At 43.0% G+C, this 288,358-nt stretch overlaps 14 protein-coding genes across 21 annotated transcripts; 9 read left to right on the forward strand and 5 right to left on the reverse strand.

Moving 5' to 3' along the window:
• Positions 1-2,920: 2,920 nt before the first annotated feature.
• On the reverse strand, positions 2,921-149,498 carry LOC128297558 (low-density lipoprotein receptor-like). The gene is made up of 18 exons (XM_053033227.1): positions 149,379-149,498; positions 146,972-147,640; positions 113,707-113,844; positions 61,074-61,193; positions 56,136-56,258; positions 31,173-31,399; positions 30,803-31,076; positions 30,438-30,660; positions 30,037-30,369; positions 29,753-29,971; positions 29,536-29,680; positions 29,240-29,449; positions 28,910-29,108; positions 27,577-27,837; positions 22,832-23,242; positions 11,432-11,550; positions 10,901-11,050; positions 2,921-4,315 (listed from the first exon to the last, which is right to left on the reverse strand). The coding sequence occupies exons 2-18, from the start codon at positions 147,297-147,299 to the stop codon at positions 4,271-4,273; spliced, it is 3,525 nt and encodes a 1,174-aa protein (XP_052889187.1). The 5' UTR covers positions 147,300-147,640; positions 149,379-149,498; the 3' UTR covers positions 2,921-4,270.
• LOC128297561 (general odorant-binding protein 45-like) lies at positions 103,534-104,385 on the forward strand. Its single transcript, XM_053033229.1, has one exon. The coding sequence runs from the start codon at positions 103,534-103,536 to the stop codon at positions 104,383-104,385; it is 852 nt and encodes a 283-aa protein (XP_052889189.1).
• LOC128297560 (general odorant-binding protein 45-like) lies at positions 104,678-105,667 on the forward strand. Its single transcript, XM_053033228.1, has one exon. The coding sequence runs from the start codon at positions 104,678-104,680 to the stop codon at positions 105,665-105,667; it is 990 nt and encodes a 329-aa protein (XP_052889188.1).
• Positions 149,499-150,929: 1,431 nt separating the features above from the next.
• Positions 150,930-156,017, reverse strand: LOC128310417 (isocitrate dehydrogenase [NAD] subunit gamma, mitochondrial). 4 transcript variants are annotated; one of them, XM_053047058.1, is made up of 5 exons: positions 155,877-156,017; positions 154,829-155,662; positions 154,572-154,758; positions 154,420-154,495; positions 150,930-151,372 (listed from the first exon to the last, which is right to left on the reverse strand). In XM_053047058.1, coding segments are annotated over exons 1-5 (1,155 nt in total). In that variant the 5' UTR covers positions 155,934-156,017; the 3' UTR covers positions 150,930-151,371. The 4 variants fall into 4 exon arrangements, with proteins under 4 accessions (XP_052903018.1, XP_052903017.1, XP_052903016.1 ...); XM_053047057.1 differs by having other exon boundaries at positions 150,930-152,585; XM_053047056.1 differs by lacking the exon at positions 150,930-151,372 and adding an exon at positions 152,597-153,978.
• Positions 156,018-157,453: 1,436 nt separating this feature from the next.
• LOC128297199 (nuclear RNA export factor 1-like) lies at positions 157,454-162,775 on the forward strand. The gene is made up of 7 exons (XM_053032799.1): positions 157,454-157,592; positions 157,708-158,600; positions 158,671-158,780; positions 160,593-160,629; positions 160,711-160,949; positions 161,037-161,205; positions 161,287-162,775. Exons 1-7 carry the CDS (start codon positions 157,514-157,516, stop codon positions 161,731-161,733), a joined length of 1,974 nt encoding a protein of 657 aa, XP_052888759.1. The 5' UTR covers positions 157,454-157,513; the 3' UTR covers positions 161,734-162,775.
• Positions 162,776-166,106: 3,331 nt separating this feature from the next.
• Positions 166,107-170,370, forward strand: LOC128298728 (transient receptor potential cation channel protein painless-like). Its single transcript, XM_053034502.1, has 5 exons — positions 166,107-166,274; positions 167,602-169,435; positions 169,561-169,691; positions 169,772-169,872; positions 169,959-170,370. Exons 1-5 carry the CDS (start codon positions 166,107-166,109, stop codon positions 170,368-170,370), a joined length of 2,646 nt encoding a protein of 881 aa, XP_052890462.1.
• A 6,478-nt stretch (positions 170,371-176,848) lies between these two features.
• LOC128309494 (transient receptor potential cation channel protein painless) lies at positions 176,849-182,632 on the forward strand. Of its 2 annotated transcripts, none has more exons than XM_053045898.1 (6): positions 176,849-177,183; positions 177,276-177,461; positions 179,286-181,161; positions 181,379-181,509; positions 181,578-181,678; positions 181,770-182,632. In XM_053045898.1, the coding sequence occupies exons 1-6, from the start codon at positions 177,139-177,141 to the stop codon at positions 182,197-182,199; spliced, it is 2,769 nt and encodes a 922-aa protein (XP_052901858.1). In that variant the 5' UTR covers positions 176,849-177,138; the 3' UTR covers positions 182,200-182,632. The 2 variants fall into 2 exon arrangements, with proteins under 2 accessions (XP_052901858.1, XP_052901859.1); XM_053045899.1 differs by having other exon boundaries at positions 177,163-177,200.
• Positions 182,633-191,168: 8,536 nt separating this feature from the next.
• LOC128309916 (uncharacterized) lies at positions 191,169-213,759 on the forward strand. 2 transcript variants are annotated; one of them, XM_053046418.1, is made up of 2 exons: positions 191,169-193,399; positions 213,544-213,759. In XM_053046418.1, exons 1-2 carry the CDS (start codon positions 191,324-191,326, stop codon positions 213,556-213,558), a joined length of 2,091 nt encoding a protein of 696 aa, XP_052902378.1. In that variant the 5' UTR covers positions 191,169-191,323; the 3' UTR covers positions 213,559-213,759. The 2 variants fall into 2 exon arrangements, with proteins under 2 accessions (XP_052902378.1, XP_052902379.1); XM_053046419.1 differs by lacking the exon at positions 213,544-213,759 and adding an exon at positions 197,157-197,180.
• On the forward strand, positions 198,617-226,574 carry LOC128309917 (inositol-trisphosphate 3-kinase B-like). Of its 3 annotated transcripts, XM_053046420.1 has the most exons (8): positions 217,174-217,661; positions 221,084-222,005; positions 223,974-224,150; positions 224,236-224,308; positions 224,656-224,786; positions 224,863-225,003; positions 225,484-225,594; positions 225,663-226,574. In XM_053046420.1, exons 2-8 carry the CDS (start codon positions 221,175-221,177, stop codon positions 226,215-226,217), a joined length of 2,019 nt encoding a protein of 672 aa, XP_052902380.1. In that variant the 5' UTR covers positions 217,174-217,661; positions 221,084-221,174; the 3' UTR covers positions 226,218-226,574. The 3 variants fall into 3 exon arrangements, with proteins under 3 accessions (XP_052902383.1, XP_052902382.1, XP_052902380.1); XM_053046423.1 differs by lacking the exons at positions 217,174-217,661; positions 221,084-222,005 and adding an exon at positions 198,617-198,634; XM_053046422.1 differs by lacking the exons at positions 217,174-217,661; positions 221,084-222,005 and adding an exon at positions 213,819-214,131.
• Positions 226,575-227,451: 877 nt separating this feature from the next.
• Positions 227,452-230,236, reverse strand: LOC128310404 (cytochrome P450 4c21-like). The gene is made up of 5 exons (XM_053047034.1): positions 230,065-230,236; positions 229,133-229,330; positions 228,880-229,065; positions 228,198-228,815; positions 227,452-228,131 (listed from the first exon to the last, which is right to left on the reverse strand). Exons 1-5 carry the CDS (start codon positions 230,234-230,236, stop codon positions 227,776-227,778), a joined length of 1,530 nt encoding a protein of 509 aa, XP_052902994.1. The 3' UTR covers positions 227,452-227,775.
• A 2,160-nt stretch (positions 230,237-232,396) lies between these two features.
• On the forward strand, positions 232,397-234,164 carry LOC128298742 (probable cytochrome P450 313b1). Its single transcript, XM_053034515.1, has 4 exons — positions 232,397-232,946; positions 233,021-233,090; positions 233,167-233,732; positions 233,815-234,164. The coding sequence occupies exons 1-4, from the start codon at positions 232,397-232,399 to the stop codon at positions 234,162-234,164; spliced, it is 1,536 nt and encodes a 511-aa protein (XP_052890475.1).
• Positions 234,165-238,171: 4,007 nt separating this feature from the next.
• LOC128298290 (glycine N-methyltransferase) lies at positions 238,172-239,967 on the reverse strand. Its single transcript, XM_053034034.1, has 4 exons — positions 239,954-239,967; positions 239,030-239,385; positions 238,705-238,961; positions 238,172-238,648 (listed from the first exon to the last, which is right to left on the reverse strand). The coding sequence occupies exons 2-4, from the start codon at positions 239,367-239,369 to the stop codon at positions 238,379-238,381; spliced, it is 867 nt and encodes a 288-aa protein (XP_052889994.1). The 5' UTR covers positions 239,370-239,385; positions 239,954-239,967; the 3' UTR covers positions 238,172-238,378.
• A 1,678-nt stretch (positions 239,968-241,645) lies between these two features.
• On the reverse strand, positions 241,646-258,930 carry LOC128310809 (uncharacterized). The gene is made up of 8 exons (XM_053047530.1): positions 258,726-258,930; positions 252,840-253,341; positions 244,873-245,084; positions 244,609-244,792; positions 244,221-244,539; positions 243,657-244,141; positions 242,661-243,028; positions 241,646-242,591 (listed from the first exon to the last, which is right to left on the reverse strand). The coding sequence occupies exons 1-8, from the start codon at positions 258,902-258,904 to the stop codon at positions 241,646-241,648; spliced, it is 3,195 nt and encodes a 1,064-aa protein (XP_052903490.1). The 5' UTR covers positions 258,905-258,930.
• On the forward strand, positions 257,119-258,677 carry LOC128310810 (uncharacterized). Its single transcript, XM_053047531.1, has 3 exons — positions 257,119-257,138; positions 257,195-258,065; positions 258,316-258,677. Exons 1-3 carry the CDS (start codon positions 257,119-257,121, stop codon positions 258,568-258,570), a joined length of 1,146 nt encoding a protein of 381 aa, XP_052903491.1. The 3' UTR covers positions 258,571-258,677.
• Positions 258,931-288,358: the final 29,428 nt, after the last annotated feature.

The raw sequence follows: 288,358 nt of genomic DNA on the forward strand, positions 1-288,358 counted from the left end.
CATTTCAAGAGCCTCAATGCTCCCCCCCCCCCTCCTTCATCGTTTTTAAAATTAGAGGCCCCAACTATAATTCCGCCCTGGGCCTCCAAGGGGGTTGATCCTCCACAGAAGTGCATTAATACAAGCTTACTTCCCTTTGTTACTTTCACTTTCAACATACTTTCACGAACTGTCACACCACGTTCCAGCACGGGAGCCACTATATAGTGCAACAAATATGTCCAGGGTGGCTTCAAACTTTGTGCGGGGAGACTACAAACATCTTTTACCTAATTATCTCGCGCACAATGGGATATTAAATTCGAAAAGAAATCAGACTATTCTTGGTGTTGGTTTGTTGGTTGTTTTTTTATTATTATTTATTTATTATAGTACATAATTTCTCAATCCAGTTTACCATCGTTGTGATAGCACATGCCAACATTATCGTGACAATTGTGTTCTAGCTTCGTAGTTGTTCCTTTCCATACTTGCTCACGCACCAGTTTGCGCCCCCGTCCTAGGAAGCTGGAGAGATTTCCTTTTGCCCTTTTATGCCTAGCCCTCACGGTCCCTTAAGCGTTAGGATGTATTTAATAACTAAGATTAAATCTTTTGTATTCTTTTTCTTCCTCGTTTTTGTTTGTTTTGCTATATATGTATATTAATCTGTATATCTGTATGTACAAAACCCATAATTAACTTTGTTTCCTTCTATTTGCTTAACACCTACGTTGTTCTTGTCGACCATATGCTAATTTTTATGCCGTGTTGTTGCTGCTTTAAGCAGTTACGGCCTATTACAGTATCTGCTTTCGCTTTGCTTGGTGATTGAATACAAAAAATAACTGTTTCCATTTTGAACGAACTTCGTTTGTGTGGGTGTGTGTATTCCCATCGAAACACCGAAACATTGAATTCCACCAGGCGTCTCCATTGCGACAAACGATTACGCTTACTTCGTGCCACTGTGCGAGCTCTCTTGTTTCATGTTTCATTTATACATTGAACCGATCATGTCTCCGCACAATGGGGAAAATGAAAAAATCATCAACATCTACCAAGAAACATTCAAACAGTTGCATATTTGTGGACTGTGTCATACGAATGTGTATCTTGACATACTCTTTAAACGGGTTGGACATTCTTAATTGTTCACTGTTGAACTGTTTCTGTTTGTATTTGTGTGGTTCTGCGTAATAACCGCCATCATCAAGTTGGTTGCAAAATCGTATATATTTACAGTTTTCTTTGCGAGTACTTATCCGGGCACACAAGTTCGCCACTTCTCAATGTCTGTTGGTTTGTTACTGTTTTGAGCGTTTTTAAACTTATTTGTTCATATTCATATCTTATGTTATTATATTGAATCTGTGAATGAGTGTAAATTTAGTAATATTGAATCGGTATGTTTTTTTGTTTTGTTTTGTTTTCGATTTGCTCACTGGGTTGCATTTGAGTTTGGAATGAATGAATGTGAAAAAGTAACTGCTTGCTACACTTATGCACTCACCGCCAGCATCAGCAGTAGCAGCCTGCTATCTATTTAACAGTAACGGTTGACCGTCTTGCCAGTAAAATATAGTGTCCATATGCTTGTTCCCTTTGCGCGTTAGTTTCGGTTGCTTGTTTTTTTGTCGACGGCTTGTAAAGTTTAGTTACAGTACACAGTGTCTGAGCAAAAGTTGAAGTGTCTAGAAAAAACGGATCCAAAAATCAGTTTGTCTAAATAAGTTGCATTTACTTTTTGTTCCAGATAATGAAAAATCTGCCATATTCTATATCTCTGTTCGCACTTCGGACACCGGACACTTTCCGTTTGAACTTATCACCGAATGGACCGTAAAATCACACAAAAGGCGACGATAGTGGAGACAAGAGTAGTGTGTTTCACAGTGTGTGTTTGCGGCCACTAAATAGGGTGTTTTATGTTGTTGCTGGATGGATTTGGTTTGGCTACACCGTTGCCTGCGCTAGGAATGAGTAAATCACTATCTGTTCCTTTCTGTATGTATATGAGCTTCCGCACCGTCCTTCAAAACGGACTCGTTCAATGTGTAAGTGTAAAAAGTATTTGGCCTTACTAGTAGATCCTTTGTTTGGCTGAGTGCTTTATTTCTTCTGCGGGCCTGTTATCTGCACACTTGTTGACCCGTTGATCGGTCAACCTACCAACAGACATAACGGACATTGGATTTTGTAATTTATGCTTGTCTGCTGTTACCTCCGACCACTGCCATTGCACAGGCCAGGACATGCAACGTTTCGCTACTACGGTTTGGTTTGAGCAAATGTCTATGCCACCCCGAGACGACCGCGCGTTTGGCCACGGCGTTGGGTTGGGTAAGAATGGGAATTATCTGAGCAAAACGAACGCATAATCTTATCACCCTCATACTTCACGCTTGCTAATTGATTTTCTTTACATTCTCGTACGTACTACTGTTTCGTTCTCAATTAACGCTAACTCCAACTGTTGTCTAGAATCGACCGATGCGAGGAAGAAAATATTGGTACCAAAGCTAATAAACACGTCATACACGTTTTGCTACAAATGGATCGCAAGGATAACGTGGGAACAAGTAGTAAAAACTCTGGGACAAACTGTTGTGTTAATTCTTGGCTACGAGCGTTTCTCACATTTTCTACCGCAACAAGGCGCTAACAGACTTGTGCGGAACAAAATGATGTTCCGGCACGCACTGTTTGAACACCGTGAAAACTGGAAACACATCCACCGATTGGCATTGTGTGGTTGTCTTTTTTCCGTTTGGAAGGAAATTTGCTCTAACTACGCTGAAAATTGTGCTACATTGTGGGAAGGTGAGGGAAATACAAGGAAGGGAAGATCGCTAAAAGCAAGTCAATGTGTGTCATCTAAAAACAAAATAAATATGAAAAGATAAAAAAACCCCAAAAAAAAATTAAGCTAAACAATATATAACGTAACAGGACTGTGTGTATTTACAATTATGTCTCTCTCCATTATTCTCTCTGTTTGCTCTGCTGGCCCACGTACGATCTGTCACTTACAAAAATCACCTGCAATTCACGCACCAAACTATTCTAACTGATGGACACACATGTTGCACTTGTTCGCCTTGTTCTTGGAAGGTTTGTTTTAGGTTGCGATGTATAGAACAACGAAACAACATGAAATAATTGTCACAAACATTTGTTTTAATCTCTGCCCTAACTAAACCCTTTCCAGTCAAAAAAAAAACCTTTTACGAATATCTATGCTTTGCCTATAATTTAACTGCTAAGATCCCATATAAAGTTTCCACTACTTATAGCTAAACGAATTTTGGACAAAAAAGCCATGTGCTTCTACTCAAAACTTTTGCTTTTGCGGTTGGCATCTTATGCAATCGTATAAATTGCAACAACGAAAAAACACAAACAAACTTCTATATAAATTTGACGTGAACAATAAACTATTAACATACGTTTTAGGATGTTTGCTATTATATATAACCAAAAACAAAACGAAAATTACCATGCACACATACCCACAAACCCACGCACACTCACACACACACACACACCAGGATACGGGAAAAGAAGAAAAGAAAGAAATACAATGTAGGACGATCGGTTTGGTAAAGGTTAGGTGGTTTGATTGGTTACTGTGTTGCTAGTTGTCTCTTATTTACGTCATTTTGATCGTTTTTTTATGTTCTCACCTAAATGATGTGCTAATCGAAAGCTAGTAGATTTGCACCAGGAAATGATAGAAAAATGTCATTTGAATCTGAAGAGACATTTGGTTTTTTTGTAAAGTCAACAGAACGGTTCCGCTTATTCGCTACGTGATGAGTATTTCCGGCGGGATGTGTGCGTTCTTCCCATGATCTATCTATCCTATTGGTTTGTTTGCATGGTTGTGGTTTTTATCTGTCTCGGTTTTACATTTGCTTTAATGCTATTTAAACGTTAAGAATTTTGCCCCAACAATTTTAAGATGTTGCAACGCGTTGAGTAGTAACTGTTTTAAATAATATATTTTGCACAGCGGTGACGATCCATGAGGACTCCACGGGATGAAGATCGGGCCCAAGAACGATCCATTCATTAATCACCACACCGGGCCATTTTGAATGGCGTATGAACGATGTTTTAGTTTGAGCATTGTAATGTTTGAGCAGCAAAGCGGTACTATTCGTTTTGTGATTGTGATCCATTTCGGCTGAAAATCGAGCTCTTGAAAGCACCGCAATGGCGGCGGGTTTTGTGTATGTGTGTATCGCAACGAATGCCGACCGAAAAAGTTTGATTTTTTGGTTATGCTTCACACAAAATCGTTGGTGGCCGGTCGGGTGAGTGGTTCCTGTGCCTGTGGAAGAGGGAATAATGATGCGGGCATTAGCTATCGTTAATTACTCTTGATCGCTAGGCTAATTTAAAGAACGGTAAGCTAAACAAAGAAGGAAAAAGAGAAGATTAAAAATACGACAGACAATAAATCAAAACGACATAACACGGCAATAGCACTAGTGCTGTGTGGATCTGAATTACCTTCCTGAATCTTATGCGAATTTTTCAACCAAAAACATGACACTAAATTTTTATCAGCAAGATTCATTAATGGCTAAACATTCATGAATCTCAGACGATTTTCTGATTCCTGTATGATTAAAGATTCAAAAATCTGTTAAAAGCCAGCTATCTTCAGAGATTTATGAATCTTTAAGGATCCATGATTTTTAGAGATCCAAACACATTAAGAGCTTTTATTAGTCTTCAAAGGTCAAAGAAGCTTCAGACATTCGTCCGTGATCTTCAGAGATTAATGAATTTCCAGATATCCAAGAATCTTCAGAAGTCCAAGGATCTTCAGAGATCCAATAATCAGCAAACACTTACCAATCTCCAGACAATTATTCTTTAGAGGTCTGCAATTCTTCAACACCTTTACAGATTTATGAATCTAAGGAGAGTCGATTCAAGATTCAAACAAGATTCTAATTTGAAGATTTGTATGAACGACGCTTCTCGAAAGGTTAATTTAGCATAAACACTTGTTGACACACATGCGAAACTTTCGAACAATTGTCTGACGGGAACCGAGATTAGCTAAGAAGAACGAAACGATTCATTTTGAAACTAAAACCAGAAAGCAAGCATGACAGAAAGTTAAACGTAACACGGGAATAAAAACGGATTTCATAAAGTTTCCGTTCCTTAGACATTTTCTTGTGTCATGCAGCTTAACCGTTTAGCTTTCTGTGACTGACTAACCCAGAGGGACATGTGCTTTGCCCATGGTGGTTGGTGGTGGTAGAGCTAAAGACACACAAACTTTTAACTTGTTTGTAATTGTTGTTTTATCTCAACGAGCGTAGGGAAAAGAAACAAAATAATAAGATGAAAATTACATATGCAAAACGAACCATGCAAAACAAAAGAGCATGTCAACGCACGCAACTTTAAACGAACTACACCCGATGATGTAAACATGCATGGCTTTGAGATGCACGCAAATAAGGGAACACTCTACTGCATTATCAGACAGACAACAGCAACAGACAGTTTCCGTTCGTTTGTCCGTTCTTACCTTCCCGCCGGTGCGGGTCGCAACCATTCACAGACATTCATGTACATCTGATCTGCGTTTCGATTTCTGTACAGTTCTTGTGTTTCTGTGTGTGTTTTTAAAGTTGATCTCCTCGATCTCTCGGTATGTAACCTGGGAGAACTTTGCACAGTGTGCTTTCTTGCTGATGCGGTGCAGTTTTATGACCGTTGGTGAGCCATCAACGTGGTCGTCGTGGCTTTTTCGTGTGAAGAACTAATGTGATATAGGCGTGACGGTGTAAAGCGACGGTGTACACATCGACGAGCCCGCTCCGACGCGGAATGGATCGCTTTGCTTCTTGGTGGTGTTGCAGGCTGATGATGTAGTGGCGATTTTTAGTACAAGTGCTTTTGGAAGGGGGATGAATGATCGAAACCACCAAGTCCTCGTGGGGGTTGTGTCCATGCGCTGAGGATCACATCTCTAGCCAGCACCCGACTAGCAGGACATATTTTGGGCCAGCTTTGAGACAGCTTGTTATGCTTTTCCTTCACTCTCTCTCTTTTACGCGCTTTGCGATGGCGATATGGGTGTGTGTGTGTGTGTGTGTGTGTGAGGTTTTGTATAATTTATGTGTTTTTTTTAATTTCGCTTTCCATGAGTTACTTTCATACACACACACACGCGCGCACACATACATACACATTAGCAAAACAAAAACACCTCCCTCCCACCTTACTAGTAGTTTAATTTTCATCTAAGCTACTTTGGCAAACACTTCATGTGCGATAGTGAAATGTATTTATCTGGGCGGTTTTGTTTTCCGTTTGTTTGTTTGATTGTTTGTTTGTTTGTTTCAACCCCACCGGGACGGGTGAAGATCAAGTTAATCGAATACGGTTTTTGAGAAAGGTTTCAAACCATGGGCCGAATCGAATTTTTCGTATTTTAGCAAACCATTTCGGGGAAGGATGGAAGGCGCAATCGCATCGGTAGCGAACCATGATTACACACATTATGCGTACCGAGAGAGAGAAAGAGTGGAAGAAAGAAGTGAAGAAAGGAAGAAATCAGATTGCAGTTTGTTGAATAAAAATCCCACATAATGGAAAGGGCTACACATTAATGTAACGACAGGAAAACGCTCCAGTGTTGTGTTCATCTTCTTGGGCATGTGCTTGTGGATTGACGATAAGGATTGTGGAATGAATCTGATCTTCCTCGATGATACAGCCTGTTTTTGCGAAACACTGTGTTATCTGTTTGTTTCAGTTGGATCTAAAAATACGCTTGGAATGAATCTTTTGAGAAGAGTCATACTCTTCATTAAAATTCGAGAATCTCCTATTACTTAATCTTTAAAGATTCTGGAGTCTTCAATGCTTTATAAGTACAAGAGTGTTCATGTTCTTGCGGTTTTTCTCACATATTTATCGAACCTATACATAACTGTACGACGTCTCGTTTTATGTCCATAAATTAGGTAGTTGAAGTCTTACTTGAGGTAAGACTCAGCAAAAATGTCGGAAGCATGGGTAATTTACATTATGAGGATTGTGAAAATAAATTACTACAGGCTTTTTACTAAACCAAACTTTTAAGGAAGAGGCTTTATAAAGCTTCCTAAAAGATGGCAACAGCTGGTAGAACCAATCGGTCCGTATTCGACCTACAACATGTTAAATAATGTCTTGGATTCACGCAAATTTTATGGATCCCTTGTCCCAAACTAATTTTTCCCCGCATGTCTTCCTTTAACGTTTTCAACGTGTGCTGTCTGTGCTTTAAAACACTATTTGTTTCACTTTTTGGTTCCCTAATCTACACCTTACTCTTCTCTGCAGCATTTTTCCATCCATACATAACTTTTATCCAAATGCTGTGTGTTTTTGCATCGTCCGACTTGTTGGATACACAGTGAGTGCAGATTCCGATCGGACAGCCCTGATTTTTTGTAGTTTACTCTCACTCCACTCCATTTCTAGAAGGAGAAACTAACGAACCGAAGCACTAGAAAATGGAATATGGTGTGACGTCGGTGGTGTTGGTGCTGGGTAGTTTAATCCTTTCTTAGTGCCAGCACCAGCCAACCGCACATCCCCGTCTCGCCTCGCATTGCTTTGTGCGAAAGAAAATAAAAACGTACAGAAACGTACCGAAAAACACATTCCCACACACACACTCATCTCGTTTGGGTGCGTCTTTTGCCAGCACATCAGCTTAGCTCACTCACAGCTGCTGTTCAATCCGGGGCCAAGGCGCATTAGAAGCCACTTTAGACGTCCGAGTACAAGCGACGTTTCTTTGCCCTCGCCCCCCTCGAGGCACATGGAAACGAAAATGCATTTTCCCGTCAAGCTTTTCTTTCTCGTGCATCTAATTTTCCTCCATCATCGTTTAGAGTTTTTTCCATCCAGCCCAGTCAAGTCCCACAGTGCCCCCTCTGTTTGCCGACTGGATATAAATAGAAAGTCACGTGAATCGCGAAAACTGTCCACATTTATGCAATGCACATTGCTGCCGGGGAAGCGACTAGGACAGGTTTTTGCTGACACATTGAGTGAGCTGGTGCTGTTGCTACTGCTGCGGCGAAGCACCGAAAGGAATGGCATTGAAAAACAAAAGATCTTTATCGGTACAAAACCGGAATGGAGGAACCTTACGGCAAGGATAAACTAACTAGACAAAACAAAAGCAGCACCCGGTGCCCGTCGCAAATCACAAATCAGTTCCCAACACCTGGCGAGGCTTTTTTTAAGGGTTGTAGGGCTTTTCCACTTATTTTGTTGCTCATTTCACTGCATTTTTTTTGCGCAATAAACACAATGACGCTATGTTATGACGCTTTCGAGAGAATGAGAGAGGAGAGCTTGTCAGGCAATTGGAAGGTAGTGGCGTACTGTTCCAAAAATGCAAAGTTTCCCACCTAATTGACCGAAGTGCGAAGCATAGTTCTAATTACGTTCACTAACACAGCAACAAAACGCTCCAAAAGGAACCCCCCCGAAAAACCCCAAAATATATGAAAGCACCCCGAAAAAGTTCCTCCGAACGTTGGAGAGTGACTGTTTGCTTAAAACTTATATCTCGTCGGTTAGCTTATTTTATTATCCATCTGTGCCGCTCCTACAGCTGTGAATAATTCATGTCCGTGCGAGTCTGGGAGCTCTGTGGGGTGAGGACAGCTTCTAGGATACGGAACACACTGTCACACTTGTACGGGACACATACACAAACCGGGCACATGGACGCAGGATCAGATTCAGTACGAAGGATATAAAAGTTTGCGTCCATAGCCCGAAACGTTGTTACCATATGTACGGATGGTCTTTTTTTAACTTTGTTATTGTTGTTGTTGTTGTTTGACCCCTCCTCCTAGTGGTGCCCAGGAAGTGGTGGGCACTTTTGTGCGACACTGACCCCAAACACTTATTCACCAGCGTAAGCATGTGTGTGTGTGTGCGGCTGTGTGTGGAGTGGTTCCTTTTGGTGTCGCTTTTCACACAAAACACCCGAGTCTAAATCGAATCGAGTGTGGATGGTGAAAGGGAAAGGGGGGGGGGGGGGGGGGGGGGTGCACAGAAAAGCCGGGGAAAACCTGACTGCCCTTAATGTTTACTCTACGGTACGGTACGGTTGATAAAAACCATGCCAAATGAATACAGGGAAAGCTTCGGCAAACAGAAAAACTTTTAGTTAGTGTTTTAGTTGTCCTCATGTGCGTCTCCATGCTAGGGGGCCGCCAACACCACGACGGCGTCAGGGGCGTTCGTCGTGTACTACCCGCACCGCACACAAGGATTTAATCAGGTTAATATCTGCTCATATTCACCCATATGCTAGTGTCCTAGTGTGTTCCTTTTTTTGCTGTTGCTTTCGTCCATCTGACGACGGCATCTTGCGAGTGAAATGAAATTTTAAAGTGTGTGTGGGTGAGCTTTTTTCAAAGCGAACTTTTATGAGCCGTATGAGAACCGGGGGCTGGGTAAAATAGAAAAAAAAAAAATGACGCTTATAAGCGACCCAAAGCCCACGAACGAGCCTTACGAGACAAAAGTGTGCCGGGACAGGACGAAGGATTTCGTATTTAATTAGACCATTTTTTTCGCTTCCAGCATATTAACCGTTCTTCAGCAAACACTTCTACCAGTGTGAAAGCTTTACTTCTACTTTACTTATTCGTCTCCGTGCTTTTACTTCGCTCAATAGAAAATGATGGACACGGATAATATTATGATTTATGGGTGATTTTTTGTGATGTTGGTAGACTTGGCGAATGATACTTTACACAAATGAAATGGTTTGAAACGTTACTAAGCATCATCTCGAGGTGTCAGGCACGGATAAAAGATGATGATATCGCACATTTCATTTACACTTCGATAACACGGTAGGGATGAAGTTAATGGACGTACTATCGATGCATCGATGAGAACGGCTTTTTGCATCAATCGTTCTATCGTACAGGGGCTTCGTGTTCACGTGACCAAATGGGAACTGGAATGTGAATAGATTGATCCAAAATGCAGCTCCATTTCTGGAATCAAGTTTCGACTCCAAGAAAGAGTTTGCAAGAAAAATTTGTTTAATATTGTTTTCTAGTTGCAGCTTTATCTGCAATCTTTTTCCATTTTATGGAACATTTTCAAGTTGAAATCAATTATGTTGCAAGCTTTCTGAATTTACACTTTTACAAAGCGTTCAGTAAGATTCCAGCATGCAAAAGTTCCAGAATGTGGGAAGGATGCCTGATTCCTTTCGACACACTCTAGTGCAATTGGAAAAAGAGTCTCGGAATAGCGCACCCTTTGTATCTATCTGTGCCCAGTTCGCGGCATTCGACTGGCTACTTATGTAGCCATGGATTGGAACAGGTACCAACAGTTAATGTATCGTTCCAGGCCGTCCCCACAATACAAATGGCTCTCGATGGCGCTTGGATGCGTCCGTGTAAATGTCCAATGAAACGATTTCAATATATCCTATTCCATTATCCTACCACTAATTTGCACGATTTGTAATCCTTCTTCTTTGGCTTCATTTTTCCATCCATCTTCCCGTGGTTTCCTCTTCTCACTCTATATATCCCGGACGTACAACCCTCCACCGTATCCATTCCCTCGAAGTGTTTTGCTTTTACAAATGTTACGTCTCGGTGACTGTTCTCGGGACACGAGAAGAACAGGGTCTAATGTATGAGCCTTGTGACCCTGGATTTCTTGGTTTATACTTCTTTACACGAGGATATTCATTTTACTAAATAGCAGGTGATTTGCACGGACTCTGCGTTTGGGTTTTGTTTTCTGATTCGCTCTCTCCCCCTCTGTCTCTCTCTGTCTCCCTCTATCGAGACCGGTCACCTTATCTTATGCAGACGGTATAGTCCCGGGCTAGCGCTCTTACCTCTTCGCCAACGGTGCTCGGATATATGCGGCTCTGCATGTTCTTCTCCAGGCTGAACTGGTCCTCGGTCGTTTTTCGGTAAACCGGATTGTCGAAGTTCATGGTTTGCGCGCGTCCATGCATGTGGTAGCGGTATAAGCAGAACGTAATCTGCCGAAGAAGAAACACGATTGGAAAAGAAACTGTTAGATGGAACGCTTATCTGATGGTACAACTGGTAAACTGGTTCCGAAAAGCAGAGTGGTTTCTTCCATTGTACAATGCAAAAAGGCACAGATTGAGAATAATTTAATTGAAAGAAAAAGAAACAGTAGCTTGATTGTTCGATAACTTTTGTTTGTAAAGAAGAAAAATATAAGCGAACATCTAAAAGGGAATCAATAATAGAAAATGGAACTCATTACGATGGAATTGAAAATTTCCTATTAACGATAGGTAGAGAACAGTTGTACAGAAAAAGAAACTACCCAGACACAGCGATAGTTAGTGGTGTAATAGGTATAGAACTGATAGGCAACAACATTCACTTACCAATGCTACGACGCAGATCACCGCTAGGAGGATGCAGATGGCGATTAAACCGACCTTGCCGGAATCCTCGACCACATCCGGATGGAAGAGCGTACCGTCGGTACCATTTCGCATCGTCGCTGTTATAAATATCCATTTATGAGAGAGCAGGTGAAAGTTTTGAAAAACAAAGCGAGACAAAAAAACGCAAAGAAACGGTCAAGAGAAAGGAGAATGTTAGAAATGTCTTGATTAAAAACTGCCCCAGTGCACAATGTTTTGGCGTACAACAATGAGATCTGCGCGGTGGCGGTGGGGATCGCATTTGCGGCCGAAAGGTCGATGGAATAAAAACCGTTTATCGTTGGTTACGAGGTCCTGATGGACGGTGGGTTGGTTAGAACAATTACAGACACACACACCCACACACACACACACACACACACCAGCATAGAGTCCCGGACGGAACAACGCCCCATCGCTCCAGGAGCCTGTCAGTTGGTGCGCATGTAATAACTACGAAAGGGGACCCAGGTTATGGTTACGAAATATCACAAGCAAGGAAATTGGGAGCAAACCAACACCGGAAGTTAGTCAAGTCGGTCCGGAATCCTATTCTTCCTCAACCAACTAGAACAGTACAGGAGCGTACATACAATGAGTGGTAAGCAATACAAACACGTTTGGGGGCGACAGGTTTGGCGAAAGAATGTGTAATGCATTTGGCCACGTCGGATAGCGTGAATGGATGGTCGTTTGGTGGTAGCAGATGATGGGGGAAATTATGGCTGCTTGCGTGGGATGAAAGAGAATTCTTAAGTGTTAACATCACTTCTCCGTAAACAGTTCGAAGCGCAGTGCGAAAGCGTTCGTTTTCTGCGGACGGTTCTCCTTTCGGGTTGCATTATCTCCACTGTGCGGCATGCGGCGAATCCGAAGGAAACATATTAAAAAGCGGCATAAATAACGACAGTAATGGAAACCATTAGCGCCACAGGTCAGAGAGTGTAGCAACAAAAGGGGACGGATGGACGAAGTGACTCCCAAGACACCAAGACAGTGGAATAGCCCGCCCTCCTCGACGCTTCCGGCCAAGTAATAGTGGCGGTTGGATAAAATGTTAATAACTAAAATGGGGTACCCGGGTAGATAGAGCAACGAATAGAAGGCGAAATGTGTTGCTGCCCACCAACGTCTATATAGATCATAATTAGGTTCAATTAGTGGAGTGAAATATTTTTTAATTTTAATCCAACTTTCTCTCCCTAGTTGGCGGGTTCTGTGAGTCAGGTGATGGCGGTTGTTGTTACATTAATCATTGTCTTATTAATTCCGGGGAGCGAAAACGATCATTTTGTCTGGACAGGAAGGAGAGTTCTATTTCTTACACTCTATTTGATTAAAATTTTATTGACATTTGGTGTGTTACATGGACTTGGATCAGATCCAGGAATTTAACAAACAATGACAATGTCTGCACCGCCAATTGAGTTAACTCCACTTGAAACGATCACTTTCTATTAGACACTTGTCATGGAGATAAAGTTAATGTACAAATATCTCCCCAAACGGCTAGGATTCAACAGATCACAAAGATAGCTTGATTGAAGTTATGTAAACTATTCCAAACCCATTTGTAAACATTTCGGAACATAAATACTTCCAAAAGGCGCACGAAGGTCGCCTCTCATCGTTCTAAGAAGTATCGTCCCTTCCGTGTAATGCTGCAATATCAGCTGACGATTGGCGTTATGGGGCCGGGCTGAAATTCAAACCCAACTGACAAAGTGATAGATGAATTGGTTTTTCCCGGCGGCTTCGTACACGATTCGCATCAAAAGTCTCACCCGCCTCGTGCGCCACAATACGCCAACGTTGCGGAAGGCCCCGTATGTTATTTGAGGAATTTTAATTAAAATCGAAATGAGACCCAATCTTACCGCCTACCACCAGGAGCGAAGGTACTTCCTAGAAGCTAGATTTCTTTCAAAGTGCCGGCTTTTCTGCTCCAGATCTCGCTCACAGCGTAAGATGTGTCGGAGACGCGAGTTCGGTAAAAATCATTAGTGTAAGTGTAGGAGATCATTGTTTTGTGGGAGAACGTTTTCGCACAACCTGATGTGCAGGAACGACACCATGAATTATTGCCCAGGGTGGGAAATGGCGTCAGAAATTCGAGCATAATTTAGCGGCTTTTATGCAACATCCGATATTTATACACACGAATCCAAAGGCCCACGGATTAATTTGACAACCATTAGCGTTTCTTTCGGGTTTTGTAAACCCACAATCAGGGACCCAGTTACAGCGTGACATGCAATTCGGGGCAATCCTCTGTCCGAAAAATGGATACCGAACGGCAGCGCTGGATGGTCAGTGGATTTTGGTATAATTTTAAAATGGAAAACTGGACAGTTGCCGTACGTAGAAAACGCCATCATCCCCGTACGCTAACGGTACGCGCGTAACCCACCCACAAAATTGGTTGTCTCATTCTGAAACCATCAATAATGCGAAATGATTCCTTATTCTCCATACTAACATGCTGGTGCTTCGCGCCAAGCTACCGTAAATGGAGCAAAATCAAAGAAGTGTAAAAAGAAACCTCGGAAAGCAATTCTACGCATGAAAAACTTTCACCGCATTATTTTTGAGAATTGACCTCGTTGGATCAACGCCGTGTGCGCAAGGAGGGCGGAGAGATGGGCTGAATATAACCGTCCAGCATCGGCATCATCATCATCATCGTCGAAACGTTTCGTTACGGCTGATCGGTTCGTTTGGTGAAAATACCGGTGACCGTTGAGGCCCCCAAAAATGTGCCAATATCAGCCATTTAGTTGCCGTTGGTTGCGCGCGTATTTGTTTCGCCGCTTTGGGGCTAGAAAAGCAAACTTGGGCAAACAAATTATTCAGCGTGCCGTAAGTTTGACGAAAATCAAGCATGAACATCATAACGGCGCGGCTGTCCCGGGCCATCAATGTCGAAGGGGGCGCGCTAACGGTGCTAGCAGTAAATAGCAAATATCCATAATGAGATTACAAGTCTTGGGGCCATATTTGCGACATTATTTCCGGGTTTGTTGTGGCGTAAAATAAGCTCGCCAATTAGGTGTGTACGGGACGGGGGAACAGTTGAGTAGTAGCTGTTTTTTCTTCACTCTGAGCATGCTTTCTCTTTCTTTTAGCACAAACTTTATTGCAAAAACGATAGAAAAGCGCTCCATGGAGACGCCTGGTAATTTATGTTTTGGTCGACCGATTGCACAGTGGATGCAGGCTACAACAAATGCCAGGAAATGAAGTTGTCGTGAAATCTTCATAGTTTTATCGCGTTTTAGGCAAGTCTGCATAGTTTTTTCATCATTTAAAATTTTAGACATTACTTTCATCCAGAAAATGAGGTCTTGGAGTACGCCATTACAACTGAATCATCATGTTTCATTTGGCTCAGATGTTTCTTAAGTATGTGTTTAGTTCTAATTTCACAATTTCAATACTACGAATTTAAAAACATAGAAAAACAATGTTTGGTTAGACCTTCATGCTTTGAATTGTCAGAAAATACACACGATATTGGTTTATAGTTGCCTTCAGAATCTCAGATAAATCTGATGTAAAGACCGTATGACTTGAGAACATCGTAGCTTCCTACACGAAACGTTGTTACCACTGAAAACGGAAACATTACAGGACATACTTTTTTTGGAAATAAAAGAAACAGTTTGTTGTAGATTTGACAGATACAATGTTGCTGTTCTCTTTAGATGCTACAGGCAACATCCGTCTTGCGACGGTTATGTTGAACTTGTAAATGGCCTCTTTCATACAATTGAATATTTGTACAAGAGCTTACCTACAAAGTTGTTCAAAAATATGTATTCTTCATTAATTTGCCGAATTGAATCTTCAATCTTTCGGTTTTATTTAATATTTTCTCTGGAATTACTGAGTTCCATGATCTCACTTTTTGGAGAGATTCATGTATAAGCATCAACTTTAATGTGAAAATACTTCTACTACGGATATCAATGAAAGAAAACTTCATTTTTATCATGATCTTCGCCCACTATGCAAGTAAAAGGAAAAGCACCATCTGAAGTTAGCAAGCTCAACTCCTTCGGGTCATGGAAGTGTTGTGCTTCGTGGGCAAGTAAATGCACGGGAACGAACAGGCAACGTGGGAAACATTACATTCTTTTCAATGAGAAGCTTTCCAGCATCAGTAGCAGCATCAGCAGCAGCAGTAAGAGCAGCATTTGCAACGTGGCTCCTGGCAGAAGATGCACAGTTCATACAGATTTACTTCCGCTCGGTGTAATAGCAAACGGAAGGGAAAAACGATCCGTTGGGAATGATTCCGAGGTTGCATTCTTTACTAAGGGAAAGTAATACCAAACTGCAAGCAGAATAAAGTGAGAACCGACCAAAAGGTACGGGGTTGCAAATTGAAATCGTGTAAAGAAAATATGCGCTGTAAATATTTGTTGGTTGTACCGAACCGAAAAATAAACAAGTCGTTATTTGATGTCAATTTAAAGCAGGAGGGTGGGGGGTGGGTGGGGTTCCGCTTTAGCCGCCTTCTCAAAGAACTCATAAATTATAAGAGAGATTTACACCATAGTTTTGTAAACAGCGCCATAAATTGGTCCCTTTTAGCATGCTTGTATACACGATGGCGCCGAGTTCGGTACGGGTTGTTCCACTCCAGCTGTTTTTTCTCTCATTTCACCAAAGAATTGCCACGCTTGCATTGGCTTTTGATTGATGGCATAAATCACAAATAACCAGTGGGAAGAGCAAAAAATCACACACACATACACACGCTCCTTTTCCGTTCAAAAAGCTCTTCGATTATAAAAGTTTCTCTTAAACTCCGAGGTGGAGTTTTCCACAGGTACGACTCGATGCAAAAACATTACGTATGCAAACGGCGCGCACAACTCGTTCGCCATCGACCATCGGTACGACACCCGCCAATTCGTCGCGCGTAAAAGTTACATCAAAAAGTTATGCTTCGAAATGGCGCGGCGGCACAACATCGCAAGTGAGAAACTTTACCACAGGCACGAAAGTGTGAGAGAGGGAGTGTGAGAGAGAGAAAGAGAGAGAGAGGGACAGAGAGAGATGATGGGTGAACGATTTTAACGATGGGCCTTGGATCAAATTCGCCGCACAATCACGGCAATCATCGCGAATCGTTGCCCCCGTCGAATGGGAGGAATCGAGGGGGAGGAATAGGTGGATCTAGCTTTATTTTCGACCCCCTTTTGTTCGGCATTGCCAATTGGTTCTTTTCAAAAAGTTGCATTAACCTGGAGACAAGGTTACCTTTGTAGACGAGGGAGAGAGAGAGAGAAAAAAAGACGAGCTGCTAGCTTACTCGCGCATTTTGTTGGTACGTGAAATTGCTCTGCACTAAAACGTTAAACTTCCGTCCAAACCAACGGAAAAAGGTAAAAACTCTGACCGTACCGTGGATAGTAACGCGGGACGCGATAGAGACTCTGTCAGTGAATAAAAAATAACGCGGACTAAAATATCGGTAAGCAAACTGCTATTTGGTTGTTATTTTTGCTGTCCCCGGTTCGTCGATGCAGGTATTAAGGCCGCTTCTAAACTTGACCGTGCTCTCCGATTGCCACTGTGTTTCTGTTTTCTTTAGCTCCCCTTTATGAAAAGATAGTGGTGGTAGCCCAAAGTGCGTTAAACAAATTTCTGGGATGAACACTTGCCAAGCCGTGCCGTGCCAGCACAGAAACACAACAAAACCGTTGGCTGGAATATTCGGGACACACCGGGCGCAACATGCTTTTTTGAGGAGGTAGCTCTGCTACGGTACTCAACAATGGCAACTTTTCGGAATGCATCCAGTTGCACGGTTATGGCGGAAGAAGCAGGCAAGGCGCCCAAGAGCGGCGTTTGGGATGCGGGCTGTGGTTTTACCATTCGCATTTGCACATTTGCATTTGTTCCCATTTTTCCCGCTCAGCAAATCGCAAACTCTGCTAGGCTGCCCCACTGGAAACGATGCATGTTGTGCATGGAGGCTGGAATGGGTGCAGTAGTGGCGTGGCTTTCGTGTTTTACGGGGTTGCACTTTTTTCTCGTTTACTTCTCCGCTATTTAATATTCAAGAAATGGCGCTCGAGTTCCCTTAAAACGATGGTGGTTTTCCGGCGATGAAGTAAACTTTCGCCAACAACCAGCTCCACCAGGTCTAAAGCTGGCTTCCCACACCAGCCAGCCACCACCACCATCGTCATCATCGTCATTGCAATTCGACCGATATCGCCGCGGCTTCCGTGGCTTTCCACGGTGTGCCGTCTTCCCGAGTTCCGGTACTCGTTAGTCACCGTCGATTTCACCCGAATACGACCGGAAATTAAAGCCAGCGGGATAGCGGCGTAAAATTGGGCAAAACCCAATGCAATGCCCCGAAGGACCTGTCTGTAAAGAGAAAGCGAGACAAACACACGAGACAATCTCGCGTCTTGGGCACGAAGAAAGCTGTCGCACGCGTGGTCGCTGGTTCCCTTTTTTTTAAATACATTTTTAACTCGATTTTTGCCCTCTTTCGCTACAGAAGTTACCGAAAAGGGAGGAATGGCCATGCGATGGCGAATGATACGATTTGATCGCCAGCCGTACACACGATGGAAGGCGGCGTGCACCAGGGGAGTGCGTCTGCGTGCTTTGGCTTTTGTGGCTGGGTGCTGCTTGTTGAGGTTTTTCGCAAACCAACTGCGTTTCCTGTAGCCCTCGCATTTTCCCCGGGAGTTTGCAAATGTTGCTTTTGTATGTGTGCGCTTTTATATCTCTTCCTCACCGGGGAAACGCGATGGAATTATTCTTCACCGGGAGAGATTCGGCACAGCATTCGTTGTCGGGAAGGATTTGCATTTTTGTGCGCGCTTTCAACTTTCGAAAACAGAAAAAAAAACAATTCTCAGCAACGCCAAACTACAAAGCGTCCGGTGAATTATGCCATTTTAGTATTGCTTTGTTGAAGTAAAAATACTTTTCTCTACTGCCAAAAAGGCACAAACGGGAGATGAAAAACAACGCACACACACATACAAAAGAAAGCAAACTGCAGAGCAGAATTCTTGCATTTGTAATACAATATTGGCGCATCCAGGCGTGGTGGATATTTGCGGGCTCGAAATGCCCGGAAGATATTTAGAATAATTGGTGAAAAGGGAGGATGTTTATGCATTTCAGGAAACATAAACATTCGGTTCACCAAAATAGCGTAAGCGTTGAGGTAACTGATGATGGGGAAGGATTTCGAATGATGCTCTTCCAAAACAATGTCTATTTTGTACAAGAATTTCTTCTCATTAACTTTGCAGCTAACTTTCAGCACTCAATCGTCATTTTTAGCTTCTGGCCTACGTTAAGATTAACTCGGTTAGGCTTATGTTAGAAGTTCGGGCCACAAGAAAGAAGACACTTTAAAAGCTTGATTGGCTATAGCCGGTACACTCGAAGTGCTTTTGAGAGGTTGAACAAAAAACATAACTTAAATCCAGTTGTAGTGCAAGTGCTACATTTATGCATTAACAAAAAACATTTGTCTATATCTTGCTTCTTTAGGGATGTATTTGAATTTTGTTAGGAAATTGTAACAAACTTAATTGTGGTACGTAGAAACACGCACGGCTGCATTTACTGCAGGTGAACAAACAACTCGCACGACGAAAGCATCAAGATGCACACTTCAAACGGCGGCATTGTTCAACGGTACGTTGCTTCCGAAGACGGAAATGAGCTGACCGAAACAGTCGCGACTTTGTGCCACTTAAAACAAGCTCTAGGTATTGTTTCCACTGTCGGGAACGCGAAACGGTCGGTCTGACTGTGTTACGTGTACGGCAATATACACATCTTAGTTGCTTTGTCTCAAAGAAACCCGTTCGGGTCTGATAACGACAAACGAGAACAAAAAGTCAATCTTCTGTAAGTGCATTGTGTGCAAAACAGGAACGGACAAAAAAAATGGCAACATTGGATGGAAAAATAAGTGGCATCGGAAACGCTCGGGAAATTCGTCCGCGTTGCGGGTTGCGTTAGAATTGTTTTGCTAAAAGAATACTCTGTATCTACCCACTACAGCAGCTGGCTGAGGGTTCGGGAGCCATTTCATCTTTGGTCACATCTTTGTGGCTCAGTAGTAGAAATGAATCACTTGCCAGAAAAAAAAAACGAAATACGGACGCTTCATCAGGAAGTGGAAGATTAAGCTGTGCAGTTCGGGGAAGGAGGATTGCAGTTCGGGCAATGCGCATCCCCTAGCATTGTGGTGGTGTGAATTGGCAATGCAGTTCAACAGTGCCAGCTGCAACAAATAGAACTGTCCTTCCGAATGATATATGAAGTGTTCCATTGCCCTGCCCGTCGGCCCCCGCGTTTCCGCCAACCGGTTTCATCCGGAACAGTACGTGAAGTACTGTCCGTTTGCAGCGCACTATCTTTTCTGCCCTGATCCTCTGATGCAATAATTGTTCAATGTGCTCAATGCGAGCAGAGGCAGGCGACGGTGTGCTCGGTGGAAAAAGAGGATACGTAAAATCATGTACACTGTTCGGTGCGAGCGGGTTCGTGGTGTGGGTGTTTGAGGTTTTGCACCTATTTTGTAGGTAATTGGATTTTTCGGTTTGGTTATTGATCGACTGCATGTATGATGCGGAGAAACTGGCATCACATGGGAAACCAACAGCTACCGCCCTCTAAGTTTTGTGGATCATGTGGTAGACGACGACGTGGGGTATCGAGCATCCGATGGACGAATCTGTATCATTACAGAGCACACGGCGGGGCAAGGAATGCCCAGTACGATCGGGTCGGATGAAAAGTTTTAATTAATAAATGGATGAGGAATGATAAATATTTCAAAGCCCGACCACCACCACCACCACCACCAAGGCAATGCGGTTTGCCCAACAGTGGTTGCCTTCGTTTGGAGCAATTTAAACTTGACTGCTCGGTGTGTGTGTGTGTGTGTGTGTGTGCTTCATTGTTTTGTTGGGTTTCTAGCTACGCTGAATCTATTGATTCGGTTTCCAATTACTGCACCGCCAGATTGTTTTGGCCATTCCGGGTGCGTCCGTTTCATCTGGCAAGCAACACGTGCGCGAAACTCACCGAAACACTCTTATCCGTAAATATTGATTTTTGTTTGGACTCGGGCAACTTCATTAACACTCAATAAATTATATGAGGAGCTCGAGACTAAGGACGAGGACGGGCAACATTTGTGTGCACGGGTAAAGTTTCAATTATAAAAACGGATATTACAAGAAGCAAAAGCTGATGAAGTAATGAATGGTGCAACAAAAGCTGGCTCTTTCGCGTAAAAAACGGCGACTATGGTTGAAACGCTTTTGGATTAAGAGCGATAATTTGTGGATCTATAAGATCAGTTCCAATTTTTCGTTTTTGCTAATTGAATGAAATGCATGTCGTTGCAACAGGACGACAAGAATTATTCAAAAAAACTGCACAAGGACGCACATAAGCATACGTAACACAGGCTAGTGTCCATCGCGTCACTAAAGGTTTACACATTCTTTTCATCACTTCCCGCTTTTTACGGGTGCGAAAGGCAGTGGCCAGATAAACCACGGCTCGGTATGAGCGGACCGGAATGGGCCTGAGTGAGTTGGCTTTTAATCTTTTAATTAATATTCTGTTCATACCAGTGTGGCGGTCATTCAATTGGTTTGCCAAAGGCAACCCTTGGTCGTTGGCTTAACTCCAGTACGAAAAAAAAACGCGCCACTATCGTTTCCCCCCGCTAGAGGGCACACTGCGCGGGAAATTCATGGTAATTTCGTTGTTCATTCAATTAAAAACGGTAGGGCTTTGTAGTGGGCCCTAGGGTGGAAAATCACGATTAATTTATTAACATGTCACACTACCTCAACCGGTGCCGATTTCTGGTATTGGCTAGAGTGTGTGTGTGTGTGTGTGCAATTTTTGTTTTTGGAAGCATTACATACACTCACACAGACACACAAAAAAAAACCCGTTTTTCTCACACCAACTCCAATGCAGCACTTTTTTCCTGTTGCTATTTTCGTAAATAAAAATTCACCTTTCACACGGCTAACTGCTAACCGGACGTGTGCCAACATTCGTGTGCAAGTTCCCCCTGTTTGCGTTCCCCAAGCAATGCCAATGAACCGGAAAAACTTCACTCACGGATTACGTGCTTGGCTTCGTAATCGATTGGACTAAAATAAAAAAAAGGCAAAACAAATGAACCCGAAGGGCTTATTGCGCCGCAGAGGTTTGCCGCACCGTGCATGACTTTTCGGGAATTTGATAACTGATCGAAATGTGTTTCAACAACGCAATAGTGTGTATCGTTTTGTTTCATTTTACTCCGATGAATGCCAAACACGCATGGTGCATTAATTTAGTTAAAAGCACAAAAAATCACACGGCTAATAAAAATGTCACAGCCGTTTTTTTGCGAACACTGTTTTGCATTCTTGTGCCCTTTCGTTGCGTTGGAAACGGGGATGAGTTAATTACAGCAAACCTTATCCTCGTTGGATGCACTTGAGTGAACACAATTATTCTAATACCTTTTCGATCGTGTGTGTGTCTCAGCATAATCCATGTGACGTTTGTAAGACGCATGTTGTAACTACACTGCCGCGTGTGTTCAAAGATAAGACGGAGAAATACCGGCCACTAAGGAGCCGTAAAATCGGATTGAATCAACAAAAACCCGTTAAACTCGCGGCACACGCGTCACACCCACGCGCTAAAAATAGATAATACGCATGCGGCTTTCTTCATGGAGGCGCCCGGTACTTCAACTGACACTGGATTGGTAAAGATGGATGTTGCTGTGTGCGAATTCGACCGCAAACCGCGTGTGGCTGATCGACGCGCCGTGCGATGACTGACCGATACAAGTGGCACTAGTTAGCATCTTATATTGGAGATGCCCGAAGATGTGAAACCAATCTGTCTGTTTGAGAACGCCTGGTCTGTGTGCGTGAAAATGGTTCTGATTGATTTCTGTTTGCTTTAGCCCTAACGGAACGAGTGGAGTTGTGAAGCTGATGCTTCCAGAGAGATAATTATCTCGTGGGATATTTTAAAAATTCTTGAATGTGTTTGGCAAAACATAGATAGAGTGAAAAATTAATGAGACTTGCATAAATCGAAAAGAATTTCAGACTTGTAGAAGTCCTTAAACTACATCAGCTTACCTTCATTTACACGCAAGGAACAAAACTACAATCGATCAGACAGAAACATCAAAAGTACAGCAAATGACGTACAACGTAGATAGTTAAAAAAGGATACAAAAAAAAAATCAGCAACAAACAGACACAACCACGAACTAGGACGATGGAGACAGCTTACACACACACACACACTGACAGAAAGACGAGTTACCTCGATACTTTTCGCAGATCCACCTCACATACTGGATGGAAGCAGACAGCTCGTTATCGTAGAGTGTCCGCTGTTGGGCCGCGGCCGCCTCGTTTGCCCGCTCGATGGCGTCGACCGGGATACGGGGGAAAAGGTTTTCAAGCAGATTGAATCGCTTACGCTGTTCCCAGTACGAGTACCGTACCGGGCGCACCTCCGTTTGGTTCGGTGCGACGACCCGGTTCATGTACGAATGGTACAGTGCGGTTCGATCCCGTACCGTACCGGTGGACGATTTCAAACTTTCCATAATTGCCACCATGCGCGTCAGGTTGGTACAGATGGCGGCAAGATGTAAGCTGTTTGCGATGCTGGAGGAACTCGGAATGTGTCCGGGTGGCCTAAATCCGGGCAGGGCAATAGTCGATTGCCCTGTGTGTTTTTTTTTTGTTTGTTACAGGGGTTTGGTGTGAGTACCCCCAGGTATCAATAACCCGGTTCGTGGATCGAGTGGATAAGACAAATTCCCACCCCCGGGAGGTTTGGCCGCAGCGCAGAAGACGGAAGAAGCAGATGAGATGATGGTGACGGTGCAAAGCGTTGGATGCATATAGGGAAAGGATGAAAAAGCAGGATCAGGATATTTATGTTTGGTCCGTGACTGTTGCCTTCTTTTTTTTGTCGGCACCGAGAATGCACTTAACAACCCTCCGACGAAGGAATGTATGCCCGGTGTGCCCGGGTTACGATGCATGATGTTTGGATTTCGCAAAACGGATGGCTTTGTGTCGTTTTACTACCACTGCTGCTACTACTACCACTACTACTACCAGTCACCAGCGTTTTTACTGGGTAATCTGAAACCAAGGGAAATGCTGTTCGTTCTAAAGTGAACGAAGCGAGATGTTTTGCCTGTTCGTGACTTCATGTTCGTTGCATCAGCATCACATGGATGCAGTAATTGATTTGCCCTGGTTGGTTTGTTACGAATCGGGAAGCCTCGAATGAAAAACGTGCAGTTGCGTAAGTTAAACTACCAAAGCCAACCAGCCGCGTTGGCCAGCTGAGGCTCTTGGACGGTCGATTAGCTTTGATTAAGCGACGAGAGAGTTCCCGGGACGCGGTGTGGCAAGGTTAGGCAATTATTTATGATCTAAACTTTTCGAGGTTTCAGATTCTATCCGCTGTGCCCCTTCGGTGATCAGCTATAAATCACAGTGACCGGAAATGGATTATTTTTTGTTGCTCCAAAATTCATTCGATTAGGCTTCGGGTCAAACCTCCAAACCCGGAACAACGGTATAGATATGGTATAGCAGCGGGAGGAGCAGAACCAGCTGGTACCATATACCAATCTATAAAGTTAATTTTGCGCTATAATTCACAAATTGCTTTGACACCGGAACCGAGCTTGACCACCAGAACCAATAACCAGGCCCCGGGTTGATATCATCGCCAACGGAGCGTATCGGAGAGTGTAGGCAGAAAATAGCCTCCGGGAAATTCCCCCATTCCCCCGCCAATACTTGCAGCAAACCGTATTGGTAATCTGACCGAAACGAGAACGAGACAGAGCGGGAGAGGTTCAATCCACTGCCCCCAGGACGACAAGTTTCAATAAATGACACAAATTATATGCACCGTTTTCCAGCCGGCAAACATGAATCGGGCGTGGGGCACAGCCCTTTTGCAGTGCACGGTACGAGATTAAAGAGCAGTTCAGGAAGTTAATTCAACAAACCATCGCCAGCGCTCGTCTCCCAGCCGCGGTCCGTTAATGGTTGTACGAACTGGAGTACGAACCTGGACCAGAACAGGCGTAACCAGCGAATGTATAATTAGCCATGCAATATGTCCGATCACGTATCAATGGGTGTAGTCGTTACGTTTGGTGACATAAATTATACTTTCGCTATGCCTGTTGAACCTGAACAAACACTCCGACCCAAACAGTCCATCCGGCGCTTTGCATGTGTGTGAGAGTAGATGGATAAGCTCCAATAAATCAACCATATTTTCCAACGGGCTTCGAATCACGCTAGGATACGCACCAACCAGGGTACCAGGGAAGTTTGTTTGGTTTGTTGTCCTCATTTTTTAGAACCGATTCATGGGGAGATACATTTTCCCTCCCCACAAAACCTAGGCTGGATGCTGAAATATGCGTTAAATTACACAGAGTACTAAATTAAACAAAATGCAAGCCTCCGTAAACGCGTTCCGTGGTTGGTGTGATATCACGGTGTGTTTAATGGTGATTGGCGATGATCGGTTTTTGATCGATCTGCGTATTTTCAACGAGAACTTCAACAGCCAAAAGGGCCATATGACCATGGCCGAGCGCAGTAATTAAACTCTTCAGGTCTGTGTGGAATGCTGGACATGGTGCACCTCCATGTGCATAATTTGTTACCCAACCAACTATACATAAAACTCAAAATGCATCGAAATGCAATAAAACAAATGAAATGCAATCCATGGTTAAACGGTAAATCAAATTGTTTTAAATAAACATTCAGAGCTTCACCACCGAGAAGGTGTTCCACACAATGGAACGCGGGTGTAGCCGGGGGAAGAAATGCACAAACTCACATGCAATGTTAAAAGCTCATTTCGGGTACGTAAATGAGCGCACGGTGAACCATTTCAAACCATAAATAAAACAATTGCCCACCGCACATACGCATGACGGCACCTGATAAGTGCTGTGCAAATTGAATTGTAACGATTGTCAACGTGTGAGAGCTGGTGTTGATCAGCACATCAGTTTTTGCAAACGATACCATCGCACGGATCGAATTTATTGGCAGGGTGTGTGTGTCCGTTTTGCGGTTAGCCAATCGGTCAAAAGTCCGTGTGAATGCCCGTCCTGCACTGTCCTGCCATAAAGATACATAATCAAATTGTGTGGCGCTTTTTAACCTTATCGACCTGTAATGGCCGCACGGCAGAATATTTATATTTGCTAGAGCTAATCAACCACAATAGTGCAAATGAATAACCCCGAAACTGGGAGCCGGATAACTTTTTGCGGTATTGCGCGGGTGAAAGCCGACACCGGTAAGCACACTCAAACGTCGAAGTGTAAATATTTGTTCGAAATTCAATTGTATACATCCAGAAAGGGAGTCACCGGCGCTGAAAAAACAATTCTATAATTTACCTTACCTATTTTTGGGCCCGGTTCCACGATCGTGAACCCTTCCTAGAAAGGATACTAAAAGGATGATTAATCATTCAGCTCGCAAAGCATGAAAACCAATTTCCAACCAATGGGGTTTTGTTGGACTAGGTTACGACCGAAACCTCCACCATCGTTCAAACACTTTGGACCTTGCGACGGCCCTTTTTCGGAGGGGAGTTTGGCCGTTTGCTTTGTGCACACTAAAATAACTCCATCCCTGCACTGATATGGCCTTTCTTAGCCGTGCGCTCTTTCCCAAGCTCAGCCATTCGGGGTTGGAAGTGTCTGAAGCAATTAGGAGCAAGTTTTGGAGAGCATTTTTCGCATGTTCGTTTCATTCTCGGGGAATTATGATTCAATTTCTGCCTGTTCCTTTTTCGTTGCCCGAAACACCATCTTCCCGTGCACACCACCTCTAATGATGGCTCCATGAGGGAGAAAAGAATGTCGGGATGGATGGAGGGCGAGTTGCCTCCCATAGTGGTTCAACTTTATTTGCCTTTTGGCAAATGATGGTAGTGGCCCGCTCCACAAAACCGAGAACCTTGTACATGCACGGGGCCCGGGCCGCATGAATCTTTGAGGAGTTCTAGTCGGTTATGGGGCTCTCTGGTTGGAGAAGTTCGCGCGTGCAACGCTTGTACACCGTAATCTGTAACAAGTCTCGGGAGGAAAATTAGCGTAGGAAAATTGCACCAAATGCCTGCGAAGATGTTATGATGGGGAGGGCAATGTTTTGGATGCTCTCATTCTCGGCGGGAACCGTCGGGGATGGGGCGTTATTAATTACTATTAAGATTCTAGGTACCGTGTCTGGTGATGTGCCGGAAGGGAAAGTTTTATCCTGTTGCAGAAAGAAGGCAATGGACGGAAAAAAGACGTCAGCATCACGTGGCTCGATCAGGCCCGTACACTTGCCCGTAGAGTGTGGGAATGAACGAGAGCATCGAACCGGGATGGGAAAGATCAAATGATTAGCTAGTTTCTTCTACACACTGTTTTTCTCCCGTACTCCTACTTGTAAGCGCCAATCAAGTCGGGGTAATTACACTGTTCGAATATGAATTGTTCAGTGGCGTGTGCTTCTCTTTGAAGACGCCCAACAAAGAGGTGTTAATTGTGTTATGCAGTGTCATAGTGTTTTTCCCCATACACCAACCCTGAATTTAACAGCTTCATTTCACGGTGATTAGCTTCGAGTATGCAATACGAACATAAAGTACGTTAGGCATCTTGCTGTCTTGGAATGGGAGTTAACTAAATCTGAATATCCTGAGGTAGCGCTCTGATGAGTTCATTCTTGTCATTAATCTAGCAGCAACAACAAACCCTTCCCTTTACCTATCAGGTATGTTTGAGATTATTTTTTTGTAGCATTAGTGATTATAGCACTTTGCACCCTATTTCCAAACGTTCACCATCCGTCGATGACGTCGTGAGAGTTGCGTTAGACTTCATTTGTCACATACGTGGTACGTCGATATGGTATTGCTTGAACAGCTTGCCGTTGTTGTCGTTCGAACGATTCGTGTTCTTTCGTTGACAAACAACAGGTGAAGCTTGATAAAAACACTATACTCACAGTTATTCTTTGCCCCATGGGTCGAGGATGGTACAGAACTAGAAGATGATGATGATGATGTAGAGGAATTGGAGTAGGAAGAGGATACATTTGCGGATGAAGCGATGATGTCCTTATTGCTATCGTAAATGTTACTCGAGTGGTGCTCGATGTGTTTGTTGGAGCTACTACTATTCATACCATTGTTCCTACTGATGGTACCAGTACTGCCGCTGCCCTTATTATCTTCGCCCGTGCTCGCCGTATCAATTGAACTTTTTTCTAGCAAAGATCACATTAACAAAAAAAATGCAACAACAACCCCCCGATAAATGTTTTCCATTGTTTCCAATGGTTGTAGCACAGTATAATGGTGTTAAATGGATGTGGGAGTTTTTTGTTTTTGTTGCGTGGAGCAATTTGGCGTTGACGGCAGCAATCGATTCGTGAAGAAAAATGTGATTATCACACGTACGTGCGGACGCATTCGCGCATATCAATTCAATCGGTTGAATTGAGCAGCACACGAAACCAGCCCAGAAAAGCACGGTTGGCGCACGGCGACGATGATGACATTCCAGATGGCGTAGGGGCGGAATTTTGAAAAAAAAAAACACACACACATAAATCCGAGAAAGAAAAAGAAAGAAAAGGAGAAAAAAAAAGAAAATGAGCAAAATCAACAACATGAATAAAATGAATTTATAAATAAATCAACAAACATATAGTACAAAACAGGACAAAGCAAACAGTAACACAAATAAAAGAAAAACAATCTACAACGCGAAAGACATAAAAACATATTAAAAAACGCTATAAAACCACCGCCACCGGAGCAACAACACTATTGACCGAATCCATTTATTGTACGGGATTCCCACGCGTGTACTCAATGGTTGGCGGAAGTGGTAAACGTCCAGGGCGAGCGAATGAAAAACATTTAAAATTCATTAAAAACGAACGAATACAAAAAAAAATAAAGCACACGAACAAACGCGCAGTAAAGCAGCAAACAACAGCAAGATGAATAAATAAAACTCGTTGCCGACCGCTCGCGTCCGGCGGGACAGATGTGTGGAATGTGGACCGAGCAGGAGCTTGTGAGTCGCGAATATTCAGCGCTGTTGTGAGAATGAACTTTTTTGTTCTTCAAATTTCCACCAGTACCATTTGTTGACCTTATACGTCCAAAAGAACAAGGCGCGAGTGCGAGTGTGTGTGTGTGAATGGGAGTGGAAAATCTTCACCCTGCGCAAACATTGCTTATGCGTATTCTCTAGATAGTTTTAGCTTTAATGGGAAAATGTAACACACATACACAAAACAAGAAGACCAAAGCTTCTCCTCCACTTACCGTCTTCCACACACATTAGGCTGTCGCTCATCAGCTTTAGTCCGGTTGGGCACGCACAGGATATCTTTGGGCTGTTGGAGTTGATTTGGGGAGCCGGTAGGCACAGATGCGAACAGTGGCCGTTCACCGCTTGACAGTGGTTTACACCGTCCGGTTGACGGTATGGATGGTACACGTGAATCGTCATCGGGTGTTGCAGCTAATGGTGCGGCAACAAATTGAGAATGAATTAGAGATTATCTCGCAAAGTGGTAACCGTGTACCCTTTAATATGCGCGGCGTAACCAAGCAGCTGCGGTAGTAAAATGAATATCCCACGCTACCACTTACCATGTGCATCGCTGTCACCGGTTCGATGTCTTTGCCGGTGAATTTGTTTGCTTTGAATACGGCTTCCTTATCCCAATCGGTCCAGTACACGTAATCCTCGAACGTGGTAATCGAAAACGGATGCCGTAAGTAGTCTGCTGAGTAAAGAATTACCGAGCGCTTGGAACCATCGTAGTTGCAAGACGATATCACGTTCAGCTTTGCATCGACCTAAGCAATGGGGTGGCAATTGGTAAGACGATGAAGATAAGGAAGCGACAAAATGGTTGCTGAACTAAAACTTTGTAAGATCTTACCCAGTACACACGCTTTCGCACCAAATCTAGCGTGATTCCGTTAGGCCACTTTACTTCGTAGCTTACAATCACCTGCCGATGGGTACCGTCCATGCCGGCTCGTTCAATTCTTGGGTTGGTACCCCAGTCGGTCCAGTACATCCAGCTGTTGTGGGATTATAAGAGCACATCCTTTTTCGTATTATTCACTGTAATGCTGCTGCAGACCACTACGTACCCTTCAATAGGATCCAGCGCGATTGCACGTGGAATTTCCAAATCGTCCTGCACCAAAATCTTGCCCATATTGCCATCAAAGTTGGTCAACCCAATGGTAGATTTTTTTATGTCCGTATAGTAGATATGATTGTAGATCCAATCCACGGCCAAACCATCCGATGTAACCAGCGGGTCCTTCACCACGACCGTCTTGTCTGAGCCTTCGTCAATTGGGGCCCTGTACAATTGCCGTCATGTGGTATTGAATAATTCACGAAAAATGTATGCTTCACAATAACTTACTTGTAAATTCGCTTCTCCGAAACATCGCTCCAGTAGATCATACCGGTACGAAACACATAATCGAGCGCGGTTGCCGATTTGGTGTCATTCACAATCGACGTCATCTCGCGATGATCGAGCGAGATCTTTCGGATGTCGTGTCGTCGTGCAAACAGCAGCGAGGCATGCCCTTCCATTGCTTTGCACCGCGTATGATCGCGTGGATCCCGCAGATAATTGTCCATACACTCGCACTTGAACGTACCAATCTCGTTGATGCAGTTCTGCGAACATGATCCCGGCTCCTCACATTCGTCGATGTCGACACACGTGCGATTGTCGGCCAATTTGAAGCTGGAATTTGAAAAACGCCATGCATTGAGAATCCGTTGGAAGCTCGTAACATTATCTCTTGAACGTACCCCGGTTTACAATCGCAGTAAAATCCAGCAGGAGTATCCACACACAGCTGCGAGCAGCCACCGTTGCCTTGTAGACACTCGTTCTTACCACACCTGTCAGCGGGCTCGTCCTGGAACTCGGGACAATCGGGTTTCTGGTCGCAAACCTTCGACAACGGTATACACATTCCACCACCACAATCAAACTCTGTCTTCGGGTTGCATTTCTCACTGCGACTGTTGGCTGCAGGAGAGACAAGCAAAAAGTATAAATGATGCATTCTGCAGGTTACAGGTTCCAAGGATTCAGCTTCTTTGTCCATTTGTTGCGGGCATCATACACTGGAGAAAGACCCAGTGAAGACAGAAATGAAGAATGTACTTACTGCCACAGTTCTGCTCGTCACTACCGTCGGAACAATCGTTCTTGCCGTTGCAGTAGAAATGCCCATTGATGCACGTTTTATCCTTTTTGCACTGGAATTGGTCCGAGCGGCAGGTTACATTCTGACATATCGGTGGCATTTCATCATCGCCCCTCGGACAATCCTTCTCGCCGTCGCAGATCCAGCTCCGGTGGATGCAGGTGATGCGATCATTGCATTGATACTCCAGCGGTAGGCAGGTAGAGATGACGGCCGGCGGTGGATTGGCGCATCCCTTCAATTACAAACAATCCAAAAGGAGAGAAGAAGGGGTGAGCAAGGCAAGCTTACGTATTGAGCGAATCAGGTCACTCTGGCAAACATTAGTTACCCTTTCGTCGGAACCGTCCGGACAGTCGGGTTCCCCGTCACAGCGCCATTTGCTGGTGATGCAGTAGTTTTCCGCACAGGAAAACTGTTTCAGCGGATCGCACGTGGTGGGCTGACAGTTTTTTTCGTCCGATTTATCACCACAGTCGTCATCGTGGTCGCATACCCAACGCTTCTGTATGCAGCGTCCATTCGCGCAGGTGAACTCGTCCGAGCGACATGTTTCATCTGGGTGAAACGGGTGTACAAATAGGAACGATTAATAGAGAGAAAATACTTCATCAAGCCACCTGAACGTTACAATTAACAAATTTCGTTTCGATGTTGGTATTAAGTGTTAAGGTTGCTCATCAAATGAATTTAACTGCGGACGTCCTAGCTGATATCCTTTTTCGACCGGGCCCAATGCTTTCCTTACTTCCCAATATTCCATGAATTCAAACATTATGCAACGAGCTCCGCTTACAAGTAAGAGATGTAAAGATACAGCATGAAGCTTCATATGGCTGAAGTACTTTTCAACAGCACGGTAACGAGAGCTTAACAGCGGCAAGACTATTTCTCACAAACCATCCGCAACTCCCTTTTATTCCCACACACACTCAGTTTTGGTTGTTGAATTCGTCGGTGTGCAACAGGAGCTCAATTACAGTTTAAGGAAATAGTAACTAACGAAGGCCACCATACAACCGTACCATCGGCGCTGCCTTAATGCCCCTTAATGCACATGACACGCAACTCGAATTCGGCAGAATTATGTCGTAAGCTAACGCGCATGGAGCAGCATAAATGGAAAATGATAACATTTTATTAAAGTTGGTGCCTAAAGTTTGTTTCCCGCTTTCCAAGAAGGATGCTTTGTGCTTTGAGCTCCGTAAACGAGTTTATCTCTTCGCATGTGTCATCTCTTCAGATTCTGCGACACCATGGAATACACCACGGAACGTAACGCGCCCGGTTTGTTGAGAAGATTTACAAGCGTTTTTCAACTGAACGACCGAACGGCCACTGCCTGGAGATGGTAGACCAGTATGTTTGCACGGCAGAGAGCTTCACGGTGCAAGAGGTGTACTCGATAAGAAAATTTGTCCGTTCCTTATGGTTTTTGGGTAAAGTTGTTCGTAATGTTGCCCATTTGTTGCTGGTGCTCTCGGTAGCTACCGGTGCAGCATTGTCACAATGGAATAGTTTTTCGTCTACACCGAGCACCGAGCAAAACAGTAAAGTGCAAAGTTTGTTACATCGTGTAAAATATTGTGCATCGTGTTTGCGGAAGTTCTGCAGGATCGCGTCACCATTACACGGCACGGAACCATCATGCGCAACTTTTTCCCGTTTTCGCAAGTTATGTCAAATGATTGACACAATCGAATTGTTAGGTAACTTTGTTAGACGGTGCAACAGTGTCTTGTTGTGTTGCAATACATCTTCCGGGGCAACTATAGGCCAAACTCCGTACGAACTTTGACGGGGTTCGGTAAGGGTTGATTTCCACTCAATCTTTGGAAACAATCTATTCATGGCTAGCTGAGGTTTGTCGAGCGAGTTAATTGGGCTGTTGTCAATGTTAATTGACAGCACACATTGTGATCGATGCACAAATTCAATGCTATAGTGATGACTTTGGAGTTTCATAATGTAGAAGTGTTTTTTTTTTTTGGGTTTCACAAAAGTAAAACATCGTTTTTCTTCAACCGACGCACGGGCTGCATCTTGAAATTCAATTAAAACGATGAAAACACTAAAAGAAAAGTAACGCACAGCGGGATAACGGCGCCAAAGAATAAGTATCATTGAAAGCGGATAAACTTAACCCTCAACGAACCAGAGTGATTTTTTCGCCTTCTGTCTTTTCAGCCACTGGTTGTGCTGTAAATTGAAGAATTTTTCTGTTCGTTTTGTGTTCTTGTGTAGCCCTGTTCGACCAACAGCGAGAAGGTCGTGTGTAGTGAAGTAGATGAAAAACACAAAAATTCCGGTCGGAATAGACACTCTCCAGAATGTTCAAATGCGAACACGGCGACGGATGACTGCGGGTTTTTTGTGTGAAGTGGTTAGTCCGTTCATGGAGAGAACTTGAACATGTGAGCATGTGCTGCGAATGAAGAATTGCCCGTACGCGCCACGTACGTATTGAGTGGGAAACGTAGGCACAGTTGAAAACAAGAGGAATGAACGAAAAAAATAAAACACACACATACACACACATAAATGGATTAGAACTCTGCAAGTGTTGACCACTTTTCATCAAAACCCTCTCTTGTTTGTTGATCCTTTTGATGCGATCCCCATATTCTGGGGTCTCTGGATGAGTATAGGATGAATGTTTGGGATTGGTAAGCGTACATTTTGCAAGCAGCGAAATCAATTTGATCCCTTGTGGCGGCCAGGATAATACAAGAAATGTTGGAATATTTTCTGACGAGTTTTAGGAAAAACAACTTGAAGCTCAAGTATGGCAAAATCGTAGCAGGAAATCAGGAGTACTTTACAGTTATCCCAAAATGGTAGTGCCTTTACGTTGGCTGTTGAGGTTTAAAGGGTGTTTCGTTTTAATTTATTTGAAAGCAATAAAATAGAACATGTTATAACTGTGTCCTATTTTTCGTACCAAGGGCAGTAAACCCTTCTTTAAATGAGCCAACGTTTGGTGTTCGATGGAGATTTCGTTTAAATCTTCTTGTTTAAGGTGTGGGAATGTGAGCCATCCGAAAGGTGAGGTGCTCTTCAATTATGTTGTTTGTATAGCATAAGTTACAGCACGCGAATTAATGTGGCTTTTTCCATTTCCGGCTAAAAGAGATGTACTAAATTTACAACTAAAAGAACTTTCTTCTAAGTTCGACCTAGTCGAGAGCATATATCAAATGACACATCAATATCTGGAACGGCACCCAGTATGTTGCAAACGTTCCCGAGCGAATAAACGTTGCCCCAGATGGTGCCGCTATCACACACCCGGAGCAGAATATCTTTACGATGGGTTTTTATGATCCATCTGTCGCCGGTTGGCGCCATTGTTGTTGTGCCATTGTTAAATGATGTGTACAATCGCCGCCAGGCTTGCGAGAATTCGCGATCGCGTATGTGTGCGATGGGAAAAGTTGCAGTGCAGTCGCGCCACAATGGCGCGCGGTCACTGGGTTTTTCAGAACCCTGCACTCATATACCTTACCATAGTTTTATGATAAATGTCTAATAAAATTCCAACTGTCTCCATGAAACTCCCACGTGGGGGCGTATCGGGAGGGCACAAGTTTGGTGTGTAGTTTGTACCGTCGAGGCCAGCATATCTTGAGCATGTGCTGAGTTTTGCGCACCATGTGCAAGACGAGCAGCGTGCGGTGTGGTTCGATGTACATTCTGCAAAACATTCCAGGGGCCAAAACATGATGGGAATGCGCTTTTAAGCTTCCGCTCGTGTAAGACAGGCGTGCAGGCCTTCGGGCAGGCCATCCTTCGCCCGTACGTCACTGGAAGAAGTTCGGTTTTGCTTCCGAAAGTTCGCTTCAGCTTTTGCTCTCGGCAGTGGATGACTCAAACATCGGATGGTACAAAACAGTGAGCCTCCTGTGAGACAACAGACCGGGGAGCAGAAAGGAGCTTAAGGAACCCCGCTCCCCGGCGGTTCGGGTATTACTGTAAGCAATTTATTTTTCACTCGAAAATTCCTTTTGAAGATGACAAAAAGTCCGCTGCAGAATGTGTGACAGGGCAGACAACATGCTTATGACGAGCGGTAGAATGCGTTGTCCGTAGTCTGTTAAGCGATATAGGCAGAAAAGGCGAAACAGGTGGGTCGTATGATTATGGACTGTCTTCTGCAGGGGTTGATGTTGAGAAGTGTTAAGACTTTTGAACAGAAATCCTTTACCAAGTAGCCCATAGTATGGCTATACCCTGTGCCTAGACTAGACTGACTAGAGGAAGAGCCGCAATGATGGTACGACGACAACGATGGGAAGAATGTGCAAGAGAATCCCGGAAATGTCTCAATACAAGGTACTAGATCTACGGTAGAGTCTTTCTAAAAGCCATCCTCTCATAAACGTTCGAACATAAATCGTAGCCTTTGCACATTTGGCCACTTTTTGTCACACCGATGTCCGATAACATTGGACTGTACTGTGCCCAAAATTGTTTTCCGACACACATGTCCGATGTTCCCCATGTGTGATGTCGTACGGCCATGGCCGCATGTTGATAAGATCTCTAGAAGCGTGACATTATTATGTCCTGGGTGTCCATAATCGTCAGGAAGGCTCTATAAATTGAGACGCTTATCGTGCAAATGCTTCCCTCCTATTCAAAAACTGACCGGTGCAGCCATCCAATTGAGGTATAAATTTTAACCGCTCAGAATACCTGCTCCGAGGAACAATTGGTGTCGAGAAAATCGATGCCGTTGCGCTCGGTGCGTAAATCGTTTGCACCAAATTCGACATGGACAATCATCGACGTCACCGTGCACCGTGTACTGGTAGTAGTCATCGTCACAATATTCGTTGCCTTGCTGTCATGTTTCGGTGGTGGTTTTGGAGATGTTTTACGGTGAACATCCCAAATAAAAAAAAACTCTTGAATTCGCAAAAACACGTTCTCCATATTCTGGCCATTGGCAATCGACAGCAAAATATCTTTCCATTTTTTGTCGTTGTTCGTTCGTTTGTGTCATGTGACAGATCGGATAGATAGGTAAGACTACTGCCACGGCACTCTCGGTTGCTCGGTTGTGTACCGTCAGACGCGCTGCCGCTTCCGAAACGACACCATCGTGCAACATTTCCCCCGTGGGGGTTTCAATCCCGGCGGTGTGCTTTCGGCCAAGTGATATGGCCTGTCCTCTTAGCTGACAGCTCCCCGGTACGGAACATATTTGAACGCTTCAACATTATTCGTTGGCGATGGCTTCGCTCGGTGGAGCGACTGATCCATTTAAGGCATGTGTCTGATTCGGGCCCGTCGGTTGGGCGGTTGTGCTGCTGGACGTCCTTGCCGGTCTTAACTTTGATGGACGTGTGGGTTTTGAGGCGTAAGTGTGCGTGCATGGTCTGGCACACACTTCCACGATGCTGCCCGCCGGAACATACGGTGGGAATCCAATTGGATCCATACCTCGGGGCGCAAGCGAAAGGGTAGCATCCGGTTCCCTGCAGCGTAGGTCGCATGCTTGGGCACAGAGGTATTTTGCCACAGTGTGTGTGTGCCTGTTTTCCAACCCAACGCAGGATCCATCGTCGGGTGTTCGGTTCCAAAGGTACCGGTGCTTGCGGTATCGTAAAATAATAAATTGATTGTTAATGCATCGTCAAGCTTGATAGGATTTTGACGCCTGGACGCTTCGATGGATGACAGGAGTATGTGTGTGTGTGTGCATGTGTGCTCGTGGAGGCGTGCACTAAGGGCAGTGGATTCGGAACTCGAGAATTCGAATTTACCGGCAAAGCGTAGGCAACGAACTGCGCGTAAGGTTGGCCAGATGGAAAATAAAATACATTCTACTACCAGAATTTACAATCCCCACTAAACATGTTCGAATAACGCGGGCGTCCTGTGGCCTGTGGTGTGGAGTCCAGCAGCAGCTGCTAGTGTTTGATTTATGACCATTGGTTCATTGATCGCTGTCACAAGCATCGAATATGATTTATTCGCGTTGAGAGTGTATTACACTTTCCCAAACTTTATTCATTCCAGTCATATTCCGTAGCACGTTTTTGTTTTGTTTTGGCAGCGGAAAGATGTAATGCAAAAGCTTATGTTTACATTATGGAACAGGATCAATACCATGATCAACGAGTTGTTCCACAAATGAATTTAAATTCTAGTAACTAAATATTTATAGATGTTAGGTAAAAAACGTTTTGAAAATATACAAAAGTTTCAGTAAAACTTTACGGAAAGATTGTTTGACGATGTAATGAATCACGCTGTGAAGGATAGCGTGCATATAAATGTAATATTATCGTTGGCAAACACAAACACCACCACCAGCTGCGGCGTGGAATGTACGTGATGTCTATCGATGCTTTACGTTTTCAGTGGCCAGAAGTCTAAAAATTGGTATGCAGCATCGAAAGCACACACCTCTGCCACCTCGTTGCTTTTGTTGGAAAGCAGAAAACAATATCAAAACCAAAAAAAAAAAACTCCAGGGAGAAGTTGCACAAGATAGCACAAGAAGACGCAGGCGATGTCGCTCCGCAAGCCAATTTCAGTATGTTGGAAAGAAAAACATAACACAACACACACACACACACTGGCGCTCACTCGGTGGGTTTTTAGCGGGTGCAGATCAATTTCACGGTGGTTCGCATTGTCATTAGTATGCAGCATCTTTGCGCTATAATTCCCGCAGAAGCCTTCGTTCACACGTCATGGAAAACAAATAATCATAAGACCCGGGCGGTTTGCGCGGCGCCCACCACGCTCATCATCATTAGCAGCGGTAATTATGAGCATAGAAATGATACGTAAACGAATGCCAAACCGGGCGACCAGTCATCCATAAAAGTGGAGCTTTGCTGAATCGTTGCTCGAATCGTTAAAATTACCTCGCAAACGACGGGTCGCACGAGTGGTTGAATAAAACAGTATACTACAACACGCAACGCATCCGTTGTGTGTGAGACTGCTGCTTGGTTGGCATTATATTGGAAAAGTTTTACAGTTATTTTAAGCGTTTCGGTACCGGGCCTATTTGCTATCGGCCTAGGAAAAGAGAAAAAGTCGCTCGCAAAAGGATTCGCTCGTTAGGATTTGCACTTTTAGTAACAATCTCGTATTCCACGGGTTGCGAATAAAGCATACTAGGGCACTCACACTCACACACACACAAATACACCTACAAATAGTCAGGGCCACCTTTTTTCTTGCTTGAAACCGATTTCACTTGTACCATTCGTTCGAACGTGAAATTGGTTTTGGTGCTTTAAATTATGGTAACATTTTTCAGAACCCGTTCGAAACCTCGGTTATTCACACTTTTTTGTGTGTGCTCTGGCGCAAAATGCAGTCAAATGTGTATAGCCAGGTGTTTCTAATCGGACCGTACGTTTAGGAATGCGAGTAGGAGCGATTTTTTTTTATTGCCTACCGATGATAAAACACCGAATCGCTTAAATCAAGGAGCCGCGTAATCGATTTCGGCGTTTGCGCGAACTGCACGTTTGGGAGCAGGTGACAGATCCCCTTTGGACAGATCGCCTATTCGCCTTTATGGTATGCCCAGAGAGAAAGGTGAATTCGATTCGTGAGTTCTTTTTATTTCTTATGCTAACTGGATAATTCATTCATGAAGATACAAGCAGTAAGTTACCGTTGTAATGGTTAGTGTTCACAAAAGAGCTAAAACAACGAGCTCTGACAGCTTGCAAGACGGTTATCACACCCAAACACCGCATTTTCTTGAACCATTTATAAAAAGAAAAAAATGACTTTGATAACTAATTCGGAAGTCATATGCAAACCAGTACCTATTAGTTTTTCCCAGCCTAACATACACTCCAAACGCTCGAAATGGGGGATTGGATACAGAAATGCATCGTACCGTTTCGATTCGCTCAATCTTTGTTAGGATAAATTGCATTATGTTCCCATCTTGCCCAGCTGCCATATGACCGTAACAACACGGCGGTGTGTATGCATGCGACAGAACGGAACGGAATTGCTTCTGTTCTTTGGGAAAAACAAATTGCAAATGCAAATATTGAATCATGTCCGTTCTGTTGGAGCACACGGCACAATTTCCATCCGTGCACTTCCACGGAGGGCAACATGAGTGTGTGTGTTGGTTCGGAAGTGATGAATATTTCCGTTTTGCTTTGTTTATGTCCCTGCATTATCTGTGCCTTATCTGTGTCTCTTGAAAGCTAATCCTCGTCAGACAATGAATTCAGGCATGAATATTTTATTTATGGAAAGGTAAACATTTGTAAAAAAAAACAAATTCATCGACTGCATAAACAGCATGCACTATTTCCCGGGCCGTCTCTGTGCACGCTGCACTCTGAGCTGGGTTCCGTTGCAGCAGTGTCAGAAACTTTTCACAGCAAGATCATTGCCAGGTAGGAGCACAAACAGAGAAGAGTGTCCCTTGTTGGAGTGCTGAGGTAGCATACATTTTCGTCAATAAGTTGTTTACCAATCGAAGTGTATTCTTTACATCTTTCCCTGTCTCGAATCCCGCTCTCTCTCTCTCTCTCTCTCTCTCTCTCTCTCTCTCTCTCTCTCTCTTTCTCTCTCTCTCTCTCTCGAACAAACAAACGACGATCTTGCCAGGTGTAGTGTAAGAAACAGGATAGGAATTGTCGCTATCAGCGGTGAAACACAATCAGAATTCAATATTATGCGAGCGTAGATAAACCGAATGGAGAAAAAGTTAAAGTTTGGACTTTCAATAATGAAGTCAATAATGAACACGAATTGCACTGTTATGAAAATGTAAAAGCAAAGTCCTGTGTAGATATAATTCAAAGACTTTCAGTAATGTACAACTTCTTGGAAACGTTGCTCAACGTGATAAGATGATTGATAATTTATTCATCCCTGCCATTCTCTGGGCCAAAGAAACAAAAAAATGATTGTTTATTAAATTTAAAACTGTGTGTGAGTGCAGTTATAGTAAACAGGTAGTCCTCAACACTAACGCAAACCCGCATATTCGACTCGAATTTTCGCGTATGTCAAAGAACAAAATCTTCTGTACATGAAGGTTTTGGACTGGGGTTTACTTGTTTTCTCAGAATGAATGGTATTTGGGGTCAAATTTTTGAAGAAAACTCCAGCAATAGAAGGTACTATAAATTTTTTTTTTTATTCACTTTCCACATAGAACCACAGAATTAGTTGATCCAATTTATCAATATTTTTGTGTCTTGGAATTCGGGTACATCCAGGTTACCGTGTATCTGGGACTCCAGACTCCAGTAATAGTGGCTGATGTCTGTATTGCAAATGACGTATTTTCATGTTCATGTTATGTGAATGCTGATTTGAATTCATTTTCTGATGCTACGATGTATAATTTTACATCTGTGACATGTCAAGGAGACATCGAGAATAACGTAAGGTAAAATATGTTTTAATTTACTTAATAGTTATAGCTTCAGTTGTTGTTTTACAGAGAGTTTTTGATGCAGGATCGTTCTTCATCTTTATCAAAATCTAATACATCTGAAGTGCTTTTTGAGTAGCTCGACAGCTCGGTAAGTCTTTCATCACTCATATGCCATTTACCACAATGCGTTGCCATGAGCAACCTCTTTTCTAATATGAGAATAATATGGCACAGCTTAATGAGAGCTGTTTGTTTTCATCCTCAGACTATTCCAATGTGGTGATGATTATGTGATAGTATGTGGTTATGTTTCATGCAAAAAATGAAGCAGATACTGTATCACTTAAATAAATTGAAACTGCCACATCTACCATAGCGCTTGTGGAGATATATACGAATTTCAGAATTCAGAAGAGTTCAATAGATTGCATGGGGGTGCTTTAGATAAATTGTGTTTTTTTAGAATCACAAAACAGGTTGACTGTTGCTCATAGTTTGATAAAGAATAAAAAATGCATTGCAAATTGTATACTGCTACATTCGTATGCTGCAACAATCGACGGGAAAGAGGATTAAATCGTGGTTCACTGCAACCGCATCACATACACAATAATGGGAAAGGTGATTACTTGTTACTACACATCGTAAGCGATTGTATCACATACCAAACACCCATTTCGTTGATATCAAACAAAACGTTAAATAATGGGAAACAACATACAGCTTCGCTAGCGATACAGCTCCAGATAGATTGAATCGATGGCCACGAATTAAATCCGAACACGTGTAACATCTTTTGACAGCATCATACGCTTTTAAAATACAACTTCAAACAATCAACAACACTATCGAGAGAAGAGTTTGTTGGTAGTGTCATGAAATTCATCCTCGGGATCCTATACGGAACTCTCGGACTTCTTTTTTCCTCGAGCTTGGTTCATACATACCAAACGAACAACATGTTTTGTACGTTCATTTCGACAGTATCGCCCCTACTCGCACTCATCCTACGGCAGCAAGCTCGTTCATCAGAGTTAGTTTGCAGTTTTCCGCACTGACACCATTTGCAGAATAAGCACTGTTTGTGCATTGCAGTATAGGTTTTGCAAAAGGACGGCATTCCATTTAACGGTGAAGTCGGTGCAAAATCCCTCTCATTGGCAAAACGGATGGCAGCAAACACATTTATTTTGAAATGTATTGCTAGATTTGTTTATACCCGATTGGAGCAATAACATTCACTCTTCTGGTGGCGCTGTTTGTGCACTAAATTCTGACTATAAATGAATTATCTTGAAAAAAAAAAACATACTGTCAGTTAGTGAGTTGGACGTTGAAAACCATGATGCCAAACTGTTCACGGAAAAACTACCAATCAAATGTGTCTTAAGCAACATTTTATCCAGAAAATTGTGCGACATACCTTTGGACGAGTTCCAAAAATAACCTATCCAACTTATGCAAACAGGAAAGGAACACAACATTTGAAGCATTCAAAAAATTCGCCCAATCGAAGCAAATTTGTTGTATCAGTCATTTCGAATCGATTAGTTGCTTAATTCGAACTCGATGAAATGGAAATATTAAGAGTGGAAATGGAACTTTTGGACCATTGCAGGGTTCAGCATTCTTCAACTGAGTTTCAACATCAAGCGGGGTTTTGTACGTTTGAGTGAATGTGCAAGAACCGCTCCCTTTATATGGTGCTAAATTCTTCTTTATGATGCCCACCACCATCGGCAAACCATCGCTTCATTGACCCATCTTTCTTTGACAACCTGAAAAAGCTGCACCATAACTGATACGGTTTGCCATGAGAGGCTCCACTGTGAAGATGATGTCTTCGTTGATGTTCCTTTTGCTTTTAGTTGTTTTTTTTCGATTAGAAATATCTCAATTCAATGGCTCTTCTTTCCGCACGTTGGGTGATATATGGGCACCAAAACGAGAACCGTTTGTTGTTTGGAAATCGTGATTCTGTTCACCCGTTCCTTATAGGCAAGGGGTAGTAAAACGAGAAATAAAAAAAAGCCCAAGACGAAACCCTTCATTGAGACGTATAAACCCATTCTATTGAGACTCCTCACGCTAGAAGGCGATGTAATCAGGGAGCGCATTTAGTTGACGGTTGGATATTTTTCTCGCCAGCTCCTTCAACAGCGCTCTATACGCACTGTGGAAGGAAGAGAGTAAGAAAACGCCCACCGCTGCACTGATGTTGGGGTCGATGAGCTAGTGTCTAGCTGTGATGAGGTAGCAGGCAGGCACTCGCCTAGCATACAGGCGAGCGAAGGCAGTTGATGGACCAATTTGTGGTCAATTTAATCTTCTTTTCTACTTGGCCGCCCATTCGGAGCGCCACAAGACGGCGGTACTGACCACTAACGAGGTAGCGGGCACCGTTATTTTTCATCGTTCGTGTTTATCGCCAGCTTCCAAACATCATACATTTGGTACCATAGTACCATTGGTGAAGTCCAAAAAACCTCCCTCTTCCTCACTCGGTACAGGTACCTTCCCTTTACGGACGGATCAAAACAGTATTCACCTATCGTTTAGTACAACGACTTAAATGCACCCAATTCACCGAGTGCATCGTGCGGTTTATCGCCCGGCTAGGATGCATCGACCGGTGTCAGTCTTCTGCGAGGATCAATATTATGAGAAAAGATCGCTTTAAGACCTGTTATAGCTGAAGGGTAGTGAGCTGAAAGAATGTCCTGTTTCACATCCACAAAATGGTCCACAAGCGTACAAGAGAGCGATGAAAAGCGAGACGGACGAGATGATTGTGTAATCGTAAGTAATCGAGTTTGTCATTGAACGAACTGAATTGGATCTCTCATAAACCAATTCACCAAATAACCGGTCGTTTCGTTGCTGTGCACGTGTATTCTGGCTCTCGACCATACATGGAGACGCCTGGTACTTTAAAGAATCCTGGGTAAGCGATTTTGATACAACCAAATTTAATGTTCTCTTTAATGTACAAGCACTGCTAGCCTAAACTGGAGAAAAATGGATATTCTACGATACCTTAAAACCCATTTTAAAAAACGGCTAGAAAATATACCCCCTGTACACGACACCACCGAGTGAAAACAAAGCTTCACTTCCACTAATAGGCGCGCTTTCTGCGCGAATTGGCTGCATAATCCTTCAACAATCAGAAGCTTTCATGCCGTTTATCCTTCTTTCACACCAAAGATCTACCAAACGAAAGCGAAAGGCGGCTGCCGTCGACGTACCCGGTCGACGGAGGATTTAATTGTTTCCAGCGGAAGAAAATTAACTTCCGTCCTCAACTGGGGACCGCGCGGCAATCCCGGGAGTTCCGGGGGAGCTCTGTCGAAGGAATGAGTTATCGAAGCGAAACGGACAATCACCAGGGCACGGGCCCATGTTGTACATGGCACAGCGCGAGCATTCGGGTGAAAGCATTAGCCAACAGAGTAAACGGAGCTTATGCGAGTTTACGTGAAGAAACAATGAGAGACTTTGCGAGAGAGAGAGAGAGTGAGAGCCCGAAACGGTGCAAAAACAGAAGGAGAGAGAGAGAGAAGTATTACGTGGTAGTCAAGCGACTGAAAATATGCACTTATGTGTAATTATCGTTACAAATTATTAATTCAATTTTCCACTTCATCTCTGCTCGCAAAACCCACCAGAACGTGGCACGTGCGACGGCAAGTTCGTTTACTTTAGATGGCACCCTGGGCCTTACTTAGAGCGCAACTTATAACGCCTTCGGTTCGAGGAACGCACCATTGCTCAACCAGGAGAGTGTGGAAGCGAAAAATATGTTTCGCATTTTCGCTGATGCATGGAACGTGGATTAGATAATTAACTTTTCCACCACAAACTTTCGCGACAGTGCGGACAGTGCAGAGAGGTGCTTGGGGGAACAACATTTTTTAAAAGATTAATTTGTTGCAAAATACACTTCAATACTCTGCAGGTTAATAAGCTTTCAGCGGACCATTAAAGCACCAGACACGTTTTGTTAGTGGTACAATTAAAATTGCTTCTCTTTACAGCTAAGAACACCTCAAGGGTGATGCAGTTTTGTTTTTATTCAAACGATAGTAAATATTTCCCCAGCGAACATCGTTTAATCGGACCGTAAGTGGAGGTAATTGAATTTGTACCCAACACAAAGTCCCCGGATGAGTTTTTTCCCTGTCGTAATGGGTATTTTATTCTTTCCTGTTCTCTCAAAGCGCTCATTCACCGGCAGCCCGAATATCCGCTGGTACAGACCATCAGCGTACGTTCGGTAAACCATTTTTATACTAATATGCACAAAACGGCAAATGGTTCGAGCAATCAGCAATGTGCCTTGGACGATGGTATCGGACGTGATAGTGGGGTGTGCGGACGAGCGGCCGAGCACAAAACTTGTGCCGGTTTCGTACGCAGAATATTCTGCAGAGGGAACAGTGTTGCGATCGAGAGCAAATCGAATTCCGGATCATAATGTTGAACCATAAATACAATAAAAATTAATAGGCAATCGTTCGGGTTGCCGAACACGTGCGCAGTGTGCGCGCACACACCAGCGCACGGATGGAAGTTTTGTGTTGTTTCGGTGCCCGCACCGCTGCCGCCTGTTCTGTGGTTGTTCAACTAGCTGGAGCAGCTGCTTCTTGGACCGTATCTGGCCGCAGGTGAAGAAAATGCCTGCGATGGTCTCAAAGGCTCACGTATGCCACTTGGTTGAATAAAGCCGCCCACAAGGTCCGCATTAACATCGCAACGGTCACCGGTATTCCCATCGGTCCCTGCGGGTTACGATGCGACCCTCTCAATGACTCACTACATGTACGAACGAAATACTACCATCGATGGTGGAAATTGGTCCTTGGGTGCCTGGCTCTATCGGAAAGCCTCGGTTGTCTGATGTAGAGCAGAAGAGAGATAGCGAGCGAGAGCACGCACTTTCAAATGCGTGTTTCTTCAATTGATAAAAGATAAGAGTTCTACTGCATAAAGGAACCCGACGGGCGATAGTGAAAAGTTTAACTCGGGTTAAGATCTTCGAAAGTTCTAATTTGATTTTGCTTTCCACCGGTTCCAAACCGTCAGACCGTTCGGTCCGTGTCGTCTACGACAGGATATCTTAATCGAATGAGTGTGAAAGGATGTCGTACACACAAGAAAACACTGCCAGAACACCCCGAAAGACGCCTAAAGCACAATAAGCCACCAGGCGTCGAGAGCGTGTCTGCCAGAGTTGCCGGTAGGCATTAATCGAAAGCCTCACATACACGACGCTCGTTTTGACTTTAATTGATGATTTTCCATTATGGCCCGTAATCCCCGTTAGTGCGTAGTTCCCATCTGTGGCCGCTCGCCTCAACGTAGCGAAGAAATCTTGGTGTCCCCTTCTTGTCCATTCCAAACCAAAAAAAAAATATAAAGCTTTCGCCTCGGACCACGGACTGTGATTTGATTATTGAAAGTCTTCTACCAGAGTTCGTGGAACGCAATTTTGTTGTCCTACGTTCGAATCCCCCGAAGCTAAAAGGATCAGGTCGATGCGATGAGCAATTAACTAAAATGTTCGCACGAAACGGAACGTACGTGCGGGACATTTTCCGGTGGTCACCAGCTAAACGCGAAACCACCGAGCATGTGAGCTTCTAATGGATTAACAAGTGCCAAACTATCTATATCTCGCTCCAGTGTATGCATACGAGCGCAGAGTGCACTACGGTTGACTTCTACAAAAACAGGAGCGCGAGGGGGAATAGATTGATCGGGGAGATCCAGAATATGGAACACGATTATGCCATCGGTACGCTTCCGAGCCGGCCAGCGCTGCTGCCATCACACCGCTAATGTGACACAATGGTACGCCGGGCAAATGGATATGCCGAATTTCCATTATCGTAAAATAGGGTTAATCTTGACGGATTTGAAATTTTCCATTGCTGTGGCTTTTGTGGCGTTGTTTTCCCGCCCGGCCATCGATGCATAGCAATGGTGTGTGGCGATGAGGCTAGGCGGAACAAAACCTATTTAGCGGTTCGTTGGCGTGCGTCCGTGCGCATTATAGACAACGGCGGCTTGTTTATCGAAACCAGAGCCATGTCCACTTCACTTGGGAGGTTTTTCGGTGCAGAAATTCATATCCATTTGATGGAAAGCGTTCGCAACGCAAGTGGCCATTAGTTAGGCTTGTTATTCTGGGAATTGCGTGCCGCCAAACCGAACCAAGTCACGGTCGGTCGCAATCCGTTCCTTTCCATCCAAATGTTCCCGATGCACCTCTAACCACCTACGTCTGAAGAAACGATTGGACGGGCAGGATCTGCTCATTCGTAAGAGTGCCTCGGCGATAAATCTAACCACCATCTCTACCACGAGCACATGGGTTGATTCGTTCGCAAAAAAAAGAAGCTACCACGAGGTTCAGTGCTTTTACAGCCGGAGGCGTTCCCACTTTAAAATGGGCGCGCTCACCCACCACGAACAGCCAGAACAATCCAAAAGTCATCATAAATTGTTTCAATTCACCAGAATTTATGGAGATTTCTTATGCCCGTAGACGTCGGGCTGGTGTAAGGCACACCGACAACAAAAGCCTTCGTCTACTCGCGAAGGCGGTTTTCATGAAGATTTACTTCCGGCTGCCATACTGCGGTTCGCCATGGGTTACCGTGGGTTTTGAGTATCCCACCCTTCTTCTGCTCCTTTCGACCCCAGCCCGAGATGCGAAAGGTTCCAGCATCCCCATCCAGCGCCAAGATAAGCGAAGATGCCACTTGTTTGCCCGTACGGACGCTCGCGTTGGATAGGGGTAGCTTTGATTGGTTGGTCGGAATTGTTGGGAGTGGCAGTCCGAGCCGGGAAAGGTCTGACCATCCCTCGGTGGTCTGTGTGGTGGCGGTGGGAGGAAATGAGAACCCATAAATCACTATGTTCGAACCATTTTTCATACCTGTGCCCGTGTGTACACCGTTGGTGCAGGAAGATGTCTTCCGAGGTTAGGAGTATGGTCCGGAAAATGGTCCACCTTCACGGCGGATGGCACACAGCTCGTTGCAGAAATCTGTTTCTGAAGGCTAAATTAGCATGTTTTAGGGAGCAAAATTTTAGGAATTTGGCGGTGCCCTTTTATCCCCTGCGAACATCCACCAAAGAAATTCCAGGACTGAGGGCAAGAGTATGGATAGCTCCAAAGTCAATTAGACAGTTCGCCATGCCGATGGAACGAAGCAGAGAGCGCAGAAGAAAGAAATCAGCGACCGTCCGATTGAATCTTCGAAATATCGGATTTCTCCGGTGCTTTGGGAGATTGATGGGCACAGTAACCCTCCCCCACGTGGCGCATATCGTTACGATGATAGTTCCCTTTCCCCAGTTTCGGAATGTATCGGATGTATCGGAACTACGGGTGGAGCAAGGTTTTTCCATTCGGAGCGAATTCCGTTTCCCGGTAAGCCTTATCGCGAAGTCAACATAATAACGGGCGCGCCCACCGATGGGGCCCGTTATTTTGCCGATCTCCGTCTTCTTGACCTCAGGTGGCACACACCCGAAGCGAAACGCAATATCGATGATTGATGATCGGAATCATGGCGGAAAACCGTGGCTGGAACCGTGGGGCCAGGTGGTTTATTTTTCGCGATAGAATGGCTTTGCACGAAGATTTGCTCAGTTGGTGCCATTGTTGCGAGCTAAATGAAGCCTGTGAAATGTTATAAATCAGTTTGATACGCTCTATTTGTCAGCGGCGAGTCGCGCGAAATGGCGAACAGCCTGTTAGAGACAGACCGACGGTCTGCGATAAAATATTAAATCATTTGTTTCATTCGCTTTGGAGCAGATAGCAACAAATCCCCGACCCTCGGAGCCGGCGAAAAGTGTAACAGGACGTTGTTGGTTTGATGCAACGATAATCTTCCATAATGAGTTTTATTATTCGCGTTGATAGAACGTAACCTTACAAAACACGGGCGTAAGATGTCACTTAAATTGAAAAATATTACAATTTTTACGAATAATCGTAAAAAAGTTTAGAAAATCAATTGTTAAGCATATTTTTAGACAAGAATTTCAGAATTTTGCATGGCACGACAAGCCGCCTAGTAGCAGCAAGTTGTCTGGCGATGTCGGAATTCTGATGATTAAACTTATAATTCTTCACCCAAGGAAATTAGAAAACTTGCCATGATTAGGATAGCACAATTCTCCTATTATGCGCCCGTTCAACATTGATGTTGTAATGGTAAAGTTCCTGCGTAATGATGAGACACAGAAAAAGGACGAAACTTGCGTCCGCCGTAGGTACGTTTCTCAGATTCTGTGCCCTATGAAGCCCGGGCCAAGTACAACCACCAGGGGCTAAGATCAAGTTTCTTTTGATTTTAAACCAACCGGCTGTACGCGAGCTGAGCGAAGGAAGCATAAAAAAAACAACATTTCTCTTTATTAGCTTGTAGCATTCGGTCAGGTCAAGCCCACGCCCGGTAGCTCAGCGCCGTAGTACAACGTGCCGTTGGAAATCCCAACAAGTCGGTGGAAATAAATTCCCGTAACGACACGGACATGCTGCCTCTAAGGCGAGTGGACAGTGTCGAACATAATTTGAATTTTCCGAAAACCACAATCAACACCAACCGGCAGCCAGTTAGTGTCACACGAAGCTCAAAGACCGTGCGGAGATTGCTGTACGGAGATACGGCACTTGAAGTCGACACATCTTTAAATGCCGTAAAAAAATATCTACCACCGGTCAGACACCCCAGGAATGAGATGAGTAATTCAAAAGTTAAATAGATGACGCATAGTAACGTACCGTGTCGGATCTACACGGATGCTGGCTACATTCGCTACGGCGAACCGATCGTTTCCACCGGAAAAGTTTTAATTTGATGCCAAACTTTGTCCTATTTTTGGTAACTGTTGGGCTGCAAATATCAAAATGAAAACTTTTACCCGTGTCCCGTGATGCCGTTTGGTATTTTAACGAACAGGATGCACGTAATTTCAGCAGGGAGGAGAAAAAAGCGAATATACACCCGTACATTTTCAAATGAGAAAAGGCTCTGTGCACCCTGCGACGCTAAATTGCCGTTGGTCTGTTCTCCATGGCAACAGTGATCGATCTCGAGTGATTGGAGTTCGATTTTCCGTTCGGTCAGCGCATAAATTCGTCCACTGGTACCATGTTGGTCGTTCGGCCTGCCGACTAGTACCACCATCATCATCATCATCATCATCCTGCAACCGAACGAGAAAGCTTTAGAAAATGCATTTGACAGCTGCTTGGAATGGTGGCTTTTTCACTTGGCCTCTAGCTGACTTCTGGCCTGTTTCGTGTCAAACTCCCTCCCTTCCTAGACCCCGAAAGAACTCAATTGACCGCTCGACTCTTTGATGAAGTTAGTCCTACATTTAATTTCGCTCGGATCGCCCTGTACCGTACCGTAAATTCTCCCGTGTGATGTGTTTTTGGAGGGAGGCGAAAGTTTTCACGTCCGTGAAGTCACCTGCCGTAGTAGTTTGGCATGCATGGAATGATGCCTGCCGGCTGGTACGTAACGTTCTCTCTCTCATACACACATACAGACTCACACACACACTCATACAAATGGGAGGAAAAACGCACCGATCGTACGTCAGCCGGCAGGCTGGCAGTTGGGTAATCTTGTTTGCTCATTACATTCTCGACACGAGACCACACAGTTCATCATTATTCTTACCGGGCATCATGGTGCCGGGGTGATCCGGTGTACAGAGCCGAACCAAAGACGAACGAGTTGTAGCGAACCTTGTGCACACGGATCAACATTCTGGGGGATAACGGACGAAAACCGGGCGGCAAATGGATCTTACACCTTTTTTGCCCAAGTTTACCCAACGGAACCCAAGCGCGCCGTCGGAGCGATTATCTGCATACAGGAGCAGCAAACGGAAAAGCAAACGAGCCAACATACACACAACACAAACTTTCATTGCCTTCAAATGTGTGTAGTTTTGTGTATGGGAACGACGAAAAAGGGTACCTCTTTCGGGGGGAGAGCGCAAGAGGTTGTGCAGGGCATGTTTGCGTAGGGATAATTTTGACGGATCATGGGCCAACGGGCCAAAAGATATTGAGATTCTTTCGCAGAGAACTGGGGCACGTAGGGTTCACTGGACGTACGCTAGAGTTCACGATTCCAAACACGTCGTTCTGTACTGGTGCAAATCTTTGTGGTAATTCCGACAAAAAAAAGCAAGTATTTGATCACGAGCGAATGTAATGAGTTGGATTTGCTGGAAAAAGGACCCGCAAGGGATGGGTCTTACTTATCCCGTTTGTGGGCATTAGATTATTGAGCAGACAGAAGACAATAAAACGAAACGGAAGGGGGCCAAAGTAGATTGGATGGAGTTGAATTAATTACATAAATTATACAGCATTTAGTAGATTTTCAATCATCCAAAATTACACCAGAACAAAACCAATTCGTATACAGTTTTCCTCGGTTCAACTTTCACAAAGTTATCGATAGAGTTGCAAAAGCTGCCCATAATCTAGTCGTACATGTCGACTGCCAATTACACTGACAAGTACCTTTGTTGCACATTTCAATTGTTTCACGAAATGCAAAAAGCAAATTTATGTTCTTTCCTGGTTTAATTTCCCCATAATATACACATGGATAGAAAATGGCATTTCCCCCGAAAGGGATCTCCAGAAGCAACTGGCAGGTAAGGGAATGGCAGCAACAGCACGAAAACGCTGAACATGGGTTCAATTAGGCAAATGAAAAATCACTCATGAGATTCGGCTCGATTGAAAAGCTGCTGGTTGGCAGGTTGTATGGGATGAGATTGTACACTCGGCAACAGGTGCGCGAAGGCATTACTTCCCACGTTGCCTCACACAGTTGTGTAGCATCCTCCATTTGAATGGATTCTCGCCAGAAAAAAAGAAGCATCGCATTTGAATGACTCTGGGTTCTGGCGGTTCTACACCCTACTGAACCAATTTGCTGATGTTCCCCAAAGACGGAAATCAACGGCAGCCTCGGAATTGCAGTGCTGTGGAAGATTACCAAGATTTTGACCATGAGGCTTGCATTAGGTACGGAATTCACGGTGGTACATTGCAGATACGGAGACGATAAGATTGATATGGGTTCCCCGGATGGGAATTATATCCATGCTCTATCTCAGCCTATGTACACCGGAGCTCTTTGGACAGATGTTGATTGAGGTTCAAGGTTCAGGGGAATGCTTGATTGCATGCGCTGGAATTAGATAAGCAGCATTGCAAATGATTTTATGCTCTTCATGTACATAAGTTCCGAGTTATGAAAACACGATTGAATGTTAAAGAGGTCCGGGAATTCTGGAGTTGCTGGTGTTGACCACCCAACATCCTGAAGGAAGTTAAAAACATTTAAATTCCCTGAAAAACAAGCAGGAAGTGGCACACCATTCATTACGTCTAATTTTATTTTCCCAAAAACACCGTGAATAGAACCACGGGCAGATAGACCCCCACCCGAGGTATGAATCCTCAGATCTTGAAGAAAAAACTTCAAACGTCATAGAACACACCCCAATCTTGGTGCTTAAAAGGGAAGCCAAAAACATTAATAACTCCGATAGAAGTAGTGTGTACGGCTCGAAAAAACGATAGACCTCCCCATGCATTACACAGTATGCATAAAGTATGTGCCAAATGGTAGCAGAGGTTGAGGTTCCAACGTATTTTTCTTTCCTAAAAATCCACATATGGATCGAAAACCTTCTGCATGTGCATCATTTATATAAACGGGCGTTGTGTGGGTGTGTGTGTGTGTGTGTGCACAGCAGGAAGCTTGCCGTACAGCTGTCTCTCTGCACTCGGCTATTCATTCACTTCCATCTTGAGAAATATTTGGGTGGCTTACCATCGAGCCAGCTGGTGAACTGATTCAGGTGGCTCTGACCCGGCAGCAACCCTGCAGCACCGCCGGCGACAGAAGCGTGTGTGATATGAATGATATATTAATACGACTAGCCCTGTATGCCTGATACACGGAACGCCAACCGTACCGTATCCGAAGGGGACCAATCGGTCTCGGGGCAAACGTCGTGAATTCGACGGTACCAGCTGGTGGCGGGTGTGCCTTTTCCAGTGAACCAGTGAAGGTGTGACACTGTGGGTGACTGAAAATTGCACAACCCAATATTCGTGCAGGTTTCATATTCTGCATTCAACTTCATCGCCTTTATCGGCTGCTGGCTGCATGGTTTCATCTTTCCGGCCCGGCATGTTCTTCTGTTCACGAACGGAATACGAAATATTGTCTTTCGCAGCACCCGACCCGAGTGTTGCTTTGCCGCCCGACTATCGCAAATGTTTAAATTCGACCCGTTCGCAGCAAGATAGGTGACGCGCCACCACCTTTGGCTGTGCCTGGTTTAGCGCATACATTTTTCATAACCACCAACGCTGCTGCTGCTGCTTCGAACCTCGTATGCGCGTTAGGACAAGGTTCTCCGGTCCAGGGTCCACTGCCGTTTCGCAGTGTCGACTTTGGCGGTCACTGGTTTTTGGCATGCGAAAACAATTTGCGCCGTTTATAGGACTGTTATATCATCTTCACAATTCCCGGCTATCTTCGCTCCGCTTCAAACCTGTCCATTCCATTCTGGCCAAAGCATGGAAACACGGTTTCAAGCATTCGCAGCCAGCGCAAAAGGCGATGCGAGAAGAATTGTTTTTGAACGTTTCACCTGCAAGGTGGCTTCAACAAATCAACCCAACTCACCGAAACGACACACCGCGCCGAGGGTGAAAGATGCTGCCACTGCTGCTGCCGGGCGTTTCAGTGATATCCAGCGCCACGACACCGTACCATACTGTGACGGGTACGAAGGAGATAGCATTTTTATGGCGTCATTAATATGAAAATTTTAAAATTTATGACTTTTCATTACTTTTATGGCGGGAAAGCAATTCCGCGGAGGCTCTCGTGGGCGACAGTGCACGTTGACGTCGATGGGCACACGGACGCTCCCTCGAACCATGACAGGTTACGATTTTGGGCGGCTCATCTTACGCTAAGCCACAGCTGATTCGCTCATCGCTAAAGCTTCGCCCGTAAGGCGAGCCTGCTACTACCATTTTGATGGCAAAAGATTACGATCCTCATTTTCATGCCCGGGCGCAGCCACGCCGGCAGCCATGTTCCTTCTCGCCGCAGCCAACGGATGGAACGATGGTCCCCTTGGAACACTTAAACGCGTACGGTGTGGGGGGGGGGGGGGGGGGGCTGGTGGGTGTGTTATTTTCTTTTTCATTGCAAAGAAACAAAAAAAACTGCAGTGAGACAAAACGACACCCGCCTATCAGAATGGGAGCACGTTCTTAATCTCTCTCAAGAAGGCGCGACACCGTGAAAGCCTTGCCTTGCGAACGTTCAACGGTCAGCGCCATAAATCATGCTCCGCTTCCGGTAGAGGGCAGGTTAATTAGCATGACAAAGGATTTGTGCCTCCTCAACACGAATTGGATGTGAAATGGGAGACAGAGCGATGGCTACAACAAAAAAGGCGGCCAAATAAAATTAAACTCAATCAACTCGTTACAAAAACGGACCATCACCGTGGTTTAACGCGTGTTACCTACCCACCGGATCATAAGGATTATGCTTCACAAATTGAATCAGACCTTTTGAGTGTAGTTAGTTGTTTAAATGGCAGTTTGATTTCTCTTTTGTATTATCTCATTCATGATGTTGATTGGAACTGACAACTTTACTCTGTGCAATGATATTAAATAGCATGAGTTTTAATTGTAATTCACATTATGTGTTACTTGTTGACGGCTTCATGACAGATTATGACAGATTTCGTTAGCCTACTTCCAATACTGTCAAATATTGTATGTTTTCATTTGATGGCATAAATTTTCGAAAAAAATTAAAATACAACAACTTGAAGTTTTCGAAGGGTTTTTCGAAAAAAAAACCCTCCGAAGAGCAATGTCGAAAATTCTAAAAATGTGAGGTAATTTTTCATAGAAATATTTAACAATATTAACACGATACAGAGAACAAAGCTCTCCACGGCTAATTGTGCGATGGAAATCGTATGAAAATTTCAAGTTTAACGATTTGCTAGCTTTGATAAGATTTCTCGGGTAATTGATTTATAGCACTTTGTTTTGAGAAATTATCGTTTGAACATTGAGTATTTGAGTATTTGGATGAAGACGAGTTAACTCTTTGGACTATGACTATGACAAGGCAATGACGAAATATTTCAGTATATATATATCCCAGTAGTTCCAAAAACTCGATTTTTTTTATCATGTCTTCTAAAGATTTCCATTTAGGACCATTTTGTTTATATTGTTGAAAGCTGCCCCTACTTCTAATTAAATAAAGTCGCTCAAATATTTCAACATACTGTAATGTAAGCTTTACAGTCATTAGGATGCACCGCTTTTTTTTATTTATAATTAATAGCATAAATGAAAATCAGCATGGTGCATTGTGCTGCTGACGTTGGAAAATCCTCTGGAGGTAAAATCTGTTACGGTCCATCGGACATTTTTTTGCGTACACATTCGAATCACGCAAACGCTGATATTGATGTCCATTGTTAACACGTTTACCGTGATTAGCGAAGCCGCAGTTACATCCACGGTACTGTAGTGGCTCGGTCTGCCTCTCGAGGGTTCAGTTGGTTGGTTGCTATTTTGGGTACAAAAAAAACTGGGAAGGCCTTTTCGCCGTGATTAATTTGCACAATACCTGCAAACCCCTTTGCAGGGGTTCCTCAAATGATCCTTTCACCCTAGCGACAACTCTGATAATGAGCTTGGCTAACGAGCCTGGCCGGATCTGACTGCGGACTTCGGTGGGTTGTCCTGCACGGCCAAAAGGGAGATGTCAAACCCCGTCCCAGCGGCCCACACAAAACTCAACTTCATCAACGGTACGATCTCAATCAGCTGCAATCAAACGGACCGTGCGATCACGATGAAATGGGTAGCCACGCGAATCAAGCATGCAGGTGTTGTTTTCGATGTCATTTCGCCTAATACGCGAGTTGTTCACCGGAAGGTTTCGCCGACCGATACGCAGAAGCCTTCCGTAAGAGGAGGTGATTGTTAAATGAGATGTTTAGTTTCCAATCACGTACGCCGTTGGGCCTACTGGTTGTCCTTTTCGTTTGCTGTTTGCCGTTTCTGTTGAAGCTCTATCAATCTTGGGTATGGGCCCGATCGGATCTCATTCGAAATTCGGAAGCGTGGCTGATCGAACAATCGAGTGGGTAAAGCGAGGGATATATTGGAAGAGAGCTGAAGGTTGAAAGAGTTCATTGGCATACAACTCCACACGGTAGCACCCTGGCAGGGAACGGAACTGATGGTATTCAATTAAATTATCTTGCTCATCAGTGCAAATATGGATACTCTTTTATCCCACAAATAATCCCCCGGCAGCTTCCCCACACCAATTGTTCCCCGCCAATTGCGTTTCTTGCGTGCACAGAGACACGAACATTTTCCGAAAGCAATTGAAAATGGATCATGGGTCAACCGGGCAAATAATACTTTATGCTGTTACCACGGCGCGTATGGCTGAGCGATGTGTAAAATTAACTCACTTTGCATTGATTAATGCGATTTACGAAATATGCATGCGTTGCCGAAAATGTTGTTGGCGTGTTGGATGTTAATGCGATGAATCATGAGGTGTTACTGGTGTTGGAGAAGAAAAAATGGAGCAACGCTGCCACCAGCGTTTTTCACAGTAAATTCATTGGATGGCCAACGCCGTAACACAAAATACCACAAATTTCTTCTTGTCGGATTTCTCCGAGCTGTTGTTAGTCTGTTGGATTGTACATGGATTGTAGGCTATAAATACACATTCGTATGGAAGGATATACAAAGAAGGGGATACTCACTGCAGGACATCTCATCGGACCCGTCGGCACAGTCACGGTTCTGGTCGCACATCCAACCCAGCGGGATGCAGTTTCCGGTTCCGCTGCGACATGTGAATTCCTCTGATGAGCACACTTTGCTCTCTGCGGTTGCGGTTGCAGCAGCACGTCCAGTTCGGTTTCGGTCATTCGTTTGTTTACGCGTGTGCAGCGCGCGTAGTGGTAGTCAATCCAAGTCAGATTCAGTCAGTCAGTTTCGAAGGTTGGGCGGAGATGGACGTGTGGGTTGACGCGCGGGAAGGAAAATTCGGTGCGATGAAAAATGAAACACCCCATTAGTATTTTATTTCATGTGAGATTTCATTAATGTAATTAAACGCACGCATCGTGCTTCCAAAAATGAGCAAATGAACAGGTTACGTATGCATGATTCATTCGGCAGTACACTGCACACTGCACACATTACCTAGATATGAAACAATTGGAAACGAAAGGGTAAAAATGAAGGGAAAAAAAGATCTGAAGCTGTTAGCGAACGACGGATGCTGAAAGGGATTGTGGGTGGATTGTTTTTGTTAAAGGATGCAATATGCATACGAAACATGCAAGCGAAGGGATTAAAAAGGCAATTAATTTAATGATTTTGTTACAAACGACCAGCTAGTGCACCTGTTGCAGGAAGATTAAACCACAACCATGACAAAGACTCTAAACACTCGAAACATAGCAATAACACAATAGCAAGCAAACTTTTACCATCGTTAAATATCAGAAAACAACAATTATAAAAGAAACAAAAACGTTGGTTATTAAGTAAAACTACAGACAGCTAGAATGGTTATTACAGAATCTACATTTACACATACCTGTTGCACTTGAATTTGAAATTATTTCATTGTATTGACAATCGATCGATGTCACGATCTTGTGCTTTTTTTCTTAATATTATCTAGATCTTTCTATACATGCCATGAAACCTTTCAGCTGTCTTGCAAGAAAAATTTCAATGAACTTTAAATTTAATCAATACATAGGCTTAGCTAAGTTCCGGAAATTTATTTGCTATTAAATTGATTAGCTTTTCAGTTGTGGTGCGAATATGTTCGTATGAAAACAATAGCGAGCATTCATTAATTATTATCTTTTCAATGCATCTTCCATCTTCCAGATTTGATATCAAAGAATGATGAAAAATTGCAAGTACCATACGTTGTGATTGGATGAGTACGAACTATGAAAATATGACGCATGCTATCGTACAGACCTCATCTTATGCGATATGTGAACATCAAACGAACCTTTAAAGTGCGCCGTCGTCCAGAGGGATAAGTCAGATGGACCTCATCCAAATGAAATATTGATGCAAACTTTAACACACAGGCTGAATAATTGAAGTGTTTTGAATAAATGATACGACCGCAGATCCTGTGTACAGAGGCGGCAAATGCATTTGCAGTCAGTGCTTAGAACGTTGTGCGTGTATGTTCCTGGGCTAGAATACGATAGGTGTAGAAACGGGGTTATGTGAACGTATTGTCTCAAGTGATGACTAAGCAGCCATTCAAGCGCAGGGATTATTTGCCGATCTATTTTTACTGCGCCACTGCAGGCGAGAGCTAAGCCAATGGTCTTAATAGCAACATCTTTTATTAAATAGATTGCATTGATACGGAATGCAATGTAGCGTATTGTAATTCAGCTTGCCTTCTAAACCGTTCAACATATTTCTATAATACATTAACGTATGTGCTTATTTTCATGAGCAACGACAACATTATGCCATTAACAATGCGGTACATGCATCATTAAACGTTGCACGATAAAAATAAAACCTTTCCATCCATCTGTTGCACGATTTTTATTGCAATCGTTTAACTGCATTTGCGCTAAATTTATTGAACACAACAACAACAAAAAAAGCATCGTTCTGCCGCTTTCTAACGCATCGGAACTCAACCATGCTCAACATACTCGAAAACAATCTGTTTCGTTATGAAACAAAAAAAAGCCCCCGGCACAACAAAAAAGACAAAATAAAATAAAACCCCCCCCACACACTCGTCTTTCTCGGTCAGTTGCCTTCAGGAGCGATTGCTGGGTTGAAACTTTAATTACAAACCATAAAAATGTCGAGCCATCAACAAATACCACTCCGCGAAGCAGCGTCGGATGAAATGCTGGACCGCCGTTAGCGTTGGGTAAGGACGCAAAAAGACTCGCGACCCATTATTACTGACCGTCTGTTGCCACCGTCCGGGACCGCCGGTGTAAGACTTTCGGAGAGGGTAAAGGGATGTGAACGACTTGCTGGCCTCACCGAAACCATTGTTCACCGGATGAATTAACCCAACAGAACTTTTTAAATGCTCTTTCACCATGGTCGGGGGCCACGTGTACTTTGCGCGGGACCATCGCGAACAAAGAAGCAAAATCCGAATCCGGGCGGAAAACCCGGAAGAAGTTCTATCAACCCAAATCCTTTAGCGGGTCCTGTGGGTGTGTGTGTTGAGGGCGGTGCTGGCTTAGCGATACGCAAAACCTTGTCCACTCTAACGGAAAGGATCGTCATTTAGATGACCCTGTTTTACAACAAGCTTCGAGCGTTTTAACAACGCCACTAACAGAACAGAAGGCCAAGCCAAGCTGGAGGCCCTTCCGGTAGGAATGATTCTTGGTGGGGGGTCGCATGGGTGTACCATTATCGCACAATATCGCTTGCTTACCTTCTGCCGGCCCAGCCCAAAGATGGAGGACAAGAGAACAGGCTAAGCTGGACACTGTTTGTAGCTGTTGGCAGTTTTTACGACTTTACAGTATGACTCTTTCCCTACGTCCGACAAGACGCTCGGACTTGTTGGAAGATGAGGGTTGAAGAATTCGGATTCGTAAAGGATTTGCCCTTATTTTGTGTGGACGAAAATGTTTCATTTAGTGGGCCCAACCCTACCCCCGTGCAGTAAATGCACTTTCCGGGCCAACCTCGTACGGTCGATTTTTGGCCGCATGCCAACAAATCACGTCCGAACCGTTTTGCGGTGGGATTTTGAAAGGTTGCAATGAATGGCTTCATGTTGTGAGTAAATATTATAGCGTATAATAAGGAAGCACACACAGTCATTAAAAGTTATTTTCCTGCCACGTCCGCCTATGGCAGGAAATGATGCAACTAGCAAGCGTTTGCTTCGTTCAGTTCCGGCTACCGAAGGAATATATTCCGGCGCATGAACTGTGGGTCATAGTGACCCCAAAAAAGAAAGAATCGCCCACCTTTTTTGCTATTACACATCACAGCAAAAAAAACTTCTCCTACACACGATGAAGACACGCTGTAGGGAAGACCGGTTACTGAGAATGTCCCACAGTACATCCGGTGTTAATTCCGTTACGGAAATGGTAGAAAGGTGTGAACATTCCGGACGGATTATCTCGGTAGGTCCGAAACCGCTCAAGACGATGTCTTCCATCCCCGCATTGGGTAAACATACAGAAGGCAGTGTAGTGCAAGTGTTCCTCGCATGTTCCTGCCCAACTCCCCTATGTTAACCGACCAAATTAGGGCACGTAGTTTAGAGAGGGTTTGGGTCATGGTCAAGGTGAGGTTGGAGCGGGTGCGGAAAAGGTCATCCGGTAAATTGGTGATGCTTACACCGTACGCAGGTTCGACAAGCAAAGTGACGGGTATTTTGCTCCCGGGTGGCTTAAGAGGGTTTTACTGAGCAAAAAGAGAGAGAGAGAGAGAGAAAGAGAGAGAGAGAGAGAGAGAGAGAGTTGCGATTTTTGCAAATAGTAATGGGGGAAATATCCAAAACCAGCTCAAGGATAAGCTTCGAACCGGGCGACGGGGACCATTGCGGGTAGCGACCCAAAGGTTGTTATCGGTTCCGAATGGTTCCGGATACGCAGGTACCCAGGCATGCGTGTAAGAAACGTTGGAAGGTACAAGATTTATTTCCTCGAAGATACCGACGCTCTTCGGAGTTTCCGCCAAAACCCATTCGTTCCGCACGAGAGTTGTTGCTCGGCGTTGTCGAATTTTTGAGGACGGTCAGATCGTGATTTAAGCTGAGCTAAGGTGCCGGAGTTTATGTACTCCGCAAGCATCAGGCCGGCAGGCAGGAAACCCGGTGGGGAAACGCGACTGACATTTCAGGAAGGGCGGATATTGATCTCCATCAATTTGTTTTGCCGAAATGCGTGTGCGTATGTTGTAGCATCGATTATGTGGGATCTGTTAAACAAACGGGGATCGTTTGTGTGTTTTCGGGGATCGAAAGCCCCCGGGAATGGTAGGATTTTACCTCGTGCTACAAAGCGAAGCGCTAGAGGCGACGTACCCGTGCTCCTCTTTTCCTCGATTCTACGCTGATTGACGAGCGACGATACAAACCAACATCGAAACGATTTGTACATTGTTCTTGGCGGGGCCGCGATGCTTCCCTGCTTAACTTACCACAGTTTTGCTCGTCCGATCCGTCGGGACAGTCCGCTTCCCGATCACAAAGCCATGCTTTCGGAATACAGCGATCCGCGCTTTTACATAACACCTCGTTCGTAGGGCAGGTTTTGACCACTGCATTGTTTGACGTTTTGGAGGACAATCAGGTGCGAAATAACATAACACAATCCATGCCATCAACCGACAAGTTTACATTAAAAGAAAGCGAAAGAAATGCAAAATACAAGCAAACCATAACCATAAGTAATGTTACGAAAAGGATAGAAGTAAACACAGTAAGCAAAATGATAAAATTTGTTCTCATCAAGCTGTTACTGCAATGTGGCAGGCATGGAAAAAAAACAACAGTCAAGGTGGTGCAGAAGCAGCAGATATTACAATGGTGAAGATTTCCGCATGACACATCACATAATCTCTAGCCCGACACCGATCTGATGTGATCGGGAAACTAAATAAAAAAAAATCAAGAAAAAACACGACGACACTGATGGATTTTTACTTACGGCATTTGTCGGGATCTTCGTCCGAACCGTCGGCACAGTCACGTTCACCATCGCACTGCCAGCGCTTCAGGATACACCTACCATTCTTGCAGCGGAATTTGTCACCGGGACAAACGCTCTCTGGGGGGGAGAAGAAACGAAAAAAGTAGGTTATAGCGGTGAGTATTAGGAAATGCTTTTCGCTTGCTGGGATGGAATGTTGCCAGGCAACAACAGTCGAAACGTGTACTCAAGGCGAACGATTAAAGAGAAGAAATAGTTAAAGTAGGTCCTTGGCATCAATACCACATCGGACGAAGAAGAATGCTCCACAGAGAATATTAGCAAAGAAATTTTGGAATAGTACATGTTTTTAAAAGCGATATACCATTACTAGACTTGGTAATCTGCAATATCCTATCTCAAAACTAAACACATAGCTAATCACTACAGGAATTGCTTCAACATAATAGCAACATGAAGCGTACGGAAAATATCTGCTGTACATCAAAAGAGGCGTCCTGCTAACGACACATTTCGCTACTAGCGCTGGCAAAGGTGGCAAAGGAGACGAAAATTAATTAGGAACAACTGCGAACACCAAGCGAGCACTTCAAACGAACCTCTTAGCTGGTGGTATTGATCCACAAAGTTCCAAATTGATACCGACGCCGCAGAAAATCCTTTGATAGTGAAAACCACAGCACGGGCAGATTAAAGGGTTACACTGCTGAAACCGCAAGCTGCAGAACCGAGTCGTGTGTGTGCCGGGTTTCGCGTACACACGTACACGTTCGCGCGCTGCTCGCAATAATGGTGGCAAATTGTCACTTTCAGCTGACAAATTGGCGCGAGTTATTAACGGGCTTTACAGCAGCGTGCCCCACTGCCATGACATGACTCATTTCAAAACGTGGACAGTAAAAACTGGACACAGTCAGGGATGGAAACGGGCACTGTCGCATAAGGAATGGTGGAACGTTTGACAGCGGACAACTGCAGCAAAGCTACACAGTTTCGGTTCGAAGTTCGACCGAAATAGGTACGGAAACTTAAAAAATCATCTTTTAACTGTCTCATAACAGGAAAATGTCACGTTTAATGGAGCTTTTATTTCACTGTTAATGGAAATGGACATACTAAAACAAAGCGCTTTCCAATAGGCTTTTAATAACTGCCAAATTTACAAACATGTAATAAAATACAACAACCACAAAACAAAACCTCCAAAAAAGCACAATATTCGCGGAATGCGATTTTTTTGCGAAAGCTCCCAAAAAGTATGGCTCAGCGTCACATATCAGGCAAGTTTGCCGCGGTTTGCCTCTGACGTGTGGTTAAATGTTGTGCAATGTGGCTCGTCATCCGAAATGATGTCAGAATGTCGGACTGAAGCACTTTTGTCCCTTGCATCCACGTATCGCGTTTCTTGTCCCGGTGCTTACGGTGATGATACCTTCGATGATACTGCTCGTTGCATGTCCATCCGCGCAAAGCGAGGGGATCGCCCGAACAAAGACTTTGACGGTAGTCGACAACCGACTAACACCGCATTTAATTAAAAACTGTGCTGTTTCGCCGGCAAGTCCACCGCCCAGTTACACGATGTGCTCAAAACGGCATGTTTTACCAAAGCCCCGGGTACGTTATTCTGCACAGCTGCATTCTTTTTTGTTTTGCTACTCTTGCACTGCGAAGCGTACGGGCTTGGATAGTGGATGTTTTGATTAAAATTTATGATAAAATAATGTATTGCGTACCGGTACGATATTTGACTGCGATGCAACACTTTCATGGTGCGCGGTTTCACCAGCCAATTAATTTCTACTTGTCCGAAGGGTAAGAAATAATGCTGGTGGATGCATTTTTCGACGCAATTATCAAATTCGAACGTTTATTACGGAGAGCGTTGAACACGTTGAAAACGTTGAACCACACAGCAGGAATAATAATTAAGATAATAGAACGTTGACGGTACGTGGAAATATTATGAATACACAGGAGGTCCTCGAGTGATACGAGACGCCTATATGCACAGATTTTGACACTTGATACACTCCATTATTGTACAACATTCAGACAAAAAAGAAAATAAAATGAAAAAGTAATTTGAATTGATTTTTTAACGAACAGAAATGCCTGGCAAATTCTGAGCATTTAAGTGAAGCCTTTTCTAAAGCATTCAAGTATAAACACAGTGAACTCTCTTTATGTTCACTAACTGTTTTTATAACAGAATGATATAGCAGGAGTTATAGTTAATGTATCTCATTTATCGAAAGTGCTCTATTTGCCTCGATATTGCTAGACTTGTAATTAGCTTTTGGATTGAAGCCAGTGAACTTGAAACATTGTCTGCAATATAAGCGTTCCTACAGCGAGCAGCCTCTTGTGCATGCTCTGCCGTATCATTTCGCTTGGGGTTATCATTTCGTAGGTCGGTGAAGCCGGCGAAATCTGTGAAGGGTGGCGCAGCCATACCAAGGCAAGACACGAAAGATAACCAATCATATCATGCGATTCCAGTGCGGTCACATCATGTGTTCGCAAACATCATGCATTCGTTCGCTTTGGCCCGTTATCTCGCTTTTACTTGCAAGTAACTTTGCTGTATCGATTGGAGTAACAAGAAAAGTAAAGATGACGATTGTTCAAAGGTAGAAAGAACCGAAAGAAAAGAAAGAGCCAAGAAGACATTGCTTCTGTTTTGAGGGCTATGATTGATTGCATTTCCGTCGACTTCCGGTCGGTCAACAGCATCAGCTCCGGAAGCCAATGAATTGAGCCTTGTTTGCGCCACGCACGTAGACAGGCAACATAAAACGGTGTCGTCTGCTACGTGCTCGGTGCGGGAAAGTGGCCACGTAGGCTCCCAGTTTGCCACATAAATCTGCTACAAATTGGGTTTTTTTTTCGAACCTAAGAATCATTCGGCACGTGGATTGGCTTTCGGTGATTTCCTAATCATAATCGGGCCAACGCATCGTGCCAATCAAGGATGCTTCACGGTGCATATCGGCTCGCCCCCAAACGATTGATTTGTTTGGCATTCCTGTCAGCCTGTAAGCCGAACAAAAGCAAACTTTGATTTCGTCGACTCCTTTGCCGCATCTATCATACATAATGCGAGCAACATGCGGGCAGAAGATAACACGGGGTCATTCCTTCCACCGGAATCAACTACGCACACCATGAATTATAGGTATTGTGGGACCTTTGGCCCCAGGCGGTTGTTTATCTATTTTTAGCAACTTCAACCTGTTTAAAGCACAGTTGCTAGCTCAAGATTACCAAATTACCTTCAGTTGTAGGCATTATCGCTGTAAGAGGAATAACCTAATGGCCGCCAATGAAATGTTTGCAGGAATCTTTAATACATGGTTAATGTGATAGCGAATTTTAATACAAAGTAATACAACTCTAAACAACTTAAGTTTAAGCTTTCATTTAATGCAATGGGAGAATGAATTCCAAGCCTTAAAAACAGCTTCACTCTTGTGAGAAATTATAAGTTTCCTGCTGTAAGTCTTATTTTCATTCCCCAAGCTCTAGGTAAAAGAACAGACCATGCGTCCGTCTGCACATAATGCTTATCATGTGCTTGAACCACACCCTTGTTAACCCACCATCTGTCTTCTATGAACTTATACAGGCGTACCACTTTTGCGTACCACGCATAATACCATCGCTTTACACGTGGTTTCACCAAGAGACAGCCCCATTCCGTATACAACCATAACGAGAATCTCGGGGCGAAAGTAACAACCAACAGGCGAAGGTTGTGGTCGTTTGCTGGGGGCTGGTTGCATTATTAAATACTTATTTTCAAGATGTCAGCGGAATTAAAACTTCATCGTAAATTTCATACCGTGAACCTTATTTCTCAACCATCGTCCACCGGTGCCGGCCGGGTTCATTACGCAGCAAGCAACAACAGAAAAAAGTTGGAAGCCCACGACATGTTGACGGGTTTGTGGAAGGAATTTGGAAGCTTCCTAGAAACGCTGGTGTAAATTGAACGGTATTTTTGGAGATGGTACATTTTGCAACCCCCGTGCGATGGAGGCGCCTAATGTTTTGTAACGGTGCGCAAAGGTGACATTCTCCAGAGTTCCGTTACCGCACTGGGGATGAAGCTGGCGGTGGGTCTCAGACACCGTTGTGTTGTTGTCGATGCGGATCGTCCACTGCTTTCGGAGCCCTGGCGGAATGGCGGTTTTCTGGATGAGGACGACACAGTTTGTCCACGCTCTCCGAAACCCAAGGAACGCTAGAAAAAGTACAAATGGAGCAGTTGTAAACGGAAAAAGAAAGTTGCAGAAAGTTTAAATTAACCCTTAAAATATCCACCGCTCTCCAAACTATATGGGTTTGCGCTCGAGTGGCAAACCGCACTTCAAAAGGAACGGCACAATAAAACCGAAACGGAACACACCTTTCGATGGCACTTGGTTCCATTGCGCACGCTGTAAATTTGCTAACCTGTTCACAGTCAATTATTTGACTGGTATCAGGACCCCAAAATGTCGCCCCATGTGCACGACAAATTTGTGCTAACAATTTCGTTTCGGATGGAAAACTGAATAACCCTGTTAGGGACGTTGATGTCACCTCATCGTGGTGGGCTACGTCCTTCGGCACTGTTCAGAGGGAATTACTTACATACTCTCCTCCATTACCCTACCTCCCCTTCTAGCAGAAATGTCCCTGCGTCCTGAGTGGAAAGTGTCGTCCTGGCCGTTGTATGTGTTTGGTACATTTTTGCTATTGTCGCTAGACCTTCGAGATGGCACTCGAAGCCTCCCGGGATGCAGTTACCACCCACCATTCCCGTGAGAGGCCGTGGCCGTAGGTAGACTGGCACAATAATAAAATCATTAGATTCCATTCTCATTCCAGTCACGTAACGTTCTACGACAACCAGAACGACACTGTGGACGAAGCATTTTACAGCGCGAACGCTTTCAATGATGGCGTTTTGAAGTCTTTCGTTCACGTTACGCACACTCTGTCGTACAGTTGCTTTCAATATATACGAGTGTGTGTGTGTTTGTGTGGATGTTTTATACGTATCGAAAGGCAGACAGAGAGAGAAAAAGAATCATTTATGACCCAAAGCAACTCTTACAAGCAGATTCTTAGCGAACTAGCCCAACAGCCCCGACGGGAGAAAAGGAAAGCATTTTTTTATTGCTTCCATTTTGACGCCATTTTCAACTGCTACGGTGAAAAGCTCCACTCGAGTCGGTGCTTTCTCGAGGACGGTGGGCAGTTTTGGGCCCCGTAGGCAATGTAGGCGAGAATTTCCACCTTCACTTCCCGCCGCTATCATCACACCGAAGTTAACTGACAACCACTTTTCGACCCTTGGAGGGAATCAATTTTGTGCCACTTCACAGATTTGATTCTTTTCCCTTCTAATCCTTGCCAATCTTTAGCTCGTAATCGTGCGAGAAAATAACAAAAAAAAACTGTGCCCTAAGTGTCGTTGAAAACTTTCCATCACACAAAGCCAAACGCAACCTGAAGTCTAGGTTAGGTCCGCTGCAATTTTACACACCAGCAGCTATGGTTCGCTGCGCAAACAAAACCGTCCGACTGTGGTTCAACGAAAAAAAAAGTGAGTCCACAATAAGAACTGTTTCGAGAACTGCCGGGGGGTGTTTCAATTTTCTCCATCCGCAAACACACTAACACAGTTTCAAATATCCCCCACAAACATGGGCAAACATCGGCCGAGTGTGTCGAATGGAAAGAAAAACTTATTTTCGTAGCGAGAACATTTAAACACTCAATAATCGAATTGAAGCTGCTGGAAAGCATGGGGAATCGAAAAGGGAATGTGATTGTTTACACAGTTCCATATCAGAAATTGCCTTCTTCAAGCTCTCAAAAGCTTACGATTAAAGCGTGTTAGTTGAATTATCCTTAACCATCAAAGTGAGTGAAACAAGGTTAGAAACGATAAAGTGGAGTGGTCTTTGCAGCTTGGCTGATTTATTTTTCTCCGTGACAGAGAAAAGCAACCTTTCTTCCTCTCATAGCTCATACTCGTGAGTTCGATTCTGCTTGATGCTAATGAACGCTGCTCTCGCCCAAGAACCGTGTCCAGTGTCGAAATAATAATTGCATCACCGGTGCAATCGTGCCGCAATCACCGATGCATGACTATACACAACGGAAATGTTTGCGATCACTCAACTTGTACCGGAAGTCCCATTCTGGCAAGCATCAGCAGCAGGGGTCCCGGTAGCCCGGCCGAAGGTGGGTGTACTTGTTGTGCATAATGATTGACCAATGTGTCGCACTTCCGGGAGCCCGTCGTGGGCGTGGGTGTGCAGTTTGGCCCACCATGTTTGCATGACTCACCGTTGTGAACTCAGGTGTCCAGCTCGGTACTTGCGGATGTGTGAAGTTTTCCGACCGAACGAAACAAAAAAGGCGACACAACAATAAAGCACTCGTTGCTTTTTTTTTTTCGTTCGGACCTTCACAACAACGTTGCGCATTCATTTGCGAAACTGTGATACACGCTCGTATCGACACGTACACGATATCGCTCGGTTTTAATTTGCATTCACAAAAGCTTCGTTTGACCCGCATAGCTGCACAGCGCGCAATCGGGACCGGATAGGTGATTTTATGATTATTTGTTTATCGTTAATTGCATTCGGCACAAACAAACGGCAATGGCAAAGGCAAAAGGTTCGAGCGATCGAGGCCGTTTCTTTCGTGTGCAGTTGGTGCGCGTGCAAAGAGCGGTACGAAAAGAACAAGTACATCCAACATCAGCCAACCCAATCGTCTGTCAGAGGATACGAACTCAAACCGAGCCCGAGCGGGAAACTATGGCGCACGGGCTAATTTAATGGGCAATTTTGAAAAGTGAATTATTTCAAACCACCCACTCTCGGCCTACATGCCTCCACGCCTACCATTCCCGACTATGCAACCTTCTCCAACCAGCAGAATGATACGCCAGGGCACGGATGACACGACAAAGTACCAGGCATCGTGTTTCGAAATGCGCTCGTGCGGATGACAGATAGCCCGTCCGCAAGAAGTTCACCCATCTATGAAGGAAATTGTAGATCGGGTTGTGATCCGGTTCGGTTTGCGTACGGCTTATGGCTGTTTACGAAACATTTCACCCCGCAAACATATCACGCAAACGTGAGCTTAGCGAAAGCATCCTGATACTGGCAAGAGAGAAATTCATTCGTGAATGATTTATCTTGCGACATAAATATAAATTAATTCATTTCGATTCAAATTCATACCCTAGCCGCCCTTCGTCCGGGTGGACTGTGGGCACGGCTTTGCGGGAGACATATGGACGTACGATGTCGTTTAATTTCTATACCTGATAATAGAATGTTTTTCATTAATGTTTGATGCATTATTAGAGAAGCGATTAAGTTTCGCATGGAGATGAGTAAACTGTTCAAGCTGTAACTTCGTTATTTGTCCATTTATTGATTTGTAAACTTGAACAGATTCCTGTGATTTTTGCAGAACTGATTTGTGAGAATGACAATGACCAAAGCCACGTTCAGGTTTGAATGCAAAACGTTCAAGTCCCTTTAAGGGTGCCTAGCAGAGCTTTCCGACACTGAGAAATCAGGATTGGGAATTATGAGACCATCTTCTATTAGAAATTAAGATTGTTATATACCCGGATGGCACGGACATCAGAGGTTTCCGACACTCCTTTGCAATTGATGTTTACTCAATGTTCGAGCAGATAGCGGAACAGCTCAAGTTGAAGATTACAACATCCTTTAATACTGCTTTAATACTGCTCGACTATAAGCGATTAATATATTATTATAATATATAATAATTTTCCAGAGACTTAGTTCTTTGAGAAAATGTCAACGTGATGACGGCATTCCCTGTACTTTGTTGCAATTTAAGTATCAGTTGCACTACCCATAATGACGCATGACAAGTTTAATATCTATAACACCTTTAACGGCTCCTTCCTTTACTTCATGTCACAATTATGAAACGCGTTGGTTGAAGATTTTTTATTCACATAAATTTACATACCTTTTCTAGTCGAGTCGCCCGGATGCTCACGCATTGGTGCAAATGGCACATCTTGACGTGTTCTGCGACCGAACGCTGACGCGTCGAGACAATGTTTTAATTAAAACTCATTTACATACTGGTCCGTCTTCGCGCTGCTACAAGTTAAGTTCCCGAATGGTTTTCGCGACGCGCGAGACGCCCGTCGCCGGGAAACTAGTAGTCAAGCGCAACTGGTGGTAAAATTCTCCCTGACCCAAACGTCGGATGCAGATCGGGTAGCATCCGCGAAAGAAAACAATTCACCGTGCCAAACGCGGTACTACCATTCGCGAACGTATGACTTGGTGGACGTGTTAAAAGGGAGAGAAAAAAAGAACAAAGAGCACTAGTCGAAACTAGTTGCCCTTGTAAGTTTAGCTCCGGCCCGTTTGCGGGATGCCATTTCCTAGCCAGCACCGAATGACAACGCCAAACGGACGACGGGAAAGAAAATCGCTGCATAATGGGCACACAACATACACTGCAGAACGTGGCTCAACCAGAGCAATTAACCCAGTGGTAAATGATAGTCCATTATCGTTCCGTTCGTGCCCTCGGTCAATCGGGTGCAAGGGACAACCCGAAACCGGTATGATGCGGTTTGATGGGAGCGATCGATGCCGATCGACAACCAATATGATGATGCTGGTAATGTGATGATAGTGCAAGACAAATTTGTCCAACGAAGAAGTGTCCACAACGGGGCACAGGGGCTGGACAGTGAGACCGTAAATGGGCCTACTTTATGGGGAAAAAGGAGCAAAAAAAAGCCACAAAATAAGTCTTTTGCACCCAGTGGGGTCAGTTTCGCAAAGCACAGAAGAAAATGCTTGTTGATGGAATAGATACGTTGCGGTCAGGGGGTAGTCCCATTCCCGGGGCCGGTACAAGGGGTGAAAAGTCATTGATGCCTGTTAATAGGACCAATTTCGGACACTGTACGTGGAGCATTCGATTCGGGACAGGGAAGAAAATGTCGAGTGCGATGACTATCGTGTCGCAAACCCTGATAATGATAATGAGCCGAGTACACACACACGAATGTCGAAAGAATGGAACTACGAGAGCACGAATGCTGTTCCGGGGTTTATCGTTTCATCTAACGCTTTAACCGGTTAAAGATCACGTTAAACAGCGTAAAAGGATACGAATGGATAGCACGGTTGGTGCTGTAAGCAACGCACCGAAGAAGCATTCTCCCGTTTCTTTTAAATAAAGGTGAAACAGTGAGAACTGTCAGCCGAAATTGGGGCAGAGCTTCGCCGGAGCCTCGCTTGGAGGGCTTTTCATGGTGGGACCAATTTTAACCTTCGCACAGCAAACGACCGAATGAAGTTTCATTTTTCCACTCAACCGTGCCGCGTTACACCACGCAGGATGAAGACACCATGTAAAAGTGTCACTTATGAATTAATTTACTACAAACCATTCACATCCATAGCATCGTACTACCCTCGGAGTGGATCTCATCTTAAAGCGTAAGATTTCGGCAGCTTGTGGGATGGGATGCGTGTGTGTGTGTATGTGTGAGTGACGTATAACAAAGCACGAAGATATGTAAACAGATCACTGGCTCCGGCTGACGGTATCACCGTGAAGACGGTAAAACATAAGCTAACATTTGGCAAAAGATGATGGCTTTGGGTAAGGCGAGGATACGAAAGGCAATGAGAATACATTTTGAGCATTATCAAGACAAACACACACACGCACACAAACACGCGATGCGTGAACTACCAGGCAACTCCACCGTTGAAGCGGAAAGGCAGCTTTTTGACGTACATTCATCGTCATGTGTGTGTGTGTGTTCCGCTGGTGATTAGAAAATGTTGCAAGCTTTAGAGCACCGAACGATTCGATGTAATCGACAATACACAATCTGCCTGGTGAGGATAATGCATATTTAAACACGCCGTTGTTTGCGCTGCCGCGAGTGGTGTGTGTGTGTGTGTTTTGCTGGCAAGAAATGAGTAGCGTCAAATTGGACGATTAAAAACATCAAACATGATTGCGTTACGCCTAATCGTGTGCACACGGGGACTGATTTGCAGTGCTACCACAACACAGCACAGGGTGTGCGCGTGCGACATGCAAGGAACTTTTATCGTCTTGTTTGTTCGACTTACGGCAAGCAAGCTTTTTCGTTATGATAACATTGAGCAAAAAAAAACTTCAAGTCGGATGGATTCATTTCAACTGAAATTCCGAGTGAGTCTTAGGGATTAAAGCCCAACGCAAAAGTCAAAACAATCATACTGCTTCGTTGACTAGAAACGATAATTCCATTTTCGAGCTTACTGTGCGTAAACATGGACAATATCATTGTGCAAAAATTGTAAATTTCTAGTATGTAGCTTGCCGTACCTGCACCTGCTCATTGTCTTTTCGGTACGCAGCTACGCATTTCGTCCAACATCCACAATCCTAGGTTAGATAAAGTTTATAAACCAAAACAAACACCAGTTAAGACGATGCCGAAAGAGAGTTGCCGTTCAGAAGCGAAGTAAATACAAATAATAGAAAAACATAAACTCCTGCACGTAAGCATCGCCCCCCGTAAAACCTCGGGATCTCGGCGGCTACTGCCGAAATAGATTGTGTCTGGTGCTGGTGGGGCATCGTCGTGCTGCTACATCAAAGAGATTTGTGGAAGATTATTTGGTATTTGCTTTCCCATACACGCAGTAGTGCAGCAACCCGGTTGGGGCTTGATTCCGTTTAAAGTATTTCAGTAGTATTTTGTGCCGGATAAGGTTTTTGATGGTGACGGTGGGGTTCTTTTTTTGTTGCCGTCGTAGAAATATTGCCAAGGATTTTGTTTGACTCCGCTTTTTTTTTCTTCTTTATCCCAGATTAAGGACACATACAAGTTGATATTACTAGTTTAGCAGTGAATGGCAGTGATTGTAGACGAATATATCAAATAAATCTAAACAACTTCTACAATGTCTGAAGGTTCTATGCTATTTGTCTTGATGCGTTCAGCATTTGTGCAGCTGTCTTTGTTCTAAAACAATTTCACCAACAAAACATTCTTTACCAATTGCTAACCGTTTAGCGCTTATCGCCCAAACCACGTCTACCAAACCAAGCATTTCAGCGCAGACCAGAAATCCGATTGATTTGCTCACCTGCAATGAAAGAGAAACACAAACAATTCGGTTAGAAACTTTGTCTTCCGACACTCAGCGCTAAGCGTTCGCCTGTCGAACGGGAAGCTAAACGTACGTCAAACAGATAATTGTTTTGTCACTTCACCAAATCGATGCGAGCGGGTTAAAATGAAAACATCTGCTTTGGTCGCGTTTAGTGAACCGTGCAAAATTTGCCGGCGGTGAGCAGTGTCGGAGGATCTGTCGGAATGCTCATGCGATGCACTACCGTACATGCAACAACGTGATCGATAAATCACTCGGGAGCCACACGGGCTGCGCCATTTAGACACACTTGCAGATACACATATGTTACGCTAGGGCACACATGCGGACATGTTTTTGCTAGTTTAGCGGAAAAGCGGGGAAAATACCACCCACGCCACTAGCCCACGCATCGAACCCCTCGGTCGAATGTGTACCGAAATACCAAGCGAAGGTAAACGGATTGGTCTGGGAATGATTCTTGTTTTGCTTCCCTTTTTGCCTCGGGTTCGGATCAAATATTTATCAAATTCACCGCTAGTTCACACTGATTCTCTCTGGAGGGCAAGCAATAGCGCGTTGGCCTAGATCTACGGTGTGTGCAGCCGGTGAGTGAAAATTCTTCCGACAAAGAATGAGAAGAATGTCGTCCATCTTTGCGCGGCACAACGATGCAGGGTGGCAAGATGCGTAGGCACACAAACGGAACTGACGAGGTGGTTTGCAAACAATCACTCCGCTTCTAACTAGTGTGCCTGGTCTAACGGCGCTACCTATTCACCCTACTCGGATACACCGTGTTTTGCCAAAAGGAAAGTTTTTGAAAAGACGTACAACGAAGCGATGCTATTTGGTGAAATGCATTCCTCCCCGGGCGGACTTGTGACTCGTCGTGGTTCTGGGGCCGTTCGACGTCGGTGTCTAGGCAGTGATAAATCCGACGTTGCAAGTATTGGAACGCTTAAGTGATCAAAACCATCTATAGCGACGATGCGAAGTATATCTCGTCATTCTATCCCGCTGAAAGTTTCACTTGCCACCTACCGTCCACCTCACGTTCCTTCGGGAGCCGTCCTTGAAATGTATCCAATTCCTTCGCGCCATACGGGTGAGCGAGTGTATTTTTTTTCCTTTTTTGGCTTTACATTCACTCACTCACTTATCACGTAGTGGAAATTGATGTGCCCATTTCCTAGGGAAACACTTTCCAAGACACACCGGAAGTTGGATGGCGGCGCTTTCCGCACTCAGCACTATGCGTCTCGCGCAAGTTAGTATCATTGCACAAGGGTGGTTTATGGAGATTTTTTCTTGTAATAAGTATGTGTACGAGTTGAAGAGTAAGGGAACATTTCAAAACATATATTTTGGATCATTTCTTTGTCTAAAATTTAAAGGCAAATCCAAAACTCATGCGCAATACCTGCTTCAAAATCGGAAGAGTTCCTTCTCACGTAGAATTTTGATATCCTTAAAATACGGTACAGAATAATAGCTTCACTTTCTGAGATTTATTCCACTTCAACCCAAGAACGCTTTACGATGGATGGATTTATTCGTGAACGTTCGAACGAAGGCGACAATAAACCAACTTTTATCTACGAAAAAGCACACTCCAACTGGCACTATTTCTCAAACACTAAACTGCGAGCGAAGCGTAATAGACAAACCCGAACTCACTCGGCGAGCAAGTACGCCCAAAATAGCTAACGCGAAAACCCCCCGGAGCAGCAAGTTCACCAATCACTGCCAAAGCTGCCAAACGGCTCGACGTAACGTTCGATCACCGATTCGAATCGGTTCCAGCGCGGAGATGTCTCCGCATTGCATTGCAGCGGGGCAGAGTTTCTTACGATTTCAATTAGACGCTCGCAAAATCGGATGAGCAAGGGCATGGGACCGTAACCCCCTCCTGCAGGCTCCAGATTGATGGTGTGGGTGAGTTTCCCTTTTTACCCGGAATACGAAACACCAATGTGCCCGCTGGGTGTTTCGCCGAAGCCCAAATTGATGGAATCGATCCGTTCCTCAACCGACACGATACGCTCCGGTGGCAGTTTGGTGGATTGTTACCATTTCCGAAAACTTTCCAACCCAATTTGGCCGATGCGAAGTTTTGCGAAACGCGACTTCACGATAGTTAGATAACTCTACGTGCATTATCCTAAATGATACATAAAACGAGAGGCAAGGATGTGCAATTCATGCTTTGGCGTGTCTGGAACATTCGCCCGGCAAAGCAAGGACATGTGCGTATGTGAATATACATTTATGCGCATTTATTTAGCATTAGCACACGCATCATTTGCTGGACAAAGTTTGCACAAGCTTCTATTTTAATAGCTATCGTCACTTCTCGCTACGATACGATCATGTACCGCCTGCGGAATCTTGTCCTAATCTCATGGCTGAGTCGGTTGCCAAATGTCTGCCACTGGATACTGATGCTTCATCGAGCTGTTAAAGTAGCTCTCGAAAAGACACACAAGCGGGTCGATGGTCATTGCTGTAGCTATCGATGGCACTCGTTCGATGTAATCTACGATTCATTATCTGATAACTGTCATTAGGATTACGACCAAAATCCAAATTTGACCCTGTGAGTTCCACCCATTCCCCGACCTCCCTCACGACTCCACTCTGGACGAGAGCATTAGAATAGTCGTCCAATTTACCACCGGCGAATCGCACACTGCTTGGCAAATATTCCAATCATTGTGGGCACTGTGAATTTGGCCATCATAACTACATCCTTATCGATGCTACGGCAACATCACGCTGTCCCGCACAAGGACGTCGATTTGCAGTAATCCACTAATAATAGTTTCCTCGCCACACATTTCCCGACGGTGCTCTTTACTTTGAGAACATTTCTCTCGCTCCGTGCACTTATCCTTTCCCTTCTAGATAATGCCGAGGAAGCGTAGAACTTTCGTTCCACATTGGCTCAGTGTCACGGCAAGGACGGACTAGCCGATTGGACGGTAGAATACACTGGTTCAGGTGTACCCTTTCTCGTGCAGAAAAGAGGGGTCCATTCCGGGGTCGGAGCATCGGATGCGAACCGTTGGTTCCTCTTTTCATGCAGAAAATTAACAATTTCTACACTGCAGGTTCAGGGCACACCGGTAAATGAGGTCGGGTTGACTCGAACCGCCGAACCTCGAAGCCTTTGCGAAGAACCCAGTGGACAATCCCGAATAATCTTCCGCTACAAAAAAAAAAACCCTTTCCCGGTTACGTTCCTCTCCGTTAAGCAGGGTTCACAGTAGAAGTTGCTGTCAGCGCAAGAAAACCGGATCAGAGGCTAACATCGTCCGCGTGCCAACCGATCGGAGATGACAAGTGAGCGGGTTCCTTCTCCGGGTTCAGCACTCTCATCAGTTGGACGATGCCCAGCTCAGGTGCTTCATTTTAAGACCATCGTCCTGCAGCACCCAAGCGGAATGATGAAGATGATGGTTGACTGATTGACTAGGGACCGGGTGACCAGCATCGCTTGAAGACGTTCGGTCTCGGTGCTTCAGTAGTTCGTTTGTCCCATCTAACTGACCTGGTGCAGAGAAGCATGAACCTTTCAAACTATTTCACACCTCCCGTTATGAGGATGCGCGTTGATAACCATCGGAAGGGGAGATGCATTTCAGCGGTTTTGCAAATACCAGCATGCAATTTCACATTCCTCTACCGCACTTTGAATTTACCTCTTTACGGCAATGCCAGTCTTAATGTGAATTTAATTAATCAAGAAGGAGATAAGTTGATGAAGCTGTATTTCCGTGAAGCATGATGAGGATTTAATCAATAAAACGCAACGCGTACCGAACACAAATTAAAGTGCATCGGTCGATATTTCGAGCGCAGAACAAAACGGAAAAAGATCACAAAATGGAACGTGACGCTGGTTAATGAGATTTGTATGTTGGTTCTAAACGCATAAAACAGCGCAATCCTCTCGCAACGCAATCGTGTAAAATGATTGTTCCCTTGGGACGAACTTTTATTGACCGGTTTTATAGCCAACGGAATGGTGTGCTTATGGAGTAAAAATAAGGTTGGCGCTTTATCAATTGGATCGGAACGTAACGCCCGGGTGCGGGATGGTTAATGAGCCCTGACAGACGGTTAACGCGATACCGCTTGCCATCAAAACCGTTGAGTGTCTGCGGTCGTTTTGTACAATCGATTCGCAAGAACTTTGGAAATAAATCAATAAACACTCGCAAAACACTCCAACACGGTTACCATACAGCACGGCAGCCATAAACAGCAAGTTCTTCGTTACTCGTTCGTGAGAAAGTAGTAAATTGAAGAATGAAAAAGTAATGGGAACGCTTTCGGAGGGGTGAAACCATCACTGCCGTGTTCCGGAGACCGGAGTCTGGTGATGATAACAACCACGACGTTCGTTTTCGTTTAGAGTGTGCTATAAAAAATTATAGCATCACATACAGATCGCTCTGTACAGCGCGTGACTAGTTTGCGAATTTGCATTGTGCACAGTGTCTTCAACGTTGACACCATAATTATTTCCCATGTATCGGTTACATTGGTGTACCAGAACTCCTTCCTTTCCTCTCCTCCCTACCGTCAGCATAATGACAAACTAGTTCTCCCCCCCCCCCCCCCCCCCCCCTTGGTACATACGGATGATAAAAGGGTTATTAAAAAAATGCCTTCGACGAACAAGCGCAGCCGAACCAGCCTTAATCTATGTAATCAACGGCAAAACCGGGACCAGTCCGGCTGGACGGGTTCAGCGATTGCGCAAAAATGGCATCCATTGCAGCTCGCTGTACGTCGTACTCTCGATACCGGTCGCTTTCGGACGCTGTCTCGCGATCACTTTCGCAAAGCGATCGGACGCAAAACGCAGTACAATGGGTGGATCGCTGCATTACCGGTAACAATGGACGCGCTAGGGCATGGTTGCGCTACTGACCTTGAGCGCACCATGAGCAGGCAACTTATACGACATTCATCAAGCCCGTTGCATCCGTACGACAGGCTTTAGGAATGCTCCTTTTTGGGTGTACCCTCACAGTTCATCCACTCAGATGTGTGAGCAGCCTGTCGTCCCCAGGCAGAGCAAACTTAACAAACGGAACCGGTCGACACGGAACGATGGGTCTAACCTGGGGGTGGCGTCCCAGACTCAGGGAACTTCGCTAAGGTCATAGTATAGTTGATGAACTCTTTTCCGGCGCTGGTTTCAGTTCATCGCGGAAGTCATCACCAGTAGCCCATCGGCTCACAAACAGGTCAAGATGAAGGTCGATTTCCTGCGCGTGATTTCATCTGATGCTTGGGGTGATTTTCAATGGATCTTACACTTGTACACAGCCATACACCTCGGTCGCGTCCAGAGTTGAAAACAATGGCAACTCGCAGATTTTACGGATGGCGCTCGATTGCTTTTAGCGCGATGTGTGGAATGGCGAGTTTTTGGTTGGTTTTAAATGTCACACCACAGTGCCCGACGATAAAGTTTTAGTTGCTGCTATTCGAGCCGAGATACATTCATAGCCGAGATAGTGCGGTGATAAAATCAACACACCACCGCTACTTTGCCGGCATCACACACGACCACTGGTGCGCTGCGAAACGAGAGCTGGCCCTGTGAGCAAAGCATCCATTTTATGGAGCCCCGACTACGGGCGGTCGGTCGGTCCGGGTTTGGCCATTTCACTGGTCGAGAAATACATGACTCACTCTAGCCGTCGGCCCCGGGAAACCCGGGAAAGATAACCGCAGCAAAGCTGTACATGAAACTGAAAACCCCGAATCTACGCGTTAGTTCCCACGGGGATCACTAACTTTCGGCGTGAAAGTCCAAACTTCCACCCAACGTGGGGCGCAACGTGACAAAGGTGAGTATCCGGGTGAGTTGCGTGTATGCATGTGTTTGGTTTGGCATCCAAAAACCTGGGGCAGGATGAGCGTGCACGGTACGGTACATTCGGTATTAACTGCTCCACTATCGCACAATGCCGGCGACGACCATAAAGCCCCTGGAACCATAATACCCGCAGTCATCTAATAATTTATAGCAACTCATCTCTCCTCCCGGTGGAGTGGCCAACGGTAAGCGGCGTGGTTTGGGATGCGCTTCACGCGCTTAGTACGATTACTTTAGGCAATGCTGTTAGTGCATGCTTACCGGTGTCGTCATCGCAGAACGTTTGCTGCATCCTTTCCCGCTGGTGACCGTGTGCTTCTTATCCGTACGGAAACGAACGGTCAAAAATCTTCCGATCCGAACGAAAGGGATTGTGTTTCCACCACAATGGAAACGACATCGACAGAACAATAAAAGCACAGCACACCGTTCACGTGCCAGGAGTTTTTGATAAACGAAGCCCATGCTAACGGGGAGTTTCCCAAAGCCTGCGCCTCAGAGTTCCGATGAAAGCTTTCCAAGAAATATGATATTCTCGAGCTCAGTGTTGGTAGTCGCCACGGTCCCGACGACGAGTAGCACGTGCTTGATGTGCGTTCCGCCTAGCACGGTGGTGCATGCCCACCGGCGGAAATCTAATTTGGCATTTGCTTTTCGCACAGGACGTGTCCGCGCGTTGTCTGTATCGGGGTCTAGTTTGATCATCCGATATTTTCGCTCGTCATACACGGTGGAAAGTGTTTCTGCCGTGTTTAGTTTTTCCATTCAATCGTTTACTGCCCATCAACTTAACTTTTTGTCCGTGTCATATTTGTTTTCTTTTTGTTTGTTTTGTTTGTTCGACCATACTTCACTTTTCCAGGCATGATTCATTTTACGCATTTTACACATAAAATGGTTATGACCTGTGTAAGCAATTGAATGAGTGACACCATTGTTTCTCAAAATGCCTGGCACACATCTTTGCGTACCATGTCATTGTGTTTCGATAAAATATTTGAGCATTGCCGAGACAAATGTTTAGAAACATAATGCGTAAAATTACGTACTAGATGTTATTTATCTTAAAACATGCACATAACTTCTCGTTTCCGCTCAACCATGCACGGAAACATGCTGTGACCATAGCAGAAATATTTGCTATTGTTTTACGGCGCTGCTTTTTTTTCTGCCGCTACTGCTGCTGCTGCTGGTGCTCGGACGAAGAAAGAAACAACCCACAAACCAAGGGGTTTGTTTGTTTTAGGGCCAGATTTTACCGACATTTTACGGAATGGGGGTTTTCCTTATTCTTTACCGAATTTTCCTATTTTCCCAGCGGGCACTCTAACTGAATCCATGTCAGCGTCCGATGCAATGCTAACCTCGTCCATTTGCCGTTGCTGAAGCTAATGGAGCGAATGGGCAGAGGAGCGTCCCATAATAGAGAAAAAAAGACCCGGAATGGATACTCAGGCGGCAAAATCGTGAAATATGCTTTCCCGCATAATGGGTATCCAAAAAATGATAATGCAATTTACGGTCATGATTGTCTGGATTCGGCCGGCCACGTTTGCTTAAGGTTATGTAAGATTCCTGCGCTTTGTCTAGGCGAAAGTAGCCGTGCTTGAAAAATTACTAATTTTATCAATCTCGAGCTAAATGACAACAATAAAATCGCACAAAGCAACGATGACCAAACTGAAAAATTCCACTAAAGATTTTTTACAAATAAATACAGAAGCATTTTATTAGCTTAATTAGCGATAGAACGTATTAAAACAATAGTCGTACTTGCAACACATGCAAAACAACTCATTCAAACACACAGATGTTAGCAATTACTAAGCATCAAACTGCACAAAATCTTGAAGTAACGATTGTTTGTCATCTACACACACACACACCCGTAATCATAAACAGAGTGTTGGTAACCTGCGAACAATTATTTATTCTACATTTCTCCACCCGGCACTCTTTCTCTCTCGCTTCCGGAAGATCCCATCTACGGCGTTGTAATGACGTACGACGGATCGAACAAGTAGCTTCCATACAAAATATGTTACGGTCCTGTTGAAGTATAATGCACAGCAAAATGTTGATATGAACCCAGTCACTGCTTCGAAATGGCAACGTCCAAAGGCATTAAATTGTTGATTCTCGTACGCATCGACCCTTGCGCTTCACTCTTCAGCGGTAGAAATGAAACCCATCTTCAGACGCTCGACCGATGTATCCAATTTTCCCCCTTGCAAGGAGATGTTTTCCAATGACCGAACGTTGCTTACAATCCTTCTTGAGGAGAGCAAAACCATTCCGCCTGCTAGTGAAGTGATTCGCACACACAAAGCATTACTCGAGGACAATGGAAGCGTTAGAAAAGAAGATGCAGCATGTTTGCCACTACAGCATTCAGCACCGATGTTCAGCACACGGACATGATAGTACCGCTTTAAGCACTGATTTATGCATCCATCCAATGGCTTTGTGCAAATTAAAAGCTTAATCCTCGCACAGTGTGCATGCATGTGTGCATGCGGAGGTAACCGAACCCCGGTCCCTTCGAGCCAATCGCCCGTTGTTCGGTCGTAACCCTCGATCCTGTTGCGAATTAATGGTGCCATTGCTCGGGATAGTTTGTTTTATGACACATCTTTCTATACCTCTTATCGGATTCGCTTAGAAAGCGACAATGATGTAAATCTGCTGTTGTCTATGATCCATTCACTGACCATCGAAGATATTGCAAGCATTTCTTCTCCTGCTGGTGCGGTTCGAGTGGCAACAATTATGCGGAATTTATAAACATATTTACGACCAATGCTGTCTTTTATGATTATTGACTAAACATTTGAACGGTGAAACCAATCACAAGCTCTTCGTTACGCACTTCCATCGTCGTAGCTTTGGTTGGACGTTCTTTGGTGGATAGTATGTTGCACAATCCAGTGAATGTACTTCAAAAGGATATGTATTACAAATTAAATTTACATCCGGAAAATCGATAACGTTATTTTATTAAAACTCGTATCAAAACTTTTATAAGCATTGTCATACGCAGTTCACAAAAAAAAACAAGTAAAAACGGATGAATTTCATAACCAAAAACCGTATTGCTCCATAGTAACGTGCCGTTGTGTAGAAAATTATTTCAAACGACAAATGTGTATGGAACGCAATTTATGGATTCGTAAAAAAGACAATAAAAGAAAAATTTATTGTTCGCGGATAACAATACACAATACATCGATCAATAAAAGCTCTACTCCGTATGCAACGTTACCATGTTGATTGAATAGAATGGATGAAATATTTTTATTGTATGGAAATTGATTTTTATTTAGAATCCATACATCAAGTAAATAAATAATCTTAGCGGCAGCTTCATATCGTTAAGCAGAAAATAGGAGTGAAAATAGAAAGTTCCAAACCATAATAAACCATAAAAATGGAAAAATAAAGTATTTAAAGTAGTTAAATAAAGATTTAAAGTCTACTTCCGGTTTACTTATTACTGTAAAAGTTTGCTAGAAGTGTAATCCACATAAAGCTCCTTTTTTCTCAACCGTGTCCTAGCTCTAACCGAGGAGCGTCCTACATTGCAAGTCACGCCCAACCAATAAACGGCAGTGACCTTCATAGTTTTCCACCCATCAAGCAGAGCTTTCCGTACTAAGAACGGAAGGAATGGAACGCGGAACAGAATTCCAGTAACGTTCCACAATCAGATCACGACTTGGGCAGCAGCAATTGATGGATCTACAGAAAAAAGGGGGACAAATGAATCCATTACCACTAAATGGTTGTCATTGACTGAGTGTTGCAAACAAACAAAAAAAAAGCAGATGCGAAATTATGGTGCATCTTAAGCTTTCAACCAACGCGCAGGTACGACAAGGTCGCAAAAAGGGCTGAAGGAGAAGGATTGAACAGGATGAGGGGGGAATTTTATCCGTTCGACACTTTGCAGCACTACATCTGTGTTACCCAGGCCATTACTTCAATTGAGTTGGATTTTAAATTATGTCCAATATCCATAGCTGTAAGGTGTTGGAAATTTCTGCACTTTCCGGAACTGTGCCGTAAACTGTCACTAGGAAATTCGTAGAACAGTTCCGCTGGGTTATCTGTTTGCGTATCTGGGAAATACATTTCCAAGAGCCTGTGCGAATTTGTATTAAATCTTGAGTACAATGCGATATGAAACAGTGGCTGAAACACTCAACTGGTGCTAAGAATTACATCAGTTGCTTGTTAAGCACCAGTACCACTGGCTCATTACACGATTCGCCTCCTGATTACGCTTACCCGCCTGTTACGTACATGACTTGCTCCGTGCGTTGAAGTGCGCCGCGTCTTACAATATTCGGCCCATCGCAGCAGGCGACACGCTGTGCAACCGTTGGTGCACAGCGGATGGTGACTTTCATCCACCACTATAAAATGCAATTAAGTTCAATGAATTTACACTAACGACTAGTATGCGAGACGCCAATTGCAGCACAGCAAAAGGCGTGATCCAGACAGGAGCGCGCGCCTTCGCCCTTCGTATGTCTGCGCCATTGTTCCAGTCTCACGATTTGCTTTTTGTCGTTGCTTTGGAAATGGGTTTTAATCGAATGTGATTAAGTGCGCTGCAAGGTGAGCGACAACTGTCATTCTCAGGTGTTCTTGTAAAACTATCAAAATTACGATTGGTGTTGAAGGAGCGAAGCACCGGGAAAGGTGCGATGTGTGGCGTTCATCTGATGCAATCTTGCCCGAACCTTACGATGCAGATGCAATCGCTCTCGGCGACTAGGCGCGTTTGGATCATTCAGACATCCAATATAATCAACGTATTCCTGCGAGTATCGGACACCTGTGGTACGTAAAACAAAAAATATGTTCTTTCCATGGAAATTTCTCTCCGTCTGGGGTATTCTATCCCGGTCTGAAAAGTCGAGCGCAGATAGAGCGAAACAAAGATCCTACCAATTTTTGTTGGACGAGAGCTACCAAATTGATCACTGGTGATTCGACATGTTTAAGCTGTTGTTAAATCTTTCCAGGGAAACACAGACATCTCCGTACGTTATTGTTCAACAGCCACTTTTCAACATGTTGACAACATGATGCGATTTATTAGACAGCTTTTGATACTGCGCTTTTAGCCCCGAACCATTTGACGACTTCTATCGCTAGTTTTGTTCTGCTAACAGAGTACATTCGACTGTACGACATTTATTGTGCTGAAATCGGAAAACTCACCATTGCACAGAACAACCGGTCGGCAGCAACAACTTTTCCCTCGTCCAACACTGCAGGTGAATGCAGACAAATCCTGCAAAACTCTCTCATTAACCCATGGGTAAGCGCTAAACTTTACTCGTTACCTTTCGCAATCAAATTAGACAGCTGGGCGAAATGAGAAAACTTTTTTTTTCGATACATAATTAACGTTGACCGTGCTGTAAAATCGCACGCTTAAAATTCTAATCCAAACGCTAGATTTACGCGAGTGTGCGCTTTATTTGTAAATTTTATTTCCGTTACAATGCAAAGCATTAGCAAATATTTAATCGGCTTTCGGAGTTTGCGGGTGTTATTGACACGGTCTACATCCAGCCACGGATGAACCAAATGATAAGTACGGGGATTGCTTTAGATTTTGCGAGGTGGCTCCATCGCAAGATGCTAATGCTTGGACCAGAACTCGGGCAGTGTAGATTATCCTGTTGGTAATAAATGTTGCCGCGGCGAGATTCTTGCGTTTTTTTGGTTACTCAACCTAACGAAACCACGATCTGGTATCGATGAAGCAAGCTCACGGTATCAGTATCTAGTATCATCAGCGGCGTCTTAGAGTAAGACTTTATCTCCATCACCACGCTTCCTTCGCAGCAACCCAACACAAAGGAAGGAATTTTCAGCGCGCGTAGAATCAAAGTGGCGAGGAACTTATTACGGGCGAGTTTATGGAAAAATAAGCGGAAAAAATCAACATCCCCCCTTGCGCCAAGTTGTCCAAGTTTTGCTACAAAATTGCTGTAAGTTTCCTCGCCACGACAGGCCACGATCGCCACCGAATCGCACTAGACGCGCCACATGGAATCGCTTCTTCCATTACTGGGACGTGTATTCGTGTACTGTCCGTGGTCTTCCGTTTTCAGCGAGCTGGCTGAGAAAAGCCAAATCATGCATTATGTTTAATATTGAAGTTTTTCGCTTACCGCAAGCCAATGTTCTCTTCTTCGAGCCAGTTCCCCCGTCCCTGGCATCTCCGACAGATTGTGCTGTTCCTTTTGTGCCCGGGGCCCACCGAAGACGCATGAAGACGTGCACGAACGCCAGGAATGCTATCGACAGTATTAAAGCAGAGCGGTAATTCTGGTCGAAGCGCATTGGAAGGGCACACCAAGAACGCATCAACAACTGGGTAAAGTTTGGTTCAGGCTCTCGGTGGAGATTGCGCCATCGAAATATGCATTCTTGCACTGGCCCAGACGCAAATCTTGCATCATCACAAGGCACGGAACTGTTGTAAACCACAGGATTCATCGAGGAGCTGTCTCACTCGGTATTCAGTCCCCCTCCTCCCCCCCCCCCCCCCCCCCCCTTGTCGTCTTTCCGCACCCGATAACGATGACTAATCACTTTTGATGAAGTGATTTGTTGGTAAATGTCAACGAGTTGAGAAACACCGAAATGGCTCTATATCGCCTGGGCAGCGACCGCAGGCGAAAGTCAACTGAAACACATGCTCTGGACGGGTACGCCGGATATGCCGGGAAAACTTTTCAATCACCCCAGAGTGTGGGTCAACTGGGGGTCCGATGGAAGATTGATCACAGCCGAAACGCCGAACTTCTTCGCCAACAAATCAACCGACCCAATAGGCCACCCGATCCCAATCCGGGCACGACATCGACACGAAACATTCGCACACAGCACCGCTTTGCGTGCCTATCGAATTCTTCCATCCGGCGGCCGCTACAACGACGGACGATATTAGACGAAGCAAAAAAAAAACGCACATCCCCGGTCCGAATTTGCCCATCCGACACGATGGCGGCATGGCGTGTTTGTTTTAATAAAAAAGTTTTTCGATTTTGACGAATTAATTCATTGCCGAAGTTTGACGGCTCGTTCGCTCGTCCCATGGCGACGGAAACGGAACGGGCATGGGTTTGGAGTGGTTTTCCCTCTGCTGTGCATGTCCATTTCCATGTGTGTGTGCGTGATGTTGAAATTTAGCGTTAGCATAAGCCGTGCCAAAAGGCGACAACGATCCATGGAAGGAAGAAGCGCCCCTAGTTGTCATGTGAGATACCGGCGAAGGGAATGCATGGCATTCGTACAGGAAAGCGGAACCAAGCGCGCGGTATGGTTGGTTTAGTCGGCAATGTGCTGTGGGTGTTTACGTGCACCATTTGTTTTTTGTATCGCATTTAGTTCAAGCACTGTTTGGCCAATGGTGCGATAAAGCGATCCAAGGGTGCTCGAGAGAAAGCAAAAAGGGGAAAAACATAAAACAACAACATCTCTCGCACTCCCTACAGGCAACCGAACATTGCTACCGACCGACCGCTCTAGTGAGGATTTGATTTTCAGCAGAGGGACAAAATGGATAAATGGATGGATCTGGGGGGTGAGGGATGAAACCTGGGTGAGAGAGTGGGGAACAGTGGGGGAAAAGTTTTGCTTTTTGCCTGCTTGTTTGTTTGTTTGCCTTCTCTTTGGTATTAATTCGGTAGCGTTTTGTTTCTGGTTTTTCCCGACGAGCGCAGTGGACAGACGAAGATAAGAAACTTTGCCTAGTCGGTTGAACGATTTGGGCCCCGATTTTGGGGGATATTTTGACTCAGTTTTAAGACGCGCTGTTGGCTGAGTTTTAGAAATCTGAAAACTGTTTCAAAGAAACTGAGTTTTATCATCGCAAGGAGCAGCAAAATATTGCGAGATAGAGACACAATACATTATGTGTTCTATTTTCATAGTTTGGCTTCAACGATTTGACTTTATAGGACATTGGACAACAGTTTACCTTCATCCGATGATGCCGGCTTTCCAAACACTCTTAGCGATGGCACAGCAGATGTAGTCGCCAAAACGCTCCTTATAGTGGTAGTAGTCGGTGTCGTGGGCTGTATTGGGATGGCCGATTGGACGTAGTTTACCAGGATGACACTGATCACACCGAGTGTGATCACTCCGCGGAATTTCACCATGATTACAGCCAGAGTTGTCCAACCTCACTGGCCACGACAAAATCTCTCCAGCGGCAGCGGCACCTCAGCACCGCTCAGCAGCGTGAAGCTGATGCACACTTCTGGGAAGAATTATCTGCACCAAACGGTTTTCACCTCAATGACCTTGTTATGGTTACGCTTAACGCTTTTCACTGCGGTGTCGAAATGTTTCCTAAGCACAATCAAATAATGGGCGCTTCTTTTAAGATTAATCGCTTGCACTGGGACTGGGCTGGGATGATGTAAATAAAATGCTATCAATTCATTTTTACCGCGCTCACATGCGCTTATCGGTTTTGAAAATGCCACCGTATCACCGTATGATTCGCTGTTTTCTTTTGCTCTTGCACCGATGCACTCACACACTTTTTTGTACGCTCCGTACTTTTCACGCCGAACCACGTCGTGCAGGTATCTCGCTGCAACGGAAGACGGGACTTGACCAACAGGCTATATTGGAGCGGTGGCACGAATGTCACGTTGTTACGACCTGACAACTTTCACAAAATTAATCAATCCTTCGCAATAACGCGACAATCTGGCTGGCTCGACGGTATGATGCAATTATGCCTCCCATACATAGCACCTTGCTAGGTAACGCGCACACAAAAACACAGGCACGCACAAAACCACGGAAAAACTTCTTTCGAGCGCTTCTACATAATGAAATAAAACAGGCACATCAATTTAATGTAAGAAAACAAAAAGTGCTTTCCGTTGATATGTTGATGAGTATGATGAAGTTTTCAAACGAAAAAGGAATGGAAAATCATCGAAACACCAAACACTAGCAGCTGTTATCGAACCATTTGCTAATAATGGCAACGTTACAACATGCTACAGTCAGTATCAGCCACAATGCGGTACCAAGTTTGTGTCAATCGCTCATTCGGATATACACATCGATTGAATTGCTCAAAGCTAAACACACAACACTCACAATAAGTTTTTGTAAGACCGAAACACCGCATGCACCTTTATTTTCTAGGCGCAACGACACAACCAACACGTCCAAGATCCTCACTGTACGTAGCTACCGATCGGACGTTCAGTCATTACGCCACGAGATGCACTAACAAACTGAATCCGTCCTCGACAATCTTGCAGACGCCGTCCGTGGTTTTGCCAGTGGTGGCGCTGTCGAAGGGCTGGACGACTTTCAGGGACGACGCTAATCATCGATTTTTTCCCCTTCATCCCAGCCGATGGGGCTCTCGCGGGCAAGCGACGCTCTCTTGGTGGAGCTAAAGTTGCTGGATGCTGGATGGCAATATCAGTAGCATTCGCATCCTGTACACTCTCGCGGGTGTGATAACTGCGAGAGAGACCACACGTTCTCCATGGGCTTATCGATGGGTTCTAGGATCTTCGTGCGTACTACTCCGGACTTGCGAGAGAATTAAGTGTTATCATCACTTCCATGCACCGCGTACTGAGATGGAGTGGAGCGAATGAGTGCCACAGCTTCCAGTGATAAAAGGGCCACCCGAGCGTCGAAGGGTTTGTGAGAAAGAGCGTAAACTCTTGAGCAAACGTGATGAGCAACGCAGGCCGAATAGATAAGAAATGATCAAGTTTTGTGTGAAGAAATGTTGGCCCAGTCTTCTATCACGTCTATCTCACATTTCCGTCCCGATTTCTTCCTAAGCCAGACGACACGTGTACATAAACGAACTTTTGTTTTGCGATAGCATAATACCAGAAGAACCATAATCAGTTCCTTGTAATTTCTGAGAGATCTGAGATTTGTACCAACAGTTTATACTTAAATTAATTGAAATTTCATTATGAGAAACAATCGAATAAATTTTAACCAATTTCAACGAGGCATGAGCATAAAATGTTACACTTCCAACACAGCAATACTTAGCAAAATAGAAAGCATTCTATCACAAAAGGGTAAAACAAGCAAAGCACATGTCTAACAAGCTGTTGAATCTAATTATTTATTCATGAACGCATCAGCGAGCCACCCATTTCACGTGCGCCCGACAAATACGACCACCCGTTGCTGTAGTGCCTTCGGTATCTTCTCTCCACAAAACAGGTTTTGCATCTCGAGCTTTTGCCCGAATTGGAAACTAACCGACCAGGTTTTCCGTCGGGGCCATCTTTTGACATGTGCTCATATTTGTGTGGTTTTTATTTTTCTCCAGACAAAAAGTTTTGAATTACTGCGAACCGGGAATGGAAGCAACTGGGTAGTGGTAGTGGGGTTATTTTAACAATCAGCACGCTTTCCACGCGCGGAAGGTAAACAGTTCCAGCCCCCAGCTGGAGAATGGGGTTTTCTTTGGGTGTATGGTGCTGAGCACACTATTTTCCCCAGGTAGGTAACTCACATTCCAGTGAGCAAAGTTTATAACAGATTCGGCGATGCTATAACAGCGCTCGATGAGAGTACATGACACGAAATGGGAATCATTTTCGTTGCGATAGCAACCTCGAGATGAAACACAAAAAATGCTCTCCGAAATATTCTCGTTTTTTGTGATATTTTCTGAAATTGGTATCTACTTGCACAAAATTGGGAGAGGACGTGAAAGTACATTTTTGTTGGTGTAGAATCTAACGAACGTTGGCCCCGAGTGCACACCGACTCGGCGTGGTATTATTTTCCTTTCACCCTGAAGTGGCTCTGCCATAAAAGAATACTTTCTTTTTGTTTCTGTTAAGTCCTTGAATTTAGTGGAATCTTGACCATTCAACGGTGTTTTGGTATAATTGTTTTGTTTTTGGATTATGTTTTGTGTCATTTGACTGTTCGCTTTAAAGCGCATTGGATGTCTATTTCAAGTACATTTATATCTATTCGTCGCGAGCTTTCTGCTCAGAATTAAAATGTAAATGAATATCGTAACGATAAAATTATATTTCAAAAAATTTATCCAAGTCCTTTTTGATAAAGAACTTAGTAAATCCATCAATAATTCAAATATGTTGCAGAAACAATGAGTATCATAATCCTTATATTCGGTAAAACCTCTTCAAAATTAAAAATAATCATTGTATATCTTACAAATGAGGGATTGTACGATATGTAGTTGACATTTATCGAATTTCTACATGCCGGGGGGAATAGATAATCAAAATGTTTTAAGTACCCTTGAGTAAGTTTTCCGTTTTACCATCACCTTCTGTCCCGTTCTTCTGTTTGAGCGAACAGCAAGGAAGCAAGCAATAATGCAAGACAAACATAAAACATTTTAACTCGAACCCTGTAAAAGTTCCATCGCGAACTGCGGAAACAACGGGAGGAAATCGGATCAGGTCCTCGAAACACGCTGACATGTTAGGGCATCATTAGTACGAAAACTTTGTTTCCCGCTCGATGGTTTCTGCACGCAGTCGAACAGGACAGATGACTGAACACATTCGCCGTGCGTGCGGGAGTGCGTGTGATACAGTTCTTTTCCTTTTTTTTTGCGCTTTCACTTTTCGATGTTGCTAATAAAACCGTAAAACAACTTCGGACTTTTCCCCGAGCATATTACGCCCATTTGAACCTCAACATCACCTCAACGAGGACACTTTCCTCTCACTTTCTGCAAATGTGTTTCTACCGGCAAATATTCTTCCTTCTTCGTCCTACCTGCTCGTACTGAAGTGGCAAGGAGGAACGATTCATCTTTGGTACCGGAGGATTTTTTTTGTGCAAAAGACCAAAACCATCTTACAGAAAACGATGGACGGAAAAGTAGGTAGAAAAACCACAACACCGAGGGTTCAAAGTATGCGCACGGGGCAGGCTGGCACCGACAGACGCGAGGATTATCTTTTACGGAACAAGAAATTCAATCAATGTCAACGACGCTTCCACAACGTGTTGTGTTGCCCAACTGCCACTATGCTTGCCGGCTGCTGTGTTTCTGCTCGTGTGAATATATTGGGACAGTTTTCGTTCCGTTCGCAGAATACGCTACACTTTAACACTTCAGAATCGCTGTGTTGCGGAAGGTTTCGAGGAGTCAACGCAGAATGAACTGAACCACACCTTACATGTGCTTCAGCACGATCCTCATCGGATGTTAAGCTCGTGGGTGTCTTTTTTCGCGTGCTCCAAATGTCAAATATCATCAGACACCTGCGAGTTCCCTTGTAAGAGAAACAAAATGGAGATGTGTATAACAGCAAAGCACCCGTATATCTATAGCACTGGTAATGTACATTTCACCTATTGGAAATGTGTATGTTGCCTGAAATGTACATGAGTAGATAATGCTCCATGACAGGCAGTAAGAATTAGATTTTTACTAAGTGCTTCTAATTTTACGCACTGTGTACACACAGATCCAGCAATGAAAGTTGCCGCAAAAGTTCCTCGTGAAGAGGTGATGATTTGTACTTAAAATGTATAATATCTACACTGTTTACAATACTTCTACAGAGTATTTCCGTGCATCTTATAGAACGGTGAAACATTTGGTTTCCATTTTTTGAAATGCAAAACATCTGTCATATGGCATCGGGTATCGGGCACACGTCACAAAGAAAGTGATACCAGCGTACCAGCAAAAAAAAAACGTAAAACATATCGGTCTGCTGTTCATTATGAAAAACCATCCCCCGTGGTGGTGATAAAGCATAAAATATTCACAACATGACGACACACCCGGTACATATCGTGTCTTTAAAAATCGGCACGGGCTTATGTCCAACGAACCGTGGCCCAACATGGCCATCCCGCGATGGCTGGAATGTTTCGATGGTCGCACCTTTTCCCCGTTCTTTTCCTCTCATTCCTTCGAATCCATCAGTGTCTGTGTAGGTGTCACCTGTGTGCTCTGCTGCGAGGCAACGGTTTTCGCCTCGCCATTGTCACATCCGGCGCGCGGAAAATATTCTTGACAGTCCCAGTAGCGACAGCAAAATTTGGATTTCGGGCATATTCTACTCAGTGTGCACCTTAAGCTCGCTGCTTGTTGCTTATTAAATTTCCTATTCACTGGTAATTTATTCCAACATATGCTAATCATAGTCACAGGAAATGGATCTCCCAAAAGGAGCAACAAAAAAGCACTCCCTCTTGTTATACTTATCCCAACAAAAGTGTTTTGTTGAAACTGTCAGCTTCTGGTAACGTAATAGATGTCCTGGGCGAAAAAAAAGTTCCCCATTCACAAAAGCTCGTCCCGATCGAGAGGGAACACAAGAAATCATGCAAAAGATGAGTTCATGTTTCAAACACAGCGCGAGATTGAGGATATTCGTCCCAAAAAGTTACTATGTGCTTTTGTATCCTTCCCTGCTTTACGCGATTTTACGTCTTCCTGACAACGAATACGTCCTCCGGTAAGCTTCTCCAACGCCTCTACAACCAAAACAAGTTTAAGTAATGCGAATGCTTCGTTCCAACAGTGAAAAATACTTAAGGGACAATATTTTGAGCGAGTTGCACAGCAAGAACCGCTTTTTCTACATGCGGCCGTATAGTTTCCGAGCTGAGGTAAAAATCTTCGTTGGGGAAATTTTTGTTTTGGGGCAAAAATTTTGTACGAAAATGAAGTTATTGCAGCAATCAGCATATGACCAAGGAGAGTGAGCATTAGAATTTCTTTTGTGTGTGATAGGAATTTTCACTTTCACGGGCTGCGGTGTGAGATGAGTAAAAGCGTTTTCGCACGTTGGAGATGTGGAACGAATCCTTTCGCTTGTCTGATAAAATCTGATAACACACAAAATTTGACATTTCAATCTGCACGTTTTTATGTAGCACCGTATCAAGCCCCATCTCGCGCGGGAAAGCGCTCGCACACAGGCTGAAACTTTTTGGAGGCCCGGACGCTCAGATAACCTGCGCATATGATTAGCATTTCCCAATTCCCGCCTCACGAACACGCCTCACGTAACACACCTTCTACGTTGCCAGAATAGCAAGACCATCGACGCGTTTTAAAAGATGAACTACACGCACGCATCGTCCCGCAACATACATAGTTGATTGAAGTGCTGCCAAACGACACTACGAACGCTGGATAAAAATCGAACATTGTTCCACAGCTGGAATTTCTTCGGTGGTTCATATATAATGCGAAGAGTAAGCATCATAATATGGTATGCGATATTACGTGGTTTGTTCGTAAATGTGAATGCGATATAATTTATGTACACATTTTGTCATCGATAGTTTCTCTTTGGAGGAGGTTTTAAGCAATTACAAACAGCTTGCTTTAAAAGTTTACCACGTTTTCAACAAGCATTAAACAGCATCAGCATGATTTAATAGCAAACGGCGACGATTAAACAATTCCAAACGCAACAAAATGATTTAGAAAAAAACTTGTTTAGCATCCCCATATAAATTTTCTACCTTTTGAAGCACAAAATAAAGGAACGAAATCAAACAAAAACACTACGAGACGACTCGCGATTAATGAGTGATATGAAATGAATTCACTCTGTGGTAACTTTACTCACGCGCAATAACAATTCTAAAACCAGTTCGAAATGAGCGATTAAATTATACGCTCTAACGCAGCAATCACAGTCGCGTTGTTAAAGATCAAGCCGAGCAAATCTGGCCCATTGAAACATGAGTAACGCGTAATGGTTGTTTTGCGCATCAAGTGTTGCTTGTTGTTTTGTGTGTTGTCTCCAGCAACAAGCAAACAACATATTCGTCTAAAATTTATTTATTGATTAACCGTAGTGTTAGCGGCGGAAGCACATATCACATCCCCAACGTTTGTAAACATCAATTTCCTTAGTAATTACCGACAATGGATGGGTTATTCCACACGCTGATTAGCAAACTGATGACGCATTGGTAACAGTAGAAAGTTAGTAACCATAAATGAACGTCCAAACCGTGGCTTCATATTCGTTTGTTTTGTTCCATTTCAGTTGCTTCTAGCTGCGCACACACTCATTGTAATAGGCCTCGCGGCACTTCATTAAAATCACGTTTGAAGCTAGTGAGCGGAGCAGTCACATCCCAAACCAAGCGACCATATTCCAGGCTTAGCCGATGGTAGTGTCTCAGCTGGACGGGGGATCCTTCACTTATCGGATCCCCATGTCCCTGGCCATCCTCCCATTAGCAGCGCGCCTGTGCTTTCGCGCACTAGCAAAAACTTTTCGCGAAACTCAATATCAATTACGCACCGACCGCACGAGTCAAGACTGCGCCTTTTACCCACCGACCGCAACTGCCACACCATTGCCGCGGGGCACTTTTTGTGGCAAACCGAGGGTTCTTCCGACCGCCACATGCCTTTTCCACCGTCTGGCAGCGTGCTGCTGGTGGAAACACACGGCCGCTGTGGGGGGAAAAGTTTGCCCACTGACGGTTGTCGTCGATCCTTGCGGGAAACCACCGATGGCTAAAACTGAACATTCGAGTGGTAGAAATTGGTGTCAGTGGTGGTGGGTTGATGATTTCGCGAAAGCGTCATTTAGGGAATTTGAATTGATGAAGCTTCAGTGCATCTCGCTGGGAAGCGTTGGCAAAGGGACGCCCATGAAGAATGTCGTGTGGTTTTCGCCCCAAAGCGATTTGCTGTCTGCTCACTGGAATGTCGAATTGTTAGGCCAAGATTATTTCAGAAGGTTTCAGCCGAATCAAAATTATGATTACAGGAATTCGGTGCTGTAGTAAACTGCTTCATAATGATTATGATACATGCAGCAATTATTAAAGTACAAGAAATAATTTCAAAAATAGTTTCGCTCATGAACTTCATGACATGGATATGGATACATACTTAAACTACCAATAACAAAAGCGAACAACAAAACATGTCAAATGACACCAAAGTACTGCAACGTAACGGAGATTGTTGTTAAAACGTGTCTACCAACTCTAAACATAAGTCGGATATCCGCAGGTCATCCATCAATCTATATATTACAAACACCGGTAGCCCAACCCATCAACACTATCATGCTTTGGCTCATCATCGCTGTTGTCATCAACGCCCCCGAAACCCCCGTTGATGCCGAAGCGAGGGTTGCTTAATTGTGAAGCCATTTGAAAGACTAACCACCAAAACACCGACTCACTCTCGAATGGTCGGTTTCCTATTATGACACATAATTATAAGGACTGCAGCCGAGTACGGCGATAGGACGTAGGAATATTTTCCCACGGGAACCGAGCGTCTGTGGCCGAACTAAGTCTCCCACTGGACCATTTTCATTTCATCAACAGCATCATCCATAACTGCCCATGCGATCGGGGGAAGTGGTGGTGACCCCAAAGCCTTCGGGCGTCATCGTCATGGTACACGGAAAACGGTGGTTCCGGTATGGATGCCGGTCACTTTTCCCGTCCGGACGAACGGGAACCAACTCAAGCAACACTGTGCTCACCATCCTTCGCGACATTTAGTTTGTGCTTTTGCATGCATTATCCATGCACATCGAACACCGGGACTAGCAAGCATAAGTCGGGTTTCTCCGTAAGCAACTCGTACGCTGCTGCCTCCCCCTGTTGGATATACTCCGTGGATTGACCAGCGTCCTTGGAGGAGGTACTGTGCGTCGTGGTCGCATGGTCGTGCGCTATTTCAGGAAGATTGTGCTTCTGATGATGAGTCATTAGAAATTTAGATGCCGAAAGGATTGAATTGATGGACGAGCAGATACAGCGCCAGAATATGTTGTTCCGGCAGAGGCTAATTCCAATTAGCCGACGACATGTGACACACGACGTCCCAGCGTTTGCATAAAACATCATATTATCCTGAGGATGCAGTGTATGAAGCTAATCGCATATCGGCTGCAGCAAACTGTTCACCCTCGCTTAGGCGGTTGGCTTCGTGGGTTCACTCAAAGTTCTATCCCATTCACAGGCCACAATCAACTTAATTTTCAACATACATGCCGAAGGCATTAGGGAACAGCGCCAGGGTAATAAGCGACCAGGAGTGCTGCTAATTAATTTGATCTCCTCTGTCAAAGCCACTGCCACCAAGCCCAAAAACCACGGCGATCATAATTATTTCACAACCCCTAAAGTTATACCTATTGAACCGGAAGGCAAATGTCGGCCGCATTCGACCGTGGTAAAATTGAGCTGCACCGTTCCGACTTAATTCGTCCCACACATATCGATCGTTTTTGTGCACCGGCAACCGGTTTCCATAGCTAAAATAAAATCGGGCCACTCCGACCGATAGATCATCGCATCTTCAGACGAACATCCGCGTCAGTCGTCTTCGCCGCGTGCTGCTGACGTGAAAAAAGTCCGGCTGACCGAAGCCACCGGAAATTTCATTGCGATTTGCTTCGCTATTCCCCTACTAACCTAGAAAGATAACCAATTGCAATGTGCGCACTTGCTGCCGTCGAAAAGGGCATGGATCGAGAATTGCGCAACAGCTCGCGGCAGTGTCTAAAGCGTGGTAACATTATGCGGAAGTTAACTGGAGTGTGGAGCGTTCCCGACGACAGTGCCGGGAGATTGATTACAGCGCGCTGGTTAAGAGCCGCAAATCATAAGAGTGTCGGTTTAATGGCAACCAGTGTACGTGTTGTCGTTGCAGCGTGAACTTTCTATTTGCTTTCTTGAGCCGTCTGCTACTGATAAGTGATTAGCTTAAGCAGCCTGCTGTGTGGCCCGGGGGGTTTATTTGCTGCTCATCAGCTTACACATTTTATGGGGGAAGGAAACTCGTTAATTGTTTTCGCTCATGATGATACTAGCGTATAAAGTTACATAATCTTATGCTTATATTGAAAACAGCGAAATTAGTTAGGTGATACAGTAGCACAGTAGCTTCGTTTTTAAGCAACTTTTTACAAATATGGTCCCAACGAGTTAAAACCTGACTGCAACATGGTGTCATAATACAAATAATTGAAGAATTTTTAAGGAATTCATACGAAATCATGAAATTGGCAAATCATTTTAAATTCACTAAATGAACTGATTAAACTGAAGGCTTATTGGCTTTATCAATAATGTATTCAATAAAAAAGAAAAAGAGGCTCTTTCGAGGTTCTGAGAAGGAAATATCAAGCACATTTTCTGGAGTATTTAAAATTCAACCTAATTTTGCCAATTGATATTTTGAAGTAATCATTAAATTTTAAATATACAATTCCCTTGCTCCTTGCCACTTTTACGAAGACAACCCTTAATTCGATTTTGTGTTTTCGTAACGAACATTCTTCAAAAGTTGTAAAAGAAAGCTCATGATGGTCTATTAGAACTTTATTTAAAAATTGCCATCGTTACTTTTCCCTTCTCGTAAGGGACCAAATGAAGTGTTCAAAAATGCAAGACCATGATTACCGAACCCCTTTATGATATAAACGTGCCAAAAGCCACCAACCCAAAAAAATGCAGAAAGGTACAAATGTCATCGCGATCGTTTACGCTTTATCTGTGACTGCGGTTCAAGCTTCCGGTTCTTTGAGGTACACCGCGAAACGTATCCAAAACGAGAACACTTCACATACACAAAAATATATCATTTCGCTTTGTGTATGTGTGTGTGTGTGTGCGCTCGACACTCGAATCGCTCGAATCAAATGGCCACACATTTGAATAAAAGAAAATCCATTTTCCTTTTCACCGCACTCGTTGTCGTGCTTTTTTTTTGTTCGTGTTTCCACCCTCAACACATGCAGGAAGGTTTTGCTCCACAAAATTCTATGCCTTCGGCCCCTCTGACAACAACCACCGCCTGCTCCAAAGTTTACGGCTTAAACCCAGCGCCTATAACATTGGCAACCGATTCTCCAAACACTAAACCCACTACCCACACATGATATGTTTCTAGGCTACCCGAGAAAAAAAAACACGGATGCAGGAGGGGCATGGTTAAACGCAAATGAATTTTAATGATGTTCGATTCGATTTCGCCTTTTCCCGGATACCGGTTCGTTTCGACAACGAGCACGCTAAACAGCCTTCGAATGGAAAACGAAATGTGGGGCAAAGATGGGCAGGGATCTTCCACACATACGCCATTCCGGCTGGATGTGCCTTTTCCCTCATTTTCTCCATTTTTTGGCTCGTCGCGAATCGATTTCCTCGACAGGAAAGATGGCACAGATCTGCATATGCGACCCAAGTGCTCCGACAAGCTTTTGTTAGCTTTCAAGACGACAAAGACATCGCCTAATACGACAGCTACAGCTGTGTGTTTCACTCCCTTTTTTATTGCGTGAGTGAGAGCAAGAAGCAGTCCAACGTGTATCATTCTTAACCGAAGCTCACTCCGATTCCCGTAATCAACCACTAAACGTATCTACGAATAAAGATACCATTATTGACCTTTGCTATTTGAGAAGGGTTACGGACAGTATTTGTTACTTTAAGAAGCATCGTTAATATATCCGTCCATAGCTAAAAACATCTCATTTATTTCAACGAAAACTAGGTCGACAAAGAGTATGCATCGTAAAAGTAAAACGAATAATTCAAACTTCGCCAACGTCTGATACTCGCAACCATCAAGGGGAGGGTTTGCAATGGCAAAATATTCATCGTTTTCAAAATGTCATGAGCTTCAACGCCTTTCAAAACGAAGTGATCCCCCGATAAGAAAGAACTGTGGGAGGAATAACGAACGAACAGCCTGCACATTCACTTTGTTCCCGCGAGAAAAGAATAGCAAAGAACAGTCAGAAAGCCATTTTACTTTCAGCCAACGATCGAAAGAAAATGCTTTCGTCGCCTATGATGGCCCTTTACAAGTGGCCTCCTTTAACGGGCCATTCGAAGCTCGAACTCGATGCTTGTTTTACACCAGCGTACGGTTGGAGGTGGAAATGGTATAACTTTACGACTCCGCCGACGGTTCGTGGTCTAGAACCCTTCAGGCCTAGGCCGTTCCATGCCGGAATGGCTCGGGTAGAAGTCAAAAAGTGCGATTTGCGATTCTTCAAGCGAACGGATTTTACTGCTGATGCTGTTCCGTTGAATCGGCATCTGCTTCTATTTACAAACGCCATAGAGAAAGACAGAGCAAGAAAGAGAATGCTGTGAATGGGAGAAGTTGTGAAAAATGATGAATTTAAATTTTCCAAAATCTTTTCTTTGGTAGTGGAGAAAATCATTGAAAGGATTAAGTTCACTGCAGTGCCCTTACCGCAAAGCGTACCATAGCTCAGTCCAGCGTTTGGTTGAGCGATTTTATGTTACTGCAACTAGATCCCGTATTATGCGTTTGAACTTCCGGTTCGGAAAGGCAAAGCAAATTTGTTTATCTTATTTTAATTTTGTTCGAAATATTTAACAAAAGTTTTAGCAAAGTTTGAGAGCAAACCATTGAGATATCCTTTGTTCCTTATAACAGTTTCATTGATGCATAATTAGCTGATATTTTTCTTGGCGATCCTGCATTTTCCTAATGAAAAATAGTAATATGTGAGGAATAATCATGAAATACATTACATTTCAACAAATTATTCTAATACATATAAGCGGAAAGTTAAGTGTAGCTAGTAATATGTGCAGAGAACTTTATACGATTTGTACTACACAATTATGGACCTGTCTTGTTTTCTTTTCTATTTCTTTGTAGACACGAAATTACATCTAGCATTGAATTACATGATTTGTCTTCCGATTGGGTCATGTAATGCACATAACAAAACACGTTCCTATCATCAAATTTCATTATGCATCATTGATACTGTTTGCGCCTCCACCAGCATGATTGCGTATTGCATACATTTTGGCGCTTATAATTTAGAGAGTTACACGTTTAGCGTTATTTAACGAACAATTCAAAACCTTTAGAAAAAGACATATTTCGCGAAACATATAAAGTAAGAAACGATAAACTCACTGACTAGAACGATAAACTATAAGTAGCAAACAATGTTTTGCTAATCACACTTCTTCAATCACAAATTTTTATTTCGTTCAGTTGTTGATTTATAGTGTTGCTTATAGTGTCGCCCTGACATCGGGTTATTATAAGATAAGCTTTTTCACAAACATTCAACGATCTGCCTCGCAGCACATTTCGAATACAGTTCTTAACGCCACGTTTGTAGGTGTGCTTGTCGATCAAGAGACTGTCCTTGACTCGTTCATACTGTTTGTCCACATCCAAACCATTTACATCGTCGTAGATTCCAAGACGAATTCCTAGGCACCGAAATACGCAGCACGTTAGTTGATCGTCGGGAAATATGTCCTCATTGTAAAGTGCAATTAAATGCTCCGGAACATCCATGTCACGGACACAGCTATAAAAGGTAAAGTATCGACTGTCCAGTGTAACCTTCGAAACGTCTACCAATTGGCAATCGCCATTCGGCCGTACACTAAAACCGATGAACAGTAATAGAACTACAATGTGTTTTGGAGAAACCATGTTGCTGGATAAAGTGCAAAAGAATCACTGCAACATTTTGAGAGATGGCTACAAGTTTTATGGTAAAAACTGTTCAAGCCAGCTTGTGAACAGCGATAAGTCACGCTATTGTTTTTTTTATATTGGTCCAGAAAACCACAATAGAATGAAGACACGCGGCTACCAACAATGAGATGTAAATTAGCAACAAATTGTACACAGGCAGATGTTTGCAAGTTTTATCAAAAACGTGTTCAATATTGACCATTGACGACCTTCGCTTAAGTATGCAACTTAAGTATATATGACAAAGGTTACACTTATAAAACATCTTTGCAGTGATTTATTTGTTTGTCGTTTGTACGGTCTCGTAACTTCAACGTAAGCGCTGGTTGACAATATTGAATGTAGCGTAAAATAAACATGATGAATAATAGATCATTTAGCAAACAGTTTTAAAGCAACAGATTTGAATAAAGGTAAACTTGATTACCCTATAAAAAATATTATCATTATTCAATTGCATGTGTGTACATCCAGAAGTTATAGTACACTTTATATAAAGCCCTTACATCAGTTGCAGGTATTCTAACGAACGTTTCGAAACTGGATGACACTATCTTATGACAAAAGCCAATAGTGTACTATATTTGTCCGTTGTGCACAAACGAGATGCCAAGTCGATAAAAATGCACAATACGAACCTGCACAAGAAAATACTTCCAGCAGGAAGTGGATAGTGCATGCTACTTTTGTCCAAACCAAATCGAAACCCATCTTTTTCATCTCCCTTTTTTTCATAACAGTGTACTGATCTCGCATGCTCGTATTTCGTTCTTTCTGGCCGAGCGTTACTTCGCGCTACCGAGTGCCTTAACGATGGATGCTTTATCACTAAGCGATGGACAATTTTTCAAACGAGTATTTTCCAATAACCGTCAGTGCCAGACGGTTGCCCTTGAGTGCAGAGAGGAATGCTCGTTTCTTGCGCGTCCCGAACCTTTTTACGAAATTGGTCGTCTATCGGTGTATGATCATTTCCTTTCAGCCCTCTGCTCACGTGCTACCTTCGAGCCGATCCCGAAACGGATGGCTACGACTGATGGTAAATAGTGCAATGTCACCATGGCAGCTACCCTAACGAGCTAGCTCTAGTGGGTTGCATCTACTCCTGCAACCTCTTGTGGGCCGAATCCTAACAAATGTGTTTGGGACGATAGCTTGTTAAGTGGCCATGTGTTGGCTGAACCCTACGAACGAGACGGATGAGCATTCATCAACTAGGTTGCATTTCCCAAATCTATCTGCTAAACAGAATCATTTTTAATACGTCAACACACCTAAGGGCACATACATTTAGATGCTTTTTTATACGTTCATTTTACAAGTCTTATCCAAGCACCTGTAATGCAATGCACTAGTGAAATATGATTTTATAAATATGCTTAAAAAAAAAAAAATTAACCATAATTACTTCAGCCGAAGGGTAGCCCTTCCGTTCGATGCACATTTTAATGGTCCAGTAGGCCACACTACAGATTGTGTGATTAATTTTAATTTGAACCGTGACACGAGTTCATTATACGGCGAAGTTAAATAGACACAGCTGAGCATGTCGACAACAGCAAATAAAAAGAGATCCACATACCTGTTAAAAGAAAAAGAAAAGAAATCATTAATTACATATCCATGGTTAGCATACGAAGTTTTTTTATGTAAGCAATATTAAATAACCAACCAACCAAACCAAATAAACGTTCTCCTGACACTTCTACACTTCGAAAAGGTTCAACGCTCTAACCTATGCCCAATCGGTTTTATTCGAAAATCTAAGGCTAGCTATCCGGGAACGCGTCAAGCTGCTTCGTGTAACATTTTGCTGCATCATTTTGTGTAATATTTATTAAAACATTGATGGAAGAATATAGTCATAAGACAGCATTATGTATGGCTGTTTTAATTTTCTATAGATTAGCGTTTACACTACACAAAATATTTGCTCTTACGAATTGCAACTATTTGTATCAGTTCAACAACACACTAATGCATCATTCACACTAGCCTAATAATAATAATGCAAAATATTGCAAATAAAGCAATAATGCATTCTGTATAAGTCTTCTTTACGTATTCTACTAGTATGCGTTTCAATCCAGCGACATGTACAACATATACGGAACGACAAATTAGATTTTAACGCAACTTCACCATTATAGCGTTCTTTCGTATGAAAGTTTTATATAAACATTTTCAGATAATCGTGTACCGAAAATTGGCCACCGCAGCACGGAGAACTGGCTGTCTGGAGGAAGAGCTGCAACTGTTGAAAAGTTGCACACCGACCGACTGCGTCAGAAAACTAGTTCAAACAACAGGTGCTGTTTTATTTTTTTCTTCATTATCAATAAGGAAAAATGATAACGGATACGCTTATTATAATAAAATTCTTTAAACTTGCTCTATTATTTAACAATCGTTATAGGCTAGTTTTTTTTCAATATCAAATTTATTCAACAACAATTTTAAACAAAAAATGTAAATAATAAAACAATACAAAATTCAAACCCCTTAATTTAACAAAAACCAATAATTCTACGTTTTCTAGTAATAATTTCGACTCAGATTGTGTTGTTACGAACATTGTGTAAAAACATACTAGTCAATTTCTAAATAAAAAAATAAAAATTCCTCAGTAACATTTATATTTGGTCACAAAAAAACCAAATGAACGTTTGGGGACACATTATCAAACTCGTGTTTGGTTTCCTGGTAAGATTCCGGGGTGGTTTACGATAAGATGTTCGCCACGGCACCACGTCTACCGGTGTGAATGATATCAGTCAGCTGCGCATAACCTCAAATATTCAAAACACACAAATTTACCCTATAAATATACTGCTTCTTCGTTTGAACTTAGCACAACACTTGTGACAACCAGCAGTTAAGAAACAACGGCAGCGAACACGAAATCATCAATCAATTACGTACGACTGAAACCAACAACATGAAATCTCTAGGCACTGGAAGTTTGATCGTTCTGCTGGTTCTGGTGGCCGCGAGCGAATCCGCCAAAACCGAATCCACCATCTTCGGGCCGCAACCGTTGCAATATCCTATGCCAGCCACATCCACCTTCATCGTGTCCGACTTTCTACAGTTTCTGCAGACGGCCGTAACCTGCTTGAACAAGCTGCGTATCCCGGAGGAACGGTTCCCACTGTACCTCGCCGGCGTGTTCCCGAACTGTCCGGAAACTCAGTGCTTTGTCCGGTGTCTCTCAGCCAATCTGAATCTGTACTGCGACGAAACCGGCTCTGACATCGACCGGCACTACCTGCAGTACGGTCTCGGACAGGACTACAATTGCTTCCGCCAGAAGGCGGAACAGTGTCTGGCGGCCAACACCTCACCGTGCAACGACCCGTGTGAGGCTGCGTACAAACAGGAGCTCTGTTTCCTCGAGGAGTTCCGCAAGTACGTCGATTCTAATATGAATTCGCTCATTGCGGCCGTCGCTGTAGAAAAAACCGAACACAACACCGTGTACTACAACATGAACAGTCGCAACTAGGTGCAATTGCTTCTTCTTATGTCCGGTGCAGGTGAGCACCCCACCGGGTGTGAAATGAATGAAAATAAAGCTTAATTCAGTAACGTAAAACAAACCTTCAGGTGACATAAATATTATTTCTTACCATATACACCGTCGACATCCGCTCGGGATGACATCCCCAGTAGGGCATCTTTTTGCCGACATTATTTTCGTTTGTTGTCCACAACGAAAGGTGCAGAACAACAGCAACCTGGGTTTCATTGACCATCAAACTCGACCGTGATATTTGTTATAAAAACTCTCCCGATGCCTCTTCAAGCTGGCAGTTCCTCTATAGTGTCTAGCCTGTACATATGATGCGCAGTACCGTGCAAACAATTACCACTGCGGTAGTCCTAGTGCTAATAGGACCAACTGCAATATCGGCGTCTTTCGGTGCTCGTGATCCACCCCCAAAACCTTTGCGCGAAGCACAGGCAGCATGTGTGAAATATTTAAATATCTGCGAAAACCGTCTGGTGCAGTACAATAACAGCATCTATCCGACCGATCACGACACTATGTGTATGATCCGGTGTGCCGGCATCATGGTTGGATTCTGGGATGACACGCAAGGATTCAAATTGGACGGACTAATCAACCTGTTCCCTCAGCTGGCTGCAAATTTCAGCGTTCAGCAGCAAATTCTAAGTTGTGCTGAACAGCGCATTGCTGGGTGTCCACCACCAGATACCTGCGCGAAGGCATACAACGGATTCCGCTGCTTTCTAGAGTCACAGAAGAAGGGGTTCGGAGCAAAAGATACGCTGCCGGAGGAACCCCCCTATGTCTTCGACGGTCAAGAATTCATGCGTTCATTATCAATTTGTGCAAAGATCCTACGAATACCTAAGAATCTGCGAGAACTATACCAGCAGGGAGTCTTTCCAAATGACGAGAAAACTCGCAGCTTCGTACGATGCCTTGGCATTCGGACCGAACTGTACGACGACGCGCAGGGACCCAACATCCCGCGACTGTACCGGTTGTTTGGCTCAGGTCAATCGGAAACGGAGTTCCGCCGGAGAGCTCAAATATGCATGAACGCCAACGAGCCGCTGTTGGATCCGAAGGACAAAAATGATCAAGCGTACGGTAAGCTGTACCGTTGCTTCAGCAAGCAATTCGGTGCACTCATCCGGGCCAATGCCAATGCCATGTCGTAGTGGACAGTCGTTTCTGAGTAAACAATAAACAGGCCTGCTGCCGGACGAAACACACTATCTCTTTTCGGTTGCTTTATTTCGACGTTCGGAACGATATTTCCTACTGGGGCGTAAGCCTTTTTCTGCCAGTTTGCTCACACGGTGGGCCGAAAACGTGTCCTAGTCTCTATCTCTGCCAGGGGCGTGTCTTATCTGGTGGCTTGCAGTTTTTGCGTTTTTACATAACATCCGTCTTTAAAACCGATCCTAGAAGGTTGCATGCGCTCCAGTACAGTACCGTCCACCAACAACCATGGAACGTGACCGTAGTTCAAACGTAGCCGCTACGGCAGCACTGCTAGCTTTCCTTTCACTCGCATCAGCGTTGCATGTTGCCGAGGCAAACATCTTCACCGGTAAGAGCTTCCTGAAAGCTCAGCAAGACTGCGTACACTTTCTTGGCATCAATCCACTGCGAATGGGACAGTACAAAAAACACCTGTATCCGGGGGATCGGGAAACGATGTGCTTGATCCGCTGCATTGGCATTACGCTGGACTTCTGGGACGACACGAAAGGGTTCGACGCCAACTTGGTAGAGCAACAGTTCAGTCCGCTGGTTGACACCGATTTCAAGAAGAAGCTAAACGATGCTGTTGCTCTTAAGCTGGCCCTACTTGACCCTCTCGATAATTGTGCCAGAGCATTTTACGCCTTCCGCACGTTACGTGCTCTGCTGCGTCAGCAGCTTAACTTAGGCACGAATACAACTACACCGACCGGTAACTTTGAACCGCTGCAACCAACGCAAATCTTGGACATCATTATCAGCTGTGCTCGTGAAGTGAATGTGCCTAGCGCTTTCCTAACAAGTTTTTCCAAAGGTAACATCGTTGATTGTCCGGAAGTTCGCTGCCTCATACGCTGTGCTGCTGTTCGGAGTCGACTCTACACCGATCAATCTGGAGCACTACTCGCCAATCTGCACCGTCAGTTCGATCCTCCGGGAGAGGATCTGAACAGCTTCACGCTGCGTCAGAACATGTGCCTGCAGCGAAATCAGCAACCGGCAACAGTGGACAGCTGCACGCGGGCATACAAACAATTTTTCGCCTGTCTACGGCCTGATTTCGAGCAATATTTCATCCGCAACATAGACAAAGTGTTGCAACATCCCATTTTTAAAAGCGAACAGCTGCTAGACGGCCAGTCACAACCAACAGTACCACCACAACAGCCTAATGGATTGGATCAGTTTGGAGAAATGCACGGTAATCTGGACTTACTATTAAGCTCCTGCTGACGTTAAGCGAGTCGAGACAAGTGTAGTCGAGACGAGATTTTATTCGTTAAGTTTTGTAAATAAACACATACCTCACCTTAACTTCCAGCACCTTGCAATTTGTAAGTTATTTAAAGATGTTTTAGACATGAACATGAATGCTTTGTTGGTCGCTCAAATACAGAATAAGCATCATACATTCGTGAATTGTTTGTTTGCAGTTTGCTAGAGAATTTCTTGCCACATCCCAAGAGGCGTGCATACAACCTCGAATTTTCCGGAGAAATGCATATTGTTGCTGCTCCATGATAACATAACAATTAGCCATGTGTGTACACAGCGCAAACACTACCCATCTGTCACAAATGTGTTACTTTTGCACATGATGCTAACTCAATAGACGAACTATCACAGCTATTAGCAGCAAAAACAAGATACCGTCAAAGGAGCAGAAAATTTACATTTAACGCAAACAAAACATCTGAAATGTGCGGTTCTGTTGCAATGTGCATCAACTGTTAGCGGTTTAAATCCTGCATTTTTGCTCCTTTCCCATCGCGTTCTGGGAACCAACACTTTGAATACATAATCGGAACTCAGGAAGCTCCTCCACTAACCGTCGGAAGCGGATAATGCACTTGCCCGGAGTGCCAAGTGGATGGTCCGGAGCCCATGGAAAGGCTATGTAAGATATGCAAAAGCATAACCGGGAAACAGGGAAACCTGCCCAAACGAGCTTTGGTGGCGGTATTGTGAGCTACCGGTTTCGACACAATGCTGCTCGGGCACCAGTGTCTCACCGGGGCACCACCACGGCAGAGTGTGCCGGTAAGAAAATACGCTCGGAGAGAACGAAAGAAAAAAGTGCTTACATTTACATTTCATTACACCGAGTGCCGCAAACCGATTCGTGGTACTGGTTGCAAGTGGCAGGGTAAACTCGCTAACGAAAACTTTGCTACCTTTGCCTCCGTAAAACACAAAAAAGCAAGAATGCCCTGGAGCATACTAACATCTTCACAATAGGTATGAATCCGAATTGCTGCAAGGCTTACGAAGAAGCGCGTGAAGTATGGCACAATGTGCTAAAGTTTTCATTGCTGATAAAGGTTGCTATTGCTGAGAAAATTTGTGCATGAACAGTTTGTCTCCACTGCTCGAGACAGGTCAACAATCTCCTATAGGGAATGTATTTCGTTGCCCCACTCAATATGTAATTGATGCACTCAGACAACATTGCAGTGAGGATTGAGAAATTGAGAAGCTTTGAACTTTGCATGCATTGTATTTCTAGCAGTAAATTATATTTCCTGTCAACGTTTTGTGGGTATCGTTTTTCAATGTTTTGCTCCAGACTACCTTTAACAAGTCAAATAAATTATGTCCATCGGTGTTCGTAATATAATTCAAGGAATAAAAGGAGAAATGTACTTTATGACTTACAATCCTTCATGCACAATACATTTGCGTGCGTTCGTCAATTAGCTTGAGTAACCCTGTTTTGCTGTCCTCTTTAAAACGATTTACATTTTTCAACATAGTACAGGGTTGTTCCTGATATGAATTTCGCCAGCATGAATTTTTAACCGCGTGTTCCTAAAAAGCTAGGCCAGGCACATTTTCTATTCACACTTTTTACGTCCATCGTAAATTGTGTTTTTATGTTACATTCATGTACATACGTGAGCTTTACAGCCGTCAAGTCGTGGCAAATGTTGATAAAACATTTGATTTGTTAGCAGCAGCGCGGAGGCATGGAGGTAAAAACTTATTTCTTTCAATCCGAAACGAGAAGTAAAAAACTCTATTATTTCTGTTTGTTTCAAGATATTTAGCGCTCAAGACGAGAAATTTTAATCTCCTCAAAATAAAAAAAAGGTTTTTTTTCAATTTTTATTATGTTCAACTATGAATATATATTTTAATAAAAAATGATTTCATAAACATGAGCATGAAATTAAGGCTAAATCAAAATCAATAACCACGAAAACCTATTAAAAATTAGGATCACTTTTTTCCACAAAAAACATTCGCGATCTTTGTCAATCTATTCTCAAATGATTCTCGATCATTCTCGGAATGATCATTTCAACTACATTATGCCGGAATAGTGTACTGAACGGTTAATGATGTTCACGTACCCCCTCCTGTGTATGCATAAAAAAGCACCCATTCGAATGGTTCGTTAAGCGAACAAAATGAAATTTGATTCATGCTTGCGAGTCTCCAAACCCATTTTCGAAACGAAATGTCTAGGGCTAGTTCCGAATGCTCAGTCAGCTCCATATTTCGTTCGATACCGTTTTCAATACGATAATATTTACTCGACCATATGTTGGAACTTCCGCACCTACACACTTGGCCGATGGTATCAAACACAACGGTCAACGGAAGGTTGCATGCGGTGCTAGACAAAGCGCATTGCAACCATCGCTGAAGGCACTGGGAATCTGGCCACTGCACGGATGCATGACATAGGAATGAGATGAGAGATGAATTTTCTGGCAGAACGATTCAAACAACCTGGTCCCTATCTGAAGCCTGGAATATACGCCAGTTGATTGAGTGGGCTTTTTATCTGCATTAGACAGCATCGGCCTACGAGGAAATACCGAAAGGGCCAAAGCTTGTATTTATGCAAATTCCAAATGGGCACTGGCCAATTTTCGTTTTGCTACTGCTTCTCTACCAATAACTCTACACATTTTCCATCCAAACCGATGCATGCATCCCGTCTAACAACGCACAGAGACAAGACTTTCTGATTGAGAAATGGTAGCAAATACGTTATCTGCCTTTTGGTCGACAATGCATTGGCCAGATATGATAGAATTTGGTGATTGCATTCTTTCGTTGCAGTGATAACTGGTGATTCGCAAAAGATTTTTACCTCTAAGGTTATATCACATAGGTTTTGTATGCTTACAAATGCTGCTCTTGAGCAATGGAGTTTAATGTATCAAATCACTAAATAAGTATTTTGCAACGTACACGAACATTTTTTTGTTTCGTTGTGAAATTTCGTAGAAAAGCGGGGTTTCTTTTATAAAAAGGAACCGTATTGACATTTTTCCATTGTCAGCAGATTAAAAAAGTTTGTTTTAAGCACCGTCAAAGTTTTCCAGTGAACGAGCACACCAAGCCAATATGGAGAAATATATCTTGCGATGATAGTGATGCCTGCATCATACTGATAGAATGTGGAAGTTCGATAACAAAAAAATAAAAAACTATTAACATTGTCCCAAAAACCAAAATGTATCCTTACTTCTTTGCATTGAATGCAGAAAAAGGTGATTCTACATTTTTTTTTCAACTGAAAAGCATAAAGGTAAAACTATTATCTTTCGAGCTTTTGGATACTCCGCAATCGAGAAAATGAATGAAATAAAAAAAAAACAGATCGAAAGCGAGAAAAGCGGAAGCGTTATTCTTTCAATGCGAGACAATCAAATCATTCAATAGAAAACTTTGGTTTTGGACTTTTCACATTCAAAAGAACAGTTGAATTACCATTAAGCGGAGGTTGCGCAACCTCATCGCCATGCACATAAAACAAAATTCAATAACATTATTAGATTTGCCTTTTTGATTTTGTATAAAAAGTGATCAGAAGGCATCACTTCATCTAGCTTTTTGTGCTCAACATCATAATACATAGCACAATGCAATTAGCAAATCAAAATATACTCTAGGATATATTTGGCCAACTGTAGCTCGGCTACCGAAAAACCTCCATCTCCATCTGCGTTAGCAGAATATCCAATTTTCCGCAAAACCAATCTGCTATGTTTAATGTTTGTTGGCAATCGATTCAACACCGACTTATACCTGCATTTCTACACACCAGGCAATCGTTTGACGATCTCTGCTGCAACATAAATCACCATACTTCTCGAACCGATTCGTTACGTTCTAATGGCATTCTCCGCTTGACTCGTGACGAAGGATCGTACGCCCTTCCAGCAGCATTCAAATCACACAAATACTCATCGCCGGTGTAATCGACCCGGTCAACCCACTCCAGACGTTACCTCCTCCGAAACCGTCCAAATGTCACAATTATTTTGATTTCAGATTTTATCGCTTCGGTAATCAAACGCTGAACGGGCTTGGATTTCCGTGTGGAAACCATTCATCGAGCTGGTCGAGAGCTCGTTTCGTTGGACGCTAAAGCGTGAAGCAGTAATTGAGTAACTTTTGCCTAATTACAGCGAAACTCGAGCATTACGATACGCTGTCGTGTTTGCGTTAACAAGCAAACACACTGATCAGGTTAGAAAGCATTGCTTGATAACTGTGTTCGTCGAAGATTAAAAGCGATTGCCCCTGAACACAGAACAGAATACCACCAAAGCAGACGGTATGATGATGATGAGTTTTAGCGAATGTTTTCATCGCTTCTATTAGCCGATCGTAATGTTTCGATACTTTGCTGCTTGAAAGTTTTCAAACAAATTTGCCGCTGCAGAGGAGAAGTTGAATTGATACAATTTTCTCAATGGCACTCCGATCAGGTATCCTTTTGCAACTCACCAACGCATTCAATCGATGAATCATCGTAGTAGGTGATTCATAGCAATTCATTGCACTATACTTCGAAACTATTTTATACTCCATCTTAATACGTTTTCGTTACTACACCGTATTGGACGTTCCTGCGTTTTAAGGGAACGCATCAAATGTCGTCTTTATTACCGTCTTCTCTGCTTGATTTGATTTATGGCGTACTTTCAGCAGTGTTTGCTATAAATATTTACGACCATAAAGGGCTACCGTTTGGAAAGATTTAACATCAGCTCGGACATGCATCACCTGTCTTGCATCGTCTCGAGCTTTGTGTCATTTTGGTTTCATTTTTGTCCGGCACGAGGGTCTGAAGTAGTACATGCGATCTAAACTTACCATTCCACAAGAAAGGATAAACAAGTATTTCAAAAGGATCAAATCTATAAATATACGCCCATCGTGTTTATATTTTATGTGCAGCGGCACAAGTTGATGCATGCGCTTTCAATAAATGGTATTTTTGCGCTAAAAGCGTGCATAGCACGCATGTGTTGCTTTGATCCAAGCGTAATTTGATTTGAAATTTCAATAACCACAGTGGCACAGTTGTGTAAATTGAACAGGAAATAAACTACACTGAACTCCTCATCTTTGGCGCACACACCTGTTAGCTTTATCGCGCGGACAGGATGATTTCGGTTAAAAAATAAACCTTCTACTCCTAAATGTGCATGTTTCGACAGAGCCTACGTTCCCCTAAATGTATCATGGTGGTGTCAGATGGTTTTGAACCAGCCCTGGTTACCGACGGGGAAACAAAAAGAAGGCCAAGAAAAAAAATGATATATAGGTATATATTCCAACGGTTGCTAAATTTATGATACCATTCTTTTTCGATTTCTAGCGTTACTTTCGCAACCCACCTAGTCATGCTGAGACATGCGCGCGTAATCTTTATAAGCTTCCGGTTATGGTTGGTACTAAATGTTTTTTCGTGATTTTTTGTTTCTCGTGCTTTTTTTTTGCTTGTTGTGCTACGGATGTTTACAAACCGCACGGTGAATATCATCAGACCGTGAACGTGAGTTTTCGTAAGTAATAAAAACAGCCCCGAATCATACTTTCCAAATGTGAAGACGCCAAAAAAAAGGGAACAACAACAGTTCACTGGTTTTTCGCTAAAAGCCTGGTTGCGGTAGAGGTCTCGACAAGGTAGCACACGCATGTAGGGCCGCGTGCGAAGAGGTGTTGAGTGAAATACTGCTTCTTCCTAACAAAGCAGCCCCAGCGTGGGGAAAGACACTTGCCAAATCCATGCAGTTTGCTCCGTTTACTCCGTGCCTGGGTGCTTGCTGCTTGGAGCGAGAAAACTGCTCAATAAAATGTAATCGCCAGAGCAAACTTTTTCAGCCACATTGCGGCGAAAACCCCAAATCCCATAACTACCGATTACGGACTGTTGCCGATGACAGGGAAACAAGTCCGTGGAGAGTTCTTTGCGTCAGCTGTGCATACAAAACCCGCATTCCATCTCGTATCGAGTGTACGGTGAAAACCCCAGAATCGAAACTCGAGCTTTCCAAAAGGAATGTGCGCTAAAAAGTGCTGTACGATCATGCCGGCTACCGAAGCGAGAAACACGACCATTGCCAAAATAAATAAGCGCCTTGTTTATCCTGCTCGTTATCTCCATGCGGAGTAGTACTATCGACGAAATAAACCACACGCATATTCGGCAGGCAAGCGCGTGCACACACACCATACCATTCGTGTTCGTGTTTTAGTGGACAAAAATCTGTCCGTATTCAACCGGAGAATTCCCTATCCCTGGAGTGTTACCCAAGAGCTACCAACTCGCGGCAAAAGGTGGCACCAGGGGAAGCTAAGGATGCTCACATAAAAATGCGCCCAAAATTATACTAAAAATGATTACACTCATCATTCACATAAACGCACGACGCAACCGAACGCGAAAAGGTTCCGCACCGCGCGACAGCATCCACCATCGTCTTTTGTGTTCGTCGTTTTAGTTCATTTTCCTTCCGGGAAATCATACACCCAACGGTACATCGGCCAGACACACATATTGCTTTGGGTGCTGTTTGTCTATTCAAGATCATCATTTGTGCGAGCTGAGTTTTTTCTTCTTACACTCCTACACAGTCGATTGGCCGATAACTGTTTTTGTTAACGAATCGTTCTTCGATTTCGGGGAGTTTTTCCCACATTTCACTGCTTCTGTGCCACCACTCGTGCACTAGCAGGGAAGACGAGCGAAGAACAAATTGACGCAATTAGGCCACCACTTATTCGTTATCTACACGCCTACTGGTAGAAGCGGGTGTTGCAGAACGTATTACACTTTTTCTTTTCAATACCTTTACGCCGGGGATTACAGCCAGTTGAAGACGCTATCCAATATAGATTTGGGCGTTGGGACTAAACTCATTAATTTGGTCGTTTGTGTAGCAGGAAGAGCTTTTGACAGTATGACGTTACACTAAGTCAAGGTGTAAATACTATAATTAATGATATACAGACACTTAAGGGGTGGTGTGTTACCGGATATTAGAGAATTATGTTTATAATCCTCGAATACAATGCTAAAAATGATGCAACACAGAAGACGAATAATACCACTACGTGGTAGAGTATAAATGGGAGCTTTGTCAAACATGCTGGTAAATCAAGATGGCCAAGCCCAAGCTGCTTCAGACAAACTTTTACGGAATGCTTCGGTTTGGTTCAATAATTAACAGTTGCGTTCCATTTGCAAAATCAAAATATCCCAAAGAACAACCTGAGGTGTAGAGCCGGTTCGATAATGCACAAAAAAGATCGTTTCGGCTAGTACCAAAAACTTTCAGCAAGTTTTCTATCTCCATCAAGAAGAGAACCAATCATGCCCTGAGTTCATGCTGAGAAGCTGCAGTGATGGAAGAAGATTACAAATAGCAACACACTGCTGGAAAGTTCGAAACCTCGAACATTACCAGCACCATAGAAAAGGTTGTTATTATTAGGAAAAGGAAATGTTAAGGGTTTGTGGCTAAACGAAACTAACTTTGCAATCAATAATGAATCTTGTAAAGATGCCCGAAGCTCTCCAAAACTACTGAAAGTACTTTCAATACTACAAGGCCATGGTTTCTTGAACTTTTGTGGTGGTATCTTTGACTCGACGTTGTTTTGAATTGATAACATTAGATCGGGATTTAAATTTTTCAAATTTCATCAACAGATTTGTACGAACGATAAGGAAATACATCCAAAATAAACCATTTTCTTCTTTAACGGCACAATAACTTCAACATGTGTAGGCCTACCATTTCTGATTTCTTCGACTTTTTCACCACCTTTTTTTCTCAGGACTGTACGGTGATTGGAGCAGATGGGATTTTGGAACAACCCTATCCTGTGAAAACCTAATTCATTACCAAATACACCAGCGGAACGCCCCAAAATTAAACATTTCTCTTGTTACATATGCAAAATTCTAACGTCGAAATACAAGCATTCTATCAAATTTTAATCTTATGAAATAAACTTACCTGTTACTTTGCATACGAGTACATCCTCATCACTGTAATCATTGCAGTCGTCTTCTCCATCGCACACGAAACTGTTATGGATGCACTGTCCGTTACCGCACTGGAATTGCCGTTCAGCACACTGAAGAGTCATATTAACTAAAGAGATAGAGAGGGAATCATCATGTATTAGACATATGAATTGACATAATTAAAAATAAAAAAAAATCAAACTCATCAAAACTCAGTCAATATACCCGATAAAAATCAATAATCGTTACATCGTTAGCCTGCTGCAAAGCTGACTGATAGAGCTGATAAAAGTAAACAAACATAAAACTTCGTGAAGATTGATCGTGTAGATTGTTCAAGGGATATTATTTTGCCAAATCTCAAAGCACTCCACCATTTAGAAGGCAACAATATTCAGTGTTTTCTTCAATCATAATATCACGCTACATTCATGCAAAAGATACAACATGTGCAGGATTTCAAACGATTCCGGGATAAACGTGTTGTTCTACGAGTTATGTGGGAAAAAGCTGATGAATATCGGTACAACAAAATTACCTACATTACATTACGTTACGCATCCGTTGATATATTAAAAATTAAATAATTAAGCAATAAAGATAAATCGCTCTGAAAAACAAGTGCTGTAAGTGCAGTAAGAAGTAAATAGTAATTTCAAACGGGCATTGCTATAACCAGTTGCGGAAATCAATAATTTAGTCATAATCATTTATAAGCATTTAACGTTGGAAAAAAGTATATTTATTTATCTAGAAAGGGCTTAGTGCTTTAAAATTACAGGTGCTAGTTTAACTACGAGTCTGTTCACGTTTTAGATACATTTTTAGCTGCATAGTACGTCATGAACCGCTTGTGGTGTTACATGTGGTGTTTATTCATCATTTTATCCATCTTCAATGTTTCAACAATATTCACCAAGGTCTATTGATACTCTCTGTTCCAATATATTCTATACAGTAAAGATATTTTAAAATACTTTCAGGAGATAAGACTCAAACACTTCGAATGTAACGAGCTGCCGTATTCTCAAACCAACTTGGAATCATGCCTCTTACGTACACCTCCAAAAGGTCCCCAGTTGGCGACACTAGTGGTACGTACGTTGAATGCCATACGTCAGGTGTACATCGACGTTGAGGTCCATTCACAATATCAACACAGTCGGACATACCTTTTCGGCACCACCTTTAACTACTGCGAGTTCATTGCCGCCACCGAATCATACACAAACCCCGTAGCAAAAATAGTTTACGCCGTAGCCGAACAAAAGTTTCCCCAAGCACTACTGCAATGTCCTCTTAATGGAGTGATAAACATTACCAATATGAAAATTGACGAAAACATAGTGCCGCCAATAATGCCGGCCGGGAAATATTATACAAATTTTAGAATGTACAACAAACGCAACCAAACGCTTCTCGCGTGGATGAGCTATTCCATCATCTACCAAGGGGCATTAAATCAAACATTCAATGTTTTAGGATGAATGAGTAGAAATACATACGTTTTCTTACAATGATATTGCGTTGATTGTTGCATGGAATAGACTAGCAACACTAGCCCAAAACAAAGATCATAAACATAATGTATTTTGAATTGAAAAAGTGTTAAGCGTTTTAACACAACAAAATACACTGAATTTTTGTAAAATTTAAGATAAATTATCAACTGTACATCGACGACGAAATATCGAACTGTTGCTCCAGGTGGCTAGGGTAGTTAACAAGAGATTACGCATTTTTAATATTTGAAATTGATAACAATAATTAATTAACGTATAATTCACTAAAGACTTAATCACATTCTATATTCCTGATAATAATCGCATTAAAAAAATTGCTCCAATTTTATCCCATCAGTGAGTGATACGTACCACCACAGAAAAACATTAAATGTATATTGCTATCATTCTAACAGTTCTTACCGTGTTATTAACATTAGCAGAAATGCAGAAATTGCCTCTCTGTTTTATCGTCGTAGCTTTGTTTGCATCAAAGGAAGCTTTGCAGAGAAATTCTAAAGTAATATACCTAACCAATCTTTGCACACAGTTTACTTAGTAATGCTTTCTTATTTGTATCTTTCAGCCCTTTTTTATGAGAAGATTGGAATGTTTTGAGCAACAGAACCACATAAGACTGATACAGTGCAATATTGAGAATCCTCGTTATGCTCCACAGTTACTGAACATGATCGTCAGTGTTGAACGACCCATGTCGAAAATCTATGTAACCACTAACATATACGTAAAGCAACGTCAACATTTGATGTTTCTGTATGGAACCACGTTTGAATACTGCGAATTCCTGATGCGCAACGAATCTCGCCAAACCAATCCAGTTGCGGTTCTCGTCTACAACTATGCAAAGCATAACTTTCCACAAATACTACGACCCTGTCCAATTGTGGGAATCTTTAATGTAAGTGGTCTATCCTTGGATAAGAACTTGATACCACCGTTTGTTACTCCTGGTGGATACTACGCATCTCAAAGATACCACAGCAAGCGCAACGAAACTTATTTCGGGTACGAAGCAGACTTTTCCGTTGCTGCACCTTCAATATTCAACAAAACCATGACGATGTTTGCCCTTAAGTAAATAATGTTACTTCAAATGGGTTCCATGCTTTCACTGAAACATTCTAGTATGGTTTAATTGTTAATTGTCAAATTTAATAATTCTGACAAGGTGTTCGATAGATCCGAGCTTTCAAATGAAATGCGTTTAGAAAATTGTATTGTGAAATAAAACAAACGAAATCAAACGAAAATTGGACTATAGAAGTTTCTGAGGCGAAACGTTGGTGTAAGTGGTAGCAGTGTTGGTATTCCGGCACGCAAGACAGGCAAGATCAGTGTCACAAAGCAAAGCAAATTATTAAAAGATATGTAGAAGCTAGTATTTTTTCCATATTTATTCGCTTTTAAAACAAAACCTAGTTATCAAATATATTTCTAAAGATTTATGGCGCAGTGGATACACTACTAAATTCGAATCAGAATCATTTCTCCGTAAATATCTGTTAGCGGTATACCAGTACATATTTCGAAATATCTTGCTGACGAAATAATGTCATAATTTCGTATCAATAGCATATGCCACCATAGCCTTATTATATTCTCAAAAACTCCTAAACAGATTTTAATCTTTAAGCACATCACACAGCAATTAAAACCTCACAACTTCAGCTATTGCGCAGTGTAGTGTATACGTATACCAACAGTTAAATAGGAACTACCGGCCATGAAACAGCTTAAACTGTTGTTAGTGGTGTTTACCGTAGCTCATTTCCCGATTGTAGTGCTTAACACAAGGGTACCGATAACTGTCAGCATAATCCTTCAAATAACTTACTTACTGAGCATTACTTCTCTACTTAAGATCTATATAAAGCACTTTCAATGTGTAGGTCATCCGTATGAAATCACCAAACTCCACTACTGTCACCTGGAAACGTATCGCAACGGAACGCAGGTCGCGGGAGTGATTGTGGAAATTTTGTCCAACTTGCAGAAAGTCTATGTTACCGGAGGCCTATACATACAGTATTTTCGAACGCGCACGCAACTTTTGTCTACCACAATGGAGTATTGCCAGCAAAACAACAACCAGCTATCAGTGAGAAACGCAGCCATAAAATTTACTCTCGAGTATGCGCAACAGCATTTTCCTCAGGTGCTCGCAGACTGTCCACTGCAAACGGGAAAGCTGTTCAACATTACTAACGTGCTTGTAGAAGACACCCTGATACCAACTTTTGTGATACCGGGATCGTATTATGTGGAGTTACGAGTATATAATAAACGAAATCAAACAGTGTTTCATGGTTGGTTAGACGCTGATATCAAATAAGAATAAATTTCCACTATGTAAACTCGTAGAACATATTTTATTAAATTGAAAATGAAAAATAGCAACAGAGTACTAGTGCAAAATCTTCTACACTGAATATTCTATTGGGGAAAAAATATATATTCATTTTTTAAAACCGTCGGGTTGCATGAATCAAGGTAAGCTAAATTGCTCACGTTGCATATTGCTTTAATTTCGCTGAAACGAATCGCTGAATAGATCATGTTGAGATATTTGTGAAAATAACCCGAAATTATTTAACAATACATCATCATTAGCTAACGATTGAGATTTTAAGATATAACACTCGAAATCGCTAACAACAATCGTGCTGGCTCAATCAATCATATACAAGGCTGATGATATCATTTTACAAAATTTAAGTTTTTCATCATTTAAGCTAAATGTATCAACAAACAAGGTAGCTTTTTCGGGCATTTTAAAATACATTTTTATTTGGTCTAATCAAACTTTGTTATGCAGAAGAAATGCAGATGGTCAAGGGACTTTTGCTATTCATCATGATGTACGTGATCGTGTACTCACGCTGTGAAGAACGAAACACCAAGCGGGTAAGACTGTATGTGTCGTTAGTTTCAACTTAACTCATATCAACAAATCCCGTTCCAGCCGCTTCTGATCAAACGTTTAGACTGCACGGATGGACATTCGGAAGCGAGCATGTTGAGGCAAAGTCGAGTCCTAACTTGCAGAAACGAACCACAGGTGGTTGACGTGTTGCTGGACATTTTGGAGCCAACGTCGAAACTTGTTGTCATCTTTAATCTCTACACTCAATACTTCCAGACCAAAAACTTGCTGTACGGAACATCTTTTGAATATTGCGAACTGGTGAAAAATGCCGACACTCACATAAATCCGGTCACTAGAATTGCTCTCAATATAGCGCAAGAGAATTTTCCTCAGGTACTCAAACCATGCCCCTTACAAGGCCTTATCAATGTCACTGGTCTAGTTGTAAACAGCAAATTGATTCCACCCTATGCGCCGCAAGGCACCTATTACTTTAGCATACGTGCCGCAAACAAACGCAATCAAACGATAATTGCGTGTACGGCCGAGTTTAAAATTGTGCAAAAAGCATTAATTACACGCACACTATCGGTGCTTGGATGAGAACTATATGACACCGTATTGTTGTGAAAACTTGTACAAAATTTTCAGCAAACTTCTCTATTATAAGTTATACACTTCCCACAAACAATTGAACTAATTTAATTTTCTATCATCGTAACACAATCTTGCCCTTGCCGCGTGGCACATTTGGTGAGATAAGAAGCCAGTTACGCCAACATAGCCAACCGATTCGACAATAAAAAATATCACACTCTCAAACTTTACCGAAGTAAATTACATATCCCGTACCACAGGCACACATCGCACCCCAACCGACCGCCATAAACTTTGGCGAATTAGTGTAACCACAAGCACTTTTTCCTTGCGCAAATTGCCAGCGCGCCAGTAGTACCGCAAACTTCAATAAACAGGGAAAGGCCTTGGGGGGTTCGAAGTCGATAATAGTAAAGATGCACAATAAGGGACCAGCAAAAATAAACCCTTGCAAGAAGTTGAATGCCGACGCTAAAGTCATTCTTCCCGAACAAGCCGAACTCTCTGCGGATTCTGCGCCGATTGCTGGTGTTGCGTTGAAGAACCGCACACGAGAGTGCCGTCGATTTCTGTCCGGCCGGTACCATCATTAAAATCAAATTAAGTAAGCACACTAGGTTTGGATCGAATGAACTTTACCAACTTGGCTGCTTTTAGCTCAAGTTTTGCCCAAAACACTACACCCAGACAGCCGGCAAGACAAAACCGCCGCATGCTGATATGTTCAACGCTGGACGTCCTCCTGCGGAATCATTGCGTAAGATGTTTGAGCCATACACTTAGCGGCATAATGGTGTCAGTTTTTCCGTTACCAGCTTTACCCTGACGGATGGTATAACTTTACCCTAAGAGGATGGCGTGCAATATCATTATTCCGGTCACGTCACAGTCATCCGGGAGGATAGTTCGGTTCCGTCGATGCCGCCGCCATCCCCATCCTCCAGGGACAATGTGATAACAAAAAACTTCTGACGCTATGCGAAGGAAAAATGAAAAAAAAAATATACGGTATTAGTAAAATGCAGTGGTAATTTTCCACTTAACTTCCTTGAGCAACATTTCCGCGGGCTATTCCATTGTGTCTTTTCTTATGTTGCGTCTCCGCTTAACGGTATGATAGAATAAGTTTTCCAGGGGATTTCAGCTCAGGCCAGCCGGAGTAAAGTAACTTGAGACACATTCCCATCGTACGGTGCGAAAAATTCGTAGTCTTACTTTTGCAACATTCAATCCTTTCCCAAGTCATTCTTAGATTATCCGGAAGGAGTGCACTTGGACATGCAGCGCAGCTTTATAATTCAATTAGGAGAAGTTTAGTTTGTACCTTTTTTCATATTCATACACCTGGTAGGAACCTTTTCATTGCTATAATCGAATAGTAGCTGATATGATACTGGATATAATCAAGCCATTTTGAATGAAACTTTCTATGATAAATTTTTCAAAATTTTGTAATCTTAATCCCTATTAAAACGTTTCACAAATTTTATGTAATACTTCAGCAAATGACTAATATTATGAATTTAAACATATATGATAGTGGCGGCCCGGTAGCATGATGGTAGCGGTGCCAGTCTTCACACGAAAGGAACGGATCAAAATCTCATTTGGACCAATCATAAATAAATAAGAATAGTAGGCCAGAAATGATAGGCTTGATCTAGTAGGTCGTTACGCCAAAAAGAAAGGCAGAGAGAGAGAAAGAGATCTTTAAATCTATCATTTCGTATGAACTCTTTGCGCCCGCTATGTAAAGACACGAAAATATATTCAAACACGTGGCTTTCTTGTAGCCGTGTGTATTTAAGCGTCTTGGCCGCGTACGCTTCCTTGCATGTTTCACCAAGTCATTACGCCAGCAACAAAGTCAAACATTCTCCATTAACACGGCACTAAGAGGGCGCTTTGGGACACACGGCTATTACTGCTTCCCTCAAAACACTCCCCTGTCGGTCGATAAAGTAAGGCTCATGCCTGGCACTTCTCTGAGGGTGCAAAAGATTACGCAAAACGTATCAAATGTTCTTAACGCATTCGGCAACCAGCCTATCGGACCGCACTACTAGGTACATACGATTTGTGTTAGACGCACTCCTGAGGTGCGCATGTAGAAGCGTTCAAGAATCCACACCTAGCGAGAGTGAGAGAGCAATTGATTCGGGAGAACAAATACAAACACAAACAAACTTCAACGCGCGTAACCCATCCAAACTGGTAGGACAAACAAGACCGTTCTGTTATTCTACAAACGGGATTCCTGTGCATTTTCCACGCCGAACTCCTGTTTGCTCGAGCTACTAGCAATACCCCATCGACAATGTTGTTATTGCTACTCCGTTCAACCAGACCACCTCAGTCAGTACAAAGGAAGTGAATACCTACACGTGTATGTGACCCCAGGATGCCAATACACGCAGGATCCTAGCTGCTCTTGGAACTAAGGTCATGTGCCCTTTCAATTATTTCCATTATTTCAATGATTGCTCGTCCCCGGCGTTCCTTGCCTTTGCCCTGGCCAGGATCTGCTTAAGCATCACCACCATTTCAGCATCACGAACCCGCCAAGCGATTTCGTATGGGAGACCACTCGTCCACGGAGAGCTGCAGCACTGCAGGCAATGCCGGCCGACATGGAAAGATGAGAGAAAACCCTGTCCCAGGTGTCGCCTTCAGTCCTCGCACAAAACCAAACTTTGCCACCAAACTCGTCAGCGGCGAATTGTCGGCATACACTCGGTACCTTTCGCTCGAGTACATAATGCCCCTCTCGATGTTTGTTCAACGAGCTATTCCATAATTAATGACGGAGCAAATTTGTTTGTCGAAGACGCGTAACAATAACACCGGTTCTATCCTTTTTGACCTTCCAGCCGGTCCCCGAATGAGGATGGGAGCTCCTGCAGTGCACTCGGTTTCTTTCAAGCACTCGTTAAAATGAAAACATGCGGAAAACCCGCCGGAGAACTGCTGGCAATATTTCGTCTCTATCTCAGGCCCTGTTACGTACCCGTGCAGCTCGAGAAGTTTTCGCAGGCGCTATTAGTACGGCACAACATTCATGTGTTTGTTGATTGAAGAAAGCATTTTGCTCATTTGATACAAAGAAATGCTCATGACACAATCATCGCACCATCCGGGTCGAGAAATAACATCTTCTAAAACGGGGATTGGAAAGGACTTCTTGAACCAGCAGCATTGGGGGGGATCCGCTACGGCACTACGGCGGTTGACGCGATCTGCGAGCGTGTTTCAAGAATGACAGCAGACGGAAAAGTACACTCATTTATCATGCTGTAACTCGTGCAAGTGGCAATCAAACATCGCCCGCAAATTTCTAGCTAAGCTCCGAAGAAAAGGTACGTTTGAGCGTGTGGGCTAAAGCAGCTTTTCTATTGAGATGATTTCGAGCAGAAAAGATTACTCTTTGATTCCGTTGTACAGAGTTCAGTGCAATCATAGCATTTTCCAATATATTCGCTACTTTCGTGGCCTGTTTAGCGCATCCTCGAGTAAGCCTATCGCTTGAATTTCGTTTCCTAGTAATAGTAATCTAACATAATTACCCTACCGAACCACCACTTACGCAATACCGCACGATTCCTCTCGCATTGATAATTCAATTGGCCACCCAAAGCGTTTGAATATATTATCATTGTTAACTAGAGGTTAATAAATAAGCTATGAATGTATCGCCGTGGACCGAATTCAAAGCAGCAGTAATTTCTAAACAAAACAATACCAAACTGAACATTTATACACATAATGACGCTAAATAGTATGAGCGGAACATTTTATCCAAAAACATATGAGAGATGATAGTCACATCACCAACTGTAACATTAAATGTATTAAGCAAAATGTGAAAGAATGAAATGAAATGCACATAAGAATTGTGAAACATAACTGATAATAATTTAAAAATATATTTACAGAAATCTTTCGAAATTTACTCTTCAAATATTAGCACTTGGTTCGACTTTTAGAAAAATCTCCCTGCATCAGTACAAGATGTATGAAGAACACTGGTTTTACGGAATGTTGAAACAGAGATAATCATTTCAAATACTTTGTCGAAGAATTACAGAACTACAAAAAATTACAAACTGTATCAGCCCACTTCTGGTCCGATATGTGATGGCGTACACGGGCATCAAGTTCCGTTCTTCAAGTTCGGTCAAGTTTCCTAACTTCTTTGTCAAAAACAATTTGAGGAATTGAATGACAGGTATTAGTCAGCATCCGCTCTTTAATTAAAATTTTATCATTTGTTTCGTTGTTAAATTTGCCAAGCGTAGCATCAATATTCTAAGAGACCAACACAAAGGGCGTCGTTGGCACCGTACAGATTAAAGCCATGGCAATAAACAAAAAAACAACATCAGCAACCGACTTAAACGATTTCTGGAAAATGCCTGCACATCAAACATTTTTTATCATCACAGTTCTAAACAAATACAAACTTATTGCTAAGCTATGCAAACAAACACTAGCTATCCCTCCAGCGTTTATCGTGCTTGTCGTTTCGTTTTTTCACGTCATCTGAAACTCCTGCAGCACCATTTCTCCACAACGGTACACATAAACGACTAGCCGGAATATTTTGACACCAGTCCACGGTTAATTTGCTTCCTTAGCCGCAACAACAAATTCGTTCCATTGCTTGCTTAAATATACAAACTGTGGTTCTTGGCTGCACACAGCGGACGCTGTGATAAATGAGAATGAATCGTGTACGAATAAATTTCACTCCCTCTGGCTTTAGCCAAGGCATGGCATTACCGTGCAAGTCGTCTTTTGCTGCTCACGGATCTACGAAGAGAGCAAGTCTAAGTTAGTTTAATCAATCAGTTCAAACAATGTTTGCGAACGTGGTAGGTAAGTCGAAGACTAAGTAGTTTGTAATAAGATTACTTAAACTTCATAATGGAACATAGCTACATTGTTGCGCTCAGTTGGGAGGAGTAAAAATACGAAGTCATTTTATAATACGAATTATTTTTTGATATATGAATATCTGGAACTTGCATACATTTTCAGCGTTACATGTCAAAAGATCGGCTTTTGTAAGTTTTAAAACCCAGCTCGAATCTGTTGTTAGCAAGTGTACATTTTCTTAAATCTCTCAATTTCATCTTAAGTACAACAGATAGCACATAAAAACTTGTTGTTTCAATCTCAGACAACCTTTTTTTCGTCCGTGTAATTACAAACAACATTGCTCGAAAATGAACGTCTTACTGCGTTATTTTAGCACAACGTAACACCAGTGCTGAACCAGGAACGGCAGTAGAAATTCCTAAGTAAGGACATCTTGGAGAATGAACACAGCATGGGAATCACATATATTTTCATGATACTTTATCTTTATCAAGGTGCGTTGTAGCCGTAGTTCAAAGATAGGAAACCAAGCTACCAGCGAGCTTCCGGATGCTAAGCAACGAGCCTTCCACGTTCTTTGCTTACTGTTTCGCCTTCCTTCCATCTTACAGTGCCTGTCCAATGATGTCACTTAACAGATTACGTTTTTATCTCACCACGTTTTCCAACCACAGCACTGACAACCCCAACGAAAAATCGCGATAAAACTTCCATTTGCGAAGCCAATGCTCTCATCTGAAGCTCATCAACTGGTGAAGGTGGCCAAAGTTGTTGTCCGAGGAAGTATATTTGTGCAATAGCAAAAATTCACCAAATACCAGCCAAAGGCGTAAAGAGGGAAGTAATGAAAAACACCGCTAAATAATATTGTGCAATAACTAAAGATGACCTTTCGATCTTCATTTCGTATCGTTAAAGTAAAATGTTAAAAGAATGTGAATAAAACCTCGGCCAGGTAATGCAAATTACACCGAGTTGAATCGTTGTCCCTCACAACAGCAGAGCAGGAATGTACTGCAAAAAAAGTGCCTAGTCGCAAATATTTGTTGATTACTCACACAAAATCTCAAGGAAACGTCTACCAAATGGATCGATTGGTGGGAGTCAAAACTTGCAGGCCTTACAAATATAAATACCACGTACCAACAAGACCGTAATGGCACGGAAGCCATGAAGAAAAACGACGAAACAGCTGATAAACGCACAGACTACAAAAATGGGTAATTTCTCGCCGTTTTTATCATTAGTGTCGATGGCTTGGCCGAAGCAACGATACACATTAGCTAGCGACGACATGGTGCGTGAATAATTGGCTTGGACGAATAAAAATGAACACCGTCAACGTTTTCCGTCTGTTAACTAAACTTCCACCACGATACAGTGAGCGGATTCGTCCATCCCACTTAGCGACACTTAGCAATAGCGACTTCGACTTGATGCTCTCAACGCCTTGCGCAATAAGAAGATAGTGAAGGCTTTCCGTCCCTCGAATTGCAATGAACATTTTTGGGCAAACAAATATTACTATAATTTTTTGCTTTGCAATTATTAATATTTAAACGACAGCGGTTCTATAGGCGTAAGGTAGAATTTTCAAACCTTTTGTAATACGCATAAGAGCCGGGTTATGCGAATTACAATCTACGCAACACATATCATTTTTATGAGAGCCATTTATAAACGTGAATTCCAAGCTGCCTTCGCCATCATCTCGCCGAATAATATATTTTCATCATGACTCCTCATGTTTAGACATTAATCAGTGGTTAAAAAGGTACCATCATATTTTCACCGTTTTCGTCGACATTCACGAAAGTTTCCTTCTGCTGCCACAAACACATAATATTTACTTTGCAGAGCATCATCATTACATCATAAAATGCAAGAATTGCTTTGGCACTGACATACCAGCGGTATGCCGAAGACGACGTTTTACCTATTAACTTTACTGCCAATCATAGTAGGCGAAAAACGTTCAAAACTTTTTTTCCATAAAAGTAAAATTCATTATCTTCAGTCTGCTATGCACATATCTGTCTCTCGGAGTCACACAATAATAGCATTTGTGCTGGAATGATACAGATTGAACTAAAAACTAATAATTTTACATTATTGTTAGATTTTTTAGCTATTTTAGTATCGTTTGTTTTATGTGGCTAACTGAAACTAATTTCCTATCCTAAACCAACCAGTATTTGATCACGCTTTACCAAGCGCAGACAATTTTTCAATCTGTTCCAAACAGCAGCTCGTTTGGATCCACATCATTCAATTAAGTGGAAAATCATTCATCACGTCAAAATATCACACCAACGATCGATCAACTCACACCCTTTGCCTAAAGGCGAACATTCCTTGATTTTGCAACATCATTACCAAACCCTGGTGTAGACATGGGTTGAATAAATCCAAGCTGAGAACGATTCAAACTATCGTTGCCTTTTGTTGTCCGTAAGACCATTTTACTCAATAGCAATTCTACGCGATTTCCGTTATCCTTAGCAAGTCTGTCTCAAAAAGTGGCTAGTCGAGCAGATCTCACCGGCAAGCGTTTATTACATTTTTTTTCTCAGATGTATTTGCTCCACAAACTCACCATGAATAATATAGTACCATGGTTTTGAAGTTTTTATGGTACGGAATATTAAAAGTAGCGCTTTTTGATGATGGCAAGATCAATGGAATGCCTTGCCATCATTGAATTCGCACAATGTGCATCACTTCAAACAATTAGAAAAACACCAGACACTAACAGATAACGCTGTAATAATGCCTTTTCTGTCAATGTATTAAGTAGTCAAAAACCAGAACAAGCTTTCGAATAATTCTACGAAGAAGCAATACTGCTTACAATTACTAAAACTCCGTTACAGAAAATACATTACAAACTATTACAAACAACTATTATGTGCGAAGTTCACAATCGATTGATACTGAAACATGTTGATCGATAACATGAATGTGTTGGTCACTTTTAAAGGATCTTTGACAGTGTAAATATGCAGCACGGATGTAGAAGGAGGGAACAACCACGAGTTTAGCTATTCTTTTTCTGGCGTACCCATAATTCTTTATGGTGGCTAATGATATGCCGATGCTGGATTCGTGCCCGACCAGGAAGGTGCTCGTCAGTGTGGTTGCGTTATGTATGGCGCTGTTAGCAAGACGATGAAACTTTCAATGAAGCGTCGTATCTGTGCTATGATTGGCAATCTTGGCATGTTACCACGATGAATGCTCAACGGCGATATGACTAAAAAAGAACAAGAACACATTATCGCATATAGAGAACATGATGTCGATTGTATTGTATTTACTGTAAGTTAACAATAGTTCCCGTTCAGCATGCATTCACTTGCTTATGCATTCTTTTACAATGTAAGGAAAAATACAGTACAGTATAGTACCAACGTGGCAAACGGTGTCACCAAGTAAATGGGCAGAAGACAAATAAATTTTGATTTTTTCCAGACCGCAGCAATATCATTCACTTTACAAATGTCAGTAAATAAAGGTTAGCTTTACATAGACTGCTTAGGTCGTTAGTAGCAGGTGTTGCCTGATGAAAGCACTGTTAGTCACATTTATTACCAATGTTTTCATTAGTTACTCATTTGATCATTCGTTTTTTGCAACGTAGTTATTATTTTTTCACCAATCAATGTACTTCAAAGCCTAACACGATGATGATGATGATGATGTGGTGACAGAAAAATTAAGAAGAATGGTAGTATATGTTTCCAAACCATATGACTATAAGATGGTTGCTCTATGTTTTGAACATCCGGTCATATTTAACGGTTATGCCAGGCGAACTAAAACAAAAGATAACATTCCAGAAATAAGCTTGAAGTGAAGAGAGGTTTTTATGGTATTTGAAATTATCATAGCAATGATTTCAAAAACCAAACCTAACAATTTATCTTTAGTCATTCGTTTCGACTATCCGAAATTCCACAGATGTCATTCAATGCACAAAATTCTGTTTGAAGCACCATTCAAAAATATTTGACATCTTTCATTCATTGAAAAACTCATCCTTTGAAAAAGTTTTATTGTAACATCAAAAAGCCCAACTCTTTGATGTTGCAAGGGATCCATATGTGCACAAAATCATAAATCAATAATGCAGCACGAACATCCGATGTGGAATTACGTCTGTTCCGAATTTTTGAATTAATAATTTACACGTGCAGAATGGAGTCGATCAGGGCTACAAAACAATATTTAAAGCAGCGGAAAATTTGTACTCTGGAATTTGATGATAAAGGTGACAAGAAAATGCCGTATTGAAGTATAAAACATTCGAAACAAAGTGAATTTTATCACTGTTGTATTGTGTCTATTGACTGGTATATTCGATCTACGTCATCCTTTGACCAAAATGGGAGCTTTTTATAGTCATCACAAAATACAATAATAAATTTATGCACAATGAAAATTAAAACCACTCAAGAAAGAAAGTAGTACGCAGGAGATTACCATTGTCATTTTAGAAAAACAAATAAAGCGTCGCTATATAAAAATTTATTTTATGAACGAGAAAGAAAATATTTTTTGAAATAATATTTGTTAATAGTTTCACCAATATGCCCGTTCTCTTTACAGCAAAAACGGTTTCATGAGTAATAAAATATGTACCAAAATTCTGATAGCTATACTACACGTACAAAAATATTCTTCGTTGGTGTATAAACGACACGAAAGCGCTTTTCTACATAAAAAGATAACCGCAAAAACCAGTCGGACACCATTAGTGCTTAGTTTTTAATTTTTCATGAGCTGAATTGGCAGTACACCAAAAAATGTTGTAGCTTACTTTCCGGCTGCCGGAAATTACTTTTCATCAATCGAAGTTTCCGGTTCAACAATCAGTCCCTAGTACCTGATCGGACTAAAAATTCAATACTTTATGGCGAGATGTTGCTACTTCTGGTTCTTCATATTTCGCTGCAACGGTTTCGAGCACCAAATTCTATTTCTTTGTTTTAGCACATGCACATTCATGCCATTTTGTTTTTTTTTTTGTTTTTTGTTGGTTTACTCATCCTCTCACTCAACAACATGCTGTATTTTTAATGAAACGCCACTACGAAGATCCAAATCAAGAAACATCATTTAAATTCAATATCGCTGTGTACCAGCAGCCGTGACACAAAACCTCCACCGGAAAGGCAGTAAATTATTTATCTTCCCGCGATCGTGATGGGATGGTTATATGAAAGCCATGAATTGACAAAGCGAGCCTCGGAACCTGCCGGAAACCGGTGTACAACCGTACCGGAAGTTTTGCTTTCATCTCGATTTATCTTAGCTTCGCTTCTGATACGAGCTGCGCGCACAAAACCGGCACGCGGCAAGCAAGCGGAAAGCGGTAGCCACTACCGCATTCTGCACGACACTGCCGGCAACCGGAAGTCCGATACCATGGTTTCGGAATTTCCGTTATCGTTGTTTTTCGTACCCACCGGTACCCGATCAACAATAATTCCGGGTAAACACCTACAGACAAACGCATCCTTACACATCCGTATTCGGATACTACCAAAAGGTTTCAAGCTCCACAAGCCAAAGCCATTCCTTTCTTTTGCATTGGAAACCCGTTCCAAAGGACCAGCAATTCGATACCGAAATTCACTACATCATTCGCTTTGATGCTTCTGTTTCGCGTTACAAATTGAGTTAATTTTATGATCGTCATCGAATCAGCCGAATTAAGATTGATTGAACTGGACCCAGAGGCAAATTTCACTGGCAGTTATTGCTGGTAGCGAAACAAACCCAATCAACTTCGAGAAAACCTCTTCCGGCCTGCAGCGTATAACCGGTGACAGTTCTTTTTTCTTCGTAAAACAAAGCTGGAAGATGGTTCCGGGTCCCTTTTATGTTCCGCTATACAGAACTGTATGGAACAGTATTAAGTACAACTGATTTCTACTCTTCCGGGGGTTTTTTTTACTAGTTCACTGTGATTTTGTTCAGCACGCTGCTGGTAAACGCCTGCTCCATCAAATCCTGTTTCGAAAGTTTTTCCAAACAAGGAAATCAGCAACAGGGAAAAACTCATAATCACAACCCACGGCGCCGTCTATTAAGCTCTTTCCGACGAAAGTCCCTTTTCGATTGAAATCTTTTGCCGTTACGCTTCCATCTTCGTTGTATTTTCACAGTTTTAATTGGCTTAAGTGAGGCCAAACGAATTTAAACCAGCTCGCCAGAGTTCAAAATTAGATCCCTTTGCACCCTCGACCCGAAAATAAACTTTCTCACCCACACGCACGGCACAAGGCAGAGCTGAATCAAGTCCTGAAGGAAGCGGATTTCAGTTCTTGCTGTCGTCTATGAGAAGAAGCATCCCCAATTCTTCAACCATTCTAGTTCTTGAATATTGTTATCAATTGATTACACCAGCCATCTCAATGCGTTCCGCAGGGTCACATTCTGTTTTCGCTTTGTTAGCGCCTGCACGATTGTACCAATATTTCTTGCAGAACTGTAAACGAAATCCCATGTAGGAATAAAAATCCCATTATTATAAGAAAACTAGAATTCGCATACGATTTCGCAAAAGGTTTTTATTATCTTTCTTTCTATACATTCAAACGAGAGAGAAAAAAATCACCAATCGTGTGGTGTTAAAGTGGCAACAGTATTCCACTAAGGGTGAGTCTTTTAATCTGATTAGGAGATTGAGTCGTCCAATCATTTTCACTGCCTATCACGAATGGCTGTCGGAATGGTTACTCGAAACGGAAACCTAAAGAACCTGTGTACAGGGGGAAGGGTACAAGAACAAATATTGAACAAGTTTGAAAGCAACAACAGAAAAAATGGCTGATTCTTCCTTCAAAATCCACAGCACCACGTTGACTTACCGACTAGTATCGCGCGGTCTTGTGCAGTGGCACGGAGCAAAAACTGTACTTGATTGATTTTCATTTCCGTTGCCGGGTTTTGAAGGATAAACAAAGAATCAGTGCGGCTGGGCAGCAAGACGGTACGGGCGAAAACCACCACCACCGGACGATCGAACGCTCATAACAGGGCAAAAGATTTAACGCCGTGACTGACATGCCAGACAAACACAGTGGCAAGTACTAAGGTTTGGGGAGAATTCAGTCGTTTCGCTGTGGTTTTGGCTTGATCAATATTGACCATTGCGTTCCACAAGAGCTGAGAGACTTTGGGAAATCTCTGCGAAGCGTTCCTCGCAATCATGATGATAATTTATTTCCATTGAAATTTTATTACATTATCAAAGGCATAATTCTAAGCATTGCGATGATAGTACCGCTGCATAGGCACATTTCGATATCTACGCAAAATAAATAAAGCAACAGATAAGAAACAAACGTTAGTGTGGTATTAAAAAAAACTATATTATAGTACATAATATAATGGTAACATTACATATTTCAATACCTTGAACAAAAAACTAGGCCCTCAAAATGACACAGAAATTAAGCATCTGCTCATCTCAATGTTTGCATCCCAACACACACACACACATCAAACAATGTTAAGTGAAAGTTAACTAGTACAGAAAATACAACCCTCATCTAAAACGGCGTATCGTAATTTATTGCTCGTTTCGGCTCGAACCATCATTCTGTGCCTAACTCGAGGCTTCTTTTTTGTTGATGCTGAACGGTGTCTGAATGCCCAATATACGTGCATGGCTTTTTTTTTGCTTCATCCGTTTATTCGCTTCTCCACGCCTTTATGCGTGGTAAACAAATTTTTCAAAACATAATCACGGTACTGTGGAGAGCAAATATTTACCATTATGCTCGCAAAGACCACCGACCACCGACCGGCGTAAGGCGCCGTGAGGCTGTGCGGTTCGTGAGGTTTTCGCCCTAGACCGAAACCTCTGAACAACCGCTGACTCTAGACCAAAAATCCCAACCGAACCCAAACAAAGCAGCAGAAGCGATAGAACGCTGTGGGAGAAAAAGGATTTCTATTACGGTTTCTTTTCTTCCTTTCTATATATCCCCTTGATGGCAGACACTTTGTCCCTCTAGCTAAGCCAGGGCAGGTTTGCCATTTGTTACAGTTTCTGATAGCAAACAAACTTAATAATATTTTTTGCTTCAACAGCAGTAATCAATATTAAATATCAGTTATAATCCTTGTACGGTGTGTTTAAATCGCTAATGTAACAATGTTAAATAAAATCGCCACATGTTGAAATACCTGCTTTGTACGGGGGAAAATGAACAAATTTAGTTACGAACGTACAACATATCAGAGCTGAGTTCAAGCCCGAAGCAGAGCAAATTGTTTATTTATTATAGTTCTATAAGTATAACAAAGCGCAACACACTTCAAATGAAGGTTGTAACATTGACCAGAATAACCTAAAGTACCTTCTACTATTATAACCGATCTGAAATACTAAAATTTAAATTTATAAATTCATATTGTTTCATTTATTATTTTTATTTAAAGAAAAGTTTTTGGTTAGAGTTAGAAGATATTGTTAATAAATTTATTTCGTAATATGCATTAAACTCACTCAACTGACCAATCTAAAAATCTTGCGTATCTTCCAGTCCGCATATTACAGGCACCACGTATCTCAGGAATTATTCGTATAGCAAAACCGTCTGCATAAAATTATAACTTAATTTCTCATGTTCTAAAATCAGACATTTTCACTGTCGAAATATGCTGACAATTTGTCAGCACAACCCTTTATATACACTTGCACTGTTAGCATCTCTTAAGCATCAATCAACAGGATTGGAAAATAGAACAGAAAAGACATCCTTCGAAATGATGCCCCATACACAGTTTAATTTCCAAAACCACAGTGAGTTACCAGCAAGGAAGCGTGTAACTGTTCCCGGCGACTCTGTTTCATACGATCGTACTGATACTAAGTAGCATACTGTGGTTATAACTGAATTTGTGCCACTTAGTCATAGCACCGGAAAAAGCTATCGATTCCATGCGAACAAACAAGCTGACACAGGAAGTGAAACATGTTCGTGCTGGCAGACAGGCCAACCGAATCGTCTACCAGCACCAGTAAAAGTCAACGCCTGGTTGCGTTACAACATATGTGCGTTCATTCCAAAAATATTTTACTGCACCACGTCTATCGTCGTCCTCGACAAATGCACTGAGGTACGATCTGCATGAACAGTGCCATCAGCTAAATTTACGTTGCGATACAGGAAATAAAATTGAAAAAAAAACTTTCAATGCTGAGTTAAAAGATGTACTTCAGATCCTTTTCTGAAGTGGCTGATCATTTCATAAATTTGTGTACATGTTACCACACAACAATAAGGCCGTTTGTACTATTAAAACCACATATTTCAATCATATTTTTCGATGATCTCACGTAAAACACATCTTCTTCTTGAGCATCATCGAGTAGAATTTTTAATTTTACATAATTAATGATAACGAGGAGAACTCTCTGATTGGCCCTAACTCTATTTATTTATTTATTTCTTTTACTTTCTAAATAACTTTTGTAACTTTACTACAGTCATCTAGGCGCCTTCATTAATTAGGTGATTAATTAGAAAAGGGGTAATATATATATATATATATATATATATATATATATATATATATATATATATATATATATATATATATATATATATCGTATATTTTAATAAAATTATTGAACCACTATTCGAAAATGGCGAAATATTTGACCTACTTTGTACAAAAGTCATACGCAACGCACCAAACGCCCAGTTCAAATCTGCAATAGCTATCGGTATGTACATTCGCCTACAATTACTATCATCGCAAAATGTCCATCAGCCGTCAAACGGAGGAAGGTAAAAACCATGCCGGAACAAGTGACACACGTCACTCAATTTGTCACCTCTTTTTGGAACGTGTCCTTACGTGACCTACACCTACATTCGGGGATGCTACACAGGCGGTGATGATAAGGTTCAAAGAAAAAATCATCACGTAACAGAAATAAATGGATCAAAAAATGCTATTAGCTTCCCTATGATGGATCGCCAGCAGTACCATACCGTGACTATAGGTGGAATGGCGACCGAGCGGAACAAATTGTAACTTTCCCAAATTCACAACTATTCACAACCAGACAACGACCCTTGCCAGAAAGCTCACTGTGGGCTCCACATGTTTATAGCAGCAGAGTTAAGATGATGAATCTTGTAATTTACCAGCATTGATTAATTTGTTACTTTGTCACGCATCACACCATCGTTTCGGGTTCATAACCCCATTAATGATTGTCAATTAACCCACGTCAAAAATCAATTAATATCGCAAAATGAAAGTTACTGGGTCAGCTGCACGAAAACGAGATGCCAAGGTCGATACGGGGTTGCAAACAATTTTACGACAAGCTATACGACCGCTCCTAAACATGCGAACCCTAAAACCTTCGTCCTACAATGATATTACTTTAATTAACTTTGCTTATCTTTCCTAGAATGGACATAATCATTCATTAATCATGCCGTGCAGCACAAAATGAAAATAATTTATACACACACAACGGAAAACTTGAAGTTTACTCTGTTTTCTACAATTAAAATTGTATCTAATTGTTCAAATTAGCGGAAAAAATATATACGAGAAGTTTGAAATTAAAAATATATTTTCGTTGTATCTCTAGCTGTTATCAACCGTATCACGTGTTGTGTTCTAAAATATGCTTGGCCACTAAACGTAAATGCAACGAAATCAAACCACATAACTAAGTCAAACGCAATGCTACCCCAAGCTCACTCTTTTTATGTACAAGATGCACTTTGTTTTACTTTCTGCGGGATGAATTTTTGTGGTTCCCAAACCGCACTGTTTGCTTTTGACAAACAAGAAACGAACAAATGAACATGAAAACTTTTGCTGCCAATTGTGCACCACGCAGTAAAGAATAAACATAATGCGGCACATAAGCACCAGAAAAAAAATCTAGCTCCCATATCTCGCTGTGCAGCTAAATTCCTTCTTTGTTTATCAAAATATAACAATGCTCAATCAACATGTATTTTCGGTCTCGCAGAAATACGTGTACATGTTATGAGTAGAATATATATGCGTCCCAATACAAATCCTTGTTCTGGCTAAAGAGTTTCCTTTAAAAAAAATAATTACATGAAACATAATACAAAAACATCACAGTATAATCATAATACAAAAACATCATAATAAACATCACAGTTCATTTATACAAACGGACAACGTGTCTTCAATGTTTTATCAACCACAATGTTCAAAACAATCAATTGTATAAATTCCCTTTTGAACTACTCCAAAACACACTACCTATACGTTCTGCTTTACCTACACTTACCTACCTGCTATCTTTTTCTATATTTACTATGTTACTAACTGCTTCACATCAACACTACATATGCTCTTGAGACCACTTATAGGTGGTTTCGAAAGCCGGCCAACAGACGCCTTATGAATTTTCCCACCGAGACCGACGCACAGTGGGTTTCGCTCGGTGTGATTCGGCCGGAGTGCTGCGCTACAAGAAAAATCAGCACCATTTTCATCCGTTTCCGTTGATTAATCCTCAAGAGGATTCGCGTCGCCATCACGATTGTCCGCATGGTTCAATGTCCAACTCAACTCTACGCAGCCGAGAATACCGAAACCATCACAGCGTACAACAACAGAAAGAGTGAGCAAATGTCGCTTCATTACGGCGGGCTTGATGGATGGTTGTGTACAGTCGTAAGGATTCAGTTGATTAGAATCAGAAATGTTGTCTGCAGCATTACGTCTATGTCGAATGATAATGTGCAAGCGAACGTTCGGGTTACTGGTTCTCACGGCTTCGGTACATAACAATCAACGAACGGCGAACCAAAGCATGTTGTAGTAGTACAATAGGAATACGCCTAAATGTAGGCAATTCCCAAAACGTCTGTAATATTGAATTCAAACAGCGCTCTCTACACCCTGTCGAGAAACATGATCAAATTGAGTCAAAAGCTGCATTTTGTTTTTCATCATTGTGCAGACTTTTCTTCTTTCCAAACACGTGCTCACAATTCATCTGTAACAGCATAATTCACGACCGTGCACGTGTTGACTTCATTCAACTTTCGTTGAACTGTGGGTATATGATATAAACCAAACTGTGCTGCTCGCTCTGTAGACAACCTGTTCTGGAAGAAGCGAATTTTAAGGTTGCAATTTACTTCCAATACGAACGTACGTATTGTCAATGATACACTGTGCCAAACACGATTTTATACATCTCTTTATGCTACTTCTTGTTCTATATTGACTACTCATAGCCGTCAATTGTATGTATTGAATTAACAACATCAAATCAAACTAAAGCAAGTGCGGTCACTCGAAACAAGTAAAACATTATTACAAAATGCTTAATTTGTTAAATATACCATATATACTTAATATCAGCAGCATGGTACAAAGCATTATTATTGCCTACCATCTAGGCGCAAAAACTTGTTGCAAAGCAACAATTTATCACAATACACACGACACTCTTCCTGATTTTATTAGTGTTCATTCTATAGTTTATAAGTCGAAATAAATAAACAATAGCCTATAAATTTAAGGAAAATATGAAAAAGTTCCAAGAAGATCGCAGTGCAACAACCCAACTTTGCTCGGAGATGTGAAATGTTGCCCGAACCCCAAAATCAAATTTTCAGTAGTAGAAGTACATCTGGCGATTATTTCCCAGGTGAGAAATAAAGTTCCAATCTCTCGCTATCCCATCAAAATTTCGATCCTGTATCTTGAAACGCTGCCTTTCGAGAAGTTAGTGGAAACAACAAGGTCGGATAATACTACCAATACACATGCTAAATTGAAGAACGAGGATTAAAAAGGGGGTTGACTTGTATGCTTCTTTTTTAAATAAGTTTTGAAAAAATTGTCAAGTAAAATTATGACACGGTGTAGCAACTGTGTTTCTTTTTAAGTAAACGCAATAAAAATTGTTGACTACGGTTGAACTGCTAATAAATTTGTTGTGAAATAAGCTCAAGTTCCATAAGCCAACTATATTGGATGTCCTCTCATGCGTTGCTCTTTTAAATGGTTAAGGGCCATAGAACTATGGAGTAGAAACAACAGTAAAAGATACTTTTAAGTATCTCTCCATCTCCTATCTGTTCAACACGTACCTAACCGATGTCTTTCCTTAAGCTAGAACTGAAGTATTTATTCAATACACATGCTACCATGAATCCAACGAGTACGTATGGACGAGAACTAGTTTACAGAGGACCAATAAGACAACTTAAATACCGTTCGACTGTAAAGGGAATAGTTTTCTTTTTCAGCGCACCATACATTACAAAGCACTTGAGGTAGAGGGTTTGTGTTTTATATGAATAATCCTAAATCATAGTTAGTGAAAGAACTCATGTAGTTTGAATCGAAATTTCCAACGAATATTCGACATTTATCACAACTTTCCTTTCCTATTTAGATAGATTACTTACTGCAGACATCTCGCTATTTATTGCACTTAGAAATTACAAAGTCGTCGAACTACGAAATCAATACCCACGTGTATATGAAAACTCCATGGCCGTGTAGGGCCCTGTCGATGGTTGTGACGTTCTTTCGGAACACTTCCGTAATTAAAGTCAAACGATCAATTGAACCGATACAAAAAAACTAATGACTAACAAGCAATTGAAAGTTGGCACAAAAAAGAGACCATCAAGGAACAAAAAGACAGCAGCACGCAATCACTGCGCACTCTTTGCACCTTAGAATCAGAAGTACCGCTTTTTTTGCGCGCAAGACGGACTTTGGCCTTCAATTCGTTAAACATTGAAAATTGAATAAAAATTCGCTTGCGTTTATTCACAGCACCGTTTCGTAAACGCAGTACATGCGCGAAAGGTTGAGCTGATGATGTTTGTTTCTTGTAAACGTATTGCATTATTATATTGTTTCATAAGAATATCTCTTAATAACAAATTTCATCCAGCCGTTTTACTACAATAATCAGCTTTTAATAGTATGTATAGTAAAAATACTAAAGGCAAAACAAGAAAACAAAGGCAAATATCTTCGTGACAATCTTATCCTACGTTAAGTATAATAACTTGTAAAATCATTTTTACAACAATGCCCAAATAGAACCTCACGCGTATTGAGTTCTGTGTTGAAACAAATGAGGTCTTCTGAGGTCTTAGACAATTTTAGTGTAGCCATAAAGAAAGCCTACCAAATCATTCTTTATGTGTCACGTAAAGTTAAGATACCTGAAGTTGTCACCGAAGCAACTATAGCCATCAACACAGCCATTATTATTGTCATCAGGACACTTCAAGCACCCACACATGGCACACTCGCATTTCTTAGCACTTCAGTGGATTTTTTGTAACACTTCTGAACGTCACCTTCACACCATGTAAATAATAAATCAAGAGGCCATTTTTACATCCCTCCATACAATAGCAATTTCCGGGGCTTCGGCACGAGAATACATTAGCACAGAAAAATATAAGTGTCGGAATTACTGCTGTAGCAACGAAAGCGAGCTTTCTTTTTGTTTGAGAAGAACGACTAATGTGTATTGCCTAGAAACAGGGCTCCAGGCAAAATAAAATGGCGCACATGGTGTTATCTTTTTCTACATTTTTATAACATAATTACTTTGGCAATAAGTAACAATGGAATTAATGGGTATCTGACTTATTTCATTTGTGACATTTTTTTTAGAGTAAACCTTTTCATTTCACCATAAATCAATAAAATGCTATTGTACCACTGTATTTTACTGAATTCGCTTGATGCAGTACCGTAGTACAATTGATTAGACATTAAAATAACGTTTTGTACAATTGTTGCTATTTTTGCGCTTTATTCCATTAACTGGATCCAATTACGAGCTATAGGTAAGTTTATGTTCCGGCTTACTTTTATTGAAGCGAATGACATACTCAAGAAGTTCTGGAAGATCCCAGAATTATTCGATTGTCTGTTCAGAACCCCGCGGGATCAAGCGTCTGATAACAATGCCCAACAATACGCGTTTTATGAAGTACCCTTTTTACGATATCCTTAAAACGATCCCAATGTCCGCAATACGTTACAGTCCTACGAAAGCCATGATTTTAGGTTCTCTATACGACAGAAATAAGTTGCTCTTTCGAATGAACCTTCTTGACGATTGCAACAAATCCACACATAACCAACTTGGGTCCCATTTAGCGCCCATCGAATCATCTCCTCTGCTGATCCAATTTTTATTACACTGTACCCTTACAGGCGCAGAAAACGGAATCACCATAGCCAAGGGGGGTTTATCTGGTTGTATCAAACATTCAACTGGAAATAATTATCAGGACCATTTGTTTATTATAGAATACTTTCGCAGTGTGTCTAACCCTTGTGTCTATTCCTTCTTTAATAAAAATCTTAAAAGAAGTTACGCAACGAAGCTACATGCTTAGTGTGCAAAATTACTTAACCAAAAAAAAATGAAAACTCACAACTAAACTGTTTGTCACATTAGCTATAATCGGATATGCTGTACAATGATACAATCCAACACACTGCTATGCGCCATTACCCGATCTGTATACTACAGTACGTACTATTCAGCTTGACACAATAATCTCTTGTAACAACCCGAGCATGACAACATTTGATTGATCGACTAATTAGCATCAAAATCGCCGTATTATGACAACATCAAAGGCTGTGCAAAAGTGTCCTTTAATCTTGAAGCAATTATTTTACACGCAGCGGTAAACGATGTGCCGAATTGCGCCTTGCACTTCCAGAAAACGTTTTTCTTCTCGTAAAGATTACACGATTCAATGCATTTAGCTGTTCAACCCCCAATTACATTCATTGCACCTTTCGCTCCATTTTCGCATTTCTCACCACCACTAACAGGGCTAATGAAAAACTGCCACATAGTTATAACTGACCTCATCATTCAAATGTTTCTTGGAATTTTCGCAACATAAATGACAAACGCTCTCGACACGTTCATATGCACCAACGCCGTAAGCTGTTATTGGCTCTGATTGACATTTTAATTAAATTGGCCCGATTGACAGTCGGGCACTTACTCGTCATCCACACTTGGACACTCCATTTATGTAAGTATGGCATCCATCGACACCTAGGTGTGCACTCCCTTATGGCTGCTTGGTAAATTGAAGAGAAATCCATGGAGCAATGGACAAATTGAAACAGTGTATTGTTGTATCTAGTACTCAGATGTCATACCATTACTTTCATCTATAAGTTAAATTTAAGTAATACGTTATTACCAACCAAAGAGCTCTGGTTTATTTCATGTTCAATGAGCTTCAAAATCACTTAATTCTAATCATTAATAAAAACAAAAAAGGGGCGGCCCGGTGGCATGATGGTAGCGGAGCCGGTCTTCACACGAACGGCCCGGATCAAAATCCCATCCAGACCAATCCCCCGTTTATTTCGTTCTATCGAAATAAAAAAAATAAATAAATAAAAACAAAAGACAGAAAGTGTACAAAACATCTTTTTTTTTCTTTACTTACTCAATTCTCCACAAAACATCGCGTAACCATCGCGGGGAATGATTAACAAAGCTACTCAAAACATAAACACGACTTGGTATTTCTTCAGAAAAAAAAACAAAAACTAACATAAACATAATTAAGCATCAACTAGACACAAACTCAGCACATTCTATCGAAGAAGTAGAATGTCAGTGTGTTTGTGTCTTAACAAATCGCACGTAAACAACAACTTCAATCCATTTCCTGTGAGCTCTGCGTCAGTTGCCGACGAGGTGTCTGAGTTGCGTCTTGAGCCACATAGAAGAGTGACATAGAAATCGGTAGAACAACGGAGACAAATTTGTTGAATCAGCTACATGAAAATTGAGCTTGCAAAAAAACAAACGAATTGTTTACAGCTAGCGACACTTTCACATTCACACGACAAAACGAAGATTTTATGCGTCGTGTAAAAGGACCTTGCTATTAAATGGTTTTATATAGCAAATATGTTGTATATCACTAAACTTTGTGAACCTGTTTAGACGTTTGTGATGCTCAATACATCAAACACAGTTTCTCTTGCTGCGGAACGATGAAGATTGATCGAATTGATCTTGGATGAAGATGAGATCGAAAATCGTCATGTCTAGTAGCATGTCTGATTTATGTTCAAACCATCAAACCAAACCAAGCAATCTTAATCAAACGCATGCATGCATTACTAATGGAATGATCAAACATTGAGCGAAGTAAGTGGGACTCTTATGTTTACCTCAGAAGATGCTATTTCAACTAAACCGAAGTGTATGGTAAACATAAAAAAAAATTATGAAAATTTGAAACCTGCAACAAAACGAGAACGAGACGAACCTCAATCCACTCCACTTCAGCGTAAATCAACGGTTTTCTAATTTTGTGCTTATGAGACCATCTATGAAATATGAAAGAATAATTTCTGGAAAAAACATTGGTAGAAATAATAAGCTAATTACTAAACCAAAATAGGGATACAATATTATACAATGACTCGATTCTTCATAAATATTCATAAATAATCGATACGAACTTCATCAAGCATAAAGAACGGGAAAGAGTTCAATAATGGTAACCAACAAAGTTAATCACATTAGTGCATCAAATAATTGCACAAAACGAACACATTCATTATCGATGCTATACAAAAAAATATCTGAGAATTATTACCTAAAAGAACTTCGCACAACGCAACCAAACTCCATTGCACATCCGTGTACTAGCAGTCGCTTGAATATCAATGTCATTTGATTGCAAAGAATTGTTAGCCTGTTTGTTAACCGTTCCTTCTTTATCTCCCCGTCGCTGGCGCTAATCTATCTCGATTAAGCCACGATTAAACGGTTTTAACCGATCCCGGGTTAGCTTTTGATGATCGCGCTGCTTTACCCTTGACTAACCAAACAACGAGTCACACGGCGTTAAATTGACGCAGCACACCCATACGAACAACCGCTCTCCGCTTGTGTTTCGAGCTTAAGACCATTTCTATACACCCGGCCCAAAATTGCATCAGTTTCCGAGGCGTGTAATCCTTCCGGTGAGCTTTTCGTAACGGTGACCTCGATGAATTGGATTAACCAACCGTGATCCATGGACGGGATAGATTAGGTGCCATACAACCCGCGCAATTTCTTTGGCACCACTGTAACGTCAAGTGTGCCCAGCAACGTCGTGGTTTCACTCTGCGTGGTCTTTTGCTTCCATAGTTCTAGCAAGCGATTAAGGATTAAACCGTTGGGATGATTGACAGCTACCACGGCATCAACCGCAGGAGCGTGGTCAGGCCAACAGACAGCTTGATTGAAACAAGCAAGGCGATAAAATGCTGACGACCACGATTCTAAATTGATAGCTTTTTTTCCCCTCCTTCGGTTTGTCACTGCCCCGTTAATTGTCAATCGTCAGAGCGATGTGCCGGACCCTCATCAATTTTCGCACCCGGGTTACAATGCCATTTTAATTGCAACATTTTCTCCCTTCATAGCTGACATGTTCACTTCCACGTTCGGCGCTTTAAACATAACATTTAAGAATGAATTCCATGCATTGTTTCGATTAACACTAACTTTTGCCTTAAAACAATCCTAGAAAGAGAAGAACAAGCGAGGCGATGAGCGTTTAAGATCAGTGAAAATGTATTTATTAATTATTTATTACAATTACAATGGCTCTTTGCCGTATTATCAGCCATATATTGGACGAGGAGAGTACAGATTTCTCAAGACATATTTATTGAAATAACTCAACAGTTATAAAACAGCATCAACCCATAAAACATGACGAATACCCTGCACCAAAAAAAACGTATCAGTAATACGTTGACTGCTGTCAAATTGACTGTTAATACACCGGTTTTCCAACCGACCCTTCTTATTGCCAGAAGCAAACATAACATTCTTTTAATATTTCTCATCTCCTACATGCTCTCCCATTGCTGTAGGCATACCGATCTAAACCAACATCGATAATATCTAGAACTGGCGACAAGCAATTTGTGACCATTTCGCACATCGCCGCTGAGATCCAGTCCGATAACAATATATCGGCATATTTTTCGCACACATCATCTTTTCGTGTATGTGCGTCGATGCCGCACCACCATCATCATCGCCGTCATCATCATCAATTAGTCTTACAAAGGCACAAAGTTGACCTATTCCCACAGAAACTATCCCTGGAGAAGAATGTGGAAATTTATCACATAAAACCGAGAAAAGGATGAGGGTGCAGAGTGTCGCAACGAAAATAATGGCGGCCCATGGTGTCCCTTTGCAACGTGACGAAGAAGATGCCATGTTTATTGTCACGCTGGCATATATGTTGACGCAGCGCAAAACACTGCGGTGGGCAACATAACTGAGCAACGAAGCGCACACTAACTTCACGATAACATTCTTTACTATAAAATTTGCTGTCGCGACCAGTTAACAATTCTCCCAGGGAGGGCACATGTTGAAATACGACCTAGGCCACGGCCACCCCTCGGATTCCGAGTTGCACCTCAAAATGTGGAGGGTTCGGTTGTTGTACAACTCATTTTACATCCGTTTCGTACACGAGATTGGACACGAGTTCCTATTGTGTTCTTGCGAAGAACCCCAAATACATCAAGATACATCCAACTAAATCAGACCATTGCTCTTTGTCATCATGGACGCAAGATGTACGTTGTTCAAGACGTATCCTGCCCTCTCCCACATCCGTAGTCGGAAACTATCGCAGTGAAAAAAGGGAAAAGTAATGAGACAACTAAAAATAACTTACGAGACTTAGAAAACAATCGGTGAGTTCGATCGGGTAGTCTCTCTCCGAGCTGGTTTACCGGGAAACCGACACCATCGATTGATTTCACAAAATGCGGGTGATATGTTCCCCTATGCTAGCCAACCAATTACTCTTCGCTTCCGCACACTTTGCACATTACCATTGGCCTTGAAAACTAGCACGGCCGGTCGATTGCTTTTCGGGTATCGATACTGAAAGACGAAAAGTCGAGTGAACCGGTACATTCATCTTCGTTCGCAAAGATCAACTGGCAGATCAAACGTTGAATGTGTTTTCCAATTGTCAGTAAACAATATACATTTTAAAAGCTTGATGCACCAACAGAGCTCTCTATTTTTGGTTTAAAGATCTACTGGGACATATGTGCTACCAAATCGCCTTCAAGACTTACTGGGTTTCCCAAAAGATGTAGGGGAGACTCCAACATAAGTTAGTCCAAATGCCAAAGCACAACATCATGTACGACTCCCGTAGGATTAGGCTTTTGACAAATAGCTTGTTTAAGTCCAATTATTCGTATACTAACGCAATAACACTTAACGTCATTCTATCATACATACTTTCACTCTAAATGATGGCAAAATATTGAAATTAATTCGATGAAACGACGGTTTCCGACGAACCCAATCAAATTAATTCGCTTTTTCGCTCTTCACGTATGCGGTACACGCTGTGAAGATATATAAAACAAATCTAACGTGCAACAAACCAAATACACACGTACAACATCCCAACTGCAAGCACGATCATGACACATAAGTAAAATTTAATTAATGCCGCAATGCATCAAGATTACCGGCCAACGAAGCATCTCATTTCATTTCACACAAGAAAAATAGGAAATTAAATCCGTTTAGCAACCAGCGTTCTCTATCGACATTAAAAAAATATATTAATCGAATTCTTCCTAATTTATTCCATCTCGTCCGCAGTACTACGGCATGTACCATCCAATCATTGTAGATTATCCGATCAATAATGAATGGAATGAATAAGAAATATGAAACCGAATCATACTTTGCGATGAGCGATAGCTCTCGAAATGCATCAATCATAAGCCGACACGGTTGCCGTTTTACAACCTTAATGAAAGACCGGCATTAATTAGAGCTTGCGAAATTCGATTCTGGGCAAATCAAAATTGAAAAATAACATCGAAATTGGCTAGATTCCATGTGCGAAACCCAAGACTCCAAAAATGGATCGAAAATTCTGTCCAGAATTTATACGGTTTGGGGGGGTGAAGAAAAGTCTGAGCGACGGATTTCTGGATGCATTGGTTCGTTTGAATTGTATTCCAAAAATATGGGGTTTTTCATCTCGCATTCTGGGAATTCAGGATGAAAATTCGTTCGTTCTGAATTTATATTACAATATACTGTGTTAACAACATTCAAACAAAGAACAGAAAGTTTATTCAGCATTTTTTTCCAAATCCACAAATCAGCAAAATGCATAAACTATCATCATGAGAACAATAATAGGATCAATGCCTTCAAATATTGCATCTCACAGCTGGCGGTGGTGGCGTAAAATTGAACTGAGCTCCCAATTCAGATGTTATTAATGAACCGACACGGGACCGATGCATCCAAGCACGATTGGTAAGCATTAACATTAACGAAAGGCAATATTCCCTCGTGCATGTTCGCAGCATAAACATATGGTGTCCATATAGCCTGTGCGTTCCGAGGTTCTAACATGTGTAGACCGAGGCCTCCCGCGTTCTTTCGTTGGAAAAGCTAAAAACGGGCACGATGCGACTGACTTCAACTGGAATTATCGGCAATAAAAACGCAAACCACTCAAACTCTCCGACCGGTTGATGCATCGCCGCAAGCAACATTAATCAGAATACGGGAGACGGTCTTGCTTGTGGAAAGGCACAGCGTCCGAGAATTAAAATTCCAAACAGAACACAGAACCACGTGGTGCGGATGAGTGAATCATGGTTACATGAAAAGGTACTGTGGATGTGATATTCGAAGCGCAACGAACGAGATATGGAAAAAAACGAAAGCCTTAGAAGAAGAGTGTTTATGTTACAAATTGACGCAGATTAATGAACATCCAATGAACTTAACGCGGATAAAAACATATTAAATTGTATTCAAATTCATTAGTATCTGCTAGATTGAAGCCTCAAAGCGATAAATATGTCGTAGATGTCAATAATATTCATCACTTGCTGTTCCATGCTGTTATAGCGTTTATTATTTGCTTGAACAACTATTCTACTTCCTTTAAAATCCTTGCGAAAAAACGCGAAAGCTTAAAAAGCATGTAACATTAGAAAGCTCTTTGGCGATCGATATTGCATCCTTGAACTCGGTAACCCGTCACGCACCGAAAGACGATAAAGAGAGCAAAAAAGGTAAGATTGTGCTGAGTATGATGATGGTTGGATGAAATTGAGCAGCATGCAGTACAAAATCGAGCATCCGCTCTAGTAGATAAGCCCACCGGTATGTAGCCTCATCTGACTGTTATAATTGTACGTAATCTAAAGAAAATGAATATGCACGCCAGGTTCTTGCCATGCGACCATGGCTGTTTTCTGCTGATTATGCTAACAGATAGCGTTACAGTGCTCTAGCCTTATCCATCCGGACTTATCACATCATCTTTGTGGCCAAAAGATACTCAAGCAAAACAAAAGCCTTACAGTACTTACTGCACCATGCATATATGAAACGCGCACTCTAACTGCATAGAAAGAAAGTTTATGTTGCCAATATGTGGCCAGTGTATGTTACAAGGTTTCCGGCAAGCATTAAGAAGGAAAGTGGCTTGACTGAGGAAAAAGTTAAAAGAACCGTATACAGCAACTTTTGCCCGGTAATGGAAAGAACTGGGAAAACTTTCTCTATCCCCCTTAATAAAGCCCTCTTGAGCAAAGGATGAATCTAATTATTATCATTGAGACGCAGTCAAAGAGGAGAAAAAATGCTCTATAAAGGAAATCCTTTTATTACAATACTCTAGCTTACATATACCTGATTGAATATCAAGAAGAACAACATTTTAAAGATATAGTAAAACTCTTGAAAATTCAAAAAGACGACTTAAAATTGAAACATGCAACCCAAAACAACATATTTAAGGCAAACAGGAGCTTAATCACATATGTTCTGAGCAATGCACTAAAAATGCGGCACTACCTCATTGCAAAGAAAAAATTGATGAAAGGTATAGAATTTGCCAACAAAGACTTTGGTATGTTTCCATCATTATCCAAATAAATAGTTCGAATACATTGGATCATTTACAATTTTAATGTTGAACGAACTTTTTTAAGTAATTCTTGATGATGTCTTGAAGATTTCTTTGCTTCTACAAATCATTGCATCTTACCAAATAAAATTTGGTTGTTTTTGGTCAAATTCATCAACATCTACAGATATCCTTCAACTCTTTAATCAAATAATGAGATTGCACCGCACTTGCTATTGCTTAACCGTAAAACTGTAAATCATATGAACTATATACAATGAAATATGTTTGTGAAGAACTTTGGACATTAGACGCCCAATTCTCTTCCTTCAAAGATAAGCAACTAGAAAACTGAAAAGCACACATCAAAAGCTTGTTCGCTCTACTCACATTCGTTCGGGAATCCGGTGGTCATTTTCCCCGCACGCGGCACGTTGTTCCCATTGTTGATAGGCGCTCTGGTAGCGTGGGATACCGTCGGTTTCGCCTTTGCCGTCCACGAACCTGTCAAATTCTTACTATCCACCAGCGTTACGGCCGATTCCTGTTCCGGGATCATGTTGTTTTTCAGCACATGTTCTTTGGCCATCGCTTCTTGCATTGCATACTTTTCCAGCTTGTCGGTACCGGCGCCGGTCACATTTACCACCACCAGCGCAAGGACGAGCAATGTCATGAGCCATGTTCTGTGATGCTTTATCTTGTGCTGATGCTCCATTTTGCTAGCGAATGATACAACGGTGCACAGGAGCTTTGCTTTCTTAACCTTATTCACACAATCACGCGGGCCGAGTACTGGATGGCTCTACAGCTTTTGTTTTACCGCAACACACGCTTGCAAATAAGGGACTTGGGGGGATAACGAAGGATTTACACCAGTAGCACGCATACACTTAGCTTTCTTTCACGAAGCACATGTTCCATTTGCAATACAGATTACGCGAACCAACCTAATTGAACACATTATTTCTTTGCCTCTTTAGTAGAACGACTGACAACATATACACATTGTGGTTAATAATTTCACATATTGCACAGAGCACATCATACTTTCACTTGCTAAAATGAAGATAAAGACATTTACTAAACTTCTTCACGAGTTGCACGGTAACAAGCGCATGCTTGTAGGTATTCGCGGTACAGCAAAATTTGAAACAACGTGGCAAGACTTCCTCTGGAGCCTGCAATTTCGGGCTTAATTTCAGAGCTAGCTGTATACCGATAACCAACACACTTGCTTCACAACAGGACGACGTCACGTAAACACTTTGCAGCACAATTCGCACCACACTGCCTACTCGATATTACCGGACCTTCCCGAATGCGACACGTTCTACCAAAGAGCGAAAGCACAGCCCAACACCACATCCCCAGGGATCCTGGCTACCCTGCTTTACCGAAATGCGACACCTCTGGAGCCAAGATATGAAGAGTTGCCTCTTATCACTTCGAGACGAGATACCGCTGGGAGAGCAAATGAGTGAACCACGCAGAACTTTTCGGTACGTGAAAAGGACATGCAGCATCCATGCAACTCTGTGGAGTGGATGGCATGGTGGCGCTGTAAGGATGGATGTTGCCGCTCTGAGAGATGCGTAGTGGCATCCGCGCATTCAACGCCGTTTCCCGAACTGTTTCTGTGTGTGAGAAGGGCTCAATCGTTCGAATGCCAACACTTTCTCAAGAAATAAGTATTGGAGCACATACATGTATTTAGGAAAAATTATCCTTTTTTGGGGTAATTCTCATAAATCGGTTTCAAGACCATTATCGTAAGATCAAGCAATAATAAAATAATTCAAAATTTATTATTTTTCCACATTTCCAAACGATTCGTGCATTTGTCCCATTGTTTATCACTCGCTCTCCCTCTCTGAGGTTCTGTTTTGCTCTCTCAATCTCATTCGATATCAGCAGGTGTACAAGTAAAAATAACAACAAAAATGCCACAACGTACACTGTTCATACGCATGTTGAACATACGGAAAGTTACGCACAAATCTGCAATATGAAAGTGCTGATAGTCCCCGAGTTACACATTATTAGTGCGAACCGCAAAAATTCACGCATCTCGAATTTCCGCGTTTGCCGCCTTTCGCGGTTCGAAATTTGCGTTTATAGAGGCGGGTTTTGAAGAAATGCTTACATTTTCAACGATATTTTGAAAATGAAAGGAAATTATATTTATTAGATGAAAATAAAATGTGTTCATTACGTGGTTTTTAGTGAAATTACAGCACCTTTTGCGGTTGTTGTGGAACGTGTATCTTCGGGACTATCTGTACACATAACAGAGACCAAAAGAGTATTTCTCTGTTTCTCTTGCGGAGGAACACGCCAGGTGCGTACTCTCTTCCGCCTACTCGAGAGCTTGTTTTTATTCCATTTTTGACAGCTTAACCAGTTAGCCTCTGGGCTGTAAGTTGGCTGCAACTTGAACTGCTGAAAGTAAGCAGATAATTCTGAATTTATTTCCTAACATCGAAACGGTATCAACAATGGATCATTTCTCATCCATCACTGCACTGAGGTACCGGTTAGAATTGGTGGTGCGTTTTCCACTCAAAATCATCACCCACCAATTCACACACACACACACACAGACGTACGCACGAACGTAGCAAACATCATCCGATGCAAACGATATATTTTTACTCCATCCCCATGGATGGTAGCGATCGGACACGGAAACGCCGTTCTGATTAGGTACCGAAATCCAGGTTGCGGTGCGCATTTTTATCAACTTTTAATAAGCTGCACAAACACGGTAAATGTTATTACTTTTTGTCACATGAACCTAAATCTGCGTATTTCGGTCGATAGAAGGCCATCGATTTGCCCGGCAAGAGTGGATCATTGTTACGCAAACGAACAGACACACTTCACAAACACCACGCTAGGGTATCGTGCACGCTCCTAACCGAATGACTGTACTAGAAAAACTGACGAAAAGAGAAAAAAAGACTTTAAGGCAACCAGCCAAGTCAACAGGATGACACTATGGGCAAAAATGGTAACCGTTGCTGTACCGTGTAGGAATTTCAAATTTAATGCTTTAGTGAAAGTCGCAGTGTTAAGGATCATTTGTAAAGGATATTTCTCCAAGCATAACGTGATAAACATATTTTTATTTTGTTGACCTTTTCCTTTAAAACACAATCCTGATAAATTCGTTATACTTCAGTTCAGTTCAAATATTTTTCACATCGAACGGACAGCGCACACTTCTCGTATAGCACGCACTTCTCGCACGCTTTGATCGCTGCATCAAAGCACAGAGTAAATTGATTATATTGAAAGTGCGTAATGTGCGCAAAGATTGTACAAAAGCAAATTAGACAGCACAGTACATTGAGTACATTTGTACCGAGATTTGCGTGAATACCTTTTGACTTTTGAGTGTGTTTTAGAGTGTGTGCCAACAAGTCCTTAGGTTTAATGGTGGTGTTAGACCACAATTGGACTAACATTTCATTGCAATTTTTCAAAATGTATATAAGAATAAGTCAGGGAGAGGCGAATGAAGCTGCCTCGAGAGCCTCAGAATGCTGCCGTGCACACGGCCAGGCTGATACCAATTCCAAATCAGAACATTCCTCCGTAGGAAGACTTGCGTATACCGATTCATGTTCTTGGCGAAACGCCCTAATAGGTCATGTGTGCCATAGCTTGCTATTAATGCTGATTATGATATTGATTTGTGTTAATACGGTTAAAATAGTTCGGATACGTTGAACATTTACTTCAATTTAAAATATTAATTTTAGCATTTAACCAAGAACCTTTCGGTTATCTTATAAATATAAATTAAATACAGCTATAATATTTTTTTGCTACCAAATCTTTCTCCACAGCTTCAAAAACACTAATTTGGAAAATAAACAGTTAGGATGTTGCTCAAAACTTTTAATAAACAGGACATTTTAATTTCCTTTTGATGACTTGCGCTAAAATACAGATGAACCATAAACTTCTCCAAATCGCCATGCAGTTACCCGACGAAAGATACGGCCAGCCCGTTCAACTAATATCGTACGATGTGCGTTTATTTACATTTCCGTGAGTACACCTCGAGCATTGCGCAGCAGTTACGCCATATTCCGCTATAGCCCGTGGAAACGTCACATTTCTCACCCTCATTCAATAAAACGAGCCACGTGTAGGCATTGGCGATGAACGCATGTAGATGGTATTAGCATAAGTCATACGTACAAAATAAAACTTTTGTTTCTCAGAATTATGGGAACGTTAACTTCACAGTAAATAGATTATATGCATAAGGACACGCAAAAGGCGTGTCTAGTTCTTTCAAATATCATTACAATCATATTGTCTCTCAACATTTTTTTCATTCAACTTCGATCGTATATTTTAATGTCTCTTAATCACAATTTGTTGGTTCCATCACTTGACAGCAGAACAGTTCCCGGTAACTTTGAATATTTAAAAAACATCATACGAATTTTGAGACCAAAATCGTTTAACTTCGTAATACTCTGGGAATGACTTTACAATCGTTCTCATAAAATTTGGAAAACATATTCAAAACGTATACAGCGGATCGAAAGCGATGACAGTAGTCGAATTTTTTAATATTTTGTTTGAATTACATAATAGATTATAACAATTTTCAACAAAAGAACACTAACCGATCTCCATTATAATAAATATGGCAATAACGTAAGTTCCAAGTGGGCAGAGAGTCTCCTCCGAGCTGCTGAATAAAGATTTGCGCAGGATCACGAGTACCGTGTCAATTGGAGATGGTAAAGCTGCCAGCTTCTTTTTACTCTGTACAATCGTTGGGTGTTGCGGGTTGGGGGCACACATTTACATTTGTAGCAAAATCGAAAATGGTTTCATTACAATCAATGCAAAACAGAAGAAAAAGAAAGATGTCAAACAATTTCGGAATAAATTTAAACAGGTTCATTTCGAAGAAAAATGAGCTACTTCTTTGTAGGGAGCGCACTCCAGAATCAGATCTCATGATATTCATATAGGTTTAATTTTGGAAAAAACAGCTCACTTTTCGACTTTAAAATGCATTCCACGCAATAACGGCGTCACAAGGTAAAAGTATGCAGATGGTCACAGGTAGTCTGCAATATCCATATTTTAGCACAAGAAGATCACGTCCAATCATAATACGTTCATTAACGGCACACCCGAATCGTACGGGACCGGTAGTGGATGATCGTTATCAAAAAATTCCACATTCACACACTTTGGTCAATGATCGTCAATCGCAGGAAGAATTAACTTTCTTTCTAAATAGCTCTACTTTTGTTAAAATGTGTAAATTAAAGATAAAAATAAACTTAAGCTCAATATAGAAGTGATCAATATAGCTAATTGCAACTGCTTGTTTTGCGATTGCGCATCATTACCAGGAGAAAAACATAGGAATAATGAACCAACCAAAATTGACAAACAGAGCGAGAGCAAAAAAAAAACATAAAAGTAGTTATTGTTCAACAACCAACCAAATAAACCAAACGACATAATACGGGATGAAACTGAAGTGATAGGAAACTCACACAACGTTATGATGGGATAACACGACAACAACAGTGGTGGAGGTGGACAAGATTTGGAAACAGATATAAGATTTTCGTAAATTTTGATTTTATGTTATTATTGTTTTTAATGTTCTTCATTTGTCACTCGTAAACCTAGATTTGCCAACGGTTCGGAAAATAGCTCTGCTTCCTAACCTACGCCCTCACATTGCCAATTTATGCTTCCTTTCCTCGCTTCGCTGTTGCCGATTTTGTCTCCAATTCCATCGCCCAGAAAGGAAAATAATCCCATCCACCAGTAGAGTACACACAAACACCAATTGGCGATTAGATGTTATGAACCGAAAGAAAGGAATTGGACAGGTGTTAGGAAGATGTTTACTAGGTTTGAGTAGTTAGGGACCTTTGGTTTATATTAAGTTCGTTCTTCTTCACTTTTCGGTTCTAGCCTAACTTCTCACATGTACGCATACGCCGGAAACCTGTTAGGAAAGAACAAACAATCGGGGAATAACGTTGGTAAGGTGGAAAACAAAACACCACACTACTTATCGCCATACGACCATAGCGACAATACTGCAAAAGTGTTGCACAGTGGAGAAAGCAATTAAAAAGCTGTTTGAGCAACTACATTTAAGCTGCGTTGCTGGTGCGTGTGCAAGTACAGCATTCGATGAGTAATGCGTGGACAAACGGTGCAATACATACTATTACCATTATCGTTGATTATTGAATTTGCGGGGTCGAATGTTTTCACCTGCCGAAAGCTTCTTAATTTGGTTTACAAATGGCAATACCCTTTTCAGCTGTTAGAAAATTATGTTCGTTCCACATCGATCGTGCTTATTACGTTAGGTCTATCTTCTTCTCAGAGTTGCATGCCATGCGCTCACAATCACGCGCTGCCATCGAAGTTGTCCTTTGGTGTGCGGACGTTTAATTTTCCTTTATAACACTCCTGAGAAGAGGATCGTCACCAAATGAAAACCAGCCGAAAGAAAGAAGGAAGTGCAGGTGCAGCAATAGGTGGAAATAGGAAAATTGTAAGGAAATGGAGTGTGAGTAAGTTAAGATTAGTGCCAATTTAATTCCAAAAAATTGTACGGTGCATTCTACTCATCCGAACCGAGCGATCGCTAAACGATCTTCTATCAAAAGCAAAACTGTATCACAACAATCTGTTGCTCTAAGGGTGCTTGTTCAGGGTTCATCTTTTCTACACGATTTTTTAAACACTCTAGATAGCAATAACGCTTTAACAGCAAAGAGAGACAACATTTGAAACGTTTCATCAAACCGAATATGCACATTTAGCAACACAATGATGGAATGGAGATCTCTTCCGGTGTCATATGAATCATTCATGATATAAACAATGAGTGAACAGGTACAGAACATATCCTCTAAATCAATTAACTACATCTAAAAGCATAAATGTTCAATTATATTTTTCTTAAAAAGTTTGACACATCTATCTCCAGGTGAACATTATGTGATGGAAATTATTCATTTTTCTATACTAAGTTTATTTTTATTAACAACGCACTCCATTATTATGTTGTGTCATGAAGTACGGGTTTTGCTCGTTTCCTGCATACGCTATTCGCTCATATATTACAAAATAAGTTGAGAAGTAAGCTGGCATACACCAGCTTAACAAGTCGATTTATTTCGGAATAAGCGATCATGACATATTAAACATGACATCACCAACTATACCAACGAAACATAGGAGTTAGAATTTAGATGCACCGCACGTAGTAACAGCAATTGTGATAAATGTATGAGATTTGTTATTCAGATGCGTACCAATTGTTTGTTCCCCTCGGTAGTGTAAACGGTAAGGATTAAATATTGTACAATAATCCATGTTGCCTATAGAGCAGGTTTTTAAGCGGTGTCATACATTGTTTGCAGATAAAGGAAGAAAGAAAATGGAAACATTCATTCGCAACATGTTAGCACAAATATAACGTACAAAGTCGTTCAATAAGGATAAAACAAATACCGTAACGAAACTAAACAAACCAATCTAGAACGGAAGCAACACGAACGTATTCTGCTAGCATATCCTGTTCTGTTGCCCTAATGCATACAATGGATATTGGCGTATTTATCGATATGAGTATGGTACAACTAAACCTACAACTTAAAACACAAAACATAGTCACACATAGTCACGGGCGATAGGTAAATACAGAAAATAAGACACAAACACTGACGGCTAACATAATCTAGCAAATAATAAAAGAAACAGTAATGTAACGGCGAAATCAATCAGCAAGCACACAGGATAAGCAAAATGCGACCACTTACCAGTAGGTTCTCTTCTCGGCCAGATGCTTCAGCACGTTCTGTACGATATCGGTGCTGGTGTTATTACCGCCAAGATCTGAACAAAAGAGGGAAAAATATGGCAATGTAATTTACAACACTTTGCGCCCGTTGCAGTTCGATTTCTATGTTACCAGGTGTGTGAATTCCATCGATGTCAATTGTTTTATGAAGAGCATCGGAGATGCAATCGGCGTGGTAGCGATGTCCCAGGTGGTACAGCATATCCACTGCCGCATTCAGCATCGCAACCGGATTGGCCACGTTCTTACCAGCGATTGCTGTACCGGTGTTACGAGTGCCCGGTTCGAAAACGGCATACTGTAATGAGATACACAAATTGCTATTACTGCAGGTATATACAGAATAAGCATCTCCATTAGCCACGCACATGATCACCATAGTTACGTCCGGAAAACAGTCCAGCACCACCGACCAAACCGCAGAGCACATTGGATGTAATACTACCGTACAGATTTGTTGTGTTCATTACGTCAAACTGATGCGGATTGGAGACTAGCTGCATGCAACAATTATCAATAATCATATCATTGTGCTGAATGTCTGGATACTCCTTGGCAATGTCCCGTGCCACCTTCAAGAACAACCCATCGGCCAATTTCATAATGTTAGCCTTGTGGATCGTGGTCACCTTCTTGCGGTTGTTGTTCTTGGCAAACTCGAAAGCAAACCGTGCCACACGAGCTGCATTCTCGACCGTGACCACCTTCATGCTTTCCACCACACCTCGCACACTTTCGTGCTCCAGCATAGCATACTCGCCCTCCGTGTTTTGTCGTACGATCACCACATCCACGTTCTGGTGGTGAGCCGGAATCGCATTGAACGATTTGCAGTGCAGCACATTGACGAACAAATCAAGCTCATTGCGAAGCGCGACATTACGAGACAGAATGCCTGTAGCTTCCGATTTGGTTTCAATGTTACCCTTAATCGCAACGCCGTTTCGCTTAATGGACGTGATGGCATACTCGAGATCATCGTTTCCTTCACTAGCCGGATCGATGTCGACAATTTCAAAATCCACTGGTACACCGGCAAACCGAAACACCTCCCTCACGTAGCTCATCAACTCCGGGCCGATTCCTCCGCCCGGTAGCATCGTCACCGTGTGGCGCCCACCATATTGTGCTTTCGGGATTTGTTCCACCTTTCGTTGGACGGGATTCTTGTGCTGGAGTTCAAACGCCGATACGGTACAGTTCTATGGCCCCACCGTGCAAAGCAACAAAGAAAGGAAAAAAAAACTCGATTAGAAACAAACCAGTACAGTCCATTTCGTCCACCCACGAGCGGAATATCTAAATTATGTAACGATTTCGGTTCTGTTATGTCCGCTGAACGACCGTCAACACAAACATGGTGCTTCTGCTCCGTATCTTTCGCATATTTTGGTAGCGTGAAAGTTTCTTACTTACACGCTTGATCAGCGGCGTAACCACATCCTGGCTCAAGCGAAACAATCGGAGCGCCATCGTACCGATTCAGTGCACACTTTTCTTGGATGATCTTCACGAAAAAGTGTTACGATGGTTGCTGCCTGCACGGTGTTTTTCACGGCAACGAAGGTGAAATACCAACGAAAATAAGAACATTGACAGCTTTATGACAGCTTGCACAGTGAGGTGCAAAAAAAGTCAATTCGAAAATTAGGACGCCGATTTTGCGTCCCAAAGCGTTACAGGGTTTGGCAATAGATAGGATACGGCGTGCCCAACTTATGGAATCGCGCAAGCGAATAAGATATAGCGTACCATTGATAGTGAAACGCGAAACAGTTTACAGAGTTTGGCAATAGATAGGATACGGCGTGCCCAACTTATGGAATCGCGCAAGCCAATAAGATAAAGCGTACCATTGATATGGAAACGCGAAACAGTTTATGGTATCGCGAAACCGATAGGGACTCGCGTGCACAATTTAGTGTATGCCAAATCGGTCGGTCGGTTTTGGAGCTGGGTATATATTACCCCGGTTGAAGAGTTGACATTTAAAAATAAACATTTCAAATTAATTTTGCATGAAATATCGAATTTTGGAGGCACAAAAAAGGAATGTAAAATATATAACACTAACTTTCCCGTTGGCCGAGAAAAAAAATCCTTCGAAAGCTACTAATTTCCGAATGTATAGTACTAGAAGAACATCCACGAAAGAGGTAGCTCCTGGTACTGCGCCGTAAGGTATGCAATGTTTATACAATGGAATGTTTATACAATGTTTAAATATTGCATACCTTTCGGCGATTTTCGAGCAAAATTGCTGTAGAGGTGATACCTCTTCCGTGGATGCTTTCCTGATATTGGCAATCTGAAAATAGCTGGTTTGTATGGAATTTAGTACCAGCCGACGGGAAGTTTGAGCGAGATGAAGGATGCTTTCCGTTTCATCCATCTTCCTTACACTAGCGATCGCTCTCACGGGTTTGATAGTATGCAATGCAATAGTGATGGGCAAATTTATTCCACACGGCAGGTGTCACCTCTTGAAAAACATGTTTTCCTGGTATCGCAAATCTGAAGACAAATGTGTTCTTCATCGCCTAAAACATCAACATGAGCGAAACAGATTTCTAAGAAATTTCTCTGATTGTTACCGAAGAAGTAAACCGATTGAAAAGAGTCTGCAAACATTGGAGAGAGCAAATAATCCATTACTGAATGTTTTTGAACACCACTGCATACATTCGAGTAAAGAATTTGACAATCGATGTAAACTGATGTCAGATGACGATGATGTAAAACTCGTACGAGATTATTTTCTAATGCATCTTTTTAATAAATTCAAACAAAACAAAGTGTTCACATAACTTGCTGAAATAACCAACATCTGAAAAATCTTCTCCCACATCTTGGTCTTAAATGTCAAATTCTGTTTTGACATACTGCGTCACTATCGCAATGATGTAACCTTAGCCAAACGAAACCTGTTTTGGTGCTGTAAAAAATTTCCCCTCAGCATTTGTCAGTTCGTCAGCAGAGTGTAGAAAATTCTACTGCGTGCTAAAAAATTGTGTGAGAATTCGTTGTTGTTTTCGTTCTAACAAACACTAACCATGCCTAAAAACCTGCGTAATGGCAATTTTCGCGGCCGTGGCGGTCGCAATTATGGAGGCGATCGGTTTTACGACAACAGTAAGTACACAGAAGCGATTCCTAAGATTCGTCGCCGCCATTTTGGAGCACGGCACCACAATGACGAAAGTCATGACGAAAAATACCAGCATTCAATGTTCTCTGTTTATGATAGGTTCCGATACAGTTAGCCATTCCCACGACGATCGAACTGAACGTGGTGGAGGTGGCGAATGGAATGATAGAAACAGGAACGACCGTAATATGACCAACGTACAGCGGCGTGTTAGCTTCAAGCCCTTCAGCGGGGGTCGTGGTAAGGGCCGCATTACGGAGAATCAGATGCGCGCTCATTTCAACGACGACGACGAAGCGATGGGTGGTGATACATTCGACAGTGGCAATCCTCGCGTGCGTATGAATAATCGTAACTTCGATCGCCAACGACGAAGCGGATCTCCAATACCACGAGGAATGCATAATGATAGAAACCTGTCCAAGAAGCTTATGAAAGGATCACCACAGTCATCCTGGTACGAGGTGAAGATACCGCACGGACAGAAGTTCGAGAAGGACTTTATCCTTCGTTCGATTCAGCAAGCGATCAGTCCGCTAGTGTTTATTCCGCTGTACTACAAGGCGAATGACTTCTTTGCATCATTCTTTGTGGAGGATTATAAAGTGGGCAGCGCCATCCTGCAGGCTAGCCGCACTATTGAAACTCCCGATGGTCGGCGGTTAACGTTAAACGTGCGCAATAACCAGCCACCAACGCAGATGAACGATCAATTGAAGGCGCGCATGAAGCAAGCAATGGAAAAACGATACAATCCTCATACGAAAGCGTTAGACTTACACAAGTTTCATGCCGATTCCGATCTGAGTGATATGTTCTGTTCGTTAGCGCGTCCGCAGATTATGCTGGCGGCAATGGATATTATCGCGGAACACATTCCCGCACTAGAGGCGCTCAATTTGAACGAAAATAGGCTGTACATGTTGGACCACTTGCGGTCCATGGCTATAAAACTGCCTCATCTGAAAATTCTACATTTGGCAAAAAATAGGGTAAGTCTGCTGAGTTTTGTTGACTGACCGTTTCCTTTACACTAACACAATGTTGTATGTGTTTCTGCAGATACCATACCTTAACGCGCTGGACAGTTTGAAGAATTTGAAACTGGTGGAACTAAATCTGGAGGACAATCCGTTGCGGAAGCAGTTCGACGACAATACGACCTATATCAGGTATATCAATGCGTGCGGGGTCACGTGAATAAGTGATGTTGTCTTATATTTGACAGAAATCGTGCGTCCGGATCTGAACATCAAGTGTTCCTCCCTGTTATAACACATTCATCGTTCGGTGTTGTGTGTGTGGTGTTACCCGTTCAATCTAAGTGCCTGGACGGATGATGCCTCAATGTTCGTCTGGCAGGTGGCGACAGAACGACGAACAGGAGACACTGGTTTGAGAACGAAACGCAATTCTGTAGTGAAAGAGTGTGTATGTCGGAACTCGCAAATCATTGAAGCCAACTTTTATAATTGGACCTATAAGGACATACAATCTGACGATACTTTATAATCTCAAGCGTATCAAGGGCTTCAATTCTTTAACATTAGTTTATACTTTATGAAAAAGTTTTAAGCATAGATTCATTCAAATCATTGGCGATAAGGTACAAAGTTTAATTTTTTCCGACAACTTTTAAATGTACTAGGCGCCAAACCTAAATCAAACAAAATTTTGTTAAAAAGCGTACTAAACGTCTCACTTTCCTCAAAAGTTCTGAGATAGCAAACAAAAGTCTATAAAACGTTCGGTCAATTGTTTATGTCAGGGGAAATGGCCAATTTTGTATCAAGCATTAAAGGCATTGTCATTTGTAGGTAGCAGATCACAACGAGATTGGATACGGTCGGTTTCGGTATCGTTTAATAATAACATTTAATTTGTCTTGAGACTTGTTCCAAATCGAAAGTTACTTGGAAATAGCATTTCATGAATAGATGGCTTAATTATTAGTTTACATCGTACAAGAAATGGCTGTTAAGAGATTGATGCGTTACGCTCTACGCTCACGTGTCTTAACACAGGTATCTTAACGTTTTGTCAGAATATGTTAGAGTTCCAATGCTTTATACAGCCCCAGAAGCGACTGATGTTACCCTAACATCGAAAAATTAAGCCCGAGATACCTGCCCATAGTAGTAACATCAAACCACTCAACTATTATGAATCATCGAACCGAAACATTACGAACATCCAACGGATAACCGGTCCTCAAGGATATATAAGGCACACAGCCTTCAGTTGTCCTGGGCAAGGAGGATTATTATGATCCTGCATAAATTATTGTTCGTTGATTTGAATCGTCGGATACGCAATCCCAAACACACATTAAAGTGATGTATGTGTGCCAACAGGTGCAAAAAAGAGAATGTGTAATAGATTACACCGAGAACTTCTCGTACAATTAGTCAAGAACACATTCAACCAGCATACGCCCTGTTGCATCTGTCGTCGATCGTCGTATGGGGTGTGCAAAGAAGTCTACATCAGCAAACCATGGCTTGGAATGCAAGATCATGTATACAAAGGGTGTCTGTACAACTCATACATGTTGGAACTCAATTGTTTTGACAAAACGAAATAAGCTTTAATCGCTAAACTACTTAAGATAAAGAATATATCGTGTAGAGTACGCCCCAATCTCTATTGAATTACAAAGTTTGTTTTAGACGAAAAAGCTAAATGCATATTCCAATTAACTACAAAACGTACATCCACTAAACAATGTGTCAAGACGATCGGGAATTCGAAAAACGCAATATGTGATGTCTTATAAGACAAAATGCCGTTTTCATTTCGCTGTGTCACTCATACAAGGACAATTTTGCTGCTGTCGCATATCTGTAATATAGATCACGTTTACAAAAATAGCGTGTCTAGGCCATACTTCAGACATAGCAATGAATCGAACGCATCTCCAAAGATAGTTCTGCTGCCACGTCCTTTGTAATGTATAATATTAATCTTGTACCGTTTATTTATAGTGAAGTGCGCAAGCGATTCCCCAAAGTCATAAAATTGGTAAGTGTTGTTAAATTCCTAGAATCCGTAGAAACGTTTTAAGCGTGCAAGATGAATAATGTCGATTTTCTGACCTCATAGGATAATCTCGAGCTACCGCCACCAATCAGTTTTGATATACCGGAAGATAATATTAAACTTCCGGAAGCCAAGGCTTCGTTCCTATGCGACGCAGCTGGGGCAGATATTGTTAGGCAGTTTTTGGAACAATACTACGCTATATACGATTCCGATAATAGACAACCACTGCTTGAAGCGTACCACGAGCATGTAATGTTTTCGCATACCATAAACGCATCGCATCAAACCAACCAACAAAAGTAAGTGTATTGCAGAAAGTCTTCTAAATATTGGTCATCATAATCGAAAACCAAAATATGCTTAATTCCGGTGTGTTGTTTTTAAAGGATGGGTGTGTATATGAATGGGCAACGCAATATCAAGCAAAAAACGGATCTCGATTCTCGTTGTCGGCTGTTAAAGCAAGGTAGGCTGCAAGTGGTATCATATCTTTCATCCCTACCGTCTACCAAACACGATCTGCCGACCTTCGCAGTAGACCTAACGCTGTTTACGGTAAGTTTGGCAATTGCTTGACTACATCCTGCTTTCCAATTTAAACGATCTTTAAAACTTTGCTTTTATCTTTCCGTACAGCCTCACATGCTGCAGTTAACCGTCAATGGCACCTTTAAGGAACGCAAGGGAAACGTAAACTCGGATTTGTTACGATCATTTCAACGCACGTTTGTAATAGTACCGGCAAACGGTGGCTTCTGCATACGCAACGAGATGATACATATCAACATTGCTACTCGCCTGCAAGAGGAAAAAAGTTTCAAACCTGTAAGCAGCCTAGCAATGGCGCAACCGGCTACATCTGCACCGGCTGCCGTCCCTACAATATCTACGGCCCCGATGATGCCGGACGATAATACCAAACTGCAAATGATACAAGCGCTATCAGCCCAAACCAAAATGACAACCGAATGGAGCAAATTGTGTCTGCAGGAAAACAACTGGGACTATCAACGAGCAGAGTTCTCTTTCACTGAATTGCACAAACAGAATCGGATACCACCGGGAGCGTTCATCACGAATTGAACTTTTTTCAGACAAATTGAACAGTGTATTCGCATTAGGGTGCAAGCTTACACCACACTCTATTAGAGCAAGTTAATTGTCCATTGCAGAAGTTTAGATTCCCATGTACATCGTGTTACCAATTATTATTTTCCCATGTTCATAGCACGCATATGAACCACTAACGCAAATGGTCGTTTAGCAAATGTTCGTTTAATTCTAATAATTGGGAAGAACGTTGTCTGTGGATGCAGACATAATATGATGGGCACACAGTACTAAGGGTCTAACTACAGTTTGCGCTTTTGTTTGTTTGTTTCTTTTTTATTTTTGTATTGGTATTTTTTCTGTACTCTATAAAGTGAAAAATCCTGCCAAAATATTCACTGTTTTGGGCGAAATGGTGTGTATGTTTAGCTTCATACATGCTAAATTGCACGGTAGAGCGAAAATAGTTTCAGCATTGTTCTGAACAATGTACAACAGAGCAGAGCGTTTGCAATAGCAAAGTAGAATCTACGCTACTTATTATCAAAATTAGGTAATGTAAAATGTCACCAAGCAACAGTTAATTTCGTTTTGTCATGTAAATATGAAGTAAAGTGCACGAATCAATGAAATTGTTCACGATACACAATTATCGTGTCGTTCAATGTTATACAACAACACTAACACATTTTTTTTAAAAATACAACACTGAATACTGCAGAGACGAATATGGCCCAATGGCTATATAGAATTTCTTACGATTTTCATGAACCAACACAGCCAATTATGTTAATTATATAGTTTTATAAGCATAGTTTCATTAGTTTATAAGTTAAAACAATTGCTAAGTAGACGACGGAAAATCAAGAAGTGGTTGTGAGTTTAGGTGCATTTCGACTTACCATATGGAAAATTGCGTACAATTTATTTTAGTTTAATGAAAATTGTATCAACGCTCCAAGTGATGTTCGATACATCACGCCGGATTCCTGTTGTGGTGAAACTGTAGTCATAAAGAAACTTGAAAAGAATAACGGAAGTAAATAAATTTCTACTTATAATTTACATAATAATACATGTATGAATCATGCGTTGTACTTCTTATCAGCAAACAATATTTAAGAAATAAGACATTTTCGATGGAAGGTTTACTTAATTATCCAACAATCGTTTCGCGGTGTGGAACTGCTGCAGGAGTGCTCTAGCCGCTCTCGGTCGACCTTCGTTCGACTGCCGAATGAAACGCCGATTGCAAAAAAAAATCCTTTTCGGAACCTTTTTCGCTAGAGGAAGCTTCTTCATCTAGGTAGAAGGGACCAGGAGATGAACCTGGTTTGTCTTCATCACTGAACGGAAAGTTATCCATTTCCAAAGAAAAGAATACCCACCCCGTACAGGTTAAACCCGCGACTCGACATTGTTTGACGGAAATTCGTATCCTTCCTGATGCAATCTTTTTGCCATCGTCGTTTCATTCACTTTCGGAATTTCGTCGTCTTCATTCAGCTTCTTCTAAGCTAAAGGAAGAAGCACTAGAGTAAGATGCCCAAAAAAGAAGAAGCCCTAGTGGAAGAAGCACTACTTGATGTTGTAGTTTGCATTACCATTTGAGACAGATTTTCATTTCATCCAGACATCAACATCCTAAAATGTCCTTCACGCCCACATCCATGCCAGCATACTGTAGTAAAACGATTCACTAACTATCGCCATGCACCTTTACCTGGTCATCTGTACCCTGGCTATTCGGACATATGCATCGCTAGACCCGTATTGGAATTCCCTGATAAACCGTCGTACATCAGGTACTCCAAGCCACCATCAAGCAAGCAGCGAAACAACGAATCCTTAACCCTTCCATCCTGCTTCCTCATATTGTGAAATGTAAATAGTTAAGGACGTAATATTTAAGGACGATATATTGATCTATTGATAAGGCTACTCAATCTGCGTCACCAACAACAAATAAGGGCTTACATTCTCTGTTATTCTTCTTGATATTTTATTTTAATAACTAGCAAAGCACAAAATGCTCCATTGCTGTTCATGAGCCTGCCTGGTCTGGTGGTTGTAGTGATCGAGAGCCGTGAGATAGAAGAATTATAAAAATTGTAATGGAAATAACTGCGGATTCAAATTCAGAGAGCGAAAGGTAACGATTGAAGGTTTAGTCAAATATCCAAACCTTGACCGGAGTTCGATTGTCGAGAGAACTGTCAGACGAAGAGCGGGGCGAAAAGAAGGAAAGCGAGATAGAGGAAAATAGTCAGTCTTGTGGTTGATCGCGAGAAGAAGACTTGGTTTGGTGACGTGCTCTTAAAATAATTAAAAATTTACTTAATAAAATTGAAAAATAGCAAAAAAATGAGTGAGAATCACGATAGTGGTGTTGTTCGTTTCGTAATGCACGATACATTTTAAATTTCATTTGGATGGTAACAATAAGTATTCGAATATTTACTAGAGGAAATACTCATTTGATAGATTAAAAACGAACATTTTAGGTCGTATACTGTAAGTGAAATTACATTGGTTGACGGAAACCGTTGATAAATGCATGGACGTAACCATGTGTATGATAAGCAATCGCCAATAAAAACGAAAGCAAGTGCACGTTCAACCTGCCACAAGAAAAGGGCGTACCCTTACGTGATTTCAATGCTTGATTTTTTTGTAAGAATGTACTTCCAATTAGAAGCAATCCCATTTTGAGTGCTATGGTTTCCGTAAAAGTTGAACTAGGTATCTGTCGGTTGAAACCAAACCAAAAATATCCCGAATTCCGATTTGATTCAGATATTGCAAGAACATTACTCTAACGTCATAGTGTGCTTCATACACTAGTTGCTCGTACTTCTATTTCATGCCGATTAATCTGTTAAGAATTCATGTCTGTCATGTCGCTCTGGCACTGTTCAGTCATTGTTTGATTTGTAACATGCCTGAGTTGTATTTTTTTGTTGTTCATTAGAACGGTCCGGCCTGTATTTTTACCACGAAACCGGACAGTCAGTCCTTGCTACGTGGAGTTGGTCTGGATGGGATTTTAATCCAGTCCGTTCGTGTAAATAACGGCGCCATTATCGTCATGCTACCGGGTCGCCCTGATTTGTTAGTCATTATTCATCTAATTAAACAAACAATCACACAAATTTAAGGGTTCAGGGCTTCAGGGTTTATTCAAATAATTCCGTAATGCAAAAATTGGCTATTTTTCATTTTTTTTTAGAAAATTTAAAATGTTTCAATTTCAAAACATTGAACCTTCTGCAAAGTGTATAGATACTACTCTTCATCAACATCGCTTGTGTTCAGTCAGTATATCAATATACTTGGCATAATAATCATGGACCAGGTTAACTAAACCCAGGCCAGATTCTTGAAGAGGAAGTCATCATAGCATTATCATAGCTAATCATAGTCATAGTCAAACATAGGAACATTATCCATTCGCTTACACTACATAGCACCCAAATCGATGTCATCCATTACGAACAAGGCTTCATTGAATGAAAACAAATATTTATCAGCACTATCAGCCATTCTTTTCGAAGATTGTCTACTTCCAAATTTGATTTGAAGTAATGTCCATTTTGTACAAATAGTTCTATATCATTTCGTCGGTTACACCGATCATCCCATCTACTACGAGCTGTAAAACAAATGCGTTTGTATAACTACATTTGTTTGTAAGCCGACACCATTAAAATTAACTACTATTAGCTGGTATGCTGACTACAGACACGGTCGTACAATCACCGATTATTATGTCGCATGTTCTAATTGTCGAAAACCGATCATACGCGAAGTAACGCAAAAGTAACGGGTATTTTTATCCCTCGTCCTATCAGCGATACGTAATCAATGGATGTCCCCTTATATATATCACTGGCTTATACATCAAACTTCCAGAGCTAGAATGGGTTGGTATAGTCGCTTGTAATTTGAGTAGAGTTATTTCTCTTTGAACCGTTCATATCAGTGGTCAGTTTCGACATTTACTGATCTATAGTTAACTCAGTCTTAATCGATTTCGTCTATCAGTGCAAGCTACACACACATCTTACTCTGGTATCATAAAGATTAAGCTGGTATTAAAAACGTAAGGGAGTGATATTTCAATCATTTCATGCAACGTAAAGTGATTTCCAAAGTTTCGTCGCTATACGTTGTGCAGTTGTGCGTTTCGTATACTAATATTCCTTCGGGGATCGATCATATTCCCTAGAATAGTGCTGTATAACAAGATATTACAATCTAGATAATACTCTCGGATTTTACTCTCGGGGAAACATGTGTGCCAGAGTGATACACCAAAATTTCAGCTACATTAAGGTGATCGCATGTTTTGTTGTGTTACCAATGGATGTGATAATTGAATCGTCTTATAAACTTAGGATGCCGAAATGAGTTTGAAGTCGGGAGACTTCCCAAAATTCATCAAAGCACTTGACAATAGAGCGTGCGTAAATCTGCGCAGAGGTACTTACTCGGTGTTTGAGGAGGCCTGCAAAACTCGTGGAAGGAAGCAATTTATCGACGCATGCATAAAACGTGGCGCCCTGCTTGCAAAGGTATGTACGTTTGCGTAATAGTCGATTACACGTCCGTGAAGAAATGGACAAGTCACGTGTTTCAAGTGTTATTTTGGTGGTTAATTAAGTTTTGCTAAGTGTACTAAAGCAAACGGTACAATTACCATTAAGGTTATCATTTAGATTAAATAGAAGAATTATTGTAAGCTTCCAAAGTCACTAAGTTAATATCATTTCATATAGTGACGGTGAGTGTTCAATGGAAGGCGTTTTTTTTCGGATTGGGCTAAAATTAGGAAAATTGAACATAACAGACATGAACAATCATAATGACTCATATTTAAGCGAAACCTTAACTACGCTGTTGTATTATTTTCAGTTTAAACTTGCACTATGGTGCAATGTTTAATATGTTGTGGTTAAAATTTTTCTTTAAATAGTTAAAAGCCTTACGAACAATATGCTAACGCTAATGGAACATATCATATCGATGTTGATTATTCAGGGAAAATGAGAGCCACACTTCTGTACATGCAATTCTGACACTCAATTTTATCTTTGTTATCATTCGCGGGAATTGAGAAACAATGAAGGCGTGGTTTCATAAAGAAGTGTATGTTTCATTAGAGCAAAAGAGTATTTGCAGAACATGATCGTTTCTTAGTGTTCCCAGTAATGTAACCCTGTTGAGTTACATGTAATCTGACCTTGAAAGCCTACTATCGAAGTCTAATGCAGAGAGTTTTGTCCGAAGGTACATTGATAAATAATGTACTTTGTCCCGAGATACACGGATAATGTATACACGCAGCACTTTTTGAGCCAACGGAATCCTTGCTTCTCAGTCTTTCATCTATGTATTTTATTGGGCTGTGTAAAATTCTTTTGGTTAAATATTTTTGGTTCGTTTTTGTTGGTGTTATTCTTTCCCGTTTAACTACGATAGTTATGTAGGCCAACATAGGCGAGATAACTCAATGTTTTAAATAAATAAATGAAATTTGTCAAACTAACAAACAAAAATCTGAAAGCAAGAAAGCATAATGATTATACCCACAAGTTTGCATAAGATTAAGCAAATGTGTGAGTTAAAACGAAGGATAACTCTTTTTACTCGCTCATGATTGTTTACTCGCCGCGCTAGATGCTAAATGAGTAAGTGCGTGAAGTGACACGAAAACGAGCAAATACGTTTCAGCAAATATGGGCAAGTTGATTACAATGGAATTGAGGTGGAATACAGTTTCAAAAATCATAAGCTCATCATAAAATTAATACCTAAAACTCGTGCCAAACTCATACATGTGGATTCTGCAATAGACCAAGCATGCAACAGACATTAAACTAGGTTTTGTTTCTATCGCAGCAAAACCCCGAGACCTACGAATATCCCATTCATCTTGCAGCCCTGTCTTTCGATAGCGAAAATCTGTCGCAGTTGCTTAAAGATCAGCGAATCTTTGTCGATCAGAAGTTTGAGGATCGTACGGCACTGTATTTGCTATTTAAGCAGATCAATAGTGATAACTACAAGGAGGTGTTTGAGTGCATCAAGTTGCTGCTAAAACATCACGCCAATATTAACGCAACAGATGAAAACAGTGTGTCTCCGATAGCGCTGCTAGTGACGGCCGGTAACGACGATTGGCGCAAAGAAATACTGGATTACTGTCTACAAAACTACGCTGTGAACGTAGACTTTCGCCGTAAACAAGCACGAAAAGCGATTGAGAAACATTTTCCGGGGACTCCAATTCCAGAAATCGACATGGAAAAAGTGACTGTGGAAATTCTCAGGAACAAACTGGCTGCTGGTACGGAAGAAGATTTTCTCACAGCATATGAGAAATACATCGCACAAAACAATGGGAAGAACGATCACGTGCTTCGGGAAGAAGATTGTGTCGAGCTTCTATCTGTCGCAGTGTACCGGGCGAAGCTGTTAGCTGCCCAGAAGCTACTAGAAGGTCAGATAGCAGACGGCAAATTTGTTGGAAAACCTGCGCTACTCTCCGGACTTTTGGCCAAGTGCTGTAATCGTGGAAATGTTCCGATTTTAGAATGGTTGCTCAAAATCATACCGGCTCATGAGGTTGGGTTGATAAACGAAGATCCGCTTCTGTCATTGCTGGTGAAGCAAATCGACGTGTACAAGGACAAGAACAAGTGTCCCTTCTTTAAAAGCATGGGAATTTTATTGAACGATCCGCGCATTGAGGTCGACAAGATAGATGTGAAACGGTACACCGCGATGCACTACGCTGTGAAGTATAAGATCGATCATGCTCAGGAGCTGCTGCTTGCCAAAGGGGCCTACATCGGTGGCGAGGATCTATTCGGAGACTCTCCGATAAGCGAGATGGATTCGTTCCTGTTGGAGAAACATTTGGACTCGTGCGTGACGGACAACGATCGCAAGCCGGGCGACGAGGACTACGAAGTGAGAATTCATTTCTCCAACTTCATACCGCCACACCGGATGTTCCAAACGAACTACCCAGACGATGAGATGCAGCCTATAGTAACGATAGCACAAACAGCTAGTAAAAAGCAACTGCTTTGGCATCCGGTAGTATCGAGCATTTTGTTGCTAAAGTGGATACAGTTAACCCGCTTGATTTATGTAAATTTGTTTTTTTCGCTTATATTAACCGTCTCGCTCATGATGTACATTCTATTCTGTCTCGGTCGAGAAGATGACTCTTTCAAGCTATTCTTCTATATTGTTTCGATAATCGGATGGGCATATCTGATAGCGCGCGAGTTGATCCAGCTTGTGGTGTATAAGTTGATGTACTTTCTATCGATAGCAAACTTGTTGGAAGTGGTGCTCATCATTGCGTCCGGTGCCATGTTGTTTTGGCATCTTCATTATCCGGCAATCCTCGTTAGTGTTATCCTTACACTAGGACTAGAACTCACCTTGCAGATTGAAATGATCCCCGTAGACTTCATTTCCACATATATGGCAATGTTAAAAACAGTATCGAAAAACTTTTTCAAGTGCTTGGCAGTCTTCTCGATAATATTGCTAGCATTTACATTCAGCTTCTACACGGTGTACAGAACACCAGCTAGCACTGGACTCAGTGAGACGACAGATAACAAGACAATTAAAAAGCCGGTTGAAGATGGCGAGCAATTCAATCAATTTCAGGAACTGCCGTTTGCAGTCATAAAAACGGCAGTCATGTTAACCGGTAAGTACAAGAGTTTAGTCTGCAATCGCGATCAATTTGAAGGCTGTAAAGCTGCAGCAAGTAGTGTTAAATCAAATAATGTTTTGTAATCTCATCTCAAAGATTTTCATATTTATGATTAATAGGTGAATTTGAAGCTGCAAACATCAAATATGAAATATCCTGCGTTGTCTACTTCTTGTTCCTGCTGTTTGTGTTCCTCGTGGCGATCGTTATGAGCAACCTAATGAGTGCAGTTGCTGTGGGCGATGTTACGGTTCGTAATGTTGTTGTAGACTCGAAAGCGCTGCTCATAAACACCCTAACGATTGCAATTCTTCTTCTCTTCACATACAGACCATTCAGGCAGAATCGGAAACCAGCGGTATAAAAAAGATGGTCTTCGTTATCTGTAAATATGAAAATGCACTGAAAGCGTTAAATTCAAATCGATTTCTGTAAGTATAATAAATGTTATGTTTGTGCTGTTTTTTAAAATATCAAATAAATTTAAACTAATTTTTTTCTTGCATCCTGTTCTTAGATCTAAAACAACTTCGTGGTTGATCCCAACGAAAAGTTTGCAGCTCTTTCACAAAAATGAACCACAAAAGAATGTCATCTTGCGACCCAACAAACCGCGCATAATTAAATTTGAAACAAGTCGGATGGAAGCGCTAACGTCCGCAACTGTCGAAAATGGCTTGAGGAAGTACGAGTTAGTTAATAGCACCGATTCCCCATGGCGTCGCTTTACGTACAACTTAGACCATAAGCCTTACACTATGATGCTTGATAAAATAGTGAAAAGTTCGAAGCAAATTCTTAATTCACATAAAACAGACGTAGGTTCGATCGCGTATTATATATCACGATTGGAGCAGCAATTGGAAATTATGGCACAGGGGCAGGAGGAGTTGAGGAAGGAAGTATTGTCACTGAAACTAATTAACTAAATTAACTTGAACAAATGCCTTAAAACTGACTCGTTTTGTTTTTCAACAATACAGTAGAAGATGAATCGGTTAAGTAAAATAGATAGAGGAAGATACATTAAACTGTCGGTTAGTCGAGTCACTGCTTTTCCATTCTTTTCCCAACAAGTACTTTTTTACCAAAGTTTAACCGAGTATGCCCGGGATAAGGCAAATTGCAAGCAGGAAATACCTTGTAAAATTGTACACCACTTGACACTACGGTGTCCATTAAATGGCGAAAGCCGTAATAATGGAAATATAAATAAATAAATAAATACTTTTTTACCAACAGCTTGAGAGAATAGACTGCAATTAACTATAACTCGCTATTAACTATAATTTAATGGAACTGTAGTTGATTGGAATATTTGGTATGCAACTAAGTAACGCCCGGTTTTACCTTTGTTTTTACCTTTGTTAGTGCTCGATTTTGTATACTTACTGTAACTATTATGAATATTTAACTTCGTTATTATTGTCTTTGATCCATGCTTTTGCTAAGTTTCGAATTTCTTGTTAAAAAATTCCTTTACTTTTAAAACTATCAAGACGAAACGACGACACCAAATGACGAGACACGAAATCAATGAAACATTGGTAAGAATTTGATTCTGTAGATAAATAGCAAATGTGTTTGTGTTGCATACTAGCTACATAATAAACGATGATGGCTTTGCTTAGTGAAAAGTGTATCTGGTTTATTATAAAGCGAACCGGAAAAAAGAGTACATGTAACAAAAACACGCAGATAGGATTGCCAACCTATCTTTACAAAAGATATCAGTTCCCAATTAACGTTGTGTCAAAGTGACACAAGACTACAGGGGTTGTATACTCTAACACCCCCGCTCAACCGCTGCAACTTGCTAATCCAATGGCTAGACAATTTCTTTTAAATGCTGCGATCGGTAGACCCTTAGTCATAATGTCTGCCTGTTGGTTCGTCGTTGGAATATATTTAAGGATGATTTGCTTTTCCTTCACTAAATCTTTCAGGAAGAATAATTTCACGTCAATGTGCTTCAATCTTCCGAACCCTCTGGAGTCTTCGACGATGCTAATCGTTGATTGATTATCTTCAAAATAAGTCACAGGAAAATCCACCTTACATCCAAAATCGCGAAACAAACGCGACATCCACAATCCGTGACGAACAGCAACACACAAAGCAGCTAGTTCAGCTTCCGTCGAAGACAGTGCTACAGTTTGCTGTTTCCTAGTGATCCACGCCACAGTTGATCCAAACGTTTTGAAAACGCTTCCGCTCACTGACCGTCTATCGTTGGGGTCATTAGCCCAGTCTGCATCCGAATATACCTCCAGAGTTTTTCCTCCACCTCGGCGATATATAAGACCCACATTTAATGATCCTTTTACATAGCGTAGAATTCTCTTCAAATGTGACCAATGCTCATCCGTCGGACAACTCTGAAATTGGCTGTAGAAGTTCACTGCAGCAGCCAAATCAGGCCTTGTTGTCTGAGCTGCATACATCAGACAACCTATCAACTCACGATAAGGTTGCGTAGTACGGTTTTCTTCTTTGCCTTTAGACAGTTTCAGCCGATTCTCAATTGGTGTGGAACAGGGCTTGCATGTCTCCATTTTGAACCGGTGCAAGACATCTTGAAGATAATGCTGCTGATGAATCTGCATCACGCCTTCTTCTCTGTTGTAGCTGACATTCATTCCGAGGAAACATTTGATTTCACCAATATCACTCATTTCGAACTCATTCGCCAGACATTTCTTCAAGTCTAGTACAACTTCCAACGTTGAACCAGCAATCACGAGGTCATCTACGTACAAAACGATGATAACGATATCGTTCTTCGTTGTCTGCGTATAAAGACACTGATCATTTAGGCTTCGTCTGAAACCTAAACGCCCACGGATGAAAGTATCGAAACGATCGTTCCATGCTTTAGAAGCCTGCTTTAAACCATATAGAGATTTTCGTAATCGACACACTAGATCTCCATCCTTCTGGAACCCCTCAGGTTGCATCATATAAAGTTCTTCTTGAATTTTACCATTCAAGAAAGCTGTACGAACATCCATTTGATGTATCACCATTTTCTTTTCGTTTGCAATCGCCAAAACCATGCGAAGTGTGTCTAGTCTAGCAACCGGTGAATAAGTTTCATTATAATCGAAACCATACTTTTGGCTAAAACCTCTAGCCACTAAACGGGCTTTGTAACGACAAGGCTTGCCATCAATACCTCTTTTTATAGCAAACACCCATTTGCATGTAATAGGTTTCCGACCTTCGGGTAGTTTCACCAACTCCCAGGTTTCATTCTTCTTCAGAGATTGGATTTCTTCATCCACAGCGATCTTCCATTTGGACCAGTCTTCGCGTTTACGAGCCTCAGCTAATGAATTCGGCAGATTTTCCACATAGTTAGTAGCACTCAACGCGTATGTTGCATACTGCATGTCATAGTCTTTATGCCAGATGGGAGGATTTCGCTTCCGTTTTGAAGATTCACCTTCAGAAACTGCTTCAACTTCAGCATCAGAGTTAGGAGCCGTATCATATTCTCCTTCTGATTCGTTGCCTTGTTCGGAGCCGCCCGTTTTAATTTGCAGTTCTCTCTCAGTTGAGCCTCGTGATGAACTATCGTCAACTACCTCTGATTCATTGCCCAATTCATTCTCAACTGATCCTTGTGCTGAACCGTCGTCAATCACTTTCGTTGAGAAGAAATCATCAGCCCATATCTTTTTCACTGTTGTGGTAGTGATTTGAGAGTCTTCCAAGAATATTACATCACGTGCATGAACTATTTTACATTTTTGCGGATTCCAAACAAGATATCCATTCGCGGTGTAGCCAACAAATATTCCTTTCCAAGCTTTCGCATCCAACTTCATACGTTGCTCCTTTGGAATATGTGTGTATACTTGACATCCAAATGTTCTCAGCTTCGCTACGTTGGGTTTCTTGCCTTCCCATCGTTCGTACGGAGTCTCGTTGCTATCGATAGCACTCGTGGGGCTGCGGTTGAGAAGAAACGCTGCCGTCTGGACGGCTTGCCCCCAAAACCGCTTGTCGATTCCAGAATCCTGCAACATGGTACGAGCTTTATCAGTTAAGGTGCGGTTCATCCTTTCACTTACCCCGTTCTGTTGAGGTGTATGTGGAGTCGTCCATTCTGCCATGATGCCTTTCTGCTTTAGGAAGACGTCGAACTGCTTACTGCGATATTCACCACCATTGTCACATCGCAAACGGCTGATCCGCTTACCAAATTTTGCAGTGACTGCAGCTTCATAGTCACGAAAATAGTTGTATACCTCATCCTTACTGTTCATCAGAAACACCATGCAAAAATGACTCCAATCATCGATGAAAGTGACGAAGTACCTAGCACCACTCATACCAACAGGAGTTACCGGACCACATACATCCGAATGTATTAGTTCTAACACTCGCGACGACCTTTTCTCTTTACGCGATGGATATGGGTTTCGAGTTTGTTTTCCCACCAAACAAGACTCACAAACAATACTATCTTTGTCCGAATGACTGATATTAATCCCAGTAACCATGTTGTTCCGAACCAATTTTTCAATACTGCGCGTATTCAGATGACCAAGTCTCTTATGCCATATCTCCAAATCTTTGGGCACTCTACCTGTCGTTAACATTGAGTTTTCATTTCGCCGTTGGTAACAAAAATCTAGCTGGTATAATTTTCCGATACGTGTTCCACATGCTACGATTTCATCGCCACGATGAATTTCAACGGTCCCATTTTTGTATACCACTGTCATTCCGGCTTCATCCACTCGCATGACCGAGAACAAGTTGCATCGCAAATCTGGCACGTATAGAACATTATTTACAAAACAGTTAATTTTCTTCCCGTACACATTGCTCACAACGTTGACTGTTCCGGAAAATTCTGCTCTAATCGTTACATCATCTTTGGCGATGGCAATATCTATGGGATGCTTTAAACGTGTCAAATTTAGGAAAAATCTTTTATCGTTTACTAAATGTTCCGAGCAACCAGAATCAATGAACCATTCCATACTGTTAAATGATTCCGCTGTCACACCGACAAAGCTTATGCTTGCTTTGCTCATATGAGCCTTCGATGTGTTAGTGACACTTTTTCTTTTGCTAGGGCACTCATTCAGCTTATGTCCCTCCATTTTGCAGCCAAAACACTTAACCTTATTTTTCTGATTTGGTTTTCGAGGTTGCTTTTCACTGGAAAATGCCGCTTCACTTTTCGGCAAGGACAGGTCCACACATTTCCTTTTCGTTTCCTCATCCAGCAACCTACACTTAACGAATTCCAGATTTAGAATTTCCGATGGTAGCGATTCGATGGTTGTTACTACGGTCGAATATGAGGATTCGACTGAAATCATCAAGTAGCATACTACGTCGAGTTCATCCAACGTGGCACCGGTAGCTCTATAGTCCCGCACTAAACGGTCAAGTTTCAAGAAATGTTCCTGTAGCGTCCCACTATTGAAACGTAGAAACACTAACTGCCGCTTCAGGTGCATTCTGCTTGCAATACTGTGCCTCTCAAAAACACGTTTCAAGGCGTCCCACACGTCCTTCGGTGTGTTTTTATCCTGCACATATTCGAGCTGCGAATCGTGTATCCGTGATATCAATAGCGACTTGCAACGCCGATCCTTTTTGGCACGTGCTTCACGGTTCAGCTTCTTCACCTTCGCTATCGTCTCACTATCTCCTGTCTCGTCCTTCAGCGCCTCCAATCCATCCGCATCAGTGTTAACACACTCCAAGAGCTCATGCTCCTCCAGGAGAATTGTCATCCTATACTTCCATGCGGTATAGTTTGAGCCATCGAACAACGGGAGAAAATGACGATCGTTTTTCTCAGTAAGAAGCTCCATCACGATAATAAGCGATGAGTGATCGATACAAGAAACAATATTCACTAATTTTCACTGCCCTTTGATCGCCAACGTATCTGGGCCCATAACCTAATAAACGATGATGGCTTTGCTTAGTGAAAAGTGTATCTGGTTTATTATAAAGCGAACCGGAAAAAAGAGTACATGTAACAAAAACACGCAGATAGGATTGCCAACCTATCTTTACAAAAGATATCAGTTCCCAATTAACGTTGTGTCAAAGTGACACAAGACTACAGGGGTTGTATACTCTAACACTACATTCATGATTTTATGGATATGTTTCCCAATTTCTGCTAGCTCAATCGTTCCAAAAACGGACGTTATTCAATTGCAGATGTAACACCAACAATAATAATAAGCATGGTGTAGCTTCATGAAGGATTCATGCAATCTGTTAAATTACTTTTGGCAGAAAACTAATGAGAAAATAGACTCATTTAACCGTCCATTTCATGACATTTCATGAGACACATAACCACCCATCGATTTACTCTAACCACGTGTTGTCGAAACGCAATGTTATTGCATACTGTTAGGCGGAAGCATAATGTAAAATCAATGTCGTTCGTAACCGCCGCTTACAGAAGATCGTTTAATACCAGCTCCTTTTTTACTATGCGTAAGTGGAATTTTAATAGGGACACTGATGTTAATATGTTGCATTTATAAAAATATATGATTTTAAAGTAATTTTAGACGCAGATAAAGTAATTGATGACATTTGATTGGGTAAATCGATGAGGCTGACTCATCTTTGAACTAATTGTACAATAGTCAACGGGATCCCTTTTAATGCTGCACGGTGACGTAAACAGCGAGACGGAAGAAATGTTTAACAAGTGAAAGATTCCATCCGGCGAAACGGCTCGAAAGCGATGCATGTGTTGGTATTGGACAGAAAAACTGAAGGAACAAATTAAAAACGGGAAACAAAACGAACGCGTTCGCGGACTGATCGTCGATCGTTTTGTTGTGTTAGTTTTATCTCGCACAGTTGACAAGTCCCTCGATGGAGTCATGACGCAGCATCCAACGATGCTCACGCAATGAAACTGGACAAACGACTTTTTTGTGGATCCGATGAGACCGCGAAGGGCGGCTCGATGAATCCCACATTCATTCAAGCTTGGCCGCTAATCGATGCATTTACTTGGTTAGTTGGTCTCTGGTGTATAATATGAGTACAATCGTATACTGCGATGCACGCACACATGGACGATAGTGTATGTCGCGGGTCACATTTCAAAGCGCTCCTATATTGCTATTGAAGATTGGCGGAGTTAGCTGGTTCGTTTCATACATGCGTTTATTCGCTTTGCGGCCGTTCAGAAAGGAACAGCACTTTCTATATCCGCTCCGAGTGTGGCTGAAACCGGGTGGCTTTAATTGATACGATATAATTTTAAACTTGAATTGCACGTGCATGAATTAAAAGACAAGTGAATCCTGTTGAAGTTTAACCATACGAAAATATTTTAGTGGAATTATAAGCACGAAAAACGGTAAAACAATAAGTCAAGCTGTAGTTCGCGATCGTTTGCAGGTAGTGGTGTTGGGCGCTTATGGAAGTCTCATAAAATTGAGTGGACCGTGTCCACATATGGAACATCGCGTCAACGACTGATTTCCTTTCCCGCCTGTCCCGCTGTCGTAGGAGCTTCATTCTGCATAATAGTGCCCTCTCTAAAATCAACCATTGTCCAACTGTGTTTTGTGTCTATACCGTTCAGATAGTCGTTCCGGTATCGTGCTCCGACGGTGTCATTTATCGAGACCCCGTTGACTAGCATAAATTTGTGATATACGAATCTTCCGCCTGGTTTCAGCAGCAACATGAGTTCGCAGAAGTTCCTACATCTAAGCCTCACCAGTCCCCAAGTAAGGCTAACTGCATGGTCAGCATTTGCGGCTGTACATTTAAATTGTTGCAACCAAGAGTAAGATCTGTTGTAAACGTTGTTCCTTTTTAGCTGTCCTTGGGTGCAAGTTTTAATACAAACGATTTGTCTGAGTTCAACCGGGCACTCCGCAATGGAGCGAACGTGAATCTCCGCGATCGTGACTCCCGCTATTCGGTGTTTGAATTAGCATGCAAAACTCCCGGCAAGAAACAATTCATCCGAGCCTGTCTGAATCATGGAGCAATTGTGTCAGAGGTACGTAGGTTGGTGAATTTAACATGAGGTCATTTTAATTTTAACGATTGGTAAATATCTCGAGGTGCGACACATATTGCTAGTTCACTTCAAAGATGATTTCTCACGTTCAAGTGGATTGGGTGTGGTAAACTGGGCACTGACTATAGAAAATTGGCCGTGTTTGTAGGGAAGCGTTAAGTAAACATCACTAGCTAAGCGAAGTATGTGGTTCGGAACAGCTGCAAACATTTGTTCAAAGCTACCAGAGAAGCCAGAGTGTTTGTTTTATCACGAGCGGCAAGCTAAATTATTAGTTCAGCCGAATGCCTAAAGCGTGGTTATTAATTCTTGCAAATCTTGGGTCGGATTCGGCGCGCATTTAATTGACCAAGTAAGACTCAAACTTTAATCTAAAGGGCTTTCAATAATACGGAACATGTAAAATTTCTTGATTTACAAAACAATGAAGGAATCAAACAGTGTTGTGTAAATGTAGTTCCTTCAGAATACTGTATTATCAAGACCAAAAAAACATGATCATTCATTTATTAATTTGACAAAATCTATACTACATGTCGCAACTACCCTTTAAAGAGCTTTGAATATCAAACGTTAAAAAACTCCTTTCTTCCGTTCCAATTCTCAGTTGAAAATCAATATTCTCGCTGTTTTGAAAAGCAACAACACAATGAGCTTTACAAAGAATATTGCTTAGTATCATACAAATATTGTCATGCTGTTTTGTGCAAGGTTTAATCGATAACTATGCTATCGCGAAACGAAAGGCCATGTCTACAAAGTTTTAGTCTGCAGAGAGTAAATGCACAACAAACATAAACATATTTTGCTTAAAATGAAGTATCAGCACTGGTAAGGGGATGTCATCTATTTAATACGTAATCTGCGATTGCTGTAGTCAGTCAATACCCGAGATACGAGATTCTCGACATACGCGGAATCGAAGATATGCGGATTTGATAAATTGGATATTTCATGGAGTTTTGTATGCCGAATGCATTTTTTCAAATTGTTCCATTTAATTTGTTCATAGCATAGCATTTTACTGTCATTCTTGAAATAAACGCAAAAATATCATATATTTTGAAAGGGCTTCGTAACGTGGAAATAATTATTCGATTTCTTAGTACGACTATATGTCGTACTAACGACGTTTTAGAGGAAATTCGAGACTCGCGGAATTCTATGGAATGCATTATCCGCGTATTTCGGGTATCGACTGTATTGCGAAATTTATTCAAACGCATGAGTTTTTTTTTTTATTCGGGAGGAACGGTCAGGACGTATTGTTTTACGCTAAAATTTAAATGATTAGAGCAGCTCTTTTACGGATCACTGTAAATTATGCTATAACTGTACGCTTTAGTTAGGCCTTGAACTTGTCTATAATTTAAGACTCATGAGTTACAAGATGCAATATTTTTTTCCGTTCCATAGATGTTTGAGGAAATAATTTGAGGAATGAATGTCGCAATCATTCGAACGAATGAATCATTTTATGATTTTTCACATTAAATTACATTCATAATAATTTAAGTTCTTCTTATGAAAATTCTTAGAATGAAAACTAAAAACTAAACGATCATATTTACTCTAATTTGGTAGCGAAAATTTTATTACACGGGGAACAAATGTGACACCGTCTCGGTCAACACTGTATGACACACGGATAAACGGGTCACTTCAGCTTTTGTTCACTGGGTTTCAACCAATCGCCGGGCTAGGGCTAATATTTACAAAACAGTACCTGAAGGGCTGCGTTGCCATAGATACAATCGCAAACACGGTTCGTAACGGAGTGGTTGTGTTATTTTTTGTTTGCAGAAAAACCCCGAGACCTACGAATATCCCATTCATCTTGCAGCCCTGTCCTTCGATAGCGAAAATCTGTCGCAGTTGCTTGAAGTTCAGCGAATCTTTGTCGATCAGAAGTTTGAGGATCGTACGGCATTGTATTTGCTATTTGAGCAGATCGATAGTGATAACTGCAAGGAGGTGTTTGAGTGTATCAAGTTGTTGCTAAAATATCACGCCAACATTAACGCAACAGATGAAAACAGTGTGTCTCCGATAGCGCTGCTAGTGACGGCCGGTAACGACGATTGGCGCAAAGAAATACTGGATTACTGTCTACAAAACTACGCTGTGAACGTAGACTTTCGCCGTAAACAAGCACGAAAAGCGATTGCGAAACATTTTCCGGGGACTCCAATTCCAGAAATCGACATGGAAAAAGTGACTGTGGAAATTCTCAGGAACAAACTGGCTGCTGGTACGGAAGAAGATTTTCTCACAGCATATGAGAAATACATCGCACAAAACAATGGGAAGAACGATCACGTGCTTCGGGAAGAAGATTGTGTCGAGCTTCTATCTGTCGCAGTGTACCGGGCGAAGCTGTTAGCTGCCCAGAAGCTACTAGAAGGTCAGATAGCAGACGGCAAATTTGTTGGAAAACCTGCGCTACTCTCCGGACTTTTGGCCAAGTGCTGTAATCGTGGAAATGTTCCGATTTTAGAATGGTTGCTCAAAATCATACCGGCTCATGAGGTTGGGTTGATAAACGAAGATCCGCTTCTGTCATTGCTGGTGAAGCAAATCGACGTGTACAAGGACAAGAACAAGTGTCCCTTCTTTAAAAGCATGGGAATTTTATTGAACGATCCGCGCATTGAGGTCGACAAGATAGATGTGAAACGGTACACCGCGATGCACTACGCTGTGAAGTATAAGATCGATCATGCTCAGGAGCTGCTGCTTGCCAAAGGGGCCTACATCGGTGGCGAGGATCTATTCGGAGACTCTCCGATAAGCGAGATGGATTCGTTCCTGTTGGAGAAACATTTGGACTCGTGCGTGACGGACAACGATCGCAAGCCGGGCGACGAGGACTACGAAGTGAGAATTAATTTCTCCAACTTCATACCACCAGCATACAAGCCGAACTACGAAAAGCCGACCATGATGCCGTTCAGCGGTCTGCCTTACGAAGACGAGATGCAACCGATCGTACGGATGGCACAATCGTCCAGCACCAAGCGACTCCTTCGACATCCGGTGGTATCGAGCATTTTATTGCTGAAGTGGCTAAAGCTGATTTGCTTTTTCTACATCAATCTGTTAGTTTGTACGACGTTCTTCGTTGCGTTTACGATGTATGTAGTGTTCTGCTACGGTCGAGATGATGCCCCATTCAAGCAGTTCCTCTACTTCCTCTCGATTGCCGGATGGATATATCTGATAGCGCGCGAGTTGATCCAGTTTTTGCTGAATATGCGCGTGTACGTACGATCGATAGAAAACGGCATGGAAGTGGTGCTCATCATTGCGTCCGGTGCCGTGTTGATGCGCGAGTTTGGCGATGAAACGCGTCGGGTGGCCTCGGCATGCGTTATTCTTCTGTCGGCGTTGGAGTTTACGTTACTGGTCGGAACCCTGCCCGTTCTGTCCATCTCGACTCATATGGTTATGCTAAAAACGGTTTCGAAGAATTTTCTCAAGTGCTTAGTTTTGTACTCGATAATACTGCTAGCATTTGCGTTCAGCTTTTACACCCTTTTCCGAGTGAGTGGAAGCGCCAAACCCGTTGACGCGAACACTGACGGACCGACTGCCGGGCAAGGTGATGGAGACGACGATCAGTTCAATCAGTTCGGGGAGGTTCCGCTTGCATTGATGAAAACAGCGGTCATGTTGACTGGTGAGTAAACGCCAAAGGCGTGAGAAAGGGAAAACCCCTCAATTTGTTGTGCTGTTGCCTGCGATGACTCTGAAACCTCATCACAGAAGGTGTTCATGCGAACGCATATATTAAATCGATATTGTTCGCGAGGCAGTGACGTAGCAGCAGTGCGTACGAATTCTTATAAATAGATCTTATTGTTAGATAGCATCTAATGTGTTTATTACATTTACAGGAGAATTTGAAGCGGCGAACATAAAATTCCAACAGTCGAGCTTGAGCTATATTATTTTTGCTCTTTTCCTGTTTTTTGTTTCGATCGTACTGTTCAACCTCATGAATGGTCTTGCTGTCAGCGATACCACGGTGAGTTATGACGGGCCAAGGGAATGGGGAGAGCAGCTGTAATGTCATTTTCGCATTGCTATTTGCAGACCATCAAAGCAGAGTCGGAAATCATTGGTATTACACAGAAAGTGTTCCTCATCAACAAGTACGAAAATGCGCTGAAAACATCAAAACCCATCCGCTGTGTGTAAGTATGGTATCTGATGCGCGGAGGGTTTTTTAATTTTATTTATGGTTATTCTGTTTGACCCATCCTTTTTTCCCCTTCAATCGTTTAGCACTGAGCGTTTGGCGTGGTTGTTTCCCTCGAACAGTTTGCAGCTATTTTCGAGTGCCGAACCGCTGAAATACATCGCGGTAAAGCCAAACCAGTCGAATGCGATCATGATATCGTCACTGGTTTCACGATACACGCACGACGTGGAGAAGGGTGATCTCGAGCTGGACAAAAAGCTGGAAGATGATCAGTTGCTGCAGCGCAACAGAAAGTACGGAACCGAATGTTGCATCATGCCATGCTTGAACAATATGGATGGTAAAATAGTAAAATACGCACTGGAGATACTTCACTCACGCGTAGAAAACGTAGGGTCGATCGAGTACCGTATGTCGCGTATAGAGCAAAATGTGGAACGGATGGCAGTGGAACAGGCAGAACTCAGGAAGCTAATGCAATCGCTAGTTACCACGCTACAATCGAAGTCATAAGTTTTACGAATGCCCCAGTTGTCTCAGACCCGGAATACGAGCGGCATGTTAATTTGTATGCATCGTTTTAAACGGCATTACTACTGTTATTTTAATATTACACTTATCTCGAAAGCGAACACGAATCTTAACTACCATTTTGATACATGCATTGAAGCATGGCTTACACGATTTAAAATAATGTTAATTTTATCACTATCAAGTCGAGACATTCATCATCACAGTGCGTTTCGGGTATAACAATTGCTAGTGGAATTAACAACGCATTTGTTTCATGTTATGTTTGAACAAGTGTTTTATATGAGCATAAAAAATGGTGAAAATTTAGATTGCACTGTTAAGTGATTATTGGAATTTGGCTGCTATTACTGAAATGAAATAAACTGTTAACGATTTACAAATATCGTTTAATTCACCACATTTAATGGGTGTGCAAGTAAGTTTGTAGCGTATTTTGTTACTTAAGATGTTTGGTGAATTATTGTGAAAATTGTACATAGTTTCGATTCACATAAGATTGTTTGTCAGAAGCATTTTGGAACAATATGGTTTGTCGTTAAAAAAAACCCATTTGAAGCCCAATTATGAAACGAATCATGAGGCAGGATTTTGCATTCAATATTCTCCATATAATAATTATCCGTAATGTCGTGATGGAAAATTCCTGCCTCGTGGAGAATCTCATATTTTTTCTTCCATTCGATTTGATATCCTTTGAGCTTGCTCACTGGATTTATTTTGAATATAATTTTGCTGTACTAATCGCGGCTTTTTTAATTAATTAATTGTGGTCTGAAAAAGACAGTATCAACACGTCAACAAACAGAACTACGTGAACAAACAGAAATGTTTAATCAAACAAGACTTTAAGCAGTTGGCAACTATTAAAGGATTTTTAACGTTTTTAAATTTTGGTCTTGGTCCTAGAAGAAAATAACAAATACAGATACAAACATTGTGTGACATTCCTAGTTCATAATGGAGAGTAAACAATCCAATAGAAAATGTAGTAATATGAAAGAAAATTATATTTAAATAGTTTATTTTTCAAACTCGATGACCGTTGCGTTGCTTCGGACGTACCCACGGTGCGCGATCGCGTAAATCGAATTAGAGAGATTACGCGAGATCAACGGTGGCGAGTGAGCGTATCAATGTTTGCTGCTGAGTGCTCCACAAAAGAAGAGGAAGAAGCAAACAAAAAAACGCAACCAGTCACTCAGAGAGTATTTGCGGTTACGCCGAGCTGCCTCAATCTCAACTGGTTTCTTTCGACGCGAAACACCGGATTCGATGCACGTGCTTGCGAAACGCGCCGCCCGGGTTCGTCGTGTTTGTTTACCGCCAGTTGTAGCCAGTTGTGGGGATTATGCGCGGTTAGTACTTAAGCGCAGCATCTACCATAGCTATGCCGTGACAAGGAAGTGTAGTGTTCGGCATACAAGTTGGGTGCATTATTTGGTGTAGCTTCAAAAAGCCAAAAGTGATGATAAAGTGACGTACCTTTGCTGGAATCTAGAGCAGTGTCTAGCAGTGTTGTGTTTTCGACTAAATCGATCGTCGTTGCTGGAAATTGTTTTGTGTAGCTAATAGTCGTAGTCCCCAACAGTGTAATCGTGTCGGTTTGCGAATCGTTACTTGTGAGATACCTGTTAAATTGTTTGTAAATATAAAATAATAGAAAATCAATCAAATGCGGCGAGTGGAGCAAGTTACCGCGGTTTTGAATTCAATCAACCATAGTGTAAAGTGAAGGAATATAGCTATACCAGCCCGTCAATGGTCGGTGCTAGAGCGTAGCTTGAATATCATATTTTACTCCGTCGCTGCAGGTGGTTTTAAGTGAAGGCAGGCCGTGGGGTAACCATCCCGTGTGTGTGCCAGTAGATGGGAGGATTTGCAAGGGGTTAATGCAAATACACCACAGCTGGATACAGGTCTTCTTTCGTCAAGGTAGGTCATATATTGAGTCTTTGCTATTATTTTTTTTATTCAAGAAAAATTGCTTAGCACTAAAGCTGACTTAATCTAGTATACAATTCACATTCTTTTGAAGCCAATTCCTTCTCCAAACAGTGAATGGTCACCTTATCCCGGGTGTACTCGGTTGTCTTTGCTATTATTGATACGATTATATCTCGTTGTTCGGTGGCGGCGATAAGCGATAAGCAACTGAAATGTGGTATCGTATGAATGGAATTGAAGCAGATGTGACATACCTGCTACCTTTTCGGAAGTCTATAATTAATACCTAATGTGGGAAAAATTTGTAAAAATTTGGGAGAAATAAGGTGATGTGCTGATAAGGAGAAGGTGACAGAAATCGTATACTAGAAAAATCATCTGACTACGTACAATTAAAGGTACATTTTGAGGTAATATAGTTGATCTTGAAGATCTTCAAGATGCACAATTGGTCTTCTCAATACAGCCTATTTCATCCAAAATTCATCGATTGTTATAACAAGAAAAAGAGCTAATTAACAACGGAAGGCACAATGGAAGAAATGATGAAAAACGGCATCAAAATCAATGACGACAGCTGCATTATGCATTGACCCACGCTTATCAATGATGCTCTTTTACGTGCACTGTTGTTCTAGTGGTGGTTATTTTATTCGCTGGTATCTCCCCCGTGTAGCACTTTTCTTGCAACCTTCGTTGACCTTTACCTCGGATCGTTTGCGAATATGTTGAAGCTGGCCAGCGGATCCCCACCCGGGCACTGTTGTAAACACTCTTACCCTTATTATCTTGCTCGCACCGTCGCACCGTCGCTCGTCGCTCGTCGACCATGTTGGTTTTCTTTTTTGGCGCTCCACCACCAACCGAACAGTGCAAGGCGCATGCAGGAAAATGTGGCCCATGTGGCTGTGGTGGCTGTCTGAGTGTCTAGTGCGCCTCCGCCCGAAAGGGGTACCTGAATGCGTTAATCATATTCGAGACAGGCTCCGTAAAAGGACATACGCACGACCACGATACACGCGTCGAGCGAGATACCTGCTGATCAATGTCACCGGTTTTGGAACCCTCGGCTATACGTACCGCTGTTTGCAGCGCGACGACCCATCGTCACCGACGCGCGTATCCGATTTCAGTGTTCGGTTTTGGTGCTGGATGTTTTTTTTTGCGGTGCACACGTTCGTGGACCGTTTTCGCCAAGTGTCCGCCTCCCGGTGGCACTCTAGCTGGTTGGTGGCGAACCGTTGTGGTGTGATGCCGGTTGTGTGTTTGTGTGGCAGCAAGGTAGTGAAGACTTTAATTACTTCCACTTCGCTCGCCAATTGGCCATGCCGATTTTTTTTACCTTACCTCTCCTACCGGCCTGCGTTCCCTTTCCCGCGATGGTGTCCATCGATCGTCGATCGATTGGATCGGATTTATGTGGGAATCGGTACGAGTGTGGCATGTATGGAGAGCGTGCGCTAGCAGGAAACGAAGAAGGTGAGAAGATTGAACGTGCTACAGAGAACTCGCGAGGCCCGGCTGGCAGAGTGGCCGGAATAGGAGAACTCGGTAGAAGGAGACGTGATCCTCCGAAGAATCCTTGAACACACACAGCATCCACACGCTCCACATTCGCAGTGGTTTGGTAGTGGTGCACTCTCGTGCATTCGATCTCAGCTGCCGCCATTCAAGTCGCTTAGCGAAAGGTTGCAGCGATCGTCAATCATCAACACCACGGTACGATCGTTTCAAATATGGAGAATGCTTCACCTCATAACGTCATGATGTGTTTGACTACATGCTAGAAGTAGCCAGAAAAAAGCATGATCATTTTACTTGCAATCAACCCATCAACATCTCATTTGTCCTGGTACCAGGTGCCAAGATGCCCATCAACTGGGTGCATCTTCCCGCCGCGAACGACGCTACCAAGCCGCTAATTTGCGAACCGCTTAACACCGCTGCCGTTGATCGTTTTCGCAGGGATTTTCCTTTTTGTTGCCGGGTGTCGTTTATCTGCTGCTTTGCTCGTCTCTTTTTTTGTCCCTCATTACTGTCAAGTCTACACGTGACGGTACCGTCGGCCGTAGACGTTTCTGGTACAGTACTGTCAGCCACCAAACGCTATTAGTGTTGATTGTATCGCCCCAACGCCCGGTACGCGTCTTGTGGGTACACTTGGCACACAGACGTGACGGTGGGACACGTACGCGTACGGGCGAGCGTTGCGCCATCCGTACTTTCCTACTGGTCCCCTTGGCGAGCAGGTGGTGTCGCATAATAAATCGCCAATTGATATGTTAATGCGGCACTACGCTCACCGAGCCATATGGGTGTCACAATGCCACACGCCGTGCCGTGACGTCGGAAGTAACGTAAGGAAATGCGAAGGTTTGCATGTACCTGCATCAATGCGAAAACTAGCCATTTGAACAAAAAACCGAAAAGAACATTAGTATACAATGGCGGAAATCAATTCAAAGTTTTAGATCTGCAAAAACTGTTGAAAAAAATATTTTAAAACAGTAGTCCAGTTTCACACGACAGGCCTTGTCCAAAATCCCATTCCGACCAAGTCAACCCTACGATTATCTAAAGGTATGTGAAGTCATATAAGCCAGGTTAGAATTATAATTAAGGAGATACATGTCTCTATTTCTGGAGTGTTTGGGGTATGCTTGTTCAAAAATGTTTGATGAAATATGCTAAACATGTAAGTTGGAATTATCGGAATTGGAATATTAGAAAGTACGAGCTGCAATAAAATGGATTTATCTTGTTTATTTCCTGTTGACTAATATAAGCAGAACTCCTGTGGAATAATAAGAGATACAAGATGAACTAATGATGAATTAAAAATAATTTTTAGGAAGAATTAGGTGTCTATTATAAGTAACATTTATGTCCAGTAACACGAAGGCTATCAAACGACGAAAACAATTTTTTACAAATACCATTTAAATTTGTTTCATTCACGCAGCCGGTGGGATAGATGTTGTTGCTAAGAGTTTGTTTTATCGTTCCAAATATTTCGAATATCTAACGCTTTAAATACTATTGCTGGAACTGCCACAGTGGTTTAATGGTACAAGGGCCGATCTTCAGAGTTTCGGAACCGGTACAAAATCCAATCCAGACTCTTTCGTTTTACGAAGAAGTCTGATTATCATCCGGCAACGAGTATAAAAAGTCAAGGATAACAAGAAACGGTGTACCAACGTCATCTAAAATTGCTGAACAGAGATGCAGAACATTCCTGCGAGCGTAATGTTTGACACGGTATAAATTGGGTCGGTATGATCACACATTATATGATCACCCAACATCTCCCCATCTCACGATGGGATGTCTTTGTAGCACCGTGGGATGTGCGACCAAATGGAACTGACACCGAAATGATTGTCGGGTGCCGATGGATAAACGCGGACTTCGGTCAGTGGTCTGTGACCGAGTTGGTGCGATATCCTCGAGCTCAGCTCAACCCACCCGACGCCCGACGCGCTTAACGAATAAATTACAATTAGGCGTAAAGATCGCGCACAATAGATAAATTACGGGTGGGTTTCTTCCCATTATTTCTCCATTCTACTTTGGAATGAAGTTAACGATGCCGATCGTTGCTGGCCGTTGTTGCCGTCGTCATCTGAGGAACAGTTTCAAGCGGAACGATCATCAAGCATGTGCGTCCTGGTGTCTGCTGCATATGTTTGTCGTTCTCTTGCTTTTTGGCACAGTGGCAACGAGCCGGCTGTATCAGCACCGAGTGCATGTGAAGCGTGGTGTTTGCATGCGGTACATGCGTTAACTTCCTGTTGCTACCACTGTCACCCGTGCCCGAATCACTGAAGCTAGTTAGCGACAAGTAAAAGCGACATCAATAACCGGCACCGGTGGTTCCTAAAAAGGCACCGAAATGAAGATAAAACGACCGGTTTTTATTTGTCCTGATCATTGTTATGCTTTTGCCATGGTGGTGGTTCTTTCATGTTGCGTTCGACAATTTGGTACGATGCAGGATGAAGGATATCGAGCGTTTGCATGCAAATGCGTTGCCGGTGATGCTGGTTCGCCAAATCGATTACCATACAATCTCATGCTCGCAATGTTCGATCGGTGAATGATAGCATTATGCACGGTGTACGTGCGACAGTGTAAACTCCTGCGAGACACGATGGAAAACCATCGACATTGACCTATTTTGGCACGGGGAAGATCATTGTGCACGTTGAGCATTGGAACGACGAGTGGTTTCTGTGGTTCCTTGACTGGTTTCCTCGGAATTGTCGGTGGCTTTCATCTTCTTCCTGCGGCAACGTGTTTAAAAAGAGGACTACAAGTCTCTTAAGTATTGTGAAATGTTAAAATGTATTTTATTAAAATCGCAAAGAGAACAGAGCGCATAGGGCGTATCTTTCTGTGGCCTTTTAGACAAAAATAGATCATTTCAATAATCTTTATAATATCATCCTCCAGCGATAAAGTAGCACGATCGGTCGTGTTTGATTGAGCCACGCACTGTGAACACTCATGAGAGAAGGTCGTAACGACGGCGTAATTCTCACCCTCCAAAACCGATGGTTCGTCAAAAAGTGAGCAAACAAACGAACATTTGTCACGGTGCTACAATGCAACAACAACATTCGACCGATAACATTCAAAGCGCTATCCCACAGACAGAAGAAAATCCATCACATATTTCATTTGGCGTTACGATGCAACATTTACCCCGATGGGCAGTGCTGCGTACCTTTTGGCTGATCAGTAAAATTAAATTTAAATGCCAGTATGCTTTCCGTTTTGCGTATGCTGGCAGGTGAATGGGCAGGTCGGGGGCTGGGTACGTCCTGTATGGCAAAGATCGTTACGCGTTCGTAACGATTGCATATTGGAACAGTGGTTGCGAACAGTTGCGAGCTACAACGGTGATCGTTTATTTTCAATTTCATTGCTGCCCCCGAACGTATCGTTTTTGGGTGGTGGTCCATTGATTCGATCGCTCACCGGATCGATCGATTGCTCGTAAATATTGTGACTCAAAGAGTAAACAACGTTTCACATACGGACAATGGTTCGCTTAAGACGCAACCAGCAACATCTGTATTTCTTCCAAATGCGTTGGATAATTGAATCTTAAATCATATAAACAATGGCAATTTACAGTCGATCGGTATATGGTTGGAGATGCGATCGTACAACACATAGGCGTCTCCATAAAGCGAATGCCCACATCCGTAACATAAACTATGCACATAACTATCAATAAACGTAACATATCTATAAAGATAAATGGGACATCTTTACGTTCTGCTTTCGAATGTTCACAACATTCACTTTTCATGGGGTCATATTTGTGTAATTTCAATATATGCTAAACAATCCAAATTCTCGATATTGGGCATTTTAACTTTGCTCATTGTTTTACTGCTGGCTATCTGATCTGATCTGATTTATTAAAACTATTTTAATATAAGTTTCCATGGCTCGTGATGCCTTAAAACTATTTGCTTATTATTGTTGTATTATTAACGATTGTGCTTATTATACACACCAATTGTATGAAGGTCTTTATTTAAGCTTATTGCTGATTGATGGAACGGTCATTGATGTTTGAAATGATGATGATTTTGATGAAAGATTTAAGATTCGGTAAAACTGCGTAAAACATCATTGTATGGAGTAACAGAAATTCAAATACAGTTGCTTCTTACTAAACCACTAAAACTGAACCATGAATTTGTTTGTTGGTCGAGATTGTACTACTTACTAGAAGGTTAGAAGTAAATAATTTACCTTGTCTTTGACATCCACACGCAAATATTTGTCATTCGAAATTGGAAGCTCATTGCACACTAATAGCTGGTGTTGGTTTGACACTTTGTTCGTTTCTCCCCTCTGGTTGATTAGTCATGTTAGATGTCTGGCTCATAGTTTTTTGTTGCTGTTGCGCACGCTTTGCACATTGGTGGTGCAAAACATTGACCTACATCGGTGTGCACATGATCATCTGTGCTTTTCGGCCAGAGTGGCTCGCCGGAGAAGAGGTGCGACCGACGCACCGCGATGTGGCGCAGTTGCGTTTGTGTTTGTTGTCGCTATGTTGCCATTGTATGTGCTCCCAGCAGCAGGTTTTGGGGCGTATGACGGCCGATAGACATTCTGCGCCATTCTGTCTCTTGACGCACAGTGCGTGTACAGCTCGATAGAGCACTGCAGCGTTATGTGAAGGAACTCAATCTCGCGAGTGCGCGCATTGGTCGCAGGCTCTGCAAGCGTAGAGCGCGGAGAAAAAGCAACATATTTCTCAGCCCGGCTTTCCGTAACAGCTGTATTCGAATAGGTATGGAATGCATGGTGGCAGGTGGACGAAGGGGTGGATTTTTTCTTTTTGAACCAGAGTTTTATGCTGCCTTTTTCCCATCTCATTCCTCCATAGCTGGTGGAAACATTTCTTGCGAGGGCCGTTAACCCGACTACGGCTTGTAACCGTTAGATCCGATTCAGTTCAGTGAGATGAAAACTTTTTTTTTGGCCATTTGTTTCATAGTCAACCGAAAGGCCTTAACGCGAGAAGAAAATGAAGGAAAACTAAGTCTGTGGTTTAGCTTGCAAAATTATTGTGGAATGAAATTGTTTCAAAGCATTTGAAATGCTGAATTACGGAAATTTTCAAGGTAATAAAAGTGAGTTAGTAAAAGATGAGACAAGTACTAGTAAACTGCGTAAAAAATTCTGTTGTAAATAGTCTCGGTCTAAAGATGTTCAAGAAATTCTGAGCACTGATTTGCAATTCCTTCTGCCTTAAACATTCATTTGTTTATGTTCTAGTTTGATAAATAATGGATTAATGTGTAGAAAATGTGAACCCTTTTCCAATCTCCAACGTTACTAATTATTTTTCTTTCTTACGCTTTGTTTCAATAGATTTTCATCATACGTCATCAGTACGACATCTTCATGGCTGGATTGTTTGCTATTGAGTAATCGATAGAGAATGAGTTCGTGCCGGGCGTTGCGTACACTTTACCGCTGTTTGTATCCTTCAAAACCCGAGTGACTAAAGTTCAGCGAAATCGGGCTTACCACAAGGTGACAAGTGGTTCGATGATACGACAAGGATGAGTCCATCGTTCGTCATCAGCCAGATAAGCGCTCGAAGGCAGCACACCCGCAATCCCTAATGCCGGCAATGGCCAACAGGTTCCCGCCACCATCGCAATCGTCCCCTTCAGCTTTGCCGAACGAACCTTCGCAGTCAACATTGTCGTTGCGCACAATCTCACCATCACCGTCATCGTTATCCGGTGCGGGAGTGGCACCACAAGCAGAAATCTCAAGGCCTCAACCGGTAGCGGTTACAAACCGTGCGGGTACGGTGGTTTGCGGCCTAATTGGAAAGTTTGAATGCACCAGGTCCGACACTGCTGACGTCAAAGTGACAGCAAACAGTTGTCGAGCGAGCGATAACGCGCTTATCACTTCTGGGGGCTGTCCCATCGGTCGGAGATTGAGCCCGTCGTGGGGTGCGGACGAAGCCGAGGAGGCTGTCGGGTTCCGGGAGATTGTGACCGGTAACCGTAACGAATGTTCTGATAAGACAACCACTACCACCACAATGGGCGTCGGTGGGACGGGCGGTCGGCTAGGGAAATGTTCCGGAGAAATGGTGAACTCAGAAATGGACGCCTGTGTACATAGAGCCCGGGAGCGCCAACGAAAAACGGTCGTCTACAGTCGGCTTTGTTTGGACGATGCGTTGCTGGACGATATTGGACTGTTGGAATCGGAGGCATACAAGACAAATGCTTCCACAGGGCAACATGCGGCAAATGATGCCGCTGGGTCCGAGCGACGGGAAGCAGGTTGGTCGACGGGACAGGCGGAAGTGATCCGTTTTCCGTGCGTAGAACGACTGATCGAACTGTACGCAAACATCATCCGTCAGAAGGAGGCTGAAGTGCAAAGATTTATGAGCAGTATTGTAAGGAACGGCGATAAAAGACGATTAGATAAGGCCTTGTCGACGTCGGCGGACGGACGGCGGAGACGTGCTACGGAGGACGGGTCGCACGGGAGCAAATTACAGCAAGGTGACATACGCAAGGAACCCTCGCTACCTGCGTCAGTATCGCTGGAATCGTTGTCACGGACGAAGACGATACAGACTACGGATTTGGTGGGTGACCGCATGCGCACCAGTTCGGTACAGTCCATTGACGAGGTGGTACGCGCAGGTCGCACGAAAGAAAGCTCCAGCCCGGCCCAATCGGATGAAGGTTGGCGTAGCAGCACTCAGCCCAGCTCGTACGGTTCTAGCGACGAAGAGGAACGACCAGTGCAGGTGGAAGAAGAACCACGCGCAGAAAACATGAAGAATCGCGACAAGGTAACACGTTCGTCCAGCTCGGATTCCGCCCTCGGTCTGGACGATGATCTCAGCCAGCAGGAACAGCAACAGATGATCGCTACCGTGGGCAAGGTACGGCGACTTACACTCGGTGTCTCCGATATTCCACTCCGTTCGGCTCTGCTGCCAGTGCCGGAACCTTCCACACTGCCCAGCTTAACGACGGTTACTTCCGAGCACTGTCCTACGGTAGTTCGCAGCAAGATGATTCTAGAGGCACAACTCATCGAATTACCCCTGGTAGACGGTAACGGTGGAACGTCGGATCCATCGGGCCAACAGCAGCTCGGTTGTCCACCGAGCAACTCCGTCTCGCGTCGCGAATCCGCCCAAAGCTACATCAGTGATCTAGGCGAGGGTGTGCGCTATGTCCGAACACCGTCAGTAGTCGTTTCGGATTATTCGGACGACACCATGTGTGGCATTACGTTGGAGGAAATCGAGTACTTCCGACGGCACAGGTTACGCCGTGGATCAGCCGACTGCGAGTCGGACATCAGTGCGGCTTCATCGTGCAGCAATCTGAACTACTGTGGTTCGTCCATCAGTGCGTTGGATGGATGCGAGTACCAGTGTGGACTGAGAACACCGGAGCGTAAGGTGTCCGATTGCTCCACCTGTTCCACGGTCAGCTGTGAGGAGGATGAGGGCTACTCGGTGGTTCGTTCCAAACTTGCCAGCCTAAGCCTTCCATCGGACCCGGTCCCAGAGGAGACGGAAAGTTCCCCAAAGTCAGGTGAACCACCGGTTATCAGTTCACCGCACGTCAATCGGTTAGACAATGCTGGGCCAGCGACTGAGGACACTTCCACCGAGACGGGAGACGTTCGTGTGTGCAGCAAAAAGAAGGTTAGTCACGAATCGGAGCATTCTGGATAAAGCAGGCTTGGTGGGATGAAGCGTTACCGTAGTATTAAGTTGTTAAGCGATTGCCCATGTATAGGAATTCTTGCAACGTCTGATAAGTCGCATTGATAGATAGATAAGTGTGTCTGTATATTTTGTACGAAGTCAACCGTCACTGATTAATAAACTCATAACTAATCGTCATACGCGTAAGTAAGCTGCTTGAAGTCCAGTCCAGTCCTTCCCCGAGATTCATTTTGGGTGCAGAATCACTGCACGTTTTGCCAGCTGGAGGAAATCCGCAATCCTCCAAAAACATACCAAAACCGTGTATACAACACGAAAGGAGCGAAAGACACGCCTAATGATTATGCGCTGAATTGTTTTTATTTCCAGCCCCCGACCCTGGTGCGGGGCTGTGTGGTGTTTTTTTGTATTGTTTCATGTTTCCGAAGCTACCTAATCAGTAAATCGGCCGTCATTGACGTCACGACGGGGTGTAAACAGTGCTGACCGTACCGAGATCGGTGTGGGCTGGATCGATCAGTGTCTCTTGAAGGGAAGGGTTGGAATATTTGTGTCAATTAAACGCGCCGTTTGGGGAAGTAGTCGCCGGCTCTATGGGGTAGTATAATAGATGCAGAAATGGGAACACCGGCCACATGACACGTACAGCAAAGCATACTGTTTGAAAACAATGCAAACGATCCAGAACAGTTATACGTTTGCTACAGTTTGTGCTAGTCTTAAAACCATAAATAAAGCTACATCATTAAATCCTTATGTCCAAAGTCCCCTATGCGAGACAATGAGGAGTTGAGCATATTTTTCCACCCTTTGCATAGACATTAAACAGGTATGTAAGTACTTCGCGAAGCTCTGTATTTGAGCTAACAGTCGTTAAATATTTTTCGCTGTCAGCTCTTTAATATCCTACTTGAACCTGTAAGCGTATATACACTCAATGGTAGTTTACACAGTGTTATACAAAGAACCTCTTGAAGGCACGTCCCTTCCAGAACGTCTTAATAGCTTCACCGATTTGGCGGTAATGGCCGCATTGAGGTATTCATGAAAGAAATCATGTTGTGTGTCAAAATATTTGGACATGTGGTCCAGAGTGGCAAGGTACCCACAGTCAGCAGCAAGTGAACAAGTTGTCCTAGCCGTTCAAATACAGCTGCCAACGTGTTCTATCAATTTCTGCTTTATGTGTTTGTTCTTCGACGTTGTTTGAAACCACCTCGTGCCTGTTTGTTCAAGACGGTAATGGTCAATGCATTACATTGCTAATTGTTGCAATGAAAGTGAGAAGCCTAACATGGGGGTTGAGCTTTAGTTTGCGCTGCGAACTACCACGATGGTGGTTCGCGTACCAACGATTTACTTCTTCGGACGCACAACCACTAACCTCTCAGACCTGCTCGCACCTCTCGGGTCCGCTGGTCGCTTGGAATGACGTCAATGGTGGGTACTCTGGTTCATGCTGCGCAGCAATCGGAGCTGCACAGCAGTTTCGAATTTGGCCCATCAAGTGGCATTTGATTGGGGCTGTATAACTGGATCGGCGAGGGTAACGGGCGGCTGTGGTTCGGAGAGGGTTCCTTATGGCTTTTATCGCAGCGTAACAACTTAATGACCGATGAAAAAAAAGCTGCGAGAGTGGCGGTGTTGATGGGACGGCACTGTAATATGGGCCCGGCTGCCACTTCAACTAGGCTCTAGAACTTAACGCCATCAGCCGGTGGTATTAATATTGCGGTAAGTTATGGGTATGTGACACCGTGGCATCCGTACAGAATGCATCTAGCGAGTTTACCGAATTGCAGAGCAGCTAGCTACTGGTGGAAGCTACTGATAAAATAATTTGTTCATCATCATGCGAGTTCTGTCACAGGGATGAGTTTGCATTTTAACACTTCTGACATTATGAGTACGGTTAGATATTTGCATATCGTATTGGTTTACCTCAAAAACCAACAACTCTTACACCGAAGGACTCTAAAGCAAACCTCGAAAACATGGCAAAGCATAGAGCGGAGTGTAGGTTAGCAAATAGGTTGTTATCGCTGTTAAAAATAGAGACAGTTGTCACAATTCCGTGTAGATTTTCTTATGTGGTAACCGTGGGATACCTACATTGTTCCATTGCGATAAACTCCCAGTTTTAACGGAGAGGTTCTTTTATTGCAGGGGGGGGGGCATTACATATCCAATTATACTCATAGCCAAAACTGACAGCTCTTTGCACAATGTTTTGATTTTTTGCTCCCATTTACCATCGAGCGTTATCAGTTGAGACGGTCCATGTTTCTATCAGCAGTTATGCTGTTATCGGCTGCAAGTTTTTGTTAATTTGTTTGTTTGCGTTAAGATTAAAGCGTATTTAGTGTTGTCAAATTTTGTACACACAGTGCAGCTCAGCGATAAGTAAGGAGAATAATAAGAAATGCCTTGAATTAGCGTATTTTCGGATTTAATTACATTTTGAAGTGAAAAGATAAAACAGACTAACTTGGGACAAATTTTTTGTAGTATCTTAGATAATCAAATTTTAAAGAATAAAGAACAATAAAACTGTTTTTTTAATTTTAAACCTAAATGCTCCATAACATTAGGATATGGAGAATATTTATGAGCTTAATATCGGTCGGTATCGATAGGATATATGCTGAAATAAGCCTCGCTAGATGGGTGGGGAATGGAATTAAACTAAGATGCAAACCTCCAAAACCCCCTCCAAAATGGAGGACAGAAGGACAAATGGATAGGAGAAAGCCGATGGGCAATGACGCAAAATAACCTGAACCGGTGACGGATGGAGAAAGACTACAAAATTAGATTGAACTAAAAGAAAAATTATTTCATCACCTATGTATTGAATCAATACATTGAATTGAATGTTGCTTAAACTCTGTTAGAAACCTGTATCTTATGATAATCAGGATCAAGATTTAAATACCAATATTGAAAAGGTAAAATTTAATTAAAAATAGTTATATTTAATTTAATTTATGTTATTATTTTTCACACTACATCAATAGTCTATAAAACTCTTCTTTCTCCATCAATGTTGTGTGGCAACAATTTGGTGAAAATTTCGAAAACGGTTTGAATTTAATAGATTTCAAATGTATTACAATTAATTGTAATATGTACTATAAAGCGATTTGATTTTGTGAAATTAAATTACACGAAAATTTCATATAGTGCGCTCTTTTTTTGTTCATTGCTGTACCTTTGGTAAAAGCTTGCTTGGAATAGATTGCATACCTTCAGGGGTTAAAAGCTCAATCATCGATTCTTGTTTGATATTTACTTTTGTTACACGTTTTTGACAAGTTTTTGATATAGTTTGATAAGTGATGATAATTTTTCGGAAAATTATCAAATGTTGAAAAGATTTCGACACATTTTTCAAATTAAATAGAGAAACTAAAGAACACGAGCTCGTTTTTTCCAGTGGTTCATTTTATTAGCTTAGTAGAATTATGTTAAATAATTAAATATATTATTAATTGTTAAAGGCTAATGAATTAGCAATACGGCCTGGCCGTCTCTGAATAAATAAAAAAAGGCTAATGAATTATGTAACATGTGTATTAATACTGAATAGAAGACTAAATTTCACATACATCTGATTTAAACGGATTTTAGTCTTCCTATCGTATTCCTATTAAAACTGTTTTAATAAAAATCACATATTGATAATTCATTGTAACTATTAAAAATTAAAAAATCTTTTCTTTCTCTGTTTCAGGTTAGTATGAATGATACGGACTGAATTGGCAGAATTGGGACATAACCCTCGATACATCGAGGGTTCGTAGTTTGAACTACGCTTTGTGTTCGTTGAAGTCTTTTGTTCCTGACGGAAAGCTGAATCATGAGCGATTGGCATGAACCATTTATTCATTATTCAAGTGAACCGTAAGTAAATGAAACTACGTCGCTGTTGCTGCTGCTCCAATAGGATGGCCATTCCAAAACCCAGACATGCGCTGAAGTCCGTTTCAAAGGTTAAAAGCGATTGGGGGAAAATAGGGATTACTTGCCTTCTGTTAATACGACGACAGATTCGGGCTATACATAATGCGCATATTTCATCGAGAGTTAAAAAATGCGTAAAAGAGTTGAAAGATCCACAAAGCGATACTAGATCTGAAGGTAGTTGAACCTATTCGCTCATAAAAACAAACAAAAATGATTGAATCTAAAGCGGATACTCCGGTCGAAAGAGCAAACATAACGTTGGTTGTGTTCCGAGCAGAACTATGACGAGAAAATGATAAATGAATCTCGTCCAACTTGGATTGGCTCTGAGTGTGCGCGGTTTAGGACAAATACTTGAGTTTTCTACTTTTCCTATTGTGCTTATCTTTCTATCCGGTGTCATTCATTTATCTGAGTTAAACCTGGGTGATACAACCAAAATGAAAGCCTATGTTGCATGTAAGAGGAATTAAAAAGGAAAAGGATCAGAGTTGTCAGACGAAAGCTCCATACGACAGTGTTTGTACGACATGAGTATCACGGGTAAAGTAATACTGCTAGTCGATTAATCTCTTGCTAATGGAACTTCCATAAGTGACTGTGGACATTAATGAGATTGATTAATCAAATTAGGCTGGCCAAATTACACGTTCGCTGTTTGTCCCCTGCAGCTGTGTAGAAGTGATGATTTTGCACTTTAGGCGTCATTTGTGGAGCAAATGGCAATTTTTTAAGGTCCGTTAGTTCGTCAAGTTTGCATAACTTAGTGTACCGGAGTCAGTGGATCTTACCAGTGTGATTGTTTTAGGGAGTCCACCGACAGATATTACGTTATTGAGCAAATATCGTTCATTATCACTTCTTTTTTGACAACAATGACGAAACAATGTTAATCTCGAGACAAAACAAATCTCTGGACGTGCCAAACATCTCGCATTTTCAGATCTTACAGACGAACGAGAACGAGAGAAGCATAAAGAGAGCTTTCAAGTATCGTGAGCGCTTAAGATCGTGCCTCTATCTAAGAGAGTAGTAGATACAGAGTAACTGTGCCTGTGTACAAGAGCTGAGAGTAAGCTGCTCAAATGGTTCGTGAAAATTCATTTCAAACCGTCCCGGGATGCTGTGGACAAAGTTGGTGGCCCCGGACAAAAACAGTCGCGAATACATCGACCGTGCGTCCAGTCGTGTTGTGGTGCGCGAAACTTGTGCGTCGTGTGATGATGTCTTTTGTGAATGTTTACGGTAATTAGTTATCTCGATCTCGGGGTTTACATTCCCAAACGGAAAAAGTGACAAGAACGGTGTGTTTTTAGTGTGCGATCAACCCAGCAAGTGGTCTTCGAGTGCGATGCGTCATATTGTTGTTCACGTACGGTGTATTTCTGTCAGCTGGGTCGCATAAATGCGATTAAAAACATGGTTCCCGCTCGCCAAATCAACGTTGCTGCAGCTGCCCTGACGTAACGATGGACAAATTGAAATAGATTTAGTGATTAGACGACAACCGCATGTGCACCGACCGATCGCTTTGTGGGGGCTTTCTCCGGGCTCAACCGGGTCCTCGATCGCAGATTGTGCTCGTACCCTGGGTACAGCAATCCAAGGGTCCACCATCGCGTCGATAGCAATCATCAGAGAGGGCAGGTGAAGGAAGGGTGTGTGTGTGAAAGAGGGAGCGAGAGAGAAAGAGTAAAAGAGCGCGAATGGGAAACCCGGCAACCCGTAACGCACTCCCTAGTCCGCCGTTTGTACTGTTGCCCTCGCATACGTTAGCGTCTTTATTTCGAACCTGTCGATCGTGTGTGATCGTAATAATCAATTTACATTTATGAAATATATCAACCAGTTTTTGCCTTTGATTGATTTCGATCCCAGGTGCGCGTCCCCCAACTGACGCACTTCCACGTACTGGCGCGAATGCATTCTCCTGGTGCGTGCAGGACTGTAGTGGTGGTCGAGCTGGCCGATGTGGTTGCGCGTTTGACGCTTCGGCAAAGTGCCAACGGAGAGAAAGAATGCGATATCCACAACCCAGCCACGAAGGCATGGTGGTCGACCCATGGTGGATCGACGGCTAACAATTCCTAAAACGTATCGAACGTATCGAATGCTACAAATTGTTGACATGCCAGATGCGGTGCATTAGTGGTGTACAAAGAGGAAAAAAAATCGAGCGAACGGTGCAGTTTATTTGTACAACACTCCTTCCTTTCACGGTGATGTACAGTTTTTTGTTAAACAAATGATTCGTGCGCTTGCGATGCTGGCGGATGGATGGTTTTATACGCAGTCGTGGGAACTGGCACATAATCAAGTGTTTACCACTCACACGTCATGTTGTTGACATGCTGTTCAACTTCAGAACTCTGCTAGCCGCTAGAGCATCAGAAAAGAGAGCTTTTCTACATACTTAAGATGTGTACTCACACTGCTTTATTTACCTAAAATATTCATAAACTTGCAGTGTGCTATGGTAATGTTACTGTCCTCAGAACATGCAATCCAAGGCAACAAAAAGAGATGACATAGTGTATGACGCTTTTTGAGTGTATTATAATATTGTCAAGCCTACTTAACCTGGGTTCAGTCTTTTTATGATAGAGCGCAACGTTACCATAACAAAGATGGAACGAACAACCGCGTGTTTGCGTCAATACACCGATGGATAATAGGAAATCTGTTTAGTGATTGACTTAGCATGATAATGAATTATGCTATACAACGCTGAGTTGAAAACAACTTAATGTTTCAAACTTAATGTTTCAAAAGCGCTTAAACTAATATCACTTACTCAAAACCACTTCAGAAAGATTCAAGGATTTTAAAGAAAACACTGAAGATCCGTGTTTACTTCATTCACAAAGATCCACGATACGCCTCAGTCAATGAGTCAATGTTAACCTTTTAAAATTTGAACTGCTTGTCTTCGTAGAAGGACAAAAGGGCTCCAAAAGTATCGTTAAGCATGTGTAACGTTGTCGATGTCGAACGTTTCGTGATAATGTCGTGCCGCAAAAAAAATGGAGATAAATACACACACACACACACCCTACTCAACATGTCTTGTTTCCTACTCCGGGCGGAATAATTTTAACGTCTTTCAGCTTTCAATCAATGGTTACATCTGTTGTTGAAGTTTGTTGGCTGGGTAAAGATCGTTTGCATACCGGATCGGATCTAACTGGATGTGACGTAGGTGCGTGGTCGACCCGTCGAAAGCAGTACGCCAGCTACTGCTTCAATACTGTTTGACACCGTAACGCGGCGTGGCGCTCTGGCTTCGCCATGGTGAACCCAGCATGAGTCTTTCGCAGGTTACGACACATGCAGCTTGTGACGTTGCATACGTAGAAAACGCACTGGAGGGCCACCTTTTGTGGTTGAAACTATTGTTGAGAAGGCCCAGAAGGGTAGTACGGTGAGGCTGGAAGCAGTGTAATGGCGCGTGATCAGTGCTACTCATAAATCCTGAGCATAACGAAGCATGGCCGAAGCCGAAGTTCATCGACGAAGAGTGCCGTTTGCGGTCGTGAGATGTCGATACAACCAAGGGCGTCCTGTGGATCACGACGAATTGGGAGATTGTACGCACGATGTGTATCGAATACCGCAGCAGCTAGTTCCCATCTCCGCCCGTTGCCACGTAGCGAACCCCCGGCGGAAGAGTTGAAGCGTAGAGAAACAAAACTATAATGTAATAGCTCCAAACCGTTCACTCACGAAACTATGATATGGGTTTTTGGTTGAATGATGCACGGAGCTGGGAGATGAAGGGTGCCGATCATTACACCTCTCGAGCCCTTAATGTGCTGGGTTACTGGCACAGGCTAGCACGCTAGGAGTTTCGGACCCGTTCGATACACTCGTCGAATCCGAAAGTCTGAGAGCATGATTGATTGTGGGCAATTTGAACCCGACGGAATTCGGTGGATGCAAATGAAGGTGCGCAGGTTAAATGTGAAGCATTTCGTCACACTAGACGTGCTAGGGTGTTGCAAATTAATAGAAGATTCGAATTTGGCAAGTGTCATGGATCAACGCCATAGAACCTTTAATAGTAGACATTTTAAAAGGGTGAAGCCCAAGAAACACACTCTTCACAATCACCTCAAATCCCACGAAATCCCACGTGCTTGCTGCACGTCTGCCATTGAATGGAGACACATGTCAAAGGACACCGAAATGACGGGGCACTGAAATTTTAGACACCATTTGCTGGCGGTTCGCTGACACACTAATTCCTCGCGCAAGGTAGATGCCCGCAGCAGATGCCCGCTAATGGATGGACATTGATTTAGGCTTAATTTCTGGAATGCCCATATCTGGACAATCATTGGCCTGGTCGTGGGATTCAGTGCCAATCCCTTTACCGTGTGATCAAGATGCCTGGTGTGCGAGTGGAATAGGGCTGTTTGCAAGAGAGCGAGCGTGCGGTCGGAACCCAGATGACTAGTTGACTACTAGGTAGAGACGGCGTAGATGTTCGCCTTCAAATCCGACGGTCTGTAATTTGGCGAATAATTGCTCACACCTTAAAACCCTGATAAACACTCCCCATCGCTAGGAGCCATCATCAGATCGATGGTGACCCCTCTGAAACGGAGAACAGCGCTCTAAACCGCAAGGAGCCGAAATGGGTTTTTTGGCACTTTGGACGGCATCAATTAAATTGGACAACCATTCCGAACCATCCGAACCGTTCCCGACCGGGGCGTTTGTTTACTGTCCTAGCGCCTCTCGCCGAATCCGAGCATCGTTTGTCACGTGCGTTAAACGATAAATTTGCGATTAAAACCGCCAAAGAGACGTACACGACGGCGTGTATGTGCCTTTTATTCACACTATAAATGTGGGCACGCTACGATTTAAAAAGCGTTCGGACCTACTAATTACCATTTTGGTCACCATTCGTGAGCTGGCCCTCCAGCGCAACTGGGAGGTTTGCAAGAGTCTGGTCGACACTGGTTCCACAGCTCAATCTTCCTGTTGTATTTTTTGTGTTTTCTAGTTCCAAAACCGAACCATGTCACCATCGACCCGGAGTCCTTTTCGCACCAATTTTGGCCTCAACTCCAGCAAAGCAAAGGTGGCTTCAACTCGTCCGAACGAGGAGCTTGCGCCACGGTTGTTTTGTGCACTTATTTCATCCTAATTTGGTCATCATGATGAGGTAGAGATAGGGGTTTTTTTGTGCCGTGGTCGTTGTTTTGGGAAGCCTCGAGAATTGGGCAACGGCATACATTAGCTTCCTTTTTTGCTATTGTGTGTCTCGCTACTTGCTACACGCTTCCTTCGAGATTGCGGTTTGAAGTCATTAGAATTGAAGTGCATTATTTTTCAAATAAATGTATGCCCCGATTTGTACTTTTATTGTGCTGCCCTACGAAATCTGTTCGCAACCCCGCAAGCTATTGCATACATTTGCTTTTATGCTTTTATTGGTTAATTAGGAAGTTTACCAAATTTATGAGCAAAGCAAAGCACTCGTAAAGTCTGTGTACGCTCACCACGTCCTATCGACGTTTCGCGAAGTCGCGCCAAAGTTCACGACAGTACAGAAAAACAAACGCAAAACAACTTCATCTCCACCGTACATCGTGCCTACCAAGGGGAGCAACTGCACACGACAGTTTAGCAACAGAATTCATCCATCTTCGTGGAGCAAAAGGGTGCAAGTACGGGCAACAGAACTGTTTGCGATACTATCGCTCTGCTGGAGTCCGTCAGTTAAACTGAGGCTTACCGGTATCCTCCACATGCTGCACCACGGCAAGTTTTTCCAAATTGAGCGAAAAATGTTGTTTATGTTTTACTCTTCCATCCCGTCTGTCGATTTAAATTTTATACCGGTCATTACACTGAGCTACTCGTGCCGGTAAAATGTCCTTTTGGCTTTGAACCAGTAAGTCAGGATGGGTTTTTTTCGCTTTGCTGTTTTGCTGTGTCGAACACACAGAAAAATGCAGAAGTCGTGGAAATAATATAAAATATGGGAATTGATTTGACGAACGTTTTCATTCGCGAAATGTCAATCTTTTGGGAAGATTTTTTTGTTGCACCGCATTTCTGTGATTCATGTTGTGTGCCCGACGGTCAGGATGGTTGCTTTATGTGTGTAAAGCATCGATCAACGTTATTCTCCCATCCCGATCTTGGTCCAACATTTGGAACTGTAACAGTTTTATACGGGGACGATAAACGATCTGAAATTAATTCATTTACGGCATATCATTGGACGGAATGTTTATTGATTTATATGCGATCAATTGAACGTGAACGTGGGGGAGACAGAGCCGTTTAGGGCCCGGTTTTGTTGTGAGTGGTGGTTCCGTTTCGGGCGAACGTATTCAATTAAGCCGTTTGAGACAGTTGATGTTTCCTCGATCGTATTTTATGGTATTTACATGCAAAGTGATCTACCGCCACAGGGCTATACGACGGGATTTTTTTTTCGCAGGCAATTGCTTTTGTGAAGCATCAGTAAATAAGGGTTATTACACTGTTGTCAGTCTGTACAATGTATTGTTATCATTATTATTATTATTATTATCATGGTGGAAATTACTCTTGTTTGCATACATTGTACGCGGGGAATTATGCACGATTGACAGCATTATTATGATTATGACTGTTGTTTTGCTACGCTTATTCTGTACACATTTACCTAGTTCTGGTAATGCTGATGTCTTCTTGTCGGTATTTATGTTGTGGTATATAATAAATCCAGTTAAAAGTACACTGTCGAACTAATTGCAACGGGGAAAAAACATGACCGTAGTGTCGAAAGACTTTTGAAAGTTTCGCTGTCAGGTTGACTTGTGCTGCTCGATCGCATTGTGCTTTTTTCAACGCTGCATCCCGGGGATAACCCAACATCTCAGCTCAGTTTGCAATGCTACGCACAACGCACTATCGATCGGTCAGTTCTGTGCAGTACAGGATTGAGAACAGCACAGGCAGAACGGTACCGGTATCGTGTTCGCCGTGTCGCAGCCCCATCGCTGAACAGCGTTGATTAATGGCTTTTTGATGAATTTGACATTTTGCAGGCTGTCAACAGTGATTTTCTCCCGGTTTGCTGGCGATCACTTGACGGCTCCATTCACTTTCTGAGCGCGCTTGATACGGGGCAAAGCAGCTCCATTTTTGTTGGTTCTGTTGAGGCTGAAGTTCCGGCGTGTACAGAGTAGGTCAGCAACAGGACGTCGTCGGCTACATCGTGTCCAGCGCTTAACACATTCCGAACGGACCGACACCAACTTCGCTGTTGTCGCCGATGTTACCATAAGTGGGCCGCAGGGACGTGATCCTGTTTCCTGTGCGATTGCTATACGCGTTTAGTAACGTCCACATCCCGACGGCTTCACTGTCTTTGTTCAGCCGTTAAGTGTCTGCTGTATATTAATGAACACGGCGAATGCCGAAATGCTGTACGAAAATTGTAGTGTATGCGTTCCAGGTTCGTGGGGCTGAGGGCATGATTGATGGGTCGACTTAATTTTGATGCGTTCTTAGCGAATTCGTGCGACCGCATCGGTCACATTTGGGTTTGGGTTTATAATTTATTTGTAATATTTTTGACTTGAAGCTATAGCCGAAATTATTCTAAAGCCGCCAAACGGCACTCACTCACGAAACTGTCTGACGAACCCACGAGGCGATAATTCATGATATGGCGGCATGATATGTGGTGAGCACGAGCTGTGAGGGGTCTTCTTTATTTTACGACCGGTCACCGACCCATTTTTGGGCCCTTCACCATATCGATAGCGAACTGATCTGGCCTATCAAATTTCGCCGGATGCATAATGAAGGTCGTAAATTATGATGGGAATGCACAAAATGTTCATAATTTTGATATATATTCCGAGGGTTCTTTCGTGAATATGTGAGTGCTGAACATAACGTCTCGAGGACTTGGAGACCTCATGCGCGGGAAAAGGTAGCATCCGTGTCGTCTCGTTTAGTTATTATGCAGTTTTTAGGAATAAATTTGTCATAAAATCGAGAAGAGATGTTTTGCCTCGCAGTTTTTGTTTTTTACAGTACAGCATCATGCGATGAAGCATATACAATTGCTGAAGTTGGGGGGCAGTGCATGGAATTAATTTATTTCCGTCAATTGTGATGCGAGGTACGAATAAAGACATTCACAATTTAAAACCGAAAAATAAACAAATATTTGCTTTTAGAGTATACAATTTAATTTTTATTCGTTTTGTAATAGGTCCATTGGGCATTTAGTGTAATAAAAATTAAAATTTTTAAACGAATGTCTGATTGAAGATTACATCAGACTGCTTCCTCAGTAATTGTAGCTGAATCAGATTTAACAGTATGTGCGCGATAAACAAAGCCGTTACCATACCGAAACACCCCTTTTAAACACGGTCTGGTCCGGAAAGGCCACCGGGCAGTGAGCGAACTACGTGAAATGGATTACATCTGATAGTGAGTTTGTCATAAGTGAGCGTAATTTTGGTTCACCGATTCTACCGTTTGCCGTGGTCAGCTGAACCAGTACCGTAACCTTCGAGCCCTTTTACACCCCTTCCTTTATGTTGCCGAGCCGGACGGGAGGTTGGCCATGTCCTTGGTCCCTTTAAGGCACAGTGCACCTTATGCTTACGGAGCGTCGGCTCGAGCTTTCAGCAAACAGGACGGGAGCGCGATCTTCAACACCCCGGATTGGTTCGCTTTTGGGGGGAGCAACTTTCATCGGCGCAGAACGATGGTCCGATCGTCGCGTGAGCGCGCGAGGTCGTAAATTACATCAGTCAATTAAGTTTAAATAAACGAGTTAATTTAAAATACGACCGTACGAACTGATCCGCGGACGATACACTCCGGCGATCGGATCGGATCGGAGTCCTGCATCCCGCAGGGTGCATCCGTGCTGTGAGTTCGAACAAATTACGGGCAAATCGTTGTTTGCAATGCAATATTTATTGCATTCACTCAGGCTGGAATGTCGTGGTAGTCTGTGGGACGGTTTTATCAGCAAGCAAAACGGGGCGGGAAAGATGGTGGCGATGATTTCCGTTCCAGATTTTTATACGAGCGTCATGGATGATTGTGTTGAATTATACTGCCCAATTAGTGACGAGCGGGTCGCGCCTACTGTCAATATTGAAGTGCAAGTGTTTGTTATGTTATATTATGGTGAAAAACGATATAATTTGATACGTTAAATTGTAGATTCGTTGGCCAATCCAAACGAGTTTTGGTCCATGAACTGTAATTTATTGGTCCAAATGCCTAAACTCGAGTCCTTGGAATTTCAAATGCCTACACATGCTAAGTTGTGTATGTCCAAGCAGGCATTCCTGAAGAACACTCAACTTCGCATTAAACATAAGTTTAATAAAACCTTACATAATCAGGTCTTATCCAACAGAATGAAGTTGTTTATTAAGAACATGAACTCGGTTTTGTTCGAGAAACTTCTCATAGAATGTAGGAATATGAAGTTAAATATTATGGTAATATGTTTTTTAGTAATCTGAGATGGTTCCGAATAGGAAGGAATACGGTTTAGTTGCTGTAACTTGAAGGGTACTCATCTTCTTCAACCTGAACACACATCAGTTGGTGTTGCAACTCATTGCTCAATCACAGTCTGTACGCTGTAATCGATTAAATGATGAATTATTCAGCGTGGTTATAATGAAGTGCAGGTGATTGCAGAAATACCCTCCATCACTCTGACCGTGTGTCGCGCATAGCATTAAGCACCACAAACAGATACACTTATCCAAAGCACTCCGTGCAGCAAAATGTCATCTGCTGCTAGTGCGGATAAGGGCTACTTCGCGAAAAGACTGCATTGCCTCAATCCACTCCAGTCGGATGCTTGCATCTATGGGGCTCGAGTTGTGGCTGTGGTACCAGACCATCTCATGCCCCTTTTGCTCGGATAATCGGATGGATGAATCAGCTGTTAAGTGATAAATTAATTCAAAGACTGCAGCAAACGACCAAAATGGTTCGCGGAATTGCGTTCGCGGTTACGGGGATTGGCGCAGATCGATTATGCTGTCACCCATGCTGTTGCCCACGGAGAGATTGACGCCACACCTCGGAGGAATCCGACCCGACCCGGGTGCTCCGTAACGCGGGATGAGGCTCTAGTACGAGCGCATATATTGTAGACGGATACGTTTGCAAGCCTGAATTCACCGCGTATCATGTTATTAATTTCTCTCTCTCACTCTCGCTGGCACTCGTTCAACCACCCCCGGAGGATCGGTACAGACGGCCGTTACCGATCGTTGGGAGCGTGGAACGTTACCCAACTATACAGCCTCGATCAGGCTGTCACGATCGCAAGCATCTGGATGAAAGTGGCATTCGACGGTATTTTTCGCTTGCTGATTTGCTTCAAAGAATGGGCTAAAAGTACGAACCGTAACTTGTTTTCTTTTTCGATCATCGTCGAGAAATTCATTGAATGGCATCTGAAGCGTTCGATTCAAATGGTACATACACGAAATGCCGTCGAACGCTGGCCGGAGGAAGCGAGATATAGCGAACTTCTTAAGGCTCCACTCGACAGCAGTGCAATACGCATCGGAAGGGACAACGGTTACAACCAACAAACCAGCCAAATCGGTAGGGGTTAGTATGGCGTGTGAAACAACGATTGATGATGGCCAATGATGAAATCTGCGGTATGTCCAATGGCTTGAGTCAATGATCCTTTGGCTCATGTCAACGATGCAACTTAGGGGTTGGTTAAGCGATGAATAATCGTGCCTTGTGTTGAACAATTTCGTTCGATAGGTCAACGTATTGTTGAGCACGGGTTTTTTGCTGCAGTGGTTATTTATTTTTCCATTTGAATGGGATAAGAATATAACAATTGGAAGTTAAATTTTGAAAAGGGTGTGGTAAATGTTACCAGATGCTATGTGAAATATGGACAGAGATTTGAAATTTCTTACGTTGGTTGGGTACATAGATATAGCAATATTCTATCCTTTAAAATATGCCGTTTAATACACCGAGAAGATTTCCAGCACAAGTGAAGTTGCTCAGTAAAAGCTAGTGCACTCTCGCGCATCTCGCTGTTAATGGAATTAGTGAGTTACTGACAACATCTTTATAAATTAATTCATTTATGGGATGGGCAGTGAAAATAAAAATGGTTATGGATCACTTTTGTGCACCTCGCGGGCATACTGTGCTACTGATACCTCTTCATTACACCTTGCTTATTAACATCCTCGGGGATAGGCTCTGGCGCGATGGCGGCCCGTGCACACTGGGTAATTATAAATAATTATTATCATTTGCCTGATAATAAAACACCGATGGTAGAAAGATATCGCAACCTATCATCTTTCTAGGATTTATGAATATTGTATGATTAATCAGTGGCTTGCGCGTTTGCAGTGATGTATCCTCATGGCGTCTCTATCTCACCTCTCGGAGCACCGGGGCACGCGCAGAAGGCTTGGAGTTTTGAAAGTTAAACCTTGTTAGCGTTGATCATAGATTGTGCTATCGCGATAAGATAAAACGACAACATGACAAGCCTTGTTGCATCGTTACACATCCTTTGGCAAGCTCTCTTAAACAGGGTAGGTACAACCGGACCGAGGAGCAGCAGAAAATGATGAGCAGAGTTAAGAAATGTCTACAATTTAGTAAAAGTCTCGTGTTATGTTGTCAAATTTTGGTATTCTACCATATGGTAGTGCTGAACAGTGAATAGAATCTGCATTTTTACTATTATTAGCACTAAACTAGTAGTTCAACCTTCGATTCACACAGCACTCGGAAACATATGTTTGACGATGTTGTTACGCGTTGTAGAGCCTTGTACTACAATGGCTTCCTGCGATAGGTATTCATCGCTCATGTTCCAATCAGCAAGCAACAGATACTACACGAGAAATACATTTGCTCATCATGTTAATGTTGTCTTTACGAACGAAATACAGAACCAATGATCGGTTACTGATCGAGCGGAAAGAGACAACATGAAAAATAGAAAAAATATGATAGCAAAGTCTGTTGTTTACACCGCAGGGGTTTAGCCGCTGGAGAGCGTAAACATGTAGATTATGACTGGTAGCTACTAGCTGCTTTATGAGAGCAGGCACGCTGGCTTTTATGATGCCAGCGAGCTCCAAGATGGATGCTACATGTTTCGCCAATAGTGTGTGTTAAAATTTTACCAATGGTTGTAAGACAGACGTGGACTGCTTATCAACCGTTTTACACGGTAATTCAAACGATCGCACATAAATCATTTACCTATCGTGGTTTGCCTTGTATGCCGATACTTTACTGTAGTGTTGGGGTACATGAGTGTTTCAACTTGATATCAATTCAAAAAAGTACAATCCAGAACATAACTTATAAGCCACATGTTTTTCGATAATAAAAGAAAAAGAAAAGATCAAGTGACAAATTTGGTCTACGTCCTGGAATAGCAACATTTAATAAATTTAATTTAATAAATTCGCTTTAGACACTTCAAATTTAATTTTGTTCAATCCACATTTAACTAAATTACTACATTGAAACAATAGTTTTATCTATTGCTGCAACTTTGTTTAATCTCATAAAACAAACAAGTAACCTTACAGTTATGCTACGATCTGAATTCACAACGTTGAAAAGTAAAAATTATAACACAAGCTGTCAATGGAGCTTAAACAGAATTCGTTGTTATTAATTATTTAACAACAGATACCCCTGTAACAACTACTTAAATTGCTTCACGCATTAAAAATGCCTCGTACAAATTATAATATTAAGATAAAAGAATCTTCTTATAAAGTTGATCAACTGTTGGAAGGAAACCCCAAAAGGAACAAAAATCCTGCTAAAATACAAAATCAAAAGTAAAACCACCCCTTTCAAGTTGTCGTGTTCTATCAAGTAGCACTTAATTCAGCTTACTACAAGCCATAAAGTGTGGAACTTTATCGTTATGCGTTATGCCTTTTCAGGTCCCTATCTCAAGGAAGCCTCCTTTTCTTTGCTATCTGACGCCTTCAATTTGCCTCCGAAACGGTTAATGTGTTTATCACTCTCGGTCCATTGTAAACGCTGGCACCTTTTTCCTTTCCCCTGTGCGGCGAATGTTTTCAACAATACAAACTCTTCCTGGCGAAACATCATCTCAGTCTCACACGCAACTCGGGCTTGTAGCAGCGGATTGAGTGTTTGTTTATCGTGCACTCGATTGTTGACCCGGGGAGGTTTACAAACGGGATTTGTGGACCCGGTCTCTGCTACCGTTACGCACGGATCCTTTGGTTAATCATTAATTAAAAATGTATCGGCTAGACGTCGATTGTATGACGGGCAGGTTCAAAGAGATAGGGGTTTGGCTGTGTTTTTCTTTTATAGCATTGGCACGCACGGATTCAACCCTCTCGTGTCGGCGCGGCTTTCTATCATTTAGCTGGGTGGAATCATTATTTGGAATCACCCGAGCTCTGCGCACAGTTTTGAACGTGAGATTAGACCATCGCAGCCAGCAGCCGTCAATCGATGACAGTCGGCAAACATGGCACAGCCGTAAGAAGTCGATCAATTTATGCAAATATGACAAGCCACTTCCAACGCGTGAGCAGCGAAAAGCTCTTAAGTGTCGCCGGGACGAGATTGCTCGGCAGCCGGCAAACGGAAGCGGTCATTTTGTTTGCGATAATTTTTCACACCATCTGTCACGGCTTGGGCTGGGCGATGTAACGGCGGTGTTCCCTTCGGACACTTGTCACCGTGTTGCGTCCCGGGAAAACCACTTCCCGGGCTAGGGCAAAGAAACGAGTCCGGCTTTGTGTCTCGTGTAGTACACTTGATGCGTCACTGATGTCAAAAGCAGATAGATTTACGATCTCACACTTCTGGCCGGGTTGGTCCACTTGGTCTGGTCTGAAATGCCTTGACTTCTCTGGAAGCTTTTCTTGACCGGTCACTCGGATCATCTGATTCGTATCTGGTTCGTAAAACGTTTTTGCTAATTTTCTGTCATGTTGTCAATCGGTTGGAAAACGGACTCGGACTGCTGTCGATGGGTTTTGTGGTTATGTCGATCGGCATCAGTTGCTACCGGTTTTATTTGGATCTGCAATCGTTTGCCGATCACAACCTTTAATATAATGGACTATATGTTATTTCTGGAGAAGCTTGAGCTGTTAGCTTGGCTAGGTTCAGTGCGATGACACGCATAAGCTTTTGGTTTACACATATGAAATTAATGATATATCAGTATTCGTCCAAATATTAGCTGTATCACACAGACAATAGTAAATTGATGGGTAGATTGTTAAACAAAAAATCCGAACCAAGAAGCATTAGTTTCGCATTAATCTATGAACCGTTAGCGTTCGGCGCCAACCCTCTAATGCCGCCATTTATGTTTGATGTTTATGATTAAAACCATCTCAGAAACAGAAATCAAATCTGTTAAACCTTGCGCTGAATAATATTAGCCCCCGAACGTTGCCTCGGGGCGAATGAATTTGCTTTTAATATGTTTGCGCATGCTAATACGTCGTCGAGAAGGTACCAAAAAACAGGGCTCCTGACCAAATAATGGAATCGCCTCTGGCTGAATGGGTGCTGCATAATGGAGTTGGTTGATTGTTCATTAAAACATTCCTGTAGGGCGAGGAATGGAAAAAAATTTAACACTTTTGCTTGCTGTAATTTGCATTTTAGTTGAGAGTTCAAGGGTTTTATGCGGCTCGTTTGAGAGTTATTTTCTGATGTGGCATGTCAGTATTATGAAAGGAAGGAAATATGGTTGCAACAACTTTATTATGTTTCATGTTTTATGTACCCAACAAAAATAAAACAAATGGCCAAACCAATTTGAGGAACACTTAAGAATGTTAGTGTGTGTAAAATGTAAAACACAAAACAGCACAGTTGGAATTCCAATGGCATTACCTTTTTTTAATACACCACAAAATGATCACAAAGTCTTTACAAACAACACTACCCATTGCGGTTCATGTTTCGTTTGGGCTAACAGGGAGACCGAAGCCAGGGGAAAGCAAAATAATAATATCACTTCCAATTTGCACATTTTTGTCGCTTGCCGGAACGAATGCGTGGTGTGGTGTTGACACGAGGGTATTGCTCTTTGTTTATTTCCGTGTCGATGTCATAAAAAGTATGACACGAAAAATGGGTGCAGTTCCAGAAGGTGGCGATGGTGGAAAGATATTTTAATCGATCATCGTATGATTGTGATGTAGCTAAGGAATCAAAAAGAAATGAAAATTTTGGATTGATCAGATTGTGCGGTGACTACGTGTTTGAACTTACGTATTTTTGTGACAGTTTAGTGAATGCTCATTTCTATAAGTTTTTATTACATAAATTCTTCCGGGTATCAAAATATGTGTGATATAATTAATATAAACTTTCAATTTATCTTAATTCTAACTCGAATATCTGTATGATATAAAGCAATACAACTGGTGACTGAACTTTGAGAACTGTCATAAAACAGAATAGAATATAAAACCATAATTTATCAGTTGCTTAACTGAGAACATTACAAAGTTAAACCCTATTGAGAATGTATATCTTATAAGCATAAGCCACACCTGAGGTGTATGCAGTCATCCTTACGTGCTTTAAAAATGGGGCTACAAATCGTTTCATTTAATGGACCTGCTGACAAACATCGTCTCACCGATGCGCTAAGATTACGTGCTGCTTAACGATGACATGAACATGTGAATAAAAATTCGCCATTGGAAAGCAAGAAAGAAATAATGAAGCAAGCGTACGAGAGTAGTATGAACTCATCAGTGATCATCGTACCAGACAGGATAAATCTGACCAAGTTTCGTCGAGCATTTTGTCCCGTGGGGTAATCTCATGTTCAAGAAGTTATTTTCAATCTCCACCATCAAAAGTAAACCGCCCTTTATGGCCCCGGTGCGCATGCGTTTGGTCGGTGCAATGCGAAGTCGCAGCGTCAACGGCAGTCTTAAATATATTTGCGTTGCACATTGTTACCCGTAGTTGCCGTTATTCCTCAATTCGTTGCCGTTTCGTGTATCAGCATCTTTGTCAGTAATCGGATGGGGCCACCCTTAGCGATTGTTGTGCATATCAGGAGACAGCCCAGTTCCCGGCCGTGTTAATGCCTTTCGCTTCCAATCTTTCTCTAGGATACGTGCAATTAGGTGTGATCATCGATTAACCCTTGTGTGTAGCTGATAGAGCCGGGAACGTTAATTACACAACGACGGTTAACGATTACAATTTAATTAATTGCCTGTGTGATGTGTGGTTCGTGGAGTTACTTTTTAACGTGCACGCACTGGCAATTCACTTCCGGCGAGTCGTAACGCTGGTGTGGAGAAATTCGCACTGTGCAGAAGTTAAAGCATTGCAAAATACACAGTGCCGTGAGTTTCATACAGGAAAAAAAACGCATAAAGTGCCTTGAGTTTTGTAAAGTGTCTGAAAACAAACAGATAACCATCGCCAAAATGTCACTGTTCACATCGAGCAACAGTCGGCCTCGGTCACTGATGGAGGCACTGCTGGCGAAAAAGATTGAGGCGGCATCTCAACAAACGGGCCCGGGTGGTTCACGGCTCATCCGAACAGATTCGATGGACTCGAGCAGCAGCATCGGTTCGCTGGGGTCGCTTATTCTCGGTGACGATGTGTGTCGCTGTGATGATTGTTTGCTCGGCATTGTAGATCTTTACACCATCGGGCCAAAGGAAACAGCCAGTGGTATTAAAAAGGTAGGCAAAATATGTTAAAAATGTAGTGAACTGAGCATAAATATTTTCACTTTGTAATGTACAATATGTGCGAATGATACTTACGAAACAACGCTGGCAGTGCGTTTAATAACTAAATTGATTCTAGAAGCTTGTTATCATCATATTATATGACTAGGGGGATTAGAATTAAACGGAAAATTAAATTATCTTCGCTATAAGATGGTTCATGTATGCTGATGTGGAAACATATCTGAGTCCTAAAGAGTACGGTTTCCTGTCAATACCATTCTTAAAACTAATAAATTTGCCTTAAAAACTCCTTTTCGTTTGAATCGAGAAGGAATACCAATTGGGAACTTGAAACGTTAACAAATAATGGATTTATATATTGTATGTTTATCTATTGTAGTATGAATAGTAGAACTGCAAGTTTGTGTTTTTACCTTAGGTCATTGTTAAATGGAAAATTTTGGGTTTAATTGCAGACTGATGTTAGTGAAACAAGCTCATAACATTTACTATTATGAAGATATAATCCCCCTAAATTCGCAGAAATTTTAAATAAAATTAAATTAAATTTAAAGAAACTTACGAATCGAACAAATACGGTCACTTGAATATCTGTAGTAAGCTTTTTGACGTCACCACTTGCGTAGCTCCACTTGCTCCATCTGGTAGAAGCTTAGACTAAGCTTCCGAGAGCTTACTCACCACTTCTACACGAAAGGGTGAAAGCTTAGTTATTGCATGTGAACACCCATCTGGCAGAGGGAACTCACGACGCTCAAAAAATCATTTGACTAGAGCATCGACGTTCGTGAGACTAGTCGAAGTTAGTCGCATGATTTTTCCGAAAAAAACCGAAGCAACCCGAACGTTTGACCTCGCGCGATCCGATGGTCGATCCGATCGCGATCCGAATATTGCTCGAATGATTTAGATCCCGAACCATTGGGATCCGAAAATTGCTCGCATGATTGAGATCCCGATCGTTCGACGCTCGCCACTGCTGCACACTATTGTACGCGCACGTTTAACCGCACCAATACGGTTCAATTTCGGTTTCGCTTTTACCGTTTCTTTCGCAGCGTTCTTTAGCGGAAGGGGGGGGGGGGGGGTCCAGCTCTTCCATTGCGTGGCGATATTTCATACAGAAAAAGCCATTCATTTTCGGCATTTTCGGCATATTCGGATCCATTTTGATCACTAATCACTACAATAATAATATCACTATAATATAAATTAAAACCCCGGACATGCACATATCTCACTTTTTAAACCTATATTTCACCAAACTGTTAGGAACACTTGAACGTACCGGCATGCGAATCGTGTTGTAAGTGTCGTTCTTCTAGTCTGAATCTATCGCGTTAAAATCGTTCCCGCACTTATACCACAAACCAATCCTTCGTTTCCGATGCAACACACAACTTCTTCTTTCATTTTTTAGCTCTTTGCTTAAAATGACAGGATCGTGTGGAACAAAAGGAAAAAAATGTTCGAGAATGTGCTCGGATCGTTCGGACCTGCTAATTTTGCACTAACACATATATAGAAGTGCTCACCGCGGCTCCCGAGCGGCCGAAAGCGCTCAATTAGAGCGAGAGGAAACGATGAAAAAACGAGAGGTCAATATGAAAAAGTCGGTTTTTGCCAGATGGGCATGCAAAACATGCAAACATGTTTTGATTAGGGTTGTTTCCGAAAATGATCCTTGTTCATTATGCTTCAACTTGTCAACTCGATTCAAATAAAAAACATATTTCAAGTCGACTGTTTTTTTATTTATATACAGTGTAAAGTGTTAAGATAATATAAAATTCATGACTGGGGATACAATAAATCCTTTTGGATGGAAGAATGATCGGATGTAGGACAGGGCTACAAAATAACGAGTAAAATTAAATACAGCATTTTTCTGAACAGTTGTACATCGCTTATGTGGCAAATTGTTAGCCAACTAACACTGCATGTTGTAGTTAACTGCACTGCACATTTCATAATGGGATTAGGGATGAGTGGTGAAATAAGCGAAGTAAAATCGCTATGCATATTAAAAATGCTAATTGTTTATAATATTAATGTAAAATATTCAATGCTTATTATATGTGCGTTTGAGACGGTGTTGCCGCAAAAAGCTCATTTCGTTGCAACATCCAGCAAGCTTTCGTTGAGCGACGCACACAGCTGAAATAGGGTGAACATATAAGTAACAGCGCATAGTGGAGCATAAAAAAACATGCATCGATATTTTTAACTGTATGTAATTATGATAAAACCAACCGCGTAGTACAAGATATAAAAAGTAAAAAACAAAACAGTTTTAGATTTTAAATCAATTTGTTTTCTTCAGTTAAAGAATAATTTAAAATGACTACGGCCAAGTTACTTGAAATATGATTTGTGTTTCAATAAAATAATTAGAATAAGCATGCTCGAGCAGAAAATTTATATTATGAAAATACAAATAGTTCTCCTCTGAAGCAGTTAAAAGTCATTAGATAAAACTTTTCAATTTTATTATTTTAAGAGATTAAGCATCAAATAATAAAATTATCTGCAGCTTGCTAGCAATTTTACTATATTTTTCGTTCAATAAATATAAATTGGTACCACTCGCATGTGTCTACATATCTCCAGCATGCGTTACGTGCTATTGTTTGGAAGGAATTGGGCACATACGGTGTAATACGAACACACTTACACCCCACAGCAGCCGCGGGGTCGGTGAGCGTGAAACAGCTTCTGGACACAAACACAGCCGTCGACAGATCTGCTCCGTATTGCTGATAATATGAAACCGTGCGAAGCAAACGCGGCGATCAGCGTCACCATCGCGATCGTTCGCCTTCACCACGTTCGCGCCTCCCAGCTTTCCGACGACGGCCGCGTACGAAACCCGCCTGCGCAAAACTCGCGCGGTGCTTGGCCGCAGTCAGTGCTATTGTTGATACTTCAGTCTAATTCCGACCACCGATCGCACCGAGTGTGCGTCGCACGTTATCGCGGTAGACTTTGTGCTTTGGCATCCCCCGCGCGGCATTGGCCCGTGTAGACCGCGTTCCGCTGCCGTCGCGATCGACGGCCTCAACAGTGTTTGTGCTGTGTGGCCTGAAACCGAATCTAATGCTACACCAGTGAAGCTTTGTATGCACGTCACTCGATCGGCGATTGGAGAACGAACGGTTTGAACGGAACCCCCTCGTGTGCCTCGTGTCACTGTGGACACAACCGTGGTAGTTTTCGCGTATATCGATCCAATCGAACATTCGCTTCCATTCGTGGTGAGATCTCGATCGTCCAGAGGGATCCCGCTGCTGTTGTGCGTAGGCCGTGGGACAACGTTTTTAGGGGTGACAGAAGAAAAACTTTCACTTTTGCCACTCGAAAAAAGGGTTTAAATTTTGGACGACAGCCACGCTACCGGTTTGTTAGTTTTGTGTGAGCTGCTTGTGCGAGTGGGCAGTAGTGAAATGGACATTCCTGTATTTCGCGACAGTGACGATCTTCGCGCGTGCATGAGCTAAACCCCGGAGCAGTCGTTCAGTGTACGTAGCGGTGCGAACATCAGCGAACATCAATGAAATGTGTTGTTGTGCTGCGTTTTAGATGCAATTTCTCGTACACCTACGAAACCAGGCAAAAGTCGTGTAGTAAACATAGCCGCAGCGAATGGCGCTGGGCACTGATTGCTACACAGACACCATGCGAAACTCATCTCTTTCTCCCTCGCTGACTCTGCCACAGCGGCTTGACTAAATATTTGATCTCGAGATTAGGGCGGGACTGGCGCGAAACAATACACGAGGCTGGATCGCGCCTCGTTCGGTATGCTGTTGCGCACCGGTAGTTCTCTCCGTTGCAAAAATCTACATCGCAATAGACAAGGTGCGGTGCTACAAAGCTGGGAATGCCGTGCAAAGATTTACGAGCTTCCAGCACCGGGCGGACATTGGAACTTCCCTTGTTTCTGCGGTTTCCGAGACGCCGTCTGTCGACCGAGTTTTTCGGTACGTGCCCTCTCGGTGCCACGGGTAGAAAGATTATCTTTCTCGCGTAGAAGGGGAAAAAGATGTGAGAAAAAGAAGCTGATTTTAATACAACGAAAAATCCCACACAGTTGGCGCCATGGCTTCGTTGCTGGACTGTTTAAACTACGCTCGCATTATCAGCGGCGGTGGCATTTGCATGGTGTTGAAATGAGGTTACGGTTTTGGAAAACATTCTGCCCCATACACCTGATTGAATGATAAGCACAGCTCAGTCTACGTGCTCTAGAACAGAGCATTCTATCAACTGTTGAAGGTTTTGTTTGTGAAATGTTCATTTCGTATCAACACAATGTACAAATTAAGTGAGTTGTATGCAAAACATAATTAAATCGATTCTGCTCTTCCGCTTTTAATTAATGATGGAGACATTCGAACACTCGCATCACAGCCTACAACATCCACTTTCGGTGCGAATGAACTTCCCAATGTCATCCCACTGATCATCCACGTATTTTCAAAAAGAATATATTTTCCAAGTTGTGAAAATGCGTAGTAGTACATATAAAAGATGCCCAAACGCCATACCATCCCGTCCGTCGACAGATTGTGTCGACACTGGGCGAATCTCAGACACAACAACACCTACGGGTTAACCTTTTTACCGATGAAGAGAAGTGCCTACTCTTGAGCCACGGTTGAATCATCCACGTTCTGTCTGGCCAGTTCTAAAGTTTGGTGCGTTGGAAGTAAGATCATTCCGGTCCTATTCAAACGTCGCTCATCTTTCGAAAGCCTGCATATTCTGCAAATTCATCCCATCACACACTGATCAGTAAGTTGACGATGACTAATATTAATCGTGTTGATTGTTAGAGATGTTCCAGTTGGTTTTTAGACATAGTTCCATTAAAATTTTGGTAAATAAAAATAAGCCAACCATACTGCACTCATTTGACGATTGGACGTCATATTCTGTTGGTATACAACTCAAACTAAAGAGGGGCGTCAATGTGCTTGGTAGCGGATAAAGAAAAGAAACCCGATGAAGACGACGTCACCAATTAGCAATTTTCACACTCTATCGTCAATAACCAGTTTTGTTAGGGGGTTGACTAATAAAATACCATTCTGAAACATTGGAACACAGAATGGTTTGCCAGTTTGCCATGTTGTTTTACGCTTCACTGAACGCGTTCTTCGTTTCGGAAGTGAAAAGCTTGCGTCAAAGGGTGTTTTAAAATTCAAAATATATCAATCGTTCTTAGTATGTGACGCAAAGGAAATTGTTGCTAGCGTCGGATATAAATCACATGCGTAATTGATCAAGAGAGCAATATGGTTTATGCCGTGGTCTTTTATTTTGAGAAACACTTCAGATTTATTCATGAACAGTCATTCTAAAGCAGGAACTAAAATCAAGGGTCAACTTGCGTCGTGTTGATACTTGCAATAGTTACAGTGCATGCAACAGTCCGCTCCTGAACTGGTTGTCATCTCTAATGGTCGCTAATGGCGTCCCCGATGTGTTCTTATCACCATCAAGTTCAGATCCTCGCCTAGACTAGGCACACGAAACCAAACATCAACCGACGCGACGACGGTAGGTTTTAGTGCATGGTCGATTGGGAAATATAAATTTATTGCCCCAACCATCCCACTTGTCCCAACGGTTACACAATAGTACGATGCTCTAAATGGAGGGCCGGTGATGGAGGCAGATTGAGCACATGCTGCCAAACCGTGCGATGCAACTGCAGTGGAATGGTATTGCGATATGGTGCAGGAGTTGCAACCTGTTCTTTCTCAGCAAACCTGGCCACATTCATTCAAACACGCGCTAAAATGTGTGTCTTTCGCGTGATGGCGTGACTTCAATGATGATCGTGAAAAATGTCATCAAGATTGTGAAAGCAAGAAGAGATGTCCATTTGGCTAGAATCATCCACACGCTAGGTGTAGATCATGTTCAGGCGTCTGTCGAAAGGAGTCAATTAGTTGATTCGCCCTTTCCATCCAGTCGTAATCATGCGATGAGTTAAACATCTTAACAACAAAAACGTCAGAGGCCCTTTCACTTCACTGTTAACTTCGCGGCTGGACACTTTCAATGAAAGTTACAAACAAAAACTTCCGAATATGAACTTTAGACGGAATGTTTCGTCATCTACCAATGTCAACATAATGTCATAACATTGATTTTGAAGTGCCACTCTAATAATCGTTTGTGAGGCTATTCCAGTGAGTTACAATAATGCAAACTTTATTACTGTATGCCCTCGGTGTTCAGCACTGATTACCCAAGGAATTGAACTCGTCAAAACTCGACGAATAGTCGCGACAGGTTGAGGGAGGCACCCATTATTCAGTAGCCAGCGCCAGAGCGTTTTATTTGCAAGTAAACACGTCCATAAGCATCCGGCATCAAAGTAACCGGTTCGGGGCAGCCGACTTCCAAATATGTTCCCATAAGTACCGCAATAAATTTCCCTTGCTTTCGACCGGTCGGACATTTCGGTCGAAAAAGGGAATTAGGGTACGCAATGAAACGGCAGCCAGTTTCCGTGCAAGCAAGGAAATGTTGATGAAGAGCGTTCATACGCTCCGGTACGAACCGAGATCCTCGGCGAGGTCCTGCAATTGGTCATTACCGTTAAGGAAACTTGTCGCCGATTGATGATGGTTGACGTGCCTCCACGAAGACAAATTAACTTCAGAAGCAGGTTGGAGTTGGGTTTGGCAAGATTGAATTCGCTTTTATCCTTTCAAGAGTTAATGTATGGGAAACTGATGGGAAGTTAAAGAAAGGAATAGGGAGGATGTGAAGTAAACAGAAGAAAGAGAAGAGAGAGAGAGAGAGAGAGAGAGAGAGAGGGAGGGGGGAGAGAGAGAGAGAGAGTTTTCAATGGTTGCTCCTCATTTTGCCCGATGTTTCGCAAGGCAACTCTTTTATCAGATGTCATTTTACGTAACGTTTACAGTGCCCTCTAGAGCAACACCAGAATTCGTGGCACCGTCAACTCTACACACCCTACAAACGCATAGAAATTCGACACCGAGGATTAAGAAACGATGCCTATCTGCACGCTACCTACGGTGACCATTTACGAGGACTTTGATAAGCTTAGTGCTAAGGAAGTGTACTTCACGGAGTCGGGCGATAAGGTGACGGTCAAGCTGTTGCACTTTCCTAACCTCAGCCCGGAAGAGCAGGACCATTTGAAGACCATGTCGGACAGCGGTGACGAGCATGGTGCGGGCAATGGGGGATCCGCCGGTGCAGGATCGTCCAGCGAGACGGTACCGCGCAGTCGGAAGAAATCCTTCACCCGCAAACTTTCGAACGATGCCCGCAAATTTTCGGCACTTACCAGTCGCAAGAATTCGAAGGACGCTGATCTGACCGCACAGAACATTGCCCCAAACCTAGCGCCTAATCAACATATGGGCGGACAGCATCATCATCATCATCATCACTATCATCATCACCATCATCAATATCAGCAGCAACAGCAGCCGAAAGCACATCAGAACAGCGGTACATACCACCAACATTATCAGCAGTCGCTTCAGCAGCGGCATCGAACGCAGAGTTCGTCGCATTCGCAACACCACTATCAGAATCAGCTACCAATACTGCAGCATCCGGCGGCAGATGCCGGAATTGGCGGCCGGTCAGAGCATGTGGGTGGTGGTGGCAGTGGCTCGTTGCGTTCCCGGATGGGTGCGAACCGGTCACCCTCACCGCGCCAGTCCGCCAGTCTCTGTCCGGGGTACGAGCAGTACCAGATGTCCCTGCTGGAGGTACCGATGCCACGTGATTATGGCGATGCATCGAGTGATGATCTGAGCTCCGAATGGGACTCGGACGTTCCGGACGTTCGACATGAATCTGGAGCGAAGGTAAGCCGAGATTCTCGCTCGTTGAGATTCGCAAAATTACAGCGCTGAGTGCGCTGCGCACTATATCGTTCAAATGCAGCTGATGTCCATTGTGCAATACCATTCGAGGGATCCACGTCCAGGGTGAATTGTTTCCAAGAGTTTGTCATTACTTGCGAAAATTATTTACGTACGATGTCGGCATGAAAAGCGGAAACTTCTCTCGCATACCAAGCTGATTTCGTCAGACTTGTGACGTAAACTTCAATTCCGACGACTGGGCAGTCTAGCTGGAAATGAGAATCACTTTCCATCTCGAAGGCATATGCATTGATCGTAAAGCTATTAATGACTGAAATGGTTGTACTACTCACAGCGATGTTTATTTTGTCTGCCAATATTAAACTCTGTGCAGTGATAAGCATCCAACACAAAACTTCTTGTTGTGTGGAAATAGCAGTACTAGCTTCATTCCAGCGACGACCGAAGGCACAGTACAGTGCAGGATGATTGTGATGAATGCTTAAAGTCGACCGTCATAGATGTCATAGAGCCACTTAACTATTCTGACCCGTATAGAATAGTGTCAATGATTCATCATCAGTAAAACGAGGACATGGCATCGTTCAAACAGAATTCCGCTTTAGAAGCTGGATGCAAAACGTCATTAACGTATCTCTTTCAGCTAGCGTTAGCACATCCGATGGAAGATGCAGATACGTCGCATGATAGATAGAAGTCATGATATCTGTTCGGATGCAGGTCACGAGCTAAGGTTTGTGTTTCGTTAAGGAATAGTGAATAAAGCACAGATTCGTCAAACTGAAGGCAACACGTGTTGCGGTTGTAATGAAGAAAGATGAAACGCCGGGTATCTAATAGGTACAAACAACGTATATAATACACTGCAAAATGATGCATACTTATCGCATCGCTACTTATGGTTTGCTCAACGAACCCAAAACTCATGTTAGCTTAAAATTAAATCAATAGCTTTAGACGCACAACTTTGGACAAAGGCTAACGAGCTTAGTTTGCGTGGGGTGCAAAAAATCCCATCGGTTTCCAAATGGTCTATCGAATGACTGCGATGACAATAATAATTGACATGCCATTTGCTACGCACGACAACCCCCTCTCGCATTTGCGGACGCTAAACGAACCATACAAAAGGCTCGGCCATCGGCGTCATTGGTGAAGAAATGTGATAGCTTAGAGTGGTATTTTACGTAACAACGATGCTTACGCATATTGTGCCCTCGCGGTGCTGGGTAAGAAATTGGCGCGACAGCTAACTGTTAATAAAAATATCACACAATTGATATGGGGTAAAACATGTGAGTGAATGAACATGATTTAATTTAGGTTTAATTTCACACGATGAATTGTAATTGTAGCGTAGATTGTTGATGTATGATGAAACATTTGGCGAAACAGTGTCGAAATCAAAGGGAAAATTGTATTTTCTATATCGATCGTATACAATACAATAATCATAGCATGACTTCATGACCTCAACATTGGATAGAAATGGTAATCACAAAATCGTATGTGACTGTCGGAAATTTGAACCAGCGGTAGAAGAATCCAAAGGGTTTAGAGTTTCGGGAAACAAACCAGTTCTATATGCCAGTAATCAAATATGATCTATTCCATACTGTTCAGCGAACTGTAACGAATTCTGATCGATGCGGTTTTGAAGGCGACAATTTTCCAGAAGCGTAAAAGCGGTCCCATATTATTTACAGCACTGCTGCAGTAAAGGGACATAACTTGCGGTTTACTGATAGATATTACGATTGTTTTCAGGTTTGCATTTAGCTTGTGTTCTGTTGTGTATACCGGAGAGGGTCAATGTGTCGCCAACCCTTTTATATTTCAAACGATATTTAATTATTACATAAACCCTCTGTAGGTTTGTGGGTGATTTGAGGTATGAGTTATTAATTTGACACCTGTGTTTTTTTTATTTTTTCTTCTGATTGACAGCCTTCTGGATGGCGTAAGTTACGTAACATCGTGCAATGGACACCGTTCTTCCAGACGTACAAAAAGCAACGTTACCCGTGGGTGCAGTTAGCCGGACATCAAGGAAACTTCAAAGCCGGACCAGACCAAGGAACGGTACTCAAGAAGCTATGTCCCAAAGAGGAAAAATGTTTTAAGGTAAGTGAAGCGAAATTTCTCTCCAACATTTGATTAAATTTTAATAATCTCAAATTGTTTCCCGCTTCCTTCTACTGTTTCATAGGTCCTGATGAAGGATGTCTTGAGACCTTACGTTCCCGAGTATAAGGGACAAGTAAACAGTGAAGATGGTGAATGTATCCTTTTGAAACCTGAAATACTGAATCTAACTTCTCTATGTTGTTTCTCCAGAAACGAAAAATGATTACAGCAAAGATATAAAGATTATGAAGGAGTTCTATTTAGGAATTGTATTGTTTAATTGATTTCATAAACGATCATCATTGGACTCAGTTGATAACGTTTTGATATAATTGGTGCTACTTTTGAGATTTGTTTTCTATTTTGAAATCTATTATATAAAACATTGCATTATGAAATCAATATTTTCTATCTATTTTAAACATTTTTGGCAAAGAATTTACACAGTTTAGCGTTAATGATCATGTAAATTTCCTTCACGTTCAAGTTTTATGATATTCAGCAACGTATATACAGCTACAGGATTTACTCAGTGACTTCTACCAGCCGTGTGTCATGGACTGTAAAATAGGCGTCAGAACCTACCTGGAAGAGGAACTGTCGAAAGCCAAAGAGAAGCCGAAACTTCGAAAAGTAGGTCTCGTATGATTGCCGTTACACATCGAACGTCCGAATAGTTCACTTTAATGATTCTCTTCTTTATTTGCAGGATATGTATGAGAAAATGATACAAATTGATCAAAATGCCCCCACCGATGAGGAGCACCGTGCTAAAGGTGTCACAAAGCCACGCTACATGGTGTGGAGGGAAACCATTTCCAGTACGTCTACACTCGGATTTCGAATAGAGGTACGCTAGACTTACTCATCAATCAAACCATTGAACAGCGGTTAGGTACAACCGTCGTACAGAACCAGGATGTGAACAGTTTTGTTTGATTCTCAGCGATAGAGTAAAGCAGCTTAGAGCTAGGTGATCATATCGATTGGGGGTTTTGTGTAGGAACGTCTATTCCAGACGTAGTTTGGTATGGAAAGTAAATTATTACTGTTTGTGTAGTTGTTTAAAAGGCATGTTCGAAAGAGCTGTATGAAAACAATGCACATTTTCAATTTGGCATAACACGCTTAGCCATATTTCGAGTCGAGAATTTAGTAGAGTAAAGCTTTTATCATACAGTTGCAAATTTTATGTGGAACAATTAAGCTTAATAGACCGAAAGACATACTTCTAGCAGTGATTGTTTTATTTCAACCAATTTTTGTTTATATTTCATGTTGCCGAACGTTTGTGATCCAACCGCACCTGACTAATATTTCTTTATTATAGGGTATTAAAAAAAGTGATGGAACGAGCTCGAAAGATTTCAAAACGACAAAATCACGAGATCAGATCTGTGAAGCATTCCGTGAATTCGCCGACGGGTTTCCTCATGCAATGGTAAGCGTTTCATACACTACAATACCGAGCTGAATGGTGTAATTTGAACGATCTTTTGTAATATGCAGCCGAAATACATCCAGCGATTAAAGGCCATACGAGCGACGCTGGAATATTCGGAGTTCTTCAAAAGCCACGAAGTGATAGGCAGCTCATTGCTGTTCGTCCACGATCGGCACAAGGCAAGCGTCTGGTTGATTGATTTTGCCAAAACGGTCGCACTACCGGAGAGCGTGGCAATTACGCATGACAGCAAGTGGAAGGTGGGCAACCACGAGGATGGATACCTGATCGGGATCAACAACCTAATAGACATCTTCAGCGAGGTGCACGATCGTCAGACAGTGCAATCGCTCACGGAGCGAATACCAAGGCTTTCGTTGCCCGACGACAGCAACGGTATCGATGAGGACTTGCAACGTCACGACGAATGCAATCTGAACGAAGAGATCTCACCTACCACTTTGCCCGCCGTTTCCAGCCGATGTGGCGATAAAATCAACTGCGTCAATAACAACAACAATTACGACTGCAAACCAGATGATCAACATCAGCAGTCGGTGGGTGGCGACCCTTCGGACAGTACGGGTTTGTGTGACTATGTTGGATCCAATTCGGGCTGATATGGGCAGCCGACAAACGGGCGTATGCTGTCAAACAAGGACTGAAACTCTCAGCAAAGTGTCTTAGCGAAAACTGTGAAACATTTGATGACTATTCCAGCCAAGGCAGTTCTAGCTGGCAGACTAGCAATATAAGGAATGGATGATACATCGATGTCGAATTATTGTCTAAGACACGTAGCTTCATGCGTTGAATGAGCTCAACGCTATCCATTGTTTAACCTAGCGAGTGAGAATCGGTTGTTTAATTTATAAAATACTACGATCAAACACAATTAGCATTAGGATAGAATTATAGCGTTATTTACATTAGCTAAAGTTGGCACATTTTAATACATATCTATGATGAAAACTATTCTGAAACTGCTATGTTGTTACTATTGTTTGTTTACTATATCACGTTCACGTGGGTAAAACGCGCATTGGATCTGGTAGGTTTAATAATGATAATAAGTTAATAAGATATATGTTAAAATAACATATCTTGATAAACGGCACGATCCGGTGGTGTATTGGTAGCGGCCCCGGTCTTCACATGACAGGACCGAGGAAAAATTCCAACCGAACCAAACCTCCGTACCAAGCCTGAGAATTCGGCTACGTGTTAAAAATAAGTCGATGCGGCATGTCCGTTCTAGCGAAACCAAAAAACGTATCTTGATAAAAAATCTAAAGCTTTAAGAGCTTACACAACAAATCAATCATATTCGCGATTTTCGACATTCTTCATGACACATTTGGAACAGTTTATTTACTTACCTCTAGGAAATTGTATTTGTAAAAGAAAGTATTGATTATGGCAATTCCCGTAATAACTATCCTTTTCAACGTTGTTTCAAAAATGTTCAAGGCGATTTCCATCCAAATTTGGGTAATGCGGCGCTGAACGTGATAACTCCAACTGTACAAATCGCTCGGGATAGACAAACTGGATGTACAAACAATAGTGTATGATGTGAGGGGATTTCGATTAACTAGTATCATTTGTGTGATGGTATCTTCTTAAGTGCTAGGGATGCGTATTTTTTTGTTTCACTATCATCCTCCTTGATTATCTTATTCGTTTGCATGTTTTCATAAGTTGGACTTGCTATATTCGAATTATTATAAAACCCTTTATCATCATAGAAACATATAAAAACACAACATAATCAAGATAAGTAATATTTGAAATTTAATTCATCTGTAAAATCATTATTCACTTAGAATATTTTGAACGAATATATAACAGAAGTTCAATAAGTAATTTGCACCAATTATAACATTCAATTTAACTTTAATATATCTTTCGTCAGTAAGAAAAATACCTTTTTAAAGTTTGAGCGAAATTTATCTCATTTCGGAATAATTTTATATTCGCTTAGGATCCAAATCCGTCTTAGTAACTAGCTTTTAAGTCAACTTCAGTATTGAGAACTACTACAAGGCTTCACAGATAAGTAATTCATATACTTACCCTCTATTGGATTGACTCAGCCTGACTTATTCAATATAATTTAGTAGAGTCTTGTAAATGTGGGCTTCGAGCAGTTTGTAGTACAGGTTTCACTCATTTCAATTAAACCGGACTGCAACTGCGATCCTCTATCGATACGAGACACCCATTCGTGATTCTTAAGATGATTGCAAACTTTATGTTTAGATCCTCCATCTTGAGTGAAGTTTTAAAGCGATAGTTCCGCACGAGATGAGCGATAAGAATCTTCATCGAGAGCCACGCGTATCGGATACCGATACAGTTCCGCGGTCCACCACTAAACGGAAGATAAGCATACGGGTGCCGTTCAGCCACCTTTTCGGGTAGGAAGTGATCAGGGTTGAATTTATTAGCCTCGGGACCCCAGATTGAAGGATCCCGATGTATTTGGTAGATTCCCAGTGCTACACAGCAACCGGCAGGAATAGTGTGTTTATCTGAAATGTGAAATGTTAGACATTAGAGCAACATATGTGGATGTAATATGGTTTTTAATCGCTCACCATCCAATTTTACGTCCGCGACACATTTTCTCCCTATTAAAGGACCAACGGGAAACAGACGCATCGTTTCCTTACACACCATCTCCGTGTAGACTAGGTTGTTCGCGTCTTCCATCGTCACCGGTTTCGTTTTGTCCGGACACACACCCATCACCTCCTGATAGACCATTTCCTGTACTTCCGGATACATGGCAAGCATGAGTAATAGGTTCGACATGGTGGTAGCAGTCGTATCATGTCCAGCCACGATCATGGTATCCACATGATCTTTGACGTGATCATCAGTTAAGGAAGGATTTTGATCCGCTAAATCAAAAAGAGTTTCTGCAAAATTAAGCGCCGGTTTGCCTTCGTAGGCTGCTTCCTTGCTCAATGTGGCCTTAACGTGCTTTGATTTTTCTTTCAGCTCTTTCATCAGATCAAGAGACATGTTTTTTATAACGTTCACACAGTTGGTTTCAAGTTCGTAATCCTTTGTGAGACGATAGATGCTTTCTGGGTAGCGTTCGACGTGGAGAATACGCTTGAATACTAGCGAGAAAAATGTGTCCAAGCAGTGCAAATACTCATCGGCTCCATCATGACCTTGAGTGTTGAGGTCTTTACCGAAAGCTGTACCTACATTATAATAAAGGCGTAAGAATCAATCAAGAATCAATTTTTATGGCAACTTTGAACGTACCAAATATGGAATCAATTGTACATTTGGCGATGTACAAGTGCAGATCGATTTCACCATTTCCAACGAATTTGCGCAGGTTTTCCACCATGATGAAGTCTTTGTCATTGAATGTATCGACAAAGCTAGACAACATCGTAGGACTGAACGAGCGGTTAAGTAACTTTCTTTCATTTTTCCAAGCATGATCTGAAGAAAGAAAAATTATGTGATGCTTTTGTAAGTATTTGAGTCAAAGTACTGTTATTTGTTTTACCTGGAGCAGCGAATAGTCCATTGACAATCCGGAAAAAGTTATACTGATCCATCTTGTTCAACATGTGTGGAGAATTCATGACCGTTTGAAAATAATCGGGATTGTCCTTGATACCGACGATTAGTTGCGGTCCCATCCACATACCAATGGGAGATTTATATCTGGGAGCGTATCGGTCTAGTACTTGTAGAATGTCTTCTGCAATATTCGAAAGAAAAGAAAAACATGCTTTATTCGGGTCTTCTGTAAAATCAATGAATCACAACTATCGAAATGATTATGGTGTGAAAACTTAGTGAAGAAACAATATAGTGTTATATTAGTTTTTGATTTTTTAACCTTTTTCACAAAATCAATGAACATAATGAATATCAGTAGCTTTTTTGTTTGTTAGACTAGTCCTTGGAATAGTTGATGCAAAAATTTTAGTTTATTGTTGATTGTTACAACATTCTTACAGAAATCACCTTCACAAATTAAAAAAAAACACAACATGAGTACTGGGATGGATCATAACCATGTTTTTAATTATAATTTATATAGACTTTGCCTTCCCTCCTTTTTTCGCTCTTATAATCAATTCACACACTAATCAATCTATTATTATTTTTTCGTTATTTGATGGCGAGGTCTATCAGTTGATCGTATGTTGTAAATGAAGTAATGTATAGCTATAAGTTATTTGGTGTTTAATGAAGTATTCGTAAATGTAATCTTAGTTTTTCCTCGCACTGTTGCAACAATTATGCAACTGGTTGAACATCCTTAAACTTTGATCAATACAATTTGTTATGATTGTACACGTTAACCACAAGTATAACTTCTTTAATATGCCACAGATTTCACAAACAAGCACACAAACCCATACAATATTTGGTAACATGATAACATTATAGTTGGTATTATTATAGCTGATGGTATAAAACACGCACCTCCACTTCTTTTACCAAAGATAAGATACACATGACCAACCAATGGCAAACACGGCGGCCCATCCATGGTTGCCGCTGCGGCGTACAGTTTCCGACGCTTCCACCGCACGCACACCAAAGTGGCCAATGCCAATGCCGCCATAACGTATAAAAGCACCAACTGCAGTGCCATATTTATGCTGGCAGTGAACCCAAAACAACCATGTACACGATCACTTCTGGTCACACCGTCTCGTGAACACACAAATTACGCTCTTAATTTGTGTCTAACACCGCCGACTACACCGATCACAACGCACGCACGCCTACCGAGGCTCACAAAGAACTGAACCGCGTGGACGGCGACGAACCTCAATTTATAGAAGCCTGAAATGGAAGGAAGCTCTCACTCCGATTCGAAGCGAAATCACAGCGAATAAGTGTGTGGTTTCGCGACTGCGTCAGCTGATGCATTTCAATGTGATAGCATCCAAGGGGCACAGAATCGTACACTTTTACTGGATGTCTAGGCTACCGTGCGACAATGGTTTGAGTGTTGCCTAACCCCTGTAATAACTTAGGAAACAAACGTAAAATTCTATTCTCTGTTTCGTAGTAGATCGTTAGTAGATCGAATAGGTAAGCTGTGTGCTGATAGGCAAACATTGGTGGATAATTATTGAGGAATCACTCCAGCAATAAAATGCGTTTATGTACACAATGGAAGAAATTCTTTACAGATGAACAATTTCTAGAACAAATCGGTTCAAAAAGGAACAGAGCGGAAAGTTTTCAAACTTTGTGTGAGTGAAATTTTAAAGTTCTATAACGATCAAATATTCTGATCTAGACATTTGTACAAAGTAGTAGATCGGCTTGAATTTTATCTTGTATGTTCTAACTTATAATACAATTACTAATATTATGCACTAAAAATGTGTGCTGAATGCAAATGTAAGCAAAGGACCAAGGTCAATGATTTAGCTTTACTGCAGTGCGCAGTAATCAAACAAAATATTCAATCTTACGAAGTGCATACAACGTTCATCCTTCGATTTATAAGTAAGTTTTTATAGTTAATTACATTTGTCGAACAACATGAACTTCTCACACCTTCTCTGCTGGCAAGGGAATTGACCGAAGTATTGCAAATAAACCATAAATCAAGAAAGCAATGTTAAGTTTTACAGCGTGTAGATGCGGGCAAGATGCGATGTTAATTGCTTGATAGTTTTTGAATAGCTTGTGGTTTTTATGGTGGCTAGAATGTAATGAAATGTTTTACGAGTAGCACCATATTGTGATCTACAGTTGAAGTGAAGTTAGCATGAGCAGAGTTTGTGATACGCCTAGCATAAATTAATATTTACTTTATTTTGAAGTTCAAACATTTGTCATTCGTCAAACATCAAGCATTTGTGCAAGCATAACGAAAAAATATACTACTTGCTAGTTATGAAAATTCACGTTCTTACGTTTATGATAAATTCCCTTCTTTAATCCAATTCTAATGATTGTTTTCGGCCACAAAACATGTGGCTAGCAATTTAGCCACAAAACATGTGTTGAAGCGATAAATCACATGCTTAACTAACAGTTACAGTTTTGAGTGGATGCTTAAGCAGAAGCACGTGCAATTGTACATGCGTAGAATGTGCAATTTAAATAGTTAGTTTATGCATCGTGTTTTCAAACACCTGCCATAAACTGAGTATATGCTAGCTTGCGGCACAAAAACTGTCATTTCATCGTTCAATGACCGGGTGTGGCCGAATGGAAATGAAAGCAGATAGTAAACGGTCCTATTACAAATTTCTTTTACCGTGTAGACAGCTATCGAAATCATCAACATGCTGTCATCGTTAATTATGTTGTAATGTTCATTGAGTATTTTCATCGTCTAATACGCATTGGCATCAGAAAAAATCAGTTGAGTTAACATCAAACCTTCCATAACAATTATATTTCCGTTACTGTAACAAGTAGCATAAAGATACATTCCTCGGCTTGTCGGCCGTATTACAACATATCGCACCTGGATGGTGTTAATTGCATCGATCGGCGTGGGGCTTCAGCCTGTCCAATAAGAACGCATGAATTGACAAAATACTAAGGCCATCGAATGGAAACTGCATCATCACCAACGGCATCGTACTGAGAGCTACCCGAAGGGATAACTAAACCACCAACTAGAAATGTAATGAGAGGATGACTTCCGGGAACTTTATGAATCGTAAAACTGCATCGTTGTATAAAAGCCGCTATAAATTGGGTGTCACTGTTTAGTATGACGTCGAGTGTGGTGTGTGGTTGTAATTTCCTTTCGTTTCGTTTAGTTTGATCCCTGTCGAATATGTTCGCGTCCGTGGCTGTTGTGATAACGTTAGGTTTATCGGTTTTATATTGGATTGTGTGGCGTTTAAAAAATTGGAAACACTACAAACTATCAAGTGATTTAACCGGTCCGCGTGATTACCCCCTGATCGGGAGCGCACATCTTTTCTTAGGAAAAAGTAATGAGGAGCAGTTTCGATGTATATTGGACATTACTAAAACATACCAATCCCCATGTCGTGTTTGGCTCGGCCCAAAGCTGTTCGTTTTCATTGACAATGCGGACGATCTTCAGACAGTGCTCAATTCGCCCCATTGTCTCGAGAAGGCAGATGTGTATCGGTTTTTCCAGTGTGAAACGGGACTGTTTTCTGCTCCTGCTAGCATTTGGCGTGTGCACCGAAAGCATCTTAGTCCCTGCTTTAATGCAAAAATATTGGCTAGCTTCGTGTCGGTCTTCAATGCGAAGAGTGCCATCTTAGTGGATCACCTTGCGTTGCGGATGAACGAAAAGAAGCTGTTCAACGTGTACGAGTACATTTCCAAATGCACTTTGGATATGGTTTGTGGTAAGAGTAGTTCTGTGAATGATTAAATTCAATTAAAAAATGTGCTACTTCTGTAACAAGACATCTTTACACAGCTACAACACTAGGCACCAACATGAATCTACAGAATGAGAAAGGAGATGAGTACATTGGGGCTATTGAAAGGTAGATTATAGGATATAGGTTGAGTTCTATTGTATTCAACGGAACACATATCTTTCTCTTTGAATAAATTGTCAAGAGCATCGGAATTGTTAAACCATCGTTTGTACAAGGTGTGGCTTCATCCAGAGTGGGTCTATCGTCTAACGTCCTACTACAAAATTCAACAGGAATGCTATGCCACTGCATATAAAATGTCCCGTGCAGTGCTTGCCTTGAAAGGCGACGAGTTGGAAGAAATAAAAGATCGTACGGGCATAAAGAATTCTGCACCGGAAGTAAAACAAACCACAGACGATTATCGCAAGCCCCAAATATACATCGATCAGCTGTTCAGACTCGCGAAGGAAACGGGCGTGTTTGATGAGCGTGCGATCAGAGATGAAATCGATACGATCATACTGGGAGGAAACGAAACGTCCGCACTGACACTGTCACACGTTGTCCTGATGTTGGCCATTCACCAAGACGTGCAGCAAAGGGTGTATGACGAAATTGTTTCCACGCTAGGTGCTACCGTCGGTGAAGTGGAAAACGATCAGCTTTCTCGTCTAACGTACATGGAAATGGTGCTGAAAGAAACAATGCGTCTGTTTCCCGTCGGTCCAATCATCGCCCGGCAATGCACGGAAGACACGAAAATTTGTAATACTTTAAACGAGTAGAACAACGCTCTTGAATGAAAGGTTTGTAAGATTTTCCCTTTTTGTTTCCATCGCCCGTACAGCTAAGACAACTATCCCGAGTGGAGTGACGGTAGTGCTAGGGATCTTCAACGTGCAGCGCAGTGAAACGCACTGGGGATCGACGGCAAACACATTCGATCCGGACAACTTCCTACCAGAGCGCAACGCTCACCGACATCCGTACTGTTTTCTTCCGTTCAGTGCAGGGCCGCGCAACTGTATCGGGTACAAGTATGGTTTAATGTCGATGAAGGTAATGCTGTGCCATTTGCTTACGGCGTACAGGTTTTCGACGAACCTCACGATGGAACAGTTGATATTGAAGCTAGACATTACGCTCAAGATAGCCAATAAGCACCTTGTTAGTATCGTTCGGCGGAGGCAAACTTAATAGCAGAAGCTTATTTCATCATAATTCAACACTTTTTAAGGCGTAATTGATGATTTTATTGAAATAAAAAACCACTTTCGCAAAGGTTTTACTGATAATGTTTGAAATAATATTTTAAATAAGCTTCCAATGTTTCGGTTCACTTAGAATTACAGATGCAGTCTATTCTTTAACATTTCTTTAGAACTTTATGAACCAAATATTCTTCATTCTACAGAACAAATGAGTTTTTCTCGTTTCAACATTGTTGACTGTTAGATGCTGAAAAATAAATTGTTAGCCACACGCAAAACGCTGCAAGACAAACAGTGATGAAAGCGTGCTGCCCCGCGTTTCAACGTTGCTCTTCAATGCGATCCGCTTAGCTGTGTGAAAATAATAATTGCCATCGAGTGCAAGGTTGACATGGTCGTACAAGTTCGGCGGCGATGATAGCTACTGTAAGGATAGGAACCTTACACACGACCTGTGGTCCAATCATTCATCTGATCTGAAACTGGCTAGATCGTTGGGAAACACCTGTAGTACACCGCGGCGAGCTACTATATTTTGATTTTTCTAACACGTGTCACAGCATCGAACACTTACGATGAGCGATCGATAAGCGAATGGATTTTAGGTTGGTTGGGCGGCACGGGTGGGACTTTCTTCAGAACGTGCAGTTCTGGTGTGATAAGCAGGTAAGGCATAATACCGTCTCTCAAGAGCAGACTGTCTAGTTAAACCGAAGTTTATAAATGGATAAACATGGAGGTGAACAAGGGTGTTTTAAATATTTTAAATAAATCATGTCCAGAATTATACTTAGAAATTGATAATTGATATCAAATAACTAATCGCACTGATCTTGGTTTTCGCATCTGGATCACACTGATGATTGGGTCTGAATTATTTGGTTTTAAACGATGTGGGGCTAAACTCAGGTGAGTTCGAGTCGCAAAAACACGTGGAGAACGCTGTGAGAATGTTTATTTACGTAAAACGTTTGTTCTGGCAGGCAGGCAACTTGTCTAGCATGTAGCAACATGACCAACACATCAATGAAACATAGTGTAAAATGCCTTCGTGTTTGATTTTTTACACACCCGCGCCGCACTCGGTTTGCCAATTGTGATTTTGAAGCGCACATTCCGCGTGAAGCTATTAAGACAAATATTCTTCCCGTGTTTAGATTATTGCTGTAATTACATCACAATAGCTGCGAAGCTTTTTAATTGTTTGTGGACGTCCGATTGAAAGTATTGAAGTGTTGTATGCTATTGTTTGCTACTCGGTGTATGTGAGTGTTATAATGAGTGAGGTAAAAGTGAATTTCAACGCGGAAATGTAGAACTGCTTAGAAAAGTTAGATAATGATTTTGCGTACGGTGCGCCATCACAACTAGTTGTACCTTGTTGCAGGATGGTTGGCGTGTGCCTGGCGCACAGCAGAACAGAACGCATCAGAACAGCTTAAGAAGATACGATCATGTTTCTCACGTTTAAGCGACAAAGGCACGTTATCGGCGAAATCTGTTGCCTAGTAGCGCTTTCTAACGGTAAAGGTAGTGAAAATAGTAAAAAAAAACTAATGCTTGCTCGGTAGCTATTACACTTATTAGCCCTATCGTCCTCGTCATCGTCTTATTTGATGAGACCTGCGAATATGATGAATTTATCAGTAGCTTTGCTGCCACTATCGCCATTACATTCGAACACGGTGAGACAGCTTTGAAGGGTCAAGCGTGCACATTCAGTGAATTTATCATAGCGCATCGCGAAACACGCGGAAGTCCCGCGACTGTTCATCCACCCGTCAATGAGCAGAGAAACGTGACGAAAAAATCCCAACGCACATAACACATCGGTGAAACGTGTAGTCTTGTACCACAACTATCCATTTTGTGTTCACACCAGGGTTTCTGGTAACCGCTCATTACCTAGAAGCGTTGCAAGTCGTAACGTGGATCGTTGCCTGAGCGCGTGCTCTCATGTGGTGAGAAGTGCAGTTTCGTCGTGTGCTTGTGGGGTAAATTTATTATTTATTTCTTTCAATGTAACGACTGGTAGAATTTGGTGAACAGCTTGCTGGACATTAATTTGCCGTATTGTCTGTTTGTTTTGCATCCTTGTAATGGCGTGAAAGGACTGGAACATGTAATATATAGACGGAAAAACCATTATCATGCACATGTTAACATCATCGGTTGGTCCGATGTGAGCTTTAATGTTGTTGATTCCTGTAGATATTTGGAGAATATTTAATGTAGAGCTTTTTAAAATATCTAACACCCAGTTACATTAAAATAACTAGTTCCTCTTAAGAGCTCTTAATGGGACATGCCATAGGATAGGAATATATAAGCAAGACTGGTGAAGGTAGCAGCACGCCAAGGCCGCGAAGCGACTGTAGCATAGAATAAGCAAGTAAGCAAGTAACTCTTGGTCATGGGCATTTGATCACAGTTTTATTATTTTTCTGTGATCTTTACGTTGATAAGTAACAATTGAACACAACTTAACTCGTTTTCAATCATTACTTGGATTGTGTAAGTAATTGTGAACGCTTGTGAACGGAGAGATTTTGTAGAATTTCTAAACATAACTTACACTAAAACTATGAAATACTTAACCCTCTATCATAGCTAGCCATTTGTAGATGATCCTTAGCAAGAAGGCGGTGTTGTGTTGCTTTAATGCCATAGTATCGTACGAGATGAGCAATCGTGTTCTTCGTCGACATCCACGCGTAACATAACATCCAGACGTAACGTTTCCTTGCGTATCATTTCAGTAATCACTAGATTGTTTGACTCCTCCATCGTCATCGGCTTTGTTCTATCCGGACCTATTCAGAACTTCCTTGTTGACCATTTCTCGTGCCTTCCGATGCACAGCATGTATGAAGAGCATGTTTGAGATGGTACTGGCAGTTGTATCGTGTTCAGCCATGATCAAAGTATCTATCTGATCTTTTATATGATTTTCATTCAAAGAACGTTTATGTTTGTTTTTGTGCTAAGCACCTGCTTGCTTTCGCTTGCTGCGTTTGGAATTGTCTATTACTTCCTTCTTCGGATCAAGTGACATGTTTAGAGTTATGATCACTCACTTCGTTTCAACTTTGGAAACAATTGTTAGACGATAAATGTCTCTACGTAACGTTCGACGTGAAGATCTCGTTTGAACACCAGTGAGAAATATGTGTCTAGACAACGTAGGTACTCATCAGTTCAGTCATGGCCCTAGTTGTTGAGAATTTTGCCATCAGCATTACCCAGCATTACTCAAAGATTCTTGAAAATATGTTTTTATACCGCTCAAACTCGAGCACCTTACATTAATTGTACATTTGGTGATGTACATTAGTATATTAAATTCACAACTACCAACTAGTGTGCGAATGTTTTCTACCAAAATGAAATCTTTCTCATCGTCTCATTGTACTGACAAAACTGGACATCATCGAACAGAACTATCGGTTGTGTAATTTTCTTTCATTTTTCCAGATCTGTTCTGTATTGTAAATAGTTATGATTAATCATTAATGGTGAATCTTTGCATACTTACTTTATGCGTTTAAAAGACCATTGCCCATACGGTGTTTGTGACCTGTTGTTTTCGATCCATTTTGTTTAGCAGATGTGGCAGACGAGCTTAATATACTTACGAAATTTATGAGATACTTACTGAAGTTCAGATATTGATGTATTACCAACACTTTATAGAAATGAGTTAACTTGAACAAAATAGTAATAACTCTTCTTCTTTTTCCCTCGAATGATATCCTTGTTTTAGTAAAGGAATGTAAGTAGCTAATCTAGAAAAATGTCGAATTGTTAGAACATGTAGCATTACGCGCAAAAATGTCTGAAAATGCACAATAGCATTGAGCTAAATTCAGCATAACTTTTGAATGCAATCCACTCAGCCCTACTGAAACTAATAATTGCTATCGAGCGCAAGGCAAACGAGTGCTCCCACATGTTCGGTACGTTGACGTCGTATGTGTCAACAGTAGCTGGGGTAGGAACGACGGATTACTGTTGGAAAAACCACTCCTCAACAGTGAGTTACTTTATTATTATTTTTTTGTTTTTACCAATCGTCACGCTATGGGGAATGATTGCGTTGAGCTCCATGCAGTGTGGTCCGTGTGGTGTTTCCTTACTCGTTTTCCGACTTGTAAATCACTTTGAGTACAATTTGTCGTCTTGCGACGTAGCGCTGCGTACTTAGGGTGAAGCTTTCTGCACAACGTGAATATAAAATGCCGGATTGGATACTCCGGTCAGTGGCTTAAAGTCACCATAGATTTCGTGCAGCTTGTTGCCACGGAAGATAGTCTGAAGAATTTCTTCAAACACGCGCAGTTTGTGTGGGTAGTACGATAATCGGAACTCGCTGACATCGCTACCCGTGCTGATCTGATAGTCCAGCGTAACGAGCGTCGGCTTTGAGGCTACGTACAGTACTGACGTTTTGATGTCGGTCGTGTGGCTGCTCTGTAAGGTAAAGGGAATGTTAGTGTCGAGCAGTAAGAGCACGCTTCGAATCGTACATTGTAGTAGATGCACTTGGCGGGCGTTGCACCGGTGTCCATGATATTGTCGTAGTTGCGGTGATCGATCAATAGCAAACCACCGGGCTTAACGCATTTTTCAAAGTTACGAATGGCTTGAATCTGTTCGCGCTGATCTCCAAAGTTATCCAGCAGATGAGCGAAAGAATTTCCCAGGCACATAACGGCATCGAAACCTCCGTTAAGCAAATGCTTTATATCATCGTACAGCGTGAGCCAGTTTGCCTCCTCAATAACTGCAAGGAAATTAGAGGACAAACGTGGAAAATAATCGTAGCGCTCGTATTTAAAAACAAATTCTCACCCCATTTATCAAAGCTAAGTTCCTTGCGGCGATTCCAACGTTCCTTTAGCGCATACTTCAGCATCTTGTCGGAAGCATCAATGGAGACAACTTCAAATCCTTCTTCCAGCAGCATGATCGAATCCACACCCGTTCCACAAGCAACGTCCAATATGCGTCGTACACCATTCTGACGCAGTTTTTCAACGAGGAAATTGCGATAATTTTCGGTGCGGGACTTTTTGTCTCCGATGAAAATTTCCCACACTTTGGCTGCCTTACCATCGGCATACTGATCGCGGACACCTTCGGCAGAGATACCGTCCGATCGGGACTGGAAAACGGTGTCGGCTTGAGACATTGTAAGCTGTTAGTCTCTATGTGAGATATAAATAATGAAATAGATTGGACAATTACATCATATTAGTGACAAAGCACTTTGATTAAAAGTTAAGTGTAGCAAGAAAAGATTTGTTATATGCAATAAAACCTGTTTTTTGACTATTTCGAAATATTGTTATTCTGATGCACAAACATGATACGCTTTATAGGCTAACTTATCACTAGAATACTGTTTATTTGTACCAACTCCCTCAGGGACAAGGATTGCATAAGCGAAAACATCACATCATGTCCATTTGCGGTTTGCTTCATCGAAACTTGTTCTCACGATTCCTTAGCGCACGTACGCTGGTCATTCGCACGCTCCAATCGTTCGCACCGGAAATAACCGCGCCTACGGCACACGGAGCACCGTGTTGAGCGAAGTGGTTTAGACATAATTATGTAACCCTCGCGGTCACGGTCAAGGAAATCCCATGCAAAGGTTCTTTTCAAAACTACGCTATGCCATAATTTTCTCGCTAGTATGTTGGACGTTTATAGCTTCTCCACGATACTTATCACTTGCCGTTTTCATAAAACAAAAATTTCAGTTCATATTACCGTTTGTAAATTTAGACCACTCGCGGCAAAAGACACTTACTGACTGCTGAGGAAAAAAGACCCTTGCAATGGCTCTTGGGAATAGCGCCACGGTGATGCTGTTGAACCTGGCATATTACAACCACCAGCAAATATGATCAGCAAGCGCGCACACTACTAGTCCTTATTCCTTATCGCACAAAACAACAACGAAGCATCCGAGACAAATAAGATGATAAGCAAATTTCGGCTCCACTGGTTCGAGCCTCCTGTAGTGTCTGGTAAAACAGGAAAGCAACATAAACATGTGGCGTTGCAAATCCAACAAAAAAGCCTAAGGAAACAGCAGTTGTAGACGTTTTCGTTCGCAAACGGTGATAATAGCGGCCAGTCAGCTGTCGGAGATACCCTTTGAACTGTGGATGTGATATTTTGAAAAATATGTTTTGTAGCGCTACGTGCGTATGGAAATTCTACAAAGTGCCCCAGAGTGCAAAGAGTTGTTTTTGCTTTGTATTTATTCCAACGGTCATATAAACATTCATTCATTACTACTCAAACGACGCTTTTGTTATCCAATGAAAGTGGGGAAAAAAAGTTGGTTGTAAGTTTTATTAATTAAAGATATTTATTGCACTACGATTGTTTCCATACTTATCACTATATTCCCATTCTGTTCCTACAGCTTATCATTGATTTCGATTGAGAATAGCTTCGTTGATTGCACAATATGTTACGTCCTGTTATTTATTGCACTGGGTTGCCATTTACCACGAACTATATATTGCACGAAGAGTGTGTGTGTGTTGTTTTAAAAAAGAAGTACTCCTAAAATAAATAGTAGGTATTTCCCTTTGTTCAGTCGTGCTGTGAAAGGATGCTTAAAGTATGCTACCGTTGCTGGAATGAATCATGTGCAACGATCCGTTGTGTGAACAGTTCCGTCGTGTGCAAGAGTAGTAAGTTATAGAGTAGGTCTATTCAACTGCAATAGATGCGTCGAAAACATGGATACAACAAGAGCTCAGCTCGAACTTCGGAAAATTATCGACACCCTAATATGTTGTACCTTACCGTGTTCTTAGCTTAGTGTGAAGGACGTAAGTTCTACGTAGGTGTCTGTAATTCTTTGCTTTAAAATAAATCAACTCTGCTAGTAGTTACCCAACCGTTACCACATTGTACAGCTTACAGTTTGTCTAATTCGGTTAAAACCATCCCAAGAAAAAGTTGCAGCAACGCCCATCCAACGAGTTCGAGTACACAAGGATTTTTGTTTCTTAGTTCGTATGTTAAAATGAGCATAATCTTGGTGAGTTACAATGTCCAACTGTATACCAGGGCAACACCGCAAATGACAAACATCACGTTACACTGCCGGGAGCAACAGAAAATCCCTCTCCAAGATAAAGCATCAGTCTGCTGCAATGCTCCAAACCTTATAAATGCGCCGCTTAGAGTGTCTTAAACTAAATTGGAAGCCAATAGAACGAAATGGTGGACAAACAAACCAAAACAAAATGAAGAAATGCTTATCTTCGCTGAGAGTAAACAGAGTGTGTCCTTCCGAACGGATTCCAGTCTTGTTACGGATCGGGCAATCGGTTCGAGATGAATTTCGCCGTTTACTTTCAGGAAAAAAAAATCATGCTTGTGCTTATTGAGCGAAAACTATAACACACTGTTTTAGCCACCACAAAAAGGTTGCGGCTCCTAAGGCAGATAGCCCAACGAATCTTCCAGTCCGAGCGAAGAACTCACAGGTCGGCCAGCTTGATAGTAGCTCTCCGACTTGGTCAAGCGTTTCGGATTCTTCAGCTCTTGTTTGCCGCTGCGCACTATCAAGTCTGACTGCGTCGAGTGAATGTACTGATAGTCGCTGCCCGGAAGCTGGATCGGTAGACTCTTTTTCTTCGTGCTAGTGCTGTAGTGATGGCGATGGTAGTGCAGGTTACTATTGCTGCTTCCACCGCTCGTCACCTGGCCACCCTGAGCACCGTTCGACCGTTTCTGATCGTTTTCCTGATCGCGATGGTTGTGCGTATGATGGTGATTATGGCCGTGATGACGACTCGAGGCGTTCCGATGGTCACTGGACTTCTTCGTGGTGGACGCTAACGATGAGCTGCCGGATGTGGCGCTCGATTGCGGATCACCCTTCAGGTTCGTAATGTCAGTCGTTTGGCTAAGCTTCACGTCGGCAAACTCTGCCGCCACTTCGACCGTTTTCTTAACGCTCAACGCTTCGGAGGCTTTTACTGGACGCCCACTACCGCCAACTGTGAACAGCTCGTAGTCCAATGCCAACTTGTCCACCTTGGTCGGCTTGGTGCCGGAATGCTTACCAACACTGTGAACACCGGCCGTGCCACCGCCGCCACACTTAGCGACCTGTCCATGGCGTGTCGAGCAGTAGCACTTCTCGTTACTGATGCAACTGTCCGTATCGCACCAGGTCGTCGAGCCTTCTTCGTTCGGTGTTTCGCCCATCGAGCAGTAGCACTTGTCCTCGCTTCGACAGCTCGGTGCCGAACTACGGTTGCTGGCCTGGTTGAGTTTGGCATTGATATCATCACCGCCCAAGCTGCAGTAGCAGCGATCGGCCGAGGTGCAGGTACACGCATCCGAATCGTAGCTGCACTCCGAACACGACACATAGCTGCAAGTGGAAAGGCGAAAGTGACTACAATGATTCGCGCACCGGATGTGGACGTGGATGTGAACCTACCCGCTCGAGCTGTTCCTGTTGTGCGCGGTCAGTGTATGCTCATGTCGAGCGTCTGAAACTTCTGAACCACTAGTTGCAATTCGCGATCGGTCCTTCTTTCCGGCCGCTTTAAGATCCAGTGATAGCTGGTCTGCGAGCTGATGGACCCGGCCACTCGTCGCCGTACCGTGTCCGCCCGCTCCGTGCCCACCACCGTGTCCAGCAGCTCCGTTTCCGTGGCCACCAGTTCGCCCGTTGCCGACGCCATGACCGCTCCCTGCATGAGCTCCTCCGGTGTTGCTGCCCGTGCCTTTTTTGCTGCGAAACTTACCGAACCGAAACACCTTCTTGAGACCTTTGGCCCCAATGAGAAGCTTTCGTCGCTGGTTCTGGGGGGATGAAAGCAAAACTGTTAGTGTTTTCGTGTTCGGTGCCATTGGACGTTTCGCACTTAGCTACGCATAGTTCTACAGAAATAGGTTAGAAAACATAGAGTGGTTGGTTTAGTTTAAAGATAGTAAATTTATTAGTTTTCTATTGTTCTTTTCTACAGCGACATCAATGTCCCGGGCTATTCATCAGTGTGTGCATTGGGAAAAATCGTTTCGCGTCTGACGCAGTCCTTCCTAGCATTACAACCACAGTCAGCAGTGTTTGTGTGGGGTTCGGTAATGCTTCATACAGTGTCCTGCTCTATTGCGGAAATTGAGAAGATGATGATGGTGTGTTAGCCTTGGAAATGTTTCCAGCGTATCCGTTAGTAGCTACATGCATACCCCAGTTCCTCTGTATCCTACACTACTTGTTTACTAATAAGTCTAGTCTACCCGTGCATTCAACCGGTGCGATAGTCGATAACGTATTACATTGTTGTACTCTCATGTGTCCAGTGTCCCGCGTATCTGCCGTCTGCCTCGGATGGGGCCCTACCCTAAAGTCTTCGGTATCAGTGCAGAAGGTGTGTTATGTTCGTATGCGTAACCTATACCTACTCTCGTACACCGCCTCCCAGCTTACCTGCACGTTACTGTTTCTTCGCTTCAATTTTTTCTTCTTCTGCCGGCGCATGATGCTTTTCGAGCGCTGGTACAGCTCGTCCTTCGTCAGTGTGACGGCCAGCTTGAGCAGAAACTCTTTGTAGATCGGTTTCAGATCGTTGAACGACATACCGTCCGAGTTAATTATGGCATTCAGGATCTCGTCCAGCGAGTGCAGATTCTCCTGCAGCCGGAACTCGTTGAACAGCTCACTGAACCCGAGCGGCGAACCGCCCCCACCGCCCACCTTGCCCGTGTGCCGCCGGGTGGCGCGCGATTTGTACCTTGTTAGGCCGGCCGTATTGAGGAAGCTGCCGGAGCGCGGTATGGCCACCCGGGTCAGTATGTCCCCGGTCGAGTTATCGGTGAGCGCCGGGTATGGGCCCTCCTTGGCAGCAATGCCATTCTCGTCATTCGAATGGCTACGATCGGTGTAGATATCGTCCAGCATCGGCCTATTAGAGACTGGGGGAATAAAGAGGATTAGACCAAGCCGGGGGCATTAGGACAATGGAGATGGCACAAGGGTGAGGAGCACACTTACTTGCTCGCGGTGGGTTTGGTGGAATCGGTGGTGGCCGTTTGTTCTTGACGTTCTTCTTCCGCCGTTCCTCGGTCGACGACTCATCATCGTTGACGCCTACGACGGCATCACTTTCACCGCTCAGTGAGCTCGTGGCGCTGCGCTTCATGCGTGGTGGTCTCGGCGGTGGCGGTAGCATGCTTCGCTGGCTGGCGCTTGATCTCCTGGAGGACAGCTTGGTGGAACCACTCTGTAGGTGGGTGTTGGTGGTCACGGTGCTGCTCGCAATGCTCATACAGCTGACACCATTTCGATTCTTGGGACGCTTCGGACGCTGATTCTGGACGCGGAAAGGAAACACGTTTAATGTTTTAAACGGATTGCTCAACCACAAAAACTCATTGCTTACATCGCCACTGCTCATGTGCGCCATCAGGCTTTGGTAGAGCGTTGCCGCAATCACAATGGCATCTTCCGGCGTCTGGCAGACGAACCCGTGGCATTCTAGCTGGCGCGGCACGGTCGTAGATCGCATCACGATCGCAAACAGCGGCGAGTGAATGCCGGACGAAAGCCGACGCTTATCGGCGGCACTGTTGTGGATGAGACGGACATTAGCCGTAAGATAAGTTGATCGTTTCGAAAACGTCAATGGAAAGTCCCCGCGCCTTACCTTAGCGGACGGAACAATGAGCTCTTGTCGATGTTTTCCGGATCGGTGATGAGTGGCAGAAAGGCGGCTCCACCTTCAGCACCCGATACGACGAACTTTACCGCCGACCAGACGGCAATGTTTTGGAAGGGTGTAACGGCCGGTTCCTTACCACTGCCCGCCCTAATACGCAACCCAATCGGGCTGATGTCAAGCGATCCACCCGTCTGCGTCTGGAAGTGAGAAAAGCGGGAAAAAAGGCCATCAATCCTACTGATCGTCAGGTACACGTCAGCCATGCTGCACCCTGTGGGATGATACTCTTTCATCCTCTACTTCAAAGTCATTTGACCCCACGAACTGACCCATTTTCGGAAAGTACGTTTATCTCGTGAATGGTACGTTGCTAGGTAAACGATTCATCAATACGAAGCTTAGACAGGGCTAAAGCTCCCCATTCCATTGGCTGCAAGGCAACAAGGAGAGAGGAAGGAAATGTTTGGGGATATAGCGCGCGAAAACCCTACAATTTTCCCAAAATGCCAAAACCACCACAAATCTCTCGACTTTACCTGGCGTTGGAATCAGGTTGTTTCGAGCGTTAAGCGCGGAAAAGAAACGCATCGATCCGTCCGGTATGCGCATCGGTGGAATTTCACTTCATGGATGCGGGGTTTTGGGTTTTCTTTGTGCTGCTTTGCTATCGACAGTAGCGTTGAACCGTTTTGGGTCTCTGACGGTAAGTGGCACAGTTTGATAATTAACGTTTAACACAAATACACTCCTGGACCGGTCTTCAGACGCTGCCCGTCAATGTAATGTTTGCCGTTCAATTAGTCTGCTGCTGTAACATGCATTACAGATGGATACACGCCAAAGAAACACGAGTTCAGGTGAAATAAAGTTTACCACATTGAGGAACGTCCTAGTGTTCATGTTTAGTGGTGCGAAATTTAATAGATTTAAATGCTACAATAAGCGGGTCCACATTGCTACCTTCACATTGCACTAAAGCATTCGGGCAGACAGGCCAATCACTGGGGAACCAATCCCGTTTTCGCACCAGTGCAAATTAATAACGATTAATAATTCTGAGGAAAATTCAAACGGTTTTAAATTTGGCAAATGCGCGGAGGCGGTTAGCATCTTTAATGAACAGTCCGCCATTATCGCGTTAACAGTTTTTTTGCCATGCCGATCGTGCCTGGGAGTGGAAATGAGCTGGTTAGCTACCGCCTGCAACAATAACAAAAAAAGATGCCTAATTTGATAATCGGTCAATTAATTAGTTGGCTGGGAAGCTTTCCAGAACTGTGAGATAATGCGCCACCATTAGCATGCTGCTGTGTTAGCAGCTACAGGTATACGCTTTCTAGCGTTCGTGTTGGAAGGTGAAATTTGTATGCTCGGACCAGTGATAATTTATCTTCCCGCCCGGGTCTGCCCCTTTGATAACTGTGTTTTTTTTGTCTGCTTCTCAATTTTCCATCAAAGTTAGCACCAGAAATGGATGTCTGTGAAAGAGATGCTGGGGTCTGTGATAGTGCATCGTACGCAGCTGGCCTGACCATGCCTGATGTTGACCTACGAAGCCGGACAATTATGCTATTCTTCGCGCAACATAGGAATCACTATTATCGCCTAACTAGGGAGGTAGTTGCTAGACGATGGTGGAAGCGGCCTAACGGGACCAGTCTTCAACTGCCGTTCAAAACCAATTTTGTGGAGAGTATGTTTAAAAAATGGTGAATCGAAACACAGAATTGCTACTTGCGGAGAACACAATGCGTTCGATTGTGCTAGGACCAAAGATTGAGCTTCGATCAAAAAAGGTAAAAAAGAGTGAAGCATTTCACGACGATATCCAGTGGATGTTTGAATATTGGTATTAAAACTGAGATGTGAGTGAAATGTAGGTCACTCTTTCTGTCGATTTTTTTTCAATGGTTCAAGGAAGGTTAAGGTGGAAAGTGAAGATAAGTATGTTTTCACTCACAAGAGTACTTACGATGCTAAGCTCACACTTGGGATTTGAAGACGTTCGAATCATAACATTAGAGATGATAAAAAATATAACATTTTCTTCACATTGGGGAGCAACTAGAAAAAATAACAGATATTTTGTTACAAATGATGTTAAAAATCAAATTATTATGCTATTGTGCTTCGTTGAATCCGAATTTAAAGAAGCAACCTTAAAAACGAAACCCCGTTTGTTGTACCGCTTAAATGCCACCCACTTTTAAGCGCTCGAGGTGACAATCGCTGGTCATTAATATGTTACAATGAGCGACCGCAGCTCGGTTCTTTCAATTAGGGGAAGATCATTTTAAATCATTTATGTTTTGCACTGACGATACCTTATAATGGTAGGTCTCGTTAAACAGCACTTTCACCTTCTTTGCAAAGGCACACGATAGAAACATTGCCCGTACATGTGGGCTGAAGGAAATGAAATGGTAATCTTTCCATCAGTTGGCGTTTGGTTTCACTTTTTTCACAACCCTTACCAACCAGTGCAAAATCGGCAATTAAACCATAGCAAAAGGCGTTTGAAGAGCACGCTGAAAAACAAAACCCAAACCTTCGGTACGCAATTTCCGCACGGTGGAGGTCGATCCTGATGTCGAACGTCACCGGTGTTGGATAGTCGGATTCATTAGAAGAGGTTATGCACCAAATTAAAATGCGCATGTACCATACCTGTTACTCATTAAAAAAGCAGACTAAGGCGAAAGTTAGTTACGGTGATTGCTTTTTTTGTTTGTAAGTATGTGCCTGAGCACGATCATCTCGATGTTGTATCGTATGCAAATGGGGCATGGAAAATTGTTTGCCTTTTATCCGCCGAAAAGCTGAACAGCCTGGAAGCATTTTGGGCCAAGGAAGGTTATCGTGAGCGGTGAATCTTCCCAGTTCTGCCAGGGAAGTCTCTTGCCGTTGCTAAAATCCAACGGTTTGAGTATGTTCCAAACTTGAAGATCGACTATTGACATGCATTCAGAAACAGCCAAATGCTTATCTTTACAAACAATGAGGCTAACAAGACACTATACTACTTCCTCTGTACCATTTCCGCTTGCATTGCCCGATATGTTCATTACGCCTTTGTAAAGAAGGCAGATTAAAGTGGAAGGATGCAAGAAAATCTCTTCGGTGATAGCTAAACGATCGCTTCTCAGTTTGTTAGTGGTATTTGCTGAGTGAGAAACAATTTTGATAGCTTTGCGCCGAAAGTAAATCAATCTGATCATGCACCGCCGTAATGAAGCAACGCTGTTTTCATTTACCTTCTCGCGGCAACATTTGTGCTGCAGCCAATCCTGACCACGGTGGAGGCATTGAGATTGGTAAATTAAAAATTGGATGAAAAACACAGCGGCAGCAGCGCAATGAAATAAAACAGTATCGCGCCAACGGTAGGCGCTTAGCAACGCGATGGATCGACGTATCACTCGGTGGCGCTTCGATGCGTATTTGGGTGAAATTTTGGATTTCAAATCCAAAAACCTTCGCTCGTCGAAGCCCGTACCCCCACGCCAAAAACCCGGTCGCCTTTCTCTCCGTAACTATTATACCATTTAATCAGTACGCGCAGATCAGAGTTCACAGTCGAAACGGTCGTTTTTCCTGTGGAGCAAAGAGGCGCGGAAAATGCACACAAAACTCGCAATATGCTGAGTTCTGATGGCTTTTAACATTCCAGTCGATATGTTCCTTGTTGGCGGAAGGGAAGTTCAACTAATCAGTTCAGCATGCTTTTGTTTTATAAGGCGTTAATAAAACAGCAAATTTTGCAACGAACATGTGTTACATGATTGATTACAGTAAGGCAAAGAATAACATTCAACGGAACATGTCATTAGGTGCTATAACAAGGAGCTGTTTTTGTTACAACTAACATCTAGCACAATTAGAAAAGGAAGAAACATCTGCAATTTGGAACACAAATCGCATTCGCGCTAATCTTTCCGCAGTTTATGTGATTACCATTGCAAATACTATAATTAGAGCACCTGTAAAAAAACGAGCTGCACCGAATGGTCCCTGGCTGGCAGAAAAACCTACGGGAAATCGAAAACTAGACTGCCCATTCCGTTAGAGGCAGCCACGATCCAAGCTTTTCGCTTGCCTCGGTCTTCCAACCTACGCTAATAGAGCATCGAACGGAACTGGTTTTGCATCGATTTTGATCTTGATTTTCCTGACCAAAGCTTCCCGGCCGGTCTACCCTTACTGCACTGCGGGTTTTGAATGCTTGGGGAACCGGGGTAAAAAGGTTGCCGTTTTTCGTGTTTTTTTTTTCAGTTCTGCAGGTGTTGCTGTTGCTGTGTGCTTTTTATTTGTTGTTCGATTCCATTTTTCCCAACCTTCAATAAGTTTCCTTTTACTGCCTAGGCCAACAACGGTTGGTAACTGGGTCGTACGCCACGAGTTGTGCGGATCGCTTACTTTCTTGCACGGAAGAAACCTCCCGGTGCGACCCGGCCAGTTCGGTCTTCCGGACACGCGGACCAGGGCCGTTTTGTCGTATTCCATGCCGTGCCCGTTTTTCCACGAATTCAATGCCATTGCCGATCGTCTAGGACGAGAGCGTGTCCGATGATGGTATCGCGTACCGAGGGAAAAGTAATTGAAAAATTGTTGCAATTAAAGTGTGTCAAACTGAACCAGTTTTATCGAACGGCGGTGTGTATGGGTCTATCCCACTATCAGCTACTGGACAGAGCAATGCGCGTACAGTACGCCTGGCTCTGGAACTGGTTCGAGCACTAGTGTGCACGGATGTACACAACTCGAAGATGGAGTGTTTTTAAGTAAATACCTGCTAGCCGACACCATATTTGGCCCACTTTTGTAGCACAAAGATCGAAGGCAGGCGGATGAAAAGCACGTACAGGATGTGGGTCAATTCTGGGCGACTGAGGACACTCGTGGTGCGCACCATGATCTAATTCGTCTCTATGGTTCGATTAGGTTTGGTCGAAACCTAAGGTGACCGCGATTGGGTGATGGTTTTTGCTTTTATGCTGGAAAAATTATGTAGTCTTTAGCAAAGTGCCAACTTTTGGACATGTAGGAAACCTTACATATTCCGGGATATTCCGGTATGTCGACTGTCAAAACTCAGATACATTTCGAACATTTTTCCAAATTTTTGTCATGGATTCACCCCAGTTTTTGCTTGTTTTCTCAGATGATTATAACACCTTTCCCATTTTGGCTGAATATCTTCAAGGTATTCGGCTCGGCAGGAGCGACTAAATATGGCACTTGCGTCAACCAACGTTACGGACACGAGCGGTGATTTATGCACATTTCACAGTTCGTTAGACAAAAACTGGCGCCTACACCGTCTCCCTTCGTGGATGTGTGTGTGTGTGTGCATTCAGTGTCTTCTCTTTGCTGCACCCCCGTCCATAATCGGGCAGCGCTACCAACGATCATAATTAGTCGCATTATGAGATTTCTTTTCGGTGGTGCCCATTTCTGAAGGGGCCTGACCAAATCCTGCCGACGCGATAGGATTTCACACGATTGCTCCAATGCTAAAGCAAAGGTGCTGGTGGGTGATAGGCGTGTAGCAGCCAATTTCACTTTCCACCAATTTTACTCACCTGCCAGACTCCGAGGCTCACCACACCGGGCGTTAGTGTGGCGACCCAGCGTGACGACGCGAGTCGTGAATCGTGAAGGTGACGTAGCTTATGCGTGAGTGTGCTATTCGACTTGTAAGTACTGTTTTTACCCCCCACAAAAGCATCGGCTCTATTCGCATGCACATAGGGTGCGCAAATGAGATTGACTCAAAGTAAGTGCGCACATGAATATGCGAAAAAGTAAAAACTCCCCATCCGAACGGAAAGCTAGCTGAAAACATTAAGATATATTCACGACGCTTTTGATCGTGTGTTGGCGTACTGTTTTTTTTTTGTCTTATTCGTTCGCTTATGGCTTTTATGACTATTTAAAACAGCCCGCTCATCGTTTGCGTCGGAACAGTTTGGGGAATTTTAATTGTTTGCTCCGGGAAAGCTGATGAAGAAGCTCTTCATGACGAAAGCGCTTCCCCCTTTGGATTCGCCGCTCGATTATGCTGTATGAAGTAAAATGAAAGAGTAATAAATTAATCGAATGCCGCAATGGATTTCATACTCGACATTAGAATATTTGTCTGATATGCAATCCATAGAAGTATGGATACCAATATGTCTGAGTCAAAATAGCTGAGGAAACCCCAATAAATGAAAACAAATCCGAAAACTATTACGTTTGGCAAACAGTTGGACATTTAATAAACTTACATGATATCTGGAATAGACATTTCCCCTTTAAAACTACTGCTGTGTCAATGATACGATAAGGTGGCTTAAGTAGTACAACACACTCTCAACATGCCATTTGTGTCATGGTCCGATCGTAAAACATTCCAGAATGTGCAGCCTCGAAGTTTATGAGGATTATGCCGTTTTCTATGCATTCCTGCCGGGCAGCTATTTCCTTCACCGGACTTAGAGTCGCTAATTGCTTGGCGAAAGACCAACCTCACCACGGCCTCATAAAAAGGTTGATGGTTTGAAAAAAAAAAAACATTTAACCCGTTGCCGTTACGGCAGATGGATTTCTGTGCTTGCCCGGGTGAGACCTGCGCCCTCGGAACTACTTGGCACGGATTTTTTAATGTTATTTTTTGTTAACCAACTTTGGGGTCAATCTCTACGAAAACGAATGTAGTTGGGTGCTTTTTCCGCGTTCGAGCGACGAGCGCATCGAATAAAACCAACGAACGGAACTATCTATCTCTGTGGGCTGGAATACGATCGGTCAGTGTAAGATATAGTGCAATAGATATTTCAATCAGTTCTCCTCGCTAGTGTGATCTCAGCATGATCACCACATGTGAGAAATGTGAGAAAATGTTTGTACATCTCTATTTAAATCGTTAAAATGAGCTTAAAAGTGTTTACCTTAGACAAATGGGTTCCGACATTCCAAAAACTTTAGAATTGAATACATTTCAATACTCCTATTTTGTTGCATCTGCTGTGTATAAAACATTAAAATTAACAGCCTTATCTTCCCCAATTCTGGTTGAGATAATCGTAAATTTTTCCTATAGTAACCTTTTTGCACAAGAGAAATGCCTAGCCAAACGTTCATATTAATTAACAAACGCGAAAATAGACACGCAATGTTTCCACCATGAACCACCGATTCAAAACATTTCCTCATTTCTCGAGGAGAGATTTTAAACTTCTTCCTCATTCCAAAAACAATCCTACATTAAACAAATGCCTCTTAAACGCTAACTTCATGTTGTAAAGACACATCAATCGGCACAAGTGGTAATCGAGTGTTTGTGAATGTCTCTCGAAAGCGACGCTTATTTGGACGGGAGATGATCTGTGGCTGGTTGGATGCAGCATCTATCATGCGGCGAGAAAAAACTTGCCAATGCTGCTCAACCACCAAACAAAAGACCCATACGTGAGTGATTGGATCAATTGTTTGAAAAAGGAAATTTCCCGATCAATCAATACTGTGCTCTGGTTGCTGTTTTGTTGTCGATATCTTGCGATTATATCAATCACTGTGAGGCTTTTCACATGTAAAAATAGACACTGCCGAAATAGCTTTCCTCATTAAGAGCTAACGGGCGGGGTGATAAAATCTTTTGCGCAGAAATGAGTGTTAATAAATGTGTTTTGATTTACTTCCGGAAATGTGTGCTGCGGCTGATGCAACGGTACCGCACCAACCGGCTACGGTGGATTAGTTAGGTAATCGCGGCCGTAATAAAGACTGCAGCGAAACTGATCGGTTTAAATTTGTGTTAATAAATTCGATAGCTTAAAATGACAGTGCGCGGTGGAATAGGTGCGAGCGAGCGATCGAGTGACCATCCGATCATCGTTTCCATCACTGTTACATATGATATTTCGAATGTTTTTGTGTTGGGGCTTTTGTGTTTCACATAATGAACTTACCCCATGTCCTGCGCCACTTAAGTACAGCTGCCTTAGGGGCTCCTGCAGACCGACGAGACTCGTCACCTTGTCCTTCAGGGGCAGCGATCCTAGACATCGCACACTGAAGCTTTGTACATTGGCTGCGGCCGAGCTGCCGTTCTCCTTTGCCACGTCCGTAAACATGCGCTCGATCTGAGCCTGCACGCTATTACTGATCTCCCTTCGTGCATCACTGCCATTTCGCGAAACTCCGGCGCCTCCACCAGGACCGTTTGCTCCAGCGATCCCTGCCGCCGTACCGCTTGGAGCTGCCCCAGCCCCAGCTGGATTCAGCGCCGCGGTGCCACCGCCGGTACCACCGAAATCGCGCAAACTGCTTGCCACCGCACTGATGTCCAGATTGTCACGATCGTTTATGATGGCACCGGCGAGACTGCCCCGACTCAGCCCACTGATCGATGATGAGCGGCGACGGCCGTTTTGTGAGCTGCGATCATCTAACCGCTGACTTATGATCGACCTGCAACGAGTGGTTCGAAGCGAATTCGAAGATCAAGAGAAAAGAGGACAAGAAGGTTGCATCAGTACCCGCGCTACAAGGGCTGCATCACGCACGTGAACAAAAGACTACCGTGGCGCTATGGAAAGCTTGGTTAATAGTTGACAATTAATATTCTGCCATTACTGTACTACTGTTTTGCCACTACGTTACGCTCCTGCCACAGCAATTAGTATAGCTACGCTAGGTGTAAATAGGGAGTATTAGTAAGCTTAGTAGAGGATCGACACTACCGCTTCCACCGTACCCATTGTGAATATGATCACCGCCGCAGCCGCAATGATAGTGGTTGCTACTGTCGCAGTTATGATCGCAGCCGTTGGCGTTACTGTTATTGTTATGGTCGTAAAAGCATAGCTGGTGGATTAAGTACACAAAAAAATCACTAACTGTTTGCCACATTGAACCGAAATGTTCGGATGACGTTCATCGATCACGCACTGCTGGTTGCACATTTAAAGCGAGCTCTTCCGAATTCACGACGTTAAGAGAAAGAGAGTGACGTTTGGAAGGTTTTTGAGAGGCTTTCTTTCGATCCACTATCACTTGATCGTTGGGATAGATGTTTGTTAATAGAGCCCTTCTTCCTTAGAAGACTATCCAAAAATATTCGTCAACACAACAGCACAGAGTGTAACTCCAGTTTGTGCTATTTAACAATACTGACGGGCAAACCAACGATTCTAGACACTATGGCACTGTAACACGTAGAGACGATTTGTTCATTTTCTTCTGCAAACTTCAAACTGCAAAGAGGTCAATATTTTATAGAACACTTTTGAACCACTGCACACTGTACTACGCACTCCCGAACGCACTTACAGCCTTACTTTCGCACATGCCAATCCTTACTAACAAGCGCACACAGCCAATGCTTCCGATCCGCTCGATTCGTGGTTGGGTCGGGAAAACTTTTAAACATTTATGAGCAATCACGTAGCCGTTTTTCGGGGGAGGTGGGCCAAATCTCGGTCAATGAAATGCGCGACCAGTTCAAGCTGAAACACTAAACCGTAAACGGACGCTCCGATGACTCTGTTTTCCAGCGATATGGTCACAAAATCATCACATCGTTTCGTAGAAATATGCGTACTTCAAGCAATGATATCACAGCACGCAGGACAAATGCTGATGCGCACAGATTTTTTTCCGGTGACAAAAAAAACTCCTCACTACAATTGGTACGTCGATAAACAAACGCCTCACTAACAACCACAACCGAATGCTAGATAAATGCAATTTTTCTACTGCTTTCGAGTGTCAAACTGGGAAACACACCCGTACGGTACCGCTTACAGCAAGCTATTGAGCGTCGAACGGCCGCACCACTGAACCAAGGGTGCGAACAGATTTTCGTGCCTCGCTTTTCCTCGTGTGCGCTGGCATGTACACTTCTTCCGTATCAGCTCGCACATTTCTTTCCCTGCTAGCGCGTACATCACGCAGATACAAGAAAAACTACTTTCTAATGCTTGGAGCCCGAGCTTTCGAGCAGCTGCGCTTTACGGTGTGTTGGCTGCATGACGATCGATTGCATACCTTCAGGGGTTTAACGAAGTGCTCGACTTTGCGCGCCATCCATTTACCTCCAGCACCAGACGTGAGGATGAACGTAACTAGTTTTTCCCCCGTTTTCATTGCCAGCCGGAAGCAAAAAATGTCGTTCTCCTAGATCTGAGCCCTACTTCAAGCGGGTTATCTGCGCTGACCCATATCGTAGCGGGTGCAGCTTCGTCGGGATGCATCTAGTGTGCGCAGTTGGTCGAAGGCTGCACGCGAACTGACAGTAAGTGTCATTGAAACACAAGCGTAATGGAAATGGGTGACCCAAATGCCGGAGCTGGAGCAGTCGGGTTTTCCTGTTAAGGATTTCGCGATAAACATATGTCACTGAGGTGGCAGTTTCCTATGACTGGAACGTTTAGCCAAGTAAGTAAAGCTATTAATGGAACTTTCATTTGCAGAGATAGCTGTAAAGTGTATCGGATAGATGACAGCCTCCGAATGAAATCTTGTGTTCCCCGGGGTTTTGCCTTTCGTTAGGTTTATCTGTACAGCTGTCAATGTTTGAAACTACTTTCTGTTGCAAAATATGTTGAACAGTAACCAGGTTAGTAATAATAGTTGATTAGACAAATGGGCACCAAACAGTGCTCTAGTTAATAAACCTAATAAATCTATTTTTAAATCATTCGTTGCTTATTGCAAGCTTTTTGACAACATATTTTGTAACAGGCTGACATTACTTTGAAATCAAACTATTTTTGAGAACTTCATGGCAACAAAATATTGCTGTAAAAGACTGATAATCGCTCGCTCTAACGCTTGCGTATTGGTGAGAACTTTGATTCAAAACAATCCACTCACAGCTGAGATCCTCGCGAACGCGCTAGATAAGTACCAGCGATCTTCCACCATTCGTCTATTTTAGTTCGTTATCAACCGTAAACATTCACGGAAAGTGTCGGCAAAATGTTGCTTCCAATAGCGAGGTAATTTTCGAGATTCTGTACATCTCTGGAATCGTTTTTTGATTAACAATCGCTTTCGTTTAGCGGAATTTGTATGTTATTGTTTGCAGTATCCACCGCGGCGGTAGAATTGAGCTGCAGTATCATTCATTTACTTCCGATCGCGTCTGAGCGTCTAATTTTCAACTCGATGAACAGTACGCTACGCAAGCAGAAAGAATACGAGGAAGTTTGCATCATAGCGAGTGTCCAGCTAAACAGCACAGACATTGAGGTGATATTTCCGAAAGAACGCAACATAGAACTGTTCCATGCATCAATTCCCAACTTCGGGGCTGATCTGTTTCGTCAGCTTGATGGAGGAACCTTGAACTTGGAACTTCGCAAGGGCAATGTGAGTGAGATAGTGTTTGGGCTGAGTAAACTAAACCATCTGAAAATCAGTGATACAGGTTTGAGCCGCTTTGAGGTGCGCTCGTTTGATTTCACCCTGCAGACGCTTGTTATACACGAACGACTTTTAACTGTGCTGCCGACGAATTTGAACTACCTTTGGAAGCTGCAGTTGCTGGATCTTTCAGGCTGTTCGTTGACTACAGTCGACCTGACTGAAATGACTTTAGTAAACTCCCTGACCGTCCTTAACCTCGCCGACAATCAGCTGGCCAAGATCAAAACCAGTGCGGGCGTCGAATTACGGAACCTCACCAAGTTCGATGTGCAGCAAAACGAACTGTCCCGAATCGATCGATTCCCGGAAATGTTTCCCGCACTCAAATTCACACGAATGATGCAAAACCGCTGGGACTGCGAGTGGGTCAGCGAGGTGCGTGATAAAATCTGGCGCAAAAATATCACTGTGCTGGGGACGGACTATCGCTGTGTTCGTCGCATCAACAACGGTGGACTATGCTGTTCTTATGCAAATCCTTTCCGAGCGCGTTTAGCAATCGCCAAAGCTTTGCTCTTTGCTCTCGATGAGCTGAATGCAGCGACAAATGACGTGGACACTGGTGCGCAATCGACAGATCCGCTGATAACGCTCAAAGTGTTCGAGAATGAGACCGTCGAGGGTGTGATTGGGATGCAGATGCGAAACGTTGGCGTGTACTTGCAAAATCCCATCGGGGCTGTGTAAATAGATTGTTATTATGCGAGAGTACGTCTTCCGATTAGGCTTCAGTATGTTTCACGCTACCAGTACCGATAAGAGATTGGTGCTGCTCAGTTCATGATCAATTGGTCGACCGAGTGCGAAGGCTCCGAGATGCGTTCTTTAATATTCATGTAAGTAATGCATACAGCTTCAAGGTAGCAATTTCAATAAAGCTCTTTGCGTTCAGATTACTTTTAGCGCTCCCATGTTCATTAGCCATCATTAAGAAGACGATAGAGTGTGCGCGGGTGCAACGTAATTCAACGTGCTTCATCGAGGGCGTAACGTTTGAATCCCCAACGGAGGAGTACTTTGCGGCATTTCCAACCTCATCTCACATAATTATAGAATCAAGTGAAATTCTACATTTCTCGGCCCAGCTGTTTGATGCGCTTGCTGAGACGGCGTTCCTAACGCTGAAGGGCTGCCTGATACCGACGGTTACCTTTCGCTCGGATGAATTACACTGTCTTCGTATCGATAATACTGGGCTGCGGGAGATTGCGGTAACGCCGCACGAAAATCGGAACCTCAACACGCTCATCATCAACGGTAACCCTTTGTCGGCTATTCCACCGACTCTCCGATATCTTACAGCCCTTTCTATTCTGGATCTGTCCAACAATCAGCTGGAGTACGTCAAGCTTGACTGGTTTCAGACGATGGACAACCTGCTGGTGCTCGACCTTTCGGGGAACAGGATCGCGCGTGTAGACATTCATCCATCACTGCGACTAGCACGGCTAAAGAACTTCTGGATTAATCACAACCATCTGCAGAGTGTACCATTTTTCCCAAACTTTGCACCTTCGCTGCGCCGCGTCCGGCTTGTAGAAAACCACTGGAGTTGCGAATGGGTAGCTCAAGTACGGCAATCCATTTGGGACTCCGTCATTCAGGTGTATGGTGCAGAGTACGTGTGTGCGGATAAATTAGATGGAGGTCTTTGCTGCTATGAAGGTTACCCGTTCAATAACACGGACATACAACTTGAGCAAGCGAAGGTGACATATTTCGATAATAGAAGAAACACCGAGCCATTTCCACGGGCTGAACCAGTGGCGGATCAAACGGTGGGCGGAGTAGGCGGCCGCCAGGGGCCTCGTCGAATGGGGGGGCCCCGAAAAAAGCTTTTTAGTACTAAAAGGTGTATAGATAAAGTCAGAAAAGTCTCAAAACGAAGGCTAGGGGGGCCCCCGAGAAACACAACAAGGGGCCCCTGGAAAAATTTGTTCGCGGCCACCCCCCCCCCCCGGGAATTTTTTAAATTTGAGGCCCCGGCTATCATTCCGCCTAGGGCCTCCAAAGGGATTGATCCGCCACTGGGCTGAACGTTTGACAGCGGTGGATGAAAAACATGCAGAGAAACAACATGTGCTTCTCAAACAATCATACAACGTGCTGGAACAAAAATATCGCCGACTGGTAGAACAGAAGGAACAGCTTGAGCAGCGATTCGTTAACACGGTGCGAGAGCTAGAGCGGACTGTGAAAAGATTAACGGCGGAACTAACAGAAGCGCAGGACACAATTCGCGCACAAAACTTAAAAATAGTGTTATAAGTGATCGTTACAGTTTTCCAAATATTTTAATATATTTTATGTTAAAAAGAGAGAGAGTTGGTTACTTTAAAACTGTACGTTTACGCTTCTATCTTTTAACCAGGCAATTAAAATAAATGGGCTTTTTCCCTTACGAAAGGGCATGTAGTACTCACCTCGTATCGTCAAACATTGCATCTATCTTCAGCTTGTATATACTGTTTCGACTAATGCTGGACATCGTGTCCAGGTGGTCTGCATCCATCAGCCGGAAACCGGAAGATACACTAGAACCGCGTCGAGGGCGGCTCATTCTTTGCGAACCATCCATGTTGTACGTGACCATTGCTTTCATTCGGATGCTGCAGACTTTAACACATTGCACAATTCGTGTTACCGCACACTACACTTGCACAGGAGTCGTTAGTGGCCTCTGCCATGGTTTATAACTTTTAACTATACGCAATAACAGGTAACATCTTACCTAACCGTAAATTGAAACCCGTTTTTCCGGGTCCGGGCCTAAAAATCCTTCCGAAAGGCACTATACTAATGTGAGCACAATAATTATGTCAAGCACGTTTATAATCCACTTCAAACGATCATGTACCACGTGCTTGATACTTCTAATTATCTCGCTTGGCAATCGTACTACTTTCACAATTTTCGGGACTCAACCGCTGAACTCTTTATCGGTCAAAGAATCATCGACGTCTCGTTTGACACGATGTACAGCTGCACTTGACCCATATTTAGGGATCGCTCGATTGTTTCTCTTCGCTTCCGCAACTCCCATGCAGCGCTTGCTTCGATCGGTAATCAATGTTTGATCGCGATGAGGTCGCACTATCAGTCGGTCATGTGCTTGCTTATGCTGATGGGGCCGAGCAGCTGCACCGCAATGACCGATGACGATGAAAATGTTACAGTGCGGTCCACTTGTTTCCCAAATGGCCACTGTTCACATGCCGATTCCGTGGTAATGATGCTCCACCGGTAACGGAACTTTAGTGTGTCGCGATCGAGATGCAGACGAACGTTACTGTTGATTTCCGGAGAAGCTGGAGTGCGAAGGGGTATTGGGCTTCTCTTACCTGTGTTCTTTAATTTAGTCGCTCTGTAACGCAAGCCCTTTCGTTAATTCAAACCTCTGGAATACGGTAAACATTGGACAGCTACATCGACTAGCACATCAGTTGGTGATGATCAAACAGGCTATAGTCAACGAAGCGTACACACTTAGTTTCGATCGATCGACGCTGGACTTCTTTTTTTCAAGTTCAATGACGCAAACTATTGACAGTGGATGTTGATGATGATGATGATGGGGATGATGGAGGCCTCTGTTGGAAATGGACGAGAAATGGAGAAACGCCAGAAAGAAGAAGGTTACTATTGGTTGCGTCTGATGGATGCGCACGAGCCGGGCGCGGGTGGCTATTGTTGCTCGTAATTTGTGCCTCGGTCAGCCGCATCGTTTGGGTTAGAGGGTTTTGTTTGGGTAGGCTCCACCGGCCAATATGTGGTTAATTTTGAGAAAATGGAAAATTGCATGAAATCAACTGGTGAAGAAGAAATGGCACACGCTGACCATGAGCAGTGTTGCGAGCGGAAGTAAATGGAGCTCTCTTCATTCGGAATCGGAAACCATTTAACTACCACTGATTCCAATGTCAGAAAAGGAAGTTGTATCTACATCACGTTGGAAACATTAATATGATTGGGTAATAAATTAGTCAGCTTTCTAGAACTGCGTTACACACATCTGATGAAATTTGTAGGTTACATTACGAATCGTTGTTTCATATGTAATTAGCATGGTGAACATCTCATTCAGGGTTTTTTGTGAAATTGATGCGAAATCGATGTACGGTTTTTTATACCATTTTAATAAGCTAAAAGTTGATAGTTACGTAGTTACGTGTCGAAAATTTGTTAACAAGCTTCATTGATGGAAATAGTATACATATCAAATATTTTAATTATTACATAGTTCTAAGTGTCGTAAACATAAGCATAGTTGCACTAGTAACGGAAATGACCAAATATATAATTTAACACTTTTAAATACCCCCATCTTATTGGATCCATTCTCAAGAGAAATCGATACATGGGGCAACCTCCATTTGAGTCCCCTGTTACGACCATTCCAACAATCCCTTAACAACGAATATATAGGTCTGTTCTCCAACACAATCATACCTTCTCATGTCAACACTCACACACCGTCCCGTTGGTTGACCACAGACGCAGTAACGCCCATGTCCTACGTCACGGGAACGAGTTTCACGCTGACCAAACGATCATTCCCTTCCAAGTACCGTTTTAGCCTGGTTTTGATTTTTTTATGGCGCAACTACGCGTCTAAGGTAGGTTCCGATTACTTGGGCACAGAACCAGTTTTATGCCCCGACGGAAGAATCTGCGCACTGCGTAGGTATGTAGAACCTGGCAAGTAGGTCATCATCGGTACCAATCGATGGTCGTAGACGGGACAAACGGTGTATGGAAAACGAAAGTCCGCTTCGCTTGGTGAAATAGAGATCTGAAGACTCACTTTTTTATCCTCTGATGTCTATCACGTATCTGCTATCACAGCCCTTCTTTTGCATGCTAATAGTTCTCACTATTGGGACTCGTGCCAGGTGTAAGTCGGGTAACATTGGGCATTATACTATGTTAAGCCTTCACACGTGCATGCTACTTAGGCTGTGGTGGGAGATTAAGTGGTGTTTGACATTGTATTTCTTCATCGTCGAGCGAGTAATTTCTTGGAGGTGACACATGGAGTAGCACAATGCGATCTGCATTGTAACGTTTTTCCTCCTACAGTGAAAGCTGTTGTAATGTTATTGAAAGCGCCAGTGCCATCCCCTCGAGCACGATCGCATTGCTAGTCAGCTTACAGAGCCATGTCTGGAGTGCGCTTCATATTACGACAAGAGGCTCATCTATCGACCCGGAGACAATACCAATGCAACTTAGCTAGGTGGCGGGTTTCTGATTGTCCGCCTACTTTCACCCATTCTTATGGGTGCACGGCAATGTTGTGCATATGCATTCCATGTACTAATGAGCAACCAGTTAGATGGCGTCAATAGACGGAAACAATCAAAACCTTTACTCACCCGTTTTCCTCCACGGACAACCGACCAACCAATAATCTCCACCGTCAGTTCGGAAGGGGAGACTTGGAAAAATGGTTCCGCGACGCTATGCGTTCATTATTACCAAACACTGCTACGACGAAATTTGGATCTCTACGGCTATCAACTCGAATACAATTTGTGTAATCGAGCTGTGGGGCGAACAGAGCAGATGCTGAACATTTTCATTTACTATCTCAGGCCCTGCAGGCATAATAAAACTTTGCTGCTCGGACATACGGCACCACGATGGTGACCGGCGATTGGAGCATAAAGCAAACGTTAAACAAAAAGAAAGTCCTTGCGTAATGTGGACATTTTCCAAACAGCGGCCACGCTTCGCGGGGAAAACTTTCAAATTGTTGCAATGTGCACTCCAGATATTCCTTCTTGTGAGTCGGAATACTTGATGTGTGCTCAAGTGGTAGTCATCCAAGGTCAGCTCCGTCACCCGGGAATGGCTAAAGATTATTACGGCATAGTCACCAGAGTTACGGTCATGTTAGAAATGACCCCTGTATCCAACGGTGTATTTTTCTTAGCATCAATGATCAAAATGCGCAGTTGCGCTTCTCAACTGGAACGAGATGCCGCTGATGGAGCAACCTGATCCGCGAACCATATCGGAACGCTGGACCCGGGTGCCATAGCGGGATCGCCGGGCAGTCGAAGATGATCAACACACGGTTGGTGAGCGTGTGTCTTCGCGTACTAATTAGATATTTATACAGCAACCGTTTATGACTGTAGTGAACCGTTCATCAGAATTGCCGAGGCAACCAGACGTAAACATCGTAGCGGTCGGTTCGTAGACCCGTTCTGGATGCTCCTAATATCTTCACGATGAACGGAGCGGTGCACCGAGTGCCACTGATAGTAGGTTAGTAGTTGGTGTGCAACTTAGAAGAGGGCTGAGGGCTTATGCATAATTCACCGACAGTTTCCCTTCCATGACCAGCGTGGCCACGCTTGCATGGCTTTCTTGTTCGAATTGCATCAGGCCCTGGATTTGCTCAAGAAGGGTTTGTGGTCAGAAACTCGGAACTGCTGTGAGCTGTTACCGGTGGCCGTCCAGTTGTGTTGCAACAATTGCTGCGCTGGCACGGACGCAAAAAACTAGCGGCACGCGTGTGCATGGTCGCGTCAGGTGAAATGGTATCACGATTGCTAAAGTGAGCGCTTGTCAAAGAAAAAAGCGTGGCTGCAAGCGTTATGCAATGTGCGTACACATGATAGCCACACACAATTGGGGGTAACCGGAGTGACGGAGTCCACATTTTTCGCGAATCACAACAATAATGGTTTTAAATCGTCAGCAGAAAGGTGTAGGTTTGTACGATATACAATAAGCTGTTGTTTAAGCCTGAAATAAGTGTCTTCATGAGGGAGAGTACGTTTTACGTTGTAATTAGTTATAATGATTATTATATTGTGAATACGTTTCTACAATGCATCACGTCAAGTGTGATGATAGTTAAGGTAGGTGAAAAGTATAAATAATTAAGATTTTTATGTAGAAGTGATGTGTAAAAGTCGTGTAGCATACAGAATACACATTAGGTTAGATTGATGTCCTAGTGTTTGAAGCCGTCAGGCAACCCTTACTATCAACTGAATCTCAATGAACAACCGAATATGCCACCACAGACATCGATCTACTCCTTGCATCTTATCTTTCCTTATGTATTTCTTACGTTTTATATAGTACTCATCAAACTGTCAAGTATTATTCCAAGGACACAAAAAGGGATAAATAATCTGGGACGTTGGTCTGTTTTGTCCAGTTTAAATCTAATTGACTAACTATTGTATATGTAATCCCGTCTAGCTCCAATAAATCTACTATACTAGGTATGCATCCAGAAGGGGAGCATTAAGATCCCAACGACAACACCAACCAAACCTCGAATTGCTACCATAGTCGTCTTAATTGCTTTATATTAGTGTGAAGATATTTGCATTAATAATAGTATCAACAATTCAGGTTTAAGTTGCTCCTAATTGGTTATGACATTCTGGATAAAATCCGCTTTTTTTATATACCATCTTCAATGATGTACCAGTTTCGCGTTTTTCCATATATACAGAATAAAATCCTGTTGCATTTATGCCGGTTGTGATCTAATAAACTACATAATCACATCGTTGACCGATTGTGCTCATTTTACAGCACAACCATCTTCATCGCCTTTCACCAGTCAACCATGACTAGTGCCATAAAATCTGGCAGAACAACATCAAGATGCGTATTAATGGAACTGGTTCTTAACCAAAGGAACCACTTTCCGGGCGGTTTAATATTATAAACAGGTTGAAGACTACCTAGCACTGTGCATTTTTAATAATATAAAGAATACGATATCTTGAAAAAAGTAGGCAATTTTGTCAGAACAGCTATGCCTATAAAATATATAATTATTATGCTTGCAAACTTGTGAAACATCCTATGAATGTCACTGTGTGTAGTTGAGGAAAACATAAATAATACCTTCGGGGCACAGCAACTATCATGTACTTATTTCTTTTCCATTTTTTCGCAACTTTATAAATCCCAATAAAAAATCACAAGCATGCTCCACGAATCACTGCGCATACTTACACGCTTACTACGCTAATAATCACCGTGATCACATAGAGGGAATTGAATGCTCACTAGAAGAATAAAAGCGCAAGTGAGAAACGTACAGTGAAAGGCGATGCATCAATGTTTTTGCATCACTTACTTCGACCGGTACCGAAGCAGATGCTAATGCATTGCTGCATAATTTCAGGGAAATTGCACCATGGTTCTATTGTTACTCTGGCAAGCATACCACCACCGGCAGCAGCATTCCGTCGGATGTGAAGCTTGAAAGTGCATCGGTCTTGAAATCGCCCCGTGCGATTGTGTGCGAAACGGGCGGATAAGGAAAAACGATGATTAATTGTCGCCCGTTGGCAGCTGATTACCCTACTTCCCTTCATCAGCGAGGCAGTTTGAAGCGAACTTTCATTTAGAAAAAAAAAACATAGAAAAGTTGTCAGTCTAGTTTGGTTGCGTTGCGTCTCGGAGTGGCCATTTTTAATTCGCATGTGATTAAACATTATGCAAACAAATTATTCTTACCAACAATTCCTGGCAGTACGGAAAAACTTGTAATGGAATAGTCGGTCTTGTCGTGTCTACTATCAATCACCGGACAGTAGGGATTCACTTTGAGGAAGCTACTGGGCACATGATTTTCATACGCGTTTGCTTTAATAGCTTCATTGAGCTTTAAACTACACACATACACATTTAGCGTTGTGCATTTGCAAGCTACCGCCCTTTGAATGGGAGCTATCTCAGGGAAATCGTACGCAAAAAGATCACAACGTAACATCAGCCAGCTGATAAGCAGCTGGTGTTTTTGTAGCCCTTTAAAATGCCGAATATGCTGTAAGTGCAAATTGGCACTAACAAAGCCAAATTACACTTCCACCATCGCATCGTACACACAACAGACATTAAAGAAACCGTGCTAATGTAAACCTTCCTGCCCTTAAAATGGGCGTGAGCAAAAAATAAACAAAATAAAAGGAAAGACAGCCGCGTTTCTCCACGAACAAATTGGGCACACCACATCTGATGAGGTATGAAATCGTGCCAGAGCTTCGCTCAAACGTGGAGGTTGATAATGCTAGGGTGATGTATGTGTCTAGTCGATAACGTAATTACTCACATCACGATCAGATTAAAGCGAGGATTTCCATTGCCATTTACTGTCCGAACCATCGACGAGTAAAGTAAATCAGAAAGAAAAGATAATCCATTTAAACGAGTAAATTTTCTACGTACGATATCTCTTCTTTTCTTTATGGTCGTAAGACTTTTGGTGGTATAGGCCGGGGTTTCTATCACATACTGAATTACTTAAACAAACATTATGCATATGGTTAATTAAGCACAAATTACGCCATTGGTTTAGGCACAACTTTTAAAACTAAACAAAATGGAAGATGAAAATGCTTTGCAATGTATTTTTGCTAATATAATAGCTTATTAGAGTAATGACTAAATCTTTTTGAGAATTATGATACGAATGACTTTGAATCTGAAAATTTATGAATTATCAAAAATTCTTCTCTTTCACTAAAGATCTTAAATAATAATCTTAAGTTCACTGAACTACCGTATCAAATACTTTTTTCAAATAATTCATTAAGTACGGTGCAAACTTTGTTTTTTTTCTATTCTAGAGAAAAAATATATGAAACAACATGAAAGAAATAAAGGTCACCAAACTGTACTACTTTGCTTTTTTTACTCCCCATTATTATGGCCATAACGAGAAACTAAATAAAATCTAGTTTATGCGCCATGCATTCCGTTCATGCTTAGGCACCGTATTGGTCGTGATAATTGACCAGGCGGTGCAAATTATGTTACGATATCAGTCGGAAGTAGGTGAAAGAAATTTAATTAACGCAGCGCCGAAACGTTGATTTCATAAAGTCTGTTATCAGGCGTTGGTATGCAGCATCAAACGGGTGTTGCATTGACGAAAGTAAATTAGCCAAAGTATGCATATGGTGGGATGGGCTGAACAGTTGGAGTAGTGGTTATTTGAGAATGTTGGCCAATTTTCAGTTTCCCGAACAAATCCCGGGAGGTGGGAAGATTCGCCAACACAACGGTAGGAAGTACTGTTTTCGCAAGCAACACATTATTACGTTCGGCCTGTTGGAGCCTGGTGGAGTGCTCGCCATGCTCTACGTTCAATATCTTCATTAACTTTCAACAAATTCCCGTACGACCCCGGGACAGACGGCTATCCGGGGGATCATCATTTGGTGTAATCATAAACAACAAATAGGAACCACTTTGAGCATCCCGCATCCCTCCGCTCGTCACCTGTCGGTGATGCGCCGGCCTGGGGATTTGTGTTCGATATATTCCTGCGCTTCCGCAACAGGAGATCGGGTGAAAATAAATCGTTTGACCCACTTCCAAACACTATAGCGCGGGTATGAATGCCTTTCGTTGCATGATTTCGCTCCAGGCTCTGTTGGATCAGACTTCAACAAAAAAATGGACATACGCACGCATCTGAAGCATCTCCTAGAAACCAATCGAAAATCATCTTTCTTGACCACTTGTTCATCAACTATCATCGAACCGCTATTGGGAGAGTTCCCAAATCTGGATGCTCCATTGTTTGGGGGACCTAGAAAGCAGGGAACACACTGAATACACGGAAGAAGAAGAAAAAAAACAAACGGTGTTGCCGGGTCCCGGCCGGGCGCCCAATCTGCTTTATCCGGTAGAAACCATATGTGATCAACTTTTGAGAGAAAACTCATCGTTCGACCGGGATGATTCTGCTTGATTGGGCAAGCAAGTGCCTCTAGCTTGTTCCATTTTTTAACCATCTTACGTACAAGTTGGATCGTTTGAATTGTCCGTTACCAATCTCACCAACCTTTCTTGACGATATGGAAGCAAAACTTCCGACCAGAAGAATGAAGAATCTCACATTATCCATTGCAGGCGGCATTGATTGTGCCATTGTGCCGTTGAGGCGCTCGGAGGCATCATGAAATAAAATTCAAATTACTTAAATCCTTTCACCTGTTCGACCAAAAAGTAGCCCAAGGGCAAAGCGATCCGTTTAGGAGAAGGCAATTTACTGCATGATTTGCTGGTGATTATCACTAAACGGGATATTGTGGCTATTTGCATACCGGGATAAAGGAAAAGCGTCAGACAAGTGGTTCTAATTACAGTGCTGATCTTGAGGCTCCATTTTCGGCTACACTTTATGCACGTTTGCATAAATTTTAGAAGAAAATCGTATTGTAGTAAGAAAGATCATTTGATCTTGTCAGAAAACCGTTTTAAACTCAGCTGCTGGGCAACTGTATTGTCCAACTGCCTTTTCATTATATTCATAAAAGGAAACAAACTTGCTTGTTATATTAATTCATACAACTTACAGTAGATTTTGCGACTTAATATAGTCACCACCATCATCAACCACTCGGCAAATACAGCCTTCTAGATCAACATTATCATGTTGTAGCGAAGCATCCTTTCGGCCTGCATTGTAATGATCACACCATTAATCATAACCATTATTTGCAACACTACAACGTCTGCCCAAACACCGGGAACATGTGGTGGCGGAAGTTTTTACCGTTGCGAAAAACAAATTGTTTTATTCGCTTTTTCTTTCATCCTTTGCCAGCAATTTTAGCTAAACTCACACAAAATTATTCGCAGGTGCGTTGAGCATACGCACGAAAGATTGCTAAAAGGTGTCAGCATCCCGTTAAGATATTCGATCGTATCCATATCTTCGGAAGAAAATGAACTATTAGCAACGGTAGAAATTGGTTTTGTTGATCAAAATCATCTTTTCTTTATGCCTGTGTGAGAAACGGAAACAAAACCCCACGAGTAAATATCCCGCCGAGTCCAGCATGTTTGTACGCGCTGCGCAACTTCGCTTAACGCATGTGGCGAAATGAATATCATTATTTTAGTTTCATTCATCACGTTTTAATTAATATTTGCTTAAGCCACACCACCCCACGGTACCCTGTGTGCAGTGACACGCATGTGAAGATGATTGATGTTGCCCAAAATGTTTCGTAACCACTAACGCTGATTAGTATCAGAGCATGAAAATAACGCATGTGAAGAAAATGTAACAGATTTTATGAACTTGCGAGACAGACAGTGTTTCGAATTTCAACTGCTGATCTTTCGTTACGAATGGTGTTTGTATTAAGGTGAGATATTCCATTACAACTTCCTACGAGCTCTGATCTGGTTGGAAGTAAAAGTACTTCTCAAATTTCTTTTCCACTCTATTTTTGTCAACTCAACGGTTCAATCTGGTTCGTTAAGTCATTGGCCGTTCGACTAGGATCCGGGAAGTTTCTACGACTAGCTGTCCAGCTATGAAGCCCTTTGAAAGTTAATTTGGGATATACATTTTAGAGGGTATGCCCTTCGTGCAAGGAACGTTTCCCAAGTTTTACATGTATAACGAAGATATCTACTGAGATTTCAACTGCGATATATGTTGCAAATCTTTTGGATATTGATTCCCAGTCTAAACGAGGAAGAACCAGATCAAAAACACTCTATAAAATAATGAGTAATTACCTGTTGTTTATTCTGATATAAGACCATAAGATGGGACTTTTTATCACCATCAACATTAATTATTACTAAAAAGGTGTTTATAAGGATAAAGAATTATTGTACAAGAGGGGTTGTCATTTTTTATTTAAAATAAAATTTTAAAAGTTTAATTCTTTCTCGAGTAACATGTGCTCGAGCCACTTTCGAATGACTAATGTTGCTATGAAATTACCCCCTACGTTCAACGTGTGTTATACTATTTTAATTTCTAGCACAACTTTTTTAATTCCTTACAATTTCAAAGATCTTGCACAACTCATTTCAAACAATATCGCCTTATATGTTGAGAGGAAACATGGATTCCTTAATCATAATCATAATAATTCTCCATACTACCCGGTGCCAAGTTTGTTCCCCTTGTAAATAGGAACTTAACGGACCGCATCTTGTTTAGTTGGGTTAAAAAAACGTGTAAATGAGGAATGTGGGTGTAAGCAAACAGCTAGCAAGATACACCTAACTACGCCCCGGCAACTAGTGCGAATTAATGTGTTAATATTGTTAACCATCTGCAACTATTGTCACGCTGCAGTGACTGTCTGCCATGCTTGGTTTCGTTGCCGCTGTCCACAAACGGGTAATGTACCGTGCCGAATTCAATAGCCATTCCTATGCATTCCACCCTGTTTGCAGCATCGTCGTGAGGGTGAATGGGGCTATGAATCAGGACAGGGATTTTTATAGCATAATAATTTGTAAATTACTTTGTTAAAGGATGCTTTCAGAGAGCAACTACCTTTTATTAGCACAGCATTTTTTGCAACTATGCACAATGCTTCAACTTTATGCACGAAGCACTCCTCTTGAAAAGGTGTTGATTCCACGTCAATGGTTTCCGGAATGGGGTCAGTAAACAAATTATTATCGCAAAGTCGATGAATCTTAGCGTGAGCTTTTAATCGCAACAATCCTCATCTCTAGCTTATCCAACAAATAAATTCTTATTTTCTTTCGCACTAATCCGTTACATCCTAGAATTATCGATAATTAACTCTGACGATCTATTTGCTCTGTCCGTTCCGTATTGATTTCGCCGGCACGTTGAAAGCATTGGGCGCTAAGCCGATTTTCTGCGTCCATTCTTGATCGATCTTGATTATTTTCCCATCTTCAAGGTATATTTTCCTTCCTGCTTGGGGCGTTTTACTTCTTCTATCCACAGTTATTCTAAGGTACGCTATCGAAAATTCACACCACGATTGGTAATGAATCTTCTGTTTTCAGCGCCTTTCATTGATTGTTGGGAAAATTGATTATCCCGAATCCGAACGTCTTCCGCTTGAGCAACTATTAGCTAGCGGTACACCGGCGCTACCCGTGTATGGAGGGAATGCGTTGGAAAGCCTAGAAAGATCTAATGCGAAAGTATAGTTTTTCCTGCTGCTGGTGATTGTTTCGCCCCTTACGCAGTGAGTTCTGTTGCCTATGACCTCCTATTCTGTTGAGCTTTGGATGTAAAATTTGGCCGATCAATAAATGGTCAAGAAATCCAAAACTCGAATGCAAGTACTAGCATGTTTCAATTAATTATTATTTCGAATATAATATACACGTACGCTAATTACACCCGTGTTATGTGTTGTTCCAAGACTCTCCAATGAAGGTCAGGTGAGTTGTGAAATTTGAAACTGCTGTGTGAGTTTCACACCTTCACCAAGCGAGTAAGATAATCATGTAAGGTTTGTTTTGTACGTGGCTTTCTAACATAACACATTTATGTTGCTGCTGCATCTTCATAGTTGACGTAAACTAATGAAAAAGTTGAGTTTTTGAGAAGTTCAGTATTGATTTTATTTTTGTATTTTCTTTACTGAATACCTTCCCAGTATTCCGGGTTAACCATTATTACCAAACAAACGTCCACAAAGCATCAATGTTGGCAAAACAGTCCACTTCAACTGATTAACTTTACGTCGCTCGTCTAATTGCAATGTTTTAATTCTGCGCGAAAAGCAAAACGCAGCGAAAATTAAAATGTTTGCCGGAAAAGTGATTTCCACAGCATGCAACTCCCATAGAGCTGTATATATAAATCACCTTCTTCGGCCTACACCGCACCTTCAGACCAGTCTCTCCCAGGGCACGGTACGGTACGGCCGAATTCGATCACGTTGACAGGCGCAACTAATCGTTTCCGGTTATGGCGGCAAAGTGAAATTATTTGCAGCTCTTTACCCGCTGGCAAGAATTTCGACACTTTCCTATCGAAACAATTTTCTATGTGTTTTAATGTTTCGGAAACGGCTGTGGCTAATTGCGGCCAGCTTCGTGGTTTGCACCGTGGCACTCCCAAAAAACTTCCCAAAGCCCACCTTTTTTTCTGTGGCAACTTTTCGTGAAAGCGCTCAGACTAACCATAGCACCAGACCTGTCAGCTTCAAACTGTTTGACGGCTGTAACACACCAATCGAAACGATCTGTGTGATTTTGTTTTGTTTGTTGCTTTACGGTGTTCCTTCCTCGTCCGAAAACCGAAACTCGTCCAAAACCGTGGACCGAAAGCTTCCAGAGCAGAACCCACAATATAAAGCCCTTGCACGAAATTGTGGGCCGGAGTGAAACCGGCGCGTGAAACGTCCTCCGCCGGCGTGAACTAGGAGGCGTTTCCGGCTGGGAGTAGCTGCGAATTTATCGACCGAATGCGCCTCCAAACCAAACCCGGCTGATGCTGATGTACTGATAGGCAAGACAAGGCAACGAATGCAGAGCAACACAAATGCTCTGCTCTGCTGGAACGCAATCAGATCGTAACATAAGAAACGAAAGCGAAATTCCTCCCCGAGCTGTACGTGATTTGCAAACTACAGAGCATACACTAAGATTAGCAGCTTCATGCTATGCCGGCTGGTAGCCCTATAATGGGGTACGTTTTGCGTTTGTTTAGACGTGCTTATAACGGGTATCATTCCAAACGTTTGTCCACAATCTGCAATTCAATTAGAAGATACGATGATTTCATCGCGTTTTCACCGGACCGAGCGGTGCAGTTCGTTGTCTTGACAGGGAACTTTCAACATTATGGTGGTAGTAAAACTTTATAGAACCCTCAAACAAAGGCGACCACATGCCCGATCGCATCGATCGAAGCAATCAAACAGACTGGATGTCATAGGGATATTCGCCTCAAACATCACTAACATCATTTTTTAGAGTTTTAATGTTACTCATAAAACGATCGCTGGAATGTTACGATCAAAATAAGGCTAATGAGTCAATAGCTGACATTCTTTCGATGTTTTGGGCGCCTTATTCTAGTGATAGAAAGTAGGCTAAGGAGTCATCTGATATAGCTTTTCAAATTTGAGCATTTTAAAGATATGTATTTGCAATCGAATCGAAACTTACGACTTTGTTTATTAGCTGTGAGCATAGTGGTTGACACAGAATGAAGTACATCTGCTTCACACTTCCAGTTCTGAAGATCCATTTCTACAATTCTGCAATTACATCACCAAACCAATATGTTGTTCGCCGACATTTGTGCAAAGCTCTCTCGCAGGAATTCTTTACCAATAGCTTGTTTTCACCACAAAAATAGTGTTTGCTTGCAGCACATTATGTACCATTGTAGTAGCTGAAGCAGACACCGAGGACACTTGCGGCGATGGGCGATTAATGCAGGTTGTCAGTTCCTGTTCACTTTGCTCCGATCACGAGAATCACTTCGCAAGACTAGCAAGATACACCGTCACAAACACGGGGCCCAATATTCAAATCCCTCCGGGCACGAGGTTGCTGTTATGTTTTCTTTTGCTTCCTCACTTAATCATGCACACTAGCAGGCTCTCTCTCCTGATGCAACCGGATATAATGGCTGGTTGAACGCGTTAGGATAAAACCGATCACTGTTCACCATCAGACGTAGTTAAATGAAGCGAAACAAAAACTACTGTCTAGGGCGTGCTTCACAGTGCCCTGCCTATATCACAACTGACAGGTGATCCGTGCGTGCATGCGGGACTAAACAACAAAAACCCGTCCGCGAATGCGAATGAGGAAGGTAAAAACACAAAACACACACACTCGCCGTGGGGGAGCGTGGCCCGATCGACAATGGCCCCGTACGCTTCTGATCGCGAGCCGAGCTTGAAGAAGACTGACGCAACCGTGGCTCTAGCGAGCCGGCACAACCCGCACCCTGCGCACAAGAAACCACTGCAAAGAAAGTTGCCTCCATCGCGTCGATACCGGGCCACTTCACCACAACAAACACCCCCCCTACAGACACGTGTGAAAGACGGTGAGACGGTAGCTGCTCATTGTGAAGTTGAGATGAGCTTTCTTGCACGTGAGATGAGCTCGTGGTGAGTTCCGTCAGTGTGAAGAAAGAAAAACAAAAGCACCAACATTCGTCGCGAATTTGGCATTTTTCATTTTTTCTGATGTAAGAAGATGTGATCGCTGAGATGCATTGTTTTTCCACCACAGTACGGACTGCTGAGCCTGCCAATCACACTCACGTCTGATAGTGGTGCGTAAAAATGCGGTGAAAAATAAACGCATAAACTGGTTGGATTTCATTGCGCTGCGCGAGGAAATTAAAATTCATCCGAACAGATGCGCATAGGTAGGGAAAACCATCGTACGCTGGGCAAGCGATCGATCGATTGGATTGGTTTGGTGAATAATTTCCTTCGCTCTTATCCGGCGGTAGTATATTGACCTGCTTTAGTTTTTCAAGTAAGCAAACCGATTACAGACAACCTTGCACGTACTTCCCTGGGTGGGTGTACAGGAAATTACTTACGAAAATGTTTTCGAACTAATGATAATGCGGTTTGGGTGTGGTTCGGTTCGGTGCGTTGCCGGCAATTATGTCCATTCTCAGCGGAAGAGATGAAGCAACACTTGCAGCCCCCGGGAGCTCCGTGAACGAACTATGTCTGCCCCGTTTGATAGCGATCGATATTATTGACTTGGCTGTGAGTAACCTTTGGTAAGCTCGGGAGGTTACTTTCCATCTGGTTCCGGTTCGTAGCGACGATCGCACTTCTCAATCCCTACACACTACAAGTCGAAAGAAGCACCAACAACATACAACCTGCCTCTCAACCAGATAATGATATCAATTATTCAATCTCATCAACATACTTGCGATACGAGATTGTTACACCGACACAAGCACTACAGCACGACACTGTCGCGCTCGTGTTTCGTAGCCTTGCGAGAAGCGTTGATCCAGTTGCTGTGCCTCATTTTACTACGCAACCGCTTTCCTTTCTATTGCCTCGTCCACGCCGTTTGCCCTTTTCATTCCCTTAAACTGCTGTTGTTTACATCGATCATCGTGCTGTCGGAAAGCGGGAATAACTTCCCCGGCCAGCTTAGATCGGCGTCGCGTAATGTCCGTATCGTGTCCGCAATTCCATGTTCCATTCCGTTCATTCACTGACTTGTCATTGCGCGAACAAAGTGTTTATGTCCGCGGTAGCGTAAATGTGAAGTGATGCCTCGATCGACAGCGCACCGACAGTACCGTTTGCCTGTGCGGCAAAACCGCACCGCAGTCGGTTTAGTTTGGAGCCCACAATTGAACACTATAAGGCGACTGGTAACGGGACCGCCGGGCTCATCGAAACCATGGAAAAGGGCTTCTTGGGTAGGAAAAGCAGAAATTGAAAGAAAGGAAAAAACGAGGTAACTGCAAAGCGCATCCTATGGACCTTGACATATTTCGCTGCGTTACTGTCCATATTACGCCACCTTCAGCTGCTTGGTACGCCGTCGGTGGCTTCCCTAATCGCGCAGGGTTGCCTCATTTTCACCTCACCTTCTAAGGCTTACACACCGTTACGCACAGGCGGCCCACTCCATCGGATCGGGCAATCACATAATAACCAGCTTGAAAAGAGGAAAAATAAAACCTACATTCGCTGTCGGGTGGGTTTGAAGAAGTGATTCATTTCGAGCGGAAAACCATAACTCGTGTCCCTAACGTGGACCCAAAAATTGGCCAAATTGGTTGACAAATTTTCACAACACGCTTTGCTTAGAGCTAATGCATTATCGCCCCAAAACGCTAATGTGTGTGATTTTTTTCTGGTGTAAGTTACATAAAATTTAGTCTTTCAAAATAACCACCCGTTTCCATCTGTGGGTAGAAAAAACTTTTAGAAAGCCCACAAAAAAGAAACGGCACCTCACTAATAGGAACACTTTCTGCCTGACCGAACATCGGGTTCTGAACTCGGTCAGGTTCTGTGAAGGAGAAAAGTTAAAACAATTCCCCTGATAGAAAACGCTAATTTAACAGCGGAACAAAAAATCCCGTACGCCGGTCGTTCGTTAGGCTGCGTCGCTTACCCAGAACGGTCATTGATTTTTGTGCGCAATTAGTGTGATACGGTGAAGCAAAGTTGTGGAGTTAAGCGACACTAGAGTGTCAAACATACGGTATGGAGCATAGAGAACACAGCACAGGAGTTTTCAACTGATGTCTTAATTTCTACATTTCATTGCGTTTCGTTCGCGAGTTGCGGATTGTAGTTCATGAAAGATTGGGCATTTTAGATTTGGGCAATATTTTCTATCAACCTGTAGATCGCCTAATGCGGATATCGCACTGCACGGATTACGGAGCCATACTGTTACATCTGATAACATCCTCCCGCGTGGGAAGAAGATACGTGAAAGCGGACCATATAGCCATTCGTACGCGATAAGAACGTGAAGAAATAAAAACTTCTCTCCGTTGTTTTCTTCCCTCGCGTTGGTCTGCAATCAACGGTACCACGGAGTACGCCTCGCCGAATCCGATGCTCATGGCAAGCTCATGGATAACCATTGCAGAACGTAGAATGGTGGCAATTAACATTTCGGTAGGTCATCTTGCTGAACGATCGTTTCTGCCAGGCGACGAATGCTGACGTCGATGTTGATCACATAATTTAGATAACTGTCGGTATTGCCGGATACCGATATCTCCATAATTACACGAAAGTAATTTGGATTACAAATCAGCGCATATGCGACAAGGTTGATGGCTTTTGTGCAGTGTTTCGTGTTTTGCTAATTCTTTCCTAAAGTGCTGTTAATTTAGAAATCGGTCACTCAATTCAAGCTGTAAAAGGACCATTCTTTAACATAGAAGTATAATTTTCACATCAAGTGTAAGGTTTTTATAATTTTTTTTACTAAAACAAGCAAAAAATTATAATTTTGACGAACGGATGAAAACACGGACTTTTTTTTATGCTTCCCATCAGCTGCCGCAACTTCAGCAGCTATGTTTTACCAATAATATGCCAGTTATGAGGCTGTTTTGTTGGTTGTGCCTGTCTTTTTCAATTTTGTTTTCACTATCGCCTAATATTGTTCTATCGGCCGGAATTCTAGACAGTTCGGTGGGTTCAAATGCTTGCCGATGACGTCCACGTTGTTATTGGTGTACTACATCACGACTGTAGTGACAGCTTTTCAAATCTGGCCAGAACTTTATTCGGCCTTTGTGAGCCTTGATGAAAGGCAAAACACACTGTTCCAGACACTGCTTTTTGTAAGCTGTTGAGTTCATTGGTTATGAAAACCCGTGTCTTGAGGCCACAGCTGCATATGGCTTGCCATACCATCAATTTGCGGGAAACTTTGTTGGCAAAAACGAACTTATATTTATCGGGGACATCACCCCGAGCTGTGGTAACATAACATTTTTGGCCAGGAATCTGTCTGAAATCTATTTTCAAGTACGTTTCGTCATCCATGAGAATGCAACCCGTGTACCTCGTCAAAACCTGGTCATACAATTTTGGGGCGCGTGTTTTTGCGAATAAATGTTGCTTCAGGGTTCTGTTGGGTGCATTGATGCATGAAAAGAGCGGTAGCGTGCTCTTAACCGGATTCTTCGGACGGTACTTATGCTGGCACCCTATTTTTTTGCAACATTCCCATCGGAACGTCCAGGGTTAGCTTTCAGCGTCCTCAACACCTTTCAGTTCAGCTGACGATCCACTGTTCCTGATCGACGATTTTATTGAACCTTTCTAGTAGTACTTTGACACTCCCGGGACCGTTTTAGTACACATTCAACTGTAGAAGCGGCGATTTTCATGAATTTGGCAATTTTTCTCTCGGCCCAAGTGGGTGTGCACAATTAATTTACGACTTTCTAGTTCCATGTTCAACTGTAAAATTGCACGGACTTGCAAAAACTGTGTACTACTTGGATGCGTGCACTGGTCGCGCTACTATACATAAAATTGTCAGACCGAATTCTAAATGAACATCATTTTAGTGCTAGTGAACTTCAAATTTCGGAAAATATCCCTCAAATGGAAATATCAAGATCTCATTTGTTAATCGAATAAGGCATAAGATTAGCACTTGGAGTTGGAAAGTGGTGAACAGTAATGCTGCTTTATTTAGATCATTCATTAAAGGTACACCTGAACACGTTCAAAATGAATCTTTATATACATTTTGTATTTGTATATGTGTCGATAAAGAAGAAGGAGTTTGAGTACACTGCATACTTCTCTTGCGTATCCGTGTAACCGGGCCGATATAGCTAGTCAAATAGAAACAAATGTTTAATGTAATCAAGGAAGATATTTTCGATCAATTTTTTGTCTTTTTAATAAGATTTTGTGCTGCAAATTAATTCGGCTGTAAAAATTTCAAAAATCGCTTAATTCTGAAACGGCGTAACTTGAGAACTACCTGTACTTTTCTCGACCAAAGGGAAAGAAAGTGCTTAAACATATCTTAAACATACCTGCATACCTTCGGGCGGTTTTCGAGCAAAATTGCTGTATTAGGCGCTACCTCTTCCGTGGCTGAACTCCCGGTACTATACACTCGGAAACTGATAGTTTTGGAAAAAAAAATTCTCGACAAACAGGAAAGTTAGCGTAAATAACTTTCGAAGGTTTTCGAGCCATATTGCTGTATTAGGTGCTACCTCTTCCGTGGATGCTTTTTTCCTTGTCGATCCACGCAGAAAACTCGCCAAAAATGACAAGTTTCTCAAGCTCCTGATACCAGGAGAGCATCCAACGAAGGAGGATGCTTTTTCCGTGCCGATCGAGACAGAAAACTCGCCAAACATGACCAGTTTTTCAAGCTCCTGATACCAGGAGAGCATCCATCGCAGGAGGATGCTTTTCCATGTCAATCGAGCCAGAAAACTCGACAAAAATGACCACTTTTTCAAGCTCCTGATACCAGGAGAGCATCCAACGCAGGAGGATGCTCTTTCCGTGACAATCGAGCCAGAAAACTCGCCAAAAATGACCAGTTTTTCAAGCTCCTGATACCAGGAGAGCATCCAACGCAGGAGGATGCTTTTCCGTGTCGATCGAGCCAGAAAACTCGCCAAACATGACCAGTTTTTCAAGCTCCTGATACCAGGAGAGCATGCAACGCAGGAGGATGCTTTTCCAGGTCAATAGACACAGAAAACTCGCCAAAAATGACCAGTTTTTCAAGCTCCTGATACCAGGAGAGCATGCAACGAAGGAGGATGCTTTTCCGTGTCAATCGAGACACCCATCTTGGCCGCCATCTTGTCCGCCATCTTGTGTCCGCCATCTTGTCCGCCATCTTGGTCCGCCATCTTGGCCGCCATCTTGTCCGCCATCTTGGTCCGCCATCTTGTCCGCAATCTTGGTCCGCCATCTTGTCCGCCATCTTGGCCGCCATCTTGGTCCGCCATCTTGTCCGCCATCTTGGCCGCCATCTTGTCCGCCATCTTGGTCCGCCATCTTGTCCGCCATCTTGGTCCGCCATTTTGGCCGCCATCTTGGGCGCCATCTTGTCCGCCATCTTGTCCGCCATCTTGGTCCGCCATCTTGTCCGCCATCTTGTCCGCCATCTTGGCCGCCATCTTGGCCGCCATCTTGGCCGCCATCTTGGTCCGCCATCTTGTCCGCCATCTTGGTCCGCCATCTTGGTCGGCCATCTTGGTCCGCCATCTTGGCCGCCATCTTGGTCCGCCATCTTGTCCGCCATCTTGGCCGCCATCTTGTCCGCCATCTTGTCCGCCATCTTGGTCCGCCATCTTGTCCGCCATCTTGTCCGCCATCTTGGCCACCATCTTGTCCGCCATCTTGGCCGCCATCTTGTCCACCATCTTGTCCGCCATCTTGGCCGCCATTTTGTCCGCAATCTTGGTCCACCATCTTGTCCGCCATCTTGTCCGCCATCTTGGTCCGCCATCTTGTCCGCCATCTTGAACGCCATCTTGTCCGCCATCTTGTCCGCCATCTTGGTCCGCCATCTTGTCCGCCATCTTGTCCGCCATCTTGGTCCGCCATCTTGTCCGCCATCTTGGTCCGCCATCTTGTCCGCCATCTTGGCCGCCATCTTGGTCCGCCATCTTGTTCGCCATCTTGGCCGCCATCTTGTCCGCCATCTTGGCCGCCATCTTGTCCGCCATCTTGTCCGCCATCTTGGCCGCCATCTTGACCGCCATCTTGACCGCCATCTTGTCCACCATCTTGGCCGCCATCTTGTCTGCCATCTTGGCAGCCATCTTGGCCGCCATCTTGTCCGCCATCTTGTCTGCCATCTTGTCCGCCATCTTGTCCGCCATCTTGGCTGCCATCTTGTCCGCCATCTTGTCCGCCATCTTGGTCCGCCATCTTGGCCGCCATCTTGCTCTGCCATCTTGTCCGCCATCTTGGCCGCCATCTTGTCCGCCATCTTGTGTCCGCCATCTTGGCCGCCATCTTGTCCGCCATCTTGGTCCGCCATCTTGGTCCGCCATCTTGTCCTCCATCTTGGCCGCCATCTTGGTCCGCCATCTTGTCCGCCATCTTGTCCGCCATCTTGTCCGCCATCTTGGTCCGCCATCTTGTCCGCCATCTTGTCCGCCATATTGGTTCGCCATCTTGGCCGCCATCTTGTCTGCCATCTTGGTCCGCCATCTTGTCCGCCATCTTGTCCGCCATCTTGGTCCGCCATCTTGTCCGCCATCTTGGTCCGCCATCTTGGCCGCAATCTTGCTCTGCCATCTTGTCCGCCATCTTGGCCGCCATCTTGTCCGCCATCTTGTGTCCGCCATCTTGGCCGCCATCTTGTCCGCCATCTTGGTCCGCCATCTTGGTCCGCCATCTTGTCCTCCATCTTGGCCGCCATCTTGGTCCGCCATCTTGTCCGCCATCTTGTCCGCCATCTTGTCCGCCATCTTGTCCGCCATCTTGTCCGCCATCTTGTCCGCCATATTGGTCCGCCATCTTGGTCCGCCATCTTGTCCTCCATCTTGGCCGCCATCTTGGTCCGCCATCTTGTCCGCCATCTTGTCCGCCATCTTGTCCGCCATCTTGGTCCGCCATCTTGTCCGCCATCTTGTCCGCCATATTGGTTCGCCATCTTGGCCGCCATCTTGTCCGCCATCTTGTCCGCCATCTTGGCCGCCATCTTGGTCCGCCATCTTGTCCGCCATCTTGGCCGCCATCTTGGCCGCCATCTTGTCCGCCATCTTGTGTCCGCCATCTTGTCCGCCATCTTGGTCCGCCATTTTGGCCGCCATCTTGGTCTGCCATCTTGTCCGCCATCTTGGCCGCCATCTTGTCCGCCATCTTGGCCGCCATCTTGTCCGCCATCTTGTCCGCCATCTTGGCCCGCCATCTTGGCCGCCATCTTGTCCGCCATCTTGGTCCGCCATCTTGTCCGCCATCTTGTCCGCCATCTTGGTCCGCCACCTTGTCCGCAATCTTGGTCCGCCATCTTGTCCACAATCTTGTCCGCCATCTTGTCCGCCATCTTGGTCCGCCATCTTGTCCGCCATCTTGGTCCGCCATCTTGGCTGCCATCTTGTCCGCCATCTTGTCCGCCATCTTGTCCACAATCTTGTCCGCCATCTTGTCCGCCATCTTGTCCGCCATCTTGTCCGCCATCTTGTCCGCCATCTTGTCCGCCATCTTGTCCGCCATCTTGGTCCGCCATCTTGGCCGCCATCTTGGCCGCCATCTTGGCCGCCATCTTGGCCGCCATCTTGTCCGCCATCTTGGCCGCCATCTTGTCCGCCATCTTGGTCCGCCATCTTGTCCGCCATCTTGGCCGCCATCTTGGTCCGCCATCTTGGCTGCCATCTTGTCCGCCATCTTGTCCGCCATCTTGGCCGCCATCTTGTCCGCCATCTTGTCCGCCATCTTGTCCGCCATCTTGTCCGCCATCTTGTCCGCCATCTTGTCCGCCATCTTGTCCGCCATCTTGGCCGCCATCTTGTCCGCCATCTTGTCCGCCATCTTGTCCGCCATCTTGGTCCGCCATCTTGTCCGCCATCTTGGCCGCCATCTTGGTCCGCCATCTTGTCCGCCATCTTGGCCGCCATCTTGTCCGCCATCTTGTGTCCGCCATCTTGGCCGCCATCTTGGTCCGCCATTTTGGCCGCCATCTTGGTCTGCCATCTTGTCCGCCATCTTGTCCGCCATCTTGTGTCCGCCATCTTGTCCGCCATCTTGTCCGCCATCTTGTCCGCCATCTTGTCCGCCATCTTGGTCCGCCATCTTGTCCGCCATCTTTTCCGCCATCTTGGTCCGCTATCTTGTCCGCCATCTTGGCCGCCATCTTGTCCGCCATCTTGTCCGCCATCTTGGTCCGCCATCTTGGTCCGCCATTTTGGCCGCCATCTTGTCCGCCATCTTTGCCACCATCTTGTCCGCCATCTTGTCCGCCATCTTGTCCGCCATCTTGTCCGCCATCTTGTCCGCCATTTTGTCCGCCATCTTGTCCGCCATCTTGTCCGCCATCTTGGCCGCCATCTTGTCCGCCATCTTGTCCGCCATCTTATCCGCCATCTTGTCCGCCATCTTGTCCGCCATCTTGGTCCGCCATCTTGGCTGCCATCTTGTCCGCCATCTTGTCCGCCATCTTGATCCGCCATCTTGGCCGCCATCTTGGTCTGCCATCTTGTCCGCCATCTTGGCCGCCATCTTGTCCGCCATCTTGTCCGCCATCTTGTCCGCCATCTTGTGTCCGCCATCTTGTCCGCCATCTTGTCCGCCATCTTGTCCGCCATCTTGTCCGCCATCTTGGTCCGCCATCTTGTCCGCCATCTTTTCCGCCATCTTGGTCCGCTATCTTGTCCGCCATCTTGGCCGCCATCTTGTCCGCCATCTTGTCCGCCATCTTGGTCCGCCATCTTGGTCCGCCATTTTGGCCGCCATCTTGTCCGCCATCTTTGCCACCATCTTGTCCGCCATCTTGTCCGCCATCTTGTCCGCCATCTTGTCCGCCATCTTGTCTGCCATCTTGTCCGCCATCTTGGTCCGCCATCTTGGCTGCCATCTTGTCCGCCATCTTGTCCGCCATCTTGGTCCGCCGTCTTGGCCGCCATCTTGGTCTGCCATCTTGTCCGCCATCTTGGCCGCCATCTTGTCCGCCATCTTGTGTCCGCCATCTTGTCCGCCATTTTGTCCGCCATCTTGTCCGCCATCTTGGTCCGCCATCTTGTCCGCCATCTTGTCCGCCATCTTGTCCGCCATCTTGTCCGCCATCTTGTCCGCCATCTTGTCCGCCATCTTGTCCGCCATCTTGGCCGCCATCTTGTCCGCCATCTTGTGTCCGCCATCTTGGCCACCATCTTAGTCCGCCATCATTTCCGCCATCTTGTCCGCCATCTTGTCCGCCATCTTGGTCTGCCATCTTGTCCGCCATTTTGGCCGCCATCTTGTCCGCCATCTTGTCCGCCATCTTGTCCGCCATCTTGGTCCGCCATCTTGGCCGCCATCGTGGTCCGCCATCTTGTCCGCCATCTTGGCCGCCATCTTGGTCCGCCATATTGTCCGCCATCTTGGCCGCCATCTTGGCCGCCATCTTGTCCGCCATCTTGTCCGCCATCTTGGTCCGCCATCTTGTCCGCCATCTTGGCCGCCATCTTGGTCCGCCATCTTGTCCGCCATCTTGGCCGCCATCTTGTCCGCCATCTTGTCCGCCATCTTGTCCGCCATCTTGTCCGCCATCTTGTCCGCCATCCTGTCCGCCATCTTGGTCCGCCATCTTGTCCGCCATCTTGGCCGCCATCTTGTCCGCCATCTTGGCCGCCATCTTGGCCGCCATCTTGGCCGCCATCTTGGTCCGCCATCTTGGCCGCCATCTTGGCCGCCATCTTGGTCCGCCATCTTGTCCGCCATCTTGTGTCCGTCATCTTGTCCGCCATCTTGGCCGCCATTTTGTGCACCATCTTGTCCGCCATCTTGTCCGCCATCTTGTCCGCCATCTTGGTCCACCATCTTGTCCGCCATATTGTCCGCCATATTGTCCGCCATCTTGTCCGCCATCTTGGCCGCCATCTTGGCCGCCATATTGTCCGCCATCTTGGCCGCCATCTTGTCCGCCATCTTGTCCGCCATCTTGTCCGCCATCTTGGCCACCATCTTGTCCGCCATCTTGTCCGCCATCTTGGCCGCCATCTTGTCCGCCATCTTGTCCGCCATCTTGTCCGCCATCCTGTCCGCCATCTTGGTCCGCCATCTTGGCCGCCATCTTGGTCCGCCATCTTGTCCGCCATCTTGGCCGCCATCTTGGCCGCCATCTTGGCCGCCATCTTGGCCGCCATCATGGCCGCCATCTTGGCCGCCATCTTGGCCGCCATCTTGGCCGCCATCTTGTCCGCCATCTTGTGTCCGCCATCTTGTCCGCCATCTTGGTCCGCCATCTTGTCCGCCATCTTGTCCGCCATCTTGGTCCGCCATCTTGTCCGCCATCTTGTCCGCCATCCTGTCCGCCATCTTGGTCTGCCATCTTGTCCGCCATCTTGGCCGCCATCATGGCCGCCATCTTGGCCGCCATCTTGGCCGCCATCTTGGCCGCCATCTTGTCCGCCATCTTGTGTCCGCCATCTTGTCCGCCATCTTGGTCCGCCATCTTGTCCGCCATCTTGTCCGCCATCTTGTCCGCCATGTTGTCCGCCATCTTGGCCGCTATCTTGGCCGCCATTTTATCCGCCATCTTGTCCGCCATCTTATCCGCCATCTTGGCCGCCATCTTGGCCGCCATCTTGTCCGCCATCTTGTCCGCCATATTGTCCGCCATCTTGGCCGCCATCTTGTCCGCCATCTTGTCCGCCATCTTGTCCGCCATCTTGGCCACCATCTTGTCCGCCATCTTGGTCCGCCATCTTGTCCGCCATCTTGTCCGCCATCCTGTCCGCCATCTTGTCCGCCATCTTGTCCGCCATCTTGTCCGCCATCTTGGTCCGCCATCTTGTCCGCCATCTTGTCCGCCATCTTGTCCGCCATCTTGTCCGCCATCTTGGTCCGCCATCTTGTCCGCCATCTTGTCCGCCATCCTGTCCGCCATCTTGGTCTGCCATCTTGTCCGCCATCTTGGCCGCCATCTTGTCCGCCATCTTGTCCGCCATCTTGGTCCGCCATCTTGTCCACCATCTTGTCCGCCATCTTGTCCGCCATCTTGTCCGCCATCTTGTCCGACATCTTGTCCGCCATCTTGTCCGCCATGTTGTCCGCCATCTTGGCCGCCATCTTATCCGCCATCTTGTCCGCCATCTTGTCCGCCATCTTGTCCGCCATCTTGTCCGCCATCTTGGCCGCCATCTTGGCCGCCATCTTGGAGGGGGAAGGGGTAGGGGGATGGAAGATGTTTTCTCTTGAACAACATGCTCTCCTGGTATCGGAAATCTGAAAACAGCTGGTTTGTATGAAAAGTTGCATTGCATTGCATACCTTACGGCGCATTGCTTTGCAAGTTGATTGCATACCTTCCGGCGCAGTACCAGGAGCTACCTCTTCCGTGGATGCTCTCCTGGTACTATACTTTCGGAAACTGGTAGTTTTCGAAGAAATTTTTCTCGACCAACGGGAAAGTTAGTGTTTAAACATTGCATAACTTTCGACGGTTTTTGAGTAAAATTGCTGCAAAATTTTACTCGACCAACGGGAAGTTAGTATTTTAATATTGCATACCTTTCGGCGTTTTTCGACCAAAATTGCTGTACAAGGTGCTACCTCTTCCGTGGATGCTTTCCTGGTATCGGAAATCGGAAATCTGCTGGTTTTGTATGGAATTTCGTACCAACCGACGGAAAGTTTGAGCGAGATGAAGGATGCTTTCCGTTTTATTGATATTACTTATTAGCGATCATTCTCATGTGTTTGATAGTATGCAATAGCAATTGTGATGGGCAAATTTGTCCCAAGCTGCAGATGTCACCTCTGGAAAAACATGCTCTCCTGGTATCGGAAATCTGAAAACAATTGGGTGCGCGGGAACGGTATAGTGGTTTTCACAGTTGATAAGTTGATTTGGTCATTGGACAAATTTGTCGACTCTCGTGACCCTGCACATATTAATGAGAATTTCGATCGTTCGCTAGATTTTCGCGTATGAAGTTTGATGCTCCAATTTTAGGTCGGTTGTCCGTGCGTCAAAAAATCCAAGAATTTCTGGGCCATTCTCGTCGGTCATTGTGAAGACCCTTGCGATCATTTCGTCACATTTTCATCAGATTAATTTGATAGTCAGTAGCCAATTATAGGGATACAACACCACAAAGCACTCACTAATTTTTTTCAAACACACTGAGTTTCCAATGCAAAAAAAACGAGACCGCTTTCAGCACGCACGACAATGTTTTAGCAAGACTACTATGATAGGTTCTTCACTGAACACATCGTTTTTAAATCAATGCATACTTGATTTCTTCAAGTATCTTTTTTCGTGTTCTTTGCCAAATGATCAGCTCCAAATCAGCCAAATGATCGTGCCACAAATGATCAGTTTTTCAAGCTCCTGATACCAGGAGAGCATCCAACGAAGGAGGATGCTTTTCCGTGTCAATCGAGCCAGAAAACTCGCCAAAAATGACCAGTTTTTCAAGCTCCTGATACCAGGAGAGCATCCAACGCAGGAGGATGCTTTTCCGTGTCAATCGAGCCAGAAAACTCGCCAAAACAGATCAGTTTTTCAAGCTCCTGATACCAGGAGAGCATCCAACGCAGGAGGATGCTTTTTCCGTGACAATCGAGCCAGAAAACTCGCCGAAAATGACCAGTTTTTCAAGCTCCTGATACCAGGAGAGCATCCAACGCAGGAGGATGCTTTTTCCGTGTCAATCGAGCCAGAAAACTCGCCGAAAATGACCAGTTTTTCAAGCTCCTGATACCAGGAGAGCATCCAACGCAGGAGGATGCTTTTCCGTGTCAATCGAGCCAGAAAACTGGCCAAAAATGACCAGTTTTTCAAGCTCCTGATACCAGGAGAGCATCCAACGCAGGAAGATGCTTTTCCGTGTTTTTCGAGGCAGAAAACTCGCCAAAAAAGACCAGTTTTTCAAGCTCCTGATACCAGGAGAGCATGCAACGACGGAGGATGCTTTTTCCATGTCAATCGAGCCAGAAAACTCGCCAAAAATGACCAGTTTTTCAAGCTCCTGATACCAGGAGAGCATCCAACGCAGGAGGATGCTTTTCCGTGTCAATCGAGCCAGAAAACTCGCCAAAAATGACCAGTTTTTCAAGCTCCTGATACCAGGAGAGCATCCAACGCAGGAGGATGCTTTTTCTGTGTCAATCGAGCCAGAAAACTCGCCAAAAATGACCAGTTTTTCAAGCTCCTGATACCAGGAGAGCATCCAACGCAGGAGGATGCTTTTCCGTGTCAATCGAGCCAGAAATCTCGCCAAAAATGACCACTTTTTCAAGCTCCTGATACCAGGAGAGCATCCAACGAAGGAGGATGCTTTTCCCGTGTCAATCGAGCCAGAAAACTCGCCAAAAATGACCAGTTTTTCAAGCTCCTGATACCAGGAGAGCATCCAACGCAGGAGGATGCTTTTCCGTGTCAATCGAGCCAGAAATTTCGACAAAAATGACCAGTTTTTCAAGCTCCTGATACCAGGAGAGCATCCAACGAAGGAGGATGCTTTTTCCGTATCAATCGAGTCAGAAAACTCGCCAAAAAAAGACCAGTTTTTCAAGCTCCTGATACCAGGAGAGCATCCAACGCCGGAGGATGCTTTTCCGTGTCAATCGAGCCAGAAAACTCGCCAAAACAGATCAGTTTTTCAAGTTCCTGATACCAGGAGAGCATCCAACGCAAGAGGATGCTTTTTCCGTGTCAATCGAGCCAGAAATCTCGCCAAAAATGACCACTTTTTCAAGCTCCTGATACCAGGAGAGCATCCAACGCAGGAGGATGCTTTTCCGTGTCAATCGAGCCAGAAATTTCGACAAAAATGACCAGTTTTTCAAGCTCCTGATACCAGGAGAGCATCCAACGAAGGAGGATGCTTTTTCCGTGTCAATCGAGCCAGAAAACTCGCCAAAGATGACCAGTTTTTCAAGCTCCTGATACCAGGAGAGCATGCAACGCAGGAGGATGCTTTTTCCGTATCAATCGAGTCAGAAAACTCGCCAAAAATGACCAGTTTTTCAAGCTCCTGATACCAGGAGAGCATCCATTGCAGGAGGATGCTTTTTCCGTATCAATCGAGCCAGAAATCTCGCCAAAAATGACCAGTTTTTCAAGCTCGCGATACCAGGAGAGCATCCAACGCAGGAGGATGCTTTTCCGTATCAATCGAGCCAGAAAACTCGCCAAAAATGACCAGTTTTTCAAGCTCCTGATACCAGGAGAGCATCCAACGCAGGAGGATGCATTTTCCGTGTCAATCGAGCCAGAAAACTCGCCAAAAATGACCAGTTTTTCAAGCTCCTGATACCAGGAGAGCATGCAACGCAGGAGGATGTTTTTCCGTGTCAATCGAGACAGAAAACTCGCCAAAAATGACCAGTTTTTCAAGCTCCTGATACCAGGAGAGCATCCAACGCAGGAGGATGCTTTTCCGTGTCAATCGAGCCAGAAAACTCGCCAAAGATGACCAGTTTTTCAAGCTCGCGATACCAGGAGAACATCCTCCGAAGAAGGATGCTTTTCCGTGTCAATCGAGACAGAAAACTCGCCAAAAATGACCAGTTTTTCAAGCTCCTGATACCAGGAGAGCATGCAACGCAGGAGGATGATTTAACCTTGTCGATCGATAATCCTGTTCGCCATCATGTCCGCCATCTTGTCCACTATCTTATCCGCCATCTTGGCCGCCATCTTGTCCGCCATCTTGTCCGCCATCTTGGTCCGCCATCTTGGCCGCCATCTTGGCCGCCATCTTGGCTGCCATCTTGGCTGCCATCTTGTCCGCCATCTTGTCCGTCATCTTGTGTCCGCCATCTTGTCCGCCATCTTGTCCGCCATCTTGTCCGCCATCTTGTCCGCCATCTTGGTCCGCCATCTTGTCCGCCATCTTGTCCGCCATCTTGGTCCGCCATCTTGGCCGCCATCTTTTCCGCCATCTTGGTCCGCCATCTTGTCCGCCATCTTGGCCGCCATCTTGGTCCGCCATCTTGTCCGCCATCTTGGCCGCCATCTTGGGTCCGCCATCTTGTTCGCCATCTTGGTCCGCCATCTTGGCCGCCATCTTGGTCTGCCATCTTGTCCGCCATCTTGGCCGCCATCTTGTCCGCCATCTTGGTCCGCCATCTTGTCCGCCATCTTGTCCGCCATCTTGGTTCGCCATCTTGGTCCGCCATCTTGTTCG

Source organism: Anopheles moucheti, chromosome 2 (genome assembly GCF_943734755.1).
Source record: "Anopheles moucheti chromosome 2, idAnoMoucSN_F20_07, whole genome shotgun sequence".
Lineage (NCBI taxonomy): Eukaryota > Metazoa > Arthropoda > Insecta > Diptera > Culicidae > Anopheles > Anopheles moucheti.

Excerpts from the sequence above, each read along its gene's own strand:
- LOC128297561 (XM_053033229.1), top strand. The coding sequence starts at position 103,534 with ATGATGCGCAGTACCGTGCAAACAATTACCACTGCGGTAGTCCTAGTG.
- LOC128297560 (XM_053033228.1), top strand. The coding sequence starts at position 104,678 with ATGGAACGTGACCGTAGTTCAAACGTAGCCGCTACGGCAGCACTGCTA.
- LOC128297558 (XM_053033227.1), bottom strand. The coding sequence starts at position 147,299 with ATGGAGCATCAGCACAAGATAAAGCATCACAGAACATGGCTCATGACA. Across the intron at positions 30,370-30,437 it reads TACTGCGATTGTAAACCGGG|CTTCAAATTGGCCGACAATC; the intron begins GTACGTTCAAGA and ends TTCAAATTCCAG. Across the intron at positions 29,450-29,535 it reads TGCGAAAGCGTGTGTACTGG|GTCGATGCAAAGCTGAACGT; the intron begins GTAAGATCTTAC and ends CCCATTGCTTAG.
- LOC128310417 (XM_053047056.1), bottom strand. The coding sequence starts at position 155,933 with ATGGCGCTCCGATTGTTTCGCTTGAGCCAGGATGTGGTTACGCCGCTG. Across the intron at positions 155,663-155,876 it reads TTACGCCGCTGATCAAGCGT|AACTGTACCGTATCGGCGTT; the intron begins GTAAGTAAGAAA and ends GTGGGGCCATAG. Across the intron at positions 153,979-154,419 it reads GCCGAGAAGAGAACCTACTG|GCAACATGGATTATTGTACA; the intron begins GTAAGTGGTCGC and ends CCTGCTCTATAG.
- LOC128297199 (XM_053032799.1), top strand. The coding sequence starts at position 157,514 with ATGCCTAAAAACCTGCGTAATGGCAATTTTCGCGGCCGTGGCGGTCGC. Across the intron at positions 158,781-160,592 it reads GACAATACGACCTATATCAG|TGAAGTGCGCAAGCGATTCC; the intron begins GTATATCAATGC and ends GTTTATTTATAG. Across the intron at positions 160,950-161,036 it reads CATCAAACCAACCAACAAAA|GATGGGTGTGTATATGAATG; the intron begins GTAAGTGTATTG and ends TTGTTTTTAAAG.
- LOC128298728 (XM_053034502.1), top strand. The coding sequence starts at position 166,107 with ATGAGTTTGAAGTCGGGAGACTTCCCAAAATTCATCAAAGCACTTGAC. Across the intron at positions 166,275-167,601 it reads GTGGCGCCCTGCTTGCAAAG|CAAAACCCCGAGACCTACGA; the intron begins GTATGTACGTTT and ends TTTCTATCGCAG. Across the intron at positions 169,692-169,771 it reads TTGCTGTGGGCGATGTTACG|ACCATTCAGGCAGAATCGGA; the intron begins GTTCGTAATGTT and ends CTTCACATACAG.
- LOC128309494 (XM_053045898.1), top strand. The coding sequence starts at position 177,139 with ATGAGTTCGCAGAAGTTCCTACATCTAAGCCTCACCAGTCCCCAA. Across the intron at positions 177,462-179,285 it reads ATGGAGCAATTGTGTCAGAG|AAAAACCCCGAGACCTACGA; the intron begins GTACGTAGGTTG and ends TTTTGTTTGCAG. Across the intron at positions 181,679-181,769 it reads TCAAAACCCATCCGCTGTGT|CACTGAGCGTTTGGCGTGGT; the intron begins GTAAGTATGGTA and ends TCAATCGTTTAG.
- LOC128309916 (XM_053046419.1), top strand. The coding sequence starts at position 191,324 with ATGCCGGCAATGGCCAACAGGTTCCCGCCACCATCGCAATCGTCCCCT. Across the intron at positions 193,400-197,156 it reads GTGTGTGCAGCAAAAAGAAG|GTTAGTATGAATGATACGGA; the intron begins GTTAGTCACGAA and ends TCTCTGTTTCAG.
- LOC128309917 (XM_053046420.1), top strand. The coding sequence starts at position 221,175 with ATGCCTATCTGCACGCTACCTACGGTGACCATTTACGAGGACTTTGAT. Across the intron at positions 224,309-224,655 it reads AAACAGTGAAGATGGTGAAT|CAACGTATATACAGCTACAG; the intron begins GTATCCTTTTGA and ends TATGATATTCAG. Across the intron at positions 225,595-225,662 it reads ACGGGTTTCCTCATGCAATG|CCGAAATACATCCAGCGATT; the intron begins GTAAGCGTTTCA and ends TGTAATATGCAG.
- LOC128310404 (XM_053047034.1), bottom strand. The coding sequence starts at position 230,236 with ATGGCACTGCAGTTGGTGCTTTTATACGTTATGGCGGCATTGGCATTG. Across the intron at positions 229,331-230,064 it reads CTTTGGTAAAAGAAGTGGAG|AAGACATTCTACAAGTACTA; the intron begins GTGCGTGTTTTA and ends CGAATATTGCAG. Across the intron at positions 228,816-228,879 it reads TACAATTGATTCCATATTTG|GTACAGCTTTCGGTAAAGAC; the intron begins GTACGTTCAAAG and ends ATTATAATGTAG.
- LOC128298742 (XM_053034515.1), top strand. The coding sequence starts at position 232,397 with ATGTTCGCGTCCGTGGCTGTTGTGATAACGTTAGGTTTATCGGTTTTA. Across the intron at positions 232,947-233,020 it reads CACTTTGGATATGGTTTGTG|CTACAACACTAGGCACCAAC; the intron begins GTAAGAGTAGTT and ends ATCTTTACACAG. Across the intron at positions 233,091-233,166 it reads TACATTGGGGCTATTGAAAG|AGCATCGGAATTGTTAAACC; the intron begins GTAGATTATAGG and ends TAAATTGTCAAG.
- LOC128298290 (XM_053034034.1), bottom strand. The coding sequence starts at position 239,369 with ATGTCTCAAGCCGACACCGTTTTCCAGTCCCGATCGGACGGTATCTCT. Across the intron at positions 238,962-239,029 it reads ACTTAGCTTTGATAAATGGG|TTATTGAGGAGGCAAACTGG; the intron begins GTGAGAATTTGT and ends ATTTCCTTGCAG. Across the intron at positions 238,649-238,704 it reads CCAAGTGCATCTACTACAAT|AGCAGCCACACGACCGACAT; the intron begins GTACGATTCGAA and ends TTTACCTTACAG.
- LOC128310810 (XM_053047531.1), top strand. The coding sequence starts at position 257,119 with ATGCGTTCTTTAATATTCAT. Across the intron at positions 257,139-257,194 it reads ATGCGTTCTTTAATATTCAT|ATTACTTTTAGCGCTCCCAT; the intron begins GTAAGTAATGCA and ends CTTTGCGTTCAG. Across the intron at positions 258,066-258,315 it reads CATTTCCACGGGCTGAACCA|GGATTGATCCGCCACTGGGC; the intron begins GTGGCGGATCAA and ends GGGCCTCCAAAG.
- LOC128310809 (XM_053047530.1), bottom strand. The coding sequence starts at position 258,904 with ATGAAAGCAATGGTCACGTACAACATGGATGGTTCGCAAAGAATGAGC. Across the intron at positions 244,142-244,220 it reads ACCAAACCCACCGCGAGCAA|TCTCTAATAGGCCGATGCTG; the intron begins GTAAGTGTGCTC and ends TTATTCCCCCAG. Across the intron at positions 243,029-243,656 it reads GAAGAAACAGTAACGTGCAG|AACCAGCGACGAAAGCTTCT; the intron begins GTAAGCTGGGAG and ends TCATCCCCCCAG.